At 40.3% G+C, this 260,532-nt stretch overlaps 2 protein-coding genes across 2 annotated transcripts; both read left to right on the forward strand.

The window, feature by feature from the left end:
• Positions 1-9,440: 9,440 nt before the first annotated feature.
• Rpp21 (ribonuclease P protein subunit Rpp21) lies at positions 9,441-58,610 on the forward strand. Its single transcript, XM_067148472.2, has 4 exons — positions 9,441-9,804; positions 18,428-18,499; positions 28,658-28,758; positions 58,357-58,610. Exons 1-4 carry the CDS (start codon positions 9,577-9,579, stop codon positions 58,553-58,555), a joined length of 600 nt encoding a protein of 199 aa, XP_067004573.1. The 5' UTR covers positions 9,441-9,576; the 3' UTR covers positions 58,556-58,610.
• Positions 58,611-103,402: 44,792 nt separating this feature from the next.
• On the forward strand, positions 103,403-238,057 carry LOC136874801 (uncharacterized). Its single transcript, XM_067148473.2, has 7 exons — positions 103,403-103,429; positions 147,989-148,102; positions 155,685-155,951; positions 182,079-182,259; positions 191,784-191,966; positions 204,627-204,770; positions 237,858-238,057. The coding sequence occupies exons 2-7, from the start codon at positions 147,992-147,994 to the stop codon at positions 238,055-238,057; spliced, it is 1,086 nt and encodes a 361-aa protein (XP_067004574.2). The 5' UTR covers positions 103,403-103,429; positions 147,989-147,991.
• The last annotated feature ends 22,475 nt before the right edge of the window (positions 238,058-260,532 follow it).

A 260,532-nucleotide genomic window follows, 5' to 3' on the forward strand; every position in this document is an offset into this window, starting at 1 on the left:
ATACAATAAAAAATCGAATGACTGACTAATCTACTGCGTTAATACTGTATTAACGCTGTCTGTGCAACTCCCAGCACCTACAGATGGTGTCATCCGGCAGATAAGAAGAGGAATTGCCGAATGATGTCATAATGTAATTATAAAATCACATGAAATGGTATACAAGGAAGTCCAGATTAAAAAATAACCGGTCATAAACATTCACGTACTGAACTGCAATTTATACGTTTAAATTGATATTAATTTTATTAAACTATGAAATTCACCAGTTTTCCCTCTAAAGTGCTTGAATAATCCCCAGAAAAGTCGCTAATCTGAAAACTAAAATTTTGTCACTAACAAGGTTCCCGAATTCCCTAGATTTAGCGACTTGTCGCTGAAGTTGGCGACACTGATTTCGCCCACTGTACTGATTTACGTAAACAAAATATACAAAATTAGAATCAAAGAAACTCAACTAATTTCAAGGAATAAAAAGCTAACATCATCTGGTTCTTCAGCCAAACAAGTGCACCGGACAAAAATTTAGCCACCCTAGTGTGCACGTATAGATGGTTCATTAAGCCTGTACAGATCGAACGAGTCCCGTGCTCAACCGCACGCGCACTGCCTTTACGTGAGCATAAGACCCCATTCACAATGCAAACGTAACCGTAAACTTAACGACGTAACGTAACCGTAAAATTAACGTAAAATTTGAGGTATTCACAATGGAGGAACGTAACATGAAAGTAAAGAGTACACAACACCCAATCAAAACACTGCCATATTACTTAGCACGGACATTTCGGGCTATCATGCAGTTTTATATTTTAATTCCTCGATGGAATCAAACAACATGGTAGTGGAATTCATATTACTTCAAACACGTCTTGCTTTGCCCCTGGAAGCTGTGTACCTGAAAAGGCGAACTAAGCAACGGTATATATGATATAATGGATGCAGAAATTTTCTCACGGAACTGGAGGGTGTATCGTAGAGATAGGAAAGGTAGGAGGGGGAGTATTCATTCTCGTGAAAGAAGAATTTGTAAGCTACCGGTACGAAAAAGTTAAAGATGACAAGCACGAAATTTAGGGGTAAGGCTCATTTCTAAAGATAATAGGCAACTAGATGACTTTGGAGTGTACAGACCAGGAAAGGGTAGCGCAGATGCTCATTCAGAATTATTTGATAAGATAATCAGCTATGTGGGAAACGATAAGGAAAGGAACGTGATCGTAGCGGGTGATCTAAGTTTACCAAATGTCAATTGGGAAGGTAATGCGAACGACAGGAAGAATGATCAACAAATGGCAAATAAGTTAATATGGGAAGGGCACCTGATTCAGAAAGTGATGGAACCAACTAGAGGGAAGAATATTCTGGATGTGGTGCTGGTAAAACCAGATGAGCTCTATAGAGAAACCGAAGTAATAGATGGTATTAGTGATCACGAAGCTGTTTTTGTGGTAATTAAAAATAAATGTGAAAGAAAGGAAGAGATTAAAATTAGGACTGTTAGGCAGTACCATGTCTGTCTGTTAGGTCATCAGCCCAGAGGCTGGTTGGATCCTCAAATAGCATCACCAAAGGCTATGCAGTTATAGGGAAACCACAAAAACCAATGGCAGTACCAAAATGAGGCGTACTAGGCAAGATGAGGAGTGAGGTAGTTTGCCATTGCTTTCCTCACTGGGCCAGACAGTGCTACTGTAGCACAACTAACCCTATGAGCAACACTTTTCATGACACTCAGACACACTGGTTGTGCTCTGAATGTCATTAATCAGCACCACCCATACCCCAGCATCTTCCACATTGTCACAGCCATGGATGAGACTGGGACTTCAGTGGAAGCTACACATTACTCTGGCCTGTGCCAAGAGATGGGCAGTACCATATGGCTGATAAAACAGGCATGAGGGAGTTTTCAATAAGCAACTATGATCGGTGGAAAGCAGTAAACAAAAATGTAAACAGACTCTGGGATGGGTTTGAAGCAATTGTTGAGGAATGTGAAAATAGGTTTGTACCTTTAAAGGTGGTAAGGAATGGTAAAGATCCACTACGGTATATTATAACAGGGAAGTAAAGAGACTAAGAAGGAGGTGCAGGCTGGAACAATATAGAGTTAGAAATGGCTGTGGAAGTAAGGAGATATTGAAGGAACTTACTAGGAAATTGAACCTAGCAAAGAAGTCAGCTAAGGATAACATGATGGCAAGCATAATTGGTGGCCACACTAATTTTAGTGAAAAATGGAAGATTATATAGGTACTTTAAGGCAGAAACAGGTTCCAAGAAGGACATTCCAGGAATAATTAATGAACATGGGGAGTGTGTATGCGAGGAGTCCCTGTAAAAATTAAGAGGAGAATTCCTCAAGGCAGTATTATTGGACCTTTATGTTTTCTTATATACATATCAATGATATGTGTAAAGAAGTGGAATCAGAGATAAGGCTTTTCGCAGCTGATGTTATTCTGTACAGAGTAATAAATAAGTTACAAAATTGTGAGCAACTGCAAAATGACCTCGATAATGTTGTGAGATGGACAGTAGGCAATGGTATGATGATAGAACGGGGATAAAAGTCAGGTTGTGAGTTTCACAAATAGGAAAAGTCCTCTCAGTTTTAATTACTGCGTTGATGGGGTGAAAGTTCCCTTTGGGGATCATTGTAAATACCTAGGAATGATCTTCATTGGGGTAATCACATAAATATGATTGTAAATAAAGTGTAGAGATCTCTGCACATTGTTATGAGAGTATTTAGGGGTTGTAGTAAGGATGTAAAGGAGAGATCATATTTGTTTCTGGTGAGACCTCAACTTGAGTATGGTTCCAGTGTATGGGACTCTTACCAGGATTACTTTATTCAGGAACTGGAAAAAATCCAAAGAAAAGCAGCTCGATTTGTTCTGGGCGATTTCCGACAAAAGAGTAACGTTACAAAGATATTGCAAAGTTTGGGCTGGGAAGACTTGGGAGAAAGGAGACGAGCTGCTCGACTAAGTGGTATGATCCGAGCTGTCAGTGGAGAGATGGCGTGGGAGGACATCAGTAGACGAATAAGTTTGGATGGTGTCTTTAAAAGTAGGAAAGATCACAATATGAAGATAAAGTTGGAATTCAAGAGGACAAATTGGGGCAAATATTCGTTTATAGGAAGGGGAGTTAGTGATTGGAATAACTTACCAAGGGAGATGTTCAATAAATTTCCAATTTCTTTGCAATCATTTAAGAAAAGGCCAGGAAGACAACAGATAGGGAATCTGCCACCTGGGCGACTGCCGTAAGTGCAGATCAGTAGTGATAGTGATAGTGCAGAAAATGGGTTCATCCCTAGAATCAAAGAAGGTTATCTCAGGACGATTTCGGTAATCTACTGTAAGAAATGGCCCTCATCAGTTCGTTTTGTATATGTGGATGAAACCTGAACTGTTTGACACTATCTTACGATTTGATTCCCCTTTTCTAATAAAAAGAAGTGTAAGGTCTCCTGTGCCCCTAGCTATCACACACCGATGAGATGTTCGGATCTATTTGTTTGGATGATATCGTTTTCGTAAACTAGTAGTCCGTCATAATATTATGAAATATACAGGGACACTGTTTTATCTATGACAGGGATTGTCTCTCGTCCGTTCGCCAGCGCTGCAAGCTAGTCTCCCGCCATTTAACGTCAGATTTCATTGCTACAGGATATTTATTTCCACCTATCATTTTTCGGTACAGCGTCCTTGTAATTATTTTTCCTTTTGTCATACATACACACAAAGATTATTTTGAAAGAGAATTACAAGTGTTTCGTCGAAAGAAGTCAGTATATCGTGCACAAAATACAATGTTTACATCTGCTCTAATTGGCTGGTTCTGAAAGCTAACGTAAAATTAACCGGAAGAGCTTGGAGTTTGCAATCCCTTCATTTTACGGACTCGCAGTTAAGTTTACGTCGGCGCATTGTGAATGGTTCCATTAGATAACATGGCCGCTAACTGCTAAGTTAACGTTAATTTTAAGTTTACGTTACGTTACGTTTGCATTGTGAATGGGGCTTAAGGCAGTAGCGATTAGTGGGACATTGGTGTTTCACGCGGGCACTGTACATCAACTTGGGTAGATGTATGGATGTGACAGAGTGGCAAAAAGGGGCAGTCGTGTTTGGCCGTACCCATGGCCACACGGCAAGTGAAGTTGGTGGATTTGTTGGTGTTTCGCAGCTGACTGTTCACCGAGTCTACAACCAGTGGTGTACTACACGTGGCTACGTAACATGACATCAGAATTACGGTCGGAAAAGATCCTGACTGAGAGGAACCGGAGACGCGTTTCACGGCTTGTGAATCAAAATCGCTTCCAAACCCGACATAAATTTCGACAGTCAGTGAACGATGGTCTATCCCAACCTGTTAGCGAGAGAACATTGCGACGGGAACTGCATGCAATGAACATTTGGAGTCGGTCACCTCGCAAGAGGCCATTACCAGGCACATTAAGTTGCGCGTCTTCAATGATCTAGAAATCATCAAACGTGGACAGTAATTGATTGGCGGAACGTAATGAGGTCTGACGAATCACGTTTTTGCCTGTATTCCAATGACGCACGTCGTCGAGTGCACCGAAGCAAAATACAGGATTTCATCCTGGATGTGTGCAATGCCAGGTTCAAGTCGGAGGTGGGTCTGTGTTGTTTTTTCTTTCGTATCATGGATTGGGCCCGTTCACTGAGGTGACCACTATCATCAGCCAGCATGTTTATTTAAACAATGTGGATGAACAGGTGTTGTTGCCTTTCAGTCAACATCTGCATGACGAATATGCTAATGACACCCCGATTTTTCAAGATGACTACAGCAAAGTTCATCGGGTTGGACGCATATGTGACTGGTTTTATGAGCAATCCCCCAGCCTATTAAATCTTGCTTGGCCTGCAAAACCTCCTGACTTGAACCCCATTGAAAATCTCTGGTATATGTTGGAACAGCGGGTAAAACACCGACATCAGCATTCCCGCAATTTGTTATGCTATCATTTCAGTATGCAATTTAATGGAACTGAGCGATCAAATCCTCAGCGAGTGGCTTAACCTGGATGAGAGGTACCTGAACAACATTGTGAACTCACTTCCTAACCGCATCCAGGCTGTTATCCCGTCCAGAGGGGGAGTTACACGGTATTAAAATTATACTGTAATGATTTCTCCAGGGGTGACTAATTTTGTTGACCGGTCAGCTTATGTACAGTAAGAGACTTGACATAATCCAGTTTAAAAATCTACTTCAAATTGAAGTTCAAAAGCATAATGTTCGAAACTCCTGCACTTGACACACGAGAGCGTCTTTCTGTTATAGTAGAACCATGTTTTGAGAACAGTAATGTCCCTTTTCTGAGTAAAACCTTACATTGTGGAATAGGTACATTGTTCTTTTAGTAACTTGACTCGTGGTTCGGAATATGAAGCATCTTTTAACGAGTGTCGGTTCCTCTTCAGGGCAATGCTATTCAAGCGAAAGGATAAACAGAGCACCGTCACTGTTTCATAAATTCCCGCTCAAGGCACAAAAATATTGGTCATTAGGTTCGTATGCACATCTGATGATGGAAGCCATGTACTGCCAATCTTGTGAAAGCGCAACCTATCCGATTATTTGGTCCTGTCCAATTGCGTGCGATCTAACATGGAATCTGTGGAGTAGACGTCTAGATGAATCTTCTCTCGTTCTTATTATCTGGATTTCAAAAGTTTCTGTCCAGGGCAGAAAAATGTCAGTTGCCCTTTGATTCTGAGCTCTTCAACGAGGAAACGCTCGTTGGCTAGCTCATATGCTTATCTGAAAGTTGCTACTTTTGAAATTCCTAAAACTCATTTTAAGTATCTGGCTTTCACATTTTATGTTGCAGTTCAGTCACGTCCTGTTAACTTTTTCCAAATCAGTCCTAAACCGGATGTTATGAGGGAAAAATCAGGCGCAACCCTTAAGAGCATACATGAGGTAAAAGAGCCAACCAAATTATGGAGAGATATGTTTATGATCATTTGATTTCCACAAAGGGAAAAGTGGTTTCATTTTTTTAACCCGGTGTTGATAACAATCTTCCGGGAAGTGAATTTCTTCTTCGGAACCCTCCAAACATTATTTGTACTTACACCCATGACTCTGGCAGTACGTTCCTGAACTTTGTTAAATGGGGAATTTTAGCCACTGATTAAATACTTTAACCAAAGTAAACTAACAACAAAAATAATATTCAGAAAACAAACAGCTAACACAGTACGACTCCACATGATACCACAAAAAGGATTCAGAAGCCCGCCTGGTGGCCATGATAGATAAAGCCTTTATTATCTGTGGCGAAGTTAGGGCTCTTGGCCCTTTCTTACACTTAACCACACACATATTGTTATTATTCCATAATCATATTAAACCAATATTTAATTTATTGTGCAATAATATATCATTTTCACACACAATCACTCGTTCCACTCATACAGGTACTGTAGCTTGCGTTGAAGTCTATGTGGTCTGACATAATAATTAGCTGGTTCGAGTCCCGTTGGTCAAAAATATTTTCACTATCAGAATGTTGGCCGGTAGGGTAGGAGAGGAGGTGGTATACAATTACTAATCACTAGTTTGCGTGCCAAAAGCCTGGATTAAATTCCGAACCTCTCCGCAGTGCTCATATGGAGTGAGGGCATATGGCGCTGTTGATGATGATTCTTCCGTCAGATGGGGACGTAACGCTTTGAGCAGGCCCCCTGGTGTTAATTGACAAAATTAGGCTACGGGTTTTACCCTCTCCCTACCTCATCATTATCATTATATCATATCCAGACGAGAAGCACCCCCGGCAGTAAAAGCCATACGATAAAAAATAATATATTTTTATTGCAGCCAATGGCCATAAGATATTTACATTAATACACAACATTAGTCATCTTTGCAGAAGCGTGAGAGATCTCGCCAGCTGAGCAGATAATTATAAACACGTCCGCTGTTGCTACTAAGATCAACACAAATGAAAAGAAAGGGAAGGGCGATCATGATAAGTCATGGAAAAGTGGAAATCGAGACGAAGCGCAGATGAGGGAGAAAGTTTACCAGATGGTGGAAGAAGATAACAGTAGTTTTAAGAAATAGGATTGTCTCTCAGATGACGAAACAACTTAGACCAGCACCCAGACAGGACGCTAACGAAGTTCAGAAGGGAGTCATCAGATGATGGGAAAGGAAAGATACGGACGGCTATACAGATGCAGGCCCACATGAAGTTACCGTGCGAAGAGAGGGCGACACTACCCCATGGAGAAACGGTGGGAGGGAACCTGCAAAAGCTGAAAATACCAGACTCCAAATGAAACAAAGGATACAAAGAGCACAGCTATAACATCCAAAGGCAACTTAAAACTAAGGGCGGCAGACAGGATGGCTTGGATTTATATAGGACGAGTACACCAGGACATAATTCCAAATGATGTAATTGACTACTTGGTGGGCAAGGGGATCAAAGATGGAGTTAAATGTGAAGAACTCCGAACCAAAGGAGAAAATAAAGCCTTCAAGGTCGGAATTTCTCTAGAAAGCAAAGATAAAGTGTACGGGCCGGCTTTCTGGCCAGTGGACGTAATTTTTCGGCCCTTTCGTTTCAGCTCAAATAGACAGTGAAACTTCATGGCAAATGAGAGACTCGGAAGTAAATCTACCGGTATTACTATGGAACGTTGAAGGCCTGTTAAATGTAGCCAACTTAGAGCCAGAGGATATTTTTGATCGCTATGACGCAGTGATAATGTTAGAAACCTTCATGACTTCAGAGTGGACAGCAAACAAGCATTACACAATTAACGTACTAGCAGAACAAGGACTAACAGGAAGACCAAAAGGAGGAATCACATGTCTCCTCACGCCGAAATTCATGCCCCTTAAAGCTATACATAGAACTAATTATGTCTTAATAGTAAAAACTAAACTGTGTATTTTCATTTGTGCGTACTTCCAACCAGACTTCAACTCTCTCCAAATCATAGATGAAATAGACACAGCCTTTAGTACAACAAGCAGAAATCCTTGCAGGTGACTTCAACTGTAGAGTAGATGTTCCTTCACAAACATCAAGAGAAATCTTAGAATACTTGGAAGGGGAAGGATTATCCATGGTTAATAGAAGCGAAGACAAAACATATATAAGTCATAATGGCACCAGCACCATAGACCTGATCTTTACAAACCTGGGTAAACTAAAACCAATAGGACAGAAAATTATCCTAAACCCAGTAAGGAAACATCAGATGGTAGAAACCATGCTTCTGATTAAAGGTGATTATGATCGAGAGGAGATTGAAACCCGTAGGATATCGAGGAAATTCCTACAGCACGATGTATGTAAGACAGACAACCAGGCAATTGTGAAGATGGTGGTGGAAGGCAACATGGAGGAAGCGGCCAACAAACTAGCAGATTTACTACAAGGCGCGGACATTTCAGAGCCTACATTTAAAAGGAAAACAAAGCCTTGGTTTAAGAGAAATTGCTACATGGCAAGAAAGAATGCACTGAAAGCGCTCTACGCAGCCCTTAAAGTCCCAAGCACCAATCTACTGGAAGATTACACCAACAAGAGACGGGCCTATAAGGCACTCATAAAGCAGGAGAAAAAGCCATTTCAGGAACTGGAAGAACAAAGATTGATAGAAAAAGCAGAGCAATGCCCTTATAAAGCTCTTAACCCAAGACGCGCAAAATATCCGCGAAATATTCCTATTGAGGTTTGGGAGAATCACGTGAGCCACGTATTAAGTACAAAAGACACACGTCCTTGTAGTGTTCTAGCTCAAACACCCACGGGGGATGAAGACCTAGACACTGAACTGTTTACATTCAAGGAAGTAGAAGATGCTATAAACAGCTCCAAGAATAATAAGGCTTGCGGTCCGGATAATATCTACAATTGAGAGCAAGCTTAATCACGTGGCGATAGCATCGCTGAGATCGTTGTCATGTCAACAGATCATTTTCGAGCAGCGTTAGTCGACCTTTTTCTCGCTGTTAGCGCGAAATGTCAGACTCCAACACTCGTTGGCCCTGTTCTAAAATCTCTAAAAGGAAATATAATTTTCAGATGTTGGCAGTTGGAATTGAAAAACAGTTGACATCGAGCTGATATTCCTTGCTTTGAAACTGTCAGCTGGAGATGTGGGGTAATTTTGATTGAAAGTCTTGAGTATATAGTACCTTGTGTCCCCGTGCTTACTCCTATGTCTATTACACTTACACCCACAAGATGTCGATGTTCACCCATACCAGTGATCTTTGTACTGTGAGATAAAGTATTTCTTAGTCACCATAACTAAATATTTGAGTGTTCGACAGTGTTTCATTTACAAAGTATTGGAACTGGGTGTTAGTTACATACAGAGCCCAACCAAATATCAAGAAAGAAAGAAAAAAAAGTCTTGAGTCAAGTGTTGCTCGCCCAAGAAAATACCAAGAAGAAGAGAAGAAGAAGTGTTGCTGTGCAGGATTGTTAGAGCTATCGCGGTAAAAGCACTAATGTCTAGTGCCTACGGTGACGGCATTCTTGGATTATAGATGTCTGAATCTACCAAAGTGCCTGTGAGCACTTCAACAGTTGAGGAAAATTGTGCTGCTAGAAAATGGGGAGAATTGAATGTCACTGCATCTGCTTCAAACGAAAGCCCTTATTCTAGTAATTTTAGTGAAAACACTACTTCCATTTCTTCTGAATTACAGAGTAATAAAATCTCCGACGATAATAAACGTAACCTGGTCAACAAAAATTTACCAAAAGGGAGCAATGTAAGTAGTAGTAGTAGTTTTAGACCAAAACATTTTTAAATTAATGATTAAATCAGCCAATGGCCATTATTAATAATACAGTACTACAGTGGCATAGATGTACGGTTATTTCACTGCACAGAACTTCATCGGAGATTGTTTTTTCTTTTTCAAATCGTGGTATCATCGCACGGCACACCACCGAGCTTGCACGCACAGTCTGGTCACGGATGTGGGAGGGCAAGAGGGCAGATGGGACATGTGCCCCTGGCGTGGGATTAGGTTTGGGGTGAAGGAGGGTTGGGAGCAAGTAGGCTACTTTTTCAATTATAAATATTTATGTAAGATAACTTAAATGGCCTGTTGCCATTTCTTGATGGATGCAGTATTTTTGTATCCGTCGCATTTGTGGTCTGGACAGAAGGTCCTGAGAAACTTCATATATTCCTAAACCACCTAAATCAGCAACATCATCAATAAAATTCACTATTGAGATGGAGTCGGATGGATGCCTTCCTTTCTTGGATGTTCTAGTAAGAAAGAAACCGGATGGTTCCCTAGGACATACCATCTATCGTAAGCCTACCCACACAAATCGCTATCTTCATGCAGATTCTCACTACCATCCAGCACAAAAACAAGGCATTCTCACGACACTCGACAAGAGGGCGAGACGAATTTGTGAGCCTTCACATATCCAGGTGGAGATGGACACGCTCAAAATCGCCACCAGATGGACCCTAGGACGTAGCAATGCTAGCGTTCAAAGCGGAAGCCGACTGAAGCATCACAATCGGTCTAAGCGGTTCATATAATGTGTTTGCTTAACACATCACATTGGCAGGTGTATGGCATAGACACAAGCCTGGAATGAAACATCTGGCGACGAGGAACGTACGAATTTGGAAAACACCAAGACTAGATGACAATAGTGAAGGGACAGGGAAAGGAACTACCTACGTGAATTCTTAATGGCTGGCAACCAGGTATTACTTAACTGATAGCTGGTGTCCCTGTTGAAATTGTTAGGATTTCTACGTATTTTCACAGCTTCTTGTATAATCCTGGACCTGTAGTGTCTAGTGTGGGTAAGAGCTCGAGCATCTTGGAACATGACATCATGACCCGACGATAGAGCGTGCTCAGGTATGACTGATTTGTCTGGTTGGTTGAGACGAATATTACGTTCATGTTCTTTGATATGGGTACAAATGGACCGGCATGTTTGGCCGATGTTTACCTTAGCGCAAGTACAGGGAATTTCGTATACCCCAGGATGTAAAATGGGGACAATTTATCCTTGGTTTTACTCAGACTGTGAGCAATTTTAGTGGCAGTGCCAAACACGGTTTTTATATTGTGTTTGCGGAGGACCTTGGCAATTCGATCTGTGGTGTTGTGAATGTAAGGCAAGTAGGCAGTTCCCTTCACTTCTTCCTTCTGTGAGCTTTGCTTGGTCGTTTTTCTGGAATGTAGGGCTCTGTGAATCTGTAAATCGCTGTAACCATTACCCTTGTCGTCCTCCCCATGAGCTCGGTTGTTTGCAATATCACAAGGAAGATACCCTTTTACGTTGAGAAGATTTTCAAAATATTTTTGCACCTGAACCGTGAATTTTATCTCCCCCCGCCTTAACGAACTTGATATGTGCGGCGCTCCTAGTGAGCTCATTGACATTTACTGTAATTAATTGTGCGTGTTTCTGTCTATCTTGGCCATTGAGATGTAATAAATGTGTTCGCTCCCTGTTCCTCACTTATGGCTCCATGGGCAAGGAATTTGTTCCGTCCTGGGGTGTCCCTCCGTTCTCGCCTTTCTCTTCATGTGTCGATCTTCTGCCATGCCCCCTCGCGTGCGCTTATCCCCTCCCGGCGGCTCCGAGAGAGGGGGCGTGCTGACGTTGGTCTTGAGTCCTTCACCCTCCCAGGCTCCCCAGAATTACTCGCCTGCTGCCCTTGGAGCAGAGCGCTTCTCTTCATCGAACCAAGGACTGTGAGGGGGGGCATGGAAGGTAAGATCTTCAGGTTTTCTATATGTTGGTAGGATGATGGGAGGAACTAGGAACTACGATACGGATATGTAAAGCCATGTATCTCGCGACCTTAGGTTGTAAACTGATTAGAGAAGGCTTGGTGCCGAGGTATTATTGAGTAATGAACTTGAAGTGTTGTAGCCCTTAATTTCTATGTTTCTTGTATCATAAGCTATCGGTGGCCACTAGAGCCTACGTTATCGATATTAGTTTGTAATCAAGGTAGGAGCCAAGGAAAGAGCTCACGCAAATGATATGAAGGTTCCAGAATGTTCTGGGTGTTTAGTTCGAGAAGCGATGTTTTAAGTTTGCTATAGTACCCGAAAGGGATGTTAACTTAGACGTTCACTTTAGACGAGGTAGCTGGTGAACTGTGTATACATAGCAGCCTAGTAGTGATATGTTTGAAGTTTATATGGTACCAAGTCGAATAGTTATGTTCATGTTAGACCTCTAGTAAGAGGAGAGGATTACCTTTCCGTTTTACTTACAATGAATGATGGAAACGGGTCAAAACCCTCCTTTTAACCATGTTAGTTCCCAAGCGCTTCCGAATATGTTTGTTCTTAATTGTGTGTAAAATAAATGTTCTAGTCAAGCTGTTCGAAACTTTGTCTTGACATTATACCTCTGGGTTGGTCCTTACATTTATTAATCCAGATTCCTGGCCCGCTCTCCTTTGGGTCGTCCTGCTGGTAGAGTCATGGCACAGCACCTGTCCAGTGATTCCCTGGGATCTAGCATGAGTTTACCTCATTTACCCAAAACACTATTCATTTCCTTTTTCTCTCCCTTCCTAAGATTCTTTATTACTGTCCAGAAATGTTTCCCTGCTGCTTGACCTAGCCTTTCCAAGTTATTACCAAAAATATTCCCACGACTTCTTCTTGGATTCAACAACTATTTGTTTCGCTCTATTTCTTTCCTCTACATACAGTTCCCTGTCTGCATGAATCCTTATTTGGAGCCATTTCTGATACGCCTTATTTTTACGTTAACAAGCTTCTTCATTCCACCAGCTTTTGCTCATCTTTACACACAGTTGTTCCTAGGCATAACCCTGCTGTTTCTACTATATGCCAGCCATTCTCTTTCTATATCCTGAACCTGCTTATTATCCACAAACTTTTCACGATTGTATCCATGTACTTCTAATTTCCTTGTTTTGGAGATTTTTTACCCTAATCCATCTACAGACAGATCTCACTTTCTCTCTCCTAGGCCTAGTGATACTTAGTTTACTACATATCAGATAGTGGTCTGTATCATCAAAAAATCCCCAGAATACCCTCACATTCCTGACATTTTTCCTAACTTCAAAGTCTGTTAAGATATAGTCTGTTATGGTTCTGGTGCCCCTACCCTCCCATGTGTAGCGGTGAATAGTGTTATGCTCGTAAAATGTATTTGTACCTGCTAATCCCTTACTAGCACAGAAGTCCAGCAAACTCTTCCCATTCCTATTAGCTTCCACATCTTCTCCATATTGCCAATCACCCTTTCGTATCCTTCATTCGATTTCCAACTCTCGCATTGAAATCGCCCATAAGCACTATTCTATCCTTACTGTTGACCCTGAATATGACGTCACTCAATGCTTCATAAAAGTCAACTTCATCCTCATCTGCGCCCTCACATGGTGAATACACTGAGACAATTCTCGTCCTAATTTCTCCAACCGCCAAATCTGCCCACATCATTTGCTCATTTACGTGCCTAACATAAAACTATGTTGTGTGCAGTAGTATCCCTGATGAACAGTCCTACCTCACATTCTGCCCTTCCATTTTTAACACCCGTTAATACACACTATAATCTCCTATATCTTCATCGTTATCTCCCCTTACCCAAATATTATTAACTCCTAACAAATTCAGATGCATCCTCTTTGCTGACTCAGCCAGTTCTACTTTCTTTCTTCCATAAGCCCCATTAATATTGATAGTTCCCCATCGAATTCCATTTTATTCATCAAGTTGTTTCCAAGGAGTCCCTCGCCTGTCAAATGGGTGTGGGACTACGTTACTCCCATAGGTCTGAGGCTTGCTTAAAACATTCTGAGCGTGCTCGATGAAATTTTTGTGAAGCAGGATGCTACCCTTACTTTCACATAGTCCACCTAAGGATCTGTCCTCTGACGGGTTAGGGACCACTGGTGGATTGCATAGTCCTAGCCACCTGAGCACAAGAAGGGCCACGATTCAGAATATGTCGGAGATACTGTACTTACTCCCATTCCATAGCAGCTGGTATCCCAACTCTCAGGACCACTTACTAGGCCACTCAGCCATTGCCCATGGTTCACAAACTAGGACGTGACTACAGTAACCCACACCATGAACCATACATATTTCACTTTGGAAGTTTTAAGATGTCTTTATTTCATGTATTTTAGCTGTGGATGACCTATAAAGGATTGAAACATGTACTAGTTGCATGAGTGTACACACCATTTAGCTTTAAATGGCTGATACCAATATTGTGTTGAACAGGTGGACCAATACAAATATATTCTTCCAAAAAATTCTTAAGTCAATACAGAATCAAGTATGAGATTAATCACTTGTAATTCCATTGATCTTCCATAATCTTAGCTTGTAAGTTTCACAGTATGGATCATCTTGTATATGCAGATGACGTAGTGGTAGGTTCTACCAACAAAGAAGAAATTCAGGATGCACTGAAAAAATGTGAAATGTGGGGAGAAAACGACCTACAAATAAACTATCTAACAACAAAGCTTCAGCAAGGGAAGAAGGCAACAATTAAGGATTCGTTGAGACTGCATGGAGAGCCATTAAAAACTTATTTCTCTATTTATGTTTGTAGCAGAGGTGAAGTTAGGGCTCATGGACCTCTCTTATACTTAACCATGAAAGCCGCAAGATAATAAAAGAAATATAAATATTCTATTTGTGACAAAATATCCTTATGAAGTTTGGGTCGGTGTAGCATTGCATACATCTCTCTGTATGTATTTAGTACATGTGCAAACCAGTTGAAGTGTTTTAATCAGAATCATAACTAGGTTCTTCACTACATCACTGATAGGGATTATGGCTGCATTTAATGTCACAGAAGTAGTAGTATAGTTTTTATACACGGCATTTAGTTGTATATGGGGAGAGAAAGAGAGAGAGACATGATAGAACAAACACAACGATACATCAGAGTGGGAAGAGGGAAGCAACAGAGACAAGGACAAACATGAAAACATCGTAAGACAAGGACATTCTCCACAACTTCACAAACTGCTGTCTTTAAATAGATATGCTCTCTCCTCATCAATCCCAGTTTTTCTACATACGTCTCTTCTCAGCCCCCAAGGAGCTCTTTTTTGCTTCTCAGCCTCATCAGGAGGGTGGGCATCAACACTCGTTAAAGGGCCCTCTTTGAGAACCACTTATAATTATCTTAAGCTTTTTTTTTTTGGGTGGGGGGGTGGGGGGTTAAGGAGCAGAGCGTGCATGGCATTGGCATGCATATTGAGTTGTTGTGGACCAATGTTTATATCTCTCATTGTATTTAATAATACTGTATCTTTGATATTAATGTGGCAGTAAATGTGGATGATATCTTCTTCACATATATAAAAATTTCGCTGAAAATTTCACAATTTATTCTTATTACTTCTGAGAGGGTTTAGGAATGGTTTGAACAAAATCCAATAGGTAGTTTCTTTATGAAGAGTAATTTTATGTAATTATTTTAATTACAAAGCTGCCCCAAGATTTGGATTGACTTTGATGGACAGATTGTCGCTGGACGACAGCGACTTGCTCTGTATCATGATAGTCCGGTAATGAATGTTGTACATAGGAGGATGGGAACATGCCACCATGGTTTATAAAGTACCTTTCCACATCTCCTTAACCATTGGAGGAATTTCAACCAAACTTGGTACACTTATGACCTAGCCTATTATCTGGAGAAAATAATGTGGGGGCAAGACACCTCTAGCACCCTCGGCAGGGGGGGGGGGGGGGGGGCTTGAAATGTAAAAAAAATAAAAAAGACCAATATTAGCGTTGAATACACAGTTTTCGGGGTCCCTAAGATGAAATGTGACACTCTGGATGCCGTGTAAGTCGAAGTTCAACCGCAATTGGCATGGGGTTTGAGAAGGTGTGAGCAAAAATATGACCAAAATGACTGATGTTTGTGTTCACTCCACAGTTTTCATGGTCCCTAGCCTGATTGGCGACAGTCCCAGTGACAGTTGGAATCGTGTACATCATATATAGCGTGAGGCGTAAATACATACAGTTATAACATATATTTATTATTTGTGTGAAAGGATTAGGTACTTCCCTGACAATCTGGGCTGCCACGAGGAAATAGTTTAACGCAAAATTATAATCTGAAAGTAAAAAATTAAACACATTACAATAACTCTAATTTTATAAAAGAGCTCATAAACTATCAGTCAGCATCACAATAAAGAAATATATTTAAAAAATCACTTCGAGCAGTTAATACAAATCCTAAAATTAAGCATTGAAAGAAAGTGCCCAGGCAGAGCCAGCTACTACAGCTAGTCCATTATATTTTGTTATAGAAAAGATATCTTTAATAAGGAGGACTACAGGAGGTGCCCAAGAACAGACCACTGTGGGTGTCTGCATTCCTCAACCACCATTGTGAAGTAATTTTATGGGATATAACAGGGTTTCCAACTTGTAAGGGGTTGAGGGCTACATTGGAAACCTTAGGCATGATCGCCGGCTGCACTTTAATACTAGGCCAATTTTTGTAAAATTCTGCAAATAAAATAGAGGTACCAATATGAAATAATATGTGTGGTTCAATTGGAAGGGAGGTTCAATGATTTTAATTGCTTATTTTACAATTGAAGACCTGGGTGCTAGAAGGTAGATAACTCACAGTTTACAAATTTTTCAGGAGGCTCAAAGAAACTAATTTAAAAAAAAGTCTAGGCATAGTATTTCATTCTATCATTCATACAGGTTCACTAAGGGTCTAAAGGTTAGTTTGTAGGCACAAAATCAACAAAATGAAATTGTGTTATGGCTTTTAATGCCAGGAGTGTCCAGTGACATGTTTCTGCTCGCCGGGTGCAGGTCTTTTGATTTGATGCCCATAGACATCGTGTGTGTCGTGATGAGGATGAAATGATAATGAAAATGGCGACATACACCCAGACCCTGTGCCAGCGGAATTAACCAGTGATGGTTAAAATTCCCCACCCTACCGGGAATCGAACCTGGGACCCCTGTGATCAAAGGCCACATGCTAACCATTTAGCCATGAAGGCGGACACAAAATCAACAAAATAAATATATTAATTTCAAGTAATCAGCAAATTTTAAAATGTATACTTGTTCAATTTTTGCACCAAAGAATGAAAAAATAAGTATATAACCAATTATGGCCTAAGTATATAAGTATATAACCAATTATGGCCTACTTTATCAGAACTGGTAGTCAAAGAGTGTTACATACACACACTGTAAGGCATATTTTATAAAAATGCACTTTTATAATTATACCAGGTCTTTTGTAAATGATGAAATATAGTGGGAAGGCAGTGATGAAATGGCTTCATAGAGTGATAATATTAGCATGAAATGATTGTAAGGTACCTTCTGATTAGACAAAAGCAGTAATTACACCTATATATAAGCAAGGGAACAAAGAGGATTGCAACAACTATCAAAGTATTTCATTAATCAGTGTACCAGGCATCTTGGAAGGGAGGGTGTGATCAGTGGTTGAGAGTAATTTGGATGAAATCGAGTGTGGTTTCAGACTACAGAGGGGCTGTCCAGATTAGATTTTCACTATGCACCGGGTAATTGAAAAATGCCACAAAAGTAGTAGACAATTATGTTTATTTTTCATAGATCTAGAAAAGGCATATGACAAAATACTGAGAGAAATAGATCATGAAGAGATTTTAGGATTTTAGTTCTGGAGCAGAGTTGACTTCTTAAAAAGCAGTGTTTTTGTGGTGTTCCTTCTCTGTTTGATGAACATCTGATCGAAATGAAATGGCGTATGGCTTTTAGTGCCGGGAGTGTCCGAGGACATGTTTGGCTCGCCAGGTGCAGGTCTTTTGATTTGACCCCTGTAGGCGACCTGCACGTCGTGATGAAGGTGAAATGATGATGAAGACGACACATACACCCAGTCCTCGTGCCAGCGAAATTAACCAATGATGGTTAAAATTCCCTACCCTACTGGGAATCGAACCCGGGACCCCTGTGACCAAAGGCCAGTACGCTAACCATTTAGCCATGGAGCATCTGATCTAAAGGCAGGAGAATTGTGAATATGATAAAAAGAGATTTTATATTTTTTTACCAAAGAAATGGACATGACGGTTTACTTCGTGGATAGTATTTAAGTACAAATATATGATTGAAAATGTAATTTGACAGCAGATATTTGAATGAACATGCAAGAATATACTGTACTCTGTGTGGAAGATTTGTTAGGTGCTCTTGTTATGGGGAAGTGAGGACGGGAGGGAGAAGAATACAGTACATAAATTACCTGAAAAAAGAAAACATATGGTAACAGTATAGAATAAAGAAATGTAACAGTACTCATAATTTATGTGGAAACGTGTAACCTTTTTCTTTGTTGCAGGTACCCTGCAAGAAGAATAAGAAAAAAGCTAAAGAAGATGAAGCCTTCCAGAGACTGAATTTTTTGTACCAGGTAAACTTTGAAGCTTGTTATATCTTTAGGAACAATGGTTTGGTGAGGGAAATATGTGAGGAACTCAAGCAGAACTAACAGAAATACTAATAAGCTACTTACTGGATAAGAAATAGAAAGGAACAAACATCTGAAAAATCAAATCATATATAGAAATATTGGAACCTGAATAGGAACACACAATAGGATAAATACAATGACAGGTCAGCATTGGAAGAGGGAGCAATAAAAAAGGAGCCAAGAACAAACATAAAACTCAAGAGGATGAGGGCAGTCTTCTTCATTGAAGGTAGCAGTGTGTAAATATGTGGAGATTTCCACATTGACTTATCACTGTGTTTATCCTATTATGTATTCCATTCAGTGTTCTTCTTTTCCCACAAATGACTTAAAATGCATATAAAATGATCTGTACTTAGCAGAACCTACCTAACATGGTAACGGAAATACTGCCTTTTGGTGCATAATAGAAAATACAGTACAATTTTAACAGTATACTGTTTTGCAAGAAACTCCTGATGGAAATACGGTATGATTTTTACACTACACTGACATGGAAGAAACTCTCAACTAAAAATGCATTATGATTTTTAACAGTGTAGGCTTACATAAGCACTCGACAGTGAGTTTCCTCTCAAGAAACTGCCGACAGCACAGAATTACTGATAATGTAAGGTCTTTAAAACCAGGTTTCTATTTGATCAGGGAATTTCTGCCTTGTACCTGGAGGCAAGTACTGTATAACTGTCCTGTAACTAATCTTCAAAAGAATAACTTTTATCTGCAGTAGTGAGTCACACTAAATGCTTTGTTCTTGGGGTGTTGCATTCTTAAAATCACTTTCCTTGTCTGAAAGTTCAGTTTGTGTAATCATGCAGTCTTTAGTTAATGGTGGCTTCAAAGAAATGAGTCTCCTTGATTTAAACATCAAGGTAAAAATTATAGAGGCGAGTGAAAAAGATAACCAGATTATCAGTAAATTTGAAATATAAAGAACACAATTATGAAATTTAAAAAAGCAAATGTGTAAATTGAGTGTCAGTGGTTAAATGGAAGTGGTTCAATGAGGAAGAAACTGGAGAACGCGGTATACAAAAACATAAATGATGTAATGTGGGAGTGGTTCGTTAGTGCTAGGGAAAAAAAAGGAAAAATCAGTGTATCAAAAACCATTCTGCAACAATATGCTAGGGAAATAGTGGAAAATTGAGGGGAAAATAAAGTTCAAGGCATCCAACAGCTGGCTAAATTTTTTTGAAAAAAGGCCTTCCATTGTTTCTCAACAGTGTTTGTGGAGAATCTGCAGATGTGAACATTGAATATGTAGTAGAGTGGGCTGAGAAATTTTGGGGTTTAATGGAGGGTTATGTTTTACCTTAAAGGTGGAAATTGTTCAGGGTTGGCAAGGGAACCTTTTGTGGAAGTGTGTATTTTTATGTGGTTTTATGGTCAGAGACATGAAAAAAAAAAAAAACTTTTGAGTAGAACAGTTGTATCAAGGTAAAGAAGATATGGTTCTGGAACAAGAAGAGGCTGTTGATGCTGATGAAATAGGATACCCAGTTTGAGATCAGAATTTGACATAGCTTTGAGAGACCTAAATAGGAACAAGGCATCTGGAATTTATGATATAGGCCTACCCTCAGAATTACTGACTGCCTTGGGAGAAACCAACATGGCTAGGTTATTCCATTTAGCGTGTAAGATGAAATGTCATCCGATTTTCGGCAGAATACTTTTATACCCGTTCGCAGGAAAGCCGATGCTGACAAGTGTGAAAACTACCATACCATTAGTTTAGTCTCTCATGCCTGAAAAATGTTAATATGTATTATTTACAGAAAAATGGAAAGACAAATTGAAACTGAGTTGGGAGATCAGTTTGGCTTCAGAAGAAATGTAGAAACACATGAAGCAATCCTGACTTTACATTTGATCCTAGAGATCTGAATTAAGGAGGCTATGTAGGGGCAACAAATTCTTGATAGGTAGCATAATACTGACCACCGAAATCAGTCCTGTGTAAATGAAAGATTGCTGGAATCTCTAAAACCAGTACAGCTCATTCAGCACAAGTACAATGCCATCCCCTTTACAGGTGACTTGAACCTTGACATTACATGGACCCGTGATTCTGCTCCCATCCCTGGAAATACATTGGCAGACACATTTCTAATAGCGTTCTATAACCTCTTTCTGGAACAGCTTTTTCTGGAAGCAACACGTATCGCCAAAACATCCCGTTCTATATTAAACCTATTTCTCACCAATCATTCCTCCTCAGAATCTTAGGTTAGTGATACTCGGCTTCAGTGATTACCACGCCATTCGAGCAACTCTAGCTTCCCTAGACCTGTCGAACATAAATGCAGGCCTCAGTATTACTTCAGGAGAGCTGACTGGAAATCCCCCTCCCCACCTTACTACTGAATCACCTGCCAACGCCAACTTCCTTCTCAACCTGTGACGTAGACTCTTTGTGGCTCTCCTGGAAAAATACATTTTTCTGGTCCGTTGACCAAACTGTACTGAAATGCACTTTAAAAAGAGGGAAGAAAGTTCTGTGGATAAAGAACAAACGTTTGAAGTTAATAAGGAAACAGAACTGTCTGTACAAAAATTGGAAACAGTGCCAAATGGAACAAGGATGGGTGAAGTTAATAAGGAAACAGAACCATCTGTACAAAAATTGGAAACAGTGCCAAATGGAACAAGGATGGGAAAATTACAAATCGCCGGGCTGAGTGGCTCAGACGGTTAAGGCGCTGGCCTTCTAACCCCAACTTGGCAGGTTCGATCCTGGCTCAGTCCGGTGGTATTTGAAGGTGCTCAAATACGACAGCCTCGTGTCGGTAGATTTACTGGCACGTAAAAGAACTCCTGCGGGACTAAATTCCGGCACCTCGGCGTCTCCGAAGACCTTAAAAAGTAGTTAGTGGGACGTAAAACAAATAACATTATTATTATTATTATTAAAATTACAAATCTGCATGGAAAGACACAAAGAATAGAATCAGGGAGGCTTACAATCAGTATATTCACAAGGCTTGCTACAATATCAAAGAGCTGTGGAAGCTACGAAAAAGGAACTGTGGCAGCGTTGCACCAAGCTTCTTTCAAGCTAATGGGAATTCCATCTCCATGCCCGCAGACAGTGCCTCAGCCTTCAGTGAAAACTTTAAGAAGAATTTCTCCCAGGTACAATCAGCTGGGGACATGGATATAACCAACACACCCATACCTCCCCCCCCCCCTCTCTCTCCAGCCTCTACTTCATGGAACTTGAGGTATTAGCAAGTTAGAAGAGGATTCGGCCCCATGCAGTGAGCGGCCCTGAAGAAATATCCACCCGTATACTCTATTACTATACTGAGTCATTGGCACCATCTCTCTGTGAACTATTCAACCTGTTGCTTCACTGTGGATCACTGCCTCAAGATTGGAAGTGTGCTGATGTAGTTCCGATTCTCAAGAAAGGGTACGAATCGCTCATTGACAGCTATTGGCTGGTGTCTCTCGCATCCCATGTATGTAAATGTATGTAACGACTATTAGCCTCTAATATAGGAGAATGCTTCAGGAAGGTAATCTGCTAAGGGAAAGCCAGCACGGTTTTACATACATACATACATACATACATACATACATACATACATATCCCAAGCCGTTCCATCTTAAGCGATGGGTCAGCGAACAAGGCTTCTCCACCAGTTGCTGTCTCTGCAAGTTTTAGATCATACATTTTTTTCGGTAATCTGTTATCTCCCATGCGTCACATATGTCCATACCATCTCGGTCGCTGCACTGTTATTCTGTCCTGCAGTCTTACAACTTGAGCCTGCTTGCAGATTTCCTCATTTCGGACTCTGACCCTCTGTGTTTTATCGATCATGCTATGGACAAATCTCATTTCTGCTGCCTGGATTCTACTAACATCTTTATTTCTCATGGTCCATCTTTTGCACCCATAGGTCAGGATTGGTACTAATAGGTTTCATATATGACTATTACATTTTGTTGGCATTTTCTTGTTCCATATTTTATCTTTAACTATCTTGTAAAAGTTGCTACCTGCCTGAATTCTGTGGGAAATTTCCTTGTCCATAGAACCAATATCAGAGATAACACTTCCAAGATATTTGTATGGATGGTTCATCTGTAGCTGTTTCCCCTCCATTTCAGTGTGTCACATTGGTTGTCTGTATCTCTTCATGACCAAAACCTCACTTTTCTCTTGGCTGGAGATGTGTCCATATTCTTTAGCAGCTTCTATCCAGGAGTTTATTTGTCCTTGAAGGTCTTCTTTAGAATCTCCCCACAGGCTTATATTGTCTGCGAACAAGATAACTTTCATTTTCTTACCTCCAATGGTTTGGTGAACTTTTCTCTGTATCTCGTTCATCACAGTGATGAAAAGAAGAGGAGACAAAACACCACCCTGTCTTAACCCTGATTTTATATCAAAGGTTTCAGTCATTTCTGCAGGTGTTTTGACTTTACTTCGGGTATCTTCATACAAATTCTTGATCCTGTGTATCATGTCATCCTGTATTCCAATTTTCTTCAGTGTTTCCCACGCCTTCTCTCTGTTCACAGCATCAAATGCTTTCTTGATGTCCAGAAAGGCTAACCACAAATCTTGGTTGTGTTCATAGTATTTTTCCATTAACTGACGTACTGTAAAGATTAAATTAGTTGTTGATCTACCCTTCCTGAATCCATACTGTTCTTCGAAGAGGTTCTCTTCAATAAGGGGTCTGATTTTGCGCTCTATAATTCTTTCATAAAGTTTACCAACTTGAGATGTTAAAGTGATGCCTCTATAGTTGAAACGTTTCTATCTCCTTTCTTGAAAATTGGAATTATGATGCCTGTTTTCCAATCGACTGGTATGTCCCCTTTTTTCCAGATCTTACAAAAGAGTCTGTAGATCCAGTGCTTTCCAGAAATTCCCATAGCCTTGATCATTTCTCCATTCATTTCATCAGCACCAGCTGATTTTCCAGTTTTGATGTACAGGGAGAATAATTTAAGTGTTCCGACTTCTTCTCGCATGCCGTGGGAAGTCCCGAGCGAGCGCCATATGGCTTCTGTCAACACAGCGAGATAAGAAGTGTTCACTGCAATGCGCAGCTGTTTAGCACTCTGTCCCTCAGTTAGTTAGAAAATATTGGACTTTTAAGGCATGTTGTGAGGTTATCACGATGGTTAAATACACTATAGAGCAAAGAATATTTTTGGTTGAGTGTTATTTGCACAAGAAGAAGAAACCAGTTAAAAGGTGCCTTCAAAAATTCTGTAGACAATTTCCCGGTGCGACAGTACCATCAAAACTCTACGTGCATCAGCTCGTTTACAAGTGGCGTAGTAAGCAATAAGAAAAAGAAGCGAAGGAGAACAGCTCTCACACAAGAGAGGTTAGAAGATATACAGGCAAGACTCCAGGTCAGTCCACATAAGTCGCTTCGGAGATTAGCTCAGGAAAGTGGTATTTCACTTTCTTCAGCACGTAATGCAACAAAATTGTTACGTTTACTATCTTATCGGACTCATTCAGTCCATAACATACTGCCTACAGATTTCAATGCAAGAATACGATTTTGCAATTGGGTAATAAATAGTGTCCACGACAGTATTGTGGATCCGAACTTTCTTTTTATGAGCGATGAAGCCTGGTTTCATTTTAGTGGATACGTCAATTCACAGAACAATAGAATCTGGGATACAAACAACCCGCACATTTTACAGCCAAAACCTCTGCACAATATGAAGGTGGGTGTGTGGTGCGCTATCAGTGCCCGACGAATTATCGGTCCGATGTTTTTTCAGGATACGATTACTTCTGACTGTTATATTCACAACATTCTGGAACCATTTTTTGCTGAACTGACTGAAGAAGAGAAAAGGTACGGCTATTTCCAGCAGGATAGTGCAACGGCCCATACGGCGCGTAGCTCTATGCGACGGTTACAGGAAATGTTCGATGATGATCAGATCATCAGTAAAGGCTTATGGCCCCCTCGTTCGCCTGATTTAAGCACATGTGATTTTTATCTATGGGGAAATCTTAAAGGAAAAGTTTACAGGAATAATCCTCGAACTGCAGAAGAATTAAAAACTGAAATTAGGAACATTGTGCGTTCTATCGGTGTCCATGAACTACAAACTGTTTCAAAATCTCATTACAAGATGTGAAGCTTGCATTGCAGCTGAAGGAGATCACTTTCAGCATCGTCTATAAATACTGGTGAGTTCAGTTTAATTTCCTAGTTGATTTATTTGTTTATATATTTATTTATTACTGGCGAATTCAGTTTAATTTCCTAGTCGATTTATTTATTTATGTATTTATTTATTTATTTATGTATTTATTTATTTATTTATTTATTTATTTATTTATTTATTTATCTATTTATTTGTCCAGAGCATCTACGTAGCCGGCGAGTTTAGTTTCGTTTAGTTTCTATAGGTGTGATCATGCCGCTTCTTTGAGCCGACTATGCCTGCTTGTCATGGCGGGCACTGCGCTCGCTGTCTCCGCTTCCCAGCGCGCCTAATCCTCGGCACTCCGTTCTGTACTTTCAAATTAATCACCCTGTATTTCCAGGCATATTCTACATCACTCCATGATAAGTCTAACCTGTTGTCAGAGGCAGACTTGAATGAGATAGCACTGGTATTGTCTTTTTGTGTAGGCTGCATGCAATTCACATTTAGCAATTCATCAAAGCAAGTCCTCCAAGTCTCTTTGATCTTCTCATCTTCAGTGATCAGATTTTCATTATCATCTCTTAGGTATTTGGAGTGTTCTTTATCTCTTTTTCTATTTTTCATCATCCCATATAACATTTTCTTATTACGATTAACATCCTCTTTCAATTCATCACTCCACTTGTTCAATCACTTCTCTCGTTCTTCTGTAACATCTTTGTTTGCTTGTTTTTTAGCAACCCTGTATAGTTCCTTATTACAGTCAGTCCGGTCCTTGAAATATTTTCTGAACATGTTGTTCTTGTTCAGGACAGTTCTTGTTCTGTCATTTCACCATGGAGTTACCTTCCATCTTCTTGTGCCTCTGGTTCATCCACATACCTTCTCAGTTATCATTACTAGATTTTCTTTCAGATCCTTCCATTCCTCATCAACTGTTCTTTCATCTGTCTTTGGTATTACTGTTTTGATGTTTTCTTGGAACTCTATTCTATCATTGTCCTTCAGCTTCCAAGTTTTGAGTTTTGAGTTTCTTTACCTGTGTGGTTCTTACTTCTTTCAACTTGTTAAACTTGAAGTATCCAATGAGGAGTCTATGATCACTTTCCAGGGAGACGCTAGGAATCACTTTTACGTCTAACAGTCTATTTTGTAGTTGTTTCTCGATCAAAAAGTAATCTATAAGAGATTCACTCTTTCCATCCCATCCATATCTTGTGACCTTATGGCATTTTTGCTTTTGATACCATGAATTCCCTAAGGTTGTTCCTCAGACAGAGATCAAGTAGTCTAGTTCCTTCTGGGTTTTGTGGACTCCATCCATGTGCTCCTAGAATACTTTCATATCCATCTCTCATAGTTCCTACTTGAGCATTCATATCTCCTATGATAATCGTTCCATCTCCTCTTATTCTTTCCTCTATGTCTTCTTCAAAATGTTCTTTTTCTTCATCTTCACAACCAGTCTGTGGTGCATAGCACTGAATGATGATGTTCTGGGAAGAACCGAATTTCAGCATTATGTGAAGAATCTGGTCAGAAACATATTTTACTTCTATTACATGATCTTTCATTTGATGATCCTTAACAACACAAACTCTATTTTTTGTTTGATCTCCACCTGACCAGAATAGATGATATCCCTCTCTGAGTTCATTTGATCCTTTTTCATTCCACTTGGTTTCACTGAGACCCAGTATGTTTATGTTCCTTGTTTTTATTAAGTCTACACATTTCTCTGTTTTGCCAGTTAGTGTCAGAATGTTTAGCGTGGCAGTTTTTATTAGAGTCTCATATCGAGTTTTATGTGTTCTCTTTGGTTGTGATGGAGCATCAGGTATTGAACCGTCATTAATATCATTACCAGTGAGGGAACTAGAGTCATTATTCTGGTGATTACAATATTTCCATCCGAGGCCTCGTTTAGTTTTGAAAGCAATTCCAAATTATTTAGAAGCTGACTTGCTGGGCCTATCACTTCCGAAGATTTTTCTGTCCGGGTTATCTCCCTTAGCCTTTAATAGTCTCCTATCAACCTGCAAGGCAGCAGGCCCTGAGTCAGTTCTCAGGGATTAGATAGTGGCTCTTCTACCAGATCCACCGTACCAGTGATTACTCAAGTGGAGAAATAGGGAAGGTGACCCTATCTCCCTTTAGCCGAGTTAATGGTTTTGTATGGTGCCACAACCAAAGGCCCAGCACTATTTTCTTCAAGGAAAATCCTGTAATAATTTATTAACAATGGTTATAGATGAGTGGCAGTTCTCCCTGGAGAAATCTAAAATAGTTGTTTACTTTGGATTGGGCTAAAGCTTTTGACCAAATCCTGCATAAACCACTTTTGTTAAAATTAAGAGAGATAAATGACTAATTAACATGAACGGCTGCCTGCCTTCCCTTCTTCAATCGCCTCCTTGTATAAACAAAGCGATGTCACCTTCTTACACAAGTCTCTCATGGGGGTCATTTGCCTTTCACCATTCCCTTGATTCTCCTTATCTTACAGCTCCATCTGCAGAGGCAAAGGGGTGTGTGTTATACCCCCATTTGTGCGAACCGAGTCCTACGAACTAGGTTTCTTTTCTTGTTCAGCGCAACTTTCAAACAACGTCCCCGCCAACATTAAATGTATAAATGTAGATATGCAGTGAGAAAATATATGTGAATATGTGGAAGAATGAACCAAGGAGTGAAAGGATGTGTAAATGAGAAATATTTATACATTATACTTTATCTGTAAATAGTGAATATGACTGTTTTAGTTTAGGATTTAGGAAATTATTTCAAAAGGTCAGGGGGCACTACATGTAGGGGGCCTGTCCTTTTTCCCCGGCCTTCCATACATATCGTCTAGGTTTACGGTAAATAAATAAATAAATAAATAAATAAATAAAGAGAAAAAAGAATTATCTACAATCTGTATAAAAATCACTATGCAGTGATAAGTATGGAGGACTTTGAAAAAGAAGCAGCAATCCGGAAAGTAGTGAGGCAAGGCTGCAGTTTGTCTCCCTCTCCTTTTCAGTGTTTGTATAGAATAGGTGGTAAAGGAAATAAAAGAGGAATGTGGAAAGGGAATCACAATCCAAGGAGAGGAAATCAGAACCCTGAGATTTGCCGATGATATTATTTGCAGAAGATCTGGAGAAATTGCTGAATGGTATGGACAGAGTCTTGGGGAAGGAGGACAAGATGAAAATAAATTACTGTAGTTCAAAACAAAAGTAATGGAGTGCTGTTGAACAAAGTCAGGTGAAGCAGTAAATATTAGATTAGGAAGTGGAGTCTTAAAGGAAGTAGATGAATACTGTTACTTGGGGAGTAAAATAACTAATGATGGCAGAAGTAAGGAGGACATAAAATGCAAACTAGCACAAGCAAGGAAGAGCTTTCTTAAGAAAAGAAATTTGCTCACTTCAAACATTGATATAGGAATTAGAAAAATGTTTTTGAAGACTTTTGCCTGGGGCATGGCATTGTATGGAAGTGAAACATGGATGATAACTAGCTCAGAAAGAAAGAGAATAGAAGCTTTTGAAATGTGGTGTGACAGAAGAATGCTAAAGGGATGATGGGTAGATCGAATCGTGAATAAAGAGATACTGGATAGAATTGGGGAGAGAACGATTTGGCTAATTTTTGCCTTTTTTTTTTAACTGTTAGGTTCTTCAGTCTGCCAAAACTGATTTTGAGTAATAAATTTGTACACTACCTGAAAAAGAAACACGTATGGTAACAGTATTATACTTGAAAAAGAAACAACTTAATTAAGATTTTTTAAGTAATTAATTAATTTAAGATTACTGAAATCAGTTGAGTGGTTTTCAAGATGATATCCTTCACATACAAAATCTTTTTTTTCTAGATAATCTGTATGTTATCATCGGACTGCCTTTCTGTATTATAACGTAATTGTTTTGCAATTTGTAGTATCTCTTTTCTTTTCAGGCACAACATGTGGTGATGGCTGCTTGCCCAAATTATCCTGATATTGCTGCATATTATGGATATAACTTGTTCAGCATTGCAAAGAAGAATTTAGTCAAACTGTAAGTTATTTTCTGGCATGTTGAGTGGTGTAATATTTATGACATTTAAACTACGATTGAATAGAATGAATCTTAACGTTTGAATGAATTGATTCAAATGCTTTACAAATGCCCTTACAGAAGCATATACATCACACACTAAATTTACATTACATGAATATACAGCTCGGAGGAAAGTAGCCGACCTAAAGCTACTACACAAAACAGCTAATGACTTATTTAGGTCACATGAATTAGATTCCTTTTTCTCCTTATATGTTCCTTCCTGTACCAGAAGGAAGACTCTCTTCCATATTCCCTACTTCAAACTTTCCCTTACCCAAAGGTCCTAGCCTAGGGTTGCCGTAAGGTTCAGGATGCCAACATTGACAGGTTCCAACCATAGGCGCAGACTCCATGGGAGCGCTTGTCCCCCATACATATAGTGGAACGGGGATGCAATCGTGTTTTCTCTCCTGTAAAAATATTTTATATATTCATTCATGCCTCTGTGCTCAAGACCAAATGTTGGCGCCTATGGTTCCGACGAGTATGTTTGGGTAATTTCGTGTGAACTGTCCCATCCGTTACCAAAAGACACACTTGTTATATGATGTTAATGTAAAAAATCAGATAGAGAAATAATATGAAATCATACTTTAAGTGAAATACCTACTTTACAGACCCATCCAAAATTATATAATATTCAATGTTATTTATGCAGATTTTAAAGTATTATTCACGGAATTACTCATTTGTCATAAACATGAGTAAATGAAAACTGAAAACAGCATTTATTTATCTTTGCTTAAAGTTATTCATGCTCGACGATGCCGAAATATAAATTTTTTAAAAACCTACAACCCGCTTTCCAGTCTGTGACCGGGTCAGGGATGGAATGAATGAAGCCCCCATCTTGCGGCGAGGATTGGAATTGTCCCAGCTGCCGACGCCTGTCGCACTCCTCTGGGGCAATGATTAATGACTGACAGATGAAATGATAGTGCAGTGTGTTGCTGGAATGAAAGATGACAGGGAAAACCGGAGTACCCGGAGAAAAACCTGTCCTGCCTCCGCTTTGACCAGCACAAATCTCACATGGAGTGACCGGGATTTGAACCATGGAACGCAGTGGTCATAGGCCGACACGCTGCCGCCTGAGCCACACAGGCTCTGATGAAATATAAATTAAATATTATTTGCCAAAAAGCTGAATCTTAATGAGGCTCATTGTAGTTCATGTTTCATTGTGATACAGGTTCTCCACCAGATTTTCATTATGATACAACTGTTTGACCACTTAGGTAAGGATAGCAAAATCATACATGCCTGACACACACATTAACATCAATGCAACTTCTACTTCCAATATTCCATAACTACACATTACATTCTTGCAAATTCACTTCACCAACTGTACAATAAACAATTTGTATTTGAATAGGTGATGATAACCTTCTATCAAAGCTTTGAAAACGTATGACATTGCCAAGGTTTCTGATCCACTCACGGAAAATCAATAACCCAGCGCATGCGCTCCATGTTCTGTTCAGTAAACCATACTTGCCAACTTTTACGGTTTATCTGTAAAGTTTACGGAAATTGCAGCATTTTACGGTTTTACAGATGGACGGTGTCATTTTACGACTTCGCGGACAAAAATTTGAAACGTTAACATTTGATAATCACCCCAGTTCCGTACAATCGATTGTTTGTTTGGTTCGAAGGCAAGTCCACAATAGTTGGTAACTCATTTTTTGATATGATTTGTACTTTTAACTGTGTGATGTTTGTGTCATTGGAATTGAATTTAAAGCTGGGATAACAGTTCCTCCATGTGAATCATTGGTATCTATAGACTCTGCTCCGCAAATTCTTTGTTCCGCTCCATTCGCTTGTTGTAATTTAACCCATATTATTCAACCACGTGAGTGGTGCTCTTTGTTCACGAAGTTGGCGTTCCTTGAATGTTTTAACATATTTTAATGAAGTGTTCGAGTTTTTATGTTATAAATTTGTGCTTTGCAGTTTCCTGTATTCCTTGGACTAACTACATTTGTTCCATATGTGTGTGTTTTTACAAAGTGCATATTTTTTGTTCAGGAGGTTGGCAACTTGTTAATTTATTGGTTTAAGACCTTGTGTGATTTGATATGTTTTAATGAAGTGTTTGTCTGTCTTGACTGTTATAATTTTATGTGACATTCAGTGATCCAGGTTCCTTTCGATGCTTCAGTAGATTGCAAGAAATCGGCTTCATTTTCTGTATCAAATCCTATTTACAAAGACTTATAACAAAAATCTTCCACCTTTTTGATACTTATATTTGCATTTTAGCAAAGTAATTAATTACACACAGTACATGTTTCATTCTTTTTTATAACATCTTCAGTTGTTTACATAGCTTAGGTGATTCACTAAGTGTTTATCTTTTTAAGTACATTATAATCGGGTATCTTGTTCTTATTAATTACTACGTAAATATAAATTGAATTAAAATGAATTAAAAACAATGTGGTGGTTAAATGGGTTAGTGAAATGAGATGGAATGGATATACTTATAGTTAGCCTATTTTAAAAACTATTATTCATTTGAACAGTTGTTGTTAAAAAGTATCCAGCACTTTTTCACTAAAATATTTTGCTTGTCTTCCAGTAAAAAGTATTTGAAAAAATGTATGTCTTTTCTTTGACACTGTTCTGAATATTGTTAAGTGTTCACTTCATTCACTCCCTCCAAGGTGGCTGCTGTTTGTTTTTGAACTTACATATTATATCTTGAATTGGGTTAGTTGCGGAACCTTGAAGCTGATTGGTGTTTGTTAAAAATAAAGGAGCTTCCCCATATTTTGAAATGAAATAAAATAAATGGGGGATTTCATTTCAGAATATTGCACATGGTGTCCGGCTCCATGCCTAAATGGTTAGCTTGCTGGCCTTTGGTCATAGGGGTCCCGGGTTCGATTCCTGGCAGGGTCGGGAATTTTAACCATCATTGGTTAATTTCGCTGGCACGGGGGCTGGGTGTATGTGTTGTCTTCATCATCATTTCATCCTCATCACGACGTGTAGGTCGCCTATGGGCGTCAAATCAAAAGACCTTCACCTGACGAGCTGAACATGTCCTTGGACATTCCCGGCACTGAAAGCCGCACGCCATTTCATTGCACATGGTGGAAGAAACAATTTATGTAATTGTGAATCATGTGAAGTGTGGTTAACACATACTGTAAGTTATGTTAAATAGAAGGAAAATCAATACCTCTTTTGCCAAGTCTGGAAACGTTGACAGTAACATAATTTGGGCCGAATGTCTGTTTACATCCACTTTGATGGAACACAATGTGCCCTTAACTGCGGCTGGTGCTTTATTTAAGAAATGTTGCCCACATCAGAAGTTGCAAAGAAATATAACTGTGGTCTCACGAAAACGACATGCATTGTAAATAAAATGGCTAAAAATGCATTATCTGAAGTTTTTAAGTGCCTTCAGAATGGACCATTTTCTTTGGCAATGGATGGAAGCAATGATATGAATGCCAAGTTGTATCCTATTGTTCTTACACACTATGATATTCCGTAGGAGAAAGTAGTGAGCGCTGTGCTATCCCTACCAGTGTTAGACAGGGACTCAACAGAGCGAAACATAAGTAACCTCATGTTATCGCAGCTGAATTCTCATAACAGCCAAAGTAGAGGACTGCTTGTAGGGGTGAAGTACAGTGGGGACTTCGAGGGCCCTGGGACTGCTACGGTAGCTGAGAAGGCCCTTCAGGAACTCTGAAAAGTGGAGGCAAAAGGGGCTCTGGTTAAGACTCAGCAGGTCGTTATGCTACTTAGATTCCAAAATGGTAAAAAAAGAAAAGTAAATAAATGCAGTGTAAATTTTAATCTTATACCTGTTGCATAGTATTATTTGAAGTAATTCCACATACTGTATATGAGTTGACTATGTTTGTAAGTATAGGAGATATTATAAGTAGAATTTTGTAAACAATATAAATTTATTAAGGATGATCTGTTTGTTTAATAGAAAAAATTGTTAGCGTAAATTGTATATTAGTGTATTCTAGAAAAAATTTCTTCTTCTCTTGTTAATTTAAAATTTAGTGCTTGACAATAATGTATTTTAGTGTACCTTTTGCCACCGAGGTAGACACCTCATTTGCAAATAGAGATTTGATTTGAACATACCAATTGAAAACTGTGTGGCTTTCTGCTCCAATAATGCTCCTGTTATGATATGACACAAACATAGGGTTCAGCAGTTCTGAAGGAAGTTCAACCAGGTATTGCCATCATAGGTTGCATTTGCCACCTTATTAATCTAGCTGCTGAAGAAGGTACTGAAAGATTACCACTTAAAATTGGATGAGATCCTTGTTGATAGATTTTATTTCTTAGTGAAGAGTGTCAAAAGGAAAAGAACACCTTCAGAAATTCAGAACTTGCACAATAAAAGGCAAAGAAAATTCTGAAGCATATATGTACTAGGTGGTTATCCTTAGGCAGATGTTTGGATAGACTACTGGACCAGTGAGATCCACTTCTTTCTTTCTTTCTTTCTTTCTTTCTTTCTTTCTTTCTTTCTTTCTTTCTTTCTCTCTTTCTTTCTTCAGGGAGGAAGTAATATTATGTAGGCTACCCAAAACATTTCCACAAGCTCGACATCTTTCAGAATACCTAGAGTTGAACAAAGTGGATCCAAAGAGTATCAGAAGAAGATAATTCTTGATTCTGCTACTACACATGCCCCTAAAAGAATAGCATATTCTTCCATATGTGACAAACCCATCCTAAAAAGTAAGACTTCTGCTACAACACAGTGAGGAAAAATTGTTTGTTCCTGTCATCAAACTTGAACAAGGCCTTTCGCACTTTCCTTCATGTGACTATTCCTGTACTTTACAAATTCAATGTTGCCCTTCAGACTTCTTTCCCACAAGTTCACTTTTTATTAGAACTTCTAATGGATTTGCTAAAACAGGTTTTGCACCAAGTCTGTTAAGCCCAAAATTGTCAAAAGCTCCACATTGCTTGAAGTTGAGTACAACTTGATTAAAAATCAAAGAAGTGATGATGAGTTAGTTATTGGCATTCAGGCTTGAAACATAGTGAATGATCTCCAGGATACAGATAAATCCCTGTTCTTTTCATGAGTGAGAAACTACTTTTGTACTGCCTGTGACTACATCATCAACAAGTTTCCACTCAAGGATGATGTGTGAAAGCATGCTCAAGTTGCTAGGTTAAGCAAAATTGAAGATGCACAGTTTTCTGCCATTCATTTTTTCTTGGAAAAGTTTTCTCTCATGGTATGCAAGGAAGAGAATGAAACTACAGAAGTGGTGAATGAGCTTCAGAGGCAGGTCACAGCTCTTCAAGTTGATGACACTTTGGCTGCAAATCAAGATGCTGCAAGTGATTCCAGTTGGGCACAAATATCAAGAATTCGTGGAGCCAATGGTTAAGTATAACCAGATTTCTAGAGTAATGCTCTCTATTCTCACCATACCCCATAGCAATGAAGAATGTGAATGCGTTCAGCCTTGTGAAGAAAAATAGAGCAGGGCTCAGATCAACCACATCCAATGAATCTCTGGAGTCTATTTCTGTTTTGAAGACCAGGTATTCTGGTCCCTGTTATGACAAAACATTTTCTCAAGACTTTTTGCAGAAAGCTAAAAAGGCCACAACTTCGTCTTCAAAGTCGAACTAGCATGTGATTTGCAGGGTTTAGTATATTATTTCTTGCCTGTGTTACGTTAAACAAGTTTTATTGTGTAAAACCCTTTTCAGTTATTGCATATCTGCTTAATTTATCAAGGAAGTCCTGTTATGTATGCTCCAAACCAATATTTACCATTCCTGCTGCTGTTTAACATGGATTTCTTCTTGATTGTTATGTTCATCTACAAATCATTGGCCTATGATGTAAGTAGATATGATTTCATTGAAGTATCCTGTTTAAAGCATGAATTATTGTATTGTGTAGCCCAGAAGTATTATTTTCGTCAAGCTGGAGTATGTTTATAAATGCTTATTACTCTATTACTTTCAATACGGAACCATAATGATTTTTATCACATGCAAAGCTGGGGTATGTCGAAAATTATCAATTTTTTTTGTCGTGTGTGAGTTTTACTGATAGTCCTTTTAAATAATAGTCAGATATGAGTTAACTCAACTGTCAAGCAACATCTCGACAGAAATTTATGAATATTTAAAAAATAGTTATAATTATCGTCGAGCATAAACTGTCTTATGCAACTCGCCTATAATGATAATTAAGACACTCGTATGGAAATTATAAAACTCTCTTCACTTGTTTTATAAACATACATGTGTCTTAATTATTGCCATTATAGGCTTGTTGCATAATGTACTATTATGGCACAGAAGCGCCCTGATGCTGATACCAATCGTACTTTTCTGAACTTGGCACACTTTTTAGCAACTCATCATTTTTTTTAAATGTAATAATGAAATTCCTGACAAGATATTTCTTTAAATTGTATTGCAGCAATAATATTGATTTAACAGATTCTACTTTCAGTCTGTTTGTCATCTCTCCATTGTGAATTTAATAAAATAAAAAATTCTTTCCACACATGCATTATGGTCAGGTAAACACAAATAGAACTGAGGCAATTTAAGTAATTCAGAATATTGCTCACTGGATTTACATTGCTTTAAAAACTGAACCCATTTATTACTAGCTAACATGGTTACAAAATCATTTTCGTCATTATTCAATTGTCCTTTAACAAAGTTTATCAAACACAATGCTTGGTTAAATGCCATAAAATCATCAATTTAGTGGCCCCATTTCATTAAAAATTTAACAGGCTCTTCTATTTGCACGTTGGAAGATTCTCTGAAACCATCCATTTTAAACATGTTAAGCAAGGTAGTTTGAGTAAGAGGTAGGGATCACGCGCAGGTCTCCCCACCACGCTTGGCCATCGATGACGTCACGTGAACCCTCAGCGCCTTGTGTTCTGCATGAGGTAGGCTAATACACAGCTGTAAGCTATTCTGTTTTAGCCACAAGTTAGAGATAAGGGAACTTCATTGATGTTTTAACATCACCTCACAAAAGGCATTGCACTTCACTATTACAGTAGAGTAATAATAGGAGATCGAATACAGTGTGAATCCAGCAGCGTTTCTGAAGTATTTCGATCTGTATAAAAGGTTGTAACAATGCTAAGACAGTTGTCGCAGTGGAATGACCATTCCATATGTTCATGTTCTCAACACCTACATGATAACAATAACAAGGGGCTCTAATTGTTACAGTTACAGACGCGAACATTAAAGCTTGATGACTGCAAGAAATATGTCCGTTGTTACAAGCAATATTGGGAAACTATATCACTGTCAACAACACAAACAGCAAATGTTAGGAAACTGTCCACAACACAAACAGTACAGTAAATGTTCTCCTCCAAGTGCCAGGCACTGACAAACTCCACGTTAACATTAGATAGGCCATATAAATTAATGAGCCTGCATATTAACATTCTTAGCACTGGTTTCATATAAAACATAATAAAATGCCATTCATAAAAATATAACAGGTACTTTATACACAAAGTGTAATGCTGATATTTAAAAAAAAGAATATCAAACACACTTATCCCTAGCATCAATGGAATTTCTTTGCTTTTCTTCTTTCTATATCGGTATTTTATTAACTGAAAGCCGGTCTCTTGAATGTCTTACTTTTGTTTAAAGCGCCCATTTGAATAAAAGAACGGCTTCTCACGAAGCAACTTGCAAACTCATACATTTCGGGGAATTCTTTCTTCAGGATATCGTAAGGTTTGTGATGATGTTAGAACCCTCTTTCAGTTCTTTCCCGTGGTAAAATTGAAACTACCGAGCTTGATAACTGCAGTCGCTTAAGTGCGGCCAGTATACAGTATTCGGGAGATAGTGGGTTCGAACCCCACTGTCTGTAGCCCTGAAGACGGTTTTCCGTGGTTTCCCATTTTCACACCAAGGAAATGCTGAGGCTGTACCTTAAGGCCACGGATGCTTCCTTCCCACTCCCAGCCCTTTCCTGTCCAATCGTCGCCATAAGACCTATCTTTGTCGGTGCGACGTAAAGCATCTTGCAAAAAAAAAATGGACCTCTTTTTGAAATCTAATTTCCACCCCTTGTAGTTTGATCTGTTTTCTCTCCATAATTGTTTTCTATATCGAGGTTCTTCTTCTTTACCCTAAAAGCTACAATATAGCCTGTGAAGTTTTCAAGCAGCTCGTCACGATTCTTGGTTTCGCGACAGTCCTCGGGCTGTTTTACTAGTTCTTCAAGGGCTTTAACAAACCCTTGCTCATCCTCCGGTAAATAATAGGATGTTGTGGGCTCAACGCTGGCCTTAGACTGGCACACGATATCCGAGTTTTGATCGAGTTCATCAGTAGCATGTAACATATTTGGGCGTAATGTTTCATAATCTTTCGAAGAACAGATGGAATTTCTTATCGCCTCGGAAGCATTGAGGCAAAGAAGCAATGATCTCACCTTTCGCGTCACAGCTGTCGGAAGAGGATGGTCATAAAGCCTTCCAAACCCTCGAAGCTGAGAAAGATAGGTTTTGCTAATGCCTTGATTGCTTCTGTCACCATTCATTTAGGTCAGTGGCTTTAGGGAATACATGAAAGTGTATGTTTCGTTCCTTCGCGTGCCTGCTATGATTTGTGCTGCCTGCAATGGCATGACAAAGCATATTGAAAAGTGTACCCTATTACTGCTTTTTACGTTTTATCACATAAAATAAACACGCACGGTTTCTTATACACCACAGATATGTTACTATCGTGTATAATTAGCACCTAGCTTCTGCGTGTAGAGCGATTCTTATTTGAACTACCTCTACCTCATTCAGAGCAGATTCAACGCGAGGGTCCTGCGTGACGTCACAGCTCTGCATGCTACTGCGCACCTCTCTCGTGATCCCTACCTTGTATTCTACGTACCTTGATGTTAAGTTAGTGAATGACCCAACCACTTCTGAAAGTATTTGTCACACATTTCATAACATTTATCAGCTTCTTTCTGGATTAAGATTTCTTGAACGATTAATGAAACAAAATATTGTTCATGTCTTTGCTTGAGATTTTCTGGCACTGATACTAATATTTGGACAACTTCAATAACCGATATAGATTCCTGCTCTATCTTTAGAATGGATATTTGGAATGTTTGAGAAAAGGGTTGAAGAAAATGGAGGTAAGCTTTGGCAAGAGGATTTTCAAAAAATGATTTCAAGTATTTTGGACAATTCTAAGTAGACAGGAAAAATAGGACTGTAAGAGGTTCAGATAGTGACAGCACTCTTTCCACAGCAGGGAAGATGCTTAACCACCTTGTCTTTGAATGATGTAGTAGATCATGACAAGAAACATTAACAAAATCACAGAACTCTTTATGGGATTTACCCTAACTGTGAAGATGGAAAAATGATCGAACAACTTCATTACAAGTGTCTCAATATCAGTATTCAAAATATCAGTCCCAGCATGCAGGCTGTTACGCAGAATATGGGCAGAGCATCTTACTCCTAATACATTGTCACCACATTTCAAATCATTCTTCAAATGACTGAATACATTATTTCCTTCTCTTTTTCTTAGCCCACCAAAGTTAATATTAGTGTCGTCACCCCCAAATGCGACTACCTTTCTTGAAATATCAAATATCACGAATCTACAACGCTGGTATAGCAGGGGGAGAGGTGATACTGATATAGATGTTGATTCCCATAGGGAACCTGAAATATTTGTCCCGAATGAGTAGTTTATGATACCAATATAAATGGTCCATTATTGGACATGATAAATTTTCCAGCTAACTCAGTCCTGGTTGCCAGCGTTTTACCCCAGTGTGCTAAGTTGGGCTCATCATTTGATAAATAGCACACCCACCAAGACGCATGGCTAGTGCATACTGTAGAGGCCACTGCGTAGACTACTTGGAGCCACCGGCAGTGCCCATTGCTTTTCAAGTGCAGGAACAAGTAGTAGTCACTAGGCGCTTGGTCAGAACTACACAGAGGATGATCAAATTGTTCCCAGCAAGTGCATAGGCAGTGTTTTGACTTATGTTGAGCGGTACAGTAATGAAGGTGATGCGATCCTAAGCCGAATTATCATCGGCGACGAAACATGGGTAGCTTATGTTATGCTGAAAAAAAAGAAACAGCAATTTATGGAATGGAGACGCTCAACATCACCCAAGAAAGTGAGGTAAGGGTGTATTCTGCCTGAAGGTAGGTCTGAACCTCCACAGAGGTGTGCCTGAGCCGGAGTTTACGTACTGTAGGGTGGCCAGTTCCTTTCCGCTCCTCCATTCCCTTACTCCCCACCAACAGCACGTGGCAACCCATCCAAATCTTGACCACGCCCAGTGTTGATTAACTTCGGTGATCTCATGGGATCCGGTGTTTCAATACGGCTATGGACGTTGGCCGAGTGAAGTGCAAGCAAACAATTTCAGCTTGCATACTTATGTGAACTGTGTTTTGGGATAAGCAGAATGTGTTGCTTGTGGATTTTTGCACCGAGATGACACATTAAATGCCGAGGCTTATTGTGACACCTTATGTAAACTCCATCGTGCAATCCAAAACAAATGGCGTAGAATGCTCACAAAGGGGATTCTTTTGCTCCATGACAAAGTGCGACTTCATACGACTAATCAAACACGAGATCTCATCCCTTCATTTGGTTGGGAACAATTTGATTATCCTCCGTGTAGTCCTGATCAAGCGCCTAGTGACTACCACTTGTTCCTGCACTCGAAAAGCATTTAGTAGGTCAGCGCCATGTTGACAGTGGTGATTCTAAAAACAACAGTGCTGTAGTGGCTGGCGGCAGATTTCTATGAGGATGGAAGTTGGTTTTGCAATATGACAAGTGCCTTAATATTCTTGAAACTTATGTTGAGAAGTAGTTTAAAGAACAGTATTACATGTTTAAAAAAAATGTTTAAAAATTGTGTTACTTTTTTTTCCATATCAAAATGGTACTACGCCCTTCCCACATCCAGGATTGGTAACGCAAAAGAAATCCCGACCTCTCAGGGTTCATGAATATATATATGTGGGATCAAAGACACACCAATATGCGAAGTAATATTTCATCCATCAGCTGAGTTGATGGAGGTCTCCATCCGACGTATCATTGGATTGGAAGAATACTCGATAATTCAGTGTCTTTATTCTATTAGCTTACACCATTACAGAAATTTTTAAATAACACTTCATGTAAATCTTGATTACTATTATTTATTCAAAAATAGAAATATTGGTAAAGGAAAATGATATCATGAAGTTAAAATTTAAAAAAAGTTATTAACATTTGATCTGATAGCTTAAAATATTTGTAACAATCACCATTATCATTTCTCATCTTTTCTTCACAATTGAAATGTGCTATTATCTTATCTTTATACAACAATCATAAAGAAACTGGTAAAATCTACAAAATCTGCATGGGAAACCTATAGTTACGTTAATGTATTACACTTATTCATATCAGTTTCTGTTAATGTTAATATTCTCAGCTGTTCTTAGGACAATCTATTAAAATAAGATTTATTAATCTTCGGTTGGATTATCTCAAGACATGGTTAGAGTATCCCACTATAAGCATCTGGAAAAGTGATAACTTTCTTACTTATTAGCAAACGTTTGCTTGTAATGAATTAAAGTTACTATATTATCCAATATAATATCTTATATTAACTTCCTTTTACAACATAATTTAATAATTGAGTATAACAAGGTAATCAGATCCTTAGTATGCCTCTTCAGTGATGCCTAGGCCATCTATGACAGCTGATGGTGGAGCTGTTGAGGATCCAACTAACCTTAGAGCTGAAGACTGAACGTACATACAAATGACCCTAAATATCAATATGAGACCTTGCGCGAACATCATTCTTGAAGACATTGTGCGATATCAATTCAGTTACATTCCTATACAAAGTAGCAGTCATCCATATTAACGTAAGTATGCCATAATTCACTTAAGAGAATGTGATTTTTCAGTAGAAATTTGAAGTTAAAAATGTCCAAGTGAATAAATACTCAATCTTATAGGAATACCTTTTGATGATCTTACCCTATCACAATATTCAGTGAAAATCAAAACAAGTCATCATTATCATAATATATGGATTTTCGACGAAGTATAAATCATTAAGTCATGAACATATTTGATCCTAATTTGCGTCAATCATCTCATCTCTGTATTCAAATATTCCATTTCCACCTATTATTTCATCACAGCAACACATATTCCTTCAATTCATCTTTCATTTCTTTCGTATAACATTACATCTTCTTCATTACTCATTTCAAATCATATCTCTATTACAAATATTTCACATATTTACCTTTCTTGACGCACAAATAACCTTATCGTCGTATATTCATATCATTGGATCACTATCTTAAATAATGTCAACATTTCTTCTGTCTGCTGTTATTTCCATTTCTAGTGCTATCCTCATTATGATAATGAATCACCTATATACACATTTATACATCACTTGGTATATTATTAAATTCTCAAAATATTCTCCTCATAGGAACTTCAAATACGATATGGCATAATATGTTTGGATTCTTTGTTTTCACTGAAAAACTATTATCACATTACTATATCGCATGTTTCTAACTGGGGTTAATTATGTTTCTTAAGAAGACTACATATTCCCTTTATATCGACATAATAAATAAATAAATAAATAAATAAATAAATAAATAAATAAATAAATCACTCAAGAGAATCTGACACAATTTAGGTTATTTTGAAGACAATAACGATAGAACATATTAGGCTTTAACTACAAATCTTCAATTCATGTTAATATCTACCAATCTGTATACATTTTATCTAAGAAACTTATCTCTCGCTTCCGGAGTGATATCATTGCTTGTTCATCTTCCGCAGTCATGGGCGATGGTCGTCTTGCATGGCTGGTCATCTTGATGTCATCTGCGGTGTTGGTCCAGCTCAGGTTTATCCAGGTAGCCTGCCCCATGTCTTCTTAGAGAGCCACGATGATCTTGACTTGCTCAATTAGAAAGATAAAATACATTGATGAAATCAACTGTAGCATATGAATGATACCTAAGCCTTCTAACTCACTTGAACAGTTAGATTTTGTTTAAGATTGCTTTGCGTAATTCTAATTTCTATCAGACCTCCAAGATGTCTGCAATTATCTCGGTTTATATGTCGTATAAAATTGCTTTATGAATTATACAATGATGATATTGCATTATATCAACAGTTTGCTTCTCTGATCAAGGCCTTGTTCTTGCCATCTATAGTATGCCTGATAACCAAGGCTTGTCACGTATTTTATATATATATATATATATATATATAAACGTGTTTTATATGAATATTCTTATATGTTTAGCGTTATTGTGATGTTTTGATATCATCTTCTTTTTCTTAAATTATCTTCTTTCTTGAGATTTTAAAAGATTCAGCTCGCTTCTCTGTTGCAATAAGTCTGCTTCTTGTCTTTTCATTTGTGTCTCTTGTACAGTGTTGGTTTTTTAACAATTCAAATTCTTATTTTGTCTTCATCACTGCCATTACGATCCTATATACTTTGACATTGCGTTATTCTGAACTTCCATGACATTCTATAACGTTATTCATTATGTTTAATTTCATTGTCAGTAATCGCGTTCATTGCAACTCGATTGAATTTTATTTCTGGAATAGTGGAATGGCACAGTACTTACTTAAAAACATGCCTCGTATATGTCGCACCTGTAACCATTGATTACAGAATTAATATATCAGATGATTTGTTAATTATTTACTAACTGCTACTAACAGTTGTTCTTTCTGGAAAAATGTTAACCGGTGCTCACTTGACCCATCCCAAACATAGAATGCTGGAGTCACTGGCTACAGTTTCTATGGTGTCATATAAACAATAATAATGTTATTGTTTTCTACGTCTCACTAACTACTTTTTGGCAGCTTTCGGAGATGTCATATAAACATATTTTAATACAAGGTAGTCAGTTGCTGTAAATTATTTTAAAATTAATTTAAAACAATAGTGTACCATAATGTCGAACTCAAATTATAAGGCGAAACACAACTTAACCCTAATCATTATAATAACTTTCAGACTTCAGCATAGGTAACTAAAATGTTAGTGAAAATGAAGACATGACATTGGTACCTTTTCCATTACAGTAACTTCCAAATTGGACCCCTGATGCTGGTGGTTGCTGTTTGTATCAGTCGCAAGAGTCTTCTTTTCAGATACCAGAAGTTGATATTATGGTAGCGGTTGAAAATCCCTTAGAAAAGGACCTACCAGCTTGATAAATATCAATGAACTCATAGTATTCAGGTGTAGAGAAGCCTATGTTGGTGTCAGTAAGTTCATTTGCGAGAAACCACATTCAGAAGAAGAAGAAATGGAAATATTGTTGATCATGTTCACAAGAGGTAGTAGTGATGCTGGCATTTTATTTTCAACAAACAATTTACGATAACCTCTTACAACTTGCCTTTCTTGAATCCTTAATCGCCTACACAAATTTTGTACTTCAACTTCACATTAGGTGACAGGCTTCTGAACCTTATCTGGTCAACATTTAAGATACCGTACAGTAATTTTGTCCATTCTGGTATTTGTGTCTTTTTTTGTTGTCTGACTCGTTGGCTGAATGATCAGCGTTGAGGCCTTCGGGTCCCGAGTTCGATTCCCGGCCAGGGCAGGGATTTTAATCGCGTCTGATTATTTCTTCTGGCTCGGGGACTGGGTGTTTGTGTTTGTCCCACGTTTCTCTCCATATTCAGACAACACACTACTCTACCAGCCATCACAGAAATATGCAATAGTGATCACATCCCTCCATATAGGGTTGGTGTCAGGAAGGGCATCCAGCCGTAAAACAGGGCCAAATCCATATGTGCGACACAGTTAGCCCCGTGACCCCACGGATGTGGGAAAAGTGGTGGAAGCAGAAGAAGAAGAAGTAGTCTTCTTTTGTTAACAATTTTCCATCCGTCGCCTTTTAGCCGTCGTGGAACATTTCAGGGTCGAGAGCTTTTTGCATTGGCAGCTCGACTTTTATTCTCTCTTCTCCAGGGTAATTCCCTTGAATGTCCAGTTCTCAGCTGCATTTCGAGCTTCATGATAGTAAGATATACTATTAAATTTCCTATCTTCAAACAGAAGAATCTGCCTGGAAATTACTTTACGAGCCTTATAAAGAGTCATCCTCAATATAGTTCAGTGCTGAGTTCTAACAACTCTTGAAGAGCATCGCACATAAGACCAAGATCAATAAAATCAACATTCGTAATTTCAAAAGACCTTCATACATAACTCTTTCACACTCATCCCTGTTCTCATCCCATTTTGCTCTTTCAAAATGTACCACCAATAATCCATACTTTTTCCAAACTTCAGAAACACATCTGTAACTTGAAGCTACTGAACGAGTATTTAGAATTATTCTTCCAGTGTGGTACAGATGATACTTGTTGCTTAAATGGCCCTAACACCTAGGTCATCGACCCCCCACCAATGTGGTACAGTAGCTGGTCCAGATTGTCAGAATATTTCTCAGTCTCTGGCATTTTTAGGTGACTGGTGGTGTAATGTATGGTATAAAGTTTGTAAAGAAATGACTTAAACTGATTAATCTGTGATGGGAAGTCCTTCATAACATCTCCAACAGAGTTCGCCTAGGGTTGGCGCAGTGCCAGAACAAGATCTGTTGATATTGCTCCTTTATTAAAGTCATTACACCTTTCTTTTTTCCCTAACAACATAGTAAATCCATCACATGCTACTGCAATAAGGTTTTCTTTCAAGAATTCTTGAGAGAAGCCCAATTCATTCAAAACATTAATCAGACATTGAAAAATACCTTGGGCAGGCACATTTTGCAACTCTACAATATCAATAGATTTGTATGTTCATCCATATCAAGAATCATTGCCCTTTATGTATTAGTAAATACATTAATTGTCTAACAGTAGTGGTCTCGTCAATTATAAGCAAAGAAATCTTTCAGTTAGATTGCATTATTTTCTTCATTAGGGTTTTCTTCCTTTCAGCACCAATATTGATACAAGCATTGGTCGAATGAAGAATTCAGAAGATGTACAATATTATAGGGAAGGATCCACCTTTCAATACTCCGTAGTAAAAAGTAGTTACAACCTGTTTATTGGGACCGGTTTCAACACATTTCAAGTGTCATCATCAGCCAATTAGCGAAGATCTTAAAACAACTAATATATTGAACACAGGCAAAATATTAACATTGTATCATATCGTAGCAATTCAGTTAAATGAAGAATTCAGCCCATGTCTCTACCATTTACTCTTGAAGATCAATTTCTGATTAAAAATCACTGAATGCCTTATTTTTCTTGGCAATTTGGAAGGCTGTTCTGAAGATTGTGGAGGTTATCTCTTTGTCCTGTTCCAAAGATTGCATAAAACAGACCTCCAACTTTTTTCTTTTGGAGTAGTTAATATGTTATTGGCAGCCTTATGAATGGAACTAATTTTATGATCATGAATCTTTTTTTTTTGAAGTCATTTTAATTTTCACCAAAAGGAGTAATCTGAACATTGCCCATGGCTTAGAAATGTTCATACCTCATTTGTTTCTGTTCAGATGCAAATTGATTACTTCTTGACTTATTTTACAGCCAAGGTTTTTATTTTGCACGATCAGCCAGTCATTTTTTTTGTTGTTGTTGCAAGAATCAGCTTTTTGCTGTTGAGACCAGCACTTGGGAAGATTTTCGTCCTCAACCGCGTGTTCGATAGCCACAGCAATGTGTTCTTCTTTTCCAATTTCGATTGGAGCATTTTTACCCAAACTTGTTTTCAGTACACCACATTCACTCGGTTTGCTCTCGGAAAGTTTCAAATTCTTACCTGCCGGACCAGAAGAGAAGAACTGAGTGATTTTTGAGTTCATTGCGTTTGATAAAGACCATAGGAAACAAACCAATTCATGTACAGAATGCTGAACAGATGCAACCACAGCACACATAGCAACAAAGTTAAGTGAACAGGAAGTGTAGTGAAGCTGATTACATTCACATGAAGGAAGTTCTCAAATTTTAAGCAGCAACCACATACAGTCGAAAAGGTAGTGCTATCGAACTGGATCTATATCATATACTTCATCATACGGTCAATAGCTATTGATGAGAGTTGATTTATCAACACTTTCTGATGCCATAATTCTATATCAAGCGATGATGACAGGACCTAATTGAAGATACACTTTTAAACAAAAAATCCAAATCTTCACTACAATTTTTACAATCTAAAGTTTACTGGTACGTATACCAGAGTACGGGCAGAAAAAAAGCCCTGGCTACTGATATCAAAACTGGTATGACCTTTTGTACATGTATAAAAATAATGCTGTTCTTCGAATGGAAAGATGTACAGAAATCAGGCATTGAACTTGGCAGCACAAAAGTGATGTCCTTTTCATGTCACACCAATAACCATGTGTGTGACTTTAATCAATTAGTTTTTGAACAAGTACAGCTGTATTGTTTCTGGGTTAGGTAGTAAGAATTAAGTCATAATTTCTTAACAATTATCACAATTACCCTCCCTTTACCTAAAGATTATGAAATACCACATTTACTTAGCTGAGTTAGCTAAGTTACTTTAAAGTATTTTCTTAAATTTATAACTGTTAAGCTCTTCCGTTTGCCGAAACTGACTTTGAGTAAATGCAAAATATTTATTCTCTTAAATACAACATCCGAAAAAAAAAATAATTGTTTTCTTGCTGGAATTTATTGAGAAATATTATTCCTTTAAGTTTATATTTCTACCACAACAAATGAGGCTATTTTTATGAAATATGCAACAACATGAGAACATAAATATACCATGCCACGAACCTGCTACGCAGGCGTAGCAGGGGGAGAGGTGATACTCCCACGTGGCGCATCCCAGGTGGCGGATAGGGGGGTCCTAACCGGCTTGCCGGCGGACTTGAGGGAAATGAAAAACCTCTCACGGACCAAACACACACACCCTGTGGGTGGGGGAGGCAGACGAAGAATTCACCCACGGTATCCCCTGCCTGTCGTAAGAGGCGACTGAAAGGGGCGACCAAGGGATGAATGAATTAGAACCATGAAACTACTCTTGATTCGTACCATCATGCGGGGAACACCATGGGTTGCATGTACTTGTTAGTAGTATCACTAACTTGGTACGAAATAGGTTTGTGATTCGTTGCAGTAAAAAGCCTGGCCGGGTGGATTCCAGTACCCGTGCGTTGTACCCATGTGGGCAACACCGCGGGTCTGGGCGTAGCCTGTGAGTTGTACCACTATATGAGCGACACCGTGGGTCTGCGTTGCCTGTGATTAGTACTCACTATGTGAGGAACACCACGGGGCCCCTGGGACCGGCACCCGTGACTAGTACACCTAGGTGAGGAAACTCATCGGTTTGCGTTGGCTGTAAGTGGCGCCATTGTGTGCGAAACACCATAGGTCTGCGTTACCTGTACGAAGTACAATACTTGTGGGTAGTGCCATCTTTTGTGGAACACCGTGAGTCTTCGCTACTTCTGATTAATACCCCAACATGACACATACCATGGTTCTATTTTACTCGCGACATGTACCATTCTGTGGGGCCTTAGACGTGGATTTTGCACCCCTATAGACACCAAGCATCATTGTACTTTATAAGTGGTTCCTTGGTCGGTAATAATGTTATTTTCGATCTCTATTGAGTCCGATCCACTGGGTTTTGTTTGTTTGTTTTGTGTTTTGTTGGGTTCCTGTCCATCCATTCATTCTTCATGACATATTTTATTTTTATTTTGGTCAGTGGATGCCTTTGAAATTTTTGTTCTTTCATTTCGTACCATTAGGGGCCGATGACCTTTGATGTTAGGCCCCTTAAAACAACAAGCATCATCATCATCATCATCATCATCATCATCAAATATACAATGACTTAAAAAGTGGTGATAGTCGAGATAGGTAAGAATCCGTGACCCTAACAGGTAACGTCATGTCCGCATGATATGATGAAGTACAAACAAGTAGTGTGAAATACCTGAAAATAAACGCTGGCGAAGACAAACAGAGCATCAAATAATGATCGAAACGCAGCAAAAACAAATTTTACTATCAAAATATGTAACACCATCACCACCTTTGTACTTAAGCTTGATTTTAGCCTAAGTAAAAGTGTGGAAGTTAAAAATAGCCCAATAAAGAAAAAGTAAAGAGGGGATACAATTTTTTTTTACACCTATACTGTGCTCATTGCATTTTCTTACATGTTCCAAAATGGCATCAGAGTGGACCACATAGGCCAGAATTATATGAAGTGAACTATAATTTAAAAGTTCACAGGAGGCCAAAACCGAGTAAAGAGCGCACAATTTCAAGGCTGTGAGTAGAGAACATAAACATATCAAGTGGATTGTTTGAAAAGAAACAAGTAAATTTTGATATGTTATTATTACACTAACTAATTTGCTGAGATACTGGACGGACACGAAACGTTTCAGCTGCGTCGAAAAAAGGAAGATATTACACAAGTTGAACGAAATACTCAAATATTACTCGTTCCAAAGAAGAAGATACGGCGTAATACACAGTATTCAGCGCATAAGAAAGGAATCGCGGCGTGAAGTAAGGAGATTTGAATTAAAAACGTTCATCAACTGATCAAATAAGGAGCGAAAGGACACGTCGAAGCTTATTAAATATAGAAATTAGAGGACAGAAAAATAACCAAGAATCATTACCAAGAAGAAAAATTAAGAGATTCTTAAGCCTTAAAGAACAGAATTATTACATAAAATTCAATATAAAAAAAAATAAGGCAAAGATAAAATCGAAGATGCACTGAACCCAGTGTTAAATATTTTGGGAAACGTCAGCTCAATAAGCAAATACAAGAGTATTGATGAGATATTTGATTTTCGAAAAGCATTAAAATGAACTCTTACTTCTTGGGATTATTTTATGTTAACACTAGCTCAAGAGAGAAGATGATTATGACTTGCTGAATTCGAGGTGGACCAACCTGGAGGTGAATATGTAACCAGCCAGCCAACTAGACCTGATGAAGGAGAGGACTCCAGCTGACCCATAATATCCAGCCAGCCAAGGACTACAGATGTAGCGCCGAGAGCTACAAAGTCGCCATAACCATTGAATGACAAGCAAAGTTTATTAAATGATAGTTCTTAATTTAGATTGTAGTACCTTATGAAATTTATAGTAATTGTGAAGTATTTAAGATAACAAGTGACCCAGTGAAGTGCAATAATTTAATTATATATTACGAGGTTAAGTGGTGATAAAATCGATATATCTCGAAGAAGTGATTATACTTGTTTTGAGTGTATTATGATAGCTGATGAATGTGATTATTTGCGAGAATGAGTGTAGATTTCACACAGCAGAATGAGAGTATATGCACATATTAGATTTCTTAAATGGGTTTGGAAGCCGAACATGCTTATTAAGCGTCGCAATGAAATGATATGGAAAGGCAGTGTAGATTATATGAGTTATTTCTTGTCGATGTACGTCATGAAATGGCATTATGGAATACTAGAGGTCAAATATTATTCTGTGAGATGAATTATGATCCAATGAAGTGAATATAGATGCATTGAAACTTAATACATCCTAGGAACTGTGTTACATGTGAAAAGGTTATGATATGAAGAAAAATGGTTATGTTTATAATTGATTGAATTGAGCGATATATAGAAGTGAATGGAGTAATATGAAGGAATGGAAATGAAGTGTTAGGAAGATAGTTGCAGCAAAGACGTAATGATGGATGCCAAATATAAATATTCGCATTATGGATCAATTATAAGAAGCAAGTACATGGAATGATTAATACTTCGTGGGAATATCGTAAGACAAGGTAGGCATGGCTAACCCAGATGCGTATATCAGAGTAGATGGTTCCTGCTATATTAAAATAAGGCTGTGTAGTAAGTAAATATCTATAGCAAATATCATATAGAGGTAATACATGAATTGAAAGATGAGATAAATATGTAGTTGTGTTTAATAACATAGATGTCTGAGATAATATTAAGGTATAATATTAAATGAGAGGAATCACTTAACTTTTCAATGCAAATAAGGCTTCATGTAAAGTCAAGTATGGAATAAGAGGATGATATTTTGGCTAATTAAGAACTAGTAATTAGTAAAGAAGTTTAGATTAATTTTTTATTTGTGAAAGATACGTGATGATTTTACGAATACGTAAACATACTAAGACTAGGATGGTAGGTGCCAATATTATAAATGACAATAGGTGTTAGTAACCTTAGCATGTCATTCAACGGAGATAACGGAGATGAAGCGATATTCATAAAACAATTTAGATTGCATATGCTCTTGGTCAGTGTTATATGAATCAGTGATATGATTGATTTTTCCAATTTGATTATTATTTAAATAATGTGATTAACTAAATATTTATATATCAAATGAAGATGTAAAACAAAATGTTAGCTTATGTCAAGATTGAAATTGAATTTTATTAAGTCAACGCTGATATAAAGGGAATCCATGGATAATGTTCATTTATTGTATGATTTATTGGACGAATATTTTAACAAGTTACTTTCTCTTTTCTTCTGAATTAAATTAGATTAATAAACTTATTATAGATTTATATTTTGCGAGTAATTGATTTATAGGTAATTGTCGTAGGATAACTTAGTCTTAAGTGGATTTTTGCGATATCTGATGGTACATGCGTTGGAAAAACATGCGGCAGCATGGAGGCGTTCATCCGGTATCGAATTGTTTCGCATGAGGTTGAATTTCTTTTCTCAATTCACATTAGGCCAAATTATTTATTTGAAATTTACCCTGAGATATTATTGAGCTGTGGGAGTATTTTTGTGTCATACCTGGACGCGGGATAGGGCGCAATACTAAAAATACCTATTTTAGAAATTATCCCAAATAAAATAACACACATTTAAAATAAAACATGTACTTTCATAAAATATGGAATATTTGTTAAGCCTAAGGAAGATTAAAATAAATACTGTATTTGAGTTGGAATTTCCTTTAAAACCGTCTCTGTACCTTTGTATAATTCATTACAGTAATTGCAGAGCTTAAATAAAAATATATTTAACACAGAAATGCTTATAGAGTAACTTAAATAGGAATGTAAATTGACCTGACAACTAACTTGAAATCCAGATTTAAAATGAAAAGAACAAATAACTGCGGGACTGGAACTTGCTTTGCAATAATACACAAAGGAAAATAAATTACAGATAATTGAAAGAAAATAATCTTAGTCAGGTAGAAAATAGTATCATGATTAAACACTTTTGGAGTTAACAGATCTTAGGAACGAGGACTCCATGCTGTACAAAATCACTACACTCAAAAACACCGAAGAGGAACGAAAAAAAATTCAATAACTTCAGAATGAGGTCAGAAAATAAATAATTAAGTTTGACTGACTTAAAGGTCAGCAGAACTTACGGCACCCAAAACCCAAAATTAAATTAATTTCAACCACGCCTGATTTAATAAAATTAGAGCAGCCCATCACTAAGCAGATATCCAAACAACAGTGCTCAGAAGAACCAAAATAAGTTCAGTCACTTCAAATAAGTACAGAATAAGTATAAACATAAATATTAATGGATGAATTTAAAATTTCAGGATACCACAGTGCACAGATAAATACTAAATTAATATTCAGTACCACTCAGATAAACTTAATTAAAATAGGACCACCAAGTCCATATCTTAAAGCTTGTAACAATCTTCCCCAGAAAAACAAGAGATACCCACACACAAGGGCCAGGGTGACCAAGAGTGTAAGTAAAGTTATTTCATAGAGGGTTAAGAAAAAGGAAGAACCAATATTATTTGTCAATAAATATTTTATTTAGGATAAGCTAAAATAAAATAATAGTAATTAAATTTAGGATTTCATTAATTAAATTGTTCCATAGATGTAACATTCATTAGGATCATGAAAGAGAAATGAAATAAATCAAAGCAGAAATGAGAATGAAGGAGCTATCAGGCAAAGAATCTAGAGAAAAATATTACACGAGAACAACCAGAGAACGAACCAAGACCACGGAGGTGAGGCTGACATGACCAGTGAAGAACACTAGACAAATGATACAAGAACATTCATGCACAAGTGCAAACATGTCTCCCTCACAAGTCGAACAGGATCATACCTGCAAGGTAGAAACAATAGTAGAATGATAAAGGGAAGGAAGAAAGAAAGAAAGAAAGATCAGTAACCCTCATGAACCTATATGAGAACACAACCTGTTGAATACACCCATAATAACCAAGGGTAGGGCCTACCTGCCAACCCTTCCGATTTACCTGGAAAGTTTCCTTCGTGTTTCCCGCTCACCACAGCAGCGTGTGCGCTTCATACAGCTGGGGATGCGGGGCGGCGATCGTCCTGCAAGCAAGAGGCTAGCGCGCGCTAACGACTCAATCGTGATGAATGAATGAGTTTGTTATTGTGTTGTTCGCGCGCTGTTAACATCGTTTCTGTGCGTAGTTTCGTCGGAGTTGTAGGCCACGTGTTTTTTTTCTTGCATTTCTATGCTTTCCCCCTCTGTCAAAGTCGTATGTTAATAATGTATGGGACATATTGAATTGTTTTGTATGTGGTAGTTTCGCGTATTTAAGTGCATAATTTTAATGAGTTGAATGTTCTTAAGGGTGTTGTGTCGGTGACAGTTTCTGGCATTTTCTTTTCTCGTTATGGCCAAAAAGTATAACAAACTTTATTTCCAAATGTTCAGAGATACCTATAAATTTCCGTTCATTTTACCGTCTGATAAAGGAAACTACCGTATTTTCTCGCATAATTAACGCCCTTGCATAATTTACGCTTCCCAATACTTTTGGGTCCAAAGTGGTGAAAAGGAAATGTTCACGTATTTGACGCACCCACAACATCCATCACTCAGCTTCGGATGCGTTTCGAAAAGATGTCAACTACTCAAGTAGCAGACTTCCTATTGCGAAAGCGGGCATTCCAAACACAGGGCAACGTGCTGTTATTACATATTCCGGTAATCCCACTGCACTAGTTTTACGAGTGTTTCGGGTACGGGACATGATCTCAAAATTGTCAGTCCACAGTATTGGAGTAATACTGCATCGTACAAACTCGCGGTGATCAGTTACGCCGAAACATACGGGAATAGAGCAGTGGGCAGCAAGTATTCAGTGTCCAAATCAAACGTGTGCTACCGCGGTAACAGAAGTGCACTTCAAGCGGCCAACGAGTCTCGCAAAGCATTTCGCGGACAAAAAGCGGCAAGTTTCCGCAAGTAAAGGATTATCTGCTTAAATATATGATTTTGTTACGCAATGTTGGATAAGCCGTTTCTCACGAAATGCTGTATTTTAAAGAATGAGAAATAGCAGCGGAACATGGAATCAGTGTCTCGGATTTGAAGGTTAGCCGAGGCTTGATTAATTTTATGAAGAGAAATGGACTTTCTCTTCGAACAACAACATTATGCCAAAAAAATGACGAATGATTTCAACCATTTTCATCGCTTTGTGACTGAGAAACGTAAAGTGAAGGAATATTTGATCTCCCTTATAGGGACCGCAGGTCAGACGCCAATCATCCATATGCCACAATGTCGAACAATCGATAAGAAAGGACAGTGTTATCGTACGCGCTACCGGAAGCAAAAAACGATGTACCGGTACTGCAATGCTTGCTGTAACAGCTGATGGCAGAAAGCTTGCAACTTACATTGTTCTAAAACAAAAAACAATGCCTAAAGCAAAATTTCCGCGAGTGATCAACGTTTGTATTCAAGAAAAAGGGTGAATGGACACGTCACTCGTAGAAGATTGGATACGAACGGTTTGGGGTAATGTAGCAGGGCCCCTCCTTCGATGCTCGGCCTTTCTCGTTTTGGACAGTTTTCTTTTTTTGCCGGTATGTCATTCAGGTCGTATGTCAGCTCGTAATGAGAATATTTTCTAGCGTGGGTACTTCAAACCCACGTGTCTGATGTACCCTATTTGACTTTTCAGAAAAAATCTCACGCCGGTATTTTACGCCAAATGATGATAACCGCAAATGAGTTGAACCAATTGTGTTTATATTATATTTGATGTATCTTTTAAATGCAAATGAATTATAAATAATTTGCAAAGATCTGAATTCCTTGAATAATTTACGCATCCGAAGTTTTCGCCTGTATTTTTCATCAAAAAGAACGTTAATTACGCGAGAAAACACAGTATTATGCATTTTATTGTATGTGTGTCGTGTGACATAAATATTATTGGTATGTGTCATAAGAGAGTGATTAGGTACATTTTCTTGTAACGATTTTTGTTTTAGTTGAAGATTTTAAATTTAATGGTCAATTCGCATTGTAATTGTAGATATGTGTGCCTTTTATCCTGACCTGTGGTGGAATATATGTGATGAAATCCAAGAATTAAAAAATCTTCCTATTTTTGGTTTCTAAAAGTTGGCAGGTATGTGATGAACTTCTTTCAGCCATGGTACTTGGGTCTTTCTTCTTTCGTGGAATATGAGGATCTTATTTGCTAGGCGTTCCGGTCCCATTCTTCTCAGGTGTCAATAGAAAGTTATTTGCCTTTTTCTTATCAAGGTTGTAATGTTTTCGCATTTTTCATGCAGCTCTTGATTTGATCTCAAACGGAAGGTAAACTAATTTCCTGTTGCTTTCTTGGGTCCCAGAATTTTCCTCAGAAATTTACGCCCTCCTATTTCGGTAATCCCCTTTCTGACAATTGTCTCTGCTGCATAGAGGCATTCAGGTTTCACCACGGTATTATAGTGTATGAGTTTGGCTTGATAGGAGAGGGATTTGGACTTATAAGTTTCCTGGCATAGTCTGAATGCAATCTCCATATTTTTTGCTCTTCTTCCATAGCTGGCTGGCTTCTCGTTGTTTTTAGTAGTCAGAAATACTTCTGTTAGCGGCACCTTGGTGAAAAGTGACGTGACGTCAAAGCTTACTAAGCTATTAGACCAGAAACTTCCAGAAGACCTGTCAACACTAGCTAAAGAATGCCTTAGCGCCACTTATTTCTATTTCAACGGGGAGTTCTACGAACAGACAGAAGGGGCCGCGATGGGGTCGCCACTCTCTCCAATAATAGCAAACATGTGTATGGAAGACTTCGAACAGAAAGCCTTAGCTACATCTGCCCTGAAACCGAAATGTTTTCTCCGCTTTGTGGATGACACTTTTGTAATCTGGCCTCACGGGAGCAATAACTTACAGCTATTTCTCGACCATCTCAACTCCATACACGTAAATATTCAGTTCACAATGGAAATAGAAGTAGACGGAAAACTACCGTTCCTGGATGTGCTAGTAATACGCAACCCCAATGGGACGCTGAGTCGCGCAGTATACAGGAAACCCACTTACACAGACAGGTACCTACACGTCTCGTCTCATCATCACCCATCACAAAAGCAGGCTGTCCTAACATCACTAGTGAACAGGGCCATAGCGATATCTGACGCAGAGCACCTCGAGGAAGAGAAAGAACACCTCACGGAAACCCTTAGGAAAAATGGCTACTCGCTCAATAACATCCGACGAGTCCTTAAAAAAATCAGAAGCGAACAAAGAAAAGGCCGCCGCAGGAGAAAACAACGGGAAAGAAGAACTGACCCGCCAGAAAACAGCGATTCTGCCATACATTAAAAAGACTACAGACAGGATCGGCAAGATACTGTACAAATACAACATAAAAACTATCTATAAACCTCACCGTAAGCTAGCCCGTTATCTACCACCAGTAAAAGACACAATAGAATTACAGGCCCCTGGAGTGTATCACATTGAATGTAGCTGCGGAGCTTGTTATGTAGGTGAGACAAAACGTCTGATCTCCACCCGCCTAAAAGAACATATCCGTCACACCAAGAACCAAAACACAGATATTTCAGCAGTAGCCAAGCATTCCTACGAAACTATACACGGAATATCATTTGACAAGACCAAGATCCTAGCAGCTATCCCTTGGAATCTGGAAAGGAAAATCCGCGAGGCTATCGAAATCAAGAAACATCCGAACAACATAAATTTAGAAGAAGGATATAAAATCAGTAATTCTTGGAAGCCTATCATTCATAGTTTAAGACATACAGACCACAACATAAACACGCGGGCCGCAACCCCATTACATAACAGCGCGGGCAAGTCCCCACTACCTGGCTGTGAGGCATACTTTCCAGAGTTCTCGCGAGACAGCCAGGGTTTACGTCAGCCAGAAAGGCTAGGATATAAAAGGCCAAGATCAAAGCCACTCTAGTAGTGTAATTTCTGCCTGGGAGACTGATTACCTCGGATCGAGTAGGGGTATTTCAGTCGCCTTGACAAAGAATACTGCAATGTATTCAAAACGTCGGCAAACTGTACGTGATGTGCGAACAAGTACAACACTGTTCGACCCGGAAATTAAATTAAATAATTCTTCACACCGTGGAAGCTTCACTTCTAAGAAGGGGATAACTAAATTATGGTTTACTTACTGATGGAGTCCATGAATGCCAGTTAAATCACTTGCATACATTTGTTGCAACTTCAGATCCCACGTCATATTAAAATAACTTAATAAGATTTACGCAGGCTGGTGCTACTTATTTTACACTGTCCAGGTATTCACTCTGGATCAAGCATCACACGTTTCACAATGTAGTCTCGTATCTTGAAGGATTTTACCACGTAAGAATGAAAGTTCTCTTTATGTGAAGGTTTAAGAATGTATGAGGTATGGGATATAATTCTGCTGTGTATTAACTATTACACTAACTCAAGAGTTTGGTGACTGTGTTATGGGAAAGAACTAGGAGTGGAAAGGTTCTGGCTGTAGCTCTAATTAAGGTACAATTCAATCAGTTAATCAACACTGATCTGCATTTAGGGCTGTCATCCAGGTGGCATATTAGGTGTCAATTGATTTTGAAGAACTTGCAAATTTATTGAACATTTACTCTTGATAAAATATTCCAATCATTAATTCTTCTTCATATAAATGAATATTTGACCCAATTTGTCCTCTTTAATTCCAACCTCATCTTCATATTATGATATTTCCCACCTTTAAAAGCTCCACTCAAGCTTATTCATCTACTAATGTCATTCCACGCCATTTCTTCACTGATAGCTCTAAACGTACCGCTTAGTCGAGCACCTTATCTCCTTACTCCCATCTCTTCCCAGTCCAAAGTTTGGAACATTTTCATAACACTACTCATGTCGGAAATCACCCTGAACAAATCGTGCTGATTTCCTTTGGATCTCTTCCAGTCCTGGCTTCAAGTAATTCTTGTGTGTATCCTGTACTCAGGAACATAGTCTAATTGGGATCTTATATGCCCTCTCCTTTTCATCCGTACTACAACCCTAAAATACCTTCGTAACCATATGAAGAGGATCTGTAAACTTTATTTGCAATCTTGATATTGTGATTACCCCAATGAAGATCTTTCCTTACATTAACAATTAAGTACTTGCAGTGTTCCCTGTGAGGTACTTTTATCCCATCAACACAGTAATAAAAACTGAGTGGACATATTCTCCTGACGATGAAACCGACAACTTGACTTTTCACAACTAAGTATTTTTTATTTTCCACCTTGTCGATACACTAAATTGCTTAAGGCAACTTATTGGTTAAAAGTATATTATCAACATCTTCAACCACATAACACTGTTTAGATGAAACATTCATATTTTGACAGAGTATCAATGTTTTAGAGGAAGTATTGTCCATCTCACAACATTGTCAAGGTCTTTTTGCAGTCATTCACAATCTTGTAACTTATTTACTGCTCTGTACAGTATAACATCATCTGCAAAAGCCTTATCTTATAAACATAAGTGTTCCAATAATACTGCAGTGTGGGACTCTTAATTGTTACGGGACCAGATAATGCTTTACCTACTCTATTTCTCTATTTTATAGAAATTTAGCCACCCATTCAACCACTGTTTTGTCTGGTTTAGTAGTCTTCAGTTTTATCTGCAGTCTTCCCTATCAAAACTCTTGGGTAGGTCAATAGCGATCCAGTCCATTTGACCTCCTGAATCTAAAATCTGTGCTCTATCTTGGTAGAATCCTACAAGTTTGAGCCTCACTGGAATAACGTTTCTGAAGTCTGAACTATCTTCTATCAAACTAGTTAGTAATTTCTCAAATGCATTAAATATTATTGGAAATAATGGTTTTCCGGAGCTTACATACAGCATGTCAAGCTGACTGGCCTGTAATTATATGCTTTGTGTTTATCACCCATTCCTTTGTACACTGGAGCTATTGTAGCAACCCTCCGCTCATTTGGTATAGTTTCTTCCTGCAAACCATAGTCCGCAGTATATTACTCTGATGTAAAATTGGAGAGCAACATGATACCATCTTCAGTGGGCATAAAATACAGATAAGGCATAGTCAACACATTTGGTTCTGGTGTGATATAGCATGCTTGTGGCTGGATGAATGTATTTATATCTTGGTAACCTGTTATTGTTTCAGGCAGCCCAGTTTGAAAAGGACAATCTGCAAAGGATGCCAGAGTCTTCTTATACCTGGAGTATCTGCTCGAGTTAGGGTGCGAAAACAACCTTCCCGATGTGTTCTGTGGACATGTATACGCTGTCAGACCCAACGCCGCTTTTTGACCCGCCGTGATTACAATCTTTGGTCTGAAAGGCCAGAGGCATATGTTTCTTGATAACTGTTTAAGCCTCTCTGTATTGTATATAATAAAATCAATCCTCTTCTGCAAATTTCAATGGCTAAAATATATCTCATTTGTTTGTATTACTTTCAGACTGAGAGTGGAAAGAGCAAAATGAAGATCGATTTACTGTATTACTCTCTTGCATTGTGCAATTTGATAGTATAAAATGTCACGGGGGCTTGATGAGCTCAGTGCCTTAGTGGCTGGCTTCCCTTCTGGAAATAAAGAATCCCAGTCAAAAGAAATAAAGCCAAATCCCATGTCATCAGGGGCAACCAGCCCTAAACCCGGGCCAAATCCAGAATGAGCCTGGAGGGCTCCAGCGATGTTGGAAATAACTGGAATGAGCTGAAGAATTTTTTTTTTACCCTATATTGTCAGTGCGATGTTGCAGTGAAATTGCACTGAACCTCTCTCTGAGTGAAAATCAAAGCTCAACCTTCAGTAAAAGAGATTGTAATTCCTCCCCCAAATAAAGTACAGTGATACAAATGCAAGATAGGGACATTATCAATATGTATCACTTATGGTTATTGCATCTCTATTTTCTGACCTACAACACTTTGTTACCCACTCTCTTAACTGTGTGCAGTTTAAATATCACTGCTGACCAAATGGTTAGTGAGATAGATTCTTCTGTGTAAGATCAATGGTTCTATCTCGGTCAAGACAGTTTGAATTCTGAAGATGAAAAACTTTCCACTCTTTGCCATGTCACTCATACAATAAAGATCCTCCTAAAAAATCTTACTATCAGCATTTCAATCATTTTGTTGACTGCAGTAGTGTGACCTAGTGAGAACAATGTATAGATCTATTGATAACATTACAGTTATTATTACTGTCGTAGAAAGCTATAAATCTGATTGGATTTAACACCCACTGCCGGCAGCCCAGAAGATGGTTTTCCATGATTTACCATTTTCACATCAGACAGATGCTGGGCTGGGGTGTATCTTAATTAAGGTCATGGTCGCTTCTTTCCCACTCCAAGCCCTCTCCTATCCATCATTAACATTAGACTAGTGATGGGCAAAGCTCTCGCTCGAGACTCTCGAGACTGACGTCGCAGATCTCGAGACTCTCGTGAGAATCTCGAAACCGATCCTCCTGTGGTGCAAGCTGTGCGACGCACCAGTGACTACGGCTGTAAACTTGATAGTATATCATTGGCAGTTATTGCGTGAAACAACGTTCTCACATAAAAACGTGTGAGTCAATACATTTTGTCAAAAGCCAGGAAAAGTACTGCATGTTCAACTATGAGCCCCTTAATACCATTAACGAAAGTTAAAACAGAATGTCAGTATCTTAAACTGTTCACGACTTATTTGGGGTGGACATCATAGCTGAATAACTGTAGATAGGATGTACACCTACTTGGATACTAGAGGCGTGCATTATTCGAACCTGAGACGGGGAAGATGTGCTTTGTTACATATGTAACCCCCATTACACATGAGTGGAACGTGTAATCTAAAATGCCCGACTTTGCTCCAATTCATTCAGCAGGGGTGATGGGCAACGCTCTCGAGACCGATGTGCCATGCTGCCGCTCAGAGAATTGCGCACTGTTTTCTTTTGAGTGACTTGCATTTTACTTCTGAATTTTACAGTGTCTACCCCCGTTCATTTTTATATCGCCTCTTCTACTGATCCGGACTGTACTTGATCTTTCATTTCCTTTTCCTATGCATTGTTTTTCATGTTTTAATCGGCTGATGACCTGGACTAGGGTCGAAACCGGTACCATTTCTACTTATTATTAAATAGGAATGTAATTCACTACATTTCTTATTCTTTTGTATTGAATAGGTTGAATCTCTTTATCAATTATTTCAATTTTAACTGTTTATCATCAGCAGTTCTCATATGGAAAAGTGTGTGACGATAAATTTTGTCAAAAGCGTAGGAAAGCACTGTATGTTGAACTATGAGCTCCTTAATACCATTAACGAAAGTGAATACAGAATGCCAGTATCTTAAACTGTTCACGAGTTATGTCAGGTGGACTTCTTAGCTGAATAACCTGTATAATTTTTTAATTGTTATTAGGATGTAAACCCACCTGGATGCCTTACAATCGTTGTCGGCAGGGTAGCTTATTGTGATTCAGATCGGGCCGGAGGTGTTCTGTGACGATTCCTCTTCATTGTTACGCGTTTGTAAGTGACGGATCATCCCAGAAGTATTTCCGCCGATATAATTTACTTCTTTTGAATAAGCAACACAGTGGGCTGTGCTATGTGACATCTCTTTAAAATAACCGACATCCACGACTTACGTTGCGTTTTGGACATAGCCTTCAAGTTGTCGCATACAACTATAGACAATTTCACATGGCACCGTCATATATCGAAGTACCTAATTATGACGCGAATACTCTATAACATTGAAAGGAATTATTTCCTTCGTCACCAAAATATCGGTAAACACAAGCAGTGGTCATATGTTATTGAATGCGGGGTCTGATAACGATGTACACCTACCTGTCGAAAGAACTGAAGCATCTCAGATTACACATTTCACTCATGCGTAATGGTGGTTGCATATGCAGCAAGGCGCATCTGGCCTCGTCTCGAGTTCGAATAATGCACGCATCTAGTATCGAGGTACGTGTACCTACAGTAGCCGTCAGGTTCTGTACATAAACCACTCATTCGCGTACCTACCAGTGCATACAATGCCAGAATGCGTATCCTTGATAATTGTTATACTGGGTCAAAATAGACCTCGGTAGAAGTGAACGCCCTAGTCGCTTGTTGACACGTATTTACGAAGTTGAGAAGGCCCGTGGTTGGCTATTCGCATACTCGGCACAAACAACATTCAGCTCCGACTACCTGTAGGCCTACGACACGCTGCTCGCCGCACAATGCGGTGACAACGCTCTCGAGATCTCTCGAAATTTCTCACGAGAAATAGTGCCTGCGCTAGTCTCGAGAAATGTCGAGATCTTATCTCAGACTGCCCATCACTACATTAGACCTCTTTGTGTTGTTATGAAATAAAGATCTAATAGTAACTGTTACAAAAGTTATAAAGTACTGTAAGTAATGTTAAGTATTTGGGATTATTTATTGATTTTAACATGAAATGCAAAACTATCATCAGTTTAAAGAAGCAGTTGGGTAAAAAGTGGATTATCCTTAAGTGTTTGTGGAATTAATTTTACGGTACACATATTTTGTTTGTTCTTTCCATTGTTTCTGTGACGAGCGACCAGTGTTTGATGCCAGAGAGAGTGTAGTTCTACATGACGTACCTATAACTAACCAACACGCTGCAGCGCTAATGAAGTAACAGAAGTAAAAACACATGTTACTCAGGTGCACAGTTTGTATGTTTTTTAAATTATTATTTTAAATTGAAGGAGTTTAGGAGTTTAATATCTAAACAAACTCCCTCAGCAGTGTTGTTTATAGATGTAATTCAGTGTATAGGAAAGGTACCTCTGTGCTGTCTTTCCATTACCTGATCATGAAAATCGCCAACTAGATTCAAGTTATGAGAGCACAAACAGACAAAGTTTTAAGCTTACAGAATACAGTGTGGGTTGTTCTAAGCATTTTGAAGTGAATGACAATGAAGGATCTTCTCTCCTAAAATGAAAGTTGTTACAGGCTCAGTTATGTCAAGGATTGTTGGAAAAAAACAACTGCCTGTCCTACACTGTATTTAAAGGGAGAAACTAAAGAAATGTCGCCAAATCACCTGTTAGTGGAGGAAGATGTTGCTGGCATGAGCCATGATTTTCAGGAAATGGATTATGAAGTAATTGACATAAAACTGATAGTGACAGTTCCAGACTTGGTGATGGTGGTAATAAAAAAGTATACGATGTGAACTCGGATAGGAAACATTCCATAAAGATGATTACTGTAACGAGAGTGACCCACCTGGCTTAGACAAGTTCTTTAAAAATCCCCAAATGAGATACTACTTTTGATGAAGGGAGAGATGATGGAAGTAATAGTACAAAATGAAATGGTGAGTGAAATGTTTCTTTCAAAATGCTTTTTTGTGTTTTGTGTTCCTTTAACTAAAGTCATGTTCCACTAATTAATATTACAACGCATATCTGGGGTTCATTGCTAATAGTGCCTGCCAAATGCCAGAATATGTTAGGAATCAGAAACACAGAATAATTATTTTCATTCCGTGCTGATATAGACAACACTTTAAAGAAATTGGGGTAAAATCTCCACTAACACTTCAGTATACAGGTAGAAATATATATTTCATACTATTTGACCAGTTTCGGTACCTGTGGTACCATCTTCAGTAACAACGTGAGAAAATCCTAAAGAATAAAGGAGCACTAATATGAAAAAAAGCCTTAAAACTACTTACATACAAAAAACTTTACAGTCCCATATCCACTTTTTGTTTGAACTAAATATGAATTTTTACAAGGAATAGTCACATCTCTTTCTTCATATTTGACTCTTTGATTTTCCAGAAACAAAAGCTTTGGCACCGTAGCAATGTCAGATAAATGTTGCGTCTCTAAGTGTGTGTTTGGTGATACAGGTTTCCCTAATGATGTGTGCATGTGTGGAGTGGAAATTTGTATATTAGATTAAAATACTTTATTATCAATGTTTTGCTAAAGAAAGATTCAAAGGCAAGGAATTGTACTGTTGTCAGCAAACTTGTGTACAGGGAGAGAAAATTACAGACACTTAAGCAAGATAACAAAAATATCCAAATATTTTTTAGAGAATATCAGTAACAGATAATTCTTATACTGGTAGTAAATTATCTACATACGGCCTGTGTGTGATGACTGAATGTTTATAGGTTAACACTGTAACAATGTTATGGAAGTATAGCCTAATCTTCTGCATGACATAACGTGCTATGATTGGACCTACACACATTATCAATTGTTGGATGCACCTATGAATGGTCGGCTGTTGAAAGCGCTCTTGCACTATCGTAGTGGTGATAAAGTAGTTAAGACCTATTGAAATTGTTTAATTTTGTGTGCGTGTGATCCATTTAGAGCTGTTTATATATTGGTGTTTAGTGCTTGTTGTTACAGATTGGGAGTAGTGATATTTATTTGAATTTTATAACAAGTAGTTCAGTTGGTATTTAGTAGATCATGTTTTCTGGGTTAAGTAGCCTAGCTAGGTGTACTTTGTTTCGAATTTAGTTTTAGGTAATAATATTAACCCTGTTTAAAAATTATTTTAAAATATCTTTGGGTTCATTGATAGCCTATAATACTTACAAAGGCAGATTATCATAAGGAGTTGTAACTTCCGCAGCTTTTCAGGTATTTCGTATAGATATCCATCTAAACTATCACGAGGGTAATAATTTATTCAATTCAATAACACGATACGCCTGTAAACTTTATTTAAAAAGAAGTTAAAGACAATACATGGTATTTCGCTGGGTAATTACTCAAGTCATTGGATTTTTGACGATTGTTTGCTGCATTCCAATAAGATCAAAGAGAATATTGTTGCAGAGTTATCAAATACATGAATCAGCTGATTACTGTATTCTGATAATTTGTAGACTTTGCATCTTTGTTTATTCATCGAGTAAAAGTTAATAATCAAATTTCAATATCGCAATAATATTGCAGTTCAAGTCCCCGGCGTAGTTTTGACAGACATTATTGTAGACAACCTGTTACTCTCTGTCCCGCGTAGACTTGCAATTTTCATTTCTGTTTTTGCTTAGTAGGAACATACTGTAATTAGGTTACGTCTGAACGTATCTCTTGTAGTATCTCATTAGAAATTAGCGTGCTTATTTTAATGTGAAATATTTGTGTGGTATAGTAGAAGTATCTGTAGAAACCGTTTTACTAGAATTCTGTTGTAATTAGGATAGGTTTAACTGCTGTTTTGAATAATTGTGTAATTCTTGTGTATTCCTTTCGGTATTCAGTAATTAACGGCAGTTTTTATCCTGTTAGGGTGTTGTAGGATAATAATATAGTACGACTAAGTAGTATTGTAGTGTAGTAGTATTTTAATTACCTTAGTGACGTGTGATCTTTGTGTTTCTTTTCATTCATTCCTTTTTCCAGATTCTCTCTGGGTTGGGTAGTGTACCAAAGCCCTCCACCTTACTCGATCTTTCCACCACTCCTCTTCTAGTACTTTATTGCTATCAACTCCTCTATTTGCAATACAGTCCACAGCAGAGCTCCTCCATCTCATTCTAGCCGACCCCTAGGCCTCTTTGCAGTCTCTGTATCCATGAATGTTCTCTTTGGTATTCTCTCTCCTGGCATTCTCATGTGTCCAAACCATTTCAGCTTTGCTATATCAATCTCTTTTTGAAGTTTACACACTCCCACGCTTCTCCTAAGTTCCTCACTTCGTATTCTATCTCGTCTTGTCTTTCCCTGTATGCTCCTCAAGAACCTCATTTTAGCTGCTTCTATCTTTGATTACGCTTAGTCAATATCCAGGTTGCTGAAGCATAGTTCAGTATAAGTTTATAATAGCACGAGTATAAAACCTGCTTGCACTTCATTGGCACATCTTTGTTCCATACAATGTGTCTCGCATACTGATAGAAACTTGCAGACTGCTGTATTCTTAAATCAATTTCTCCATCCAAATTTCCAAATTATAACATGCTGCCCAGATATTTAAAATGTTTCACTACTTCAAGAGCTTCATTTCCTATTATCACTACCCTGGATTTTCTGTTACCTCTCGTCATGATCAGAGTCTTGCTTTTCGCAGTAGTAATCTTAATCCATTCAGTTTGACCCACTTTGGTTCTAACACAGCTTTCACAATTTTGATACAGTGCTATTACCATCTGCATTGTTTCATTCCTAATCTGTGCCTCCGACCGGGCGAGTTGGCCGTGCGCGTAGAGGCGCGCTGCTGTGAGCTTGCATCCGGGAGATAGTAGGTTCGAATCCCACTATCGGCAGCCCTGAAAATGGTTTTCCGTGGTTTCCCATTTTCACACCAGGCAAATGCTGGGGCTGTACCTTAATTAAGGCCACGGCCGCTTCCTTCCAATTCCTAGGCCTTTCCTGTCCCATCGTCGCCATAAGACCTATCTGTGTCGGTGCGACGTAAAGCCCCTAGCAAAAAAAAAAAAATCTGTGCCTCCATCAATGTTTTCCATACCAAATTCCTTGGGACACTGTCATATGCCTTTTCAGTATCTAGAAACGTTACTACCCTGTCCTTTCCATATTTCCAACACCTTTCCATAATTTGATGCAATGTAAATAATGGGTCAAATGGGTCTGCCTCTTCTGAATCCATGCGGGTGTTATGCCAATTTTTCCTCTACTCTCTCTCTTATTCGTTTATCCAAGATTCTTTCAAGGATCTTAGCTGTATGAGGTATCGGTGTCGCTCCTCTGTAATTCTCACATTGCTTCCTGTCTCCTTTCTTGAAAATTGGTATAATGACCCCTTTCGTCCACTCTTTTTGAACAGTATTTTCTCTCCACATCACTCTGAAGAGTCTATACAACTACTGTAGACCAATTGCTCCTGCTGCTATTATCATTTCTATGGTGACCTCGTCAATTCCAGCTGCCTTGCCTCGTTTCATCCTTTTAGTGACCCATTCAATCTCTGCCATGAACACCTCATTTTCCTTACCTTCTAACTGCGGTGAATCTGGTTCTTCGATTTCTTCTTGTACCAAGGTATTTTGTAAAGCTGTTCAAAGTATTCCCACCCCCCTCTGCAATATCCTGCTTCTGTGTCATCATTTCCTCCTGTTTATTTTTAATGAAGTTAGCATCTTCACCTGGGTTTTTCTTCTTTTTTACCCACTGGAATAAGGTCTTTTTGCTTTTGGTTGTATCTTCTTACAGAGATTCAGTGAATTTTTGCCAGCATTTCTTTTTCTCTTCTTCAGCCACCTTGGAGCACTCCTTCTTGCAGTGCCTTTATTCTGTTTTGCATTCAGTTGTTCTGTTTCTCAGCCATTTTTTCTAACTTTGTTTCTTCCGTTTAACTATATCTTTTACCCTGTCATTTCACCAGGGCGATTCTTGATTTTTCTTCCTTCCTGATACTCTTCTACAGGTGTTTTCTGCAGACTCCACCATGAATTTTTTAAAGTACGCTCATTCTTCTTCGACCCTTCCGATGTCATCCTTAGGTATACTTGTTTTAATGTGTCTGGAACTCTTCATTTAATTCTTTCTCCTGCAATTTCCACACCCTTATCTTTCTGTGCCTAATCTGTCATCTTTTGTATCTTTCCCATCTTTAACTTAGCTATCATAACTCTGTGATCTCCTTCAAAAGATTCATTTGGGAGGGCCGTTACATCTACCAACATTTTCCTGTTACTTTTCTTGACCAAAATGTAATCTATCATAGGTTTGATTTTTGTTATCCCAGCTATATCTTATCTTCTGACTGTTTTTCTTTCGAAACCATGTGTTACCAATGATCAGCTCATTTGCTAGTTGCTTTACGTCGCACCGACACAGATAGGTCTTACGGCTACGATGGGATAGGAAAGGCCTACAAGTTGGAAGGAAGCGTCCACGGCCTTAATTAAGGTACAGCCCCAGCATTTTCCTGGTGTGAAAATGGGAAACCATGGAAAACCATCTACAGGGCTGCCGACAGTGGGATTCGAACCCACGATCTCCCGGATGCAAGCTCACAGCCGCGCGCCTCTGCGCGCACGGCCAACTCGCCCGGTGATCAGCTCATTTTTTCTACGAAAGTCTACCAAAATATTTCCAGCCCTGTTTCTCTTCCCATATCCAAATTGTCCTATAATCTCTTGATCTCTTTTTCTTTCCTGACCTACTTGGTCATTCATGTCTCCTATGACAACTTCTTTGTCCTGTACATGGCCTTCTATATATTCAAGGTATTCCTCTAGGTCCGTATCTGTATTTCCTGTTTGTGGAGCATACCCTTGTATTATATCTGTAACACCAGTTTCAAGTCTCGATCTGACCTTAATCAATCTGTCATTTATATTTTCCACCAATTCTAGGTATTCCTTTAGGTCTTTTCTAATTATGAGATCTGCACCATTTTTGGCTTCTCTTCCTCCACTATAGCATAAGGTGTATCCTCTCATTAGTTTCCTCTCACCTTTACCTTTCCATTTGTTCTGACTGATTCTCAGCAATGCTTTATCTTTGTCAACCATAAAATCTACAATTTCTTCCACTTTCCCTGTTAATGTCACTACTGATGGTCACTATCTTGATGTATTTGGTTGCTGGATGCCCATTTCTTGTTTCTCCCAGCATCACAAAAACTGCAAGTCGCTTGTGGGGAACGCCCTAGCATTTTGCACGTTACTCGTGGGGAATGCCCTAGCATTTTCAGAGGCTTCAGTTGGTTCACCACTCCCAGTGGCATTTTAGAGCTACTGCCAGCCAAAAGTTGTAGGTCACTCCTAATATGGAGAACAGACACCTTTTGTAGCTGCTCCTCTGGAGTACAGATGCTACAGTTGATATGGGCTTTCAGTGGCATTTCCTCCCCTGAGGGTCCATTTCCCTTCCATAAGGACTCCTCCACCCATAGCCGTTGGTACTTATAGTGGGTCAGGCTATTTACTGCCGTCCAACACTCGGTTTGGAGACACTGGCTGTATGGTTTATTCCATTACCATAGCAGATTTAACTGGCCAGACGCTCCTGCGGGACAAAATTATGGCACCGATCTTTGTGTGCTATCCTAGACAATATTTCTTTCCTTTCGTTTTTTGCACATAAGTTTATTTTTCCTTTTCTTTTACTTTTCCATAAATAATGGCTAAGGAGTGCAAGCGTAGGAACTGTGGGTGTGGCCAGGCATTGCTGAGCATGAGGGAGGATTTGGAGAATTTGAGGGAGATAATTAGGATTCTCTCAGAAGACAGGAAGGAAGGTAGGCCTTTCTCAAACAATGTACAGGATGCAGTAGGTATAAAAGAGGGATGGGAAGGAAAAGAGAGAATTGTGGAAGACAGGTGGTCGAATGTTCTAAGGGGAAGGAGATTGCAGGCTAAGGGCTCTATTCAAGATCAGAATTCAGGACAGGTGTCTGAGAGAAATCGGTACGAGTTACTGCAGGTAGAACAGAAGGAAGGTGAGGAACAAGGCACTGTTGCTAAGAAGGGTGGAAATAGGAGGAAGGGAAAAGTTAGGAAAGGGAGATGTAAAGTAGAGGATAGGAAAAGCAGGTGGAACAGGGTCATGGGGGGGGGAGGGAGGGAGGAGGAAGTAGCTTCTGCAGCCGTCAGGAAAGATAGAGCTGACCAAGAGGAAAGGGAATCAAATGAGGTGGGTAGGGTTGAGGCTCTGGTCATGGGGGTTTCCTTTGATAGATATTTGGGGAAAGTGTGTGGAGGGAAGGGAACCAGGGTAGAGTATTATCCAGGATTTAGGTTGAGGCAGATGTTGAAGAAAGTATAAGAGAAAGAGGAGGGAAAGGAGAAGGTGGTAGTGTTTCACGTTGATACCAACGACGTAAGGCAAGCAGGTATAAGTACCAACATAGTTGGGGATGTTTGAGATCTGGTAAATGCAGTACAGGTGTAGTTTAAAGGAAGTGGAGATTAGTGAAATACTTTGTAGGAGGGATACTGACTGGAAGGTGACTGGGGATTTAAATGAGACTATGGAGTGAGTATGTGAGAAACTGGGAGTGAGATTTCTAAATCCTAATGGGTGGATAGGAGATAGGGATCTACGCTCAGATGGCTTTCACTAAAACCACAGTGGTACAGATAAGTTAGGAAATTTGTTTAGAAGGGTTATAGGGAGGTACATTCAGGGAAACGGGGGGGGGGGAGGTCTAGGGAGCAGTGATAAGGGTACAGGGATCTGGAAGTCAAGTAGGGATGACAAACAAATGTTAGGGCCGATTGCAGAAACGATCCTAGTTTTAAGCCTTATACAACGTCTACCTAAACAACCTCTAAATTAAACACGATCTTCCATTACATAAACAATGTTCAGCCGATGTATAACTAGACATCGTTTAAAGTTTCAATATTGGTTTGAAAATGGAGATAGAGGTATCTTTCATGCAACTCCTTGCTTGTCGCAAGCATTGAAATTCGTCGGTGTGCGCGCCGAACTCCAGTCAGCTGTTTGTCTTCCTACACATTACTCAAGTATGGCTAGACATGAGCATGACTTGTCCACAGATAAGAGTATCTAAACTGACCCTTTTTCCATGGCTCAAAGCCGGGCACACGGATTCCGACAGCCTACACATAAACGAGACGTCAAATTTTGACACAGCTATTTTTTACACATTAAAGTTGGTACGGTATTGCAATATTTCTCCACTACACATTTTAAGATAAAATTATATTAATACAATACTTTCCCTTGCGATACATTCCAGTGTTGCTTGTACTTCTCAGAGGATATAATTAGCTGTAACAACTACGACGATGATTTCAAAAACTTAAACTCTAAACAATTTTGCGAAAAGTGAAACTTGATCATTAACAAAGCCTTAAGAGTAGAAAGTTTCAGGTGAGATTTTTCAACTGAAGCATTAGTTCCGGGAAGAGAAAAAATATACTGCGCCACTATTGAGAGTTGGCTGTGTCTTATATTGTTTTCCTTGAAGTAAAGAAAAACCTCCGTCCACCTTTTGTCTACTGAAACTAATGCATCATTCCAATTGGATATTTTCTCTGCAGTGGCATATTTGGTTAAGGAGGAAAATTGATCAAATAGTTCTGAGTCATTCCCACTGTCAAAAAATCTTTTACTTGCCACAAAATCACATCATTTTTCCACAGCAGACCATTCAGGAACAGTTTTTAGTTATGCGCATTGGAAATTGTTCATGTCTTTAAAATGACCAGACCATTGGTCTAAATACTCTATAAAGATCTCATAAAAAGTTCCTGCCACTTCTTCAGTATTCTTCCTACTTGATAATCCTTCATCTTCAAGTGCACCAACAAGAACTCTTACCTTATATGGTAAAAACTTATGAGACGACAGACAACTTATCTGAAAGATTGTCTTTTAGCTCACTGATGGCTTCCATAACCTCTGTTGCAGAAATGAGCTCACCTTCAATTTTCAATACTACTTTGTGGAAAGAACTGGCTTGTGTGAATACAAAATTTAACTACACCACTGAAATAGGATCTTGTTAGAGTGGAAACGACCGATACAGATATACCATTCTTTTTAAATTCTGAGCAATGTACAGACAAAACTCTTGTATTGGTCGTGTCCACAGTAACAAGGAAATGAACTTTTTACTTTTCCGTAATTTCTGTATGTATGTATGTATGTATGTATGTATGTATGTATGTATGTATGTATGTATGTATGTATGTATGTATGTACACGCATCACGAGAAAACGGCAGAAAAAAGTTTAATGAAAATTGGTATGTATAGTCGGGAGATGGGCCACCGTTATGTTTTACTAGCGAATGTACCCGTGCTTCGCTACGGTATTCTACATTGTATTCGAATATCGAAGTAAATAGTGTGCATGCAGTAAATAAGATTGTTTTAAAATTGCATGTCTCTTAGCGTTATCCGACAAAGAGCATGGGGAGGTCCCCGTACGTTGTTTCCAATGTAAAGTGTTTGTTATGGATTTGTGATATAACGGCAGGCTCACTTGCCTACTGCCATTCACAATCGAGTTGGGAAGTTTACATTATAATTGCAGGCCCCATTGCCTACTATGCGGACAGAATCGATTTGGGGAGTTTTCGTTAAAATGGCAGCCCCCCTTTCCTACTTCCACACAGATTACAGTTTTTATTATAATGGCAGGCAATTACCCTACTATCACTCGAAATTGAGTTGTGCAGTTATTATAATGCCAGGCCCATTTTCCTACTTCCAGCCAGCTTACTGCCAGTCACACCAAGTTGGTGAGTTTCCATCAAAATAGCAGGCCACTATGCCTAATGCCAGTCACATTTTAGATGAGGACATTTCTTTATAATGGCGGGCACCCTTGCCTACTGCCAAACACAATCGGGTAGGGGAGTTTTAAACAAAACTGCATGCTCACTTGCCTTCTGCAAGTCAAATCGAGAAGTGAACTATTCATTACAATTGTAGACCTTCCTTACTAATGACAGTTACACAGGAGTTGGAGAAGGAACCCTTTCATACTGCCAGTCAAAGTCGGTGTGGGGAGTACTGATTACAATAGCAGACCTACCCTTTCTCGATCGCTACAAATCGACATCAGTGAATATATATAGATCGACATACGAAAGTATATGCGTGTTTACAATATTGAAGACCTTCATTTACAGATTAACTGCTACCAAACGTACGTCATATCGACAAAGGATTATACCATAAGACACGCTGGATTTAGTGGCCTAAATGGCTGGTCCTATGATATGTCATCTATTCTTGGGTCAGATTGAGTTAGAAACGTGGAACAGGGTAACGTTCTTGTAAGATTATCTCACATTACATTACTTTTCGGATAATTATGTGACAGCTACATACATAGCATTTGGCTCATATATGGCTACTGGGTGGGCCAATTTTCGTGAAGAGTTTGATGATTCTGTATTTCATATAAGTAATCGAAGGTATGAATTATGCATGTGAAAATTCCAAATTGACTTAACATCCATTAATAGAGAAAAATCAAACGTAAAAGGGATACAGATACGGCAAAAAGTCATAAGACCAAGGTTGTAGATCATTCCAAATTGAACGGAGATTGTGCAATCTGTTATGTGATAGGAATTTCTGAAGGTCTGCACCATCATTAAAATTGCCTGCATATTTCGATATTCTTCGGGGATAAAAAGTGAAAAATTTAATGATCTTGGATGTTTTCCGTTCGTTACAGGCTAAAACGTATAATTTTGTCAAATTTCAATTATCTTCTTTTTCTTGTGGCAGATTATGCCGCAATCTGGATTTTGGGCGAGGCGGGTAAAAATTAGGACTTTCAGGAAACTAAACCGAAAATTATGCAGATGGTCATTATTACCCCTTAAACGGAAAGCTGTACGGAAATTTCGCCAAAATAGTCAGTGTAGAGGCACACAGTCGTTACGATTTGATTTATATAGATAAGGAATCTGCTCCATGTAAAACACCTTTTTGGCTATGTCTGCTGGACTTAACCTGCAAAACTGACCATTCATGATATCTCCCTTATTAATCCTCCTGACGAAAAAATGCACATGAAAAAAAGGTTTAGAGGTGGAATTCCATCACGTTTGGTCGATTTCCAGTCAGGTTGGTCTTGTTCTGTATATATTGTGGAAGAGTAAAATCACCATTTCGGTTCCCTATAAACCGCCAGTCCATTCCGGAACATGAAATGTTATTTACGTTTAAAACCTACCTTTGGACAGGGGGATGCTAAATATGAATTTTGGTTCGAATGTCTTCAGTAGTTTTCAAGTTGTAAGGAATACGCTTTACACGCACCCGCTCGTGAGTTAAGTCCGATGGGACTTGTACAAAAAAAAAACGGTCCGTTAATGATATCTCCCTTATTAATCCTCGTATCGAAATGATGCACATGAGAAAAAAGGTTTAGAAATTAATTTCTACCAAGGCAGGTAGATTTAAATTAACGTTGGTTGTGTATATTTTGTGGAAGTGCAAAATCACTGTTTCGGTTTCGTATAAACCCCCAGTCAGTTCAGGGATTTAGAAACAATATTTGCCCTAAAACCTATCAAGGACAGGTGTATTCTAAATATGAGTATTGGTGGAAATACATCCAGTAGTTTGTAGCACTCGCGTACATACGGCGTAATTAAGGAAGAAAATAATACAGTTAAAAAAGTTGAAAGTAATAGAAAATGGATTATAACTGAGGACAGCCGGATAACGACAAATATGTAAATGCCAAGTTAATGTATTGGAAAATCAAATGCCCCTCAATAAATTATGCTAGTGTGAGTTATGGATATAATAAAGCGGTAACAGAGGAGAAATTTAGGTTCATTGATTCCTAGGTAAACAAATAATAAGAAGATGACTAATGGTGTTATTACTTAATCTATTCGAAGGCGGTTATAACATCCAACGATATTCCGCCAATATCCCGCAGATAGGCCGATTGACGCCTCTCTTGCCTTCTACCTAATGAACAGCCACGAATTTAAAAGCATGATGAGGAAAATGGCAATACGTTACTTCCCTGCTGACATGCAGTCAGAGATGTTGCCATGGTAACCTGTAGGTTCGTTGTCGGTCTGTCGGTCACTCAATGCAGAGCATGGTACCAGCAGAAAATTGTAAATTTCTCCGTCATGTAAAGAGTAAGGTAAATTATGAACATAACGAAAGTTGTTTATAATGAAGAGACGTTTCACGTACGGTAAACGAAGCTTACAGAAAATCAACAGTATAAGAGAAAATGGAGGAAAACCATTCTGGTTTTCCTATAAACCCCCCGTCTATTCAAAGATTTTAAAATGATATGCATATTGAAACCTTCCCCGGGATGAGTAAACTCTAAATATGAAGTTTAGTTGAGATCTATCGAGCCGTTTCGACGTGATGGTGGAAAAACCATTCTGGTTTTCCTATAAACCCCCGTCTATTCAAAGATTTTAAAATGATATGCATATTGAAACCTTTCCCGGGATGAGTATACTCTAAATATGAAATTTGGTTGAGATCTATCGAGCCGTTTCGACGTGATGGTGGAAAAACCATTCGGGTTTTCCTATAAACCCCGTCTATTCAAAGATTTTAAAATGATATGCATTACAAAACCTTCCCCGGGATGAGTATACTCCAAATACGAAATTTGGTTGAGATCTATCCAGCCGTTTCGACGTGATGGTGGAAAAACCATTCTGGTTTTCCTATAAACCCCTGTGTATTCAAAGGTTTTAAAATGATATGCATATCGAAACCTTCCCCGGGAGGAGTATACTCTAAATATGAAGTTTAGTTGAGTTCTATCGAGCCGTTTCGACGTGATGGTGGAAAAACCATTCTGGTTTTCCTATAAACCCCTGTCTATTCAAAGATTTTAAAATGATATGCATATCGAAACCTTCCCCGGGATGAGTATACTCCAAATATGAAATTTGGTTGAGATCTATCCAGCCGTTTCGACGTGATGGTGGAAAAACCATTCTGGTTTTCCTATAAACCCCCGGTGTATTCAAAGATTTTAAAATGATATGCATATCGAAACCTTCCCCGGGATGAGTATACTCCAAATACGAAATTTGGTTGAGATCTATCCAGCCGTTTCGACGTGATGGTGGAAAAACCATTCTGATTTTCCTATAAACCCCCCGTGTATTCAAAGGTTTTAAAATGATATGCATATCGAAACCTTCCCCGGGAGGAGTATACTCTAAATATGAAGTTTAGTTGAGTTCTATCGAGCCGTTTCGACGTGATGGTGGAAAAACCATTCTGGTTTTCCTATAAACCCCTGTCTATTCAAAGATTTTAAAATGATATGCATATCGAAACCTTCCCCGGGATGAGTATACTCTAAATATGAAGTTTAGTTGAGATCTATCCAGCCGTTTCGACGTGATGGTGGAAAAACCATTCTGATTTTCCTATAAACCCCCCGTGTATTCAAAGGTTTTAAAATGATATGCATATCGAAACCTTCCCCGGGAGGAGTATACTCTAAATATGAAGTTTGGTTGAGATCTACCCAGCCGTTTCGACGTGATGGTGGAAAAACCATTCTGGTTTTCCTATAAACCCCCGGTGTATTCAAAGATTTTAAAATGATATGCATATCGAAACCTTTCCCGGGATGAGTATACTCTAAATATGAAGTTTGGTTGAGGTCTATCCAGCCGTTTCGACGTGATGGTGGAACAGACAAACAGACAGACAAACAGACACGAACAATTTTATTTATATAGATTCAGTTTTACCCTGCCGATTATGATACGAGTGGTATTTCACAGTCGAAAAAAATAAATAAATGTGAAAGCCTACAACATCGAAAGCGCATAACATCGATCAACAACAAAATTACATTGACAATAATTGTTTATTGTGATGTTCTTAGCAAATACAGTAGAGACAATACGCAACACTTCCGGATTTAGCCTTGTTAAAATGGGAGACAAGTCACAAGTGGCGCTCCTAGTGACGTGACCTGAAAATTCGCGCTAAATTCAAATATCAATCGAAATGTATATACGGAAGTGGATAAATAAATTACGTCCAGAAAGAAAGTGTTACTAAGATATTAACTTCAAAGTTGCTAAAGTAGTAGTAGTAGTAGTAGTATTAACTGGTCTAGAATTACAATTTCGGTCTATTCCAAATTGCAGCACCACTATTTACTAAATAACTCAAAATTAAACCCTGAAAAGAGCCGTTTCTTAGGAAAATTTTCTTCCTCTTCACTTTCATTAAATCTACATTCATTTTATTCCAAATTAGCAGCGAAGATGGGGTTTCTCCTCTGGCTTGCTCACAACGTGTACACTACCTAACCTAGAATGCTGTGCGGTATACAATGTAGAATTCCGTAGCGAAGTACGATTATATCAGCTAGTTACATACTAAACTGTACACATAGATATAAGACACATTAAAGGAAGACTTTTGTAAAATATCATAGTATAGAAACATGTCCTAATTTGTCAATAAAAACAAATTTTGCACGACACTTAGTAGTATCACACAGAATGTGTAATCTTATAGGAGTATATAGATAAAATTAAAATGTTTAAATGACAATAATAATAATAATTAATGTAATCTAATTCGAAATATATGAATAAATAACTGAATAAATTGCTAAAATAAATTAAATTAATAAAAATAATTAATCGAAATCCGTAGTATGAGCGCCAGAGTTCACCAGAAAGGATCCCTCGAATTTTAATAAAGCATGATAATTCTCTCTCCCTGGGGATGTATATAAAGCTGCCTACTGGTACATCTGCTTCAGACCTTACCTAACCTTCTGAAAATGACTAAATAGGTAGGAACTGCAGCTAGGTTCATCAATAACTCCACTGATTCTAAAATAACTATATTCTAAATAACATCCATGCATGAGCAATTCATTAACACAAAAAATACATAAAATACACTCACAAAATACTGCCTGAAGACTCCATATTTACAACAACAAAAACAATGGGAAACCAAAAGCGAAGACCAAGCTGTCATTTGCAGTTAGCCCGATCAAAGTTCATTACAAAGCATATATATGTGGATGAATACCCTTCACTGTCTCTGTGTATCAGCACCACTTGCATATTCTCATTATTGGCGCTTGTTATGTCACAGAGATACTGTAACTTTATGATACTGTGTTCACTGACTCTAACACGTGGTTTAAAGATACATTCACTCGAACAACACGCGCTTGCTCTTCCAGAACATAAATTATGGAAAGCCTGAGACACATTACCCACAGATTTCACCAACATATCAGACACCAAGCCGCCACAAGTGATACAGTACCAGGTGCCTAAAGCACTCCATAGTTTGTAAGTCAACCACGTTCCTCAAAAGTTATATCTCCTCGCTTCCGCTGTACCTTAATTAAGGCCACGGCCGCTTTCTTCCAACTCGTAGGCCTTTCCTATCCCATCGTCGCCATAAGACCTATCTGTGTCGGTGCGACGTAAAGCCTCTAGCAAAAAAATATGTACAATGCTACTTTGAAAATAATAAACGACAGATAAGAATTTGTACAACACTTGGAGATACTAATTCATCAGTATCAACATTTTCTTTATCACAACTTGGCACATGTGTAAAAGCCTGTTCTTTGTGAAAGTTTTAATTTTGTATTATAACATTTTAACGGTCATAATGGCATTTCAGTTATTCAATCCTCTATTGTCTTCATTTCCTATTCTTATTTTCAAGTGATGTTTCATGTATATGTCAATTAACTGGTGACAATTAGAACATGTAACCTCGTAAACCAAAATTATTATTATTATTATTATTATTATTATTATTATTATTATTATTATTATTATTATTATTATTATTATTATTATACAAGTTTGTGACTAAATATTTACAATGTGATGACAAAATCAGTAATTTTGAAAGTGCACCCTTACAATGAAGTACGTAAAACATTAGCAATGAAAAGTATGATGCAAGGTAAACGTTTTCTTGCTCTTAATAAGAAATCCGGAATTGGATTTCGAGCATTCAAGCTCTTTAGGCTTTTTCAGTCGAGATATTACAAGCTTTTCGCCCCAGTGTGGCAGTGAGTTCGTCAGTTGGATTGTAACAGCTTTCTAAGTCGCTGGCGGCTAGAGCGCTATTAAGGCACCACCACAAGCCTCGTATGTAGGACAATCGAACAATGTAGTGACGGAGCACTAGGGGAAGTATGTATTATCCGCACACTTTATCTTGGTGCATTTGTGTACGGGGGTGAGGAGTAAGGAGGGAGCTGTCCCGGTATCGATAGTGCTGCCTGGTGCTGCCAACTGAATGAAAATGAAATCTGAATTGAATCGAGAATATGATCTATCGATATGAAATTTCTAAACCGTTATCATCTTAAGCCAACAACTATGTCAAATACACATTATATAACATTATAAAACATTTCTCGATGCGAATCTTGTTCCTAGCATGAATTCTATACTTTGGCTTTGTTGTGTAAACAACAACAGTACTAGTACGTAAAGTGTACTCCAGATGTCGCACAACGATGCTTAAGCGATTCATAGTTTGTGTTTCAAAGGTTGCCAGTACGAATCTCGAAGATCGCCGAGGTCGAGCGATTCAGCACTAGGGTGTAAATGCACCAGGATAAAGTGTGCGGATAATACTTAAGGTTTTAAGGTTTGTATGTTGAGTATTCAGCCCAAAGGCTCGTTTGACCTTTAATAGCTCCAGCATCAGCTGTCATAAATGGCCCACGCATCACTGAAGAGGAATACTATGGAAATGAGTAATGGATTCATTTCCCGTCGCTTTTCTAACAGGAAAGTAAGGAAAGTTTCCAAAACTGAAACTCTTATATAGAACATGTCCTTTCTGTCTTAACTGAAGCAATACAGACATAGTACTTAAAATACACAATATTAGGCCTACTGGTCACTACATCACTGTAATCTCCTACCTTCAGTAAGAATTGTTCTCTAGTTAGAACCTTGGATATGGGGTACATCATTGCGAATCTTTACTGAAGGGGCGATTGGACTAGCCCATTACATTGGGGTTGATGGTAAAATGGAAATACGGACTGTGTAGAAAAACTATTAAAGTACAAAACATGGGTATTAATGGAGATAATAATAATAATAAAAAAACAATATTGGCTTTACGTTTCACTAGCTACTTTTACGGTTTTGGAGAAACCAAGGTTCCGGAATTTTGTCCCACAGGAGATCTTTTATGTGCAAATAAATCTACCAACACTAGGCTGACGTATTTGAGCACCTTCAAATACCACATGACTGAGCCAGGATCGAACCTGCCAAGTTGGGGTCAGAAGGCCAGCGCCTTAACCGCCTGAGCTACTCAGCCCGGCTTAATGAAAAAATGTGTAGAGTACAATACGAAATATCAATAGAAATAAAATAGCATGGCATTAACGCGGATTTTTGGGCAAAATTCAGCTAAAATGTTCTCACAACGAAAAAGAGAACAAATATGATCTAAAGAGATATACTGTAACGGTTCAAATCCCGTTACAAGATGATATCTGTATACTAATATTAATTATTATTATTATTATTATTATTTTATCTGTATTATTATTATTATTATTATGTCTGTCTTATTGCTATTATTGTAACTATTTTTTTGTTCAATTCTGTAATGAATTGTCACTTGCGTGATTGTAGTTGGTTTGTTACCTATAGGCCTATATGTTTGTGTAGATTAACATTGAATACGTGTAAGGTAGGAGTTGCTGCATAATATCAGATATAGATATATTGTGTGAAGTAACTTTTGACATTGCAACATTGTGCAATACGGTACTGCTAACGTAACTGCCGAGTCATCGCTCTGTCATTGTGTGCATTTAGCGATGAGCTCATTTTTAGGATATACCTTACAGCCGTCTTAGGCTGTTTCACCATAGTATGTAACACTTTGAATTGGGTGGGCGTGACATCATCGCTAATTCTGGAGATTACGTAGGAGTATCAGCTAGCGACTATATAAGCTGGTCGTATCTTGTAGCGTCAGTCATTTGGAAGGTGAGACCTCAGTAGGTCAGTTCAATTGAACGGAGAGACTTGCCAAGGAGTGTTGTAGTGAGATGGTAGTGAGGAGTCATTTGGATAAAGGAGTTGAACGGGGAGACTTGCCATGAAGTCAGTGGGATACGAAGCCTTGCTATACGGAGTACTGCTGAGATGGTAGTAGTCAGTCATCTGGATGGAGAAGCAGCAGTCACATGGATACCCAGTCGCCAGTCACCATATGGATTAAATGTTTGGAGGGTGAATCTAATTTCAAGCCATGCTATATCTCGCCAGTGAAACAAAAAGGATACATCACCGAATTAGGCTTGAGATACCTACAGGATACCAGTTCAAAGGAATACGTCGTAATGACACTTAAAGTGTTGAAGGTACTGTTTGTGAACTAGTGGGAGATAAATTTCTTGTACAACTTTTAAATGTCCAGTCAAGAGGAATTCAAATTTAATGCCTAGTTTCTTTCAGTTGTAATGTCATAATTTTGTATTCTCATCTGTTTTATCGCAGCAAGCCTTACTATTTTTCGATACAATTTAAAGAATATATCTCGTTCTATCTCAAATTAAGTTATCGTTTTATTTCAGTGGTAGAATTAGATAAACTCAAATTTTATGGGGAAGCAGAACGCCAATATACTTTTAACAAAACCTATAGGTATGTTGTCTAAGTAAGCTTATTACCCCACACCCTGGAGATATTCAAGACACTCATTCTATTATTGCTGCACTGAGTTGTAGCTGGCGCCCATCAAATATTGTATGTGTAAGTAATCAGGTAAGAACTAAGTGTGAGTACAATGTCCAACAATTGAGTATTTTATTTTATGAATATTTTAATATGTTAATTTTTTCATTTTTCATTTTAATTCAATTTAATATATTATTTTATAAGTGAGTGGAGAAGTCACAATACATATATCTTAACAAACAAGGCCTATGTCTTAAAATATTCCATTGATCTTGAAACATGTAAATACTAATAAGGCTATGTTTCTATGTTGCCAATAAATATATGAATTTTCATCAAAATTTAGGCCCTAGTAATTATGACCACCAAGGCCGGGATTTTGATGACATTTCATCCTTCAACTGGAACATTACACACGTTGCTAACATACTGTATATAAATCCTGATCATGGCTCACAGAAATGCGTATTTGTTAAGACATTTTTTCGTCGTTTTTGCCATTTTTTTTTACTTGTAGGTCATTTTTCTTTGCCTTATTATTTTTTCGGCAGCTCGTTACATTAATTTCTTGTTTTTAAGACATTTGTTTTTGTTTTACCTTATTATTTAGTCATACTTATATATTTATGTTGGGTAATCATTATATCTGAATATCATCTCAGCTTTCAGTAAACGAGAATATCGAAGTATTACTCATTTCGAAGACTGTGAAATAAAGTAACCTTTTACAACTCTTACCCGTACTCTTTGGAAATCCACATCCTTAGACTGCGACAAGACATTGCTTCTAATCTGAATGGACTTGCGATAAGAGGAGGAGGTATTGTCATTGTAGTAGGTATAAACTATCAGACAGGTTGTTGAAATGCCGGAGTACTAACAAACGTACATGTGCTTGTTAGTTTCACTTTATACAATGTGATCTTTATTTATTTGTGTGTGATTCACTTCAAGTGTTAGATTGCCAAAGATAAAGCCATCTAAAGCTGCCCACTAAAGAAAAAATGTTTCACAATTCGGCGAGGATATTTTTTTCTACAGATGGACAGACACCTTTCTGATAAATATGGGAAGTGAAAGGGGCTGCAGTAAAAGGATTTACCATTCAGCAACATGTGGATTCCGACAAACTCGTCGTATCCAGAATATCAGTGGGTTGCAGGGAATGGATAATATCCTAATAATGACATATAGATAGATCTTAAGTTATTTTGCTTTAAGGTACTACGTTTTAAAAAAGGAATGGAATATTATTCTCTCAGGTGTTTCTGTATTTATTATTATTATTATTATTATTATTATTATTATTATTATTATTTTATGATTATTTAATAAAATTGTATTCTCTTCATTAGGAGTTAAAGGTAATGCGGACAGTGCACATACACAGCCTGACAAAAATATTGAAGCACCCAGAAGAAATGGTCGGATGTCATTGTAACTTCGTACACTTACAAACCATCGGCGGGTATGTAGATGATTAGAGGTGGTGTTTAGTGTTGTTACCGGACATATAAGGGGGTTGAACAGCGCTAGATGTCGAGCGCTCACAGTGAAGAATTTGAAGATACATCTTACTTGTGTGAAAGGGGCCTCATTGTTGGTCTCCATTTGGCCGGCTGGTCGAAATGTGCAATATCCAGATTTGTGGGGCATTCGGATGTGACCGTGGCCTGCTATTGGACTGCATGGGAGTGTGAGGGCAGGCATACTTGTTGTCAAGGTTCTGGTTGACCACGTTGACCACCACAAGGGAGGATCGCCGTATTGTGCACCAAGCCCATTGTAACCCCTTCACATCTGCGCCTGCCATCCGAAAACAAGTAATGGACTTCTTACAACATTCTGTGTCATGCCGCATCATTGGTCGGATACTAGCAGCAGCCGGACTAGGGAATTACCTTCCCATGTGTAGGCTGCCATTAACACCACAACACAAACGTCTGCATTTGGAGTGGTGCCGTGACCGGGAAGCATGGACTGCTGACAAATAGGATAACATGGTGTGCAGCGATGAATCGTGGTTCTGCACTATCCCGGATGCCCATCGTCTGTGAGTATGGCAGCGACCCGAGGAGAGGTCCAATGTTTTGGAGCGGCACAGCGGTGTTACTTCTGGCGTCATGGTGTGGAAGCTATGGGGTATGACTTCAGGTCACGGCTGGTAGCGATTGAGGGAACTCTGATGGTACAACGGTACGTCATAGACATCCTGCGTTATCTCTCATGCGACCGTATCGTGGTGCCACTTTTCAATAGGACAATGCTCGTCCACACAGGGCGCGTGTTTCTATGGACTGTCTGCGTGATGTTCAGGTACTCCTGTGGCCAGCAAGATTCCCTGATCTGTTCCTGATTGAACATGTGTGGGATCAGCTCGGACGTCAACCACGTCCCAGTGGCAATATCCAGGATATCAAGGACCAGTTACACCAGTTGTTGGCCAGCTTGCCTCTGGAGAGGATACAACGGCTTTATGACACCCTTTCCAACCAAATCAGTGCATGCCTCTAGGCTAGAGCGGGTGTAACGTCACACTGATAAGTGGGCTCGTGCTGCCAAGTTCATTGTAAATTTGACTCTATTTTGTAATCACTGAAATAACATCACATACCCGCTCAACATGTGAAGTTTCATTTCGTTTCCTCCTCCCTTTCTGGGTGTTTCAATTTTTTTTGTCAGGTTCTGTATTTAACCACTATGGGTAAATATGTTTTCCTCTATACTAGCTCTTTTTGGCTCATTTTAAGTTTTTTTTGGCCTGCTGAGGGTCTGAGATGGGTGAGGCGCTGGCTGTCTGACTCCTACTTGGCAGGTTCGATTCTAGCTCAGTCCGGTGGTATTTGAAGGTGCTTAAATACGTCAGTCTCGTCTCGGTAGATTTTCTAGCACGTAAAAGAACTCCTGCGGAATTAAATTCCGGCACCTCGGTTTCTCCGAAAATCGTAAAATGTAGTTAGTGGGATGTAAAGTCAATAACATTATTATTAATTATATTTTTGAGGATTTTAGGTGATTTGATGGGTCATTTTTCGGCATTTACTAGGTCATCAAAATCCGGGACTCAATGATCACGTATCTCATTCGAAGTACACAATTTACTGTGATGTTATATGCACGGTACAAACACCTAACTGATGTTCAGGTCATATACACTCGCCCATGAGCTGTGTGCTGGTTGTTCTCAGTTGTAGGCTTACGGTATTATGAACATATTCTTCCTTATCACCAAATGTCGCTGGAGCATCCCGAAGTGACATCGTTTCACGCAGGCGTCTTTTACCCTTCGAAACGTATCCGCTGATGGTAGCTTTTGTCCAGGAAATCATTTTTGGTATGTGCGTTGTGCTTCCCCGTCTTGCTTCTCCGTAGAGTAATATCATATCCAAGTTCTCATGACTTTAATACAAATTAGTTAGCTACATAGGAACTATGTTTTTACAGGTTTGCCTTGCTGCAAAGGCCACCCTTCTAAGCCAAAATAGTTGTAACTATTCCCAATGAGTGGATTACATACTGTATTGTACTATACTTCTGAATGCATAATGATGTCATACACAATACGTTTGTCCGTAGTCGATGTTTACTTTGTTTTATTTAGGCCTACTATGCCTACTTTATTTATTATAACTTCTTTACAAGGATATCTGAGGGTTTTTAGAACGTCTAATCTTCATAAATGTTGCTTACCCGAGTACAGAATTGTGAGTGAAGAATTGTTTGAACTCTCACTACTCTGGGAAGTCAGATATCTTCCTTTCGTAATCCGTTTACCCTCTAGGGTTGTTTTCTTTTTCCTCGGATTCAGCGAGGTATCCCACCTCTACCGCCTCAAGGTCAGTGTGCTGGAGCGGGAGACTTTGGGTCGGGAGGATAAAACTGGAGTGGAGGAGCAGACCTCACCCGGGCGGCCTCACCTGCTATACTGAACAGGGGCTTTGTGCGGAGATGGGAAGCGGCCGTGGTCTTAAGTTAGGTACCATCCCGACATTTGCCTGGAGAAGTGAGAAGAACGGTAAACCACTTCGAGGATGGCTGAGGTGGAAATCGAACCCGGGCCTCCGGGAGTGGCAGCTAATCCCACTAACCACTGCACCACAGAGGCGGATATTCAGACATCTGCCCTGCATTGTTCCATAAAGTTACTTGAAGCGTGCTGCTATGTGCATCAGGCTATATCCCTCCATTCACTTGGAGAGCGAGGTTCTCACTTCGAAATACTGTTTATGTGTTACAGCATTATGGCCCACTTATAAGTCTCTTTTGTATGCTCTAACAGTAGTAATTACATGACGTAGACCATCACGTCTGCTGTATACCGTTTACGTGCCATAGTTTATACCATAATATGAAGAAAACATGTTTCTGTCATTATCGATGTGACGAAACTGTACAATATGTTGGTGAATGGGCATGTTGTCGCAGCCGATCATTTCTTCTGTGCATCCGCTCTGCCATTTTCTCTCAGATTTGCCTTCGGCGATAGCTATGGGGGTGGATGTACAGTACAGTTACATTTCGAAAACATAAATAGAAAATGGACTCCGCTCTACATAAAAGGCTATGCCTCTTGTACCGATTTTGCATTTTGCGAAGGAGCTTATATCAGGCATGTTCATAAAACTGCTGTGAGATGTCCCGTAACATACGACTAACATACATTTAATTCCTAGGAGGTTGCTTATGCTTACAAAAAGAAATAGACGCAACTGATTCACCTGGTGTATTTATCCTGAGATCACAATATCTGTTGTGTCTTCAGTGCTATGAGGTTTCTAACATTACCGTATTGGAAGTGACTTGGCCGTACCGATAATTCTAATTATGTAGCCGACGTCTCAGTCTTATCTCCAAGGTAATAACACGTTACTATCATCAAACCTTGCGTTGTGAGAAGGCCATGTACATTTCTTTATCTGTCCATTAGGGAATTTTGTAGAATTATTGAAGGACAAAGTACTTTCTCTTTCAACTCAAAGAAATCACATCAATGTTCTTCCTTTTGATAGCCAATGCTCCTCGTAAAAGTAACTCTGTATGGCAGAGGTTTATTTATTTAAATAATTTTGTGGATGGTTCATGTTTGTGGGTTACTGTAGTCACGTCCTAGTTCGTGAACCATGGGCAATGGCTGAGTGGCCTAGTAAGTGCTCCTGAGAGTCGGGATACCAGTTGCTATGGAATGGGAGTGGGCATCTCGGACATATTCTGAGTCGTGGCCCTCCTTGCGCTCAGGCGGCTAGGACTACACAATTCACCGGTGGTCCATAACCCGTTAGAGGAGAGATCCTCACTTGGACTATGTGCAAGTAGGGCAGCATCCTGCTTCATGATTTTACCGAGCTCAGAACACTTTAAGCAAGCCTCGGACCTATGGGAGTAATGGAGTCCCACTCCCATTTGACAGGCGAGGGACTCCTTGGAAACAACTTGGCGAACGAAATGGAATTCGATGGGGAGCTATCAATATTAATGGGGCTTATGGAAGAAAGAAGGTAGAACTTGCTGAGTCAGCAAAGAGGATGCATCTGGATGTGCTAGGAGTAAGTGATATTCGGGTAAGGGGAGATAAGGAGGAAGAGATAGGAGATTATAAAGTGTACTTGACGGGTGTTAGAAAGGGAAGGGCAGAGTCTGGGGTAGGGCTCTTTATCAGGAATACCATTGCACGCAACATAGTTTCTGTTAGGCACGTAAGTGAGCGAATGATGTGGGTAGATTTGTCAGTGGGAGGAATTAGGACAAGAATTGTGTCCGTGTATTCACCATGTGAGGGTGCAGATGAGGATGAAGTTGACAAGTTTTATGAAGCATTGAGTGACATCGTGGTCAGGGTCAACAGCAAGGATAGAATAGTGCTAATGGGCGATTTCAATGCGAGAGTTGGGAATAGAACTGAAGGATACGAAAGGGTGATTGGTAAATGTGGGGAAGATATGGAAGCTAATGGGAATGGGAAGCGTTTGCTGGACTTCTGTGCTAGTATGGGTTTAGCTGTTACGAATACATTCTTCAAGCATAAGGCTATTCACCGCTACACATGCGAGGCTAGGGGTACCAGATCCATAATAGACTATATCTTAACTGAATTCAGGAAATCTGTTAGGAATGTACGAGTTTTCCGCGGATTTTTCGATGATACAGACCATTATCTGATCTGTAGTGAACTAAGTATCTCTAGGCCTAGGGTAGAGAAAGTGAAATCTGTCTGCAAACGAATAAGGGTAGAAAATCTCCAGCACGAGGAAATTAGACAGAAGTACACGGACATGATTAGTGAGAAGTTTCGAACAGTAGACAGTAAGCAGGTTCAGGATATAGAAAGTGAATGGGTGGCATACAGGGATGCTGTAGTAGAAACAGCAAGGGAATGCCTAGGAACAACTGTGTGTAAAGATGGGAAAAGGCGAACATCTTGGTGGAATGATGAAGTGAGAGCAGCCTGTAAACGTAAAAAGAAGGCTTATCAGGAATGGCTCCAAACAAGGGCCGATTCAGACAGGGATTTGTACGTCGATGAAAGAAACAGAGCGAAACAAATAATTGTTGAATCCAAAAAGAAGTCATGGGAAGATTTTGGTAATAACCTGGAAAGGCTAGGTCAAGCAGCAGGGAAACCTTTCTGGACAGTAATAAAGAATCTTAGGAAGGGAGGGAAAAAGGAAATGAACAGTGTTTTGAGCAATTCAGGTGAACTCATAACAGATCCCAGGGAATCACTGGAGAGGTGGAGGGAATATTTTGAACATTTTCTCAATGTAAAAGGAAATCATCATGGTGGTGTTGCAAACAGTCAAGCTCATGGGGAGGAGGAAAATGATGTTCGTGAAATTATGCTTGAGGAAGTGGAAAGGATAGTAAATAAACTCCATTGTCATAAGGCAGCAGGAATAGATGAAATTAGACCTGAAATGGTGAAGTATAGTGGGAAGGCAGGGATGAAGTAGCTTCATAGAGTAGTCAAATTAGCGTGGAGTGTTGGTAAGGTACCTTCAGATTGGACAAAAGCAGTAATTGCACCTATCTATAAGCAAGGGAACAGGAAGGATTGCAACAACTATCGAGGTATCTCATTGATTAGTATACCAGGCAAAGTATTCACAGGCATCTTGGAAGGGAGGGTGCGATCAGTCGTTAAGAGGAAGTTGAATGAAAACCAGTGTGGTTTCAGACCACAGAGAGGCTGTCAGGATCAGATTTTCAGTATGCGCCAGGTAATTGAAAAATGCTACGAGAGGAATAGGCAGTTGTGTTTATGTTTCGTAGATCTAGAGAAAGCATATGACAGGGTACCGAGGGAAAAGATGTTCGCTATACTGGGGGACTATGGAATTAAAGGTAGATTATTAAAATCAATCAAAGGCATTTATGTTGACAATTGGGCTTCAGTGAGAATTGATGGTAGAATGAGTTCTTGGTTCAGGGTACTTACAGGAGTTAGACAAGGCTGTAATCTTTCACCTTTGCTGTTTGTAGTTTACATGGATCATATGCTGAAAGGTATAAAATGGCAGGGAGGGATTCAGTTAGGTGGAAATGTAGTAAGCAGTCTGGCCTATGCTGACGACTTGGTCTTAAAGGCAGACTGTGCCGAAAGCCTGCAGTCTAACATCTTGGTACTTGAAAATAGGTGCAATGAGTATGGTATGAAAATTAGCCTCTCGAAGACTAAATTGATGTCAGTAGGTAAGAAATCCAACAGAATTGAATGTCAGATTGGTGATACAAAGCTAGAACAGGTAGATAATTTCAAGTATTTAGGTTGTGTGTTTTCCCTGGATGGTAATATAGTAAGTGAGATTGAATCAAGGTGTAGTAAAGCTAATGCAGTGAGCTCACAGTTGCGATCAGCAGTATTCTGTAAGAAGGAAGTGAGCTCCCAGACGAAACTATCTTTACATCGGTCTGTTTTCAGACCAACTTTGCTTTATGGGAGCGAAAGCTGGGTGGACTCAGGATATCTTATTCATAAGTTAGAAGTAACAGACATGAAAGTAGCAAGAATGATTGCTGGTACAAACAGGTGGGAACAATGGCAGGAGGGAACTCGGAATGAGGAGATAAAGGCTAATTTAGGAATGAACTCGATGGATGAAGCTGTACGCATAAACCGGCTTCGGTGGTGGGGTCATGTGAGGCGAATGGAGGAGGATAGGTTACCTAGGAGAATAATGGACTCTGTTATGGAGGGTAAGAGAAGTAGAGGGAGACCAAGACGACGATGGTTAGACTCTGTTTCTAACGATTTAAAGATAAGAGGTATAGAACTAAATGAGGCCACAACACTAGTTGCAAATCGAGGATTGTGGCGACGTTTAGTAAATTCTCAGAGGCTTGCAGACTGAACGCTGAAAGGCATAACAGTCTATAATGATAATGTATGTATGTATGTATGTATAATTTTGTGGAGATTGTGGAATTCAGGAGTTAAAATTGTGTAAAACTTTGTGGTGCACCTTACAAAGTGATGTGACGACAAATGACAGCATGCCGACATTGAAACATGATGATACATGTACTGGTTGAAAGAGAACTGTGGAAGTATTAGACCGTAAAATACTGTCTCTCTCCTGATAATAGACACGACAGCACTCATTTTTGTCTACTAAAATAGCGTAGAAGTCATTTTTATGCTTGGAAAGAACAAATCGCACATTACAAAACCTACTGAGTGGTTAACAGAGAAACACTGCGCTAAACCTGCAAAAGAGGTTTTGAAAGTGGATTCTTTTTTGACTGATTAGTGAAATGCGAATTTACGCTATTAAAATCAGCTATGGTCGAGGAAGTGGCTGTGCGATTTGGGTCACGTAGCTATCAGCTTGCATTCGGGAGATAGTGGATTCGAACCCCACTGTCGGCAGCCCTCAATATGGTTTTCCGTGGTTTCCCAATTCCTAGCCCTTTTCTATCTCATCGTCGCCATAAGACCTTTCTGTGTCGGTGCAACGTAAAGAAAATTGTAAAAAAAAGAAAAAATAGCTTTGATGACGTTATATTTAGTTGGTCGATGCACACTTGTTTATAACTCCGCTGAATATTTCAAACTTTGTTTTTGTATTTAGTATATTTGTATCCAAATTTTGTAAACAGTATATTCATTCATTCATTCATTCATTCATTCATTCATTCATTCATTCATTCATTCATTCATTCATTTACGTTTAAAATATATTGTATGATAACAAAATTATCTACATTTTGTATGTTAAATTTGTAACATTTTTGTCCCACCCCCTTTAATCCTGGCTGCACCAGTGATAAAATCTGAAGCAATTCCTTCATCAATTCTTGTAATAATGGACTTTTTTTGTAAACAAAACTTCATAAGAAGATATCGCCTCCACCTGAGCAACAAGTTTTCTGATTTTCATCGACATATAGAAGCATGTTAACCATCTATTGATCAGACATTTCTCCTACGAAATAAAATACTTCAACGAGAAAATCATTGAAGATCTTGAAAAAGGCACCCAATATGGCGGGTGAAAACCAATGATCTCTCTACAAACAGGATCTCCTACTCAATCCTAGGGAAGGCACCTGCTGAGGGCAACGGCTATGCCTCTGGTTATCGTGGTAAATTTATATACTGAAGCATCCAGTTAGTGGGTACATTTCTGTGTTGTTCGAAGTATAATCTGGGGAACTGTTTGTTAGTATTTATTGATACATTTAATTATTATTTTATAGTAAGTTTCCTTCCTTTTATCAGTCAAATCATTCTTGTCGCCAACTCCGAGCAGATAAAGCGATTCGGTCTATTAACTCCATGCTTAATTTGTAAAACATCGTTATTATAAATGTAGTTAAATTAAGTGCACTCGGAGCCAGAATGATGAAATGCCAACCAGCATTCTCAGAGAGAAGTACATTTTATAGACAAACGAGACTGTTTACAAAACTTAATCGCTATCATCAAGCATGCAGAGCCGGAAGATACCACAGTCTATTAGTAATTCGGAAAATGAATATCATGCACGGCAAACTAAGGAGGAATATTTTCTCATATCATTCAATCTAAAACTAGCTGTAGTAATGAAATGGCGTATGGGTTTTAGTGCCGGGAGTGTCCGAGGACATGTTCGGCTTGCCAGGTGCAGGACTTTTGATTTGACACCCGTAGGCGACCTGCACGTCGTGATGAGAATGAAATGATTATGAAGACGGCACCTACACCCAGCCCCCGTGCCAGCGAAATTAACCAATGGTGGTTAAAATTCCCGACCCTGCCGGGAATCGAACCCGGGACCCCTCTGACCAAAGGCCAGCACGCTAACCATTTAGCCACGGAGCCGGACACTAGCTGTAGTACCCGTCATTGACGGGGCAATCGTATAGCGGGTGCGAAGTTATCTAACTCCCCAGCTACTTCTCGACAATATTGCGGCAGGCTGTTTTACTCGGGACGCAGCAGTAATCCCATATATCGGAGATGAGTGGCTGCAGAAGAGACAAATCCGTTGCCTACGTGATATACAAGACCTGGAAATGCTAGCCAGCTGATGGGGTCGCGGAGAGTTTCAAAATACGCAGCTAAATATCTTTATGGGCTGACCTACACAATGCTTTTAAATGGGAAATAACACAAATCTGTTAATTTTCACCAGATAAACTCCTAAAAAGGCTACAAGGAAAGGAAAATGTACAAAAACTGGATCGGTTTAAATCACTTAACACTTTTTTCGTACTTGGTAGTCTATAATATTGTGAAGAATCGTTTAAATTTTCAAGATGTTCCAGTCTCTCCATTAGTGTATCCAATGTAATTTTTAACGTATTCCAACGTGGAAGTTATAGGCAACCCATTGATCTAATTAAACTGTAACCATTAGGTGCTTTTCTATGCCACAAAACAGATATTTTCAAAGTAATTTTTCCGTTCGGGTCTAGCTGCCGTACAAGAAAGAGTTATTTTAAATCACCATTGCTGGCATTTTATCAAACTATCATTTATTTTCTTGTGTATTCTTGTTATTTCCACCTTCTCCTCAGATTAGAACTTTTAGTTGCTGTCAAAGCTTATAAATTTATTAATAAATAATAATGTTATTTGCTTTACGTCCCACTAACTACTTTTTAAGGTCTTCGGAGACGCCGAGGTGCCGGAATTTAGTCCCGCAGGAGTTCTTTTACGTGCCAGTAAATCTACCGACACGGGGCTGTCGTATTTGAGCACCTTCAAATACCACCGGACTGAGCCAGGATCGAACCTGCCAAGTTGGGGTTAGAAGGCCAGCGCCTTAACCGTCTGAGCCACTCAGCCCGGCTATAAATTTATTATTTCCTTATATCAATCAATTGACTTCCTTAACAAGATTCCTTCTGTTACTATTGTATTTACCTCATCGGTATGATTTTGGAGTTGGGGTAGATACTAGAATTGCTACTTTTGTCATAGAAGATTGAGGAGTTTCTCGGTAGGTGAAGTTGTCATTGATGAATTCTTTGTGCGGCTAACACTAAAATCAGATTCAGCGAAATGCTTACTATACACTTTCGACGGTATTGCTGGTAACCATTAAAAATCTAGTTTTTTTTGCCTTACCTCGAAACGGCAATTTGCCACTTCTCTAGTAAGGTTGAATCAGTAAAAACAGGTAGAACATCACATTTTTTTCTTTCTTTGCACTGTTTGAAGTACGTCTTGGAACAAATCAGTGCACCTTTTTTAACAGTTTACTCACATTATCATATTGGGCACGAAATATACTAACATGACTTGGCCCCACAAGAATTATCACACTATTCGTTACTGCCATAAAGAAACTGATGGTAGTCTTGGTGTTTTGATACAGAGGTAGACAAAGAAACAACCTATACATTTTTACTACGATTGAACGTTTTCATTCTGTACCCTGATGGAGTAAGGCAGCCCTCCTAGAGGGTTAAACACTTTCTCAGGCCAAGGAGATTTGAAACCGTGATTTGAGGTGAAGGTGAGGGAAAGTAGCCCGTGGCCTATAAAAATGTACGTCCCAGCATTTACCTTAGTGCAGGAGAATGGAAAACCATTCTCAGGACAGCCGACGATTGGAACCAGATCCTCCGCTTCCCGAATGCAGGGCTGTAAGGGTAGCAGAACATGCCGCTGTTGAGCCTAAGGCCACTCTGCTAAGTCAATACAAAATTGTATGAATAGACTATAAAATAACAACGTGGATCGAAACTAACTTATAGACAGAATAAGATGAAACACGATTAAAGTTGCAATTAATGAAGGAAAAACGATAACAGGATACATGTATAAGGGCTCCATAATTCATACAGCTATAGCACGCCAAAGGAAACCACGAAAACCATTAACAAAATGCAAGCATATCACACTAATAGCGCGAATCTTACACCAAGTTACGGTTCTAATACACTGACAATAGCCGATAACCCTGACATCTGCCGGTAAGACTATAAATCTCAAGTGTCTCTCTATTCTGACGGAAAATCGCCTTTCTTCCAGGCCATGTATATGACGTTTGAAGACACTATGTATTATCTACTCTCAATTATATCTATCACACAATACGATAGTAATTATCCATGTTAATCTCCGTTATGCCATCATTATTTGGGAAAAATGGATTTTAGAAAAGTAATATTAAATTAAAATATCCAAGTGCATAGCCAATTTATTCTTATAAGAGTTCCTTTTTGATGATCATGACATTCCATAAGTATATGTATGTATAACAGTGTCATCATTAATCTAGTATATAGATTCTCAGACAATATACTGCTACTGTATAATAAACATATATGATCCTGCCGTGCGTCAATATTCCTTTCCTTACTCTTCAAATAAATCATTCATATCTCATATCTCGTCGTAGCATTACATATTCATTGAATATTTTTTTATTTCACAACCTGTAACATTATTATATTTTCATCATAACTCATTTTACCTTATATCATTTCATATTCCTTGATATATTTCAACTATATATCTTATCTGACACTCAAATAACCTTATTTCCATTTATTCGCAGAATCGGATCAGTATCTTATCAAACTACATGAACACGTTCCAGTCTGCCATTATCTCCATATTTAATGCATATCCTACTTTATTACGGTAACATATAACCTCTAAACATCGTTATATCACTTGGCATTGCGTATCGAAGATCCTAAAATTATCCCTCCTATTCACATAAGGGGCAAAAGATCTCTATAGGTCGACGCCCCGAACAAATAGCATTTAATAAAAAATAATAAAAAACATTTCACATATGGTACAATATAACGTGGCTAATTGGGATTCTTTGTTTCCATTGAAACACTATAAACACATTATTACACTCTCTAATTTGGGTTTGTCTTGTATTTGATGAAGACTACATATTCCCTTATATCATGGGCATAAATAATCACTCGCGAAAATGTAATGTAATTTAAGTAATTCTGAAGACTCTAAACACACATATCTACCAATGTAGGCTTTAATTATAGACATCCTAACCTTGTTATTATTTATCTATATATATGATTTTAGGAAAAATGATCTTTTCCGTCGTTCTCCGGAATGACATTTTTCATTTGGTCATCCTCTACATCTCTGGAGTCTGGTCATTCTGCTTGGCTGGCTTCGTTGATGTCATCGTGAACCAGGAGTCATCTCAGCCATGTCGGTCTAGCTGGGAATCATCCAAATAGTCAACTCCCAATCTTCTTAGCAAGCCATGGTTTCCTTCAAAAACACAATTGAAAATACAGAATACAATGATGTAATCAGCTGTGACATTATAACAGTTTCAAAGTCTTCCAACATAAGTTATCTAATTGGATTCCGCTTAATATAACTTCATATAATAGCAATGTTTCTATCAGATCTCCAATATATCTGCAAATATTTCAATTTGATATAATCAAGAATGGCTTTAATAGTTGTCTATCGTCTGTAGTGCAGTATAGTAAATATTCTTTCTTGAAATCGCGGCCTTGTCGTTGCTCTTCACATTTGCCGTTGCGAATCAGTTTATGTTGTATTTTATTATTTTACGCGTATATATTACATCTCATTATATGTTCTATTGCCGTAGGCTTATGTGCGTCCTTTAACTATGTTTTCTTTCTTATTTTCCTCTCAATTTTTAAGAATTTGACGCGATATTTCTCCTTCTTCTTGACAACACGCCCATGCAGTTGAACTAGGCTTTCATTTGTAATTTTAAACAGTGTCGTCTTTAACAATTCAAAGGAAAGGTGTCAAATTTGAATGGGCCCTTTTCAACAGGCCGCTTTTGAGGATCTTAAATTAACCTTGTGCCACGCCCCTGTCTTGGATATGCCGAGTTTTTCTAGCAAATTTATTGTAGAGACCGAAGCGTTTTCATCGGCGGTCGCCGTGGTTCCTCTTCAGGAACTCGGAAGACGGCCCATCACCTATGCTTTTCGGACCTTGTCACCTCAAGAGGCCAAATACTCTATATACGAGTTAGAAGGACTTGCAGTATTCTTTACCTTAGAAAAATCCCGCCTTTACTTAGAGCATGTCAAATTTGAATTATAGACAGACAATCAGACCCTAAGCTGGATGTTAGTTAGCCCTCGTCGTACCGGGCGTTTCTCCCGCTGGGCTATTAGGAATTCTGCTTTTCAGTTTGACGTGTGACACGTTCGAGGATCTGAGAATGTGGTAGCAGATGGGTTAAGCAGGATGTTTTCTAGTGATACTAATACTGTTGACTCGGAGAAAAGCTCTGCGCCTTCTCTTTCCACACCTTCTGGTATAAGTGCCATTCTGACTGATGTCCCTATGCTATATCATGACATAGCGAAATACCAACGTGAAGATCCGGCGCTGGCTCCTATTATGGAAACCCTTTCTTCTGGGGAACATGTCCCTTATGTTTTGAGGAATGGAGTCCTCTGGTGCCCTTCAAGGTACGATTAAGAAATGAAAATTGTTGTTCCAGCAGTTCTAGTACCTATGATTTTCAAATATTACCATGCGACCCCATTAGGGGGATAATGGAAGAGAATGGACGATGAAATTAAAGAACTGGTTAAAGCATGTAAAACTTGTTTGGTTAGCAAGCCCACATTGTCTACCAAAGCAGGCATATTTTCATCTTTCCAAGCCTCTCGCCCTATGGAGCGATTGTATATCGACTCTGCGGGACCTTTCCCGCAATAAAAAGGGAACGGGAATAAATTCATTCTTATGTGTGTGGATGGTTTTATACGATTCTTATGGCTGTTTCCGACCAGGAAACTACTATTTCTTTTCTCAATTCTGTATTTGCATCTTTTGGGCCGTGACAATATGTTGTTTGAGATAAAGCTAAGGCGTTCACTTCTAATTTATTTCGTAAGTTCTGTTTTGATTCCTCTACTTCACATGTCACTACGTCGGCATATTACCCACAGCCATCTCTATCCGAGCGTGTTAACCGAAATATTCGATCAGCCCTTATTGATTTCTACCACAAAGATCATTCTCGTTGGGACACGTCCTTGTATTGGTTATCATTAGCCTTTAATTCGGCCGTTCATAAGTCCTACAAGTTTTCTCCAATATCTCTTATGTTTAAGTTTGTCCCAAACACTACCTTGTCAAATTTGTGGTCAATCAATCAATGAGCTGTTACCAGAGGCAACAGATGCAGAGAATATCCGGGATCTATGGAGAAAGGCTAGAAATAATCTTAAGGCATCTCATAAGAGAGTAAAACTGAGGGATGATCGTGGACGAAAACCCACCATTTAAAAGTGGGAGATCAGGTCATGGTTAAAAATTTTGTTACAGCGAGAAAGCTTGCCACCAGATTTCATGGATCTTGCGTCATTCTAGATTTTATAACTTCTGTTAACCTTTTGGTGAGTAATCCAGAGACCGAACGGATTTTTCGTGTTCACCTGTCTCAAAGCCTGCGTGAAGGCCTTTATCCTTTTCATTATATGCAGCTAAGTGATTAAGTTGCTGAATTATTTATATTTCTTTCCTCAGTATATCTATAAGTTTAACTATTCATTGAAGTAAACATAAGTAGCTCTTCTGCCTCTTTTGATTATAAAAATATTTATTTAAAGTTATTCTTCCGGTCTCGAAAGCCCAGAATAACGGCCGAGAGGATGCCTCGTGCTGACCACACGACCCCCGTAATCTGCAGGCCTTCGGGCTGAGCATCGGTCGCTGGGCAGGCCAAGACCCTTTCAAGGGCGTTAAGTGCCGTGGGGTTTGGTTTGGAAACGTATTATTACTCAAATGATTATGTTGTACCCTGAAGGTTCAATTTTGTTTTGTAGGTAAAATTCTGTTGTAAAACCTTCCCTTCTATAATTTCCATGCCATTCTGCGATTTAGCCTCCTGCCTCCAAACCTGAGTCAGAAACTCCGTATGCTCCTCCTCCAAAGTCGCAAAACTTATCTACACCATATGTAGCACCGTTTGAGAAACAGTTACTGTTGCCCCAAAATTTAATGTTACAGTGCCCAACTTTCACCCGAGGTCACGTCATATCAACGTAGGAGAGATGACGGCGCACAGTGCGTAATTTCAGGAATCTAGCCGGTCAAAAATCGTATCTCGGAAACTAATGGGCCGATATACATAAAACTTAGTATAAAACTGCTATTATTGGAGATAATTAAGTGTGTGGTCAATCAAATACAAAGAACAAATTACTACGCCAGGAATAGAACTAGTAATCTTTGTAATTTTAATCATTTTTCATTATAGCTTTAAGAAATTAAATAGATGTTAATAGTGGGACATGATGTTCAGAATGTTTAAAAACAGATACAGGAATACATGTACTTGCCAAACAATTTATTCATTAGATGCAGTTACATTAAAATCGCTATCGTCACTTTCATTAACTCCTTCGGCAGAACCAGATACAGGAGGCTCAGACAGTAAATTGAGCACTTCTCGTGAAAGCGGAATCAACTTCCTCCTCCTTGATTTCCCTAAGCTGGTAATATAAGGGTCCGATGATATAAGCAGCCTATGGAAGAGGTCAGTATTTTTGTGTTTCTGGAAGGTTTCCTATTATCTTTATTCCTGGTCTCCTGGGCTTCTTCGGAGGGGTGTCCAATAGGTATAATACAGTGGCATGACCCAAGAGTTTGTGCAAAGTTACAGGCATGTAGTACGATTTGTATTTTTGTAAGTACAATTGTATAGTTTCCTTTGCGTACATGCCAAATGTTACTTTATCAATGGCATACCCACACGAAATAGTTTCTACGATGGCACGTAGATGCTTATTAAATTTATATCTACTCCAGTAATATCCGCAGAAGTGGAAGCCTCTCTGAAAAATCTTCTAGCGGTTTCCATCATTGGTATTGCCAGCACTTTCCTTTGGATATCAACCAATAGACGCGTTTCCTCCCTGAACTTCTGTAGTGAAGTCATCTACCGTATTTATTCATTGCGTGTGTATTTTAGACTTTAAATCAGTGCGTAAATGTATTGTGTTGAATGAGAGTTATGCGATAAGCCTACGTGTGTGATTTATTTCTTTAACATTAATACTGTGATCTTTTGTAGTCATCTGCAGTATTTATTTACTGCGTCTGTTTTCTAGCTTTTATTGTCTGGATAAATTTATTAAATGCAATTAAATACATCACCCGCCCCTCAAGTCCATAAAAATTATTTGTCTCTTTTCTCTCGCAATTTGCCTTATATTTCAGTGCTGAGGTTTCTTATGTGGCGTAGTTTACCTCTGATTCTGTACGAACCGAACCCCAAGTCCCCTTCAGTTCATAAAGGTAATTTTTAGCTTAGTTTCTTCAGCCTTCTGTCTTGAACTTACATACTGAATTTCACAAATTTATGTGCCGCCGTTTTCACGTGATGGCGTTGTGCGGAGCCGTTCGTTATGGCAACCCTGTTGTCATAAGAGCAATACTGTTTATTTTTCGTTTTCGTTTGGTGAAGAAAATTTCAAGCTTTAATGTTCAACATACGGTCAGTGTATTAGATGTACCAGCAATTCTTAAATTGGACTAATAGCTTAACACTCATATGTGATGTGGATTGCCATAGTTGAATATATATACGAATTTTCACGATTTTACGTTAAGCTTTTAACATTCAAAGACCGAACATTACTACCTACTGGCCATGGGTACGTACTGCAAGGCGCAAGCACAACTTCCAGAACCGTAGGTCGGTAATGTCGTTGAGGTTGAGCCAGAGGTACTCCTGAAGCCTGTGGTAATGTGATTGGGAGGGCCCACGTAAAATAAACGGTGGTTGGTTCGCGTGGATGTTGACGGGGTGGAAGGAGTACCTTTGGTTGTAGGGCTGTTTTGTCTTATGTGATATGGGATATGTGTTTAATTGATTGTACAGTTGAAGGTGTGCCGTAAAACTGCCTCTGTCTACAATATTTATCCATTTATACAGGTGAAAAGTTATTTGTTGCCTAAAGGCAACAGTATGCAGTAGAGGGTTAACATCGAATGAGCTATAGTAGGCTAATGGCAGACTCATCCTGACATTTTTGTGATGCACGTCCTTCTGCATGGCTCATTCTCTGCTCGAACTAACTTTTGTTGTACTTCAGCAATTTGTCCCTTTTTCTTCCATATTTTGTCCAGCGTGATGGAATTTTAGCACAAAAAAAATACTGACAGATTTCCTTATTGACTTGGATATATCCTCGGAACAATCCTCGAACCCTAAATGTTCAGTTAAAACATTCGCAATATCATCGTTCCGCTTATATTCCCTGCTGTTCCTCAACAGCTCGAAATCTGACCTCCGGGTTACAGAGTACATGGCTTCTGAAAAATATTAATTACTCTCATGGTCGCACCTGGTCGCAGCAAAAAGTCATAGTTTTCTATTCATTGAAGTATATATAGCTCATCTAAAAGACTTTCATTGCGGAAATCAAAGGCAATCCATTTTGAAAGTCAGCTCAAATATTTGTATAATTAGATAGCGCTTGGACACCGTGTACCTGAATTTTAAGTGCATATTTCGGGCAACAATATAGTAATTTTCAGAAAATGCTACATACTATATAAAAATAAATACCTTCATCTGATATAATCACATTGCAAGCTAAAGAAATATTTAATTCTGATGTATTTACTGAGCCCTCAAATAATAATAACTGCGCGCTCGCCTCGCCAGAATATGATGCCCTAACGGAGGAGAGCCACTTTAGGCCTTCGGTGAGAATAGATAATCAGACAGCGCGACTTTTCAATACTTAATTACTGTACCCAAGAGTCTTATAAACACGACTCACAGAAAATGCGCACCAAAGACAAGGGTTGAAAATATTATTTTTGGCCGGCTGGATGCTAGAAATTACCCACTGTGCGGCGTGGGGAATGGGCTCGCCTCGTTCCGGCCTAGACTCGATATAAACTGCCTCCGTTGGGCCTGTTATCATTGGCAGATGCTGGGAGGCTGGACTCAACCTCCCACTCTATCCTTGGACTGGACCGAGCTACTTGGTCCTGGGCTGTCATCACCTTGGCTTCTGGCCCTCAATATATTGGCCGGATGGTATCTCAGGGTACCTATGACTTCCGAGCTACCCTATCCAAACATTGACGAGGGCGGCTGCTGTTGCCGTCAAACCTGGGCACTACAGCTCGGACTTGGATTTCGGCAACAGGATCAAGACTATTTTATTTCAACAAACAAACAAACAAACAAACAAACAAACAAACAAACAAACAAACAAACAAACAAACAAACAAACAAACAAACAAACAAACAAACAAACAAACAAACAAACAAGAATGGACTCTATACCCAGATATATTCCAACTTCTATATGTCGTTCTCAAAATTATGTGTCGGGATGACTGGCTCAGACGGTTGAGGCGCTGGCCTTCTGACCCCAACATGGCAGGTTCGATCCTGGCTCAGTCTGGTGGTATTTGAAGCTGCTGAAATACGCCACCCTCGTGTCGGTAGATTTACTGGTACGTAAAAGAACTCCTGAAGGACTAAATTCCGGCACTTCGGCATCTCCGGAAACAGTAAAAGTAGTTAGTGGGTCGAAAAAACAATAACAAAATTATGTATCTCAAGATCCAAGATTTCAAAATGTTCACACCGTCCTAAAACCTTAAGGGATGGGGGTGTGTACCGGGGGTACACCTTCTCCGGCCACATAAACTGCGCGCCTTTTATTAGGCCGTCTAGGTAATCTAACTTGAACTGATGTATTACAAGATATTTTGGTTTTCAACTGTTAGATGTCTCTACCGTAGGTTTAATTGCTCCTTCTTGTGGGATAAACTATAGTTATTCCATCAATAAATTTGTAATTTTGAGGTTTGTCAACCTGGTTCTTAGGATTGTTTTTTCTATGTATCAAATTGCGTAATCTGGCATTACCTGCAACACCTGACTTCGTAGGACTGCACTCGATTACTTTTGTTTTGGACTTTCTTATTTTCATTTTGTATTTCTCACCGAAGGCTCCGTCCATAGCATTCAGCAAGTTCTCCGGATCTTCTGCAATCTCAGATAAAATAACAATATCATCGGCAAATCACAGGGTTTTGATTTCCTCTCCTTGGATTCTGATTCCCTTTCCAAATCAAATTGCTTCACGTGTTCCTACATTTCTTCTGAAGCCAAATGGATCTTCTCTCAACTCATCTTTCCATTCTTCTATAAATAATACGTGTTCAAATTTTGCAGGCGTGAGATACTAAATGAATAGTGCGGTAGTTTTTACACTTGTCATCACCGGCTTTCTTGGGAATGGGTGTAATAACGTTCCGCCGAAAATATGATTGCACTTCTCCTGTCTCAAACATCTTACACACTAAATGGGATAATCTCGCCATGGTAGTTTCTCTTAAAGCAGTCATCAATTCCAGGTTTGTTCCTGTTAGGTCTCTGAAAGCTCTGTGGAATTCTGACCTCGGAATTGGGTCTCCCATTTCATCAGTATCAACAGCCTCTTCTTGTCCCAGAACCATATCATCTCCGTCTTTATCTTGATACAACTATTGGATATGTTCCTGCCATCTTACTGTCTTCTTTCCCTAGAAGTGGTTTTTCATCTGAGCTCTTAATCATACACCTAGTTTTCCTTTCTCCAAGGGTTTCCTTGATTTTCCTGTATGCAGCGCCTATCTTTCCTAGGACCATATAACCTTCAACATCATTGCACTTGTCCTTCAGCCATTCTTTCTTAGCTATCCTGTACTTTCTAACCACTTCATTCTTTAATCGCCTGTATTCTTTTCTGCTCTGTTCGTATTTTGAATTATTGTATTTTCGTCGTTTATCGATCAGATCTAGTATCTCCTGAGTTATCCATTGATTCTTAGTTGATCTTTTCTTTCTTTCTAACATTTCTTCAGCAGCCCTACTGACCACATTCTTCATGACTGTCCATTCGTCCTCTATTGTGTTTCCTTCGGTATTTTCATTTAGTCCTTGTGCAACATGTTCCTTGAAAGAACCCCTCACACTCTTTTCTTTCTACTTGGTTAGGTCCCATCTCTTTGCATGCCTTCTCTTCTGCAATTTATTCAACATCAGATGGCATTTCATGGCCAACAAGTTGTGATAAGAGTCCACGTCTGCTCCTGGGAAAGTTTTGCAATCCAGTACCTGGTTTTTGATTCTCTGCGTAATCGTAATGAAGTCTATTTGATACCTTCCAGTGTCTTCATGCCTCATCCACGTACACAGCCATCGTTTGTGGTGTTTGAAGCAGGTATTAGCAAGGACTAAATTGTGATTGGTACACAATTCAACCAGCCGACTTCTTCTATCATTCCTTTGTCCCAATCCGAATTATCCTACTGTATTAAGGAGTTGGGAATAGGGGGCTACTGTATTTTATCTCCTGAATAATTTACCCGGCAGGAAGCCATCATAAGTACATCATTCATACATAGATAGTTGCATGTTCTCGGGAGTTAGTTACGACTGTAGTTTCTCGTTGCTTTCAGCCGTGTGGCAGTATCAACAACGCTAAGCCATGTTGAGTATTATAACAAGGCCCTATCAGTCAATTATCTAGACTGCCGCCCTTGCAACTTCCGAAAGGTTGCTACCCCTCTTTCGATAAACCATTCGTTAGTCTGGTCTCTCAACAGATACCCATCCGATATGGTTGCGGCTGCATCTCTTCTATCTGTTTCATTGGGACGCACAAGCCTCACCACCGTGGTAAGGTCACATGGTTCGCAGTGTACTTGGTGTTATTCTACCCCACTATTAGACGTTTGAGGAGGCTTCAAATTGCAGTAGAAATTGATTTAGCAGAAACGTGCTGTGGTTTTCCCTATCATCTTACATTCCAGCAAAACTCTCCAATATAATTTCATTTCATCTATCAGTCATTAATCATTTCCCCAGAGGAGTGCGACAGGCTTCTGCAGCCGGCACAACTCCTATCCTCGCCACTAGATCGGGCTTGATTAATTCCGTTCCTAACACGATCGAATGAATGGAAACAGGCTGTGGATTTTCATTTTATGTATAGTCCGGCTCCATGGCTAAAAGGTTAGCGTGCTGATTTTTGGTCACAGGGGTCCCGGGCTCGATTCCCGGTAGGGTCTGGAATTTTAACCAAAATTGGTTAATTTCGCTGGCACGGGGGCTGGGTGTATGTGTCGTCTTCATCATCATTTCATCCTCATCACGACGCGCAGGTCGCCTACGTGCGTCAAATAAAAAAAAGACCTGCATCTGGCGAACCGAACTTGTCCTCTGACACTCCCGGCACTAAAAGCCATACGCCGTTTCATTTCATTTCATGTATAAATCTTGGTGTGTAAATCTTTGTCATTGTCATTGATACTAGATAACATAATTCACGTTGACAAACGAAGCCAGCTAACAATCTCGTACATAGTTCTTATGTTGCGGTTCGTCAAAATGGTTTTTGGGTGCCTCGAGTATCGCTAGATGACTCTGGACCCTTCTTTGCTCTCGCAACTCCCCGTTCCTGACAGGAAAGTCATCATGAGCCGCGAGCACCTTGAAGGAAGTGGAATTGCTGAGCGTGACACTTTAGTGAAGGACTTATGAGGGGACTATGGCGATAACTACCTTGTTAGTAGGATATGCAGAGATAACACTTTCCCTTTGGTGAGTTCACTTGATTGCTGGTCATGTCGCAGTGAGGAAGTCAAGCGGTGAGTACTTTAGTCTATACCATTATGTCAATGCCCAGACTATGGTTTTAGCTTAACTTTTGAAGAAAACTGAGAGTTTAGCGGGAGAAGGCGCAGGTTAGAACACCGCTAGTTAAAACAATAGCGTTATATTTGCCGCATAGCTAAGAATTATTTTTTACTTTACACTAATAAGAAACACTGGCTTCACCGCTTCCTTATTATTTCGTGGGGGTGGGGGGCAAAGAGAATCTCTTATATTACATATCGTCTTGTTTTCCTCACTATAAAACAACTAATTTATATTACCTATGAGCCCTTTCCCCTTACTCCACGTGGGCAGTTTATCCACTGTTCGATATTTTAGGTAGTATTTTGCACGCACCATGATTTATACCAATTATTTATTGTCTCTCTGAAAAACTAATAAACTACACGATGATTTCGTACAATGTGATCAAATATTTTAGCCATTTTACTGATTAGAATATCACCCTATCAGAAATAGATAAAACAATTCAGGCATTTGTTCTTTGTCGGCAATAATGGTGTCCGACAATCAATTCTAGGAATTCTAGGATAGTTGGTTGTATTAACTAACTTCAGAATCAGTAAGAGTTCCCTTAAACCAATGTGCTATTAAGCCTGTTGATCCTAATTGTAATAATTATCTAACCGTTATTTCCATCTGCAGGCTTAGGCTTCTTATTCCTTGTGACCCAAGTCATTATGGAAGTTTGTTTCTTGTTGTCTGGTACATCTATATTTCTCTTCATGTTGTAGTAGGATGAGTAATTATTATGTTGTATTTTCACGAAAGAACAACCTAAAAAATTTGCTTGCTGTCGGGCTGAGTGGCTCAGACGGTTAAGGCGCTGGCCTTCTAACCCCAACTTGGCAGGTTCGATCCTGGCTCAGTCCGGTGGTATTTGAAGGTGCTCAAATACGACAGCCTCGTGTCGGTAGATTTACTGGCACGTAAAAGAACTCCTGCGGGACTAAATTCCGGCACCTCGGCGTCTCCGAAGACCGTAAAAGTAGTTAGTGGGACGTAAAGCAAATGACATTATTATTATTATTATAAAAAATTTGTTTGCAACATTTTCTGAAAGGTACAATAAAGGAGCGTCTTACGTATGTGTTGCTGTGCAGTGAGTTTTCTAAGTGAAAGTGAAGCAGTTCATCAAAAAGGGGACACAATAAAATACGATTTTGTTGTATCTTGAGGGTGTATGTAAACGAACACTTGTTGTCAAACTATTTCTGAGCGCTACTGCATTCTACCACAACCACCCGCAGGATGTTATTGGGTCATCAGATGACTTCTAATCGTTTTGTCAAGGGCTCTACAGTAGATATGCTAATGGCAATTGGTTTAACGGTGCCATTTGTAAGGAACACACCAGATAATTCCATATAAATACTGGTTTACAATGTCACGTTTCTGATATGGGCAAAACATTGAAATACAATTCATTCAGCTATTTCTTACGAGAGAACACACTTTTCTCGTGTTCATATCTTATTTCGTCTCCCGAATACTTATAGTGTCGTCTTGAGCATAGCAGTGGTAGCCATCTTGCTGTACACAGTGAGCCATGACCTGCAGCCAAAGATCTAATTATTATTTCTATACAATTAAAATATAATGATTTGTAAGAAGAGAAAAGTAGTTTTAAATTTGAATTTAAAATACTAATTAAGGATTACTTCATATTTAGTGAAAGGTACATTTGCATAATAAATAAACATTGAAGAAGTAATGTATTAAAATCCAATTTTCCCCTTTCGTCAATGAGTGCTGGAGGTGCAGGCGTGAATAGGAAAAATGCTAAAAGAAGAAAATACAGCGATTTGTTGGATACATTCTTCTTCTGTACTTCTCTTCATGTTGAATCAAGTAGTACCTGGGGCAATGGAGGCCTCAATTTTATCAATGAGTTTGGCCAACGGAGTGCTCGGATTTCCAGCGATACCCGATCAACTGCTTTTCTTATTCAGCGCATCAGCATAGCTCTAATGCGTGGAAATGTCACATCCATTCTCGGGACACTCCACCTGGTAAAGAGCTGAAGTTCTTCTTCTTTAAGACATGACTTTGTATTTTACGTAAATTGAATTTTAATAATAAATTAATTTACAAAAGTAACATATTTCACAATAATGGCACTGATATGAAACGAAATAAGCTTAGTCCTTAGAGAGACTTTTGAATGTCTTCTCTCCGCCTGATCTTCACTGTTCAGGTTCGCAGATAATTTTACCAGAAGTATTAGGTTTTAAGGTGCTGATAAGTGAGCGTTTTTACCATGCTCATAACAGAAAAAGTTATTTCACATAATATGTACTGCATGCTAACTCAAACCTTCACCAGTATCGGAGGGCCTTGTCTCACAGCACTACTGATAGTGAGGAAAACGCAGCATCCTGTATAGAAGGTAGTTTCATTCCCTTGACATTGAGAGTTTTCTGGTGAATAACGCAGTGATATTTGAACATTCTTTACCTAAAATTATCTTGCAGCAGAAAGCTGCAGTAATGGCGGCACATGCGAAATAGTGTTTCGTTAAGTAGGAGTTTAAAATATATCCTTCAGTTAATATATCTTACTGCTTTGCGCGTGTCAGTTAAAAAGGTTTGCATCATAAATAAAAATTCATCACCATCATTATCTAAAGGCTTCGCCTTGTCGCTGCAACCATTGATTTCTTCTCTCTGCGATCCTTTTCATCTCTCCATAACCTTGGCATCCCATCATCTCAACTACCTCTTCAATGATCTTCTTCCGTGGTTTTCCTCTGCCTTTCTTTCCCATCACCTTGCCTTCGAACAAGTTCTTTACGAAGTTATTATGCCGGAGAATGTGACCGAAAACTGACGCTTTTCTCCTTTTTATCGTTGTTATTAAATGTCTCTGAGTGTTTATTTCTCTAAGCACTGCTTCATTAGTTTTCTTCTCAATCCAGCTAGTTCTTGTCATCTTCCTCCATAGCCACATTTCCACTGCCTCTAGTCGTTTCACGTCGTCCTTCAAGAGAGTCCATCCTTCACAGCCGTATAACAGCACACTCCAAATGAAAGTTTTGATAAATAATTTCTTTTGTTCAGTATTTGAGGATTTATTAGTTAAGAGCTGCTTCTTCTCCTCAAAGGCTTTCTTATACAGGGAAATCCTTCTTTTTATTTCCACAGTGCATCTGTTGTCATCGGTAATAACTGATCCTAAGTAGCAGAACTTGTGCACCTGTTTTAATAAAATATTTCCAATTCTGAGCTGTAAAAAATAAACATTGAAGAAGTAATATATTAAAATACAAATTAAATAACATATTTCACTCTAATGGCACTGGTATGAAAGGAAATAAGCTTAGTTCTTAGAGAGAATTTTGGATTCCTCCTCTCCATCTGATCTTCCATGTTGAGGTTCGTAGATAATGTTGCCAGAAGTAGCAGGTTTTAAGGGGTTAATTAGTGAGCGTTGGGTTGGTCGGTCCAGACCTATACCGTTGACAGGAGAACCGTTATTGAGTACTAGGTCCTACTGGAGAAGTACGCCTTCTCATACATTAGTTGCCACGGAATTGTTTAGAGAGACTAATTCTCTGAAGTGTACATTTCATCATCGCCACTAGTTCTTTAGCTGCCTCCAGTGACGTGCCTACTGTATTATAACGGGAAATGCTGCTACAATTAAATTTTCAAGATCACAGTTGATCATATTTCTCTGATACTTGGTTTTCAGGTACGGTAGTTGAAATGTAGAATACAGTCGGAAATAGTGGAATTCCCCGAAAAACGCATTGTCTCAGATCAGTTTTATTGAAGACATCCTAGCAAATGAATTTTGGAGTCGCTATAAAGCTAACTCATATAATATTCTGTCGGTAGTAGTGGCGGCTCACGAAGTTTGGTGACGGGGGTTCATACTTTTAATTTAAAAGATGTACAACATAACAAAACAATATAACTTTTCCGCATGGATACTAACTCTAAATAAAATAAACATAAAATCAGGCCATAAGGGTAAAATAAGCATTCACCTAGCAAAATAAACCGTTCCCGAGATATTTGTAAAATAATCTTCACGCTCTTGGAAACTGATCAAGGAATAGCCAGCCGTAAACATGGCAACGGCAGCTCGATCTCCCATTCAATTTTCTCTCCAGTTCTGTAAGAAGTAGTGGCCATAAATGGCGTGGCTAGCCTCAACAAATACTTTAATACACCAATACCGGACAGCTCTATCTCAACAGCATTGAGTCGAGTGCGAAGAGCGATGGTGGTGACATCTAGCGTGTTGGTGTGAACTGCATACTCGTCTATGCTACAGTTGAGAGGAATGCACTACACTCAATGGAAATATTTTTGTTAAAATAATAAATTGAATAATCATAATAATTAAGAATGACATTTTAAAATATGAAATGCTTCTTTCATAAACCTCCAAACGAGCATTACGTTACCCGTGCCTTTCGCTATGTCTTGAAAATTAAAAGCAGCATTTGTTTGAGGATCCAACCATCCTCTGGGGGAAATATTTAACAACTACCTACTCTCTCCAGTTTTTTCTAGCCTGGCGACGGACGTTATATGGACTTAGCCTAGTTTTGCGGCCGGATGCCTTTCCTACCACCAATCGCATGTGGAGGGATATATATTCACTACCTCGTGTTTCTGTGGTTGTTTCTCGTGTGATGTGTTGTATATATTTGAAGATGCGTATGAATACGAACACAAACCCGTAGCCCCCGATCTACAGGAATTAACAGACGCGAATAAAATCTCCGACTCAGTCGGGAATCGTACCAGGGTCCTCTGAACCGAAGGCCAGTACGCTGACCTTTCCGTGGTGGTGATTAATTTTGATAGGAAGTACAACTGGCCAGCCATCCTCTATTAACACTAATCAGAAGGGAAATGGAAGAGATCCAACGCTCCGAAGAATGAAGAACGGGAGGCACGAAGCGCTAACCATTCAGCCAAAGCGCCAGAGCGGGCAGATAACTTAACAACATCCATGATTTATTGCAATTTTGGGAAAGAGAAGCTGTAATTAAGGAACAGGAGTTCTGATCCATTATTTTGACTTCTTCCTCTTCTCTTCTTCTTCGTATTCTTATTCTTCGATAGGCCGATCTTCCCGAATGCTACAGGAGAACTCAGCTCACACTGCTCTCTCGTTTTTGCTGTACTTTGAATTTTCTGTTTTACCTCTGAAGACAGAAATACATAATACATTGGGGTTACGGTGAGTGAACTAGGATGTTCTTGACAAGGAAGAAGTGTTCAGAATTTCCTAAAGTCTCTTTCACAAATTTATGCATGAAGCATTACCATACACACGTATTAAATTAGTTGGACTGGTGCTCAAGCCTATGCCTGTAATACACTGAAATAATTGTCTTGCCCGCTTCTGTGGTGTAGTGGTTCATGTCATTAGCTAATACCCCCGAAGGCCCGGGTTCGATTCCAGGCTCTGCCACGAAAATGAAAAGTGGTACGAGGGCTGGAACGGGGTCCTCTCAGCCTCGGGAGGTCAACTGAATAGAGGTGGGTTCGATTCCCACCTCAGCCATCCTGGAAGTGGCCATCCTTCTCCAGGCAAATGCCGGGATGGTACCTAACTTAAGGCCACGGCCGCTTCCTTCCCTCTTCCTTGTCTATCCCTTCCAATCTCCCTATGCCCCCGCAAGGCGCCTGTTCAGCATAGCAGGTGAGGCCGCCTGGGCGAGGTACTGGTCATCCTCCCCAGTTATATCCTCCGACCCAGATTCTGAAGCTCCAGGACACAGCCCTTGAGGCGGTAGAGGTGGGATCCATGGCTGAGTCCGAGGGAAAAACCGACCCTGGAGGGTAAACAGATAAAGAAGAAGAAGAATTTTCTTACGCCGGGCTGAGTGGCTCAGACGGTTGATGCGATGGCCTTCTGATCCAAATTTGGCAGGTTCGATCCTGGCTCAGTCCGGTGGTATTTGAAGGTGCTCAAATACGTCAGCCTCGTGTAGGTAGATTTACTGGCATGTAAAAGAATTCCTAGGGGACTATATACCGGCACTTCGGTGTCTCCGAAAACCGTAAAAGTACCTAGTGGGACGTAAAGAAAATTATTATTATTATTATTATTATTATTATTATTATTATTATTATTATCTTACAGTAAAAAATGACTGGATTCGAAACTCACGGCCTTCAATTTTCAATTTCAAGACTACCGCGATAACCATTACGCTTACGTTTGTGAAATTTATGGTACTGTTTAACAATGTGGACCCTCAAGTTGAGTATACTAGAGTTCCATATATGTTAATATTATTGTTGTTACGTCCCACTAACATTTCAGTAGAGTATTTGATTGATTTTCTTAATATAAGGGTCATAGAATGTAACCTCAACACAGATGCGAGGTCATAACATTTTTAATACTTGCTGTCCTTATCAGTTCCCATGCCCATTAGCTTGTGGGTAATTTGTTCAGCGCATAACACTTTTCTTGGAATATAACTGCAGTGTAAGATTATTTAGTGACAAACACTGATACATTATAAACAACACGCAGTGCGCCAAGAATCATACAGATGACAATATGTTATTGAAGAGTTGGTCACACCAAGCCATGTAGGTAGCAGCACTATCGACTTTCTCACTGAAAACAGCAAGCTGTCCGGTATTATATTAAAGTATTTGGCCTCAACAACTACGTAATTTTTGGTGCCATCTCTCGACGTGCTCCAAAACTGCTTGTTTAAGTCTTCAAGGCCTTCTGTGATAGCTTACTCTACAGGTGAATTTTGCTCTATGGTAGAGTCTAGCAATTCATTCTCTGGAAAATTTAACCTCAATTCCATGAATTAGTATGGGCAACACCTCCTATAGGGAGCGTGCACTGCCGCTCTTAGCGCCTCTAGCGGAAGAAATCGGTAATATTTTGGTGATGTTGTCTTGAGCGGTCAGTCCAGGCTGTGTAACTGTGGGTGTGAAATTGTGGTAGTAGTAGTGTATCAAAATGCCTAAATCAAATAGAAACTGCTGTGCAGTGAACTGCCACAACACACAAAGAAACACGCATGGAAAAGGAATTACATTTCACACATTTCCTGGTCGTCCATAGGAATCAGACAGATGCAGGAAGTGTATTTCGGCTGTCGGAAGGATAAAGTAAGTACAGTAGGCTACCTTATTTCATTTTTGACGTAAATCACACATTTCATATCACACATTTCAAACATACCAGATATGCCAAGTCCAGAACACGTTTATTTACTTTGAAAAAGTACATTTCATTTCAATGATGCATTGCAGCAGGTTCGTATGTTTACATTCATGTCCTTCCATGTGCACGTGTCTTGACTATGGCGAATAATAATAATAATAATAATAATAATAATAATAATAATAATAATAATAATAATAATAATAATAATAATAATAATAATACATTTTCCCCTGCATTTCAGTACAGATGGAAGTCCATCGGAACCCACCAAATGCTCTGTCATTTGCAGTGAACATTTTGTTGGACGAAAGCCAAGTAATATTGAAAATCATCCATCATATATACCATCTGTGTTTCATGAGAGCTATAAGAAGAAACCGAAAAGAGAATGTGATGTATCCCGGTTTTAAGAGCGAGTAAACGAATGAAATGCTCAAATATACATACGTCTTCTAATCAGGAAACTCATGAATTTATTGTGAAAAATGAGTGTGAAAAACTACATAAGTCGGTGCAAGCAGAATTTGAGATTGAAGTAACGACTTTCGAATTCACTTGTGTCTGTTTTGTGGGAATGATGTAGGCACACAGTGCAACTCAAGCACAGTACCTCCAAGTATTTCGGAGAAGGTGGATAAAAGTTGTGGTCCTAACACCCCCCGGGATATATGCAGAGGATTTCATGGGTACCAGAGCATAAAAAATGAGGCACAATTGAGGGATTTAACAAGTGTTTCATTTCAAACATTCAGTTCTTTACTTTCTTTTATTTGTTTCTAAAGTATCTATAAATATACTGACCGAGCTCGATAGCTGCAGTCGCTTAAGTGCGGCCAGTATCCAGTATTCGGGAGATAGTAGGTTCGAACCCCATTGTCGGCAGCCCTGAAAATGGTTTTCCGTGGTTTCCCATTTTCACACCAGGCAAATGCTGGGGCTGTACCCTAATTAAGGCCACGGTCGCTTCCTTCCCACTCCTAGCCCTTTCCTGTCCCATCGTCGCCGTAAGACCTATCTGTGTCGGTGCGACGTAAAACAACTAGCAAAAAAAATATATACTGTAAGTAATAACGATGTTTTTTACTCTTTTTAATGAAAATGAAATTGGACCTTTGCTTCATTGGCATTCATATTTGGTGTACATCGGACTAGGCCTACTGCTGCGCGAATATTTTTTACTGCTCTCGGACTAGTCAAGAAACGCACTTCTAATTTTGTTTTCTGGTCTAGCAAACTATCCGTGCAAAATACCTTGCCTAGCGCTTTTAAAACATTTTATCCTGACGCACGAGTTATAATGGATTGCACAGAAATGAAATCAGAAACGCCAGCAGGAATAGATGAGAGATGTTACACGGATTCTTCGTACAAGTCATGTTATACATTTACATTTTTATTAGCTGTGGCCCCAAACGGAACTATTGTTTTTGTTTCCGCTTGTTATGGTGGAAGAACTGATGACACGTTTATTGTTAACAATTCAGGCTTCCTAAATCTTTTGAGTGAAGGGGACGTTATATTAACCGACAAGGGATTCCCAGGTTTTAAAACACAGTCACCTCATTCTTTACTTGTTATGCCGCCTTTTCTTCACAATGGGAGATTTACAGAAGATGAAGTGTTACAAACTCAGAGTGTGGCAAATGTGCGAATTCATGCTGACATATGCATACAGAGGGTGAAAATGTTCAAAATCTTGAAAAACATTCCTAAAGATCTGTTTCCGTATATCAGCGACATTGTTTACGTAGCTTGTGTGCTAGAAAAAAATTTGTTGCCACCAATAATAAAGAACCCCTGTACATAATTCTAATCCAATCTTATCAGAACTTCGCTTAGCAACATGACGTGTTATCTACTTATTCCAACTGAATTACTGTTTATTTCCTTACTGGATGCTGCCTGTCAATAGCTTATCAAAAGCACAGTCAATTTCACCGGAAATCTCACTCGCGAAATTTGAGTTTTCACAGATTCATAGATAAGAGGTAGTTACAATATTGTTATTCATTTCGCCCTGTGACAACAATGTCAAGGTTAAATGTATTTTTATATGTACAGCATTACAACTTCCATAGCATTACTTCATATTTATCTTGACAAGATGCAACGATATTTTTTGCCGTAACTATGAAGCAAGTCTTCCAGCGGAACGCACTCTCACCGTATTAATTCTCGGAAGTCCGCCAGAGCGCTCTGTTACTAGCACTGTGCACGCTCCCTATAGTTGGGCCCACGACAGTTGGAGTCTGACGTTTAGCGCCACCGGCGAGACAAAGTTGACTAACGCTGCTCGAAAGTTATCTGTTGCTATGGCAACGATAACAGAGGTGCCACATTTAACGAAGCTATCGCCACGTGTGTTGGCGTGCTTTGTGATATTATTCGGAGTGGTACTATTTTAGCTGTGTTAGTTGTTGCTGGTTTATGTATTATGTAGGTGTTTGTTTCCTGAATATTATTTCCGTTTTTAGTTTATTTTTTGTAAGTTAATCAGTGGCTAGTTGTACAGTTCTCTATTTTTATCACGTGCATTTGTTGAGGTTATTGTCAGGTTAGTGATTATGAAATTTCATATTTATCGGCAATGACGTGTTCTGTCTTAAATGCTGAAATTATTGGCACGAGCTTAGCAACGGATAAAAGTTTATTGAATTGCATTCATCCCAGTGGCGGCTGGTGGCTCTCGAATCTGGAAGTTCAATATTGGAAATCAAAACACAGCTTATGGATCTCCTCGAGAAAGCTACAAAACTACATTATAAATCATGCAACAATAATTTATAATACATTATACACTCACCTATGCAGACTGCTTGTACATGAAGTCCATTCTTCTCTCGTTCATTGCAGCAAATTTGTCTGTGATACATTCGTTAAAACTCTCCATACCCCTAACTAGTTCCTTTCCAATCGAGAACATTGCAATAGCGGTCAGCCTTTCCTCACTCGTTGAACTACGTAAGAAATTCTTTATCCTTTTCAACGTTGAAAAACAACGTTGAGCTTCTAAAGTTGTCATCGGCACTGTCATGAGTTATGATGAGTTTCAGTCATTTTATTATTTCACTAAATGCGGTCACTGAGTTGGTTTGAAGCGAAAATTGAAGGTGTACAACACCGTACACAGATCGAAAATCTACTCTCATCTATAGAATTTTCAGTTTCGTTTGAAGTTTATTTTGTTCAATAAAAGGATAAACTTTACACAACTTCTTCAGAGTAACAAATGGGAACTGACTTTTATACTTTTCAAAGCTATCAGCATGAAACAAATTCGCCGCAAGATGATTGTTGAACTGGAAACGTTCCGTGGCCTGGATCATAATTGGGTCGTGAATTTCCTTGACTGCCACTTTCTTGGAGATGCATGTATCTGCATGTGGCCTTGTTACTGGCCGGATCATTGTATCATACGCATTGGAATGTGAGTCAATTTTACTGCCTGTCATTTTTTGGATGACGCATTCAAAATTATAAATTGCCTTTTTAATTTCGACTGGGTCTGATTTTCTCTTTTGCAATTGATTGTATATAGTATCAGATTGTGGCATTATTAAATAAAATACAGACGGCCAAAACTGAAATGTAGGATGTTCTAGTTTAAGGCGCAATCCCCTTCCCTGTGATATTGTTGTACCTTTTCGAGGCGTTGTTTCTATTTCTTCAAGGCATTCAATGAGGGATTTCTTGTTTTCATAAACTGCCTAGGGTACTTCAACAGTTCGTGATTTAAAGTTCCACCTAGTGTTAGAAGCACATGGCACTCTTCTACCTACTATATCGTGGCATTATTATAACTGTATACGTCGTCTGTTATTAAAATAATACTTTAGTAGTTGGTTTACCTGATCAGAACCAATAGCAGCTAGAACGAACCTCACAACGTGGAACTCGCTTGGGCTAGGTGCATAACAAAGCTTCTGCGCATGCTCCGTATCCTGATATTCAACACGGCTGTGCTCAAGTTCACGTCTTACCTCCCGCATCCCCTTGCCTACCATTCACCACCTCCTCTTCTCCCCACTCAACCCCCAACCAATAAACTGATGCACATCTGTGGGAGTGCAGTTTGAGATATGTTCCTGCGTATTTACTACTGTATGCTGGGAACAGTGCCACATCACAAGTTGCTTGGGCGCGTATTTCAAATGCGTTCTGGCCAGGTGAATAAATCAATAGAACAGTGTATAAGCACAGAGAATGGAGGTTCATTGCTCAGTGCTCTATGGGAGAAACCGCCACTGATTAAGCCTACATATTTGATTAAATATTGTACCCATCCAAATGGTACGTTATAAGTATAAATAAAGGTTTGTTTTATTTCACGTGAATTTTACATGCATACGCACGGACCAGATATCAGCCCGTTGCGGGCCAAAGAACGGAAATGGGTCGAGCGGTCGAGGACACCTAAGTCACGTCACAACGGAGAGCACGTCATGCAGCGAAAGTTGGAGAAGGGGGCGAGAGAATTCTGGAATAATCTGTACCTTATAAGAAAGGACGAATCACATTAAAGTACAGAATTACCTTTAACCAATGGGAATTCTAATATGTGGATTACGTCACCTTTTCTTTTATTTGTACGTTGGTCGAGAGAGGAACAGTATATGACATTATTCTTCTTCAGTGGGAACATCGAAGAGATAAGTGGAGATCGAACTTTTATTCTTCAATGAGAACGTCGAAGAGATGAGCCGAGACGAACATTATATTTTGCACCGTTAACGTCGAAGGAAAATGTTGAGTTGAATTCGAACGGGGTGAGAGCACAGTGTTCTTATTAAATCCCGACTGCCGCATATTCTAGTATGTTCTGCAGAAATGTCAAGAAGCAACGTGATGGAAGTGATAGGTCAGGAAACTTCGAGTACTTTCTACCTCGTTTTTTGAATTTTACTTGGGATATCGTTTTTGAACTTTACTTGGGATATTCCTAACAAGTTCGTATTTTTTCTTCCAGTTCGAGAATTATTCCACGATTTCATGGGATCTATTTCATTCCGAAATCCATTTGGAACAGTTAAGCCGTCGACCAGAGAACATTTCTCCGAATGAAAGTGTAAAGACGTATAATAGAGATCACAACAGGGTGACAGTTCAAGTATTTAACGGAGTGTTAAGCCACTGTAAAACACATAAGCTAAGGATCAACACAAGAAGTAGAAGCAGTACATTATTTAATGCTACGAAAAAATAGGACAGCGAATATTGTACATCGTTAGTAGGGGAGCAAGGAGAGTTCTAAGCCATCTCGTCAGCATTTTTCTGCTGAGTCAGCACCCGAGGTCATTGACCCCGGCCAAGGTCATTGACCCCATGACGTCGTGACCACATGACCGTAACGTCACATTGTTTGTAAACAAAGCCACGTGCTTAGCCACGTACTTATTGACCACTGTCAACATGACAGCTGTCATCTTGACGGACCCTAACCTCACTATTTTAAGGACAACAGAACATCGCTAACTTCAGGCGGGTAATTTAAAATCCACGTGCTTTAGGCAGCTTTCAAACGGACCCTAATTTGAAATCCACGTGTCTTTTTGACAGCTGTTAAGACGACAGCTGCCATCTTTAACCACGTGGGCGCTGAATTTAAAACCATATGCTTTTTGACAGCAGTTACATCGTAACTACGTGCACTTGTTTTGCCGCGGCGTTTAAACAAATGAACATGGCTAACCTCAGTGCTACCATCTTAACTGGGCGAAACCTCATTGCTGCCACCTTATGCATGTAGGGGCGCGGAATTTAAAATCCACGTGATTTTGACAGCTGTCAGGTGCTAACTACGTGGGCATGGATTTTAAACAAGTAAACGTAGCTAACCTCAGTGCTGCCATCTTAACAGGTCCTAACCTCACTGTTGCCAGCTTAACCACGTGGAGGGCGTAGAATTTAAAATCCACGTGCTTTTTGACTGCTGCCAGGTCCTAACCACGTGCACTTGATTTGTTGAGGAGTTTAAACAAGTGAACATGGCTAACCTCACAGCTGCCATCTTATGCATGTAAGGGGGGGGTGCGGAATTTAAAATCCACATGCTATTTGACAGCTGTCAGGTCCTTTGTGCATGTTGACTTGTTTTGAACGTAGCTAACCTCAGTGCTACCATCTAGGAGCGCGGAATTTAAATGATCTGCCTTTGCTGGCAAGACATAGTGTTTACAGTGCACTATGCCTTCTGGTATGGGCTAGAATAAATCTGTTACTTTCATTGACCTGTCTCAGTCTCATCCTTGGCTTTGACAATATGAAAGTGACCGAGGTATGAGCGATGCTAGTAATACCATTCCTTCTGCAGCCAGTCCCTGCTATTAATGGTGTGAAAATATTGCTCATAGGGTCGGTTGGTGCATGCAATTCAGTGGGCTTGACAGACTGATATGTTATAGCAACTTCTGGCTCAGTGAGGAAAGCAACGGGAAACTACCGCACTCCTCATTTCCCTAGTATGCCTCTTCAGTGACACTTAGGCTATCTATGACAGCTGTTGGTGTAGCTGTGGAGGATCAAATCAGCCTTGGGCTAAATACCCAACATACACAACAGGACTTAGCCACGCTGCGGAACTTTTTTTGAACGATCCCAAAGCTAGGGGGTCTAATCTCAGGCTAGCTTCTTGACATGCTCCTTCCCGCTACTATCTTGTAGAGGTCTAAGTTTCCATGCAAGCTGCCCTTCTTGACAAGACCCTTCCCGAGCTACCCCTCTCGACAAGATCCTTCCCGACATAGTTTTCATGCAAGCTGCCCTTCTCGACACGATTATCGTTTCTCACTTTCATCACTATTATCCGTCGCAATGCTACCATCTTAACAGCGCCAAACCTCATTGCTACCATCTTAACCATGTAGGGAGCGCGCTGCCCCTCTCGACAAGATCCTTCCCTGACATAGTTTTTTTATGCAAGCTGCCCTTCTGGACCAGACCCTTCCCGATATAGTCTTCATGAAAGCTGCCCTTCTCGACATGGCCCTTCCCCGACATAGTTTTAAAGCAAGCTGCCCTTCTCAACATGGTCCCTTCCCGACACTATTTTGGAGAGAGGATTAAGCAAGCTGCCCTTCTCGACATTAAAAGAGCTAACTCATGACGATCTCCTAGTCTAGATTGCAAAGAGGGGATAAATAAAATATTACCTTTTACCAGATATACTTACGTTAATAAACTGGAAGGCATGGTGTGGAGTTGTCTTCTTGTTCTTTTTACATCATCGCATAAGTTTTTACTTACCCTTCTTACTCAGGAAGGAACGGTAGGAGGAGGATGCGGCAAGGATAAGGTATTACTCTTTTCCTTTTCGATTGCACGCACACAAAAATATAGAATTGAATGTAGGATAAGCAAATGCTGTATGTCTCCATCCGACAAGATAAAACATGTTCAATCCTGCTATAGAGGACAGTAGTTATCTTACTGTAAGGAATAGGATTTGATCTCTATTTCCTTTCTATTAGAAAAATGCATTATGGGATTTAAACACTAATCTCTCTGTTTAAAACATGACAACAAACGCACTTCTATGCAATCAGCACACATGCAAAAATACAGAATTGAATGAAGGACATGCAAATGCTGCATGTCACCATCCGGCAAGACAAAACATGTGTACAGTTTCATTCCAGTTACAGAATGCAATTAGCACACATGCAAAAATATAGAATTGCTTGTAGAACAAGCAAATGCCGTATGTCTCCATTCCACAAGACAAAACACGTTAACAGGTTCAATCCTGTTACAGAAGGCAGTCAGCACACAACCAAAAATATAGATTTTATTGTAGAACAAGCAAATGCTCTATGTCTCCATTCGGCAAGATAAAGCATGTTGATAAGTTCAATCCTGTAACAGAGGACAGTTGTTATTTTTGAATAGACAACATACATTTTCTAAACAGGAAAAACTTACCTTAATTGTATGATAGGAGGAGGAAGATGCGCGGTATCTTGTTGTTCGTCTTACCACTATGCAGATAAAATAATTTTTACTACTTAGCAGGGGATATCAGTGAAAAATCTTTGTCCTACCTATATTGTGTTAAGGAGATGGATTTTGCGGGTTTCGAACACTGACACATGCAACAGAAAACATCTGTAGATTTCGTTCTCTGATTTAGCTAGCGTAAAGAATAAAAAAAAATCATGGATTCAGTCCCTGTTCTCTTAACGCAAACCTAATAGTAAAAAAAAATATGGGATTCTAACGTTGATCCCTTTCTATTAGAAACACTGACGCATGCAACAGAAAAAATCTGTTGCCGAGTATGGTGAACATCTTTCCCCTCGACACCCATCGAAAATTAAAAAATAATCGGTTACGCAGAATAGCTCGGACGACTACTCAGGTGACACCCTTTTTTAGTCGCTACTTACAACAGGCGTTTTGTGTTTAGAACACTGAATTTTTGATTGTAACATTTTAATCTTATAGATTTGAACACTAGAGACATTTAATTGTCTACTGTAATGTTGTTATTACTAGGTAAAAAATAGGAAAGCTCGTATATCTATCTGACGAACCGCATAAATCTACTAACATGGCTCACGACATAGGTTCTTCCCCCTCTCTTACTTTCAACGCATGCCCTAATCGCGTAGCCAATTCGCTCGGCGTTGCAATGGCATTAACACGTAACGCTACTTTACAGTATAAAATTATGATTATTATAACTCTACAGCTACGCTAAGGTACAGCCCACAGCATTTGTCTGGTGTTAAAATGAGAAACCACGGAAACCTACGCTAGCGACCGCATTATCACACACACAGGTGTTTAGAACACTCAGTGTTTAATTGTAAACTCTGCAACACACATACAATAGCTTTCTGCGGTTAAGGTACAGCGCCAGCATTTGCCTGGTGTAAAAATGAGAAACCACGGAAACTATGTTAGCGACAGCATTATCACACGCACACGTGTTTAATTGTAAATGAATAATTTGCCTGGTGTGAAAATGAGAAACCACGCAAACCTGCAGCTGACAGTGGGGTTCGACCCGCTACAAGCTGATAGCTACATCACCCAAACCGCGCAGTGGAAGCGACTGTGATCTTAATTAAGGTACTGCCGCAGCATTTGCCTGGTGTAAAAAAGAGAAACCACGGAAACCCACCTTTATAGCTGCTTACAGTATTATCTCTCTTTGTTCTGTTACGGCTAGTATTGTGTGTTTAATTAAGGTACAGATCCAGCATTTGCCTGGTGTGAAAGTGGGAAAACACAGAAAACCATCTTCAGGGCTGCCGAAAGTGGGGTTCTAACCCACTATCTCTCGGATGCAGGGTCGCAGCTGCGCATCCCTAACCGCACGGCCAACTTGCCCAATTTGTAAGACTGTGATGGACACGATTGTTTATTCTGGCGGTGTAAAAACTTTTATAAGAAGGCAAACACCGTGAATTCGCATTATTATGCATACAAAATTGATGAAGTTGACATATTCGCGTTATTGTCTCATTTCGTTTTATTTCGCGAAATAAGCTGTCTAATTTTCGAATTGTTCACAACGTTAAGTATAGGTAACTGTTCCCCAAGCATACATACATACATACATACATACATTATCATTATAGACTGTTATGCCTTTCAGCGTTCAGTCTGCAAGCCTCTGTGAATTTACTAAACGTCGCCACAATCCTCGATTTGCAACTAGTGTTGTGGCCTCATTTAGTTCTATACCTCTTATCTTTAAATCGTTAGAAACCGAGTCTAACCATCGTCGTCTTGGTCTACCTCTACTTCTTTTACCCTCCATAACAGAGTCCATTATTCTCCTAGGTAACCTATCCTCCTCCATTCGCCTCACATGACCCCACCACCGAAGCCGGTTTATGCGTACAGCTTCATCCATCGAGTTCATTCCTAAATTAGCCTTTATCTCCTCATTCCGAGTACCATCCCGCCATTGTTCCCACCTGTTTGTACCAGCAATCATTCTTGCTACTTTCATGTCTGTTACTTCTAACTTATGAATAAGGTATCCTGAGTCCACCCAGCTTTCGCTCCCGTAAAGCAAAGTTGGTCTGAAAACAGACCGATGTAAAGATAGTTTCGTCTGGGAGCTGACTTCCTTCTTACAGAATACTGTTGATCGCAGCTGCGAGCTCACTGCATTAGCTTTACGACACCTTGATTCAATCTCACTTACTATATTACCATCCTGGGAGAACACACAACCTAAATACTTGAAATTATCGACCTGTTCTAGCTTTGTATCGCCGATCTGATATTCAATTCTGTTGAATTTCTTACCTACTGACATCAATTTAGTCTTCGAGGGGCTAATTTTCATACCATACTCATTGCACCTATTTTCTAGTTCCAAGATATTAGACTGTAGGCTTTCGGCACAATCTGCCATTGAGACCAAATCGTCAGCATAGGCCAGACTGCTTACTACATTTCCACCTAACTGAATCCCTCCCTGCCATTTTATTCCTTTCAGCAGATGATCCATATAAACTACAAACAGCAAAGGTGAAATATTACAGCCTTGTCTAACCCCTGTAAGTACCCTGAACCAAGAACTCATTCTACCATCAATTCTCACTGAAGCCCCATTGTCAATATAAATGCCTTTGATTGATTTTAATAATCTACCTTTAATTCCATAGTCCCCCAGTATGGCGAACATCTTTTCCCTCGGTACCCTGTCATATGCTTTTTCTAGATCTACGAAACATAAACACAACTGCCAATTCCTCTCGTAGCATTTTTCAATTACCTGGCGCATACTGAAAATCTGATCCTGACAGCTTCTCTGTGGTCTAAAACCACACTGGTTTTCATCCAGCTTCCTCTCAACGACTGATCGCACCCTCCCTTCCAAGATGCCAGTGAATACTTTGCCTGGTATACTAATCAATGAGATACCTCGATAGTTGTTGCAGTCCTTCCTGTTCCCTTGCTTATAGATAGGTGCAATTACTGCTTTTGCCCAATCTGAAGGTACCTTACCAACACTCCATGCTAATTTTACTACTCTATGAAGCCATTTCATCCCTGCCTTCCCACTATACTTCGCCATTTCAGGTCTAATTTCATCTATTCCTGCTGCCTTATGACAATGGAGTTTATTTACCATCCTTTCCACTTCCTCAAGCATAATTTCACCAACATCATTTTCCTCCTCCCCATGAGCTTGGCTGTTCACAACACCACCAGGATGATTTTCTTTTACATTGAGAAGATGTTCAAAATATTCCCTCCACCTCTCCAGTGATTCCCTGGGATCTATTATGAGTTCAGCTGAATTACTCAAAATACTGTTCATTTCCTTTTTCCCTCCCTTCCTTTATTACTGTCCAGAAAGGTTTCCCTGCTGCTTGACCTAGCCTTTCCAGGTTGTTACCAAAATCTTCCCAGGACTTCTTTTTGGATTCAACAACTATTTGTTTCGCTCTGTTTCTTTCATCTACGTACAAATCCCTGTCTGCCTCGGCCCTTGTTTGGAGCCATTTCTGATAAGACTTCTTTTTACGTTTACAGGCTGCTGTCACTTCATCATTCCACCAAGATGTTCGCCTTTTCGCATCTTTACACACAGTTGTTCCTAGGCATTCCCCTGCTGTTTCTACTACAGCATCCCTGTATGTTATCCATTCACTTTCTATATCCTGAACCTGCTTACTGTCTACTGTTCGAAACTTCTCACTAATCATATCCATGTACTTCTGTCTAATGTTCTCGTCCTGGAGATTTTCTACCCTTATTCGTTTGCAGACAGATTTCACTTTCTCTACCCTAGGCCTAGAGATACTTAGTTCACTACAGATCAGATAGTGGTCTGTATCATTGAAAAATCCGCGGAAAAATCGTACATTCCTAACAGATTTCCTGAATTCGAAGTCTTTTAAGATATAGTCTATTATGGATCTGGTACCCCTAGCCTCCCATGTGTAGCGGTGAATAGCCTTATGCTTGAAGAATGTATTCGTAACAGCTAAACCCATACTAGCACAGAAGTCCAGCAAACGCTTCCCATTCCCATTAGCTTCCATATCTTCCCCACATTTACCAATCACCCTTTCGTATCCTTCAGTTCTATTCCCACCTCTCGCATTGAAATCGCCCATTAGCACTATTCTGTCCTTGCTGTTGACCCTGACCACGATGTCACTCAATGCTTCATAAAACTTGTCAACTTCATCCTCATCCGCACCCTCACATGGTGAACACACGGACACATTTCTAGTCCTAATTCCTTCCACTGACAAATCTACCCACATCATTCGCTCATTTATGTGCCTAACAGAAACTATGTTCCGTGCAATGGTATTCCTGATAAAGACCCCTACCCCAGACTCTGCCCTTCCCTTTCTAACACCCGTCAAGTACACTTTATAATCTCCTATCTCTTCCTCGTTATCTCCCCTTACCCGAATATCACTTACTCCTAGCACATCCAGATGCATCCTGTTTTCTGACTCAGCCAGTTCTACCTTCTTTCTTCCATAAGCCCCATTAATATTGATAGCTCCCCATCTAATTCCATTTCGTTCGCCAAGTTGTTTCCAAGGAGTCCCTCGCCTGTCAAATGGGAGTGGGACCCCGTTACTCCCATAGGTCCGAGGCTTGCTTAAAATGTTCTGAGCTCGGTAGATTCATGAGGCAGGATGCTACCCTACTTACACATAGTCCAAGTGAGGATCTCTCCTCTAACGGGTTATGGACCACCGGTGGAATGTATAGTCCTAGCCGCCTGAGCACAAGGAGGGCCAGGACTCAGAATATGTCCGAGATGCCCACTCGCATTCCATAGCAACTGGTATCCCGACTCTCAGGACCACTTACTAGGCCACTCAACCGTTGCCCATGGTTCACGAACTAGGACGTGACTACAGTAACCCACAAACATGAACCACCCAAGCATTTTAGGGAATATTTTTAAAAAGTCGGTGTTATCGCAAACGCGAAAAACGCAGGTCCTTTGTTATAAGACATAACATAACTACACTGCTGAGCAAATGGGATAGATGTAGCTACCGTTTTGACGAAGTGGCACTGTGATCACCCCGACGAACATAATAATACGATATAGGAAGTGACTGTGATGTCTTCAGACCGCGTACTGGCCGTGTGAGTAACAGATGAGCATAGGATCGATACGATACGAGGTTTCAGCACATTTGATCACGGTCAGATTGTCGGTGCCGGACGTATGGGCCATACCATCTCCGAACGGGTTGCTATATTTCTAGAAAATAGATCTCAGAGAATTAGAGTAGGTGAAACTTTATCTGACCCTGTAATAAATAATTAAAAGGGGAATTCCTCGAGGCAGTATTATTGGAACTTTACGTTTTCTTATATATATATATATATATGATATGAATACAAATTGGAATCAGAGATAAGGCTTTTTGTAGAGGATGTTATTCTGTATAGAGTAATAAATAAGTTATAAGATTGTGAGCAACTGCAAAATAACCTCGATAATGTTGTGAGATGGACAGCAGGCAATGCTATGTTGATAAACAGGGTTATCAGTCCGGTTGTGAGTTTCACAAATAGGAAAAGTCTTCTCAGTTTTTAGTTACTGCTTGATGGAGTAAACGTTCCTTATGGGGATCACTTTAAGCACCTAGGTACCGGGCGAGTTGGCCGTGCGCGTAGAGGCGCGCGGCTGTGAGCTTGCATCCGGGAGATAGTAGGTTCGAATCCCACTATCGGCAGCCCTGAAGATGGTTTTCCGTGGTTTCCCATTTTCACACCAGGCAAATGCTGGGGCTGTACCTTAATTAAGGCCACGGCCGCTTCCTTCCAACTCCTAGGCCTTTCCCATCCCATCGTCGCCATAAGACCTATCTGTGTCGGGCGACGTAAAGCCCCTAGCAAAAAAAAAAAAAAAAAGCACCTAGGTGTTAATATAAGGAAACATATTAATTGGGGTAATCTCATAAATGAGATTGTAAATAAAGGGTACAGATCTCAGCACATGGTTATGAGGATGTTTAGGGGTTGCAGTAAGGATGTAAAGGAGAGGGCATATAAGTCTGTGGTAAGACCCCAGCTAGTGTATGGGACCCTCACCAGGATTACTTGATTCAAAAACTGGAAAAAAAAATCCAAAGGAAAGCAGCTCGATTTGTTCTGGGTGATTTTAGACGAAAGAGCTACATTACAAAAATGTTGCAAAGTTTGGGCTGGGAAGACTTGGGAGCGGAGAGATAGCGTGGAATGACATTAGCAGACGAATAAGATGAGTTGTATCTTTAAAAGTGGGGAAGATCACAATATGAAGATAAAGTTGGAATTCAAGAGGACAAATTGGGGCAAATATTCGTTTATAGGAAGGGGAGTTGGTGATTGGAATAAGTTACCAAGGGAGATGTTCAATAAATTTCCACGGCGACTTCCCTAAATGTAGATCAGTATTGATTTATATTAATTGATTGAAGCCATGCAGCCTCGGGGCTTTTCACGGGTCATGGTATCAAGTGTGTCCTATGAACACGTGGATTCGGGCAAACCCACTGCCCCCGGGGTCAACTGTTATAGTGCATATCGTGAGAGGTCACCGTCACGACCTCCGGTGGTAAGAGCGGATAGATGGCCGACAGTGCAACAGATTCAATGCTGGACAATGACGAAGTATGAGCATTCGTACCATCCAGAATAATCTCCTCATAATTGGGAGCGAAAGCAGCCTTACCACAGGGAACCTCTACTCGCCACATTGCACAAGCACAAAGGCAAAGGAACTGCGCCGTTGGACTCTGGAAGCAAGGTTATTTGGACAGATGAATCGAGGCATCAGTTAGTATACGTCTGTGGCAGCGTACGAGTGTGTTGTAAAGCACATGAGACTTTTTTTGCTATTGGCTTTACGTCGCACCGACACAGATAGGTCTTATGGCGACGTTCGAATCCACTATCCCCCGAATACTGGATACTAGCCGCACTTAAGCGACTGCAGCTATCGAGCTCGGTACCACATGAGACAAAGGAGTGCTCCAGTCAATAGGGTACATTTCAATCCAGTGGTGGGGGTATCTTCATATGGAGACTGTTCAGGTGTGATGAAAGGGGAACCTCGTAACATCCTCCAATGTCCATCACCGGCGAGCGATACAGGAACGTGCCATTGGTTCACCTCCAGACCTGCAGGAGACTAAAGCCCGGTTCACACTAGATGTGCCGAGCCGTTCTGAGCAAGTCATGATCCGGGCGTGGATCGACCCAGGCCGATTCACACTATACGTTCCGCGGTCGAGCCGATCCACGCTCGGTCTCCCTATTCTGTTCAGTCTATCCCAGTAGGTCCGCTAGTAAACAGCAGTGCCAAAAATTAAAATGCCTTTTTCAATCAAATCATTAATTTAAATTGCCCTGATTTTGGACGAAGAAGAGGAGAATAGGCCCACTTGCAGGTTCCGGGTGCATCAAATGCAGACAAAGTGAAAAGGAGAAGTAGAATTTTTCACCTTATTTCCGGAGTTAGTTGACGATGAATAAAAATTCTACCAGTACTTCCGTAAGTCGCATTATGATTTTATGCGATTGTTGGGGTTCATTGAAGCAGATATTCAACAGATGAATACTTCCTTCCGAGAATGCATCACGCCGGCTGAAAAACTTGCTGTATGTTTGAGGTAAGTTAACCATTTTGTTTGTTTGTTGTACAGGGATGGTTGGGGATACAGTCGGGTAAGCGCCATTGCAAACTCTAAACATTAACTTTATTAAAAAATATTAATGAACACATTACAGAAAATTAGGCTACAGTAAAAGAAATAAAGTTTCTGTTGAAAAATGTAGCCTCTTTTCACTGATTCTCTTGAAATGCTGCTATAAAACGGATAAGGTCCCTTTGGGCGGGCGGTTGCCCCACAGATGAATCCGAACGGGCAGAAATTTGGTTTTGATTTTGTGGGTAGCTCGCAGGTATGAATTGTGGATTGGGAGATTATGGCGACGATGGTAAAGTGAGCCTTTCCTGAGGTGAAGAGTTTCACGTAATGAAACTGTTTCTTGCAACTGGAGATTCGTTCCGAACCATTGCGTTTATTTACCGTCTTGGGCACTCAAAAATGCATGCGATTGTTCGTCAGGGGTGCCAAGCGATAATAAATAATTTATTATCAGTCTACATAGGCCTACCTACTCCCCGCAGAAGTGACTGGGATCGGATCGCAAACACATTTCGGAATGTCTGGGATTTTCCCAACTGCATCGGCCGCCTTGATGGAAAGCATGTCGAAATAATGGCCCCTTCTAATAGTGGTTCAATCATTTTAACTACAAGAAGACCTTTTCTGTGGTTCTGCTTGCTTATGTTGATGCTGATCACAATTTCATAGCAGTAGACATAGGATCATACGGCAAAAACAGTGACGGTGGCATTTTTTTTGTCTTCTCTATTAGGAAATGCTTTTAATAACGGGACCTTTAATATTTCAGAAGACTCTGTACTGCCCGGATTAGATATTTCCGCACCTCAAGTGATTTTAGGAGATACTGCATTTCCGCTAAAATCTTATTTAATGAGGCCCTACCGCGAGAATCAAGCGCAAGGTAATAATGACGGAAAAATTTTCAACTACCAACACTGACGTGCGAGAAGAGTGGTGGAAAACGCGTTTGGTATTATAACTCAGAGGTTTCGCATTTACCTAAGAATAATTCTAAGCCCGATTATGTTGAAAATATAATTCTGACCACTTGCATCCTCCATAATTATTTGCGCTATGATCGACTACATCTCATGGAAAGTGCACCATCAAATGAATAAATTGCAAGTGCTTTGACTAATTTACCACGTCTCTGTGCAAATGTCCAACAGGCCGCGTTTAATTAACACAAGAGAGAAATTCCAGACATACTTCAATTTCCCCCCAGGTAGTGTACCATGGCAAAATGACAGAATATAGTCTCTCATTTCACTTACAATTAGTTAAGTCCCTCGAACTGCATCAATTAACTAAATAATTTGAAATTTATTTATTAGTTTATCTACAAACATTTTAAATTAATTACAAATTGAAAAACTTCAGCCAATGTCAAGTGTCAAAGTGAAAAATATTAATCAGTTGATAACGTGTGTTTGGCTCCGAAATTTTTTACAGTCTCTTATAAATATTTCAATTTTATGTGTTTATTGAGTTTATACCATTTTTACAGAACTGTACATATATTTCCTTATATGTTCGTACGTCTTGTTGTACATAATTTGTATGTCGTTCAGCAATTTCAAAATAAAGTAAAACTGTCTCTTTTGTTTACTCAGTTTGTCCAACTTTCTCGGAGATTTCGGACCACAGCTTCAACGTGTGGTTCATGTCGCTGTATTTTTTGTGCGAAAAATCATACAGTTCTTGATACTCACGCGCGCACTCAATTCCATGGTTATCGCACAAGTGAGGAGCGGCAGGCTGTTTATTCTTCGCCCTTGGCCCTTCACGCGTTCCCACTAGACGATCATTGACGATCCCAGCTGAGCCGTTCCGGTCTCAGATCGGATGGAGACCGATGAGATGATCAGTTGATCTTTCCTTGCACGGCTCGGAACATGAAGTGAGAACGATTCCATTGAATTACATATAAGCGATTTTTGATCAGTCTTGCTCAGAACGGCTCGGCACATCTAGTGTGAACCGGGCTTTATACTTACAACAATACGACATTGCTCCTGAATTGGGTTCCAATTGATTAGGTGCTTACTTAGCCCCCAATATCACCCGAAATCAATCCTATCTAGCATAACTGCGATGCTGTCAAGAAGGATGTGCACACCCTTGGCCCTGCTCTTACCAATCTCCATGCATTATGGGAGACTTTGTAGTGGTCATACATCAATAAGACTCCCCAACGCTTCCGCGTCGCCGCCTTCATCAGAGCCAAAGGACACGTTAGGCGCTAATAACAAAGCATCTCTGATTCAATTCAGTGCAAATATAAAACTAAAGATTTAGAACAGAATATGATGAGTATGAGCTTATGAAGAAGCAGCAGTTCAAACGAACTAAGGTAATATGCGTGAAGTGGACTTTCATCGAACACAGGTATAATTCTCGGAATGATATGACTGTGGCTTGCCAGTGTTACTAGAAATAAGAGCACGGATATGGCGAAGGCATTTGGCCATTTGTTGCTCTCTGGGAACCGTTCAGGGAACAGGTGGGAGCGATAGCCGTAATAGTTACTGACGATGACAACGCATTCTATTGCGTAGGAATTATGAAATGGGAAGTTGAATACGGGAAGAAAGCAGCAATAAAGATAATCCTGGACAGATTTCCTTAATATGTTAGCGTGAAAACGTTGTTTGTTCATATTTATTTTGTTCATTCAGTATCATCAGCCTAACTTATAGTGAAGTAACATGAAGAAAGTGGATATACTGCTAGAAGAAGTACGCGTTCCTTGGAACATTAAATTTCATAAACTTCCGGCAGACGCAAGTGTAGTGTATAACAACAACAACAACAACAACAACAACAACAACAATGATCTCAGGTTCTCATTTTCTCAATATAACTGTGAATGACAGACGGATTAGAGATTACAGTTCTATATAAGATAGATGGGGGATTTCCTTTTTCACCAGGCCTTCCATATTTCTGTCCAGAATTGTAGTAAGTAGGTAATAACAACTCTTCTCTCAAGTGAGTCATCATCATCATCTGTTTACCCTCCAGGTTCGGCTTTTCCCTCGGACTCAGCGAGGGATCCCACCTCTACCGCCCCAAGGGCAGTGTCCTGGAGCTTCAGACTCTCGGTCGGGGATACAACTGGGGTGTATGACCAGTACCTCGCCCAGGCGGCCTCACCTGCTATGGTGAACAGGGGCCTTGTAGGGGGATGGGAAGATTGGAAGGGATAGGCAAGGATGAGGGAAGGAAGCGGCCGTGGCCTTAAGTTAGGTACCATCCCGGCATTCGCCTGGAGGTGAAGTGGGAAACCACGGAAAACCACTTCGAGGATGGCTGAGGTGGGAATCGAACCCACCTCTACTCAGTTGACCTCCCGAGGCTGAGTGGACCCCATTCCAGCCCTCGTACCACTTTTCAAATTTCGTGGCAGAGCCGGGAATCGAACCCGGACCTCCGGGGGTGGCAGCTAATCACGCTAACCACTACACCACAGAGGTGGCTCAAGTGAGTCTCTAATCTAATTCCTATTTGTTTCTGTTGAACAAAGGGCATCCAGGAAAGCTCTCCATTTGGTACGTTCTGTAGCCAGGTCTTTTACTTCATCCCAGTTTTACCAATTCCAATAATTTCCTCTCTAATTGTTCACCTCCGAGTGTTCCTAGGTCTTCCACCACGCCTCCTCTTTCTTTTCGGATTCCATTGCAACTTTCCAACTGCTCCGTCCTGTTTTCTTAATGTATGTCCTCTCCGGCTCCATGGCTAAATGGTTAGCGTGCTGGCCTTTGGTCCAGAGGGTCGCGGGTTCGATTCCCGCCCGGGTCTGGGATTTTAATCTTAATTGGTTCATTCCAGTGGCTCGGAGGCTGGGTGTGTGTGACGTATTCAGCATTAGAAATCATCCTAGGTAGGGCCCTCATCTTCACAGACATGCAGGTCGCCTAATAGGCCGTCTACGAGAAAAAGACCCGCACCAGGCCTCTCCGAAGGCCATACGCCATTATTAATGTGTGTCCTATGCATCCCTACTCTCCTTTCTTAATTTCTACATCTGTGAGTTTCTGGTTGGTTTCCTTCCACAAGTTTTCGTGTGTGATCACTTCAGGCAATATTATATTGATCATACGCCACATCCTGTTATCTCTAAGCCTACCTCGATACTCCTATCATCACGGAGCACAACTCACTCGACAAGTGGAACAGGCAAGTTTGTAGTTTTACGTAATTGTTGTTTTCATATTCATAGCCACAGGACCTCTAGATTTAACAATCCCAACCACAGACACATGGACTTGCATTTCAAAAATCCCTCGTGTGTTGGTCGTGATTCGAACCGTGGTCACCTTGGTCACACTCGGCTATCACGACCTACTCGACAAGTATCGGCCTGCGTTTTATAACGGGTATCGTTCTTCAGCACTGGGTACTTTGAAGTCGAAGTCCTTTCTATCATGTTCCTCTATCATTATGATTATAGAATTGTACGAGACACGGCTGTGCTCAAACCAGTCTCTATAGCCACTAGGTGTCGCTATTAACATTACGAATTTACAACATATTTTTCCTATTTATAACTCTGGAACATTGATAGACGAGGACACATCATCGCAGAGAATTGATAGCACGTTTGAAGGAGTTAAACGTGACATACAAAGTGACCAGCTGACATCACACTTGGAAGGACGTACGATGCTAAGGCATTCTCCTTCTTCTTTCCCCACATACTGTGCTGTTGAGATCGTGGTTGCGAACTATGTCACACATATGTTAGGGAGATCGAGGTGGCAGTGAATGTGTACAAACGTGTTATTGATGTGTGCCAGTTTTTACGTAAATAAACATACTTCAAGTTCTTTCTCAATGCAAATACTGGACTAAATGTGAGTATTACGACTCAGTGTAAACTTCGAGGACTGGACTCGACATAATCTTATTTAATTAGAGTGAAATTGATTCTTTTCTGTTCTACGTGTAGAAAACCGTTAGGATATCAATAACCAACAGTTGAACATCGTAACTCAGGGAGGCTTAAAAGCCTTCCACCCTCAAAGAAATGGCTTCTTACCAAGGAAATCAGACCGTACATAACCTTACCGACAGCTCTACCCATAATGTTCCAAAACAATCTCAAAAAAGTTATGCTTCTGTAATGCAGTTAACACCAAAAAAAGAACAGGCTATTATTATTGATGCTCACGACGGAATCCCAATAAGAGACTACGTCCTTGCTGTAGGAAAAATAACAGATCCAGCTAACATACGTTATATATCTCGTATTTCAAATTCAAGAATTTGCATATTCCTATCGAACACAAAAATTGTTCAGGAATTGTCACTCAGTCACCCCGTAATTAAAATCATTAATATTGATCTCACTCTCAGACCGTTAATTGTAGCAAACAAGAGAGTGATATTATCCAATGTATGTCCTATTTTACCAAACACAGTCATTGAAGAACATTTACAACAACTGGGTATTAAACCAATGTCATCTATATCCAACTTAAAGGCTGGAATTAATATTCCGGGATTCACACACATTCTTAGCTTCCGCCGACAACTGTATGTTAAACCCGACGATTTCAATAAACTACCGAATGCACTACAAATATGTTTCGAAGGAACCAGTTATTGGATCTACACTTCGTCAGACGTTCCCATCTGCTTTATTTGCAAAGAAGAAGGCCACCTGGCCCGAGTATGTCCCTCACTACCTGAGACTCTAGAAGAAAACAACCAGCCACCTGATCAACATTCAATTTCTTCCAAGGAGGACACCTCCAACCCAGCAAATGCCACTATGAATCCTGAGCCAACTACTGACCCTCAGCAAATCATTGAATATTCTAATGACACATCATCTTCCTCTAAAAACCTCTCTGAACAGGACATCTCCTTGAAATTGAACACTTCAGTCCCAATATATGAAGTAAATAAAAAATCACTCATAACTAAGCCTCAAGGAATAAAACGACCCTTCCTTTCAAGTGACTCTTCTAATAACACTTCCAAGGCTGATAATAATTCCCTCTTAGATAATTCTCCTATCTCGGGAGATGATAAAACAGATGATGAATTTCCTGTTCTAGGGTCTCATAAAACCCAAGACATTAAACAGCCTAAGAAGAAACTAATGGTATTAAATCCCCTCAGTCTTGAAGAACAACTACTTCCTGTTAAGGAAGTAATAGAAGCTAATCCCTCAAATTTTATTCTTAATTTCATACAACTCAAAAGTTTATTTGAAAATACTAAAGGAACATCAGCAACTAATATCTTATCTATTGCATTATCTTACACTTCCCATGTTGAAGATCTCATAGAGACCCTGAATAAACTATACCCCTACTATCAGGACAAAAAAATTAAAAACCAGAGTACCAGACTTGTTAAGAAACTACTTACAGCCATAAACGGAGAAAGCAATAGGCCTGCCCCAGATCAGACAATCCCAATAACTGATAAGGATCAAATCTAGTAAATACATCTTTAAAAAGCCATCATGAATTCTTGGATACTGCAGTGGAATATGAACGGATTTTACTCTCAATACGAATATCTACAACAACTTATTAATGAACACCAACCCGAAATCATTTGTTTACAAGAAACCAATTTTCGAGATAACTACGTAGCTAATATGAGACAATTCACAGCATATCACAAAAACCGCAACAATCCCATTCATGCAAGTGGAGGGGTTGCCACTTACATCCGTGACAATGTTCCTCAAAAAGAAATACCACTAAAAACCCATTTGGAAGCAGTAGCAGTTACAGTCTTTCTAACATTTTCCCTATGCATCTGTAATATTTATTTGCCCAGCAGCCAGAAAATGGATTTAAATGAATTAGTAGATCTGATAAATCAACTTCCTAAACCATTCCTCCTCTTAGGAGACTTCAACTCCCATAACACCCTATGGAACTGTCTCTACACTAACACACGAGGAAGAACAATTGAATCGTTGCTAGATTCTGAAAATTTGATTCTAATAGACTCGAATGGTCCTACACATTATGATATCCAGCACGGTACCTTTAGTACTATAGATCTGTGTCTGAGCACTCCAGATGCAGCAACGATATATACATCATCAGCGAGCAAAACCCTTTTTGGAAGTGATCACTTTCCTATCATAATAAATGGAAACAACAAGCCCCACCCAAGTGTATACCCAAATAAATGGAATACTAAACATGCTAATTGGCAAGAATATAAAGAAAATATTAAGGCAGAGTTATATAGATTACCACCACCTACCCATTTCAAAAATTACAAGATTGACTATATAGTAAGAGAATTCACCAATATCATACTTAAAGCCGCAGAAAATTCTGTTCCAAGGACCAACAATACAACTTACAGAAAATCAGTTCCTTGGTGGAATGATTCCTGTAAAGTTGCAATTAAAAAGAAAAACCAAGCATTCTACAAGTATAAACGCCATCCCACTTTACAAAACAAATTACGGTTCCAAAAAAGTCGCGCTGCAGCCCGAAAAGTCATAAAAGAGAGTAAACGAGCATCTTGGCTGAAGTATGTGTCATCTCTTTCTCATCAGACCCCACAAAACACAATTTGGGAACACCTACGAAAAATAAGAGGGCTTAAAAAACCCTCACGTATCATAGCCCTCAATAAAACGACTGGACCAGTTACAACTACACATCACGATATTGCAAATGCATTAGCAGAGAACTTTGCAAAAATTTCAAGTGATTCCAACTATGAACAAGAATTTTTATCCTCTCGTGAAGATTGTCCTGATTTACAGTCACACGTCCACTTAAGTGCTGACCAATGCTACAACGATAATATCAGTATTAATGAAGTACTATTTGAACTTAGTAGCTGCCGAACTACAAGCCCAGGTCCTGACGATATTATATATGACTTCTTGAAAGAACTTCCTCCTGAAGGCCTAGCATTCCTCACTGAAATATTTAATTTCATTTGGGCACAGAAAGTCTTTCCTGTAGCTTGGAGGAAAGCTATAGTAATTCCAATACCTAAACCTGGCTGCGACCACATGTTACCCGATAACTATCGACCAATAGCTCTAACCTGCACTATGTGCAAATTAATGGAAAAAATAATAAATAAAAGGCTAAAATGGGTTCTAGAACAACAGAATTTCTTCACTGCAGAACAGTGTGGCTTCCAACAGTTTCACTCAACAGCTGACACCTTAGTAGTATTAGAGTCAGAAATCCTGGATGCCTTTCATTATGGACAACATCTCCTTGCTGTCTGCCTGGATATTCATAAAGCATATGATATGGTGTGCAAAACTCACGTTATTAAAACTCTACTGCAACATAATATTAAGGGAAATATGATCAGTTTTTTCTATAACTTCCTGCAAGACCGACGCATTCAAGTTCGAGCTAATGGTGTCCTGTCCCAAGAAGTCAGTTTAGAAAATGGTGTCCCACAAGGCTCAGTTCTGAGTGTAACACTATTCTTAGTAGCTATAAATGGCATCACGTCATGCGTTAACCCTCCTGTAAAAACTTGCCTCTTTGCTGATGACATGACTATTTTTTGCAGAGGTCGCAACTTGTCAACCACCCAAACAATAATACAGAATTCCCTTGAAGATATTGCCAAATGGGGAAAACACACAGGCTTTACCTTTTCTTCAACCAAAACCAAATGCATCTTATTTTCCAAACAAAAGAGTGATAGTGACTGCCCAGAATTGTACCTCAAGGGAAATAAAATTGAGATAGTAAATGAAATTAAAATACTAGGAATGACCTTTGACAGAAAATTAACATGGAACTCCCATCTAAAAACTGTAAAAAAAGATTGCCTACATCGAATTAATGTACTAACATCATTGGCAGCTAACAACTGGGGAGCAGATCTTCATGTATTAATGTGCACTTACAAATCTATAATTCGCACCAAACTGGATTATGGTTCTATTATATATAATTCAGCTACAGCATCCTCATTGAAAATGCTTGACCCGATTCAAAACACGTCTCTCAGGATTGTCCTGGGAGCATACAAAACTAGCCCGATCTCAAGTTTATTAATAGAAGCTAATGAACCCCCGCTTCGGACTCGTAGAAAACAACTGACTATCAACTACGCAGTGAAGATAGCGGCCTCTCCTCACTCCAGAGCACACGAGTATGTTTTCCCACGCTATCAGCCTCAACGCTGTTCCTTGCAACAAAAGAGACATTTACCCTTCCACGTTAGGTTTACGCAATACTTACAGGAAATTAATTCTTCAGTTCCCCCGATTGCTTCAAGAACTAAAAAAGACATCACATTCCCCCCATGGAAAGCTGAACCACCACCAACAATATTAGATTTAAGTGAATTCAATAAAGAAACAACAGATAGTACCGTATTTAAACATATGTTATCTGAAAAGTGTGAAAGTCTGCCCAGACACACTCCTATATACATTGATGGCTCAAAAACCGAATATGGTAGCGGCTGTGCTGTTGTCCACCCTGATCACACAATGAAGTATGCACTACCAGCTACATGCTCCATATTCACATGTGAACTGTATGCTATCCTAAAAGCTATGGAATCCATAAAGAGTTCCCCCAAAAAAGAACCTTTTCTAATCCTTAGTGATTCTTTATCAACAGTAAAACTCATTCAAAATGCATCATCCTCAAATACATTAGCACAAGACATACTGCAAACTTACAATACCGTGAAAAATAAAGGACAGCAAGTTACCATAATATGGATTCCCTCACATAAGGGAATAAAAGGCAATGAACAAGCTGATATATCAGCTAAAGAAGCAACTCGTCTTCCTGTACATGATCCAAACTTTCTAATCCCCTACACCGACGTTGCTCCTTTTCTTACTACAAAGATCCGAAAACAGTGGTTAACTGAGTGGACAAGGGAACAACCCACAAGACTCCATGATATCAGGCGTAGATCTACAGACAAATTTGATGTTTCATTCCTTCAGCGTCGAGAACAAGTGCTCATTACTAGAATACGTATAGGCCATAGCAAACTGACTCATGCTCATATCTTCTCTAAGAAACCTCCACCAATATGTGACACCTATCAAAAAAGAAAGACTGTTGACCACATTTTACTAGAATGTCATCTATACGATCAACAAAGACAGTTGTGTAATTTAAACCAGAATAATAGAGTATGTGACATCTTCAACAGAGATACTCAGTGTAAAAACATAATTAAGTTTTTTAGACAAACAAATCTATTCAATGACATATAATTACTATCTGATCAATATGTACTGTTTTTTTTACAATTGTAACTGTATGTAATCAATGTAATAATCCTGTATGTACAATTGTGAATGTCGCGATATGACTTTCTAAGTTAAAGCGACAATAAATAAACTTAATTTTTAAAAAAATATGTTAATTTGGCCCTGTTTTACGACCCGATGCTCTTCCTAAACCCAAATCTATACGCAGGAATGTATTCTCTACGATGTATTCCTCTGGTGGTTGGTAGTACGGTATGTTGTGTGCATATGAATAATAATAATAATAATAATAATAATAATAATAATAATAATAATAATAATAATAATGATAATATGTTTTATCTATTCTGGCGAAGTAGGAATGTACTCCCTTTCTTACACTTAGCCAGTCTTAACCTAGAACACTGTTTATAAAAACTGCTGATGGCAATAAGATGAAAAATATTAACAATAATAACAGTAATAGTATTAATGCAATTGTACCAGGTTACCCCTTCCCCGGCCAGTTAAACTGCACGCCTTCTCTAAGGCCAACTGTATGAACAAACTTGAACTGGTGAACTACAAGAAACTTTTGTCTTCAGCCGTTAGATGTCTCTACCATCTGTTTAATTGCTCGTTCTAGTGGGCGAAACTCTAATTATTTCATAAAGAAATGTTTAGTTTCGCTGTTTAAAAACCTGGTTGTAAGGATTGATTTTTTTTAAATGTTCCGGAGTTGTGAACACTTCAGCTGGTCCTCTTCGACTGTAATCAACTGGCAAAAAACATGGAAATATTTTCTCTAGTCAATTAAAACCGGGGGTGTGTATTGGAATCCAGCCTATCAGTAAAGATTTCTGGAAGCTTCCCCTTAAAGTACTATAAAAGCAGGGTGCTTTGGGACCGTAGTGTCTGAATTGTTCTAGTGATTGTGAGTGCGGCGTGTCCAAATGGAGGCAGGGGCGCGGCCTGCGTGAGGAAGGCCCAGCGACTCAAGGTAATGGCAGAATTTTCATAGACATATGATAGCTCCTACGAATACTTTGAGGGGAAGGTTTCAACCTCTTTTATTTAATGTAAATTTCTAAATCTGGTGGTTAAAAGTAGAATTTTTGGCAAGTCTAAGGACTCTATTGTCTATTGGGAAATATGTAATGTAAGTGAACAAAGAGTGGTAACCCTGATAACCCTCTGTCGGTTCCCATTCATTCTTGCATGGTGTGACTAAAGTTTTCAAAACCTCTACATTTCGTAAATATTTGTTGGCATTAATGTTTCTCATTTAGTCACCCCGGTGTAGATAGGATTATCCTCTGTATATTGAGGTCGTAAGCCCACTTAGGATTATATCAATTTCTTGAAGTAGTGTAGGTGTTTCGCCTGCTAGTCTTTTCATTATGGCCGGTCATGTCCAACCTTTTCTTTTACCATTAAGGCCACTTAGTATGGGCAATTATGCCTCTGTTTATTCGGTAACTGTTTCTGCGTCGTGGCTGACTTGAGGAAAAGTGATTAATGTCATTGTAATTGTGGAGCATTTGATGAATATTCTGAAGTGAGTTCACCCGATGGGTTTCCTTGTGTAATTTCTGTTTAGGAGGCTAGCCTATGGTATAGTTGGAGCATAGACTCCTACGAAGTGTACTTTCATAGAGAATCTTTTGCCCTTATACATATTGTACCTGACAAGAGCTATTCGGTTCTTTTCTGCGTAAATTAACAATTTGAAATTCTCGCAGGTTTTTAGTATCTGATATTTGGACTTCTAAGGCTAAGCTGATGATGAGCTCATTAACATTGTTGTTATTCATTCAGATTTTCTGTTTCTCAATTTTAAACTAGAAAAAAAGGAAGGAAATAAAATTTCAAAATTTGTTGTGTTTAGTTCTGCTCTAGTTAACTCCTTGTCCAGCCATTCAACCCACAGGCTTCTTATTCCTCTGTGATCCACGATAACCCCGGCACAAAAATAAACAAACCTAGTGATATTAGTGTGTTGGGACAAATACAGACACAGTCTTTGAGTCAGAGAAATTAACCAGATGCAATTAAAATACCCGATCCGGCCGGGAATCAAACCGGGGACTCTGAAAGGAACACCTCGATATTAATCATTCAGCCCAGGAGCCAGACAAATGTTCTCAGGCATTCTTGAAATATATTAAACTGCAAAAGATGTCACGTTTTTTGATGATGTTATTTAAACACTTACTGTGCTCATAATTCGTCGGCTTGCGACCAGAATAGCGCATCGCTAATAGCATTACTTTTCAGGCAACCAGAAAATCTGACGAGTTTGGTACTGTTTAATATATAAGTGGCTACATGCTTCGATTTGAAAGTCGCTGATTTCTTTGAATATCAACATGTTCCTAAAGAGTACTATTTATCGCGTATATGCGGTATATATATTCTTTACAAATACAGCCAACGGCCGTAGCCGTGTTGAAACACCGGATCCCGTGAGATCTCCGAAGTTAAGCAACATTGGGCGTGGTCAGGAGTTGGATGGGTTGCCACGCGCTGTTGGTGGGGGTAAGGGAATGGAGGAGCGGAAAGGAACTGGCCACCCTACCGCACGTAAACTCCGGCTCAGGAACGCCTCTGCGGAGGTCCGGACCTGCCTTCGGGCAGAATAACCCTTACCTTACAAATACAGTAACATATATATGTTGAAGTTAATTACGCTCAAAACTTATCTCGAAAAGTATGAAAATTACACCTACATGCTTCGATTTGAAAGTCGCTGTGTTTCTTTCGAAATACGAAAACCTATGATATACGCCATTTTGGCTATTTTTTAGATACGATTCCGCGAAATAACAGTTTTCTAATACACCGGGAGTAGAAATAAATCCTCTCCAACAATAACAGACCTTGAAAATGATGGCCAGGAAATTAAAATGACGACAGGAACCAACTCTTTTCTTGCATTTTGCATCCAGATTTAAATGATCCAAATAACGTAATGTCGTTTTAGACGAGGTATGTGGCCTAAATACTCGAAAGAAGCTATCATAATGTTTTAAACTACAGTTATGCTGTCATTTTTTTGTGTCTAGTGTTTATGTAACGCCAAGATTCGTCAATAAGCCGGATCGAATTTTCATACGGATAGAATACTTCCTTTGCTCACACCGTTGTTTGAAAGTAAGTCGGAGGTCGCAGAGTAGGCTTCGGCCACAACTCGTCCATAGTCCGACAGCTCTGGACTCTGACCGTCCAACCGAGCAGAGGAGGGGTGGCCATGGCTCTACCGTGGCTGCTACTGCTGCTTGTAGTTATTTCATTCTCCATGTTTGGGAGCGGGCCTCCAGGCCGTGGTTTTTGGTGGTTTTGTTTAAATTGAACCCAATTACCTATCTCTTGTGTTGAGGCACACGCATTTTTAATTTTTAATTGATATTGATTCTGGCACTTTGGGAGTGTCGACCCCATCGTATCTGCTATAATCTATAATATATATATAATAACACAAAACACATCAATAATATTTGTAAATTAACGAAAACATCAAGAAAAGAACTTAAAAAGTGAAAAATGAAGTGATAATACTACAGTGAATGTGGTTATATATCTTTTACACATAAAACAACACACTACACATTCATCAAAATGTAACAACTGCACAAAACAAAAGATTAATAACTGTAAATGAACAACATCAAGAAAGAATTTAAAAGTGAAAAGTGAATTAAAATTAAATCTATATCTGCTTCATTCATTAATTCCTGACCTGGTCAATGTCTGGAAAACAGGTTGTAGGTTCTCATTCTTTCGTTGGGTTGTCTCAACAAGGCGTCACCCAGTGTGAGTCCCGCCCCGCACCCGCTTTGCTTTTTCCCTGCTATCCTCCGTTTATCAAAACTTTTATCAATGCACAATTTTTACAATATTTACATTTTAATATTATATTAATTTATTTTTGTTTCAGAGATTTTGCTCATTATTCAATATAACATCATTCACAAGATTTAATTTCCCTTCACTTTTCACTTTTAACTTCTTTCTTGATGTTGTTAATTTTCAATTATTAATCTTGTGTTTTGTGCACTTGTCACATTTTGATGAATGAGTAGTGTGTTGTTTTATATGTAAAAGGTATATAACCACATTCACTGTAGTATTATCACTTCATTTTTCATTTTTTAAGTTCTTTCCTTGATGTTTTCATTAATTGACAAATATTATTGATGTGTTTTGTGTTATTATTACATTTGATAATTGTGTGGTGTGTTGTTTTGTACGAAAGGGATATAATAAAATAAATTTTTGTGTGTTGTATGTTTGTTTTTTAAAATTATATGTGTATTTGTACTTTTTTGCTAGGGGCTTTACATCGCACCGACACAGATAGGTCTTATGGCGACGATATTTGTACTTTGATTGGTGGCAATGTTATCGCCTTGTTTGTCAGTATTGTGTGTTGCCAAGGTCATTGAATGAAGGTAGGAACGGATTGTAGGGAAAGTGTATAAGTCGTTAATTGTCTCTATTTCTAGGTTTAAGTCTGAGTGTGTAGGCAAGTCGAATGGCGTGACGGTCTAATTTTATGATATCTAAGTAGTGGATGGGGTGGGCTGAAATCCAGGTTAATGAGGCGTAAGTAATGATAGGTTGAACGTCTTTATATGTTTTAATAATTTGAGAGGTCTTTAGTCCTCAGGTTTGACCTTTTAACCAGCGTAGAAAGTTAAACCTGTTGTATGCCTTTTTATAAATGTTGTTAAAATGTACATTCCATTTTAAATTATTTTGTAATGCGATACCTCGGTAGGTAAGGGTTGAGGTTTCTGTAAGGGGTTATTTATTAAGGGTGAGATGGATTTTGTTAGCGGGTCGGTATCTACGGTTGCCATTTCTAAAGACGATAAATTGAGTTCTGTTCACGTTAATTTTAATTTGTTCGAGTTGATGGAGTGATTGGAGAGAGCCATTGTTGGTTCCGAGGGCGAGGATTGCCGTGTCGTCTGCGAATTGATATACTTTAAGTGGGGGTGAGGGTTATGGAATATCTATACTGTACCCGCTCAAAGCCTGAGTCCCAACCAGCATTTATCTCAGGGAGTGTTACGGTCCGAATCTATCGCAACTAATAAACAATAAAAAATTATATTTTGAGATATAAGATCTCAAACTAAATGTAAGGGCGCCATCCAATCAGTACTACAGGGTTGAACGGGACACTCTAATCTTTAACTTTAAGGCTCATCATAAAAAACACAAATTATATATATATATTCAGATCAAAGGGAAATTATGAAGGCTCCATCCTAGGGATGGGGACGGATATTTAAACGGTCACCAAGAGTTTACTATTCTACAAGAACAAGAACCTGGAACTGTTTCCTTGCAAATGCTAAATGAGCATTTTATTTAAGTAAACAAATTAATTTTCACACACAATCAAAATCTGTTGACCCTTGATTTGCCGGTAATTTGGCAAATTATTCCTGAAGAATGATTACATAATATTTATCACTTTTGACCACCCTTCCATTTGGGCGGTGGAACCGTTGATATCTGAAGGTATCAGATTTACCTTCGTTAACACTATGACCATATTTTGTCATGGACCAATTACCTGTTGGCTAAGTAGGCGCGATCTCATGGACCATGTTATCGCCTCCACTTTGATTGAGATGAGACCAACCCGGGAAACTACAAACTCTCCCCGGGTTCCTAAACAAGATATTCTAATCGTTAGTTGAAGGAAACGACAAAGGGACTATAACCTAATGGTCCAGATGTAGGGATTTGCCTTCATTTTACAACTATTAACTTAACTTATTATTCACAACACTTGACATTATTACGTTAATTTGCCAGCTGACTTCTCTAGCATAATTCATATCAGCATCCGAAATAATAAAATAAAATAAAAATATTTTAAAAAAATTATTATTATTATTATTATCACCATTATTATTAATAGTGGAAATCGTGATTATCGTAACCCGTAATCATCCTCGCTATAATACTTCAACTTCTCGCTCTTATTATTCTCATAAAAAGTAGCTTCCTTTTTATTCTTCTTCTCCTTCTTCAAATATTCTCATTATTATTATTATTATTATTATTATTATTATTATTATTATTAGTTAAAAATCTCAAATTTTTCATTTCAACTCCAAACATCATCATTATGTCCAAAATATAAAAAAGTAAATTCTTCTTCTTCAAATATTTATTATTATTATTATTATTATTATTATTATTATTATTATTATTATTATTATTGATTTAAAAAATTAATTTCGCTTGTTACACGGTAGTCCACTCTTAATATGTTTAACGCATAACCCCTTTTACAATTCCGATTTATTTTGGCACTAATCAATCCAGACATGATTTACTTGGAATATTATTATTATTATTAATTATTATTATTATTATTATTATTATTAATATCCTTATTCTCTCGAGAAATTTTATGTTTATGCTCCATCTTTATAATTTAGTCACATACGTTCTCCCCCAAACAGAAATCACCAAGATCCGAATTCTCATCGGTCGGGACATAATAGTGTTCGAACCCGCAACCTTATTTTCGTACTGTCCTTAATTCATGGAGACCATATGCTCCTAAGACAATTCTCAAATCCCATAACACCTCGCAGTTGGGCAAATACCTCCAATCTCTGCAAGTGTTAAATTATTCATTCCTTTTCCATTTTGAAGTCCATTTATCCATCGGAACTCTTCAAAACATTTTCACTAATTAACCCTCGGTGTGTGGACTCTATTCTGCCACTCAATACACCGGTATAGAAATACAACCTCTATGCAGGCCTTAAGATCCATCTATTTCTTCATCAACATCAGTACAATTCACTTTCATTTCGGGCCGGATTTCTGTCCCACAAAACTCCAAATCTCAGCTTTTGGCTCAAATCACTCTGGGCCTCAAACATAGCGTGACCATATTATCAGAATGCCTATCTCGTTTCTACCAAATTTTATTTATGATTATTAAGGAGTCCAAAAACGTTAAATCAACAATTAGTGTTAAAATCGGATTCAATGCCCAAATTAATTATTCACGCCACATATTATCTCCATATTTAAATTACTTTGATTTGCAATCATTCTATCCAACTAGGCCCGTGCCTTCATTCTCAAAGATTATTATTAAACACGCCTTTACACATTACCCAATTTTAATTTAACTACTTCGACACTTGTACAGATTATTATTATTTTGTCCACTGGCGAACTTCGCGATATTTACAAACAAATCAATGGACTTCATTCCGTCCCACAATAATTTAAATCACTTGGCAACCCTACCTCTGGATTATCTTAACAACATGCCTTAATATCTATAAAAGTTCCGATAACGGAAAAACCCTTTGGAAGCACTTCTAAATGAATATTAACATTATCTTTACGTGAAACGTACTCCATATCATATCAAACAACTCAAGCACTTGAATGAACAAATAAACACTACTCTACTCTATTTAATAATCAAAATTATGATGAGTGCTTGATCTAATTATGTACATATTAATTTGTCCCTTTGTCTATCTATCTTTGAATTTATACGAGCCGGAAACGGCTCGTTTCACAATTAAGTTACATGATATATTAATGTGATTTCCTCCCCCTAACGATAGCAATCTACAAATATCTCAAAAGGTTACTCATCTCTGCCCTTGTAGTCTGCTAAAACCCGACATGGAGCCTAGCCCCTCCGGTTTTTAGCACTGCATTCCACTGGTATTCATGCCAGCTTGAAGAATTAATCGTTGACCCTTTTCAACTTTACACATTTTGAATAAAAACAAATAAAATAACTGTTGCACTCTGGAATAATTTCCACCATAAATTCTACTCACAAATTTTACACTCTCGGCCTTGTATCTAGCCCACTTAATGTAGATATACATTCTTCATTCCTTTCCCGGACACTAGGAACATGGGATACCTCGGGATCCCCTTTACAACGGCCCGTGCGCGCACTTGAATTTCCGTCACGCGTTCACACAGCTGACCAGGTATCAGTTTATAATCGACTCTTTACTAGGTGATATACATCAAACACTCGTGACCGTTCTCACGTAACGTACTTCCTAATCTGTTGGTAGAATCTCACACTCCGTAAGTTATGCTTTACTGAGTCCTGTAACTATTTGAAACACTTCATACTAGTATACTGCTCAAGACTGTAATATGAGCTACATCACGTTATGAATCACTGTACTATGTAACAATATAATACTTCGAACCCTACTCCACGAGTAAGTACACACACGGACCCCTGGCGTAATCACGGCTCGAACAAAATAGCGGAAGTTGTCACGCACCCCAGGCGTGGTATCAGCCCGAGCGCTTTGTCAAAAGTAGTTGTCAGTCCTTGTCCACGACCTCATATTTATACTTGTATCCCCTCTCTTCCGAGTTCAGAGGAGGTCATCTTGGGACGCGCAGTCCCGATCTCTTCATACGACACTTTGCGGTTTGGCTCGCGCTTTAATACATGATCCAATGATGTAATTATGTTCTCAAATGCTCTATACCAATTCTCAACTATTATCGTTCGCTGGTAATCGTTATATTTGCGAATTTAGCTGCCGTATCCCGGCTCGGGGTTTCGCGCTCTATTGTGGCGTCCTTTGCCTCCAGCCAATCATCGGATAGCATTCATTAATTCTCAGAATTACACCACGCAATCTCCCGCAATTATTAACTTTTTATAAGTTTCATAATATAGTAAGGCTCCTAAATTCCACCTTATTCTAAATTGATATCTCACTTCCTTCTATCAATTTAATCCGCGGAGTTAGCCTCGCTAGTGCTTCTTACAATACGAAGTTGGCGTACCTGCGACTGGTCGATGAAATTTTCTATTGGTCCACATAAACCACGGGACCGGGAAGGCTCATATTTTTTTCTTCCAGTGCCAACCCCGCGTTCAACTCCCGCTAGTACATGGAGATACCCCTACGTCATTTCTCGGAATTTTCCGCTCGCCTCGATGCGTTGTTGCCGCTACCAATTCTGCCTGGGGCTATGAAAACTTTGGCAACAAATTATCCTCTCTCTTTCCTCGTCGTCACAATTTCTGAGAATTCTAATTCTGCCGTTCATTGTGTTTGTTAATCTCAGTGGAGACAATAGTCTGTGTGGGTTTCACAACATCCTCTCGACCTGGTCTATACTTATAATATACAAAGTACGATCTTCTCGCTTCTGAAAATGAAATATATATTCCTCCATAAATAATTACAATTGCATGACGCTTATCACACCCCCACCAGGGCGCAATACAATATAGGGCGTATAGGTGGGGCTTAAGGTGCTGCATTGTGGTACTCCAGCTAGTATGGGGTGTTATGGATGGTTATTTAAGCGGTGTGTCGGTTGAGGAAGTTAGTCAGGAAACGGGTGATTGTGATAGCGAGTGGTAAATGTTGCAGTTTAAAAATGAGTCCTGAGATCCATACTTTGTCGAATACTTTTTCTACGTCTAAACTGATTGAAGGGTTCGTTTCTTAGGTGGGAGGTATGATGTAAGTGATGCGTAAAAATGAAAGAGGTGGTCCTGAGTGGAGTGGTGTGGGCGGAAACCTACTTGTAATTGTGGAATGAGTGAGAGGGAGTTCAAGTAGGAATAGATCTGACAGGCTAGGACGGTTTCTAGTATTTTACTTAGTACTGGTAACAGGATTATTGGACGATATGAGGTTATCTGGGAAGGTAGTATTTTAGGCTTTAAAATAGGAGAATTTTTGCATGTCCCCAGTGGGGTGGAAAGGAACCTGTTTGGATTATAATATTGCTTAGTAGTTGAAGGAAAAGGAGCGGTGCTTCTTTGATGTGTCTGTATGTAATTTGATCTAGGCCAGGAGCTGTGTTCTTTTCGTATTAAAAAAAACTGGTGTATTTCTTGTAATGTAATTGGGTTTTTAGAGGTTGTTATTCTAGAAGTGAGAGATGTTCGAAGGTATTGTAGTGATGCTTTGTGATGTCTGGATATTCGGTTATTATTTCATGATCTGGATGGTAGAAGTTAGGATCTGTATATGGTGAAAAATCTTGTCTGTAATGCTCTGCGAAGAGATCGTCTTTTGTTTTTGGATCATTTGGTGCGGTGTTGTTGTGTATTATTGGGTAGCGAGGAAATTATTTTTTGATATGTGTTAGTTGTTTTAGTTTAGTCCAGTATTTACGTGTATCGTTTATATTTGATAGTTAAGTACAAGTGTTACTCCAGGCTTTTCGTTTCATGGCTTTAGTAAAGGAGTGGGCGTGTTAGAGAGTTGTTCTCTGTTCACGAAGAGTGTTGGGGTCTCGTGTTCGAAGGTGGGCTTTGTTGAGGTCGTGTGAATTTTGTAATTGTCGAAGGGCTCTTTTGCTAGCGGCTTTACGTCGCACCGAAACAGATAGGTCTTATGGTGACGATTTGAAGGCTCTAGGAGGTGTGGTGGTTTTGAAGGGTGTGAGGTATGGCGGAGTATGTGGAGCTGGTCTGCGGTAGTTAAGGCTGTTTCAAGTTGTTCGATTGTATTTTGTAGTTCTTCTTGGTTTGTCGGTGTTGTAATGTTGTGGATTATGTTTGTGGTAGTTTGCCTGTAGGGTGATCAGTCAGTGCGGTTGTACTGTAGTACTGGTGGGGGTCGTTGGTTACGTTGGAAGGGGTTAATTCTTAGGTTTGGTAGGGTTAGTATACATGGTATAGGGTCACTTCCGATAGATGGTAGCATATCACTATTATTTGCTAATGTTGGTGAAAGAATGATATTGCCAGGGGTGTTACCAGATATAGGCCGAGTGGGAGAAGGGAAAGGGATGTCCACGCCCCGGATGTCATATAAGATTTTTCATTTCTCTGTTGAGACCTGTCGTATGATGTAACGTTACAATCTGCCATAATTAAATACATTGAAATATTTTCATTTATAGGCTATATTCTACAAATTCTTTAGGTGAGGGGTGATCCAGGATGAGTGTATTTGTGCCTATTTCAATGTTTTGATTAGCGTGGCTCTATGCTTCTGTATTCGTGAGACGGAGAGGGGCTGGGTCCCACTGTAGGTTGTCCTGAGAATGGTTTTCCATTCTCCTGCTCTAAGGCGAGTACCGGGACAGTTCGTAGTATATGATACGGCCGCCAACCCCTTCACCTTCTCCGAGCATCTCCATCGTAACAAATCTCCTGGCCTGATAGACGGCGTATCCGTCTAAGAGGTCCGCCTCACCGTTTAGGTCAGAGATGAAAACAAGTTAGTAGTAGTAGTAGTTGAATGTAAAAATAGAATTGAGATCGAGCAGAACGACCACAGAGACTTCCACCTGAAAACTTTTGGTTGCAAAAGTAATTTACTTTCTCCCAGTTGATTCTGGATGAACATTTAAAATTAGAGGATTGGCTCGTATCCTCATATCAACTGTCTTAATCCCTTCCATCAACTCCAGTGATTATTGTACGGTATATTTCCTACATCCTGTAATGACCATCTAACGTGTTGTGTACTGCATGTTGCTTGCCTCCATCATATTTAGTGATTCCTCAACGTACGTATGATAGTTAAATAGTTGTTTTATTTCAGGACATGGTCCAGGTACACAAGGCACTTCAAGCAATTTCCTTGCTGCTGGTGGCATTTCTTGCCGTAGCCTTCTTTAGTTCCCTGTTTACCAGGCGGTCACCAGTCGAAGAAGAGGTAATGAAAGCTTTGTTTATAATCTATACGTTGTATCCTTTGTATAACTTGTTTAATTAAAATATGATTTACTTATAACGCATGTTTCGTGGTGTGAGTTAGTGTAGTCACGTCCTAGTTTGTGAACCATGAGTGACGACTGATTGGCCATGAGAGTGCTCCTGAGAGTGGGGATACTAATCGCTATAGAACAGGAGTGGGCATCTCGGGAAGATTCTGAGTCGTGGCCAATCCGTTAGAGGATAAATTCTCACTGGAAGTAGGGTAGCATCCTGATTCGGCGCTCAGAATATTTTAAGCAAGCCTCGGACCTATGGGAGTAACGCAGTCCCACTTCCATCTGACAGGCGAGAGACTCCTTGCGAACAACTTGGCGAAGGGAATGGAAGTCAATGGGGAGCTATCAATAATAATGGTACTTATGGAAGAAAAAAGTAGAACTGGCTGACTCAGTAAAGCGGATGCATCTGTGTGTGTTAGGGATTAATGATGTTCTGGTAAGGGGGGATAATGAGCAAACGGTAGAAAATTGTAAAGTGTTCATAACAGGTACTATACTGCTAATAATAAGAGTTGATGTCTGACATTTCTTAGAGGGAGGTCCGTTTACTGCCTGCCGAGGCGGGATAAAGGGAGTGGCTGTGTGGTTGCCATGGAAACGAGGGTGGGGCGACTGCGGTTGCCATGGGGATAAAACTTCAGGGCAGCTCGTCTTGTTGGGAGTTGCCAAACCTCTCACTGTCACTGATAACAACCTGATTGTTTGTATAAGAGTGATCGCAAATGGGACGACACCGCCTGGCCAGGTAGCAACAGATCACAGCGGTCAGAATGAAGGAGGGAACAAGTGAGCCGGAAGCGAGGGGTAAGAGCATGTAGAAAGGAATGCTGGAATGTGGCAACATCGTGAAATGGCACGTGCAGTGCTCCTCCCTCCAACCTTACCTGTCAGACGCCAACTTTAGTTAAGTCTAGTATAAAAAGTCTCAATAACTACATCTGGGAGCCAGTTACAAAATCTGATATTTGTGGGTCTACGGGTACTGAATATTGGAGTAAATGATGCGATAATGGGGTTGTGGCAAGGACGTTGGTGTTACGGGAAGTGGGTTTCATTCGGGGAAGAGGCTGCCAGATGAGTCTTAGTTCCTAAAAAGATCTTCACATTCATCTTGGTTTGCATGCCAATCAAATTGGCAATCTTCCTTTCATTCAGATATTCTTGAGTGTTGATTAATATATTTCTTATTTCACTTATCGAGACTTAATTCTTATACACGCTTTTTATATCTGTCCGCCTCCGTAGGGTAACGGTTAGTGTTATTAGCTGCCGTCTTCGGGGGCCCGGGTTCGATTCCCGGTACTGCCAGAAATTTAAGAATGGCAGGAGGGCTGGTATGTGGTTAAAATGGTACATGCAGCTCACCTCCAATGGGGGTGTGCCTGAAAAGAGCTGCAACCCCTCTGGATGAGGACACGAGTTTACGTTTTTATACCTTTTTTCAAACAGAGCCGAATTTGAATGCAGAAACATGAAGTAAATTTCACTGATCAGAATACTGAAAGTATCTGAAGTCAGAAAAGTCAGAATTGTTGTAATGGAATCCAAAGCTTAAAAATTCTCTCAACTGCGCCGACAGATGGCGTTACTTCAGAACTTGAACCAAGCTCTTAACAGTATTTTTCGAAATCGGGACAAAATTGGGTCTTGCCAGGATGTCGGGACAAGAAGGTCCCCATATATCGGGACGGATGGCAACCCTATGTGATCCCAAACTACCCTGTCATCGAAGAGAAATTGTTGAAACCCGGTGTGAAAATCATGTCTAGGATTACCCCAATTTGAGCAGGCTTGTCAATTCCAGGATTCTCCCACATTTTTGGCTTTCGAAGACAAATGTATATCGAAAATGAAGATTTTGATAAATTTCCTGAATCCCTACATATTGAATATGATGGTCCTAACTACTGGATTTACCTATTATCTGACTCGCCCACTTGCTTTCGTTGCAATAACGAACGAAGGACATCTGGCCAAATATTGTCCTAATAACGTTTCACTTTCAACAGATGAATCCTCCTCCCATCACGAGCTCCATCAAATTAACAAACTTAACCTTTCCCAATTTCCTCAGGTAAGGTACGGTTGTATTCTGCCCGAAGGCAGGTCCGAAACTCCGCAGAGGTGTGCCTGAGCCGGAGTTTACGTACGGCAGGATGGCCAGTTCCTTTTCGCTCCTCCATTCTTTTACACCCCCCCCCCCCACCCACAGCGCGTGGCAACCTATCCAAATCTTGACCACGCCCAATGTTGCTTAACTTCGGAGATCTCACGGGATCCGGTGTTTCAACACGGCTACGACCGTTGTCAATTTCCTCAAGTCCAAAAGAATTCACAAAAGTCAGAGATCGAAAACTCCAAAACTGTCATCGGTACTTCTAGCTCCCTCCCATAAGATATTCAGGAATCCACTTCATTGACCAACCCTGACTTAGCAATTACAACCAAGTCTGTAATACTCCTCCCTTCTCTGGAATTCAAATTGAGAGAGAAATTGCTGCACCTATAGAAACACACTCCACCCCTACAACAGTGACTTTTCCTGGATGTAAACGGCCAGTTTCGCTAGCTAGTAGTGAAGCAACTAACCCAAATCCTCCTGATAGCAACAAATCCATACTGCCCTTTCGAACAAGTCGAAAACCGTAAGATAAATCACACTTCTAAGAAATCCAAGACAGACACGCACAAATCAACAATAAGTGGTGATTTGCTCCTCCCAGTAAAACAAATTCTGGAAGCCGACCCATCACTATCCTCCCTCAGTTACCTACAGCTCCAATCCTTTTTCGAAAATACAGTTGGTGCCACGGACATATCGGCAATTGCTTCCAAATACACACAAGGCATAGAGGGTCATGCTAAAGCCCTACAAAAACTCTATCCTTACTATACCGATAAAAGTATAAAAACAAAAGCATGCGAATAGTTAAAAAAATCTACTGAAATCCGCCAGTCAAAGTGAAGACCCAACGCATATCAGTGTAACGCCAAACTAGTCCGGTGACGACAATTCCTTCCCAGTATAATAATGGTGATAAATCTCGTTCTGCTTTTGATCATTATTGTGACAACATTACTCCAATGGAATCTTAACAGTTATCGATCACAGTTAGAATATCTACAACTCCTAATAAACACCAACCATCCGCTATCTGTATCCAAGAAACAAAATTTTAGAATGACTCTTCTGCCAATCTAAGATTACAGTGTCTACCACAAAAATAGAATTGATGTGAATCAAGCAAGTGGAGTGGCTACTTATATAAACAACAATATCTATGTCAAAGAAACTACTGCTAACACTAATTTGGAAGCTGTAGCAATTTCAGTCCATCTACCAGCTTCTCTATGTATCTGATGTGTTTATATTCCAAACAATTATTTGTTTCAAGGTGACGATCTACGAAACCTTATCCATCAACTACTTAAACCATTCATCCCAGAGGGTGAGTTCAACAGCTACAACATGTTATGGGGTCGTCATAGTTCTGATGCAAGAGGAAAGGAGATAGAAAATATGAATTTGATTTAATTCTAACGAATTCTACTTCTCCAACTCGCTTTGACATAGCCCACGGCACCTGTAGTAGTATAGACCTAAACATCTGTATGCCGGACATAGCAACCCTTTACAACTGGTCTGTTTATTCAACACTCCAAGGAAATAGTGACCACTCCCTATACTAATCAATAACGAAAATTCTTCTGTCAACTCCTCTTTTATCAATAACCCTAAATGGAACTTATAAGATAGATTGGACGAAATTTAACCAGAGTGTCATTAATCATTTAAATGACTTAACCCCTCCGAATAAATTCCCTTCTAAGCACATAAATACCATTGTTAAAGATTTCACAGAAATTCTTCTTAAATCTGCGGATATGAGTGTTCGAAAATTAATCTCAAATTCCCTTAAGAAATAAATACTTTAGTAGAACGATACTTGTAAGGAGGCTATTAAGAATAAGTATCATGCTTTCTACCTCTACAAAAGAAAGCCCACGCCTGACAATGAAGTCCAATTTCAGAAATGTGGAGCAATCGCTCGAAAGGAATAAAACTTAGAAAAAAGAATTCATGGCCATCATTTGTCTCCTCGCTAAGTTCCCAAACCACACAAAAGGAAATGTGGAATAAACTTCAAAGACTAAATGGCATATATAATCACTTCTACATTACTTCACTCAGAAACTCGGTTGATGGAACCTCAAAACATCGCTGATAAATTAGCTGACACATTTGCCGAGATTTCTAGTGAAAAAAATTATTATTATTAAGACATGCACACACGTTGTGTATATATGTTACATAAGTTACCGGTACATAAGTTTTGGCGATACATTTTACCCCGCATTTTGATTGTACACATTTTAATTAAGCAGAATAGTCTACCAGGGGTATTACTCGTATTTTACAAGTGGTTATGTGGTTACGATCACAAGGTTGATTGCACAACTCACACATACAGTTATTCCCGCAATCATGAAAACGCTTGTTCTTGCATACTTTGTGGTGATACCCATGCACAGCTATTGAGGTCACCAGGTGTCGGAGGTCTTGATTTGTGTTGGCCCAAGATCTATTTACCATGGCTTCTGTAGTATAAAAGTCCAGCCAAATTTCTCTTCGTGACAACAATTATGACCCCAAATTTCTCCTTACAAAGAAATCCAGTGAATCCCTTGATGTAAGGAAGGCATATCTGACCCCAATTATAATCTAAACGATGCTTTTCAACTACAGGAAATAATTATTGAGCTTAAAAAATGTGGCAAATCTAGTCCTGGCCCAGATACGGTCCCTTATGAACTTCTAAAACATCTTCCACTAAATGCATTAAATTATCTTATGGTCATTTTCAACCACACATGGAGTTCTAAGACGTTTCCTGATCAATGGCGCAATGCCGTTGGAGTTCCGATAACTAAACTAGGGTAAGACTACTCAATTTGCAGAAAATTATCGCCCTATAGCTTTAACTAAAGCGATGTGTAAACTTATGGAGAAAATAGTCAACAAAGATTACGTTGGTATCTCGAACACATACATTTATTCAGTAATGCGTAAAACGGGTTCCGAAAAGCACACTGTACAACAGACACTTTGATAAGTCTGGAATCTGAAATACAGGAATCGTTCCTCAATTATCAACACTTAATAGCAGCCAGTTTTGGACATTAATAAGACATATGCCATGGCAGATAAAGATTATGTAATGGAAGTATTAATGCCACACAATATATCCGGTATGCTATATTTCGTTTATAATTTTATCCAAATGCGCCAAATTCAAGTTAGAGTAAATGGAATGCTATCAAAGGAAGCAGTAATTAATAATGGAGTCCCACAAGGATCAGTTATCAGAGTAACGCTGTTTGTAGCAATTATTGGTATAGTCTCCAACATCCATTCAACAGTTAAGTGTTGACCTTTTGCGGATGATTTGATAATCTTCTGTCCAGGGAAAATCATTACAACGACTCAACTTCCATTAAAAGAATCAATTGTAAATAATCGGAACTGGACTAAAACCACAGGGTTCAAATATTCTGAAACCCTCTTCTCTAAAAATAAACATGTCACTTCTAACCCAGAATTATATATGGAAGACCATAAAATTGAATCAGTTAAAACTGTAAAAATTCTAGGACTTATATTCAATAACAAACTCTCTTGGACAATTGTCGAAGAAGAATGAACATCATGAAAATTCTCTTAGCAAAAAACTAGGGAGCATATTACCAAGTCCTAATGAACATATACAGAGCCACAATCAGAGCAAAACTGGACTATGTCAGTATAGTACTGTATATTGTTCTGCAGACCAACTACTCTCAAGATCCTTGTTACCATCCCGTCCTCAGCTCTTCGAATTGCTCTCGGAGCCCATCGCACCAGCCCCATAGCTAGTATAGAGTAGAGATTGAAGCCAACAAACCAACGCTTGAAATCAGACGTAAATAGCTGAGTTTGACATACGCACTCAAGATAGCTGACACAAGTAACCACTACTTAACATCTCTCCTATAAGATCTTCAAAGGGACATAAAGGAAAACTAACTGGATCTCAACACCAAATCTTTAACATCAGAATATACAATCTTCGCAAGGAACTAAACCCCAGCCTTCCACCCATTTTACTTCCACACAACTCCGTAGATACCCCTCCGTGGAAGGCTCACCTGCCTCCAATCAACTGGGAATTGAACAACAATCTTAAAACTCAAACTGATACAGCTAAATACCAACAGTTATTTCTTAAACTTTGCAATAGATACTCATCATATAGTGCAATTTATACTGATGGATAAAAATCCAATGCAAGAAATGGTTGTGCGGTGAAATATAAAGACTATAGTATGCTATACAGATCACCAGATCTTTTCACAGTTTTTACAAGTGAACGGTATGCTCTTAAACAGGCCATGATTCATATTTCAAAAGCAAGCTACAATAACTCATTCATAATATTCTCTGATTCCGCAGGTGCATTAACTTCAATTCGAAATCCATCAATAACACACCCCCTTGTTATAGAAATTCAAATGCTGTACCACAAGATCAAGATTCTAGGAAAAATGTTATTTTTATGTAGATTCCATCTCACAGCCAACGAATCAGCTAATCAAGCAGCAAAAGGCAACTAGTCTTCCAGTCAACGACCCTCGAATTGTCACTCCACATTCTGATATCATCGCTTACATCAAAATCAAATTTAACGAGCAGTGGAAAATAAACTGGCTTAAATTTCCACTAGCAACCTCCAAAAACTTAAAATGATATCTAAGAGAATATATCCTCTCCAAAACATCACCAGACATGAACAAGTCTTAAAATCTTAAGTCTTAAACACCAAGATCACCCACAACTATCTCCTAGAAAAAAAAAACAACCTCCTACATGCAGTGAATGTAACTTTTCTCTCACTGTCAAGCATATTATCTCAGAATGTCAACTATATCACCATTGGCGCCAACACCACGGAATACCTATGGAAATGGAAATGACAGTGGATTCTCCAACACTGAGTCATTAAGTCATCAACTTCCTCAAGGACACTGGCTTGCACTCCAAAATCGAATACATTTACATACATTATACTTATTTATTTTCTTTATAATTATACTATTATTACTCTGTAATCATCTGTAAGAGACGCGATAAGACCTTAGAGTTAAAGCGACTATAAACAACCCTAAAACTATGCTAGTTCGAAACACGCAGACTTTTCAAGAAGCACATTAGTGTTTTGCGAGAACAGGAGTCGAAAATGTTGAACATGAAATCATTGGGCAGATATAGTTTGAATTATTTGAAGATGTTATAACTATTTACTACTTGAAGAAGAACCTCCTGTGTGAGGGGTAGCGTGGGGTTTCGCGTCCTCGAGAGATTCTTCTGTTGTTATTTACAGAACACGACACCTGATAATGGTATTTCTGGTTAGCCTACTTTCTTTTTCTTTTTCTTTTTCTTTTTCTTTTTCTTTTTCTTTATATTACTCATGTCTATTTCAGGCATCCACACCAAAAATAGTCGGAGCTGATGCTGATAGTTGCTTTCCAGAAGAGGACGACGTCTCTTACAAGATAGATGATTCCGATGCCATTGATTCATCCAATGTTAAGCCTCCTCCAGTGCCAGATCCATATACTATCAACGTCACAATCCCCAACGTGCTGATGAGCACCTGTAGTGATGAGGCCACATCAAGAGGTCCGCACCAGAAAGTTATCGCTTTCATCTTTTACGGGAAGATCAACTGTAGTCGTAATTACTTTGAGGTGAGTCAAATACCCTGAAACAGCCAGTGTACCAGTTTCTATTTATCTACCTGATTACATTCCCCGTCCGAAAGCTGACTCGGGCCACCTAGTAGATGTAATAGGAGAACACGAAGGTAACGTGGTTGCATTCGGTGGTGGCGGGGATAACCTCTTGGTTAAGGGATTTTTGGGATAGTTGATAATTCAAGGAGATGGAAAAAGTTCAGTGGTGGATGACTTATGTCGGGTTGGAGGTGCGTCATTTTGAATGTCCTTGATTATTTTACCTTTTTCTCTCGTTATTTTTCTTCTTTTATTATTTCCTGTTCCTCTTGCCGTTGTTTGGTGGATGCAGTATTTTTGCACCTGTGTGATGGCACAGGCCAGAGTAAAATGGGGCTTTCACAGAGGTCTCAGTCTCATCTAAGGATGTGGCGGTATGGAAGGTGCTGAGGTATGGATGGCACTGAGTAATGATATTCGGAGTATGACTACTGCGTCAGCATGTTATGAAAATTGCCTTTCATAAGGCCGGTTGTGTTGTAATTGCATTGTATGGTCCAGTGAGGAAAGAAATGGCAAACTACCTCGCTCCACGTCGTGCCTAGTACCTCTCTGTACAGTGCAGATATAGGTTTTGATGTTTTTCCTATACTTTATTCCATATTATTATTATTATTATTATTATTATTATTATTATTATTATTGCCAAAGAGTTGTTTCCAAATAGGGTGTGGATATTATTATTATTAAAGCGTCTTTATTGTGGCGAAGTTAGGGCTCCCGGCCCTTTCTTACACTTAACCACTTCATGTATATACAATGTATATTTTACATAAAATTTAAACATATGGAATCTTTACAACCTAAAGTATAACTAAAGCAACTAAAGTATCACTAACTAAACTAAGGTGAGTAAAGTATAACTAAATTATATACAGGAACACATTGCAATAAACAACCATATTCACTCTCATTCATGCATCCCATTCACACCCAAGAAAGACTGGAAGTGCTTAAAAGATGACGCTGGCAAAGGATTTTAAATTTTGTCTTAGATTTAGCTTCCCTGATGTCATTGGGGAGTTCATTCCACCAGCTCGTGGCGGTGATAGTGAACGATCTGTTGTAGGTTGCGGTTCGATGCACAGGAATTTCTAGCGTACAGCCTGACCGGGTATTGAACAGGTGCAGGGAACTAAGGTAGCGAAATCTGGTGGATAGGTAAGGAGGAGTGTTTTCAGAAAGCACTTGATACACCAAAGTAGTTGCGTGGAGTCTACGTCTGTCATTCAGTCGTAACCAAGATAATTGTGTATAGAATGGGGATACATGGGCGTATGGTTGTATGTCGAATGCATACCTGATGCATGCATTTTGGGCACGTTGCAGTCTCATGCTTTGCTCGTTATTGATATCAATAAAAACTGTATCACAGTATTCGAGAATTGGAAACAAGAGTGATTGAATGAGCTTTATTTTCAAGGACCGAGGAAATCTATTTTTAAACCGCTTCAGAGGATGCGGGCTTTGATATACCTTTTGGCACACTTTCATCACATGTTGCGACCAGTTCAATGTTTCGCTTATAGCCACACCAAGATTCATAACTGTTTCACAAAATGGAATAATGGTATTGTTTAGTGCTACAGGAGGAATTTCGTATTGTTTTAAGACGTGTAAGTTTTTTGAAGTACCAATGATTATTGCTTGCGTTTTAAGAGGATTAATTTTGAGATTGTTACTCAATGCAAAATTACTTATGAGACTTAAATCAGCATTAACTTTTTCTACAGCACTCTGAATTTTATCAGTTCTTGAGTGGTAGTAGATCTGCAGATCATCAGCATAAAGATGATACTTGCAATGTGTAATCGATTTGGCAACATCGTGTAAGTAAATTGCAAACAGCAATTGTCCAAGTACAGACCCTTGGGGGACACCGAGGGGTTTGTTAAGCCACTCAGATCTGCTATTATTTACTCTGACACACTGACGGCGATTTTTGAGGTACGAACTGAAAAAGTTTATTGCCGTCTTGCTGAAATTTAATGAATCCAATTTTGAAAGTAGCAGTTGAGGAACAACAGTATCAAAAGCACTAGAAAAATCAAGTAGAACCAGTACAGTCACTTGTCGAGTGTCCATTGCCTGTCGGATATCATCAGTTACTTTCAGTAGGGCAGTCGTTGTGCTGTGTCCTTTCTTGAAACCAGAAACCAGATTGGTAAGGGTCAAGCAGTGAGAAGTTAGTCAAGTAAGTGAGGACTTGTTCGTGTACCAAGCGTTCTAGTACTTTGTAAAGGGGTGGGAGAATGGATATAGGGCGATAATCTGATGGTAAACTAGGAGAATTCTTCTTAGGAATAGGAATGACGATACCGTGCTTCCACACAGTTGGGAATACTCCCTGTACAAGGCAATGATTAAATATATGCGTCAGAATAGGTAATATGGCACCAATAATATTTTTTATGAAAGATAATGGTATATCGTCATTACCCGGAGCATCAGACTTGAGGGAGTAAATTACATGCTTCACATCGTTCGCCCCAACTTTTTTGAAAGTGAATTTTACTTGATTTACTCGGGAATGAGCATTTATGGCGTTAATATCATCATCAGTTAGGTCATCAACTGGTTGATGATGATGATGATTATTATTATTATTATCATTATTAGGATAGTTAGCATCATAGTCATTATTGTCAGTAATATAATTATTAGTGTATGCTGCTTTCGTAAAATGAGAATTTAGATCATCAAGTGGTATACTGGGTGTCTGCATGGTCAGGCTGCGACCTATACCCATCTGATGCAAATGTTTCCAAATTAGTGCTGAATTTCGTCTGTTTGTTATCTCTTGAATATATTTATACTTGCTGTTACGAATTAATTTCTTAACTTGATTTCGGAGAATACGGTAATTTTCGAAATCACCAGTGCTTTCAGTTCGCCTAAATCGCCTATACCAAGCATCACGATTTGCCATGACCGACTTAATTTCATTTGTTAGCCAAGGAGACGAAGGGTGAGAAACTCGAATTTGCTTCTTCGGAGCGTGTTTGTCATACAGTCCTAATATTAAAGAGTTCAGTCTGTCAACCTTATCATCAATGTCATTAGTCAGTAGAATGTCATTCCACGGCAATTGATATGCTTCATTTCGTATTATCTCAGTATTAAAATGCTTGAAGTCTCTTCGCATTATGTACCTGGTTTTGTACTTTAGTGCCTTGAGAGAGTAACATAAGTATATGAGATCGTGGGTCGAAATACCTGGTACAGCAAGCTGTCCATGTTTTACCACTTTCTGCGGATTGTTTGTTATAATAAGGTCAATCAGTGTGTGAGACGTGTGGTTTATTCTGTGAACATGGTTAGTCGCGTCTAGTGTCAGTATATTGTAATCCATGCCATGGAATAGGTTTTGTAAGTATGTTGATTCGTTACTTGTAACTAGGAGATTAGTATTGAAGTCACCAAGAATGATTATGTTTTCGTACAGCGGAGTTAACTTCGATAATGCCACTTCTAGGTCAGATATATGTTGTATGTCCGGCGCCTTGTATACCACTCCGATCAGTAGTTTTTGATTATTAACCAAGAGTTCAACAAACATGAATTCAGGTGGAAATGGAGTCTTAGGATCTGAGGTCATAATTATTTTACTTTTTAAGTCGCTACGGCAATATATAGCGCAACCGCCCCCTACACGATTTAAACGATCTAGGCGATGTAACGTCATGTTATTCAGCTTTACGAGATCAGATTTGAGTGACTGCTGTAACCATGTCTCTGTTACACAAATACAATGCAAGTTACTGTTACTAAATAGAGCCTGTATTTCGTCAAAGTGACAAAGAAGCGATTGTGCATTGATATGACAACACTAAAAATATTGTTGGTGGGGAGCTAACATTTCCTTAAGAATGTCTCCTGCCACAGCTGGTGAAGGGGAAGGTAAGGGTGAAGGCGGACGACAATGAAGAGGGATAGGGTCAATGACATCACGGACATGCTGTTCGGTATAAATAATTGACTCATTTACGTTAGCCATTGTCAACAGAAAATTCAAACTACTCACCCTAGTTGTTTCATAAGCACCTCCAGAAATATTTACACAATCACTCTCACACACACTATCACATACACAAACATTATACGCTATTATATCACTCATTGTTTTTCCTAGTCAATCTCGTCGCTCACATAAGGCTTATTAATTGTGCCATGCTGCTAACAAACATTTTCTGTCCATTGTCTTTCAAAACAACAATGCGGCCGTCCTGTGTCCACACCCGCCGGAGTCCGAAGTGATCACGTGCCCTGTTTAGAATAGTTTTTCTGATACCTGTCAGGGATTCAGTCAGTAGAAGGCCAGTTCCTTTTAACAGCCGCTTGGCCCTCCAAACTCTGTCCCGGTCATGGTAACGCACGAACTTTATAATTATAGGGCGCTTACCCGTAGCAACAACCTGAGCTGTGGTTCGTTTTAGCACTCCTAAACGATGGCAACGATCTATATCAGACATAGTTATATCTACATTTAACTTGCCCTTCGTCGTGTTGATAACTTTATCGTAAACGTTCTCTGCCGGCTCCTCTGGAATACCATGCAGCACTAAGCAGTTCCGCCGACTGTACTGTTCAGCTTCATCAAGCAGTTCGGCCTGTTGTTCGAGGCGCTGTTCAGTAAATTCCAGTTTTTTTGTTATGTCTTTCAGCTCACTAGACACCTTTTCTTGGAACTGGGAGAACTCAGCCTTTAGCCGCTGCAGCTCATCCGCGCGGCAGGTGCAGCTTGCGACGTGTTCCAAGCGGCCTTGGAAGTCCTTCATAACATCTTCAATAGACGCTACACGACGAATACCTTCTTTCGCGGACATACTGAATGATGCTTCAGGTCAATGACAGTTTAGTTACACTGAGAAAGTCACAAATGGCACTTGTTGGCTGTTAATCTTGCTAATTAACGAGATTACTGGAGAGGCGTTTCACACAACAGCAGCAGTTGGCGCCATGTTGAATAAGTGTGGTTTGAGTGGTTTGAGACTAGGAAGGGTGTAAAATAAGGCAGCGTATTATCCCCACTTTTGTTCATCATTGTAATGTATGAAATAATAAAAAGTGTTAAGAAATTCAACAACAACTCTGTGTTTAAAGCTCTTGCCCAGGGCCTCTCAGGGTGCATGCACTGTGCACAGTGCAAAAGACGACTTCGCTTGGTTGACCAGAGTGCAGAACCCCACTCCTCGATTTGGAGCAATAGCGCTGTATCTCTCTTTTCCAACGCCTGTCTCGCTTGCTCCCCCTGTCCCCCTCTTCCTCACTTGCTCCGTAGAGCTCCAAATCCGAGCCGAGTTGAGCCAAGCTTAGCCGAGTAGCCCAGAGACAGAGCGTTGGTCCGACCCGAGCCGAGCGGGATCGATGCACTGTGCACAGGAACTCTGCGCTGCTGTCTGCACGCGTGAGATTTTGGGCGTTTGAGAGGCCCTGCTCTTGCCTTTGCAGATGATGTGGTAATATGGGGTGATAGTGAGGCTGAAGTGCAACAGAAGCTGAACGACTGGAATGCTATATTCAAGCAATTTGTTCTCAAGATAAGCAAGTCCGAAACAGCAGTGTTACCTGTTAGTCGAAAAAACATCCGTACTAACATCACTCTAGATGGATCGAAGTTGGATCAAGTATATCAGTTCCGTTCTCTTGGGGCAGTGTAGTAACAACAGATAACCGACTATCTACAGAAATCACTAGTAGAGCACAGAATGGAGCACACCTTTATCATCTTGTGAGAAAACTCCTTTGTTATAAGCAAGTTCCATTAAGTTCAAAATTAGTATTCTACAGGAGCTTTTATCTACCAGTTACCACGAACAGTCTGGAAACCTGCATCCAAACAAACAGAAACATCAGTAATCTACAAGCAGTGGAAATGAAGTTCTCACGAACTATGATTCAGAAAATGAGGAGGGACAAAATAAGAAACGACGAGATACGGTCTGTGTCGAAGCCAGGCTTGAAATGGTTTGGTCATCTCAAAAGAATGGACCCATAAAAAACTGCTAGACTGGGGTTTGAGAAGGAACTCGAAGGCGAAGGATCAAGAGGTTGGCCAAGGAAGAGATGGATCGATCAGATTAGAAATGATCTAGCAGGACGAGGTCTGGATTTGGAGCGGGTTATGGAAGAAAACCTCTACCTAGACAGAAGTAAATGAAGAGCGCTCATTCACCGCATCCGGGAAACTGGAGCTGGTTCATGATGATGATGATGATTATTATTATTGTTAGTAGTAGTAGCAGTTCGTTTGGGCCGTTTGTGGACCTCGGTGTTTATGTTTTAGTTGTGTTGTTGTTTGCTGCTTTTGATGTTCCTGGTGGTGGGATGGCGGCTGCTTTTGTGTTGGTACCTTGAGCTTTTTTGTTGTCCAAGTAATCCTTCATTTTCTTACTGTGCTCTATCTTGCGTTCTTCGGACCATTTCCTGTTCTCATTATGATTAGCTTCTGTAAGGGATATTAGGAACTGCCTGCTTTTTATAGTTAAACAGTAGTTAGTTGTTTCTCCCTGATTAATATTATGATAGATCCTTCTCTCGCTGCTTGACCGAAAGGAATGCAGTGGCTTTACCCTTGTTGGTTACTTTGAAGATATTATTGGACAGTCTATGGGGGTCCATTCCTTAAAGGTATCTTTCGAAAGCCAGTCGTCTTTTCCTGATGGCATTTGTGAGGTTATCTTGGTGTTGGTAAAGTTCACGGTTTGGTCTTAATTTTAGCATTTCAGATTCGTTTTAACCAGGGACAGGTAGTGATCGGAGTCGCTGTTCTTACCCCTTAGCTCCTTGACGTTCTTAAAATATCACAGTGGTGCTGCCTGTCTATTGCTTCGTCGCCGATCTGGAACTCGTCCATCATGCTGTGTACGCTGCGGCTACGTCACGCCTTGGCCTTCTTGGATGGATGTTTGGAGGCTGTGGACATCAAGAATAGTCTAAATTTGCTACATAGGCTCACTGAGCGTTCCCCATTCTTATTGGTTCTCTTATGGACAGGTATCTACAGACAATCTTCCGATATTTCATGTCTCTCCCGATCTGGATGTTAAAATTTCCTAGCAGTGTCGTCGTAAATGACGTTGGACCTTGCCTAGGGTTCCGTTGAGTGTGTCCCAGGACCGGTATTTACTCTGTGGGGATTTTATGTTAGAGTTATTGGTAGGAGCGTGGAATTTAACCCGGGAGTATCCGCAATTGTTGTATCTAAAGGATATTACAGAGGTTCTGTCATAGCGTGAGGACAAGTCAAGTATGGTTAGAAACCGATCTGCGATGTACTGCGAAGCCTGTTCCAAGGAAGGGTTCGTTCTCCATACCTCTTACCACTTGTCCCTTATATATTCTATATCCTTGAGACTTCATGGAATCTTGGTTCTGAAATGTAGTCTCTCTTGTAGGACTGTTTCCTGCCATTCAGAACTTCATATGTGTGTTGATGTTTCCCTGTTTTGATCTAGGAATTTATATTGCCATTGCTAGGGATGTGACGTTCCTTTTGTGGTTTATATTAGTTCCATGAAGGTGCAGGTTTCCCAGAGTCCGACGACTTCCATACCCCATCACGAGCAGCGTAAGGTTGATTAACACCTGGGGTTCTATCTTTATTAAGTTTGTAATTCATATGGAGCACAGTTTATCACACAAGTGTGTAGGTTTGGTCATCCGAAGACAACGAGTTGTTACTATCAAGATTGTAACCCTCGAAACTCGCAGCACATAGGTTCAGTGACCTTCCACTTGGTTGCTCGGCTTAACAGGGGCGCTTCTTGCAGATTATGTGGTGGAGTTGGAGTGAACGATGCCAGTTTGATTCTCTTTCTGAATCCAATATTTTCATGAAATGAAATGACGTATGGCTTGTAGTGCCGGGAGTGTCCGAGGACATGTTCGGCTCACCAGGTAGAGATCTTTTGATTTGATGCCCGTAGGTGACCTGGGCGACGTGATGAGGATGAAATGATGAAGAAGATGACATATACACTCAGCCGCTGTGCCAGCAAAATTAACCAATGATGGTTCATGGTGTGGATTACTGTAATCACGTCCTAGTTCATGAACCATGGGCAACGGCTGAGTGGCCTAGTAAGTGGTCCTGAGAGTCGGTATACCAGTCGCTACGGATTGGGAGTGGGCATCTCGGACATATTCTGAGTCATGGCCTTCCTTGTGCTCAGGCGACTAGGGCTATAAAATCTATCAGTGGTACCTAACCCGTTAAATGAGAGATGCTCACTTGGACCATGTGTAAGTAGGGTAGCATCCTGCTTCATGAATTTACCTAGCTCAGAACATTTTAAGCAAGTCTCGGACCTATGGGAGTAACGGAGTCCCACTCTCATTTGACAGGCGAGGGACTCCTTGGAAACAACTTGGCGAACGAAATGGAATTCGACGGGGAGCTATCAATATTAATGGGGCTTACGGAAGAAATAAATTAGAACTGGCTGAGTCATCCAAAGATGATGCATCTGGATGTGCTGGGAGTAAGTGATATTCGGGTAAGGGGAGATAACGAAGAAGATATAGGATATTATAAAGTATACTTGTCAGGTGTAAAAAAGGGAATGGCAGAGTCTGGGGTAGGGCTGTTCATCAGGAATATTATTGCACGTAACATAGTTTCCGTTAGACACGTAAACGAGCGAATGGTATGGGTAGATTTGGCAGTTGGAGGAATTAGGACGAGAATTGTCTCAGTGTATTCATTATATGAGGGCGCAGATGAGGATGAAAGTTTTATGAAGCATTGAGTGACATCGTAGTCAGGGTCAAAAGCAAGGATAGGATAGTGCTAATGGGCGATTTCATTGCGAGAGTTAGAAATAGAACTGAAGGATACGAAAGAGTGAGTGTAAATGTGGGGAAGATATGGAAGCTTATGGAAATGGGAAGCGTTTGCTGGACTTTTGTGCTAGTATGGGTTTAGCTGTTACGAATACATTCTTCAAGCATAAGGCTATTCACCGCTACACATGGGAGGTTTGGGGTACCAGATCCATAATAGAGTATATCTTAACCGACTTCGAATTCCGGAAATCTGTTAGGAATGTATGGGTTTTTCGGGATTTTTCTATGAAACGGACCACTATCTGATCTGTAGTGAAATAAGTATCTCGAGGCCTAGGATAGAGAAAGTGAAATCCGTCTGTTAACGAATAAGGGTAGAAAATCTCCAGGACGAGGAAATTAGGCAGAAGTACATGGATATAATTAGTAGGAAGTTCCGAACAGTGGAGACAAAAAGCAGCTTCAGGATATAGGAAGAGAATGGGTGGCATAGAGGGATGCTGTATTAGCAACAGCAAGGGCATGCCTAGGAACAACTGTGTGTAAAGATGGGAAAAAGCGAACATTTTGGTGGAATGATGAAGTGAAAGCAGCTTGTAAACATAAAAAGAAGGCTTATCAGAAATGGCTCCAAACAAGGGCTGATGCAGACAGGGAATTGTACATAGATGAAAGAAACAGAGAGTAACAAATAGTTGCTGAATCCAAAAAGGAGTCATGGGAAGATTTTGGTAATAACCTGGAAAGGCTAGGTCAAGCAGCAGGGAAATCTTTCTGGACAGTAATAAAGAATCTTAGGAAGGGAGGGAAAAAGGAAACGAACATTGTTTTGGGTAATTCAGGTGAACTCGTAATAGATCCCAGGGAATCACTGGACAGGTGGAGGGAATATTTTGAAAATCTTCTCAACGTAAAAGGAAATCTTCAAGATGGTGTCGCGAACAACGGAGCTCATGCGGAGGAGGAAAATGATGCAGGGGAAATTACGCTTGAGGAGGTGGAAAGGATGCTAAACATACTCCATTGTCATAAAGCAGCAGGAATAGATGAAATTAGACCTGAAATGGTGAAGTCCGACTCGTTGGCTGAATGATCATCGTACTGGCCTTCGGTTCAGAGGGTCCCGGGTTCGATTCCCGGCAGAGTCGGGGATTTTAATCGGTTCTGATTATTTTGGCTCGGGGACTAGGTGTATGTGTCCGTCCCAACACTCTCCTCATCAGATTCACATAACACACTACACTTTCAACTACCACAGGAACACGCAATGCTGATTACATCCCTCCATGTAGGGTTGTCGTCAGGAAGGTCATCCGGCCGTAAAACAGGGCCAAATTCACATGTGCAACGCAGTTCGCACCTGCGACCCCACAGGTGTGGGAAAAATCGGTAGCAAAAGAAGAAGACCTGAAATGGTGAAGTGTAGTGGGAAGGGAGGGATGAAATGGCCTTATAGAGTAGTAAGATTAGCATGGAGTGTTGGTAAGGTACCTTCAGATTGGACAAAAGCAGTAATTGCACCTATCTATAAGCAAGGGAACAGGAAGGATTGCAACAACTATCGAGGTATCTCACTGATTAGTATACCAGGCAAAGTATTCACTGGAATCTTGGAAGAGAGGGTGCAATCAGTGGTTGAGAGGAAGTTGGATGAAAACCAGTGTGGATTCAGACCACAGAGAGGCTGTCAGGATCAGATTTTCAGTATGCGCCAGGCAATTGAAAAATGCTACGAGAGGAATAGGCAGTTGTTTTTATGTTTCGTAGATCTAGAGAAAGCATATGACGGGGTATCGAGGGAAAAGATGTTCACCATACTGGAGGACTATGGAATTAAAGGTAGATTATTAAAATCAATCAAAGGCATTTATGTTGACAATTGGGCTTCAGTGAGAATTGATGGTACAATGAGTTCTTGGTTCAGGATACTTACAGAGTTTTGTTGTTCGTAGCTGAAAGGTATAAAGTGGCAGGGAAGGATTTAGTTAGGTGGAAATGTAGTAAACAGTGTGGCCTATGCTGACGACGTGGTCTTAATGGCAGATTGTGCGGAAAGCCTGCAGTCTAATATCTTGTAGCTTGAAAATAGGTGCAATGAGTATGATATGAAAATTAGCCTCTCGAAGACTAAATTGATGTCAGTAGGTAAGAAATTCAACAGAATTGAATGGAAGCTTGGTGATACAAAGGTGGAACAGGTCGATAATTTCAAGTATTTGGGATGTGTGTTCTCCCAGGATGGTAATGTAGTAAGTGAGATGAATCAACGTGCAGTGAGCAGTGAGCTCGCAGTTGCGATCAACATTATTCTGTAAGAAGGAAGTCAGCTCCCGGACCAAATTATCTTTACATCGGTCTTTTTTCAGAACAACTTTGCTTTATGGGAGCGAAAGCTGGGTGGACTCAGGATATCTTATTCACAAGTTAGAAGTAACAGACACGAAAGTATCGAGAATGATTGCTGGTACAAACAGGTGGGAACAAGGAGTGTACTAGGAATGAGGAGATAAAGTCTAAGTTAAGAATGAACTCGATGGATGAAGCTTTACGCATAAACCGGCTTCGATGGTGGGGTCATGTGAGGCGAAATGAGGAGGATAGGTTACCTAGGAGAATAATGACTCTGTTGTGGAGGGTAAGAGAAGTAGAGGGAGACCAAGACGACGATGTTTAGATTCAGTTTCTAACGATTTAAAGATAAGAGGTATAGAACTAAATCATGCCGCAGCACTAGTTGCAAATAGAGGATCGTGGCGACGTGTAGTAATTCACAGAGGCTCGCAGACTGAACGCTAAAAGGCATAACGGTCTATAATGATGAGTATGTGTGTATGGTTAAAATGCCAGACCATGCCGGGAACCGAACCCGGGACCGCTGTGACCAAAGGCCAGCACGCTAACCATTTAGCCATGGAGCCGGACATATTGCAGATGACTGCAACAACGCGTTTGACTCCCATTCGCCGGGGTCACTAAAACGCCTCCCAGGTTGATTCCTAGGACATTATTATTATTATTATTATTATTATTATTACTATTATCACCTTGAACCACTTTTTCAGGGTCCAACCAGTCTTCGGGCTAAAGTATTAACATAAAACATCCACATCCAGATTTGAGCATTTGTTGTCACCATGTGGAAAGACTCTGAAAGCTCTAAATGGACAGTTCTCTGCAATGTGTGTCATTGTTAGTTCTTCTGCACCACAATCGCAGGTGGCCCCTTTCTTGGAACATGAAATCACGTGCCCCATAACCTGTTGAAATTCGCATTAATGTAGTCCATTCGTGGCGGGAATGTTTTTAGCCCTCAACTTTTCTGACACGATCCTGGATATGGTGGGCGTTATGAAATGTAATTTATTTCCGACATTCTATTGAATGTCTCCATTGAAAGATTTCGATGCTTGTAGATCGATCCATATCGGTTTACGTGATTTTAACCGCGAATCCTTGAAACCTCTCTACAAGCATGAATTTTTGGTGCAGTGTTCTTGAAAAGAAATGCTTTGGTCGCTTTCCTGCTGTGTAGAAGGGCAATGTTTGATAAGACAGATATCCATAGGGTGGGGGTTGATCTTACAGTGCCAGTGATGACCCTCATTGCCTCGTTCAGTTTCACATTAATATTAGCTTGTAGAGGGGTTGTGGAAGGTTGTACCCCAACATAGTCTTGTTATACAGGGAGCCAGTAGGTGGGTTCTTTTAGGGAACGGTTGTAGCGAAGAGAAGATGGAATAAACAACGGATCTTTTAAAAAGGTTTCCAAGGAGGTTCATTAGGATGGGGATTTGGAATGCGATTTAACTTGGTAGTAGGAGTGGGACGTATGAGTCAAGTTTGGGGAATGAAAAGATGACTTGATGCCATTTGCGTGGAAGCGGGGAGGGAGGCAAAGGACTTGACGGACAATTTGGCGTTCGAAGAATAGGAAGAGTTGATACACTGTGGAGTAGAAGTAGAAGTAGACGCTGGTAACAGGCAACAGGTAGTGACCGTGGCCTTAATTAAGGTCCAGCTCCAGCATTTTCCTGGTGTGAAAATGGGAAACCATGAAAAACCATCTTCAGGGGTGCGAAAGGTGGATTCGAACCCACCATTTCCCGAATGCAGGCTCACAGTCGTGTGACCCTAACCGCACGGCCACTCGCTCGGTGTGTGAAGAAGAGGAAAAAGAAGAAGAATAAGCTTGTGTACCAGTGAGATGACAAACTAATTGGAATTGAGATTTGAGAAGTTTCGATAGAGGATTAGGTGAGATGATAATAATAATAATAATAATAATAATAATAATAATAATAATAATAATAATAATAATAATAATAATTTTTCCGGGAATTATGTGGAACACAGAAGTGTAAGAAGGTGCGGGCATGAATGGGTGGACAGAGAAAAGAGCAGAGTACAATTTAAAACTCTAATATTCGAAATTTTATTCATTTCCTCGTTTTTTGCTTCTTTTCAGATTTTAAACTTTGTTAAACAATAACAACTTGGATAGATAAAGATTAGCCCGTGAGCCTGAGTTACAATATTAGGAAGGCCTAGAACAATCAAACAACGATTTATCAGAATGAGCTTGAAGCTCCCAAGTTACACATTTTACAAGAGCACCACTGCTCCATTCAATTAGTCCTCCAAAATTTACAAGATTAAAGCCTGTCCAAGGCACAATCTAACTTTTACAAAAAACAAACAGTAGACACTATCTCATCCGCTCAACAGTCTAAGATACTTTTAAACAAGAAATTCAATAAGAATGGTTAACTTTAACAGGAACATTACCTACCCATTCTACATGGTCTTAGTTAAAAAGAAAAGGTTAAAGTTATTGGTCGAAAATCAAAATGTTAGGAGGAGAACCCTTGCACTCCTTTGAAATTCACTTGGAAATACTAAAATCCTATGTGGGCTTATGGCCCGAAGTTACAGAGGCTAAGCCTATACTACGGAGGTGACTAGATGGAGAAAAAGTTTTAAATTGCAAGAAGGAAGTTTTAAACTTTACGAAATCATAGCAACCTCAATACCAAGTTGAAGGGGAATACAAGAAGGTTCACACTCTTTATTCCCTAAGTTAGACGAAGGTCTGAGACCTGATTGAAAATTTACATTGAAAGATTACATGAAGAAAGATTTTGAAACCTTCCCCTCGGGTTAGCTTTCTGAGACTATTACATGATTAAAAGATGTCTGCCATTACCTCGAACTGGTGGGCCTTCCGGGGATGGACGAGGCAAGCCCCCTGCCTCCTCTATGGACACACACTAAACCTCTTGACTGGAGCGATCGAAAGACGACATGGCCCAAAATGTCCCAGCTTTTATAGCGGAGAGGAAGGTTCCAGAATTCTCTGGGCCGAAGCCCTGTACACACCCACAGTTTTGATTGGTTACAAAATTAAATTCCGAAATTTGTGATTGGCTAAAATTTTTAAGCAGGCGGAAAGAGATAGAAGTGCTACTAACCTTAGAACACCAAAGACAATATACAAACATTTCAGTTTTGAAAACATTGACACAACAAAATTACTTCGAAAATTGATGTTTATCATCGCGTCAGAGGGAGCACATCAGCGACGGTAGAGACATCTGACGGTAAAGTCCGAAAGTTATTCAGAAATTAGTTTCACTGTTCATATAACAGATGGCCTTCTAAGAGGAGCTTAGTTTGAATGTATGGAGTCGGTATAATACTAATGGCGTATGGCCTCCGAAGAGGCCTGGTGCAGGTCTCTTTCTAGTAGACGGCCTATTAGGCGACCTGCATGTCTGTGAAGATGAGGGCCTACCTAGGATGATTTCTAATGTTGAATACACCACACACACCCAACCCCCGATCCATTGGAATTAACCGGGACCCTCTGAATGAAGGCCAGTACGCTGAGCATTCAGTCAACGAGTCGGACACGGAGTCGGTGTATCTCCGGTACTATAATAATAATAATAATAATAATAATAATAATAATAATAATAATAATAATAATAATAATAATAATAATAATAATAATAATATATTTTTTTGCTAGTTGCTTTACGTCGCACCGACACAGATTGGTCTTATGGCGACGATGGGACAGGAAAGGGCTAGGAGTTAGAAGGAAGCGGCCGCGGCCTTAATTAAGGTACAGCCCCAGCATTTGCCTGGTGTGAAAATGGGAAACCACGGAAAACCATTTTCAGGGCTGCCGACAGTGGGGTTCGAACCTACTATCTCCCGAATACTGGATACTGGCCGCACTTAAGCGAATGCACGCAGCTATCGAGCTCGGTAATAATAATAATAATAATAATAATAATAATAATAATAATAATAATAATAATAATAATAATAATAATAAGTCCGCCTCTGTGGTGTAGTGGTTAGCGTGATTAGCTGCCAACCCCGGAGGCCCGGGTTCGATTCCCGGCTCTGCCACGAAATTTGAAAAGTGGTACGAGGGCTGGAACGGGGTCCACTCAGCCTCGGGAGGTCAACTGAGTAGAGGTGGGTTCGATTCCCACCTCAGCCATCCTGGAAGTGGTTTTCCGTGGTTTCCCACTTCTCCAGGCGAATGCCGGGATGGTACCTAACTTAAGGCCACGGCCGCTTCCTTCCATCCTCCTTGCCTATCCCTTCCAATCTTCCCATCCCTCCACAAGGTCGCTGTTCAGCATAGCAGAAGAGGCCGCCTGGGCGAGGTACTGGTCATTCTCCCCAGTTGTATCCCCCGACCAAGAGTCTGAAGCTCCAGGACACTGCCCTTGAGGCGGTAGAGGTGGGATCCCTCGCTGAGTCCGAGGGAAAAACCGAACCTGGAGGGTAAACAGATGATGGTGATGATGATGATGATAGTAATAATAATAATAATAATAATAATAATAATAATTTCTTTGGCTTTTACCAGCCTTGTGAGATTATAGGCAGACCCTCCTACGAGGGTTAAATGGCGTTTGCCGTATTATAGAAACTGCGTGTTTTGTGTGCGGCATATGAGTTGCAGGTTTCCTGGGGACAGTACAAACCCTCGGTTCCCAAACCAGGGGAATTAGCCGCTTAAGACAAATACTTAGATCTGGTCGGAAATCCAACCCGTGATCTCGAGGATCGAAAGCCGAAGCGCTGACCACTCAGCTAAGGAGTGCGAGTGTGAGGTGCTTATCAGTGGTTATACTGGCATGGTTGGCGGTGGGGGTTTATTATGACATTTTTTTCGGTACTGTTGAAATGTTTAGCACCACTTTGCTATAGTTCAATGAGTCGTGACGTTTTTATTTTGTGTGATGTCGAGAGAGGAGCTCAAAGTTGTCCCTAGAGTGTATACATTAGTTGATCAAATACAGTATTATATACTCGTATGTTTCGATCGACGTGCGTGTGGGAGCAATATTTTCACTCCTGAAACTTGCCAAGTCCACAGCAAGAAGTTTTTTGTCAGATCATAACTAACATGCAGTGTTAGATTAAATATTTCGCAGTCATTACATGCAAATATCGAGAAGCTTGTTAAGGAAAAGAAAAACTGCCCATTCAGAAAAGATCACTGTAACCAGCTGTATTATCCAAGCTGTAGATGAATGTGCACAATAAATCATTTACATTCTTCTGCGTCTTCTTTTTCTCCTTTTTATTCAACATACAGTATTGTCTTCCCAATTATCTGGAGTCAGCGTAGGGGGTGGATTAGGCCTAGTTTTACGGTTGGATACCTTTGCTGACGCTAACCCTATATGGAGGTATGCATTTACTGTAGCGCATTTCAATAGTTGGTAAAAATGAACTGACGTATGGCTGTTAGTGCGAAGGACATTTTTCTTCTCGTCAGGTGCATGTCTTTTAATTTGACGCACATAGTTGTGACGTGGTGCGGATGAAATGATGATGAAGACGACACGTACTGTACACCCAGGCTCCGTGTTAGCGGAATTAACCTATGACGGTTAAAATTCTTGATCCTGCCGGGAATTGAACCCGGGACCCCTGTGACCAAAGGCCAGCACGGTAGCCATTTAGCCATGGAGCTGGACACCATGTTCGGTAGTATGGTGTGTTATGTATGTATGTATGTATGTATGTATGTATGTATGTATGTATGTATGTATGAAGAAGAGTGTATTGAGACAAGCACAAACGCCTAGTCTCCGAACTAGGAATATTAAGCCTACACAGTTAACATCTCCGACCAGAAGAAGAAACTAACACTAATATTATACAGTTGTATTGTTCCAACCCTATTTATATCGCTAAACAAGGATAACACAATGAAAATAACAACTTGAATAGGGCTCGAACTGACTAAACGGGCGCTATAGCGCTGTTCAACGAGATAAGCGCACGCATCTTGTAACAGCACCGCGATCCGAAGTGGGATTTAGGGTATATCCATTGTTCAAAGGCGGCCTTTTTCTTGACAGGTGTACAATTGGGTCATAAACTTTATTTTTACAATTTGCTTTATATCGCAAGGACACAGATAGGTCTTATGGTGCCGATGGAACAGGAAAGGGCTAGGAGTGGGAAGGAACCGGCCGTGGCCTTAATTAAGGTACAGCCCCAGCATTTTCTTGGTAGGAAAATGGGAAACCACGGAAAACCATCTTCAGCGCTACCGACAGTGGGATTCGAACCCACTATCTCCCGGATACAAGCTCACAGTTGCGCGCCCCTAACCGCATGGCCAACTCGCCCGGTGGTCATAATTTTAGGAAGCACTTTAAAATTCTTATCACAAATCCAGTGTTTTCCTCTTTCCAACAATTGCCCATTTCAGTCCTGGTTCAGTCTGGTGGTATTTGAAGGTACTCGAATACTTCAGCCTCGTGTCGGTAGATTTGCCGGCACGTAAAAGAACTCCTGCGAAACAATATTCCGGCGCCTCGGCGTCTCCGAAAACTTTTGAAGTAGTTAGTGGGGCGTACAACCAATAACATTATCATCATCATCATCATCATCATCATCATCTGTTTACCCTCCAGGGTCGGCTTTTTCCCTCGGACACAGCGAGGGATCCCACCTCTACCGCCTCAAGGGCAGTGTCCTGGAGCTTCAGACTCTTGGTCGGGGATACAACTGGGGAGAATGAACAGTACCTCGCCCAGGCGGCCTCACCTGCTATGCTGAACAGGGGCCTTGTGGAGGGATGGGAAGATAGGAAGGGATAGGCAAGGAAGAGGGAAGGAAGCGGCCGTGGCCTTATGTTAGGTACCATCCCGGCATTCGCCTGGAGGAGAAGTGGGAAACCACGGAAAACCACTTCGAGGATGGCTGAGGTGGGAATCGAACCCACCTCTACTCAGTTGACCTCCCGAGGCTGAGTGGACCCCGTTCCAGCCCTCATACCACTTTTCAAATTTCGTGGCAGAGCCGGGAATCGAACCCGGACCTCCGGGGGTGGCAGCTAATCACGCTAACCACTACACCACAGAGGCGGACACCAATAACATTATTATTATTATTATTATTATTATTATATTATTATTATTATTATTATTATTATTATTATTATTATTATTATTATTATTATTATTATTATTATTATTATTATTATTATTGTTCCGGGATTCTGTGAAACGAAGAGGTGAAAGAAGGCGCGGGCATGAATGGGTGGATGTAAAACAATCAGAAGATTAATTAAAAAACTTAAAATTAGAGCTATACTTCTTTCTCCTTTTCTTTGGTTCTTTTCAGTTGTTAAATTTTAACAAAAATTTTGCTGAGCGAAAAACAAGATTTCAGGTACAACAGTGTGATACAAAAGTAATATAATAAATGACAAGAGCACCTTTTCTGCAGGAAATTATCATCATCATCATCATCATCATCTGTTTACCCTCTAGGTTCGGCTTTTCCCTCGGACTCAGCGAGGGATCCCACCTCTACCGCCTCAAGGGCAGTGTCCTAGAGCTTCAGACTATTGGTCGGGGATACAACTGGGGAGAATGACCAGTACCTCGCCCAGGCGGCCTCACCTGCTATGCTGAACAGGGGCCTTGTGGAGGGATGGGAAGAGTGGAAGGGATAGGCAAGGAAGAGGGAAGGAAGCGGCCGTGGCCTTAAGTTAGGTACCATCCCGGCATTCGCCTGGAGGAGAAGTGGGAAACCACGGAAAACCACTTCGAGGATGGCTGAGGTGGGAATCGAACCCACCTCTACTCAGTTGACCTCCCGAGGCTGAGTGGACCCCTTTCCAGCCCTCGTACCACTTTTCAAATTTCGTGGCAGAGCCGGGAATCGAACCCGGACCTCCGGGGGTGGCAGCTAATCACACTAACCACTACACCACAGAGGCGGACAGGAAATTATCTAGGAGACTAATTTCCAAACATTACACCATTCGAGCCTTCCGAAGGCACCATTCAACCTTTACATTACCACCTTTACATTAATAAGAAGAGCGTTATTGCTCTATCAATTTACGCTTAGGAATCAATTTGAAAAATTTCCAGGCCTATCAAAGGCGCAACCTTCATTTTACAAAACTAAACAGTATTCACTGAGCCTCCGTGGCTCAGACGGCAGCGCGTCGGCCTCTCACCGCTGGATACCGTGGTTCAAATCCCGGTGACTCCATATGAGATTTGTGCTGGGAAAAGCGGAGGCGGGACAGGTTTTTCTCCGGGTACTCCGGTTTTCCCTGTCATCTTTCATTCCAGCAACACTCTCCATTATCATTTCATAGCATTTATCACTCATTAATAAATCACCTTGGGAGTGGCGACCCCATTGTAATAACAGCCTATATGTGCTTCATTCATCCCATCCCTGACCCGGTCAGTGACTGGAAAACAGGTTGTAGGTTTTTTTTCAAACAGTATTCACTGTCTACAACGCTCAACAGGCTGATAACTTTACCATGAAAAAATGACATAGAGTTTAACAGATGTAGCGAGCACCCATTCTACAAGACCTTCGGTAAAAACAAAAGGTTAAATTACTGGCCCAAAAACCGAAATGGAAAGGAGGTGAACCCTTGCACTCCTAGAAGTTTGCATTATATGCATAAAACCCTATTTGGGCTTCTGACCCGACGTTACAGAGGCTAAGACTACACTACTGAGGTGACTAGATGGAGAAAAATATTTAAGTTACAGAAATTACAATATATATTTTAAAGGTTACAAAATCATAGTCACCTCAAGATTAAGATGAGAGGGAATACAAGAGGGTACCTCACTCTCTATTCCCTAATTTCGGTTAAGTTCTTTCGGCTTGTTTGAAATTTACATTTAAGTTTGAAATTTACATTTTAGAAAATAAAGTTACATTACTAAAAATTTGAAACCTTCCCCTCGATCTAGCTTTGAAAGACTATCACATAGTTAAGCTTGAACTTGCATTACCTTGAGCTGGCGGACCTCTCAAAGATGGACGAGGCGCCTTTGCCTCCTTTATAAACACACTCTAGACTGAAGCGATCAATACGACAACCTGGTCCGAAAATATGCCAGCTTTTTTAGCCGAGAGGAAAGTTCCAGAAAACTCTGGGCTAAGGCCCTGACACAGCCCCAATTCTCATTGGATAATCAAATAAATACCAGAAGGTTTTTGATTGGTAGAAAAAGAAATGTACAAAATTTTTCATTGGCTAACATCTTGAGACAGCAGTTCCAGTTTAGGAAACCTTTACATACAACATTTCTCCAGAATTTTAAAAGTTTGGTTTTTGTTCTGGATAGCCGAAGATTATAACTTTTACAAATGGTGTTTAACTGATGTATTGATTTCTGGAGTGTATCTTCCATCATCCTGCAGGATAAATTGATCATATGCAAAGAGCATAGTATTTATGTATGTGTTTGTGTTCAATTTTATTCCAGAGTGCACAATTCGTTTCCAATTTCTGATTACTTCATCTATATATATATTGAATAGTGTTGGAGAGAGGCTGCATCCCTGACGTACACCTTGATTAATTAATATTTCTTCCGTTAGTTTGTATCCTAAATCTAACACAATTCTCGTCCTTTTGTACAGACTTTGGATAACTTGAACAAGGGTATCCATTTTTACCATTATATTCCATAACTGTTCTCTATCTACCCTATCAAAAGCCTTTTCATAGTCGACAAAAGCGACATAAGTATTCAAATTAAATTCTCTTCTCTTCTCCAGTATCTGTTTGAGGCTAAATATATTATCTGTACAGGATCTGCCTTTCCTAAATCCAGATTGTTCTTCCAATAAGAGATTGTGTGCAATGATTTTAAGTCTATTATTTATTATTTTAGCATATATTTTATAGCCAACATTTAATAAACTTATTCCTCGATAGTTACTGCAAAAACTTCGATTTCCTTTCTTGAAAAGTGATATTATTTTAGCTTTTCTCCATTCTTCGGGTATATTTCTTCTTTTCCAACAAAGATTAATTAAATGTAACATTCTAAATTTAAGAATGATCCCACCATATTTGAACAACTCCATATTTATGTTGTCTAACCCTGGTGCTTTTCTATTTTTGAAAGATTTCAGAACAGTTCTTCTATATCTATTAGGTCAATTCCTTCAATGTCGATATCTGTATCTTGATCTTCCTGACTCTCTCCATACTTTCCGTTATACCACAATTCTTTGTAGTGTTGTATCCACGATTCTTCTTCGATTACACTTATATTAGCAGTTTCTCTTTTATCACTGTTGAGGTGCTTCATTAACTTATATGCCATCTCTTGCCTACCATGGATATCGTCCTCTATTGAGTTTATTAACCTATCCCATGATTCTTGCTTGAGTTTTCTCGTTAGTGACTTGACCTTGTTCCTGCTGCTTTTATATTCTTTCTCATTTTGTGGGGTGCGATGCTGTATCATTTTCAGGTATAATATTTGTTTTTGCTTGACAGCTTCTGAAATTTCTTTATTCCATATTTTAAGCCCAGTTTTCTCCTAAATTTCTTCTTCACTCCAATGGCTTCATCTGCTGCCCTCTGAATTGCTGAGGTTATGATTTCCCATTCTTTGTTAATATCAGTACTTGTCGGAATCTGACCTAAATACTGTTGCAGCCGATTTTGATATAAGTATTGTATTCCATCATCCTGTAGTAAATATACCTTATAGATCTCTTGGTTTCTGTGTTTATTTCTATTCAGCCTTTTCCTCCATTTAGCAAGAATTCTGATTTTTGCAATGACCAGATAATGATCTGTATATAAATCGCTGCCTCTATGTACTCTGACATCTGTTACATCTGGGCCTAACTTTTTATTGACCATTATATAGTCAATAATTGATCGCTGTCCTCTTGCAGTCCATGTGAATTTATGTATATCTTTCTTATCAAAGAAGGTGTTAGTAATTTTTAATTGATTATAGGATGAAAATTCTATCAATTATTTACCATTTTCATTCAAAGTTGGTTCACCTTTATTTCCCACTATTTCTGCAATTGGTTTGTTTCCTATTCGAGCCTTGAGATCACCAGCCAGAACAACAAAGTCACTTTTACATATGTTATCCAACACTGATTGAAGAACTTCATAAAACTGTTCAGATTCTTCCTGTTTGTTTTCTTCAGGAGCATACACGGCTACCAAGGTTAATTTCCCTCTCTCTACCTTCAACCTCAGCACCAAAATCCTTTCATTTATAATGGTGTAACTTTCTATTTTGTTTTTCCACTTCCTGTCTATTAATATTGCGACTCCTGCTGCAGCTCTTTTATCCTGTGGAACTCCGCTATAAATCATAGTGTATTTATCAATTTCTTTTGTTCCTTGTAATTTCTTTTTTGTCTCAGTAATTACAGCAACACTGATTTCTTTCCTAGCCAACTCTCTATCCAGTTATTCTTCTTTTCCTTTTATGCCTCTCACGTTCCAAGTTCCCAACTTTAATGTATCTCTAATTCCAAATCGTTTGGCCTTTGATCTTGACTTTGTCGTCATCATAGAATCCGTCCGGTTATTCATCTGAGATTTATGAGTGAGGTAAGTTTTTAAGTGGAAGAGTTACCAGATAAAATAAGCTATGGGAATGAATACAATCATCTGAAATGAGATCAGTGAAAGGATACTCCCTAAAAGATAAAATACGAAATGAAGAGATAAGACAAAAATTAAATATATTCTCAATGAATGAAAGAATATTCCAAAACAGGATAAATTGGAAAAAACACGTTCTGAGGATGGATAACGACAGAATCCCAAAACTTGCTCTGGAATACCATCCTACAGGAAGAAGAGATATTGTTTGTCATATGAAAAGATGGAATGAAATCTGAGGTCGGAACAGGCTATTAGCCTAATCCATGAAGAGGAAGTAAGTAAGTAATTTTAATAGTCTATCTTCACACCAAAGGGCACAATATAAGTTTACAGTAGTGCCATCTGTTGAGAAATGTTCAGTCTTGTTGCGCTAGTTGTTGCAAGTTTTATATTACAGATAGCATTCTCCAAGGCGCTTAATTTAAATGTGCGGGACGGGAGTACCTCCGACACAATGATTCTTATTCTTCTTCTTATTATTATTCTTATTATTTGTTGTTGTCTGCGGGAAATATGAACCTTTTTATCGAGGTAAAGTAACCGTCGAACCCCGACTCTGGGTTGTCCCTTTCTTCGAAAACGGTTTTCCATTTCTTGTTTACTTGTGGGTTCGGAGGCCAAATGTTGCCGTCTAACTCTTCTGAAGGTTCTCTTTTGAGTTTCTTTCTTCTGTAATTTAAGACTGGTTTCGATGGATGCAGTTGCCATTGCATTTTGGTATGACGCTATTTCATTTGCTTTTTGGTATAAGGGGCTTTGCAGAAGCCGCCATCAGGCGCGTGACTATGTTCGGTTTCTGACAACACTTCCGTCATTTCCATTCGCCATCGGCAGCCCTGAAGATGGTTTTGTGTGCTTTACCATTTTCACATCAGGCAAATGCCGGAGCTGAACATTAAAGCCACGAACGATACCTCAATCCTAGATCTTTCCCATCCTTGTGTCGCCCAAACCCTGCGATATGTTAGTGCACATTAAATCACTAGCTTAAAAAATAAAAACTGTTACAGTAGGGGCAAAAGATCTTCATAGGTCGACGCCCCGAACAAATAGCATTAAAAAAACTATTAGAGTATATTTTCCCCCTGAGTGCATCTTCATCTGATACCTCTATTTGAGGATCTATGCCGTAGGTACATGTAGGCAAGTTTATTTCCCCATTGCACGAAAGAATGAATTTTATTTCATGCATTTAAAATTTAGATTGCCTATTCGAAATACATTTTTTCGCTCCTTGTAAGTAGGAAAGAATTTTGTTTCAGACAATTTTTATTGCCTAGCTAAAATAAATAAGTTTTCCCCTTGCAGTTAGGAATTAATTTTGTTTCAAATATTTCAAATTTTTATTGCCTAGCCGAAATAACACGAACAGATACTGTGTCAAGTAGCTGATCGCATTGTTATCTTACGTTAAGTATCTATGACCTTTTCGTCACGTGGTGTCCATGTGACGATTTTGTTTGCGTGACGAGGTGTCCGTGTAGCGAGTTTGTTTTCGTAACGTAGTTTCCTTTGTGATGTAGTGCCCGTATGACACCGTTTATAAGTGTGACGTGGAGTATGTGGTACGTTAGTCATGCTCAGTTTTTAATTATTTATCCCGTGGGAGCGTGAGTTGGCGACCACGTGGCCGTTAGCTGAATCCTTTCATTGCTTCCACTTACTTGTGCCATGTTCCTCACTTTCATCTATCCTATCAAGCCTCCCTTGGTCAACTTTGGTTGTTTTCCGACCCCAACGGTATAAGGTATGGAGCCCTAGGGAGTCTTTCAATTTGCACGCCCTTCGTGGTCCTTGTCTTTCCTTGGCCGATATCTCCATTTTTGAAATATGGAATCCCTTACATTATTCTCTTTGATTAGTGTTATAAACTGGATGATTGTCTAATTGTATTTCCTCCTAAAACAATAATCACCACCCTTTTAATTATTTAAAAATAAAAGGCGTATAACGAAAATAGAGCATCCAGCTAGTTACAAATAAACAATTATAAATTAGCATAGTTAATTCATACAGGATTGCAGACTGAACGTTTGAGGATGCATGTATGTTTTTATATATAACCTGAATAAATACTATCAATATAGATGAACAATGCACGACAGTGACCTCACTGTCCTTCGAAATAGTCCCCTCCCATAACTATGCACTGCTGAGATCGGCGATACATGTCCTGGAAACTTTGCAAGAAGGCTTCCTTTTGGATGGTGTTCAAAAGCCTCGTCATGTTTCGTTGGATGCCATTTATATCGTCAAATCTCTTTTCTTTCAAAGCGAATTTGATGCGTGACATTTCGGCTTTGACCTTTCTTCGACGAGGGGATCCCGGAGAACGCCATTCCATACTTTGCCGTTTCGTTTCAGGATCGTACGTGAGACACCAGGTTTAATCCTCAGTGACAATACAGTTTAAGAAATTTGGTGTCGCATCCGCCGTTTCGACAAAATCGTGTGAAGCCCCTAAATGTGCTTGCTTCTGATCGTCAGTCGAGTGATGTGGCACAAGACGAAAACACGTTTTCCTCTTTCCTAATTTCTGGGTAACGATTTGTCGCGCGGATTCACAGTCAATCTGCAGTGCATCCGCTATCATGCGCACAGTTAATCGCCGATCGTTCGTGATTAATGTCATCACCTTCTCAATGTTTTCGTCACTGACGGCGGTCGCCGGTCTTCCGCTACGGGGGTTGTCAGAAATACTTTCCCGGCCTCCTCGAAAACGGGCGAACCACTCGTACACACACTTCAAGGACAGTGCTTGATCTTCATAAACACGTACCAGCATCGCATGCTTTTCTTTCGGTGTCTTGCCAAGCGTAAAACAAAACTGTACATTAATCTTTTGCTCGTTCATGTTCCTGTTCGCAGTTCAGAACCAACGCACTAAACACGCACTGTGTCAAACAGATCTTACATGGCACACACACGAGGAAAACTGAACAACGTTGGGAGCAGGTGGTCAAAACCTGCTGCTATGCAGGTGCAGCGTTGTGTGTCGACAGTGTTGCAGGATCGACCGTTTTGACTTCATTCACCGAATTTTATTGTCACAGGTTGTACGTACGTTTTAAATGTTGTATCTTTAGGCGATCCTGTATTTTCTGGTTAGATGAAAGTGAGGGTGTAATGACCCAAATCTTACGAGCTAAAATAAATGTAACCTCTTCGCTAACTCGATTTCAACAAACATCTAAACGCTTCTTTTGATATAATGCTAATTCAGTGTCTGGTGACTTCTCTCCAGACGACAGTTGTATAATTTTTCTGTCAATAACTTCCCTGAGAATTCATTATTTATGTTTCAGTTTTCAGTATCTGTTTCAAATTTTCAGGGTATTGAGGAAAACCTTCTTTTAGCAGAGAAGATGTATCCAGGATGGATAGTAAGAGTATATTATGAACTGTACAAACCAGTTGAACATGCAGCCCAACTCCTGGCTGATTTAAAAGCTCGCTACAGAAACTTGGATCTATGTAACTGCAATAATATTCCTGGATATGGAGATTTAGAAGGTACGGAAAACTCTATTTCATCACTGTAAAATTGATGTAAAATTCTTGTTTTGTTATATACGGGTAAAAGGAGAAACTTCAAAAACATACTGTATGCTCCAGTGCACAAAAATTGGCCGACAGCGAAATATTAATTTTTTTATATATTTTCGAAATGTGAGGATATTCGTAAACAGTGGTTACTTGCTGGCCACAGAGCTGATACTTGTAATACTGCCACTTGCAGAATATGTTCATCCCCCTTCAAAGAAGAGGATTGTGAAAGAAAGCCATTTTCTGCGACGGTTAATTTTTGTACACTCTTGTGTACAGGGTCTTCTTTATATAGCTGCACTATAGCTCCATTGAAGATAAGGCAAGTTGCCGCATCAACATTTCTCCGCTCACTAGTAATGTACGCACCTTATCTGCGCGATACTTACAAGGGGCACTGCCCAAAGTACACTCCCATTCTCATGAAACTGAAAATACTTTCAAAGTGATGAGCATCGATAGCCATTTTGACGGCAATCATCCATGGTCAATACCGAAAATTTAGAACTATTTATTTAATCTAGTCAATACTAAGACACACGAATATAAGAGGTACAGTTAACTGATTAATCTACCATAATATCGGCAATAATAGTAATGAATATAAACGTGAGAGAATAAAAAAAAGATTTTTGGTTACCAACCGCAGATTAAGAAGTAAAAATGTTCGCACTCATGACATTCAGGTACATTAATAGGCATCTCTGAGCTGTTAATTGTCTCGTAAGTATCTATGAGCATGGTTAATACGTTAATTAGGTTTATTTTGTCCATCTTAACCCTTTATAGGGCAGTACTCTGGGGTCTTTCAAAAGATAGTTGTGCTATTTTTTGTCTTCGAGATGTGTAGAATGTAAAATGTAGCCATATGAGTGCCTGAAGGTGCCTAGTTCGATGATATGGTGTGGTACATATATGTACCAGTGACCATTCAGTGAAAACTTTACATACAGTGTTCAGTGATACACATATGTACCACTTTCTCATCGAAGAAACAATTGAATACAATAAATGTGAAATAATGCGCAACAACATAATATAAAAGGCAGTATATTATAAAAAAGTAATAAAACACTACACTTCTGTTCATCTCACAATGATGACGTTTTATAACACAATTATATTTTTATAGAAAGTTTACTTCAAGTCTACATTTCTAAAACCAGAACTACATATATCATGGTTGGCATAAAAAGCAGCAAGTGTAAATGGGTATAATGAAGTGTACACTTTTGTTTACAACAATGAATAATTTATGACTTATGGAAGGCTACAAAACATTCTAAACATAACGCTACTTCACAGCTGGCATTGGAATCATAGATGCTTACGAGATAGCGTGGAATGATAGTAGTATAATGGGAGAGTTCGGCCGCCACCTCCACCTCAGGCTCCCAGTGGCCGCCTCCACCTCCACCTCAGCCAGAGGCCTCCCAGTGGCCACCTCCACCTCCACCTCAGCCAGAGGCCTCCCAGATGCCTCCCAGATGCCTCCTCCACCTCCCGCGGGAAATTTGAATTTGTAAACAAAGCCACGTGCTTTTTGACAGCTGTCATCGACAACAACGCATCGCAAACCTCAGTACTGCCATCTTGACGGGCCTAAACCTCAGTAGTGCCAACTTAACCTCACTAGCTCGAGATAAACAAAGCCACGTGTTTTTTGACAGCCACGTGCTTTTTGACAGATTTGTAAACAAAGCCACGTGCTTTTTGACAGCTGTCATCGACAACAACGCATCGCAAACCTCAGTACTGCCATCTTGACGGGCCTAAACCTCAGTAGTGCCAACTTAACCTCACTAGCATGAGGTAAACAAAGCCACGTGTTTTTTGACAGCCACGTGCTTTTTGACAGATTTGTAAACAAAGCCACGTGCTTTTTGACAGACAACAACGCATCGCTAACCTCAGTACTGCCATCTTGACGGGAATAAACCTCAGTAGTGCCAACTTAACCTAACTAGCTCGAGATAAACAAAGCCACGTGCTTTTTGACAGCCACATGCTTTTTGACAGCTGCCATCCGCCATCTTTAAACTACAGAGCGCTGTGCTGCCCTCTTGCGTCACCTGTCATCGGCAGTGCTGCCATCTTGGCGGGCCTAAACCTTAGTGCTACCAACTTAACCTCACTAGCTCGAGATAAACAAATCCACGTGCTTTTTGACAGCCACGTGCTTTTTTGACAGCTGTCATCCGCCATCTTTAATCCATAGAGCACAGTGCTGCCCTCTTTAGCTACTTACCTTTGAAATGTGGTGGCGGATAATTTGAAAAATGCTTTTTGACAGCAGCCATCTTGCATCGCAAACCTCAGTGCTGCCCTCTTTAGCTAGATACCTGTGGTAGCAGACAATTCCACGTGACAGCAGCCATCTTTAATCAAGAGAGCACCGTGCTGCCCTCTATGTGGTGGCGGCAAATTGAAAAATTCCACGTGCTCTTGTTTGGAAACAAACTCACGTGCTTTTTTGACAGCTACCATCCACCATCTTTAATCAACAGAGCACAGTGCTGTACTCTTTAGCTAGATACCTTTGAAATGTGGTGGCGGCAATTTGAAAAATTCTATGTGCTCTTGTTGGGAAACAAAGCCACGTGCTTTTTTGACAGCTGTCATCCGCCATCTTTAATCAATAGAGCACCGTGCTGCTATCATGCGGGCAATTTCATCACCTATCACCCGCCATCTTTAATCTACAGAACACCGTGCTGCCCTCTTTATGGCTTCTACCTTAAGCATGTAGTAGCGGGCAATTTGAAAAGTTCTGTTAGCTATCATCCGCCATCTTTAATCAAGAGAGCACCGTGCTGCCATCTTTAGCTAGATACCTTTGAAATGTGGTGGCGGCAAATTGAAAAATTCCACATGCTCTTGTTTGGAAACAAACTCACGTGCTTTTTGACAGCTACCATCCGCCATCTTTAATCAACAGAGCATAGTGCTGCCCTATTTAGTTTGAAATGTGGTGGCGGCAAATTCCACATGCTCTTGTTTGGTAAACATAGCCACGTGCTTTTTTGACAGCTATCATCCGCCATCTTTAATCCAGAGAGCACCGTGCTGCCCTCTTTATCGCAGTAGATGTAAATTCGTCACCTGTCATACGCAGTGCTGCTATCTTTAGCTAGATACCTTTGAAATGTGGTGGTGGATAATTTAAAAAGAAAAATTCTACAGCAGTCCTCTCTCGACGCTAATTGCATAAGATGGCGGCTATACATGACTCCTTAAGGGTGCTTACGCAAGATGGCTGCTATACACAGGTTCTTATGAGACGCCCTTGGGATGCTTGCGCAAGATGGTGGTTATACAAGGCTCCTTATGAGACACCCTAGTGATGCTTGCGCAAGATGGCGGTTGCTCTTATGAGGCGGCTTAAGGGTCCTTGCACAAGATGGCTAGAGACGCCCTAAGGATGCTTGCGCAAGATGGCGGACACAAGATGGCGGCTATACACGTCTCCTTATGAGACGCCTTAAGGGTGCTTGCGCAAGATGGCTGCTGCTCTTAGCTTAGAGGCTAACGTGTCGTGCTAGTTCGATTCATTAAATTTAGGGCTTAAATGCAAAATGTTAAATATCTCGAAAGCAGTGCACCGTAGAGCAAAACGGACAAAATTTTTCTGCCTAATACCTAGGTTCGCAGTATGAGGAACAAGAAAATCATAGTCTAATGATGGGATCAACGGTTCGGTTCCTACTTAGGCCCTAGTTCGAAAAACGTAACTCATCACACCTCGGGGATTTTCCATTCCTTGTTCTGAACATGAAACCATTTACAAATAAAGATTAATTTTCTACACTTAACAAAGTACAAGCGTTCTTGCTGATAGCGATCGATGAGGTTGTTGCACCTTTAGCCCTTTAGCCCTTTAGCCCTTTAGCCCTTTAGCCCATTAGCCCATTAGCCCTTTAGCCCATTAGCCCTTTAGCCAAGGAATGTGCGGTAAGGAGGAGGAAGAGTCCTTTCATCCTTTTTGCCCTTCTGATAAGATGTAACCCCTGGGTTCCATACCCTATCACGATTTTTTTTCAGCCATGTTTATGCGATAACTTGTTCGACTGATTTTTACACACAAGACGAATGATGGAAGGTAAATAATTTGAAGTTATACTTTGGCTATATCGTTTACCGAGCGAGTTAGCTGCGCAAATCATCAAAATTGTACTTTTGCTCTGAACACATCAAACAATGTTCTGATCATATGTTGAGGTTAACAACATCGATTACAGTGTTCGATTCTAGTCTTGTTATGTTTCATTCTGATCTTCTTAGAACGAGGGTACCCCCTAACATGTTCTAAACACATGTTGTATTGAGTACAGTGTTCGATTCTAGTCTTGATCACTTATTTCGTGTTCTGAACACATCGATCAATGTTCTGATCACATGTTGTATCGAGTACAGTGTTCGATTCTAGTCATGATCACTTATTTTGTGTTCTGAACACATCAATCAATGTTCTGATCACATGTTGAAGTTAACAACATCGATTACAGTGTTCTATTCTAGTCTTGTTATGTTTCAATCTGATCTTCTTAGAACAAGCGTATCCCCTGACATATTCTAAACACATGATGTATTGAGTACATTGTTCGATTCTAGTCTTGATCACTTATTTTGTTTTTCTGAACGCATCAATCAATGTTCTGATCACATGTCGTATCGAGTACAGCGTTTGATTCTACTCTTCTTATGTTTCGAAAGTCTAAACATGCACAATAATGTTATCGCTGCACACGCTTGCCTTCGCGATGCAGGTTTAAACTTGTTCGATATAAAGCTATGCCTTGACATAAGAGGCGGAGGAGGAGGTAGAGAAGGAGGAGGAGGAGGGGGGGGGGGGGGAGGAGGAGGAGGAGGAGGAGGAGGAGGAGGAGAATGATAAGGCCTTAACAGCCTATGTATAGTCGCCATTGTTTTTAAAGATGATAGCTGTCAAAAGAATTTTTCAAATTATCCACCACCACATTTCAGCTAAAGAGGGCAGCAGGGTGCTCTGTTGATTAAGCACATAGAATTTCAAATTGCCCTCCACCACATGCATAACAGCAGCTGTTATCTTGCGCAGTAGCCTCTAAGCTAGCTTTCTTCATAAGAGTAGCCGCCATCTTGTGCGAGCACCCCTAGGCCGTCTCATAAGGAGCTATGTATAGTCACCATTTTGTGTCTGCCATCTTGCGTAAGCATCCCTAGGACGTCTCAAGGCATCTTGTTTCTCATAAGAGCAGCCACCATCTTGTAGAAATAGATAGCTGCGAATGGCAAAGGGCTTAAGTAGGAATCGAACCGTTGATCTCATCATTAGACTATGTTTTTTCTTGTTCCTGATACTACGAACCTACGTATTAGGCGGAAAAATTTTGTCCGTTTTGCTCTACGATGCATCGTTTTCGAGATATTTAACATTTTGCATTTAAGCCTCCAAATTTAATGAATCGAACCTGCACGGCACGTTATACTCTCTACCATAGCTAAACCTGATCATGTTACGAAGACTCGCTTCAATACAAGCTAAAACAGAGCAAATGCCAAAGGGCCTAAGTAGGAACCGAACCGTTGATCCCATCATTAGACTATGATTTTCTTGTTCCTCATACTGCGAACCTAGGTATTAGGCAGAAAAATTTTGTCCGTTTTGCTCTACGGTGCACTGCTTTCGAGATATTTAACATTTTGCATTTAAGCCCTAAATTTAATGAATCGAACTAGCACGACACGTTAGCCTCTAAGCTAAGAGCAGCAGCCATCTTGCGCAAGCACCCTTAAGGCGTCTCATAAGGAGACGTGTATAGCCGCCATCTTGTGTCCGCCATCTTGCGCAAGCATCCTTAGGGCGTCTCTAGCCATCTTGTGCAAGGACCCTTAAGCCGCCTCATAAGAGCAACCGCCATCTTGCGCAAGCATCACTAGGGTGTCTCATAAGGAGCCTTGTATAACCACCATCTTGCGCAAGCATCCCAAGGGCGTCTCATAAGAACCTGTGTATAGCAGCCATCTTGCGTAAGCACCCTTAAGGAGTCATGTATAGCCGCCATCTTATGCAATTAGCGTCGAGAGAGGACTGCTGTAGAATTTTTCTTTTTAAATTATCCACCACCACATTTCAAAGGTATCTAGCTAAAGATAGCAGCACTGCGTATGACAGGTGACGAATTTACATCTACTGCGATAAAGAGGGCAGCACGGTGCTCTCTGGATTAAAGATGGCGGATGATAGCTGTCAAAAAAGCACGTGGCTATGTTTACCAAACAAGAGCATGTGGAATTTGCCGCCACCACATTTCAAACTAAATAGGGCAGCACTATGCTCTGTTGATTAAAGATGGCGGATGGTAGCTGTCAAAAAGCACGTGAGTTTGTTTCCAAACAAGAGCATGTGGAATTTTTCAATTTGCCGCCACCACATTTCAAAGGTATCTAGCTAAAGATGGCAGCACGGTGCTCTCTTGATTAAAGATGGCGGATGATAGCTAACAGAACTTTTCAAATTGCCCGCTACTACATGCTTAAGGTAGTAGCCATAAAGAGGGCAGCACGGTGTTCTGTAGATTAAAGATGGCGGGTGATAGGTGATGAAATTGCCCGCATGATAGCAGCACGGTGCTCTATTGATTAAAGATGGCGGATGACAGCTGTCAAAAAAGCACGTGGCTTTGTTTCCCAACAAGAGCACATAGAATTTTTCAAATTGCCGCCACCACATTTCAAAGGTATCTAGCTAAAGAGTACAGCACTGTGCTCTGTTGATTAAAGATGGTGGATGGTAGCTGTCAAAAAAGCACGTGAGTTTGTTTCCAAACAAGAGCACGTGGAATTTTTCAATTTGCCGCCACCACATAGAGGGCAGCACGGTGCTCTCTTGATTAAAGATGGCTGCTGTCACGTGGAATTGTCTGCTACCACAGGTATCTAGCTAAAGAGGGCAGCACTGAGGTTTGCGATGCAAGATGGCTGCTGTCAAAAAGCATTTTTCAAATTATCTGCCACCACATTTCAAAGGTAAGTAGCTAAAGAGGGCAGCACTGTGCTCTATGGATTAAAGATGGCGGATGACAGCTGTCAAAAAAGCACGTGGCTGTCAAAAAGCACGTGGATTTGTTTATCTCGAGCTAGTGAGGTTAAGTTGGTAGCACTAAGGTTTAGGCCCGCCAAGATGGCAGCACTGCCGATGACAGGTGACGCAAGAGGGCAGCACAGCGCTCTGTAGTTTAAAGATGGCGGATGGCAGCTGTCAAAAAGCATGTGGCTGTCAAAAAGCACGTGGCTTTGTTTATCTCGAGCTAGTTAGGTTAAGTTGGCACTACTGAGGTTTATTCCCGTCAAGATGGCAGTACTGAGGTTAGCGATGCGTTGTTGTCTGTCAAAAAGCACGTGGCTTTGTTTACAAATCTGTCAAAAAGCACGTGGCTGTCAAAAAACACGTGGCTTTGTTTACCTCATGCTAGTGAGGTTAAGTTGGCACTACTGAGGTTTAGGCCCGTCAAGATGGCAGTACTGAGGTTTGCGATGCGTTGTTGTCGATGACAGCTGTCAAAAAGCACGTGGCTTTGTTTACAAATCTGTCAAAAAGCACGTGGCTGTCAAAAAACACGTGGCTTTGTTTATCTCGAGCTAGTGAGGTTAAGTTGGCACTACTGAGGTTTAGGCCCGTCAAGATGGCAGTACTGAGGTTTGCGATGCGTTGTTGTCGATGACAGCTGTCAAAAAGCACGTGGCTTTGTTTACAAATTCAAATTTCCCGCGGGAGGTGGAGGAGGCATCTGGGAGGCCTCTGGCTGAGGTGGAGGTGGAGGTGGCCACTGGGAGGCCTCTGGCTGAGGTGGAGGTGGAGGCGGCCACTGGGAGCCTGAGGTGGAGGTGGCGGCCGAACTCTCCCATTATACTACTAATGATATTAGTAGACGAATAAGTTTGAGTGGCGTTTATAAAAATAGGAAAGATCACAATGTGAAGATAAAGTTGGAATTCAAGAGGACAAACATTCATTTATAGGAAGGGGAGTTAGGGATTGGAATAACTTACCAAGGAAGATGTTCAGTAAATTTCCAATTTATTTAAAATCATTTAGGAAAAAGGCTAGGAAAACAGATAGGGAATCTGCCACCTGGGCGACTGCCGTAAAAGCAGATCAGTATTGATTGATTGATCGATTCATCATTTTGAAAAGATGTTCAGTGAGACTAGTTTCGTCAACATCGGAGTATACAATATGTGTAGTATTTCTTGTTAGCCTTAAACAACAGCATAGAAAACTATGGTTCTTGAAACTAATAGACTAAATTTGACCTTAAATGAGATGCTAAAATTGACGCGCAACCAACCAACCAACCAACCAACCAACCAACCAACCAACCGACCGACCGACCGACCGACCGACCGACCGACCGACCGACCGACCGACCGACCGACCAACCAACGAGACAGACAGAGGAAAGTTGAACTGGACTGTCTTTGCAGTTTTGTACACTCAATCCCAAGTATGAGGCATCAGTTTAAATGCACCGACAAAATATTTTTTTAAAAATTTAGGTAATACAACAATAATCGTATGAGTTCATCATCCGTGTGCATACATTTTCATTTGACGCCTGCGCTGCATGTAACGAGCGAGTTGGCCGTGCGGTTAGGGCCGGACAGCCGTGAGATTGCATTTGGGAGATAATTAGTTCGAACCCCACTGTCGACAACCCTGAAGATGTTTTTACATGGTTTTCCATCTTTTTTTTTCGCTGGTTGCTTTACGTCGCACCGACACAGATAGGTCTTATGGCGACGATGGGACAGGGAAGGGCTAGGAGTGGGAAGGAAGCGGCCATGGCCTTAATTAAGGAACAGCCCCAGCATTTGCCTGGTGTGAAAATGGGAAACCACGGTAAACCATTTTCAGGGCTGCCGACAGTGGGGTTCGAACCTACTATCTCCCGAATACTGGATACTGGCCGCACTTAAGCGACTGCAGCTATCGAGCTCGGTATTTCCCATCTTAACGCCAGGCAAATGCTGAGGCTGTACCTTAATCAAGGACACAGCTTCTTGCTTTCCACTCCTAGCCTTATTCTCTCTCATCGTCGCCATAAGACTCATCTGTGTCTGTTGGACGAAAGCAAATTGTAAAAACTAACTAAAAATGCGCTGCATGTGCGTCAATTCCGAGGTTCGTTTTGCTCGACCAGATGACAGAGTAAACAGTACCTCTGTCGGCTGATCTAGACTGAGCTTTAATTCATTTTGTCTGGTAAACACCAAATGTGTCACCGTAGATACCGACATCCCACAATATGGAATATCAGACAGACTTTCTCCTCCCGCCCCCAAAACTCGAATACTCTTACCGGGTTTGAACCCACGGTCGTGGGATCCGGAGCCGAGACTTTGCCACTGATCCGTTTGTTATATAACAAAACTAACTCTTATGGATATGTTGTTAAGGTGGATTGACAAGAGAAATGCTATGCTGTACATGAATATTTCCTGTCTTACAGGCTCGGAACGAAGAATATGGCGATTTCTTCCCTTAGTTGATCCTCTGGTGGATATTTTCATCTCCCGAGACTTAGACGGCCGCTTCTCTGAACGGGAACTGGCAGCTGTCCACGAGTGGCTGGAGTCTGGGCTCACTTTCCACGTTATGAGAGACAGCCTGTTTCAGGGGTACGCCATTCTAGGTAAGAGTAGTTACAGTACTTTGAAACTTCACTTATAGCCGTTAGCACTCGACTGTTTGGTTGACAAAGTACCTGGGAATGACACTGCGCCCTCCTTTTTGTTTCTTGTTTACATCTTTGTTTAAGAATACTACCACCTGTTGGCCATGATCTTTAAGGAGTCAAGACTTTGTAGTGGATAGCCCGTTCGCATCCCGTTAGTAGAAAACATTTTCACCATGAGAATGTTGGCTGGCAGGGTAGGAGAGGCAGTTCAGGTTTAGGAAAGGTTATTCCACTGAAGCTCAACGTGTAGAATTCCAGCAAGATGTAATTGTTAACCTATACATTGTGTAAAGAGTTGTTGTGTATTAAATAAATATACAAATCCTGAATCACTTTCTGCGATTTACTGCTAAGATCCACCGCCTTTTCAAATCCATTTCGTGAGGTCGTGAATGAAAGCTCTGTACTACAGTATCTATTAATGCAGCCAAGAACAAGCATATCATTCTGTCGGAACGTTGTGACATTAAAATATAATCATCTGAAGGCAGCACTATAAAATAATTGAATAAATGCATGTAAACGTCACACATATTCCAGTTTATGGTGAGCTGTTGATGAAGATGCCTCTAAGTAGTTTTCGTAGAATCCACCAGCAGCAGCACAGTGCTATACGCACGAAGCCTCCCTCCCTGCCTCGCGAGCAGACATGAACCATTAGCTTGGAGTGCGGCCATATTTCTGCTATTGCCGGGATGAGTGGCTCAGACGGCTGAGGCCAGGCCTTCTGACCCCAGTACTTGAAGGTACTCAAATACGTCAGCCTCGTGTCGGTAGATTAACTGGCACGTAAAAGAACTCCTGCGGGACTAAATTCTGCCACCTCGGCGTCTCCGAAAACCGAAAAAGTAGTTAGTGGGACGTAAATCCAATAACATTAATTATTATTTCTGTTATTTTGTCTAAATGTTGCATCTTTTAACAGAACTTCATATGGGCAAGACATTTATTTTGGCAGTAATCACTAGGGAGCGGATTTTTATGTGCTAAAAATGTGAAAAATATTTATTTTTTATGTGCTGAAAAACTTTAAAATATGTGATAAAAATTGAAATTATTTTCCTTTAAATATCACATAACTACTCGCGCTCAAGAAGTAAATCAGTATAATGTTTTGTATTAGAATATGGTGCTACCAAACGTGCTCCTTAAGGCAAAATGGTGTCTGTGTATGGAAACGTGCGGTATGTTATATTAATTTTTGATATGCCAGAGTAGATATTATGAATGGTTATTTTTTAAAGGTAATGTTTTGTTTAAATATGGCAAAAGGAACCTATCATTTTTGAAAAAATAATACCAGTTCGTACTCACCCATCACACGCTGGAATATTAGTTGCTAGAAGTAGTCTCAGAACTGCAGTGAACAACAAAGGTCATCTCCAAATTGTCCATCACAAATGCATGCCGATTATCTCTAAAGAATGCCTTATACTGCGAAAACGATCGCTCCACATCACAGGAAGTCAGACGAGCATAGTTAAAGAGAGGAATATCACCAACAATAACGCCATCAATTTCGCCAACATGAGCACCCTCTAATACATTAGAAATTTGGCACATTGTTTGAAATCCTCTGTTTTTTCCTGAACAAATTTTAATATTTGACCTTTGACAGTCCCTGTACCTGCGAAGCCGGGAGTGAATCTAATTTATTTTCAACAGCGCGCACTTCCTTCACTGTTCCGGACAACAGGTTAGTGGATTTTTCAAGTATGTCTATAGTTTTACAAAAGAAGCTTAGATTGGCAAATCATTTTTCAAAGAGCTGTCTTGAAGAATCTCAATTGACGATGCGTCGTTTTTATCTAGCACGTTCACAACGGATGCAAAACTTTCGAAATTGTCTGCGTAGTATACCACAGTGCTAAGCCAGGTACCCCACCGCGTAACAATAGGCAGAGGAGGGAGCGCATGATCCGGGTTTTTCTCTTTAAAGAGATCGATTCTTGAGGGTGCTTTCACGAAGACGTTTTTGCCATTAGACACTAATTTATCCACCTTTGGATACTGAGCCTGCACAGTTTCACATAACCTGTGTAGAGCATAAACAACGCAAGTTACGTGTATCATTTTCGGAAAGCTCACAGAAAGGCCTTTGGCTGCCTTTTTCATGTAAGGAAAAGCAATACATGGTCATATTTTATACCTTTTGGCCAAAGTAAGTGCATGGCTTCATTGAATAACCTAGCTACAGTGACATGGTTTGCAGCAAGCATTTCTTTACACGCTAGCAAATAAGAATGTTCCCAAGCAGTTTTGTCATTCTTCAACACACCAACTACAACATTTCCTACTTTTCTGCCACTTGAATCAGTGGTTTCGTCAATACTCACCCACAGTTTTTCGCTATCACATACTGCCCGAATTCTCTGTAAAGTTTCTTCGTAACATTTTGGGAGATAGTTTTTCCTTAATGTGGATTCGTCTGGAGGCTCAAAATTAATGTACTTTGTTAGGAAATTTCTCAGTCCCGGATTATTTATTTTACCAAGAGGAATGTCGGCGCAAACAAATGCTCTGCACACATCTAAATAATACTGGGAATATTTAGATGGGCCTGCATTTGAAGTATCTGGTTCAGCTATTAGTAGTTGTCGCGAACGCACACGCGAAGCAGCCGCAGTATGCTTATTTCCAGACAAATGCTGGATTACTTGAGAACGTTGATCTGCACGTACTGTTTTACCACACGGTTGGAAAAATAATACTTTCCCATCGGTAGTGAAAATGCTTTTAAATTCCACTACATATTGTTGAAGACGCGACCTTATACTCGACTTCTCTTTTGGCATTATTTTGCAGGTTATGACACACGCATTTACGGTGAATCACTGTTTCAATAAAAAGAATAGCAGCGGACACTGAAGGAAATATTTCTTATAAATCCATACAAAATCACACGACCACGGGAATGATATATGGACCCGAACAGCTAACCTTACTCTTAGGAGTGATGAAATTCCACTATCTAATGGTGGGGCAATATTCTTCCGAGTCTCCCATGTCGTAACGGAATTACGTCACCTTATCTCTCCGTGATTGCCTTTCGCTGATATTCTATAAACAAAACCCGAGAGGGCTGACTCGTTAGGAGTTGGAATGACATCATGCAAGGAAACATCGTGTGCAGCAAATCAAATCGCTGTCTAAATGTAACGACGTAGCCAGTGACCAGCAAGTTTTAGAACTTATGGAGGGAAGTCCATAAATAGCCGAAACATTCAGATACATTATGTTAAATACACTGTTAGAAACAATACCGTAATCGTAAAATGAAAATATGAGCATTGTTTTATAACACAGAAGCATTTAAAATTTTATTGATCAACAAATATTGCCGATTTATGTGCTTATTATAGATTTTCTTAAAATATGTATTTACATTTTTAGAATGTGAAAATATGTGTTTTTATGTGAAATAAGATTCAGTTTTTACACTTGGGGATGCACAATAGGAATAATGAACTTTGTAACTTGCGTTAAAACTTACGCAAAAAAAAAAAAATGTACTTACATAAAAATCCGCTTCCTAGTAATCACTGCCATTTGTTAATCGATAGCAGAATGTTACATCTGTTTCCTAGTTTTAACAGACCTTTAAGTGTTGTTGTTGTTGTTATTGTTGTTATTGTTATTGTTTGGATCATCAGTCCGTAGACTGGTTTGATGCAGATCTCCATGCTATCTTCTCCTGTAGATACTAACCTTTTCATTTCTACGTAACTCCTTCATCTTACATCTTCTCTAACATATTCATGTCGTGGTCTACCCCTATCGTTCCTACCACCTACACTTCCCTATAAACTAACTGTATAAGTTCTCTGTCTTAAGAAGTGTTCTATTGTTATATGTATTCTAGTGAAATTTTGCCAAATCATTCTGTTCTCACCAATTCGATTCAGTATATTTTCGTTCGTGTTTCCATCTACCATCTCACCTTCACCATTCTTCTGTAACACCACATTTCAAAATCTATTCTCTTTCTTTATGAGAGAGGTGTTGTCCGTATTTCACATCCATACAAGGCCACACTCCAGATTAAAGTCTTCGAAACCGAGCTCGATAGCTGCAGTCGCTTAAGTGCGGCCAGTATCCAGTATTCGGGAGATAGTGGGTTCCAACCGCACTGTCGGCAGCCCTGAAGATGGTTTTCCGTGGTTTCCCATTTTTTGCTAGGGGCTTTACGTCGCACCGACACAGATAGGTCTTATGGCGACGATGGGATAGGAAAGGCCTAGGAGTTGGAAGGAATCGGCCGTGGCCTTAATTAAGGTACAGCCCCAGCATTTGCCTGGTGTGAAAATGGGAAACCACGGGAAACCATCTTCAGGGCTGCCGATAGTGGGATTCGAACCTACTATCTCCCGGATGCAAGCTCACAGCCGCGCGCCTCTACGCGCACGGCCAACTCGCCCGGTGACTGAATATTGGCGGGAAATAGCTGGGGAGTTAGAAAGCTTTCTTCTTTAGCATGCCATTCCTCTGGTTCACACATTTTCCGATACTGCTGGTACGTAACACACTGGTTCATCATAGTATTCCATCTATTCGATCCCTACTCCAACGCGCTGTTTTGAATGAGCAGTGTGCACACTTAAGGCAGAGGCTCACTTCGTAGCAGCAGCAGTAGTAGTAGTAGTAGTAGTACTACCTGGTCCAGAATTACAATTTAGGCCTATTCCAAATTATAGCACCACAGTTCACTAAAAAATCTCAAAATTCAACCCTTAAAAGGACCATTTCTTAATACAAGTGATTTTCTATTCACTTTTATTAAATTCTACGTTCATTTTAATTAGCAGTGAAGTGGGGGTTTCTCTTCTGGCTTGGAGGAAAAATTTGCCTCCAAGTCAGATAGATTTTTCCGCCGGTAGTGTATTGAATTGACATTTTCCGACTCATCGGGTAGCAGTGCTATTAGGAAACATATTAGTAAAATAGCATAGTTTTCTGCTCTGGGACTCTCCACTTTTCGACCCCCCCCCGAAGAGTGTTCATGAAGCACGGCTGTCTGCGGCTTGGTCATTCCAGCTCTGAAACTTTGGACTGTTCGGTCGACAGCGTGGTACTGTTCGTTAAAAGTGACAACATTTGTGGTTTTTCATTTGATCGAGTATTCCATATGAAAGGATTGCCTTTAATCGCGCCATTCATACTGACGTCATTGTAATGACCTATGTTCGTTTCAGTTGGGAAAACCAGTAAGACAGTCTTTCTGAGGATGTAAAAAGGCTGGTGAAGGGTGAGTGTCTGCCATTATAATGAAAACTCCCCAGCCTGATTGTGACTGCTGGTAGGCAAGCGGGCCTACTATTACAATGAAAATTCCCTAATCCAGTCTTCATACAAGAAAATACGTTTGGTGACTTCCCCGTCGCGTTTCTAGGGTACAGTTAAGAGCTATGCAATTTAATACAATCTTGCTCACAACGTGACTTACCTAACCTAGAATTCTGTATACAATGTAGAATTCCGTAGCGAAACACGGGTATGTCAGCTAATAATAATAATAATAATAATAATAATAAAATAATAATAATTGCCACAAGGAACTACAGAAAGCATATACTGCATGATCCATCTGTCTATTCAGATCAGTACCGACATCTACAGAAACCATTCCACACATAGACTTCGATTAATAGTAAATACAGGCTACAAGTACAGACATGACCAAATTGAAAAAATTCATTCATCAGAAAATAGCCCAAAATGTCTTTCGAATATCGAATTTGGAAAAGTCAGAAAACAAAAAATTTCTAGAGTTCAATTTCAAATTTTAAGAAAAGCCGTTAAAAGCTCTGCTACCACTTTTTACGGAATTATCGTGGAACAGAGAGGCGTAAGAAGGTGCCAGGGGGAATCGGGGGACAGGGAAATGACCAGAGCCTAGAGTTAAAGTACTAAATTTTTAAATTTGATTTCTTTCCTTTTTTATTTTAAAATTTGGTAGATAATCTGAATGAGCAACAACAAATAACAATTCAAGAACTCGTCATTATCTCGGATAAAGTCACAAAATCAGGTACAATAGAGAAAATTATCGACACAAATGTTTACAAGGGATGAGCATTGTAACACTGCTTTACAAGAGCATATTTGCTCCACTCACATAACATTCTAGGAGAATTAGCTTCGAAAGGTTACTGTAATCCAGCGTCTAAGAGACACAAGCTTCTCAAAAAATTATGTCTTACAACTTTCAAAAATACTGTGTTAACAGTCATGTCTCCTCAGCAGTCTGTTACACACTCGTTTATCAATAATTACACTTTAAACCGGGGCAGTGAGTGCCCTTACTAAATGGCCTTAATGTAAAATTAGAAGGTTTAAGACGATCGGCCATGAACAAAGGGCTAGGAGGCGAAATACTTCCAGTCCTTTTAGAAAACACTAAAAATCCTAAATGGGCTTATCGCCCGAAGTTGCAGAGACGAAGCCTATACTAAAGATGGGTGCCTAGATGCTAAATATTAAGTACCGAAACAGTGTCAAGAATTTAGAGGTATAGAGAATCTTAGTCACCCCATACCAAGTTGAATGGAAATTATCAGAGGGTGAACACTCTTTATGCCCTTAATTTTCATATTTACCAGCAGGAATTAGGGAAGAGTCCTCAGACTTGCCGAAAATTTACATTTAAACAGTGACTTTAGAACTTTACATTAATGAAAGACGTTTGAAACCTTCCCCTCAAGTTATCTGCCTGGAGCTATCATATGTTAAGTAATTTCTGCCATTACCTTGAGTAGTTGGGCCTTTCGATCGAGGGCAGGCAGTCCCTGTCTCGTTATTACGCCGCACACACACTAGACCGGAGCGGTGAAAATGACAATACGGCCTTAAAGCACCCAGCTTTTATAGCTTCTCAGAGAGGAAGATTCCAGAACTCTCTTGAGATAGGCAGAATGCCTGTTCACACCCTCAATTTTAATTGGCTAGAGAAATATACACAAAGTTCCAGATTGGTTAATAACTTAAGGAAAAAGGAAGCCGTAGGAGTGTTGACAACATAGATACATTAAAAAGACAATCTACAAAACTTAAGGTTTGCCACCTTCAAAACATTGATATTCCCTTCAGAATTAACTGTCACCGCCAGAGGGGGCACATAGGCCAATGGTAGAGACGTCTAATGGTTAAAGGTCCAAGTATCTTGAATTTCATTATATCCGGATTCACCACACAGATGGCCTTCTAGAAGGCGCGCAGTGCAACGGGACGGAGAAGGTGTACGCCCGGTACAGACCTCCACCCCCTAACGTTCTACCACAGTCTGAACATATTTTAAATCTTGCATCTAGGAACTCTTGATGTTGTTTGCGAAGTCGTAGAAGTACGGTCTGTTGCGCCCAAATGTGACTGCAAGAGTGGCCGCCAATGCCGATGCCAGGATGGGGTCCCCGGACCCCCATGTACCCTCAGATACATTTCTTCCGGTATATTGGTAGGAGTAGCCAAAGCGATGGTCACTAAGGACCAAGTAGCATAGTTCCGTTCGATGATAGAGTGGGTGGTTGGGTTTCAGCTTTCAAGCTACTCCCAAAGATGACAGTCCTCAAGTCGGCCGTTATGAAGGAGACCTGGTCGGAAATAGGCGGGCCCATACCCCGTGCGGCATCCTTCGCTAGTTGATACGACGTAGCCTCAGGTGAATGTACGGCACTGTAACAATCGAATTTCTGGGCGACAGTACCTGGCTTATAGACAGAGTTGCATGTGGAGCAGTTAAGTTTGGCGGAGTTGAAGAACGAGTGCACGCAATTTCTGGCACAAGCTTGGAGGCAATGGAGGTAATGGCAGGAAGGAAAATAAATTATTGAAGGGAAGGTTTTCACAAAATGATTTTATCAAAAAGTAACTATAACTTAAATAGCTACAAATATTCACCACCAACAGGGGCAGAAGGCCTCCTTATGTAAACTTGCTTACCCAGAAGGTAAACTAATAAGACGCTAATGACAGAAATATAATTAAATCGGAAATGCCATCACTTGGTGGCATATAATAAAAAGCAACGTTGTTCAGACGGGTTTTACTTGAGACAGATGAACACGAGAAATTCTTTCTGTTTCAGGGTTCTCACCAAGAGGGTGACTTGAGTTAGAAAATCTAATATTACTCAACGTCCATGAAATCTGGGGACAAGCTTGCCTGCTGGAACAAAATTCTTAACCATGACCTGATCTCCACATCAAACTGAAATGCTGAAATTCGAATCGCCCAACGGTCATTTCCTTGTACAACCATTCACCCCAGCACCTTCTTACACCTTTCTGTTCCACGATATTTCCATAATAATAATAATAATAATAATAATAATAATAATAATAATAATAATAATAATAATAATAATAATAATAATAATAATAATAATAATAATTGTACCTTAATTGTCACTGGCAAAACCATAAGAAGGTGCGGCCCCATAGGATCTGGACTACACGAGGATAGGCAACCACCCAGAGGGCGAAAACACTTCATACCCGTAGGTGATCAGCTTAACAAGGTTTATTTAACAAGATAGATGAACACTGAAAAGAGTAAGAAAGATTAAATATCAACATCACTAAGGTTACGAAGACACATGGGACCAGCCCCGTTCACAGTTTAACACCAGAAAACTAAAACACAATAGATAATTCTAGATACAGCTTAGCGATTATTCGCCATTTCAAATTACTCAAGGGGGAGCGCAAAATATCCCTAACATACAATACGCTAGGAGGTTTTAAGTACCGTACAACTTTCATTAAAAGACGCCTCTAGGCGCCTAAGGCTTCTAAGGAAGTTGAATACATTACTCAACATCTATATTTACATCTACCAAGGGCACAAATTCCCAATAACTTCTTTTAAGCTGCAGTAAACAGACCCAAAGGTTCACACATAACTTTTCAAGTTCTGATTCAAACATGTTAGATTTCAAGCAACTTGGCACTTATAATGCCTTAAAACAACATTTAGCGCCCATCAAGTAGCTTACAAGCGAAGGAATGACCTCCCATCATCCGTGAGTCTGATCAAGACTTAGATGCTTACCTCCCATACTCCTAGCGGTCCTGGGTTCGAAGACGGAGCCGTCAAGTGCTCAGCTGACAGAGCAAGAAGCGAATGCCTACTCCCAGCGAAAGTAGCGATGACGCAAGGCCACGTGACGCAAAGCGACACACACAGGCTGCGTTAGAGGAGCACGGCGCTTCCGCAGGGGCAAGGGAAAGGAAACCAAAAGGGAGACAAGTACGGGTCAGACCGCTCCCAGGGCGGATGAACTCCTTAAAGGTTTATTCACACATATCCGTGACGTGTCAGTGCCGTGACGTATCAGTTCCGTGACATACGTGATGTCTCAGTGATGGCTATCCATATCTACCAGTATTGTTTCAGTTTCAGTTCAGTGATTGCCGAGATGTCAGAGTTTACGGATGTGGAATTGGCGGCTATTGCTATAATTCAAGGTGAAGAGGAACAGAGTCAGGTTTTAAAAAAGGAAGTGGGTACACGAGGCATGGCAGAATAGAGAACGTGATGGCGAATTCGCTACCCTGTATACGGAACTAATTGACGATCAAACTAAATATTTTGAATATTTCAGAATATCTAAAAAATGTGTGACTGTTATTCGTGACAACGCGTACACAATAATATTAATAATAATAATAATAATAATAATAATAATAATAATAATAATAATGCGAAAATAATAACTGACATAAAATGTGAATGAGGAAATAGTAAATAATAATGTAGACACTTAATAATATGAGTAAGGAAATAGTACAATGACGCCGCGGCGGAGAATTCTCATCAGAACATGGAAACGCGACGAGTATCTTTCGATACGCAATATTAAAGCAAATGCAAGGGAACACTAACAGGCCTAAAAATGACACCTAAGAGAGGAGAGTGGAAGGTGTTGGAAGCCCTATGAGGTCCATGGGAACGTATGACGTTATGGGGGAGAAAATACTTACAATAATACACCCAACAGACAAATAATTATTGAGAAAATGAACATACAATTATAAATGAACAAATAAATGAACTGCGGATTAACTGATACTTGAGATACAAAACAAAAGATGTGTAAGGGAAACAATTAGGCTCTTCGGTCACGAACAAACTTTGGCACAGAGATTCACATTAAAAGTTAAATTAACGGAACGAAAACTTTGACATAGAGGTTCACATTAAGGTTAAATTTACAGAATGAAAGGAGGCAACCTCGAACAAAACAAAATTAATTACACTATTCAAGGAAGTGTTTCAGTTACTTACAATTACAGCTAGACTTAGAAAAGAAGGTCTGCCTCTGAAAACAACACGTTGCGGACTAGCATAATCGCTAAGTCATATAAATGCTCTATTTTGGAAATGTGGAAAACTAGAGGAAACTCCGGCACAAAAGATGATATTCTACGTAATTACTGAAGTTATATTAAGTGGGAATAGTCCGAAACACAAGAATGCATTTAAATAACATAAGGCAAAACAGCGCTTACCTTGGCCGGCTGAAGACCCATTGCGGGACGGACGCAAAACGCGTCCGCCCGCTGTAGTGCTCCAAATTCAAAGACGCGGACAAAGTAACTCGCACAGGCGAGGATCCACAAACAGGAAATAGAGTGATTACAAATAACCAATAGCAACACTCCAGTTTGCCACATTCACCAATTAAAAATCCTAATATACTGGCCAATAAAAACACTTGAATTTTGGCCAATGATAATTATCTTCTGGAATGATCCTTTCTGCTAACTTTGCATCTTCGCGGATATTACAAAACGACAGGAAAGGGCCACTTACACGTGGCACACCCTGCCTCACAAGTCATGTATAAAAATTCCACATCCCTTTCTATACTTAACAAAATAATACAATTTAAATCAGGAAATGTAAAAGAACATAAATCTTCTTCATAGTCCAAAATATTTAATAATTTTTAAATAAGAAAGCTTCACACAATAATTTGCTTTGCATAAACGCTTCAGTTCTTTAAATGTTTTTGTTTTCCCAACATGATGACAAGACAAAATTAAATGATAACAAGACAAAATTTATATCACAAGGACTTCTGTTGCTTAACTGATTTCTGTTCATTGCTGTTCAACAACAGCCACAAATAGTTTGAACATATTGCTGAGTAAACTAGAAGTTCATTTAAAACGAATCGACGCCCGCTGGAGAAAGGCGATAATACCGAGAGAACGGTTAGCAGTTTATCTTAGGTAAGTGAATAATACAGTACAAATACAATGAAACAAATATTTATTTAACCACACACATTGAACTTACGTCGTCATTTTATATTCACTAGCGCGTACAAACTTCACAGCAGAACACGTCCGTGAAACAGCAAAAATATCGTTGGCGACGATACTTAATATCACGGAACGGATACTGCACTGATACTGACGCAGAAAATACGGCACTGCGCCGGAGAAGTGTGGACACGACAATCAGATTCAAAGGAACGATATGAATCATCACTGACACTGATGCAATTTCATGGAACTGACACGTCATGGCACTGACACGTCACGGATATGTGTGAATAGACCTTTATCCTGGGGCCATAATTTGGGAATGCTTTATTACAATTTGCCGGAGGGCATAACTCAAAGGGGCGAAATAACACAGTAGTACATAAGAATGAGTTGAAAACCCATTAAAATACACATAGCAAGTTGTTGTATAAGGGAGGGGGAAATAAAATACACGGATCAATAATAATAATAATAATAATAATAATAATAATAATAATAATAATAATAATAATAATAATAATAATTTCCATCCTTTATTATAAACAAACGGGGCGAGTTGGCCGTGCGCGTAGAGGCGCGCGGTTGTGAGCTTGCATCCGGGAGATAGTAGGTTCGAATCCCACTATCGGCAGCCCTGAATATGGTTTTCCGTGGTTTCCCATTTTCACACCAGGCAAATGCTGGGGCTGTACCTTAATTAAGGCCACGGCCGCTTCCTTCCAACTCCTAGGCCTTCCCTATTCCATCGTCGCCATAAGACCTATCTGTGTCGGTGCGACGTGAAGCCCATAGCAAAAAAAAAAAAAAAACAAAGGAAAAAGGATCGAGGGAATGGGTATTAATTCTTTATGGCATGTCGTTAGATGATACTTGGTACACCTTTGATTACGTAGTACACATACACAATTTTCACTCAGGCTGTGGAATGATCTGACTGAACATATCTTGTGAAATATAAATATAACGGTTTATACCTCTCATAGCATTTTTCTGTTACTTGACATGTTCTGAAAAACCGGTCTTTTGTGGTCTGAAACTACAATGGTTTTCATCTCCACTACTGATCGCACCCTCCTTTTCTGAATAAAAGTAAAACCGCAGAAATACACGAGAATTGAGACATAGCAATTTACATTCAGGCTGACAAATTAAAAGAATGAAGAACAAGAGAAATCGACAAAACATTCGCCAAACATACTGTAATTGCACATCTACAGATCGATGAGTCCAGTGCAGAAGGTTAACCAAAAGGTTTTTTATACATTCAGTCGTTTTTTTCTTTTTCTTCCGGTTCAGACTAAGTAATATGCGTGTAAGTGTTGAGTTGAGTTTGTTCTGTTTTCAGCTGGCATGTGGGGAGTTCGTGTACACCAGGCTCGAGAGCTGCTCTTCTCCCTCATGATGCAGATATTCATTAGAGGACGAGTTGGACAGCGGAGCACCTTCGACCAATCTGTGCTGCAGATGATCCTTTGGCCTGTCATAAAAGGTATAGTGTCTTGTATGAACACCCTACTCTACTCAATGGATTTTGATGAGCTTTTCACCATTCGTTAGTGACTTTCATGAGCGACGACTTTAAATACCTACCGTATAAAATATTCTAGACATGATAAAAGAGACTTGAACGGTAAAGGTAAATGTTAATAAAGGTATAAATAAGTGAAACGCAGGCAGTACTTAATATTTCACGCAACGGTGAAATATTGTATAAAGCCGAGTACTCGTTAGAAAGCCGTTGCATGCATGTTCTTTTAAATCCACGTCAGTTTTTCATGTTTGTGGGTTACTGTAGTCACGTCCTAGTTCGTGAACCATGGGCAACGGCTGAGTGGCCTAGTAAGTGGTCCTGAGAGTCGGGATACCTGTTGCTATGGAATGGGAGTGGGCATCTCGGACATATTCTGAGTCGTGGCCCTCCTTGTGCTCAGGCGGCTAGGACTATACAATTCACCGGTGGTCTATAACCCGTTAGAGGGGAGATCCTCACTTGGACTATGTGCAAGTAGGGCAGCATCCTGCTTCATGATTTTACCGAGCTCAGAACACTTTAAGCAAGCCTCGGACCTATGGGAGTAATGGAGTCCCACTCCCATTTGACAGGCGAGGGACTCCTTGGAAACAACTTGGCGAACGAAATGGAATTCGATGGGGAGCTATCAATATTAATGGGGCTTATGGAAGAAAGAAGGTAGAACTGGCTGAGTCAGCAAAGAGGATGCATTTGGATGTGCTAGGAGTAAGTGATATTCGGGTAAGGGGAGATAATGAGGAAGAGATAGGAGATTATAAGGTGTACTTGACGGGTGTTAGAAAGGGAAGGGCAGAGTCTAGGGTAGGGCTCTTTATCAGGAATACCATTGCACGCAACATAGTTTCTGTTAGGCACGTAAATGAGCGAATGATGTGGGTAGATTTGTCAGTGGAAGGAATTACGACAAGAATTGTGTCCGTGTATTCACCATGTGAGGGTGCAGATGAGGATGAAGTTGACAAGTTTTATGAAGCATTGAGTGACATCGTGGTCAGGGTCAACAGCAAGGATAGAATAGTGCTAATGGGCGATTTCAATGCGAGAGTTGGGAATAGAACTGAAGGGTACGAAAGGGTGATTGGTAAATGTGGGGACGATATGGAAGCTAATGGGAATGGGAAGCGTTTGCTGGACTTCTGTGCTAGTATGGGTTTAGCTGTTACGAATACATTCTTCAAGCATAAGGCTATTCATCGCTACACATGGGAGGCTAGGGGTACCAGATCCATAATAGACTATATCTTAACAGACTTTGAATTCAGGAAATCTGTTAGGAATGTAGGAGTTTTTCGCGCATTTTTCGATGATACAGACCACTATCTGATCTGTAGTGAACTAAGTATCTCTAGGCCTAGGGTAGAGAAAGTGAAATCTGTATGCAAACGAATAAGGGTAGAAAATCTCCAGGACGAGGAAATTAGACAGAAGTACATGGATATGATTAGTGAGAAGTTTCGAACAGTAGACAGTAAGCAGGTTCAGGATATAGAAAGTGAATGGGTGGCATACAGGGATGCTGTAGTAGAAACAGCAAGGGAATGCCTAGGAACAACTGTGTGTAAAGATGGGAAAAGGCGAACATCTTGGTGGAATGATGAAGTGAGAGCAGCCTGTAAACGTAAAAAGAAGGCTTATCAGAAATGGCTCCAAACAAGGGCCGAGGCAGACAGGGATTGGTACGTAGATGAAAGAAACAGAGCGAAACAAATAGTTGTTGAATCCAAAAAGCAGTCATGGGAAGATTTTGGTAATAACCTGGAAAGGCTAGATCAAGCAGCAGGGAAACCTTTCTGGACAGTAATAAAGAATCTTAGGAAGGGAGGGAAAAAGGAAATGGACAGTGTTTTGAGTAATTCAGGTGAACTCATAATAGACCCCAGGGAATCACTGGAGAGGTGGAGGGAATATTTTGAACATCTTCTTAATGTAAAAGGAAATCATCATGGTGGTGTTGCAAACAGCCAAGCTCATGGGGAGGAGGAAAATGATGTTGGTGAAATTATGCTTGAGGAAGTGGAAAGGATAGTAAATAAACTCCATTGTCATAAGGCAGCAGGAATAGATGAAATTAGACCTGAAATGGTGAAGTATAGTGGGAAGGCAGGGATGAAATGGCTTCATAGAGTAGTAAAATTAGCGTGGAGTGTTGGTAACGTACCTTCGGATTGGACAAAAGCAGTAACTGCACCTATCTACAAGCAAGGAAACAGGAAAGATTGCAACAACTATCGAGGTATCTCATTGATTAGTATACCAGGCAAAGTATTCACTGGCATCTTGGAAGGGAGGGTGCGATCAGTCGTTGAGAGGAAGTTGGATGAAAACCAGTGTGGTTTCAGACCACAGAGAGGCTGTCAGGATCAGATTTTCAGTATGCGCCAGATAATCGAAAAATGCTACGAGAGGAATAGGCAGTTGTGTTTATGTTTCGTAGATCTAGAGAAAGCGTATGTCAGGGTACCGAGGGAAAAGATGTTCGCCATACTGGGGGACTATGGAATTAAAGGTATATTATTAAAATCAATCAAAGGCATTTATGTTGACAATTGGGCTTCAGTGAGAATTGATGGTAGAATGAGTTCTTGGTTCAGGGTACTTACAGGAGTTAGACAAGGCTGTAATCTTTCACCTTTGCTGTTCATAGTTTACATGGATCATCTGCTGAAAGGTATACAATGGCAGGGAGGGATTCAGTTAGGTGGAAATGTAGTAAGCAGTTTGGCCTATGCTGACGACTTGGTCTTAATGGCAGATTGTGCCGAAAGCCTGCAGTCTAATATCTTGGAACTTGAAAATAGGTGCGTTGAGTATGGTATGAAAATTAGCCTCTCGAAGACTAAATTGATGTCAGTAGGTAAGAAATTCAACAGAATTAAATATCAAATTGGTGATACAAAGCTAGAACAGGTAGATAATTTCAAGTATTTAGGTTGTGTGTTCTCCCAGGATGGTAATATAGTGAGATTGAATCAAGGTGTAGTAAAGCTAATGCAGTGAGCTCGCAGTTGCGATCAGCAGTATTCTGTATGAAGGAAGTCAACTCCCAGACGAAACTATCTTTACATCGGTCTGTTTTCAGACCAACTTTGCTTTACGGGAGCGAAAGCTGGGTGGACTCAGGATATCTTATTCATAAGTTAGAAGTAACAGACATGAAAGTAGCAAGAATGATTGCTGGTACAAACAGGTGGGAACAATGGCAGGAGGGTACTCGGAATGATGAGATAAAGGCTAATTTAGGAATGAACTCGATGGATGAAGCTGTACGCATAAACCGGCTTCGATGGTGGGGTCATGTGAGACGAATGGAGGAGGATATGTTACCTAGGAGAATAATGGACTCTGTTATGGAGGGTAAGAGAAGTAGCGGGAGACCAAGACGACGATGGTTAGACTCGGTTTCTAACGATTTAAAGATAAGAGGTATAGAACTAAATGAGGCCACAACACTAGTTGCAAATCGAGGATTGTGGCGACGTTTAGTAAATTCTCAGAGGCTTGCAGACTGAACGCTGAAAGGCCTAACAGTCTATAATGATAATGTATGTATGTATGTAGTTTATTAGTGAGCAAACCGGTTTGCATATGTTTTCATCAATTTAAGGTTTAAGACTCGCAAGTCTCGGACTTGTAGAAAATATGGACTTTGAAACAGTTTAATTGTAACACAGTTTTAGGTTGTTAATTTGGTTTTAAATTGTGTTCAATTTGACGTAGATAAACTTATGTGATTGCCAATTTTTCCAAGAACCTATATCAGCTGATGATGACGCAAAAAGGGTGTCGAAACTAGTTCTGATTGAAATGTATGTTGTAATTTCATCTAAACAACAGTTTTTATGTATTGAATAAGGTGGATCCAAATGATAATAAAAGTTGTAATCTTGGTTCAATACGGACAAACAATGGAATTTATTAATTTAACTGCAACAACTTTAACGAATTCTTTACTGGTAGCCACATCCATGTTCATCACGTAACCCATTGCCAGCAAACAGTATTCGTTGTGAGATAGTCTTGAAAACATGATTTAATTGCTACTGAAGCATATATTCTAATGTTGTCATTGTTGTTGTTGTTGTTCTTTGCGAGATCAGTCCGTAGACTGGTTTGATGCCAACCTGTCCAGTACTAACCTTTTCATGTCTACGTAATTATTACGTCCTAAATCTACTCTAACCTGTTATTCGTACCTTGGTCCACCACTGCCGTTTTTACCACCTACACTTCCCTCAAAACCTAATCGAACAAGATCTGGGTGTCTTAAGATGTGCCCTATCGTTCTGTCTCTTGTTCTTGTCAAATTTTTACAAAATCGTTCTCCTATCACCAATTCGATTCAGAATCTCGTCCTTTGTAATTCGGTCTATCCATATCACCTTCAGCATTCTTCTGTAACACTACATTTCAAAAGCTTCTATTCTCTTTCTTTCTGAGCTCGTTGTCGTCCATCTTTCACTTCCATACAATGCAACGCTCCAGACAAACATCTTCAAAAATGTTCGTTGCTTGTGCTAGTCCGCATTTTATGTCCTCCTTACTTCTGCCATTGTAAGTTATTTTACTACCCAAGTAACAATATTCATTTACTTCCGTTCTTTTGCTGTTTGTTTTACGTAGCACTGACACAGACAGGTCTTATGGCGACAATGCGATAGGAAAGGCCTAGGAATTGGAAGGATGCGCTGTGGCCTTAGTTAAGGAACAGCCCCAGCATTTGCCTGGTGTGAAAATAGGAAACCACGAAAAACCATCTTCAAGGCTGCCGACAGTGGGGTTCGAGCTCACTATCTCCCGGATGCAGGCTCACAGCTGCGTGCCCCTAACCGCACGGCCAACTCGTCTGGTGATCTACTTCCTTTAACACTTCATTTCCTAATTTATTTCATGCATCACCTGACCTCGTTCGACTGCTCTCTATTACAGTCGAACCTGCCCTAACGGACATCCTTATTCAGCGGACACCTCCGTATACGGACAATTTTCCTCGGAACCGATTTTATTTTACATATGACAAGTGTTAAATTGGCCTCATTTAAGCGGACACCTCGAACTCCGGACAGCGGACATCGCCATTTGTCCCGTCGACTTGACTTAAGTGGACACTTAACACGTTGCAGGACAATTTATTACACCGGTCCACATGTCATCCTTTCTTTTAAAACCATTCTCCAGATATAAGGAAATCTCTTTTGAATGTTTGTACAATTTCGAGTGCGAGGGGAGAGATTGTACATCGGAATGCAGTTCTACCTAGTGGTGTATAGGCCTATTCCGAGAATTCTAATTGCCCAGAAATGCTGTCGGAGACTGTTGACTCACTTGTTACCCGGGGATTTTCGTCCCTTCTTGCATCATTCTATTCATAGCTCGGATTGTCGCTGATAAGTTCGAGATCAGGTAGTCAACTTGAGAAGGAAAAGGCAGCACAGGCGCTAATTAGTGAGACAGAAATACCGTAGCATTTGAGTTGTCTGTTAAACATGAGTAACAAGGGACGATCGTGTTTAGATCTCGAGGCAAGAAGAAATGTGATTATAGAAAGTGACAAGGGACTTTCAGTGAGAAAGCTTGCCGAAAAATTCAACTGCGGGAAAACTCAAATAAACACTATTGTGAAGAATAGAACTGAAATTTTAAAAGAGTGGAAGGAAAATAGAATACTATGGAACCATTTAACAGACTTTATTCCGTTTTCGAGAATATCGCAGTTAAGAAAACATGTGCTAAATTTACACAGACGAAGCTTCACGATTACTTCACGAAGCTGTAATGTTTGTAAATGATGTAAAATCACTTATAGTAACTCTCTATGAAATACTAACACAGAAATGACTTAGAATAATAAATATAAAGATATGTATGCTTATATTTAAGGTGGATGTCCTTTGCCGTTAAAATGTTCCATTATTTTTACAACTTGTTTTAGCGGACACCTCTCGTAACGAACATTTTTCCTCAGAACCGATGGTGTCCGCAGAAGGGAGGTTCAACTGTACTTTGTTTTGGACTTATTTATTTTCAACTTGTACCTCTTACCCGTCCGGCTCCATAGCTAAATAGTTAGCGTGTTGGCCTTAGGTCACAGGGGTACCGGGTTCGATTCCAGACAGGGTCGGAATTTTAACCTAAATTTGTTAATTTCGCTGGCACAGGGCTGGATGTATGTGTCGTCTTCATCATCATTTCATCTTCATCACGACGCGCAGGTCGCCTACGGGAGGCAAATCAAAAGACCTGCATCTGGCGAGCCGAACTTGTCCTTGGGCACTTCCGGCGCTAAAAGCCATACCCCATTTCATTTTTTTACTCCTTATTCAAGACTCTGTCTATGCCATTCAGCAATTTCTACAGGTCTTCTGCAGATTCACATGAAATAACAATCTCAGGTTTTTTATTTCTTCTCCTTGGATTGTGATTCCCTTTCCAATTTTCTCTTTGATCCCCTCTACCGCCTGTTCTATATTGGGACCATATAGGACCTTCCGATAGGGACGATTTTCAAAATTCGGAGGTCCTATGCTACCTTTTTATCTGGACAATTTTAGAAAATTTTAGAATCCTCACTGATAGATGAGCAAATGCCCCAAAGACCGTGCGAGGATCGACCACACATCCCTCCGCCTGTGGTCTCTACATCCGGCTTCTCAGGGCTGTGGGTACGTTCGCGACTAAAATACACTGAATCTAGCTTGCAGGCATACAAGAGCGGAGGAAACAATGAATGCTTAAGTAGTATAATTGGACAGTTCGGCCGCCACCGCCACCTCCGGCTCCCAGTGGCCACCTCCACCTCAGCCAGTGGCCTCTTCCAGTACTGCCAACTTAACCTAACTAGCGCGACAGTACTGCCAACTTAACCTAACTAGCGCGAAATTTGAATTTGTAAACAAAGCCACGTGCTTTTTGACAGCTGTCATCGACAACAACGCATCGCTAACCTCAGTACTGCCATCTTGACGGGCCTAAACCTCAGTAGTGCCAACTTAACCTAACTAGCTCGAGATAAACAAAGCCACGTGCTTTTTGACAACCACGTGCTTTTTGACAGATTTGTAAACAAAGCCACGTGCTTTTTGACAGACAACAACGCATCGCTAACCTCAGTACTGCCATCTTGACGGACCTAAACCTTAGTGATACCAACTTAACCTAACTAGCGCGAGGTAAACAAAGCCACGTGCTTTTTGACAGCCACGTGCTTTTTTGACAGCTGTCATCCGCCATCTTTAAACCACAAAGCACTGTGCTGCCCTCTATATCGCAGTAGCTGCAAAATTCGTCACCTGTCATCGGCAGTGCTGCCATCTTGACGGGTCTAAACCTTAGTGCTACCAACTTAACCTCACTAGCGTGAGATAAACAAAGCCACGTGCAGCTGTCATCCACCATCTTTGAGCATCGTGCTGCCCTCTTTAGCTGCTTACCTTTGAAATGTGGTACGTTATCCGCCATCTTGCATCCGAAACCTCAGTGCTGCGCTCTATGTAGTGGCGGCAAATTCCATGTGGTCTTGTTTGGAAACAAAGCCACGTGCAGCTGTCATCTACCATCTTTGAGCATCGTGCTGCCCTCTTTAGTTACTTACCTTTGAAATGTGGTACGTTATCCGCCATCTTGCATCCGAAACCTCAGTGCTGCGCTCTATGTAGTGGCGGCAAATTCCATGTGCTCTTGTTTGGAAACAAAGCCACGTGCAGCTGTCATCCACCATCTTTAATCACCGTGCTGCCCTCTTTAGCTACTTACCTTTGACAGTTGTCATCCGCCATCTTGCATCGCCAACCTCAGTGCCGCACTCTATGTAGTGGCGGCAAATTCCACGTGCTCTTGTTTGGAAACAAATTCACGTGCTTTTTTGACAGCTGTCATCCGCCATCTTTGAGCACCGTGCTGCTATCATGCGGGCAATTTCGTTAGCTGTCATCCGCCATCTTTAATCCAGAGAGAACAGTGCTGCACTCTATGTGGTGGCGGTAAATTCCATGTGCTTTACAAACCTATGTGCTTTTCTGACAGCTGTCATCCACCATCTTTAATCACCGTGCTGCCATCTACGTGGTGGCGGTAAATTCCACATGCTTTACAAACCTATATGCTTTTCTGACAGCTGTCATCCGCCATCTTTAATCCAGAGAGAACAGTGCTGCCCTCTATGTGGTGGCGGTAAATTCCACGTGCTCTTGTTTGGAAACAAAGCCATGTGCAGCTGTCATCCGCCATCTTTGAGCACCGTGCTGCGAGCAATTTCGTCAGTTGTCATCCGCCATCTTTAATCTACAGAACACCGTGCTGCCCTCTTTATGGCTACTACCTTAAGCACGTAGTAGCGGGCAATTTGAAAAGTTCTGTTAGCTATCATCCGCCATCTTTAATCACCGTGCTGCCATCTTTAGCTAGATACCTTTGAAATGTGGCGGCGGATAATTTGAAAAATGCTTTTTGACAGCAGCTATCTTTGAGCACCGTGCTACCCTCTATGTGGTGGCGGCAAATTCTACATGCTTTACAAACCCACGCGCTTTTTTTTTTTGACAGCCATCTTTAAGCAACAGAGTACAGTGCTGCCCTCTTTGTTGTGGCGGCAAATTCCACGTGCTCTTGTTTGGAAACAAAGCCACATGCTCTTTTTGACGGCTGTCACCCGCCATCTTTAACCAACAGAGCACTATGCTGCGGGCAATTTCGTTAGCTGTCATCCGACATCTTTAATCAACAGAGCACCGTGCTGCCCTCATGCGGGGTAATTTCGTTAGCTGCCATCCGCCATCTTTAAACACCGTGCTGCCCTCTTTATGACTACTACCTTAAGCACGTAGTAGCGGGCAATTTCGTTAGCTGTCATCCGCTATCTTTGAGCACCGTGCTGCTCTCTGTAGTAGCGGGTAATTTGAAAAGTTCTGTTAGCTGTCATCCGCCATCTTTGAGCACCGTGCTGCCATCTATGTGGTGGCGGCAAATTCCACATGCTTTACAAACTCACGCGCAGCTGTCATCCACCATCTTACATCGCAAACCTCAGTGCTACACTCTATGTGGTAGCGGATAATTTTAAAAAGAAAAATTCTACAGCAGCCATCTCTCGACGCTAATTGCACAAGATGGTAGCTATACATGACTCCTTAAAGGTGCTCATGCAAGATGATCGCTATACATAGACGCCCTTGGGATGCTTGCGCAAGATGGCGGTTATACAAGGCTCCTTATGAGGGATGCTTGCGCGAGATGGTGGTTGCTCTTATGAGGCGGCTCAAGGATCCATGGCTAGAGACGCCCTAAGGATGCTTGCGCAAGATGGCGGATGCAAGATGGCGTCTATACATAGCTCCTTATGAGACAGCCAGTACAACATGTGATCAGAACATTGATTGATGTGTTCAGAACACAAAATAAGTAGAATCGAACACTGTACTCGATACAACATGTGATTAAAACATTGTGTGGTGTGTTCAGAACACTAATCGAACGCTGTATTAGGGGATACCTTTGTTTAGATTGAAACATAACAAGACTAGAATTGAACACTGCACATTGATTGATGTGTTCAGAACACAAAATAAGTAGAATCGAACACTGTACTCGATGTCGTTAACTTCAACATGTGATTAAAACATTGGCTGGTGTGTTCAGAACACTACATAAGTAGAATCGAACGCTGTATTAGGGGATACCTTTGTTTAGATTGAAACATAACAAGACTAGAATTGAACACTGCACTCGATGTCGGAAGATCAGATTGAAAACATAACAAGACTAGAATTGAACACTGTACATTGATTGATGTGTTCAGAACACAAAATAAGTAGAATCGAACACTGTACTCGATGTCGTTAACTTCAACATGTGATTAAAACATTGTCTGGTGTGTTCAGAACACTACATAAGTAGAATCGAACGCTGTACTCGATGTCGTTACATGTGACCCGATACAACATGTTAGGGGATACCTTTATCCTAAGAACCGAACACTGTACAACATGTTAGGGGATACCTTTGTTTAGATTGAAACTAACAAGACTAGAATCGAACACTGCACTCGATGTCGTTACATGTGATCCGATACAACATGTTAGGGGATACCTTTGTTTAGATTGAAACATAGCAAGCCTAGAATCGAACATTGTTTGATGTGTTCAGTACAACTTCAATGATTAACATACACACTGTGCACATATCGCATAGCTAAAAACACACTGTGCACATATCGCATACCTAACACTTCAAATGATTTGCTTAGTACGAAAATAAAAATAAAAAATCTATACCGCGTAGCTAACTCGTTCATCACACTGCTAAGACGCTTAGTAATTGTGAATACACTCATACGAAAATCAAGAAAGCACACTGCGTAGCCAACTCGCTCGGCACGAAAAAAAATCTATACCGCGTAGCTAACTCGTTCATCACACTGCTAAGACGCTTAGTAATTGTGAATACACTCATACGAAAATCAAGAAAGCACACTGCGTAGCCAACTCGCTCGGCTCACTCGCTTAGTAATTGCAACACACACGGATAAGAATGTTCCGAGGTACTTACATGTTTTTTAAGGGGGGGGGGTGAAAGATCATAAATTATATGTACACACATGTTGTCTCCTCCAAGTTGTAAGATGAAATAGACGCAGTACTGCGAGTTTCCACTCTAGCTGGCGAACGGAAGTAGCATGATATCTCAGCAAAAAATAAAAATACGCGTGAGCTTGCAAGTCAGACACAATGATGGATACCGCGATTCAAATCCTGGTAACTTATGCCGTCGGGAAGGGCATCCGGCTAGATCATGTAATGATGATCGCACAGGTCCCACGCCTAGCATTTACAGCTTCCAGTTCGAACCCGCTATCATCCGAAGTAGCGAGAATGATTGAAGAGTGTTTTAGTGTGATTCATTTGTTGGATGGAGGCGTTAAGCTGCCTTCTTCGGTAGGAGTAGGCTATGTCGGGATATCGATTTAAAATCCTAGTCAGGAAGGGCAGCCGGTCGTAAAACTATGGTGTGAGGCGGGGTGTGCAAAAAAGCCAGCAATAAGTAAGGGCTGTTGATGGGGACGTTAAACCTTGTGCAGACTCCTTCGAAAATTATTTTTTGAGTACAAGTGTGTTGATGCTGATTCATTTGTCGGATGGAGGCAATAAGCCTTGTGCAGGCTTCTTCAGTGGAGTAGGCTATGTATCGGTACCGGGATATCTAGTTATAAAACCCGCTACAACAAATTTATCGCGTATACTGCGATTTAAAATCCTAGTCAAGAAGGGCAGCCGGTCGTATAAAACTATGGTGTGAGGCGGGGTGTGCAAAAAAGCCAGCATTAAGTAAGGGCTGTCGATAGGAGGCGTTAAACCATGTGCAAGCTCCTTCACCAGGAGAAGCCTACATGCCGGTACCGTGCAGGTTCTTTCGATAGGAGTAGGCACTGTGTGTGTTTTAACCTCTCCGTACAATCATGATAGTTTACGTTAGGAACTTACATAGGCTAAATGCTACACATTCCGTGGCAGAGCCGGGAATCGAACTCGGTCGAAAATTATTTTTTGAGTACAAGAGTGTTGATGCTGATTCATTTGTCGGATGGAGGCAATAAGCCTTGTGCAGGCTTCTTCAGTGGAGTAGGCTATGTATCGGTACCGGGATATCTAGTTATAAAACCCGCTACAACAAATTTATCGCGTATACTGCGATTTAAAATCCTAGTCAGGAAGGGCAGCCGGTCGTATAAAACTATGGTGTGAGGCGGGGTGTGCAAAAAAGCCAGCATTAAGTAAGGGCTGTTTATAGGAGGCGTTAAACCATGTGCAAGCTCCTTCACCAGGAGAAGCCTACATGCCGGTACCGTGCAGGTTCTTTCGATAGGAGTAGGCACTGTGTGTGTTTTAACCTCTCCGTACAATCATGATAGTTTACGTTAGGAACTTACATAGGCTAAATGCTACACATTCCGTGTAAGAGGTTAGATACTACCAGTTTTGCGTCAGGAAGGGCAACTCAACAAATTCTTGCGATTTAAAATCCTAGTCAGGAAGGGTAGCCGGTCGTATAAAACTATGGTGTGAGGCGGGGTGTGCAAAAAAAAGCCAGCATTAAGTAAGGGCTGTTGATAGGAGGCGTTAAACTATGTGCAGGCTCCTTCACCAGGAGAAGCCTACATGCCGGTACCGTGCAGGTTCTTTCGATAGGAGTAGGCACTGTGTGTGTTTTAACCTCTCCGTACAATCATGATATTTTACGTTAGGAACTTACATAGGCTAAATGCTACACATTCCGTGGCAGAGCCGGGAATCGAACTCGGACCTCCGGGGGTAGCAGCTAATCACACCACAGAGGAGGACAATTTCAGAATATTTTACAACCTTAATTAGTACTGTGTTTTAAGAGCTTACACTCAGCTAAGAAGACGTTCGCGAGTTACAAGTCGCTTATCAGTGTCCTCGCTCAAGGTTGAGCCGGAAGATACGTGTACAATTTCAGCTAACACACGCATTCCGCTGCTCGCTCAGAATGACTGTGCCGATACTTCAAGGACTGTAGAACAAACCCATAGCCTACAGTATGCATGCCTCTCACCCGGTAGTCTCGGGTTCGATTCTCTTGGGAATAAAATGTGTTTAAATCGCATGAATTTGTTGAGTTGTCCTTCCTAACGTAAAACTAGCAGTATCTAACCTCATACACTATAGTTTTTTAACCGGTTGCCCTTCCTGACAACTCGGATTAAGAATCTGTTTTGTTTTAAGACTAGTTGTCCTTCCTGACGCAAAACTGGTAGTATCTAAGCTCTTACATCATACGCTATTGTTGTTAACCGGCTGCCCTTCCTGACGTCAAAGAACTCGGATTAAGAATCTGTCGAGAATCGGGGGTTTTTCAGCTAGATGCTCTTCTTAGATTTTAAATCACGAACTATTGTTTTACTGCCGGATGCCCTTCCCGACTAAGATTTTAAATCGCAAGAATTTGTTTTAAGACTCGAGTCTTGTTATGTTTCTTTCATAATCTGCAAGTCTAAACATGCATATCGCTGCACACTCCTGCCTTCGCGATGCGTGTTCGATAATTGTTGTTAACCGGCTGCCCTTCCTGACGTCAAAGAACTCGGATTAAGAATCTGTCGAGAATCGGGGGGTTTTTCAGCTAGATGCTCTTCTTAGATTTTAAATCACGAACTATTGTTTTACTGCCGGATGCCCTTCCCGACTAAGATTTTAAATCGCAAGAATTTTGTTTTAAGACTCAAGGCTTGTTATGTTTCTTTCGTAATCTGCAAGTCTAAACATGCATATCGCTGCACACTCCTGCCTTCGCGATGCGTGTTCGATAATTGTTGTTAACCGGCTGCCCTTCCTGACGTCAAAGAACTCGGATTAAGAATCTGTCGAGAATCGGGGGGTTTTTCAGCTAGATGCTCTTCTTAGATTTTAAATCACGAACTATTGTTTTACTGCCGGATGCCCTTCCCGACTAAGATTTTAAATCGCAAGAATTTTGTTTTAAGACTCAAGTCTTGTTATGTTTCTTTCGTAATCTGCAAGTCTAAACATGCATATCGCTGCACACTCCTGCCTTCGCGATGCGTGTTCGATAATTGTTGTTAACCGGCTGCCCTTCCTGACGTCAAAGAACTCGGATTAAGAATCTGTCGAGAATCGGGGGGTTTTTCAGCTAGATGCTCTTCTTAGATTTTAAATCACGAACTATTGTTTTACTGCCGGATGCCCTTCCCGACTAAGATTTTAAATCGCAAGAATTTGTTTTAAGACTCAAGTCTTGTTATGTTTCTTTCGTAATCTGCAAGTCTAAACATGCATATCGCTGCACACACCTACCTTCGCGATGCGTGTTTGATAATTGTTGTTAACCGGCTGCCCTTCCTGACGTCAAAGAACTCGGATTAAGAATCTGTCGAGAATCGGGGATTTACAGCTAGATGCTCACCGGATGCCCTTCCCGACGGCATAAGTTACCAGGATTTGAATCGCGGTATCCATCATTGTGTCTGACTTGCAAGCTCACGCGTATTTTTATTTTTTGCTGAGATATCATGCTACTTCCGTTCGCCAGCTAGAGTGGAAACTCGCAGTACTGCGTCTATTTCATCTTACAACTTGGAGGAGACAACATGTGTGTATATATAATTTATGATCTTTCACCCCCCCCCCCTTAAAAAACATGTAAGTATCTCGGAACATTCTTATCCGTGTGTGTTGCAATTACTAAGCGAGTGAGCCGAGCGAGTTGGCTACGCAGTGTGCTTTCTTGATTTTCGTATGAGTGTATTCACAATTACTAAGCGTCTTAGCAGTGTGATGAACGAGTTAGCTACGCGGTATAGATTTTTTTCGTGCCGAGCGAGTTGGCTACGCAGTGTGCTTTCTTGATTTTCGTATGAGTGTATTCACAATTACTAAGCGTCTTAGCAGTGTGATGAACGAGTTAGCTACGCGGTATAGATTTTTTATTTTTATTTTCGTACTAAGCAAATCATTTGAAGTGTTAGGTATGCGATATGTGCACAGTGTGTTTTTAGCTATGCGATATGTGCACAGTGTGTATGTTAATCATTGAAGTTGTACTGAACACATCAAACAATGTTCGATTCTAGGCTTGCTATGTTTCAATCTAAACAAAGGTATCCCCTAACATGTTGTATCGGATCACATGTAACGACATCGAGTGCAGTGTTCGATTCTAGTCTTGTTAGTTTCAATCTAAACAAAGGTATCCCCTAACATGTTGTACAGTGTTCGGTTCTTAGGATAAAGGTATCCCCTAACATGTTGTATCGGGTCACATGTAACGACATCGAGTACAGCGTTCGATTCTACTTATGTAGTGTTCTGAACACACCAGACAATGTTTTAATTACATGTTGAAGTTAACGACATCGAGTACAGTGTTCGATTCTACTTATTTTGTGTTCTGAACACATCAATCAATGTACAGTGTTCAATTCTAGTCTTGTTATGTTTTCAATCTGATCTTCCGACATCGAGTGCAGTGTTCAATTCTAGTCTTGTTATGTTTCAATCTAAACAAAGGTATCCCCTAATACAGCGTTCGATTCTACTTATGTAGTGTTCTGAACACACCAGCCAATGTTTTAATCACATGTTGAAGTTAACGACATCGAGTACAGTGTTCGATTCTACTTATTTTGTGTTCTGAACACATCAATCAATGTGCAGTGTTCAATTCTAGTCTTGTTATGTTTCAATCTAAACAAAGGTATCCCCTAATACAGCGTTCGATTAGTGTTCTGAACACACCACACAATGTTTTAATCACATGTTGTATCGAGTACAGTGTTCGATTCTACTTATTTTGTGTTCTGAACACATCAATCAATGTTCTGATCACATGTTGTACTGGCTGTCTCATAAGGAGCTATGTATAGCCGCCATCTTGCATCCGCCATCTTGCGCAAGCATCCTTAGGGCGTCTCTAGCCATGGATCCTTGAGCCGCCTCATAAGAGCAACCACCATCTCGCGCAAGCATCCCTCATAAGGAGCCTTGTATAACCGCCATCTTGCCCAAGCATCCCAAGGGCGTCTATGTATAGCGATCATCTTGCATGAGCACCTTTAAGGAGTCATGTATAGCTACCATCTTGTGCAATTAGCGTCGAGAGATGGCTGCTGTAGAATTTTTCTTTTTAAAATTATCCGCTACCACATAGAGTGTAGCACTGAGGTTTGCGATGTAAGATGGTGGATGACAGCTGCGCGTGAGTTTGTAAAGCATGTGGAATTTGCCGCCACCACATAGATGGCAGCACGGTGCTCAAAGATGGCGGATGACAGCTAACAGAACTTTTCAAATTACCCGCTACTACAGAGAGCAGCACGGTGCTCAAAGATAGCGGATGACAGCTAACGAAATTGCCCGCTACTACGTGCTTAAGGTAGTAGTCATAAAGAGGGCAGCACGGTGTTTAAAGATGGCGGATGGCAGCTAACGAAATTACCCCGCATGAGGGCAGCACGGTGCTCTGTTGATTAAAGATGTCGGATGACAGCTAACGAAATTGCCCGCAGCATAGTGCTCTGTTGGTTAAAGATGGCGGGTGACAGCCGTCAAAAAGAGCATGTGGCTTTGTTTCCAAACAAGAGCACGTGGAATTTGCGCCACAACAAAGAGGGCAGCACTGTACTCTGTTGCTTAAAGATGGCTGTCAAAAAAAAAAGCGCGTGGGTTTGTAAAGCATGTAGAATTTGCCGCCACCACATAGAGGGTAGCACGGTGCTCAAAGATAGCTGCTGTCAAAAAGCATTTTTCAAATTATCCGCCGCCACATTTCAAAGGTATCTAGCTAAAGATGGCAGCACGGTGATTAAAGATGGCGGATGATAGCTAACAGAACTTTTCAAATTGCCCGCTACTACGTGCTTAAGGTAGTAGCCATAAAGAGGGCAGCACGGTGTTCTGTAGATTAAAGATGGCGGATGACAACTGACGAAATTGCTCGCAGCACGGTGCTCAAAGATGGCGGATGACAGCTGCACATGGCTTTGTTTCCAAACAAGAGCACGTGGAATTTACCGCCACCACATAGAGGGCAGCACTGTTCTCTCTGGATTAAAGATGGCGGATGACAGCTGTCAGAAAAGCATATAGGTTTGTAAAGCATGTGGAATTTACCGCCACCACGTAGATGGCAGCACGGTGATTAAAGATGGTGGATGACAGCTGTCAGAAAAGCACATAGGTTTGTAAAGCACATGGAATTTACCGCCACCACATAGAGTGCAGCACTGTTCTCTCTGGATTAAAGATGGCGGATGACAGCTAACGAAATTGCCCGCATGATAGCAGCACGGTGCTCAAAGATGGCGGATGACAGCTGTCAAAAAAGCACGTGAATTTGTTTCCAAACAAGAGCACGTGGAATTTGCCGCCACTACATAGAGTGCGGCACTGAGGTTGGCGATGCAAGATGGCGGATGACAACTGTCAAAGGTAAGTAGCTAAAGAGGGCAGCACGGTGATTAAAGATGGTGGATGACAGCTGCACGTGGCTTTGTTTCCAAACAAGAGCACATGGAATTTGCCGCCACTACATAGATCGCAGCACTGAGGTTTCGGATGCAAGATGGCGGATAACGTACCACATTTCAAAGGTAAGTAGCTAAAGAGGGCAGCACGATGCTCAAAGATGGTAGATGACAGCTGCACGTGGCTTTGTTTCCAAACAAGACCACATGGAATTTGCCGCCACTACATAGAGCGCAGCACTGAGGTTTCGGATGCAAGATGGCGGATAACGTACCACATTTCAAAGGTAAGTAGCTAAAGAGGGCAGCACGATGCTCAAAGATGGTGGATGACAGCTGCACGTGGCTTTGTTTATCTCACGCTAGTGAGGTTAAGTTGGTAGCACTAAGGTTTAGACCCGTCAAGATGGCAGCACTGCCGATGACAGGTGACGAATTTTGCAGCTACTGCGATATAGAGGGCAGCACAGTGCTTTGTGGTTTAAAGATGGCGGATGACAGCTGTCAAAAAAGCACGTGGCTGTCAAAAAGCACGTGGCTTTGTTTACCTCGCGCTAGTTAGGTTAAGTTGGTATCACTAAGGTTTAGGTCCGTCAAGATGGCAGTACTGAGGTTAGCGATGCGTTGTTGTCTGTCAAAAAGCACGTGGCTTTGTTTACAAATCTGTCAAAAAGCACGTGGTTGTCAAAAAGCACGTGGCTTTGTTTATCTCGAGCTAGTTAGGTTAAGTTGGCACTACTGAGGTTTAGGCCCGTCAAGATGGCAGTACTGAGGTTAGCGATGCGTTGTTGTCGATGACAGCTGTCAAAAAGCACGTGGCTTTGTTTACAAATTCAAATTTCGCGCTAGTTAGGTTAAGTTGGCAGTACTGTCGTGCTAGTTAGGTTAAGTTGGCAGTACTGGAAGAGGCCACTGGCTGAGGTGGAGGTGGCCACTGGGAGCCGGAGGTGGCGGTGGCGGCCGAACTGTCCAATTATACTACTTGCTTATTCTACGGCAAATGAAAATCGGCACAACTGCTGAAATGAATTTAATCTTGGTAAAGAAAACAAATATTACATGAAAAACCCTAAATATAATACTGTCCTGTACCGTTGGTAAAATGGATCTAAATTTGGAGGTGAATCTCCGTTCAAAATTATTAAGACATTTCATCGGGATGATTTTTCATTTATTTAGATGAGTACACCTCAGTTCATCAATACGACACTGAATATGTTCTCGCAAATGTAGTTAAAGTGAATGCGACGAGTGATATTTAAAATCTCCCTCCGACACTGGGAGAAAATCTTTGCATAAAATAGGAAAATTGAAGCCAAGTTTGAGTGGTTAGCTCAACAAATATTTAGGCTAATTTAATAAGCAGAAAATAAGTGCAAACAAAAATCAAACAAACAAGACAACAAATTTGGTCCGGGATTCGAACCCAACTTGAACAAGGCAACACAAAATTGCAGGTTAGGACCTACATTTGAACACGGCGAAATGAATAAACCAACAAACCATAAAGAGATAAAAACTAATCCTTGGCCGGAAAGAAAAGCATGGCTGTTCCGCAGGAAAATCTGTGTGTGACGATCTCCCGGTTTTCCTTGATCTCGAACTATCTTCTGATTGTTACAAATGGACTTCTGAATATACCTACTTAATTTATTTTACCAAACCAAACCAAACCCCATGGCACTACAGCTCTTGAAGGGCCTTGGCTTACCAAGCGACCGCTGCTCAGCCCGAAGGCCTGCAGATTGCGAGGTGTCGTGTGGTCAGCACGACGAATCATCTCGGCCGTTATTCTTGGCTTTCTTGACCGAGGCCGCTATCTCACCGTCAGATAGCTCCTCAATTCTAATCACGTAGGCTGAGTGGACCTCGAACCAGCCCTCAGCTCCAGGCTGGGAATCGAACCCAGGACCTCCGGGTAAGAGGCAGGCACGCTACCCCTACACCACGGGGCCGGCCAATTTATTTTACAGGGAATGGAAAATACTATTTATTAACCTAGCGTTCATTAACTGGTTAAGTTACATTACGGTAAACAGTGCACGACTCTTTGGAATATTTGAAAGGTGTTCAGTCTGCCTGGCTATCCTCTCAACCTTCTCGCAGTAAAGGAGCTCCCATCTCCACCCTCTCAGTCAGCGTAGGCTTAAACAGTGACTCATTGCCGACAGGGTCTTTTTTTTTTTGCTAGGGGCTTTACGTCGCACCGACACAGAAGGAAGCGGCCGTGGCCTTAATTAAGGTACAGCCCCAGCATTTGCCTGGTGTGAAAATGGGAAACCACGGAAAACCATTTTCAGGGCTGCCGACAGTGGGGTTCGAACCTACTATCTACCGAATACTGGATACTGGCCGCACTTAAGCGACTGCAGCTATCGAGCTCGGTAATAATAATAATAATAATAATAATAATAATAATAATAATAATAATAATAATAATAATAATAATAATAATAATAATAATAATTGTTACGGGGTTACCCGTGGAACGCAGAGGGGAAAGAAGGTGCCGGGGTGAATGTGTCTAACTACAATGTCAAGAAAGAATTTAAAACTGAAATGGAAGGTTATAGTTTTGAAAAGCAACAAATTAACAAATTCTCACTTAGTGAGATAACAATGACAAAAAAAAAAATAATGCAAGATTCCAGTACTTTAACTCTCTTGGGCTACAGGCCCCTAGTTTTACAATGTTTGAGTTCCCAGCTCAAATTTACAAAGAGCACAAATTTACACAAGGGCAGAAGTCCCTCAATACATGGGGCGCTTGCTCCCAACACACAATATCAAGCCTCCCAGAGGCACTTTTACAACACATGAAAAGAGCTAACGTGCTCTCAGTTCTCCCAAGCCTACTCAAGGCAACATTACATGAAAATCTACTAATCACAGGCCTTACAAGGCACTATTTACCGATTTGAAACAGGGGTATCTTGTACCCAACCTATTGGGCCGTTGCGGAAAAAATCAGGTTAAGTAAATGGCCCGAAACACAAATTGAATGGAGGCGTGTACTTGCACTCCTAGAAATGAATTCTTAAAACCTAAAGGGCACTAGCCCGATGAAACAGGGGCTATTCCCAAACTATGGAGGTGACTCGTATAAGAATAAATTAAAACTTTACGAAAAGGAAGAAAACCAGTTACAAAACGTAGTCACCTCAAACCAATATGAAGGGGAGCTCGAGAGGGTACATCACTCTCTATCCCTGATTTACAGTTAAAGATATATGACATTTTTACATGAGCCGAAAGGAGATTTACATTTTAGAGAAGTTGGTTACATAGTTCAAGTTTCGAACCTTTCCCTCGGGTTAAACTGCGGAACTAGCAAAAAAGTAAGATGTTAGATGGCCATTACCTTGCTGAAGAACTGCTGCCTGATGAAAGAGGAGCCTCCCGCCTCCTGCTTGACACACACACTTAGTTAGATGACGATCAAATGGCCAAGAGACGAGAAAATCCGCAGTTTATAAACCCTAGAGGAAAGTTCGAGACCTTTCATGAATAAACCAGCCACACCCTCTCACTTTATTGGTGAATTTAAAAGTTACTCTCAAAATCGAGGAAGAAGCCTGTGATAGGCGGAAAATTATTTACAGAAATTAGGGATTGGCTGGATTCAAAACTGGCGGGAAGAAAAGATAAATATTGCCAACCCAAAAATAAATGAACATCATTTAGTAAAAATACTTACGAATACAAAACTTCTTTAAATCAAAAGTTCTTTCACATTGCATCAGTGTGCATGATCATAGTTTTTAGCAGCGACATCTAATGAAGAAAGTCCACACTTCTCGATGAAGGGAAAACAAAACAAGGAGAAATACAGTCAGTTCAGGAAACTTCAAAATAACAAAATTTCATCAGATTTCTGTAGTGACATCTTCTGAGTAAAGGTTTAAGTAGGTCTAGTTTCAAGTTCACGGTTCCTCCAGTAGAGGAGTTCTTTTAGGCGCAAGATTTAAATGCGCGGCGTTGGTGTGTACCTCCCGGTATAATAATAATAATAATAATAATAATAATAATAATAATAATAATAATAATAATAATAATAATAATAATAATAATAATAATAATAATAATAATAATAATAATAATAATAATAATAATAATAATAATTGTTACGCAGTTATCCGTGGTAGTCAGAGGTGAAAGAAGGTGCGGGCGGGAATAGGTCTCAACTATAAAATTAAAGTTAATTTAAAAGTTTAACAAAGGTTATATTTTTAAAACTTAACAATGATGACATAGAATTTGTAAACTTAACAAGTCAACAACAAGCCAAAATTAGATACAAAGAAATCACAAGATTTAAGGGGTTATTACAAGATCTGGGCTTCGAGCCCCAAAAATAATTTCTGAGCTCTCAGCTCACAATAACAAGATACCAAAGGGCAGAACACCCTTAATTACATGGAGCATTAGCTCCCAATTTTACATCTCAAGCCTCTCTAAGGCATTTTTACCACAACACTATAAAGAGCTGTCCCGCTCTCGATTTTACAAGCCTATCAAAGGCTACAACAAACTTCATTTCTATCTGCCCTTAAGGCACACAAAGAAACAGGGGTAATTAATACCCAACCTACGGGGCCTTCGCATGAAGAAAACAAACAGGTTAAGAAAAATGGCCCAAAATATACAAAATGAATGGAGGCGATAACTTGCACTCCTACACCAAGTTTTTGTCTAAAAACCTATGTGGCGCTGGGCCGATGATACAGGGGCTAATCCCAATCTATGGAGGTGACTAGACGGCAAATAAGTTTAAGACTTTAAGAAGGAAGAGAAAAACGGTTACGAAAACATAGTCACCTCAAATTCAAAATGAAGGGGAGTTCGAGAGGGTGATGCGCTCTCTATCCCCGCTTTACAGATTTGTAATTTGTAGATAGACAGAAAAGAATTTACATTTTAAAAGGGTAGGTTACATACTAAAGGTTTCGAACCCTCCCCGAGAGTTAAACTGCTGAGCTAGCAAGAAACGAAGATGTTAACAGGCCATTACCTTGTAGATGAACTGCTGCTTGGAGAAAGAGGCGCTTCCCGCCCCCTGCTACATATCCACACACTAAGAGAGATGTTACAGAAGTGGCACCGAGACAAGAAAATCAGCAGTTTTTATACCCTCGTGGAGAATTCGAGACCTTTCAAGAATGAGTAGACACACCCCCTCAGTTTTATTGGATCGCTAAAAGTTACACATCAACATCGAGAAGGAAAGACACTATTGGTCAGAAATTAATTACAAAAAAATAGTTATTGGTTAAATTCAAAACAGGCGGAACGAAGGATAACTGTTGCCAAACCCCAAACCACAGAACAAAATTTAGTAAAAACAAAACTTATGAATGCTAAATTTCTTCAAGAAAGTTCATTCCTTTACACCAGAGTGCGTTATCAAAGTTTTGGGTAACGACATCTGTTAGAGAATGTTCAAACTTCTTGATACGGAGCAAACAAACACAAATCAAAATAGACACAGTTCAGAACACTTCAAAATTACCAAATTTACAGTAGTGACATCTTCCGAGAAACCATTGAGTTCATACAGTTTGTTAAAGTTCAGGCTTTCTCCTGTAGAGAAGTTTCAACTGGCGCAATATTTGAATTAGCGGCGTGGAGGTGTACCATCCGGTACAATAATAATAATAATAATAATAATAATAATAATAATAATAATAATAATAATAATAATAATAATAATAATAATAATAATAATAATAATAATCCGTACAAATGTCTCGAAAAACTCACCAAGTTAATTCGCGAGTCGCGCAATTTAAACACGGGAATGTTGTGAGTCCTCGGATTAAATCAAAACACAGTTCTCTTGATTTACATCGCGGCTATTGTGTTTTACAGTTCATTTCACTACTGCACAAAGACAAATCTTCACACGACGCGCAACACTTCTGAACAACCGTAGCACTACCTGGTGAATCTCTCTGAGAGTGTGGGATGCGCTAGCAACTTTCCCCAAGACTTCGGAACATCCGCCCGCCTGTTCCCTCTCCAATTAGGATAATTCCTTATTTCGGAGCCGTATGACACAGGTGACGCGGCAAACATCTAGCCGACGAATACCAATGACAGTACCTGGTGGAATCGAATTCGATCGCTAATTTATTCATAAATCCATCGCGTCTCTGGCTCTCCCACGGGATTCCCCATCTTACGATGGCTGTTCACGAGGCTAGCGTCTGTATTGTGGAAAATTTCCACCCTCAATTGTACATATTCACAGAGACTGAAATATTACTGCCACTGGTGATTCTAACCTCCGTACACATTTCATGTTTTGCCGTTATGTGTTTTTACAGCTATATTAGATGTCAAATTTTCGAAATACTGTCATATTCAGGTCTCGTATTCCAAATTTGGCTGGCTAAGAAGTTTTCTGCGCTCTCTTTATTCTGAAACTGGTATCCGTCCCTTAGCTTTCCTCTTGAACTGGCGTCACCCTGTCGGGGCCTCGAAACCGTTACGCAGTCTTACGAAACACATCTTGTATTATTAATGCAATACCTGTAACGGTTTCGAAATAAACATTGAAAAGGAGGGGACAAACTGCAGCCTTGCCCCACTCCTTTCTGGATTAGTGCTTCTTTTTCAAAGCCCTCGATTCTTATCACTGCAGACTGATTTTTATACAGATTGCAGATATTTCTTCTTTCTCGGTAATTGATCCCGATCACCTTGAATGCCTTTTTAGGAACGCCGCGTACTTGGCTTTCTTCTTATTTTGGTCCTTTAAGATCAGACGTAAAGTCAAGATTGCTTGACGTTTCTACGTTTCTTCTGAAGCCAAGTTGATCATCTCCAAACTCAGCTTCAATTTGTCTTTCCATTCTTCTGTAAATTTTGCAGGCATGCAATTCTAAACGAATGGTGCGGTAATTTTCACACTTGTCAGCACCGGCTTTCTTGGGAATAGGTATAACAACATTCTGCTGAAAATCGGATGGCACTTCTCCTGTCTCATACATCTCACACACGAAATGCCATGCCTTGCCATGCTCGTTTCTCCTAAGGCAGTCAGTAATTCAGAGGTGTGATAGTACATATATTATTGTCAGTATTCGATTTATTTTTATTATTATTATTATCAGTATTTCATTTGTATATTTTGCCATTTATATTGGTAAGCTGGAAGATATCCACATATGTAGGTACGAGTAATTTGTTTTGCACGAGTGGGAAAACATTGCTTTAATAACTATGCTAATTTGGATGAGTCATATGGCTACCCCAGTGTTTGTTGTGATGTACTTGTGTCGGGAAATTCACGAGTCATGTATATATCCCAGCCTGATGAGATGAGCTTGTTGTTGTATTAGGAAAGTTTGGTGACTCATGGAATATACCCCAGAGTTTGTTGTTGTCTTGGGAGGAAGAAGTAGTTCAGGGCTTGGTCTTGACTAGAGATCACTCATGATTGGTGGGCAAGCACCAATCCAGACGTATCATCTGAGAGGAGGGGGATGTTGATGTCTATAAAGGTTGATCATACGGCGGCAACCGAGGTGATTGTAAAGGAACGAGAAGGAAGATAACTACAACCAGTGACACTGTATAAGAGAACTACAACTGACGCACTGTACGGGAAGGAAGTGGCGCTGATACACGGTACTGGAGTGACACGGCTGCAATGGACTGGACTTCAAACGTTCGTGGAGCGTAGTCTTGTTATGTTCGTGGAAAGTGGATGATTGTGGAGAGTGCTTGCGCATTAAGTATTGTAGCACTTGTGGCGGCCTAGCGTTATATGTTGGTGATAGCTATCTCAGACTTTCCATAATTTATGTTGAGGATCGACAGACGTGTGTATATATCTTTACAACAAGTGTTAAAATATGTGAACACAGTAGTACAAGGTACAGTATCTGTGTGACGTGATAACTGCCGATTATGAGAATCGGTAAGTCGAATTGATATAGAGACAGTGAAGGGTATTTATCTTCATACATGTACATTGTTCATCGGACTATCTACAAATGCTAGCTTAGTTCTCGCTTTCGTTTTCCCACGATTTTCATTATTGTTGTTGTTGTAAATATGGAGTCTTCCAGCAATATTTTATGTGTGTATTATATGTATAATATTGTATGTTGATGAGGTGCTCATGCACGGAATTTGTTAAGAATATAGTTAGCTATTTTAGAATCAGTGTTATTGATGAACCTAGGTGGAGTTCCTACCTAATTAGTCGTTTTCAGGAGGTTAGGTAAGGCCTGCAGCAGATGTACCAGTACGCAGCATTATGTACACGCCCTGGGATATACAGTTTATCATGCTCTTATCTAAATTTGAGGGATCCATTCTGGTGAACTCTGGCGCCCATACTACGGACATTTCGGTTAATTATGCTTATTAATTTGATTAAGTTTTTGAGTAATTTTATTTATATATTTTTATTCTTGATTTTATTTATTATCACGAAAAACTTACAGAGGGAATGTCATCAATTCCAGGTGCCTTGTTCCTTTTTAGGTCTCTTTTAGGTCTCTCACAGCTCACTTCAAACATTGATATAGGAATTAGAAAGATGTTTTTGAAGACTTTCATTTGGAACGTGACATTGTATGTAAGTGAAACATGGACGATAAGTAGCTCCGAAAGAAAGAGAATAGAAGCTTTTGAAATGTGGTGTTACAGAAGAATGCTGAAGTGAGATGGATAGATCGAATCACGAATGAAGAGATACTGAATCGAATTTGTGAGGGGAGATCGATTTGTTTAACTTTGACGAGAAGAAGAGATAGAATGATAGGACACATCTTAAGACACCCAGGTCTTGCTCAGTTGGTTTTTGAAGGAAGTGTAGGCGGTAAGAACGGTAGGGGTAGACCAACGTATGAATATGACAAACAGATTAGAGCAGATGTAGGATGCAATAGTTACGTAGAAATGGGAAGGTTAGCACAGGGTAGGGTGGCATGAAGGCCTGCATCAAACCAGTCTATGGACTGATGACTCAAACACACAATATGTATTTATATTCTTAAAGCTACAGAACAGAGAAAATACAGATTTTAATCAAGGCTTTTAAACAACTAAACGAGATCACACATTCAAATTCGTAGCCAAGATCCCCCTGCCTGAATTACTCTGCCGTTATATTTGTTTCTCACAAAAATGGCTTTTTTTTTACACTGTTTACGCCCACATTGGAACACCAACATCATACCTTATACAACAGTCTTCAAAGAATAAGTTCAGCTTTTAACACTTGACAACTATTTCCTTTCCCATAACTTCTTCATTCAGGACGATCTTGCGGCCCGTTCTTCTGCAGATATAACATACTGCTTACGCTGCGATATTTTTAGTGTTATTTAGAATCCGTTTCTCTCCTTTATTTTCAATTTGAGCTTTAGTAATTTTAAATTCATCTAAATCCATTTGTATTTTTTAAACCATGTGTTTTTTGTTTTACTACTCCAAAAGAAGTCAGAAAGTCGTTTCAGGAGTCTAGTATTTGGTGAGCGGTACATGCGTCCAAAGAATGCAATCCTCCGTTTTCGCATCGTGTCAATGATCAATTCACTTTCCTTGTAAAGTACTAAATTTGGCAAAAGTATCCACTGGCCATCAATCTTGTGTTTTTTATTAATAATTATCCGAAGAATTCTTCTATCAACTTTCTGCAGTTTGTCTGTTGTTGATTGGGTATTCGATGTAAATACCGCTTCACTTGCATGTGTTCCTTCTGGAGTAACGACGGAGTAGTAATGTCGAAATTTAGCATTAATCGAAGGATAGTTTCCTGTAACTCTGCTAGGTAATTTGTTGTGCTCGTCTCCTTTTTGAGTTCTACTACCTCACTCCTCATTTCCCTAGTACGTTTCTTCAGTGATGCCTAGGCCATCTATGACAGCTGATGTCAGATCTGTTGAGGATCCAACCAGCCTTAGGGCTGAGGACTGAACATACTACATACTATCTATGGATGCTTTTGCGTTAGCATTTCAAGTTATAATCTCACCAAGATATTTAAATTTGTCTACAACCATTATTTTCTGAGTATCATTTAACATAATATGTGAAGTGTCAACTTTTAAAGATGGCATCATTTCTGTTTCCTCGAAATAAATTTTCAACCCAACCTTCGCTGCCAATCGTTCCAATTCCTCTACTTGAAATTTAGCTTCTTCAGTTCTATTTTATAATAATGTTAGATCATCAGCAAATGCGAGACAATTTAGTCGAATATTTCTCCCATTTTTAACATACCTTATTCCACTCATACATAACTTTTTCCAGCATACAATTAAACAACAACGGGGATAATCCATCTCCCTGTCGAAGACCAGTATGAATTTCAAATGGCTCAGAGATTTCATTTCTGAACCTAACTCTCTAGATTTTATATTTTTAAGAGTGACCGCAATAAGATTAAAAAGTTTCCGATCTAAACCAAATTCGGTAAGAGTATGCAATAATGATTCATGATGGATACTATCATAAGCTTTTGAAAATCAACAAAAGTGATCACTGAATTTTTGCTCCTAATCCTTGGGTGTTTTATAATCCATTTGATCTGGACAACTTCGTCCCGCACGAAAACCATCTTGATATTCATCAAATTCACTATCAAGTTTTTAATGAATTCTGAAATATAAAATCTTAGAAGAAATCTTATAAGTTATATCCAGCAAAGAAATTCGTCGATAATGACTAAGATCTGATCTATCGCTTTTTTATAGTGGGTGTATAATTGCAACATTCCATTCTTCAGGCAAATTTTTCGTATTCCATTTTATGTCAATGAGATGTTTATGTAAATCCCTAATAGTCTGTACATTTTCATTCTTCCATAGTTCCACTAGTTTATTCTCTCCCGTCGCTTTAAAATTTTTAAGTGAATCAATAGCTGCACGCACTTCGTCGTGAACCGGTGGGAAGCTTTTTTTCAGAGATGTTTTATTTGTGGGATATAAATCAACTTCAAAATAATCTTCAGGTTTTCAGCCAAAATTATTGCATGTCATAATCATCATGGGCCACCTTTCCTTTCGTATCCTTCATCAGAAGAGTAGTGGGAGTATATTTTTTAAGGTATTGTTTAAATGTCCTATAATAGTCTCTTGTTTTGTGGGGATTGAAAGCTTCATAATTAGATTTAATGTTTCCTTCTGAGGGCTCCTTTTAACCCTCCTGATTTCTTTGGCCGTTAATCGTCTAGCATAGATTAATTCTTCCCTAGAACTTTCAGTTTCAAAAATGGCTTTAGTTAAAATAAAATTAAATGTCATACTCAAATCACGAAGATCACTTCAGTGAACTTAAAATAGATACTGAACCCTTCTGGTCCGTATTGAGGGATACCTACCTTTTCTTACCTATCAGCAAAGTTCATGAGATCTCTCTCTTGGGTCGTATCGGGTTCTTCGTCACTTGCTGAGGTAAAGGTAGGGTTCAGTAATTCTAATCTATCTACTTGAATGAAAGGTCTGTTTAAAAGATTCCTATTTATTCAGTAAATTCTGAAGCATTCTGATATGTCAACGGTATCATTGAAATCAATCGTATGAACTGGACACCACAATCATTTCATTACATAGAAGGTTAGAACACTGGTGAGCCTTTGACGTGTCTGCCTGATGGGCATTCTTACTAGAAACCATTGTCTCATTTTTTATTAAAGGAAAGTCTGGAAATCCTTAAATTCGGCTTCCATGTGAGACCACATGTACCATCATAGTGATTCGTTATGGTCCAGCCCTCGTAACACGAACTCTGGACTCTGGGTATAATTAAGGCCGTCCAATCGGTGTGTGCCACACAGTGGTTATACGGCATGGACCCTTAATTGAATCGATGTGACCTGCGTCTATGTCATGAACCGACATCTAAACTTCTAAGTTACTTTAAAGTCATTGTGGATGATGACCGCAAGGAAAATGATGCTACAGTGGCATGTGGCCCTAATCTAAGTCACTGAGGTTGATGGTCCCAAGACCATCCAAGTTTCTAAGCTGAAGGCTAAACACAATTAAGTTACATCGGTTGATGACCAAAGTTTCCACTTTACTATCCCCAGCACATTCACTGCTCAATCAATCAAAGTTAAATAATACCACAATAGCAATGCTCACAAACTTTGTGGCAGTAAAATCCATTACCTTCGGATATGTCCCCTTAATCGTTACGTTAATATTTACACATTCCCCAGAAAACAAACTAAGATTTCCAGAATGCATCTCCAAGTTATTCGCTTGATTTAAAGTTATTTCAAAATGCGGTTTCACTGAATTTAATAATTAAATAAATTTAAATGATTTAATGAAATCTTAAAGGACAACAAATTCTATCTCCGCGGACTCTGGTTTCTTCACAAATTCCTACGCAGTTGTTCTCACAATTTTTAAATCCTTTGATGTTTATCTGTTGCTTCCTATTTGCTGGAAAAGAACGATTACATAATTTATGTCCAGTTTATATATCTTGTTTCATAACCTCACACTTTAAATCTAATCTAACCCTAGCCATTATTAACACTTGGATACCCTAATAATCTACGTACAAACCAAAAGCAACTCGCCATATAATTACGATGTCATATCTCGTCATAACATTTTATAAAGTTTGCGCACCCCTCACAGACAAACAATCATCACTACCATCGTTCTATATTTTGGACAACCCTGAATTTGGATACTCTTGTTCATTATACTCTAAGTCCGTCGTATCAAATGCACATTGCGTCCCCAATAAAACAAATTTTACAGTATCTAATAACACTCAGGTTATTACCGGATGAAAATTTCAACTAAATCCAACATGTAACGTTCTTCCCGACCGAGAAATACGATCTCAATTCCACGCGTGTCCCGTTACCTTGCTGTGAACCCCTATCGGCTGAGGCCTCTCGCCCCCAAGTTCGCTTGGCAGTAACATGGTACACCTGGTCCGTTCTACTTGACTGGCTTCTCAAAATGCTCCCTTTTAAACTCCGCCGACATAATTAAACAAATACGATATTCTTACCAACAAATGCAGATAGCTTATACTTCAAGATGCCCACAATAATTATACACGTCGCAAATGAATACACCGGGCGAGTTGGCCGTGCGCGTAGAGGCGCGCGGCTGTGAGCTTGCATCTGGGAGATAGTAGGTTCGAATCCCACTATCGGCAGCCCTGAAGATGGTTTCCCGTGGTTTCCCATTTTCACACCAGGCAAATGCTGGGGCTGTACCTTAATTAAGGCCACGGCCGCTTCCTTCCAACTCCTAGGCCTTTCCTATCCCATCGTCGCCATAAGACCTATCTGTGTCGGTGCGACGTAAAGCCCCTAGCAAAAAAAAAAAAGCAAATGAATACCGCCATGGATTCCTATATATTGCTTTCCATTCCCAACATTATAAAATCTTCCTCGGGCTTCCACAAGTCCCGGCTTCATTGACAGGTCTTTAACCTGATTGACAAATCTCATCTCGACTCACACGACAAAACTAACCTCTGTTTCCCAACTCACAACTATCACCGACAAAGAACTGGAATAAAATCCTTACTAGAATTCACGATGTCTAATACGCACAGTGCTTTAATAATGAATAACTTCGCATAAAATGATATCGTATTTTTTAATAACTTGATTTTCACGAAAATTGACTGAAAAATTCTACTAGATCTTTTTATTGTCAGTCAGACACAATTTAAAATGGGACTAGGAAAACGTTTCACTTCGTGACCAAATTCATCACACTATACTCTCACCCGACAGCGCGCTTCCACTCGATTGAAAATGGGTAACTATGGATTTCTTATATTCTTTACGTCAAAATTTCAGACAGAAAATGTTTACGTCGAATGAACTTCTTAATTTGACATCACAAAATATAGGCAGTAAACACACGGAAATGACGATCTACATTGGACGTGATATCACCTCGAAACCCTATTTAATAACCTTTTTTACATCATACGGCACTCGCAAGACTTCAAAAATTTATCCAAGTGGAAAATAAAACAAATGACTCTTTTTAGTCGTATTCTAACATTTACAAAAACCACATAGGGGTGACAACTGCGTCGTATATACCCCATTCAAATACATATTTTTAGAGATCATGAAACAAGATATAATAGGTAGTAAGATGGTAAGTCACATACCTTATGTTACGCCATCGGTCATCATTGGGCTCACCAGCGACCCTGGCATATTTATTTAGCCATTTTTACATTTCTGGCTTTACAGATTATTATATTTCTTCAGGTTTCCTGGAAATAAAGCATAGAAAAGAGAAAATACCCTTCTTGTTTTTGTGGAGCGCACACTATGGACTGTAATTACTGCCGCACACGAATATTTATCACATAAAATTTTATTCGGTACTTTGACCGTCCTAACTGGTACAATTATTTCCACTCGAGAAAACTATCTCCACATGGAGTCAAGACCCCAGCCACAATGGCTAAAATCTGCGGTTGAACTTTTGTCGTTCGATTTCACAGAGCAGCTCAACACTTTATCGTCCGCTTCGTAACACAAAATGCAGGAGAAGGAGACTTCGTCATGGCGTCAATTCTTATATATAGCAGCTACCCCCTCTCTTCGGGCATCTCCCTTTGCCGCCAAGAAAATTTCTATAAATTTTCTGACTTAACTAAACTGTAATTACAAGAGTTTTGAAGGTGACTACATATTCGCTACATTTTCAGCAGTAGTGTTCATGGGCATTTAAAATGTAAAAGTGTTCGATTTGTGGGATAAATGACCTCCTTTGATAGGCACTATATTTTTGACTTGGCTTGGGCACGCCATATACACGCGCTTTGAAATAGTTCACAAAAATGACTTAAGATTCTTCCGCCGTTGACACGTGCGACTGACGTCACGTATCCCAGAGCGTGGGACCGAAGGTAATCACCCCCACGTCACGTGTCAATTCCATGCCATCAAGAATCGAACTTCTTATTAAATTGACAATTTATGCATAATATTCTTAGGGCACAAATGTCATGGTTCATAACCAAACTCAGATTCTGATATTGTATTACAAAATTATGGCTGAGGAAATTTCCATGATATTTAGGGACCTAACTTTGACAGCTTAACATTTTGACGTGAAGCTTCATTCGAACTGGGGTTGAGGGTCTCCAAGCAAAAATCAACGTGACGTAAAATGTGATTGCCCGAAAGTATTACATGTATGGGAATGACTATGTTATTTAAAAGTAGAGAGAGGAAAGCATATGATGTGACCACGGTAGCTGAGGTAGTGTGCATGATGTCATCATGGCATCTTCTGTGGATCAGTGGTGGAGTGTCGGTCTCCGGATCCCAAAATAGCGAGTTCAAACCCGGCAGAGGTAGTCGGATATGTGAAGCACGGACAAAAGTTCATTCGACACACCATGTCGTACGATGTCGGCATGTAAAAGATATCTGGTGACGCATTTGGTGTTGATTCGACGAAATTAATTAAAACTCAGCCATATGCGGCCAAGTGGGACTCGGTTTACTTTGCTATCGAGTAGGCCTAGAGTAAAACGAAACATCGAAATAGAAATAGGATGGGAATAAGGTGGTTTCATAAAAACAAGTATTGTTGTGCTTAGTTCTATTCCCAACTCCACTATGTGCCTATAAAGTGCGTTTCTGGTGGTCAAAATTCATCACTGCATGACTTATAATTATCACACAGAGACGAGTCAGGTGGAATGTGATTCATCTCGATAAGATTGATCAGTGCACGATAATAATGATAGGCCTAATGTGACTGTAAATAAAATATAATTGACCAACTTTTGCATACTTAACAAAAATGTCCAATTATATGGCTAATGCAGAGAATGTAAGGAGGAGGAAACTAGACTCAATAAAGTATCGAATAAGACCAGAAGTATACCAGCAGAGCAAATGAGGCCGCTACGGGTGCGTCCTTATAAAAAAGCCAAACGGCAAAACAATTACAATACTCGATAGATGGTTGATGTAAATAACTCCAACGGCTGTATCTAGTACATTTTACCGTGTCTTTTTAAGCTGGAACATTCCAACTCTCCTTACATTGTGATTCTGTACTTCCTGTTTGAAGGTCACGTGATGCAGCACGACAGCTACTACTGCGAAGGAAAGTTTGCCGAGCATGGGAATATGAGGCCATTTCCTACTCGGAGGATAGAGAACGAGTTGAACAACTACGTTGGATCAAATGTGGTGAATTCCGTCGTCATGGACTACCCTTGTCCAGTGGCATGCAGGCCTCCAGAACACACAGACTGGACAACTTGCTGAGGTATCTGTTCACTTGTTTATCAGCTAGTTTAACAATTAGCATTTTACTCTAAAATAGATGTACGCTGACCACAATAACTTGACTTTTGACCACTTCCTAGAGAGACGATATGGTAATAATTCGTGCCCAAGAAGCGGATCTAATTTGTAATCTATTCCTGGTTCTTCAACATTTCCTACCACTTTCTGCGTAGAAAATATTCTTCAGAATAGGTACAAAGTGAAAGATGCCTCTATCGCCAATATAAAACCACGAAGAGATTTTGGCAAAAGGAACGATAAAGAAGCTGCGTTCCGTGCAGTTTTTTTTAAAAAAAGTAGTTTTTGTTCTACGGTGTAGATTTCAGTGACTTGGTGTACAAAATTTCGATAATTACCAATGTATTGAAATAAAATCTGCTCGGGCTACATAGTTAGGCCTAGCAATCCGTGTCGCTACGCTACCAGCCAGCTAAGTTCGCAATAAATAACAACATGAATATAACAACCCAAAAGATAAAATCAGATAATAGGTTTCCTTCCTTCCTTCCTTCCTTCCTTCCTTCCTTCCTTCCTTCCTTCCTTCCTTCCTTCCTTTAAGCAAGTACAATTGTATTGGATTGACTAAAGTATCTAATGTGTCTTTTATTTCACCCGAAGTAAGACAGTCGCGAGACTTGTGACAAAAGCCTAGCGTGACAGTCCCTTACTTGTTGTCTGTCTGTTAGGTCATCAGCCCAGAGGCTGGTTGGATCCTCAAATAGCACCACCAAAAGTTATGCGGTTATAAGGAAACCGCAAAAACCAATGGCAGCACCAAAATAAGGCGTACTAGGCAAGACGAGGAGTGAGGTAGTTTGCCATTGCTTTCCTCACTGGGTCAGAAAGTGCTATTGCAGCACGACCGACCCTATGGGCAACACCTTTCATAACACTCAGATACACTAGTCGTGCTCCGAATGTCATTACTCAGCACCACCCATACCCCAGTAGCTTCCATATTGTCACACCCATGGATGAGACTGGGACTTCGGTGAAAGCTACACTTTACTCTGGCCTGTGCCAAGAGATGGATACAAAAGTACTGTATCCATCAAGAAATGGCAACAGGCAATCCTTACTTGCTACCACATGTAATTATTTTTCGTACGGGAGGCATTAAAATGAATGTCTTTATCTTTTTCAGCTGTTAAGGATCTTTTCTTAATTTCTACCCCATCAGTGATTTTAAATGGCGTGTGGCTTTTAGTGCCGGGATGTGTCCGAGGACTTCCGCTCGCCATGTGCAAGTCTTTTGATTTGACGCCCCGTAGGCGACCTGCACGTCGTGATGAGGATGAAATGATGATGAAAACGACACATACACCCAGTCCGCGTGACAGGGGAATTAACCAATTGTGGTTAAAATTCCCGACCCTGCCGGGAATCGAACCCGAGTCTCCTGTGACCAAAGGCCAGCACGCTAACCATTTAGCCATGGAGGCGGACACCACATCAGTTACTTGCCTACAGGGGAAAGCTCTGGTTTAGGCAATTTCATCGCGGTGGGCATCTATGTGCCACGTGGTTGAAATTCTCCCCGGGCTTTTCTTCGGTCCCAGAATGGTTTCATTCTAGGTCCGTGTGCTTCACTCCTTTCTTGTGTATATTGGCTTACTGCACGTGGTGTGGGTAGTGATAGAAATTCGAAGGAATTTGTACATCTGACGAGGTTTCTCTTTACGTCTCTACTGAATATGTCACTCGAGCTGTTTTTCGTTTCTCCGAAAACCGTGAAAGTAGTTAGTGGGACATAAGGCAAGTAGCATGATTTTCGTTTGGTCTAAATGTATTTTGATCTGTTTAGCCATTTCACTTAAGTTGGCCTCTTGAAAATTGTGTTGCAGATTTCTTTTATCTTTTGCAATTCGCTTTACGTCGCACCACCACACATAGGTCTTATGGCGACCATGGGATAGGAAAGGGCTAGGAGTGGGAAGGAAGTGGCCGTGGCCTTAATTAAGGTACAGCCCCAGCATTTGCCTGGTGTGAAAATGGGAAAACACTGAAAACATCTTCAGGGCTGCCGACAGTGCGGTTCGAACCCACTATCTCCCGGATGCAAGCTCAAAGCTGCGCGGCCCTAACCGTACGGCCAACTCGCCCGGTGTTGCAGATTTGGAGATCCATCTAGGCGACCAAAGAAGATGAGTCATCTCTTCCTCATTGATGTGGTTATATTTTCGATATTTCGAAGGATCTTCATTTTGTCTTAACTTATAACCTTCTTGGACTTTGATTGGGCCTGGTATCTTCCTCACAATTTTCCAATAATTGACCTCATCATATCGCTGTGACGATTGCAGACCTCCGACAGATTACAATTTCCTCGGCGGTGACGCATGCAGTGGCAAATTGTGAACACTGAAGTCCATCCAGTACCACCCGCCGTAACCCCACTGTCGGAAGCCCTGAATATGGTTTTCCGTGCTTTCTCATTTCCACACCAGGCAAATGTGGGGATGCACCTCAATTAAGGCCACGGCCGCTTTCTTCCTACTCCTAGTCCTTTCCTACCCCATCGTCGCCATAAGAACTATCTGTGTCGGCGCGACGTACGAACAACTCCCACCGAAAGTGTCGTAACAATTCAGGCGTGCTGTTGGCTGCACGTTGTTTCGCATTGTCGTGCAGCAACACGACGCCTATTGAGAGAAATCCAGGTCGATTTCTGTGAATTGCTACCCGCAAACGCTCCTTTGTGTCACAGTATATTTGCGCAATTTTCTCATTAACACCCGACACGTTTTAATAATAATGTTACTTTATTTACGTCCCACTAACTACGTTTTCGGTTTTCGGAGACGCCGAGGTGCCGGAATTTTGTCCCGTATGAGTTATTTTACGTGCCTGTAAATCTACCGACACGAGGATGACGTATTCGAGCACCTTTAAATACCACCGGACTGAGCCAGGACGGCACGGTTTCGAAGTCCACCATCTGCTATTGCTCAGAAGTCGAGTAACCCCCCCCCTCCCACACACCACCACTCCCGACAGTTATCTGCTATTGGCAGCAGTCTAACCGGTGGGTCGCTGGTCGTTAAAGAGGAAATTGCGAGAACTATAACTGGTAGCATTCACTGTTGCGCCCCTGGTGAGGAAATCAACCATCTGGACCAGGGCCTCTCAGGGTGCATGCACGGGTACATTGCGTGGTGCAAGGTGCATAAGACGACTTCGCTAGGTTGATCAGAGTGCTGATCATCCACTCCTCGATTTTGAGCAGTAGTAGCTTTCTCTCTCTCTTTCTCTACGCCTGTCTCGCTCGCTCCGCCTCTTTCTCCCTTCCTCACTCGCTCTCCATTGCTCCACCATCCGAGCCGAGTTGAGCCGAGCTTAGCTGAGTCACCCCGGGATAGAACGCTGGTCCGAACGGAGCCGAGTCGGACCGATGCACTTTGCACAGAACCTCTGCGCCTTGGTTTGCACGCGTGATATTTTGGGCGCTTGAGAGGCTCTGATCTGGACCATCTTTTATACCGTTCCTACTTGCGACACTGTGATTTCTATATCTTCGGACGGTTGTAGAAGTACTCCGGTGTTAAGCGATTCAATGACGATGTGGCCGTTCAGCATGCTATCATGATGTGGTTTCAGGGACTGGGCGCATATTTCTTCCATGCCGGCATCGATGCAGTGGTGTACTGTAGGAACAAGTGCTTGGACAAGAATGGTGACTGTTGAATAGTAATGCGTATTAGTATAATACCCTACTACTGTGTATCATTATATCTGCCTGTAAAATAAAAATATCTCCGTGCGAGGTCTTGTTACCTTATTTCTTGAAGCGCCTTCGTAACACGCACTTTCTTCATGACAAGCAGTTGCAATAAGTAATGAATTGTAGAAGGCCTAATCCGCTGATATTCTGAAATGTTGTGAAATTAAAGTAGAGGCATATGGGAACAACACTTATGAGGAGGAATAATGCAGACCTATACGTAGCCTATTAATCAGATGAGTGTTTGGCCACTCTTAGCAGTATTCATGTTTAGCACGTTAGTCAGTCCAGTACATCCCGGACCTAAGAGCCGAGACAGTTTTCTTTTGAAAAAAAAAATGCATACATAATCTGTCCTGTTTATGTTAGAAACAACCTCAAAACTTTGTTAATATTGGGCATAATTTAATTAATTCAGTTTCGTTACTTCTTTCTTTCTTTCTTTCTTTCTTTCTTAATCTGTTTACCCGGCAGGGTTGTTTTCTTCCTCGGGCTCAACGAGGGGTCCCACCTCTACCGCCTCAAGGGCAGTGTCCTGGAGCGTGAGACTTTGGGTCGACGTATACAACTGGAGAGGAGGACCAGTATCTCGCCCAGGTGGCCTCACTTTCTATGCTTAACAGGGGCCTTGTGTGGGAATGGGAAGATCGGAAGGGATGGACAAGGAAGAGGGAAGCAAGCGGCCATGGCCTTAAGTTAGTACCATCACGGAATTTGCCTGGAGGAGAAGTGGGAAACCGGGGAAAACCACTTCGAGGATGGCTGAGATGGGAATCGAACCTACCTTTACTCAGTTGACCTCCCGAGGCTGAGTGGACCTCGTTCCAGCCCTCGTACCTCATTTGAAATTTCGTGGCGGAGCCGGGAATCGAACCCGTGCCTCCGAGGACAGCAGGCAATCACGCTAACCACTACACCACAGAGGCGACATAATTTTGTTACTAATTTTCTATATTATTTTTAGTTCAGCTCTCTCTTAGCTCATGCTGACAAAAGTTTCAAAGCATATTCGCATGTGTGTTTTGTGAATTAACTTAAATTAATACTAAAAATGTCATCATCATCATCATCATCATCTGTTTACCCTCCAGGTTCGGCTTTTCCCTCGGACTCAGCGAGGGATCCCACCTCTACCGCCTCAAGGGCAGTGTCATGGAGCTTCAGACTCTTGGTCGGGGGATACAACTGGGGAGAATGACCAGTACCTCGCCCCGGCGGCCTCACCTTCTATGCTGAACAGGGGCCTTGTGAAGGGATGGGAAGATTGGAAGGGATAGGCAAGGAGGAGGGAAGGACGCGGCCGTGGCCTTAAGTTAGGTACCATCCCGGTATTTGCCTGGAGAAGTGGGAAACCACAGAAAACCACTTCTAGGATGGCTGAGGGGGGAATCGAATCCCTAATTTTTTTCTCAAATGCATCATTTCGATAAGAGAATTCATAAGGGAGATATGTTTTACGGACCGTTTTTCACTCTAAGTTCGAACGGACTTGGCCTTAAAGCGGGTCCGTGTAAAGCATATTTCATGTAAGTGCAAAACTACTAGAAATATTTTAACCAAACTTCATATTTAGCATCCCGCTATCTAAAGTTATGCCGGCCCCGTGGTGTAGGGGTAGCTTGCCTGCCTCTTAGCCGGAGGCCCCGGGTTCGATTCCCGGCCAGGTCAGGGATTTTTACCTGGACTTGAGGGCTGGTTCGAGGTCCACTCAACCTACATGATTAGAATTGAGGTGCTATCTGACGGTGAGATAGCGGCCCCGGTCTAGAAAGCCAAGAATAACGGCCGAGAGGATTCGTTGTGCTGACCACACGACACCTCGTAATCTGCAGGCCTTCGGGCTGAGCAGCGGTCGCTTGGTAGGCCAAGGCCCTTCAAGGGCTGTGGGGCCATGGGGTTTATTCAAAGATATAGTTTAAGGTCCATAGCGTTTTAAATACTTGGGTTTGTAGAAAACAGAAACAGTGATTTTACTCTCACACAAAATATACCAGACCAACCTGGATGAGAATCATCTATCCCTGATGGAAATCCATTTCTAAAGCTTCAGACTATGGTTTGGGGATACAAATGGGGAGGATGACCAGTACCTAACCCAGGTGGCCTCACCTGCTATGCTGAACAGGGGCCTTATGGAGGGATGGGAAGATTAGAAAGGACAGGACAAGGGAGAGGGAAGGAAACGGCCGTGGCCTTAAGATAGGTACCATCCCGGCATTTGCCTGGAGAAGTGGGAAACCACAGAAAACCACTTCTAGGATGGCTGAGGGGGGAATCGAACCCACGTCTACTCAGTTGATCTCCCGAGGCTGAGTGGACCCCGTTCCAGCCCTCGTACCACTTTTCAAATTTCGTGCCAGAGCCGGGAATCGAACCCGGGCCTCCAGGGGTGGCAGGTAATCACACTAACCACTACACCACAGAGGCGGACCATGCCATTTCAAGTTGGGTTAAAAGGTTTAATTAAAGAGCCATTATACTCTTTTCGATAGAGCAGATTATAAGACAGGTTATCGTCAACGATTTGTTTCATGAGCCTTCAGCCACAGCGCCACGCCTGGTTTCAGAAGAACAACAATATGTAACCGAGAAGAAGGGAGAATCACGCACAACTTCGGACCAGGAACTGTTCCGTTCGATAAATTCTGTGATTTTCCCCATTCTGTCTCTACTGTGTTCATCTGTATCGTACTTGACGTTACTGCCGCGTGATTTCGTAGAAGAATATCAATTTAACATGCCGTATTAAACGTTTGAATACAGGCATGTAGCTTCGCATAAATTCATAAAGGAATCGTGAAATCGATTATCAATTCCCGTGAGAAAAGAGGGTACAAATGCTAGTTCTAAAATAAGTGTAAAGATTAAACATTTGATTTGTTTATCAGTAGCACAAAATGTACCGAATTGATATGAAAATCAAAATTTGACCGACGTTGCTAACACACAGACAAATCAAACTGATTTTATAAGACATATTGTAATATACTAGAGTTTTTTTTGCTAGTGGCGACACAGATAGGTCTTATGGCGACGATGGCACAGGAAAGGCCTAGGAGTTGGAAGGAAGCGGCCGTGGCGTTAAGTAAGGTACAGCCCTAGCATTTGCCTGGTGTGAAAATGGGAAACGATGGAAAACCATCTTCAGGGCTACCGACAGTGGGATTCGAACCCAATATCTCTCGGATGCAAGCTCACAGCCGTGCGCCTCTAACCGCACGGCCAACTCGCCCGGTATCCTAGAGTTTAGGAAGGAAGCCGACCATTCTCTAAAAACGTAACGAGTGAAGACTGATCGAACAGAGAAGCATCTTATGGCGTATCCCATGTATCCCATTTTAAGGCACATTTTTAATTCATCTCATATCTTCCTCGTCAGCGTAACGGTTAGCACTATGGGCTGCCATCCTCGGAGACCTGGGTTTGATTCCCGGTAGTGCCATATAGGGCTGCTGTGTTGTAGAAATGGTACATGCAGCTCACATCCATCGGGGTTGTGCCTGAAAAAGAGCTGCGGCACCTTGGAACGACGACAGGAATTTACTAATTCACTCTATTGACTGAATGCTTACTGTACAGGTCCCTTCAGACTCTCGGAAAATTAGACATGATACGACTGCTTAAAGAAGTCATCATCATCATCATCATCTGTTTACCCTCCAGGGTCGGCTTTTCCCTCGGACCCAGCGAGGGATCCAACCTCTACCGCCTCAAGGGCAGTGTCCTGGAGCGTCAGACTCTTGGTCGTGGGATACAACTGGGGAGAATGACCAGTACCTCGCCCAGGCGGCCTCACCTGCTATGCTGAACAGGGGCCTTGTGGAGGGATGGGAAGAGCGGATGGGATAGGCAAGGAAGAGGGAAGGAAGCGGCCGTGGCCTTAAGTTAGGTACCATCCCGGCATTCGCCTGGAGGAGAAGTGGGAAACCACGGAAAACCACTTCGAGGATGGCTGAGGTGGGAATCGAACCCACCTCTACTCAGTTGACCTCCCGAGGCTGAGTGGACCCCGTTCCAGCCCTCGTACCACTTTTCAAATTTCGTGGCAGAGCCGGGAATCGAACCCGGACCTCCGGGGGTGGCAGCTAATCACGCTAACCACTACACCACAGAGGCGGACTGCTTAAAGAAGTAAATAGCTATTGACATCTTCGTCTTCTTTTTCTACCACTCATCTCACACTTGTGCGATCGCGGGTGCGAACTGTGCCGCACATGTGGATTTGGCTCTGTTTTACAACCGGAAGCCATTCTTGACGCCAAACCTATTTGGAGGGATTTAATCACTAGTGTGTGTTTCTCTGGTGCTTGGTAATGTGGCGTGTTGTCTGAATATGAAGAGGAGAGTGTTGGAACAAACAAAAACACCCAGTTCGCGAGACAGAAGAAATAATCAAACGCGGTTGAAATCTCCTACCCAGCGTGGAATCGAACCTGGGACCCTCTGAACCGAAGGCCCCAACGCTGACCATTTGGCCAAGGGGTCGGACGAAAAGCTGTAAACATATAGAACACTATATGCGAGTGGGATTATTGGTTGATGTTGAGGAGTGCAATCTAGTGTATTTAGTGAATATTGCTCAGTTTGTGTTCAGTGAACTGTCGTAACTGACTTCGTCGAGACTCAGTGCATTACACGATTTACACTCTTGGTCCTTAGTTAAGCTTTTGATACTGTATCATGAGGTCCTGACTGATATGCGAACTAAATTACTATGAATCTAAAGATGTTGAGCTGTGATTGATTATATCTCTCTTTATTAGTGGTAGCAGTGGATAGTCATCGCTCATTGTAAGTACAGGCATTGTCTAAGTTTCAGTTCTTGGAGCTTTCACATTCCTTATGTATACAAGATTATTCAGCTAAGATGTCCACCTCAAATACCTCGTGAACCTTTAACGATTGTTTTCATTTTCAGCAATGGTACCACGGGGTTCGTAATAAGACTTGCAGTATTCTCCCAGGGTGTCAATATCTGTTTAGATCATCATCATCATCATCTGTTTACCTCCAGGTTCGGCTTTTCCCTCGGACTCAGCGAGGGATCCCACCTCTACCGCCTCAAGGGCAGTGTCCTGGAGCTTCAGACTCTTGGTCGGGGTATACAACTGGGGAGAACGACCAGTAACTCGCCCAGGCGGCCTCACCTGCTATGCTGAACAGGGGCCTTGTGGAGGAATGGGAAGATTGGAAGGGATAGGCAAGGAAGAGGGAAGGAAGCGGCCGTGGCCTTAAGTTAGGTACCATCCCGGCATTCGCCTGGAGGAGAAGTGGGAAACCACGGAAAACCACTTCCAGGATGGCTGAGGTGGGAATCGAACCCACCTCTACTCAGTTGACCTCCCGAGGCTGAGTGGACCCCGTTCCAGCCCTCGTACCACTTTTCAAATTTCGTGGCAGAGCCGGGAATCGAACCCGGGCCTCCGGGGGGTGGCAGCTAACCACTACACCACAGAGGCGGACATCTGTTTAGATAACCGTACTAATTTTGTTCTTTAAACGGAACTTCACTGTTTTCTACATCTATCCTGAAATGCACGAACATTACAAATTCAGTGGTCTGATTGGTTTGGAAATCCGCCAAATACTTCTCGAGGGAATGGAAAATGTTCACCTCTGTGGTGTAGTGGTTAGTGTGATTAGCTGCCACCCTCGGAGGCCCGGGTTCGATTCCCGGCTCTGCCACGAAATTTGAAAAAGTGGTACGAGGGCTGGAACGGGGTCCACTCAGCCTCGGGAGGTCGAATGGGTAGACGTGGGATTGATTCCCACCTCAGCCATCCTGGAAGTTGTTTTCCGTGGTTTCCCACTTCATCTCCAGGCAAATGCCGGGATGGTATCTAACTTAAGGTCACTGCCGCTTCCTTCCCTCTTCCTTGTCTATCCCTTCCAATCTTCCCATCCCCCATAAGGCTCCTGTTCAGCATAGCAGGTGAGGCCTCCTGGGCAAGGTACTGGTCATTCTCCCCAGTTGTATCCCCCGACCCAAAGTCTGAAGCTCCGGGACACTGCCGTTGAGGCGGTAGGGGTGGGATCCGTCGCTGAGTCCGAGGGAAAAACCAACCCTGGAGGGTAAACACATTAAGAAGAAGAAGGAAATGGAAAGTAATCAATATGTGTCAGCCGGGTGCTGATGTGTTCGATTCGCACTGTGCACGAAACATGAGCTATTGAACTATAGAGTTCCTTCACTTTTTTGAGAGAGAGTTATGAATTCACTCTGCTGTACCCATAAACACACTATAAAATGTATGATTAAATCTTTAGTGTCATCGTAGGTAACAGGTAGAGAAAAGATGATTATGATGCTGATGTTGATTATTGTTAATTAAAGGGAACCTAAAATCTAGGTCATGAGCTCCTAATGGTACGAAATAAAACGAAAAGTAATAATATCTCTTTCCTTCTTAATCCGTTTACCCTCCTGGGTTGGTTTCTCCCTCGGACTCAGCGAGGGATCCCACCTCTCAAGGGCAGTGTCTTGGAGCGTGAGACATTGGGTGGGGGGATACGACTGGTGAGGACGACCAGTACTTCATCCAGACGGCCTCACCTGCTATGCTGGACAGGGGTCTTGTGGGGGATTGGAAAGAGATAGTGGTGGTGGTGATTATTGTTTTAAGAGGAAGCACAAGCAGGCAATCATCCTCTTTATAACACTAATCAGAGGGGGAAAAATGGAAGGGATCCGACACTTCGAAAAACGAAGACGTCGGCCAAAGAAAGACAAGGGCCACGAACGGCATTAAAATGAAAGACACTATAGGATTCGCAAATCTAATACCTTCGGGGTCGAAAAAGAACGAGAGTTGACCATGGGAGCTCGGTTAGGACAGATGAAAGTGAGGAGCCTGGCACAAGTAAGTGGTAGCAATGCCAGGACTCAGCTGAGGGTCCCGTGGTCGCCAACCCATGCTCCCAAGCTAAGAGCCCCTGGGTTCCCTTTTAGTCGCCTCTTATGGCAGGCAGGGGATACCGCGGGCGTTTTTCTACCACTCGTACGCAAAGGGGTGGAATGGGAAGATTGGGAGGGGTAGACAAGGAAGAGGAAAGGAAGCCACCGTGGCCTTAAGTTAGGTATACCATCCTGATATTTGCCTGGAGAAGTGGGAAATCACGGAAAAACACTTCGAGGATGGCTGAGGTGGGAATCGAACCCGATCTTCTCAGTTGACCTTCCAAGGCTGAGTGGACTCCGTTCCAGTCCTCGTAATACTTTTAAAATTTCGTGGCTGAGCCGGGAATCGAACCCGGGCCTCCGGGGGTGTCAGCTAATCACACTAACCACTACACCACAAAGGCGGAGAAAGTAATAATAGGCCTAATTAAACTTTAAAATTTACCCAGTGACTAGAATTAAAAGGATGGTGATGGTGCTTGTTGTTTAAAGGGGCCTAACATATAGATCATCGGCCCCGGTAAAAAAGAACAGATATGTAATGAATTTCCTTTCCTATCTGAGTTACCTTAGAAGGATCTTGTTCTCTACCGACCCCGATGATATTAGGTTTGCGTGGATTAGAAGAGTCTTTCATATTTACGCCCTTCGTGGCTATTCTCGTTCTTTTGTTGTTTCTTCGAAGATTGAACCCCTTCATTTTTTCCTTGTGATAAGTGTTAAAACCGGGTGTTTGGCTAGTTGTACTTTCACCACCACCACTACTTTCAAACTTTTAGTGTTAACTACTGTCCCCAATACTAGGATTTGTTTGTTTGTTTTTTCTTCCTTCTCTGCCAGTTTTCTCATACCTTGATTGGAATACGGTTGAGATCTACGTCACAAATGAGGATTTGGCTAAGTTTTACGGCCAGATGCTCTTCCTGACGCCAACAGAGCATGGTGTTTTGTGCTAGTGTTTTAGCATCGCGCGAATTGATAGATCTTCGGCCACGATAGTATAGGATAGGGCTACATTGGGAAGGTAGCCGTCGTGGCCTTAATGAATGTATAACCCCACTATTTGCCTCGCATGAAAATGCGAAACCGCAGAAAACCATCTTGAGGGCTACCAATGGTAGAGTTCGAACCTATCATCTTCCGAATGCAAGCTGTCAGTTACGGGGTTAGTACCGTGTATCCATTTCGCTCTGTCTGATTCAGTTTAATGTCACGTCATGATGATGATGGATCCTAGAAGCCATCGCACATCCATTTCCCCGTTACCTATAACCGTACGAGAATATACAAGTCGTTAAATCATAAAAGTTGTCATAGTGTATTCTTGGGCACAGTCGAGAGAATACCTAGCTGTCAGAAAGTTGAAAGAACTCCGTATGTCAAAAGCTAGACTAGACGTAGAGAACAGTGTTCTATTTAAAATAAAAAGGATCGTATTGTTATATCAGCAGATAAGTACAAAAAATACTGCAAGTACGATTATGAGTCCCTTAGTAAATATTATTGAAAATGAAAACACATTTTTATATCTGCAACTGTTCACGAATTATTTAATGTGGACATCTGAGCTCAGAAAGTTGACCACTAATCTACTTCAGTCAGGATCGAACCCTTGAACGTGAGCTCATGAAGCTGACCACTAACCTATTTTAGACGGAATAGAATCCACTATTGTACTATTGTACGAAGAAAGCAAATCGAGTGAGCTAACAGACTCCGTGGTTTGGGGAGGGGTACTGCCTACGCGCAGTAACCGAGTATCCAGCAAGTTACCTGTCTCCATTAAAATTAGAGGTTGTAAAACGCTGAGGTGGCCTTGGACCAGCTCCTGGAATTAGTCCCGTAAGATCAATGTATCACAGTCAGGCACTGCGCCAGCTATCCCCATAAGACGAATATATAGCGGTCATCTTGGGTGGTAGCATTAGCGAAACACCCCAGAGTTAGGGTCTCATGAAAGCAATGCATCACAATTAGCCACACGTCAGCTCCTTCTTCATTCTTAACTACGAATAAATGCAGTGAGATTTCCTCATAAATGCAGTCTCGTTAATTAGTTCAACATAGACAGAAATTGATTTGTTTTGAAACTAGACTTGCTGCACTGAGATTGTTTACTATTTTTAATGTCAAATTTAAAAAAAGCGTGATTCTTCTTCTTGGTCATTGTTCCAAAATTTATTAGGATCGTTACTATGAGGAGTTGGCCCAGTTTTACAACCATGTTCCCTTCCTGACACCAACCCTGTATGGAAGGGTGTATTCGCTGTCGCATGTTTCTGTGGTGGTGGTTAGTTGTGTGTAGCTGTGTTGTAACTTACGTAGATGCTGAGAAAAGAAAACCGATACCCAGTCTCCAGGCCGGAGGATTTAATCACGTGCTTTTAAAATCGTCTGCCCGGTCGGGAAATGAAGCAGCCCTCTGAACCGAAGAACAGTACGCTGCATATTTAGTCATGGAACTACAGAAGTATTATACAAAACATTGTCTAATTGAATGTAATACCTTAGGAAATATTGATGTAAAGAAAATACGAAACTGTGTTGAATTGGAATATAACTCTCTCTTTCATTGGTGTCTTTTATTTTCAGGTGCACACCTAGTCTCTGGTAGAGCAACTCAGTTCCAAGGAGACATGCCAATACTAGGAAATGCTATCCTGAAATCCGGTGAAGTTTTCCTTTCTTTACTCTGCAAGAGAGTCACAAAGAAGCCCGTAAATATTAATTTTGTGAAATGATGTGACTCAACAAGACAGTGAGGAAGAATGACACATCATTTGACGACATGAGCGACTCTGAAGCAGATATGCTGAAATCCGACCGACTATTACATCTCCCATTACGTGACAAACAGTTCATATTGAAAGCAATCAATTTCATGATCCGTATCGATGTCTAAAGTCTTTGAATTAAAATTAAATATTTTTCACCTTATCGCTACTACATATTTATCGTCTTAAGCGTTTCTTCAGTTCGTAGTACATGTTTCGTTTTTATACAAATATCATCAGCTACAACTGTCCTTGCTTAGGTGAAAACAGTTAAAATTTACTCACACAGCTTTTCTAAAATTGTCTAAAACACGCATAAAAACTTAAAAAGCTATTGGTTATTAAGGTAATGATAATGATGTAATGAGCTAAAGATGCGGGGAGGGAGAGGTAGAGGGGGCAGGTTGTGAGAGAATGAATCGTGTTAGAATCTACTGACTTTAAATGCTTTTTATAAAAAACTGTGACAGTTTATCCACCGGGCGAGTTGGCCGTGCGCATAGAGGCGCGCGGCTGTGAGCTTGCATCCGGGAGATAGTAGGTTCGAATCCCACTATCGGCAGCCCTGGAGATGGTTTTCCGTGGTTTCCCATTTTCACACCAGGCAAATGCTGGGGCTGTACCTTAATTAAGGCCACGGCCGCTTCCTTCCAACTCCTAGGCCTTTCCTATCCCATCGTTGCCATAAGACCTATCTGTGTCGGTGCGACGTAAAGCCCTTAGCAAAAAAGCAGACAGTTTATCATAATGTTCATCAAAAAAGTTATTTGTAAAAAATTGTGTTCCCTAATTACTACAGATCAAAGCGTTACACATATTTTTTTCTTGCTGCACTGTGTTGTTGAGAATCTCTTGAATAATCCGTAAAATGAGTGACTTGTGGTGTTTATTTATGCGACATAAAATTCGATTTTTAATGCTGCTAACAGGGGACTTCCTGTGGTGATTGATCATTGTAAAGTTAAACGATTGCAACAATAATCTCGTTAATGTGTCCCGAATTATGCTATCCTTGGATCGGTCTCACTGCCGTTAATACTTTTTGATGAACTTTATGACAAACTGTCACAGTTTTTATGTAAAACGCATTTAAAGTCGGTAGATACTAATACTATTAATTTTCCCACAACAAATTCCCTTCCCCCACCCTCCCTCACCCTTCCCCCCCTTTAACTCATTACATCATTAACTCAACAATCAATAATTTTTAAGTTTTTATGCATGTTTTCAGACAATTTTAGAAAAGCTATGTCTTAGTTCATTTTTATTGTTTTCACCTAAGCAAGGAATCTTGTAGCTGAAGTTGTATAAAAACGAAACATGTACTACTAACTAAAGAAATTGCTTTAGGCAATAAATATATACTATCGATAAGGTGGAATAAATATTTAATTTTAATTTAGTTCAGTTTAACCCTTCCCTCCTTACTACTGCCAAATGTTTGTGCAGAAAAGCGAACTGATTTTTTCGATTTTCATAACCACGAAACATTTTTATCAACATCTCATCACTTATTTGTAAGAAAAATGTCATAAACTGTGAATGAGTAAGAAAACTTGGAAGAGTTTCTCTAATTCCAAAGTGTTTTTATTTCTTGATCCGTAACTTCTTACATTTCAGGATGATTAGAGTTTTATTACTTATTTGTGACGTAGTGTAGCTCTGTCTATCCTGAAATATTTGAAACTACTATGTTCCTCAGACTTATCTCACGATTGAACGTAAGTAAATTATCTTATGAGTTGTGTGTCAAATAATTTTGACAGGTATTGAAGATGAAATAACTCTTCTTGGCTGACTTCGCTGGAAGTGGGTTCTTTCCGACGTATTTAGCTGTACGCTTGGGAGAAAATTGATCTTTAGTAAACTGAGAATGACAAGAAAACTGAAATTAGGCAAGTATTCTCTTAGCACTGGGTCAACGAAAAAGGAGCCCACCGTTTGACGGCATATAACAAGACTCAACCAGTACACTGAGATATTCAACCATCTATGACACCTTTCGATTACGAAATTAGGTACTGTTTTATTCCCCTTCTCCCATGAAACCATCAACCACTATATACTTTAATTTCAGACTTATTTTTGAAGAGGACAGTTTTGAGAAGAAGTATAGTACTAACTTTTCGAGCATGTTGATAAAAAAAATTTCTTTAACTTTTGTGAATGAAACTCTTCATTAACTTTTCGTGTTTTCGTTAACATTTCGGTTCGCACATGCACAAGGACGCAATTAAAGCATGCAGATTCGTAGCGTGGAATACGACGATTTGTTTTTCCTTCTAAAAATTTACTATAAAATCGCAAGCGAAAGTTCTAATATACAGCACCTTTAATTCTGTATGATATTCTTTTAGATATTATGTTCTAATGTAGTTTAATTTCCAACTTCGCTCCTCGTTGAATAACCTAACACTGAGATCGATAGCTGCAGTCGCTTAAGTGCGGCCAGTGTCCAGTAATTGGGAGATAGTGGGTTCGAGCCCCACTGTCGGCAGCCCTGAAGATGGTTTTCCGTTATTTCCCATTTTCACACAAGGTAAATGCTGGGGCTGTACCTTAATAAAGGCCACGGCCGCTTCCTTCCCACTCCGAGCCCTTTCCTGCCCCTTCGTCGTCATAAGACCTATCTGTGTCAGTGCGACGTAAAGCAACTTGCAAAAAAATGTTTCATTTTTGTTACATTTGATAAGTAATCATATTTTAATTCTTTACATTAATAGCAGTACAATATCTCTTAAAATAACCGATAACTCAATGTACATTATAAACTCAGTAATGTTTTACAATTTATAAATAAGTTACGAAGTTCACTATCATAAATATGCTAACAAAATAATTGCAATCAAAAATAATTCTATTATTATTAGCGAAGATTTCTACAAGTACTCTTGTGTGTGATAGGTAAGTAAATTATTTTACAACTATAACCATACAATGGATTCATACTGTAAGTAAACAGGTTGTTGGTATGTGTCAAAGTTTTCGCAGTTTTTATCAAAATCACGTGAATGCTACTTCTTTATCTTTAGCATAAAACCATCAACATCCTTCTACAGCATTTGTAGGCTGCATTATGCACCGTTGTACTTTTATTTTACTTATTGTCTCTCTTGTATGGCGGAAATTGAGACAAACCATATTATATTGCAACGTCGTGCTATTCATGCGAAGCAATACTGATTTTATGTCTGGATGAAGTAAGAAGGACAAGCCTACATGCATACCATTTGCATATCTAGGACAAGTATTTCATAACGTTAGACCAAGGTATTTGAAATGTTGAAGGTGATCGGCGTAAAACACCTTACACTTTTTATATAATTCAAATTGCATTGATAAAAATCGAGGGCTATGAAAAATAAACTATTCAGGGAGGAGTGCGGGAGGTTTGCCGTTTGTCCCCGACCTATATAATATTTATGTAGAACAGGCGGTAAAGGAAATCAATGAGGAATTTAGAAAAGGAGTCACAATTCAAGGAGAGGTAGTGAAAACACGAGATTGATCTATCATCACCATCACCATAATCGGTCGTTCTGCCGGCTGGCAGGTCTCTTCAAGAAGGTCCGTCCCTCCATGTTTCCCAGTATTCATTAAATATTTTCGTGAGGTATCTTCTTCCCACTTTCATTTTGTCTGTTATCTGGAAACTGTTTTCTTCCCTCGCTCTCTTTTCGTGTACTGCATGAGTCATCAGTGCCTAAGCCAGTTCATTTTTCGCAGCAGTTTTCGTAGTATCTCTCTTGCTTCTCCCACTCTCCTTAATACCCCTTCATTTCTCACTCTACAACTCACTCCCTCCATATTTCTTCAAATCCACATTTCAAAAGATCCTATCCTTTTTTTCATCCTCTTTCCTAAGTGTACATGTTTCTGTTTCATACATTAGCACAATTCAAACAGCACTTTGTCAGATCTTTATTCAGCGGTCCACACACAAGTCTTCGTTTCCAACGGACTGCTTCTTTTTTCTATAGCAAATTTAGTTTTTATCTCCTTTGAGCAGTACATATCTTTGGGAACGTAGCTTTCTACGCTTGGTCGATTTCCTCATCTTCCAAATGCAATAGTAATATTTTCCTGCTTCCTTCCTATGATCATACATTTTGTTATTTTATCGAAGATTGCAGATGATTTGGAGGAAGAAAGAATACCTTGGATAAAGCTGTACTTACGAACTACTTTCGGTGGCGATGTCGTGCGATGTGAATTGCGAGGTAAATGGAGAACAGTTATGGATAAGGAAACCTATGAGATACCCTATATTCGGGTTTTCAATTCTCGACAGTTAAGTGGTGGTGGCGATTATTTATTTCAGAGGAAGTAAAACTGGGCAACCATCCTCAACCCAGAAGAGGAAACGGAGGAGTTCCACCCCTTCGAAGAATGGAGGTATCGGTAAAGTATAAGAAAGGGCCAAGAAGGACATAGAAAAAGAAACACCGTAGTTCTCACAAACCGAATACCGTCGTGGTTGGAAGTGAACAAGATAGTGACGGGACTATCGAATGAAAACTACCGAATTATTCGATAGTCGTGAACTACCGTTACAACCGATTGTTTCCGTTTGCATTCGGTTTTTCATTCGGATCGCGAATTCCAATTGTTTCCACTAGTCAGCGCTGAAATCAGCCTCATCTTTCGTTATGGAATGAAGTCAGAGTCATTTATTATATATGCTAATTGCTTTACGTTGCACCGACACAGATAGGTCTTATGGCGACGATAGGACAGGGAAGGTCTAGGAGTGGGAAGGAAGCGGCCGTGGCCTAAATTAAGGTACAGCCCCAGCATTTGCCTGGTGTGAAAATGGGAAACCACGGAAAACCATTTTCAGGGCTGCCGACAGTGGGGTTCGAACCTACTATCTCCCGAATACTGGATACTGGCCTCACTTAAGCGACTGCAGCTATCGGGCTCGGTAGAGTCATTTATTACAAATGGATAGATATCTGACTCTAAGTTGTATAATGATAAATGCAATTTGTGCCCTTTATCAATAGATAATCATGTTAGTTTTAATAAATAATTTCCATATACTAACCATGAACCACTGAATATTGAACATGAACCTTAATGGAATTATTTTAAATATGTGCACTTTTACTTGATCCTAGGGAATATGTTGTTTTTTATTTAGTTTAGTTTGCAGTATTCACATTATTTTAATATGTGGTGTCATAACAATAAGGTGTAAACCTAACCTTCGTCTGAAATTACCTAACATTTGTTATTTTATGAACAGACTACCTTATATTCATTAACTTGTGGTTAGGGACACAAAAATGCATTTTATTTAAAATGAAACATAATGACCACTGTTGTGTGTGTCCGCGCTCAAGCTCCGCGCCTACAAGCTCCGCAACCCGTCGCATCACCGATGTTTTGCAGAGCCTACGAGAGGACTGCACTGCGCCTGGCATGCTCGTCTGTGACGTCAGCCAGCGCTTATATATAAGGAGCGACATTCCTTGCCTTACCGAGGACTACCCCAGTGTCCAACGACTAGACCACACCGCAAGTCAAACACGGAGGCATTCCTCTTAAAAACGTGTCTTGAACAGGTGGACTGATTGCTGGTCGTGAGGTCTCACCTCCGGACATTGCCTCATCTTTCCTGATTCCCGTAGCCACGTCGAGCCCCGAGTCAAGCATTCTGCTACACTCTCAAGTCCTCACCAGTGCTCCGACGACTATCTTAGCATTCTGCGAATTAAGATATTCATGCAAGTTCCTTGCAAGTCTTAAGTCCAATACTAGCATTATACTAACGCGACTCTCTCTACAAGTTACACTTGTTATCCCGCAACAGATAGTTTTCGACTATCCAAGGACATTTCCCAGTGGAATAGACTATCTCCTCAAGATAGGTGTGAATGTGTACATAGGACTCTCTCTTTGTAAATATATATTTGTGCCACAGACTTTCAGTCTATCATTTTATAACAGAATTAACTGCGTGCAATCAATCAAGCTTCAAGACAAGTTTCATTATATTTCTTGTAAATACTGTATAAAACTATTGAAGCAATAAACTTTATGTTGTGTTACTGTATACTAAGTTCCTTGTATACAACAACCACAATTACTTTAATCGGGACATTTTATCTTATTTTATAGACCAACGTAGGCATTTCAGTTAGCAAGCACTTCATTCGAACATTGTGTAACGTTTGTTACTAGTCTCAATATTTCCGCTTATATCACTACCAACAAAAGAAACACGCTATAAAAATCGGTAGTATAATACAACAATCCACATTTCGGTAGTTACTAGCAAATGAATTTTTACTAGTTACTAGTACTACCGCAGTACAAAACGTATATTACTACTTTACAACTGTTTTAAAACCGAATGAAAACTATCGAATGTTTTCATTCGATAGTCACGCTTCACAATCGGTGATCTACCGATAGTTTAAAACATTCGATATTCCCATCACTAGAACAAGAGTTAACGAAGTGAGGTCGTACAGGAGAGTTGAAAGGGAGAAGCCTGATTCAAGCCAGTGAAAGCAATGCCAGGCTTGTTTGAGAACCCTTGGTCGCCAACCTAAGGTGAGAGAATCTCGGGTTTCTCCGCACTAAGAGACGTAGAAGTGGGAATAGGTACAAATAGAGATTTATGGGAGTGTTTGGCTCATTCACACAGGATTGCAGAATGAATGCTGGACTCAGTTTTTGTTCCGTGACTACCACGGACCACCCTCGGATGTGGTTTGGGCAGGAGGAGGAGAGGGAGTGACCAGGATCGTGAAGTCCAAAAATGTGGTCCTAAGTACTCAGTACTATTGAGAAGTACACTTGATTCTCACTGATCCGGTCTTCAGTAGTTTGGTCTCTAGACGTGACATTAAATAAGCAGAGATAAGCTCTTCTGTTGTCGCAAATTACTATCAACAGCTGTTCTACAACTACCAACGGGATGTCAATACCGTATCGAAAATTACATTTTAAATTGTGGTGTCACTTACAGTACTGTATCATGGCATCAAAAAGAAACCACGTCGCGTTGGATCGGAAGCAGAAAATGGAAGTTGCACCGAGGATTTTCAAGCCATTGCTGCTGAATACAATCTTTGACATGCAACTGCCTGTAGGAAACTTAGGGACTGTTTCTTCTGTGTTACATTTTCTTTGATTTTAATATTGAATTTAATAAAGTGCAAGTTTTAAATGTAGACCATTTATTCGTAAAGTTGTGACAATGTACGTCATCATACACCAGGTTCAAGGACCAGAAACATGCATGCCACGGCACTGGACTACAATAAGTTCTACATTACCAATACCAAGTAAAAACACCCTTCTTAGGTACAGACACGCAGCGTATGCTAGACCACGTTTTTTTAGTACCCTACCCTCAGAAGTATCAAAGATGAGGAGTAAGCAATTTTTTACTGAAGATCTAGTTGCTTAAAACAGATTTGAGTCATATAAGGTGTGCTCAAAAAGTTTCCGTTTGAGGGCGTTGCTGCAGCGGACATGCAACGTAGCGCGACTCCGATGCGAGTATACTTGTTTACGAAACATGACGACCTCGCTTCACACCACCACTCTCCAGCGACAGCTCGTTGCCTATTAGCGGCTTATAAGATTTACTACGGCTACTGTAGCCAGAATGCCAGATCGTCTACTGCACTCCAGATGAAGAAAGGGTAAAGACTGAAGAGAGTGTGGAAAAAGTGGCTTGACAAGCTCTCCACACCAAACAAGGATCACTTAGAACCAGTTAACACAGCAGGGTGCAGGGTTTGATTCACTGCTGGCTTCCAGTTAGATTCCAGGTATTGAGGCCGTCATGTTTTGTCTCCAAGTATATATACACACGGACATGAAGGCATAGGGATTAGTGTGGCAGTTGTGTCGTGCCGAGATAAACACGTTAAATGCGGCCACGGGAATTATGGCAACGTTCTTACCAAATGCGTCCAAACTGGACCAGCGTGCTGTTAATCTGTTCTTGGCTGCTGAAGGAGAAACACCGGTGGTCATCCACCGGAGAATGAAGGCTGTGTCGAAAACCACCGTCGTGTTTCCGTGCGGATTGCCTTTCGACACAAGACGCCGGTAGACCCGGGAGGCCAGCCTCATCCATTACGGACAACAAGCAGTCGGTGGATGAGCCCTATACTCCTGATCTTTCCCTATGCGATTATCACTCCTTCGGTCCCCTCAAAAAGGCCTTGAAGGGTCGACGCTTCCTGTCGGGCGAGGATGTGCAGCAGGACGCGGTGTTTTACTACACGGGAATCTTCAACGTGGCGCGTTGGTGGGATGAGTGCCTCAGTGCTCACGACAATTTTTGGCATCCTGATTCAAGACTGTATGGCCGTCGAACGGAAACTTTTTGATCGCCCCTTATACAATAACATTTCACCAAAGATACCTCCTTCCAAAACGCTACAGGCTATTAGAATAATTATTGGAATTACTATCGGCATTATTTATGACTTTACAAGTAGCGAAGTTAATTCTCTCAGCCTTCTCTTACTTCTCTAAATTCTTGACGACAGGTTGGTTTAAATAAATAAGGTAATGGTTATGATAGTGTTGATGATGATGGGAAAGAGGTTTTATAATTCAATCATCAATGACAAACAATAAATATGGTAACTTGTGGGCTAAGACATAGTTATGTGCGTAACTAGATTACTGAGTTCGGTGGATTGTTATTAACGACAGAAACAAGTAAATTATAGCATAACCTGAACCATTCGTATCAGACTGATGATCTACATGGCTTAGTGCGTCGTATTACAATTATATCATTAGAATATCTCTTCACCGAATCACTGTAATAATTTTAATACTTAGATCATACAAAGTAAAACAATTATGTCCCCCTGTCTGTGTAATTAGCGTTACCTATCTTGTTCTCCTGCTTTATCATGTCAATAACTGTGTTTCACCACCGTCAATTTACAATCTACTTTACGTCGCACCGACACAGATAGGTCGTATGGGGACGATGGGAGACGAGAGGGCTAGGAGTTGGAAGGAATCTATCGTGGCCTTGATTAAGGTACATCCCCAGCATTTGCCCGGTATGGAAATG

This window comes from Anabrus simplex, chromosome 5 (assembly GCF_040414725.1).
Source record: "Anabrus simplex isolate iqAnaSimp1 chromosome 5, ASM4041472v1, whole genome shotgun sequence".
Classification (NCBI taxonomy): Eukaryota; Metazoa; Arthropoda; class Insecta; order Orthoptera; family Tettigoniidae; genus Anabrus; species Anabrus simplex.

Bases quoted from the DNA above. Each gene is read 5' to 3' on its own strand.
- Rpp21 (XM_067148472.2), top strand. From the start codon at position 9,577: ATGTCTGAATCTACCAAAGTGCCTGTGAGCACTTCAACAGTTGAGGAA. The intron at 9,805-18,427 runs GTAAGTAGTAGT...TCTTTGTTGCAG, and splicing joins ATTTACCAAAAGGGAGCAAT to GTACCCTGCAAGAAGAATAA. The intron at 18,500-28,657 runs GTAAACTTTGAA...TTTTCTTTTCAG, and splicing joins GACTGAATTTTTTGTACCAG to GCACAACATGTGGTGATGGC.
- LOC136874801 (XM_067148473.2), top strand. From the start codon at position 147,992: ATGGTCCAGGTACACAAGGCACTTCAAGCAATTTCCTTGCTGCTGGTG. The intron at 155,952-182,078 runs GTGAGTCAAATA...TCAAATTTTCAG, and splicing joins GTAGTCGTAATTACTTTGAG to GGTATTGAGGAAAACCTTCT. The intron at 182,260-191,783 runs GTACGGAAAACT...CCTGTCTTACAG, and splicing joins TGGATATGGAGATTTAGAAG to GCTCGGAACGAAGAATATGG.